Source organism: Xiphophorus couchianus, chromosome 24 (genome assembly GCF_001444195.1).
Source record: "Xiphophorus couchianus chromosome 24, X_couchianus-1.0, whole genome shotgun sequence".
In the NCBI taxonomy this organism is placed as follows: Eukaryota; Metazoa; Chordata; class Actinopteri; order Cyprinodontiformes; family Poeciliidae; genus Xiphophorus; species Xiphophorus couchianus.
This window is the reverse complement of record NC_040251.1, coordinates 14298312-14586669: the sequence shown is the minus strand read 5'-3', so window position 1 is coordinate 14586669 and position 288358 is coordinate 14298312. Positions and strand designations below refer to the sequence as shown.

The following is a 288358-nucleotide window of genomic DNA, read 5'->3' as shown; positions in this document are numbered from 1 at the left end:
CCATTTAGGCCGACATCTCACCTACTGCAGCGATGATGAATCTCCAGGAGTGTGCAGATGGCCAAGTGAAGACGGATGAGACGGACGGCGAGTGATGAACGACAGAGAGGTAACATGATAAATTTATGACTCTGGGTCTCTGCTGGTCTGTTTGGGTGGCATATATATTACAGTCATGTAGCGGGAGGTTTCCACATGTTAAATACTTGGTTAGATGCAAAAAAGAAAAAGACTCAGAAATTATTTCTCTCCATGCACATCCTTCTGAAGCCAATAGTCTGAGAAACATAAAGTGGTTTTACTTGTAAAGAAATGTAGCGAGAAGGGTTAAATCTATGTAAAAACAAGAAGCTATGCACTTAATACATTTGAATACCATTTTTTTTTGTAAATTAAATGGCCAACAAGAAAAATTAAAGTGAAAACATACACTCAGTACTAGTGAATTACATTTTCTAAGTTAACAACATGAATATTTGTTCTTGATTACTGTTTTAAAGAAACAAACAAAAAAGTGACTATTCTCTGAGTAATATCATGAACTCTCAGGCCACATGAGTTTATTGCAGTCTGAATCAGTTCAAGAGATACATGGGAGTTCAAAATAAGAGAGCGTGTCGCTGTTTCACATGTGCAGTGTGTAATACAGCATTGCAACCAAAGGCTCTGATGAAATCTTGGAGGGGAAAGGTCAAGGAGAGAAACACAGCCAAACTCGTGACCCTAAAGTTCCTCCGGGAGGACTGTACTACAGCGGAGAGCCGCCCTGCTGACCCGCACTGACTCTCGAGTCCCTTGGATAACAGTTGTGAAGCAAACAAAGTCTGTTGTTTTCTCCAATATTAGAGCTAAAGCCAGAAACAAGTATTTCCGGAACATTTGTCAAAATTTCTTTGCACAAGCTTTCCTCAAATAGAGGCCTAATCTATACATCGCTGAATATCTGAGACATCTGATACATTTTTGTGTGTTTTAATATCACTAAAAAATATTATTTATAAAGACTTTGGCTAAGGTGGAAATTTGTGAATATTCCATTTGTGTTTGTGTGTGTACATGGAAAAATTGCCACGGTTTTCCCACAAATTGCAGTCGGCAACAAATGATGCACCGATATGATGCTGTGCCACAATTCCCAGTCGACATGATCTTGTGTTTTATTAACTTTTTATTCTAATACGCTATTTTAAAGTAGTTCAATCTTTAAAATGGACCTCCTGTCACCATGTTTAATTCCTAACAGGAAGTTGTGGTTGTTTTTAAAGCACTATGATTGGTTTTAGCTTTGTGCTACACTGCCCCCTATGGGTTTGGCATACCTCAGGAGTGTATGTATGCCGATTCCTGTGTACGATATTATTGTTTCTAAAAGATATCTTAAAAAAACCCCAAAAACTTTAGTAACAAGAGTCCAACTTTAAGCTTACCGTCTGGGGAAGCTTAAATAAAAAAAAAAACAAAAAAAAAAACAAAGTAATAAAGTATGTATGAGCATCAACCTAAAGTATGTTTTCTTTTTGTGCTAATAAAAACATTTTAGTAGAAAAAGCAAAATGAAGTCTTGAAGTTGACTAGGTTTAAATCTGTAAAAGTAGATTTATAATTCATAAATGTGTTTTATTCATTATTTATTTGTGTATTTCACTTCAAATTGGGTCAAGTTGAGAGATCTAACATTGTCTGCTGAACATTCAACTCAAAACTCTTAGATGTACAATAAGAAATGTAGAGAATATAAATCAAATTGTATGTTATTTTTTTTCCTTTTGAATCGAGATGAAAACATTCACAGGATGTCAGAAACGATACAATTTGAAGCCCAAACATGCACGTGCGTGTAGACTGGATCCACTGCAATCTACTTGTTGATCTCGACCTAAATAGCTTCGGAAGATCGGAGCGACACGTTTCAAAGCCCCGATGCTCTCGCGAATGTCGACAGCGCACGGCAACGGCGCGCAATCGCAACAATAAAGCAGACAGTAGAGTGACGGCACGGGGAGACAACAAACGCGGGCGCAACATGAAACGGGAGGATCGTTGCAGCTTGTGAAGTGTTGGCGTTTTTATTAAAAGCCTCGATGGGGAAGGCTGCAGATTGACGCCTCACCTGGAACAAGCATGTGCTCCTTGGAACAGGCACAAATAAAGCTTCAGCGGCTTGTTCTCCTTTTATTATCCCTTCTTGTTTTGTATGTATTTCTGCTATCTTTCTGCACTGTAACTCCAGTGCCCTTGAGTGTTAATTATTTGTGCAGCTTGTGCTCTGATCTATGGTCTCCGGTTAGCATCTGCATGGATGCTGCAAGTCAAGTATGTCTAATACTTCACCACAGAGGATTCGGGATCTTTCTTTCATAACAGGAAACACAAAGCAAACTTTCAAACAAAAGAAAATACTAATAGGTAGTAGCATGTTTGTTGGGGGGAGTGATTAAGAGAAGAATCTTTCCGTTTTTTTAGGCCTCTGTCAAACTTTTGGGGTCTGGCAGCACATCAGTCCAGGAGAACAAAAAGATTCGCTGATGAACCTGCATTATTCACACTGTCAGGGACACTCTGAGGTCTTAAAACGAGGCGTGAGCTCGGCGCCCTGGAGAGGAGTGGTGCCTCAATAAGGCGCTCATTTGAAATTAAATTAACATTACCCGATTCTCCCCGCGCGCCGACGGGCGCTGGCCCAGGGACTCGAAGAGCCACTTTATCTGGAGATCTTCCAGCCGTGTCACGTGACGGATGAAAAGACGAAAAGGCGCTCGCCGTTTTTTTCCATGGTAGCTGTAATTAAATGCCGCCGGACTCGCGGCGGCCGTTAATTCACAAAATGAATTATGACTGAAAATTATTAGCAGGAAATTACACATCGATTGCACAGCGCTGACTTGGGTAATATTTAGTGATATCAGAACAGCTTAAATCTCTTGTTTCTTTCTTTCTTTAGCTTTAGAAATTAAATCAGAACACTCTGCAGACACCCGGGCTTTATAGCACATTAAGAAAAATCTATAATCATCTGGATTTTTGCCTGCGTGTCTGCACTCTGCTGCTGTGCTTTGCTGTCTGCAGCTGTCAGGACAGGCTTTGCACAGCGTGAGGGTTGTTCGAGTGAACGCACATCACAGCGAGAGATTTCTTCGGCACACTGTAAATCCCACCTTGTGCAAAAAGGCTTTTGAAAGTTAGGAATGTTGGCATTTACTCCAACTCCCTCGCAGGGTCAGTTGTTTCAGTTTAATGCATGTTAGCTTAGTGCAAAAAAATAAAATAAAACAGTGTCATGTTTTCTACAGAAGAAACTTACCTCCAATTTTCACAACTTTAAATCTATCTTTTTTATAGACTTTTATTATGGCAGAGCAATTAAGTTATGTGTAATTGTGATTGGTTATCAGTGTGGGAAAACGTTTGTCAGAACTTGTAGATTTTTATTTAAAGATGCAGTGCTTTGTAAAATTGACTCATTGTGCTTTAGATACTGTTTTAATGTTGTTCTCTCATCAAAAAGACGTACCTGGCATGTTGCTTTGATTCTTTAATGCATATTTGGGAAATCCTTTAATCTCCATGGCAATGATCCATCAGTGGGATGGCTCTGTCTTACAGATGCTGATCCTCCTTGGAATGGCAATTTTCAAGCTTCTGCCTCACAGAAGCTTGAGGAAGCTAAGTGACGAGCGACTCTCTCACTGAGCTCCTTCAGACTAGCCAGGAGCAGCTAGCAACCACCTGGTGGAACCTCTGCTGAGTTCATTATACGAGCTACTTCTCAGCGCAAAACGTTGCTAAAGGGTTAATCGAGGAGTGATGTTGTGATGACTTCCTGAAGGCGGAGCTTCTGAAAGAGCAGGAGTTTTTAAAGCGACAGAGACCCAATTTCAAGGCATTAAATTTTTAAGTAATGTTTTTAAATTTACGTTTGATATATATATATAATTTTTGAACAACTGAAGTTAAAAGTTGATGGGAAGACACAAAAACTGCCCCTTTAATTTTTTTTTTTACTGGAATAAATTACTAGAGTACAGGCAGTACTTTTCAGACTTATATTTGTGACTACTATGCAAAAACTTGTATCGATTTCCCTCCTCTTCACCCCCTTTGTGTTGGTGTGTCACATAAAGTCCAAACAAAGGTTTTTGAAGTTTGTAGTTGCACTCTTTGCCTCCCTCAGTTAGGAAGTGCGAGGTCTGTTCTCAGAGGCATTTCCTTTAATTAGATAGCTCTCCTTGCCTGACGTGCCAGTTTAAGCAGAGGTTATAAACAACAAAGGAGAGTATTTTTACTTTATTTCTTTTTCGCCACACAAGTTCAATAATTTAAAAGATTCGTCTCAGTTGTTGAGCTCACCCTCACCGCTGTTGGTTTTCTAGCTTGCATTGAGAATATTTTGAAATCAAAATTAATGAGGTATCAGATACAACGCAAGCTTCTTATGCTCCAAGTATGCTGAATGAAATAAAATGACCAAAATAAAAAAAAAAGTGAATATTCTTCTTGGGTTTTGAACATAATTGTCAGCTGGTTTCTCCCAGGTTATATGCATATGGCAATTAATTTATTGCATTCCTTAATATCTTAAAGAAGATAGAATCAGTTGTAGTCCAGTTCAGATTGCTTTAGTATTGTCTTAATTAAATGCTATCATATATAGCATTTTGTTTTTCTATCAATTATCACTATTTATTTGCAGCTATTTCTTGTGGAAGCCAAAAAAAGGTGAAAATGGAATATTACTTAATAATAATATTAAAATGGCATGCTGAATGTCATCTATGTACAACAACATAATTATGAGCAAACAAAGCCGATGGATCATAATTGCCAGAAACATGACTAATTCAAACAAACAAACAACAAAAGAAATAATTACTGTCCCCAGAGAAAACTTTGTTGATCATCTCTGGCCAGAAAACAAATGACAGTCTGCTGTTTATTTTCTCCTGAATCACAAACTAAATGTTAAAATTTATGTAATTGTGTAAAATATTTTAGAGTATGTTGATCAAAATCATAAAGTTATCACTTTATCACATAGTTAGGCATCAATAATGGTATGAATTACATGTTTGCTCTTCATTTTACAAAATTATGCACAGAAGAAAACAAGAATGGAGGTTCAACTTTAAGAAAAATGACTTAATTTGTCACAGGTAATCAAATTAAGTTTGTCAAACTTACTTTATTTACATTTCCTTAATATGTTTACTTGGAGAAACTTAAATGTACATCATATACATCATAATCTTAAACACTCACTACAGGCTGCAGCAGCTTCCACTCACTGGACAGAGACACAAGTCATGATTCAGGAGTCTGGTTGGTGACACTGAATTCATTTCAGCACAATTTGCTGCATGTGATGCTGAGAATCGTCCTTTGTGAAGTACAAATCCGATTTCATCATCCAACGTGGTTATCAGACATACATTTTACACATTACACACAAACTGGCGTCCAGGAACAAATGCAACGTCGACGGTGCTGAAATATGGAGCCGTTTAAGGACAAAGTAACTATCTGTGGTGCTGAATACGTGTTCCCATCTTACAGTCCGGTGTGATAAACGTCTTCGTTTACTGTGGTTGCAGTTGAATACCATCTTCGTCATTCGTTGTCCTTTACGTCTTTTTTTTCTGCCCACGAAGTTTCGTTGGGGACTAACAACTGCGACACCTTCATGTCTTGGTGCTTGTCCATGGGCTTCACATACTTTCATATGCTTCTGTAACGTGTGCTGAGCTGTGTGTTCATCTGTGGCGAGGGAACATAAGTCACTTGTAACAACAGAGGTCTTTTCATGGCACTGAAACTCAAAGCTTTTATCGCATGCCGTAATTCTAAAACAGAGTAGCGCCGCTGAGAGGCGCAGAGCATCTCTGTCCAAGGTCCTGAAGTGCTTGTGGCTTCCGTCGCTGTCCAAAGTGCTAAATATGCATTCACTGTTGCTGTCCGTGGTGCTGGAAAAAGCCACGAGAGGGATTTCTCAGGCTTAGAAAAAAATACATTAATTGTGGTGCAAAAATAAATTTGATATCAAAGCCCAAAGTGCTGAAACGCCCCTCTCAAGACTTAAGTTTTAAGTCACAGTGATTACAGCTTATGTCATTGTCCATACTGGTAACACGCTGATATTTTCTATATGCCAAGCATCTTAAAACGTGAATGATGCTGATGAAACGTCTACTGTACAAACGCCGACTGCTCTAAAGTACTGAGTTACCGCTCCCGGTTCGTTCATGTACCATAGCAGGTTGCCAGTCATTGCATCAGTCTGATTCATGTTTGGGTTTTGCAGCCATGGCTTCCAGTAAATATTTGATGATTCCTCTGTTGCATTTTGACTGTCTTCACATAATCAAAGTGCAGGGAGGCAGTAAATATAATGTACATTTAGGGCATTTAAATTGGAAAATTTTGCACCATTTAAATTGATTGCTGATCAACATTAACCCTTCATCAGATATAGATTAAAATTGCGTACTGCGTAGTGATATTTTTATTAACTCATTCAAACGCTCATTTGTTACAATATTAGTTTAAAGCATATGCCCTTGAAAAAGAAAACAAACATATTCTGTATAATGATCTAAAACTCCATATTTAGATCTAATTGTGTATTTCTTTCCACATATATTCCCCTCTATGAAACGAGCTATTGCTGAGATGAACCAAAGCCGCTTCTCTGGAACGCACAACCTCCTGGAACTACACACTAGTGACATAACATTCACCCCAACTCTCCCGCGTGTCACCGCGGCCGGTTCTGCATCGATGACCGTGAGTCGCATTCCGTGTTACTGCGTGTAGAGGAGCTGTCGCACGGCCCGGTTCTGCTTCAGATAGTTTGTGTCGCCAGACTCCTGTGTGTCTGCACCCGTTGTTCTGCACGTGTTGAAACCTCAGCTTGTTTTTCCCTTTTTTGCCTCTTTTTTTGTTGCGAGAACCAGTACAAAACCTTTTCTTGTCTACTTTTTCTCATTCAGTGTGCAATTCTTACAAATTCTATGTGCTGTATCTAGAGTTGGTTGCAATGTCTAACCACTGACTAGATACAAAATGAACCTGCTGCTTAGCATACTTTAGTGGGAGTCTTATGGTGTCTGGAATAACTACTCAGCTGCCTAACTAGCTATACCAAGGAGTTCATATGAAAAGTGAAAGAGCTGCCACGGAACAGCACGCCTGCATTAGTTGTGGTACACTGAGTGCACAATGAAATGAGAATTTAAAACCTTGGAAACAAGCCCAGAAACCATTCACACAGAGGGCAACATGCATCTCCACTATCATGCTCATAATGACCGAAAGCAAAAGATCGAATAGCCTCAGCGTAAGAGCGGCTAATTCAGCAACAAAGATTGCTGAAAACCTGGGGGAAAAAAAGCTGTAGCTTTTGTTCCTTTACAAACCTGGAGGCTTGAGTAATAACGAGGATTGATTGATTGGATGGATGGATGGATTGAGATGTTCCACTTTACTGATGCTGTATTTAACGTGCAGTTTTGAGAAATAAGATGGGGCCAGATGGGGGAAGCAGCAGTGATGTGACAGACATTACTCATTAAACTTACAATAAATACAAATGAAAATGACATCAGCTTGTCTTTGTCCTCAGTTTTACAATTCTTGAATTTTCTAGACATACTGTAACCTCATAGTAACGTATATTTCTCAGTCTGATGACCGCAAGTCATGAAATTGCTGTAGTGAAGTAAAACATTTAAAACAAAATAAACATTGTGATCACTTTTTGTTTAAAAATAAAATTATGAAACCACCAAAATGCTCAAATCTCAAACAAGCTACACCATTATGCTTAAAACCAGTGTCCACCATTTAATCACATTACAAGCAATGGGATAAACACCAGAGAGTCCACAGGTCACTTCCACCAAAACTTTGTTTAAAAATATTCAATTTAGTATTAGTTCTGAAGTAAAAGTGTATCTGGATCAGAATATCATGATTTTGTGCTGTTCTCTTTTTTTAAAAAACAAACAAAAATAAAAACAGCTCAGCTAGCAACTGAAGAGGCTAATGAACTCTCTCTACCGTTTATGGATATGCTAACTTTTGTAGCTTGTTGTTAGCTTTCATGTCAATACAACATGAAGCTACTTTAATAGTATGATAGCTGACTCTTTTCTTTTATAAGTTGAACTGTAACGTTGTTGCTTGGAGAAAAACAGTCGTAATGCCTGGTTCTGTTTTTTGTAATTCTGTGCTAAACTAGTGATGCCATCTAGCTAGAAAAGTTTTTATTTGCTAGTAGCTAGCCTGCTGTTATTTCACTGCATATTTTTGCTCATAACAGAGTGATATTAGCTGCCCTGCTTTTTTTATTGCCCTTTACCTAACCTCGGTCTACCCAAATGTTGTGCTATTATTTTCGCTACATAATGCTTGATAAAACTCGAGCTTCTCTGGCATGCTGCACCTTGATTCCAGAAAACGGCCCATGAATAATAGTCTCTAAAAAGAGGAATGTATTCAGGCTGCTCTCTTATAGCTTCCCTTTATGGAAAAGCAGCAGCTAAGGAACTTACTCATGCATGAGCTTGCAAACAAGAGAAGCTGGCACTTCGGACGGATAATGTAGCTACCTTTCCTCAACAGTTCATTACACAGGTTTCCTCTCTGATCACATAAATATTGTGATACATGTGAGTGACTTAGGTATCCATTTACGTATGGCTGTTTTGTTCACATTTTTCTCTTGATTTTTCAAATTTTATTTACATTTAAGCATAAGCCATTCTTCCACATGTGCCAAAACGAACGAAAGCTTCTGCTCCTCATCAAAATTATCACAAAAATACAGGAGTTGCTAAGCTACATAAATGTTGCTAAGAGGGAAAAAAAAACCCTGCAGACATTCATAAATTTGGGACTCAAAGCCTGATTGAAGAGCCTCAAATGGTAACCAAGAGCCCTCGGATCTGTCAAGGCTCTCAAAAGCAGGGCTCTGATCTCAGGGGGAAGAAGGAAGACGGGAGGACAGGGTTGTCGCGAAATGACACCGGACTCCTAAAACGGGAAGCGGAGACGCGCTGACAACGCCGTAACCCCCGCAGAGAAGTCTGGTGTAAATGTCAGCTGTGATTTTAGCAGTAAGTTTCAGGTTCATGAACTGTAAAGCAGCTGAAGGAAGGTTTTGTTAAAAATGCAATGTTGATGTGGACCATGAAATCCTGACTGTGTTGTCTCCTAATCAAAATTAGGAAGATTCATTTGACAAATATGACTATTCGCTAGTGAGTGTTTTTATTTTAAAGAAAAAAATAAGCATATTCCTATAGTATGAATAATAAAAAAAATATACAAAAATGATGAGTTAATTAAAAACACATTAGGAAGTATTACTTTCTAGAAATATTACCTTAAGTTATGTATTCATCTACATCCGCTTGCTTTTTTTGTGGTGTAAACTTTTGCCTTTTCTTGTCATTATATCTGATATTTGCTACTTAATTAACTGCCCTGGAAGCAATTCTTCAGTAGGATGTAAAAAAAAATTCTAGTTTTTTTTTTTTTTTAAACAAACATTTGTTATAAGACATTATTACTGTAAAAATGATTGCCACTATCTATCTGGTAGCCAAACTGGGATTTTTAGAGCTATTCACAAGATCCCAAGCTAGCAGCTTTCCAGAATCACTTATTTTTTGGCAATTGTACACAGCTGTGTATAAAGCTGACTGTAGCCTCATCCCTATGTGAAAAGAAAAATCCCCGCGCTTGTAAATTCTCCAAGGGACAGAGTCGGACGCCTTCTCCAAGTCTGCGAAACATTTCTCACTTTCTGCTTATTTTTCCTCTACGTTTTGTTTCTTTCTCTTTTTTTATGTTTTTATGTTGGTGACACCAAAGTCGTATCGTCACTGTTGGTGCGCAACGGCCAACAGGTCATAAAAATCTGGACATCTGCTGAGTCATAGCGTATCCTTGTGGGCGGATGGATTGGACAAAATTTACATCACTCTGCCTTTCTGGCCAGTGGAGCAAGCAGACTGTTCGGTTTAAATTACACCTTTAAAAAATTGGAAAATATCCTCTTACAAGATCAATTAAGAATTATTACTAGTCAGATTCTTAGTTAAATTGCACCATCGTTTTGTTCCTTTTTATTGATCCTGCTCGAAGTGATTGCACAGACTATTTACTTACTATGAAATGTATCACCTGCCTCTGTGTTTGTTTCAAATATAATTAGCCCTCGTTATCTGATAGCGGCAGATGTTTTACTCATCCACATTTTTATTTTTATTGATAAGAATAAAAAATTACAACTAATGGGAGAATTTGCAAGTCATTTACCGTTGCTGCTATTATTCTACCTGTTGTTAATTACCTCAGTTTTCTCCTGCACTCGTCTTCGGTAAGGATAAATAAAGACGTAAACTTTGCTTGTGGAATGTCTTTACTAACGCCTCTCTGGCCCCCCCTTCCACGCTGGAGATACACGAATGCTCCAACCCCTCAGGTCAGGCATTCATAATTCATGCATCGGCATCGGAGATGTAATCACATTTGTGCTTTTCCTCTGAGAACATCCGACCCCGGCACGCACACTGTCAGGATCATCAAATCCTTGGATGGAAAACAAATATCACATCGGACAGGATCTTGACAGCGATCGCAGATCATCTTCCCACAGCTGTGAGCTTTGTGATTGTTCACATTCAGGGCTCGAGTTTCACCGAGAGCACAGAGGGAGGGAGAGGATCTAATTGCTGACATGACACATGGTTTGAGCTTCATCAAAGATGGAATATATATATATATATAATCCTGCTTTGAGTTCTGATTATGACCTTTGCTCTCTTAGCTCTCAATTGCAATTTCTACCAACAAAAACTTTCAGGAAAGAAAAAGACAGATGTACACATTATGTCTGACGTGCAGATTTATGCTTGTGGAAGCAACCCAAACATTCCTAAAATGAACCCCAACATCTGCTATATTTTCATTCGAATTCCTCCCGGTATCACAAACTATCCAGAAAAAAAAAAGACACCTCCTAAAACCTGAACATATTCTACATACTGATTTCTCAAGAGCTTCTGAAACTTAGGAGCATCTCTTTTCATATGATTTCCTGCCAATTACTGAAAAAAAAACTCTGACTGGGTAACACTTCCAAGTTGAGAGAGAGAACAAGAGCGAGAGAGCAGAAGAAAAAAATGAAAAGACACTGATTCAGCAGAGATGAACCGGCTGCTATGGTAACAAGCCACGGCAGCATTAATTGTGGCATCTCACAAGACAGAACTAAGACTCTGTCACCGAACAGAATGGTGGTTTTACCCTAAATTAGAATGTGTTAAATATATGTTTGGATAAAGGGTGGAAAAGTCACAATGGGGAAAAGAACCAAGTTAAGATTCAACAGACAGGCTGTTAGCATTGTGGTATATTTAGATAACAGTATTCAACAGAAACTATATCTGTTGCTTTTTTTTTGCAATACTTTTTCCTTTAAAGGAAGTCAACACTTTAATGCCATTTGAGACTCGCGTGTTCTCAAAGGTTCTATGAAAACTCAACATTCAGACTCCGCAGGTCTTCAAGTTCTGCTTGATCTGGTCTGTTTAGCGTCCCAGCTGCCTTTTCTTGAAGGTTACCTGGATGTTTTGTTCAATCGCACGGCGGGTCAGAAGTTCTGGATGGATACATATAGATTGACAGTCAAACATTATGCTGATTGTCCATACAGCCGGGCCGATCGATGCATGTAGAGAGCTTCTGATGCTCCTGCTCTTTCTGCCTCTGTCAATAGGTGGATTGACTTTCACTTGGCACTTAAACAACCGGAAATTGCAAAACCATATAAATCTCTATGGATTCTTATTCAAAAATACATTCGGCTGCTTGGTTTGAGAAGCAGGAGGTTACTAAAGCATTTACTGGGATTGTCTAGCTGAGTCATGATTAAATTTCATCCAGTCATGGTTTAGTCATCAGTAGGCTTCTTAGGTTTTCGACTAAAAAAGAAACTTTTTTTGGTCAGGGTTTGACTGCTTCCTGTTTTCCTTGTTGGCTGACTAATCCAGATGATTCTTCTTAATAAGCCTCTAGCATTTATGCATGTGTTCGCAGAAAACTTGTAAAAGATTATTTAATCAGATGAAAACTGATCAAATAATCAGTTTGCACCCATTGGTAACTGCTTGCTATTCTAGTTTTTAAACTATGCCTTCTGATGGAACCTGAACATGTTGCATGATTGCTACCTTGCAAAGTACAAATTCCTTGGTTCAGGTTTAACGTAATTGCAGTTCTACCCAATTCTACTTGCATTGTTACCCTCTGGTCTGAATAAGCTAGCTGTAACATTGTTATTGACATGCAGGGAGTCACTGTTGTGACTCATGTTTGAGATAATTACAGAGCTCTGCGGAATCTCACATTTCATAAAGTCCCGAGGGGCAAGGCAAATAAAACCCAACACTAAAAGCCGATCAATAGCATTCAATCAGGCGGCACCCAAGATTGCTTGCAATTTCCCGCTCTCATTCTGCCGCTCGCATCAGGCGGACGTATCTAAGCGGCCATTGTTGCAATCACCTGTGATCTCCTGTGATATTTAGGTGGCTGAAATCAGTCCATGCGCCAAATGCTGGCTCATTTGCAGTCATTCCCGCTTTTGTGATAAATCAGCCAGGTCCCCATCGAGTGAATAAAGAAATGAAAATGTGATGCCTAAGTGTCATGCCTGTTGTGGTTTGAGCATTTGGTGAAAATGTCGCTGTCAACAAGATGTCAGATTCAAGAAATGTTGCATAAGAGATAAAGACGGACCGCTTTTGATTGCCTGTTCATTCCTTCCCTGATAGAGACATCTCCAAAGAGCGAGGGGATTTGATTTTACCGAGATGGAAAAGTTTTCTTTAACCTTTCTTCAGATTTGAATAGAAAGGGGGATTCTTTTGACTCTTTTGAGTCATTTGACTCCAGACTTTGACTGATATCCTCTGAAACTTTCATTTTGTCGCTTTTGAACCCCTGAAGGTGGACTTGCCGGTGTGATCGATTATTGTCCTGCACATAATCGAAGTGCGTTTGTCTCAAGGTCACAAACTGATGGCCAGACATTCTCCTTCAGGGTTTTCTGTTAGGGAGCAGAATTCATGGCTCCATCAAGTACTGTTAGTTGAGCAATTAAAAGCAATATTAAGATTTTTTCTCTGGATATTATTGTAATACTCTCTTTGCTAACTAAGCTAGCTTGAATGCTATCTATCCATTCCAGAATGTGTTATTTTCTTCATCTGCTGACCACATGTGTCTAACCGTTAACCCTAGTGAGAGTGAAAGTTGCACCATGAACCTTTCCGGTCGCACATCACACTAATTCAATTCGACAGTATCTGCATCCCATCACCCTGCTGAGCTCCATGCAGTTATTCCTTTGGATACATTCAGATACATAATCCAATTAGCTTTGACTCCAAGATAAGTGCCCCCTCCTCTTCCTCCTCCTCTTCTTCATCCCCCCACCTCCTCTTCTTCATACAAATGTGATTTATCCTGTTTGGAGGATTATCTCGGAGTCTAAACGCTCGGCCTACAAGGACTGAGCTAAGCTTATGTGGAGTCAGAATTGTTTTTGTTAATTTTCTTTGGTGGGAACAAGATGCTGAAGCGTGACTAAGCGGCGTGTGTACTAGTGCGCCCCCCCACCTGCTGCATTGGAAAGCACGAATGCTGCAGCCACAATGCAAAGCTAGCTTTAAGTGCTCCCTGGAAGCAAATCTGCAGAAAAGTTGTCCAACCCCTCACACTACTGTCCACTCACTTACCCATAATTCAACTGTTTGGAGAAGACATCACATGTGGTCTGTCTGATGACGTTACCTCCCCCCTTACCCACATCTACAGGGTTTGTTTGCTTCAATGAACTCCAATAACTCATATCAACAACCAGTTATTAAGCATTTAGCTCAAACACGTCACATTTGATGATCAATGCCACAACAGTAGTACTCACAGTTTTTGACAAACATGTGTCACCGGAGTGGACCTCGTCAAAGTCCAGACCAAAATGCAGACCAAAGTGAGAATGTGTTAAATTAATGTTTAGAAATTGGTATATTGTTATTTTCAGTTTATAGAATTGTGATTTATCAACTGCAATTAATTTATATCTGTGTAAATACTAGGTAGCATTTAATTATGTTATGGTTAAGATCAGTAATATTGAATTAGCAATAAATTCTGTTCAATGGGAACACATTGGTTTTAATTGCCATGCACTTTTGCCACAGAAATTCAGCCACACAATTAGTACTTTTTACTTAAAGTTGAAGTTCTTACAATCTTAAAATTTGTTTTTAATAGGCAACTGTCACACTTTTCTGATCATCTCTGGCAAGACTTAAGATTTAATGTCCACAAATCGATCGATCGATCCGTCCATCCCTCCCTCCCCCCAGACCCTCCTTATACCAAATCTGACTGAGCTCAAAGACGACTTTCCAAAAGTAGAAATGCAATAATCTCCAGATGTTCAAGGCTCTTACAGACATCCTTCATTATTCAGCAAAAAAAGTGTTCTAATGCACTGATTGATTAAGGGGAGGCAGCTAAATGCACACCACGCTTTCTAACACAGACTGGAAATCCCACTGAAACACACAGAAGTTTGTGTCTGTGACGCGACGAGATGTGAGAAGAGTTCAGCGGGTGTAGTGAGCGCTTGTGATAAGCGGCGTGGGTGGGCTTAGTGTTTCTGCTTACAGGATCCCACCGACACGTCTGGGTTTTATTACGCGTCAGAGTCACACAGATCTGACTGAGCACTGCAGATGGATTGAGGGAGACGGGGGATGGGATAACTATACTCCCCAGCTCTGACTCTCTCCCCCCCTTTCTCCAGCTGATGTAATAATCTAAAACGGTGGAGTATAATGCGGATCCATAGGAGACGGGAACGTGTTCCCTCCCTCCCCTTCCGCACTTCCCCTCCATCCCATTATCTGTGCAGTTTTTGCAAAAAAAAGAAAAAACAAACAAAAAAAAATTTTTTTTCTTATCTGGGAAAGAGTAAAAAGTAAAAAAAAAAGAAGAAACGTCACGCACACATGCGCATACAGGGAGCCACACTGACGCATCTTTTGTTTTCCTTCTCTCTCACTTTTTCTCTCTCTCTCTGCCTCTCTCGCTCTCTCAGCTGGTCTGAGGCATGCCTATAGCGGACGGTTTGCTTTACCGCATTCAACAGTGTTTTCCCAATCGGAGCAGAGTTAGAGCCGTGGAAGTAAATGAAAAATTGCGACAAGGAGGTAAAAAGGGAGACTGGAAACAGTTTGGAACGTTTATTTAAAAATTTTTTTGGGGGGGGCTTTCTAAAACAGAAAACTCTGCAGCGCTTTGGACGATGCGGACTGAGAGTTCTGGAGCTTCAGATGAGAAGATTTAAACAACAGAAGCTGTAAAAGACTTTTTTCCACCCCCACTCCCCTCCTTTTTTTCTATTCCAGCGGATTGCTTTCCCCCCTCTTCCTTCCCTCCGTCAGGATTTTTGCCACCACAGATCAGTAGAGGGTGTCAGATCTTTCTCGGAGCGGCACACTGTGGGGATGAGCGCAGCCTTCGCGCTCGCCTTATTGTGACAAAAAAAGGGGGGTGGGAAGGGAAAAACAAAAGCATAAGAAAAAGGGGGAGCAAAAAGCGGTTGACGAAGTGTAAGGAATGTGAAAGAAGGGGATGCGGGTGTTTCGGATCAGCTGCGCAGGCTGTAAATTCAGCACCAGAGGGGGGGAGGAGAGAGAGAGGAGAGTGGAGAAAGGGGGGGAAAGGACAGATCCCGACGCCGCAGCGCGCCGCACGACTCCGGGAGATTTCTTCAGCTTTCCATCAGCGCGCCAAGGTCAGTGTGAAAGGAGGCAAGATAAATAAATAAATAGATTACATATATGATGTGCTGGAGACTGCTGCTTTTGCCTGCTGCTTGCTTCGATCGGAGGATTCACTCGACGTGAAGGGAGACGATTTTTTATTTATTTATTTTTTGAATTATTATTCCAGAGTCAAACTGGACGTCTGGACGCAGCCTGGATGTGCTCCTCATCTCCTTCCTAAATGTCTCCGTCTCCATCCCCCCCCTCCTCCTCCTTCACCGCCACCTCTCGCTGATGCAGACTAGATTCGCAGCTCCTACATGTCTTGAAAGGCGGGAATGAATCGTTCGCGCTGAGAGGAAAAAAAAAACGGAGGGGGAAAAAATGCTGCTCTGGATCATCCTGCTGAATGCGGCTCTCTGCGTTGCCAGCGGAAATGTCACCAGGGAGGTTTGCAAGGAGAAGATCTGCTCCTGCAGCGAGGTGGAGGGTGACCTGCACGTCGACTGCGAGAAACGGCACTTCAACACGCTGCGGCACCTGACCGGCCCCAGCTCTCACTTCTACCACCTGCTGCTGCACGGCAACTCTCTGTCCAGGCTCTTCCCCAATGAGTTCGCCAACTTCTACAATGCTGTGAGCCTGCACCTGGAGAACAACGGCCTGCATGACATCGTGCCCGGCGCCTTCCTGGGGCTGCAGTTGGTCAAGAGGCTCCACATCAGCAACAACAAGATGCGGTCTTTCAAGAAAAGCACCTTCCTGGGCTTGGACGACTTGGAATACCTCCAGGCGGACTTTAATTTGCTGAGGGACATTGACCCGGCTGTTTTCAGGGACCTAAACAAACTGGAGGTGTTGATACTAAATGACAACCTCATCAGTGCTCTACCTATAAACGTGTTCCAGCACGTGCCCATCACACATCTTGATCTGAGGGGGAATCGGATCAAGACGTTGCCTTATGAGGGGATTCTGGAGCAAATACCCGGTATCGCAGAAGTGCTGCTAGAGGACAACCCGTGGGACTGTAACTGTGAGCTACTGTCCCTGAAGGAGTGGCTGGAGAACATACCACGCAACGCCCTCATTGGGAGGGTGGTCTGTGAGGCCCCAACCAGGTTGCAGGGCAATGACCTGAACGAGACCTCGGAGGCAGAGCTGTGTCCATCACAGAGTGGGGGTGGAGATAGCAGCCTGGCAGCTCCTCCCACTCAGGAGGAAACCTCTCGCCCCACGCCTTATAAGCCCAGCAGGAATGGTAGTGGAGGGCCCCCAACGCCTGGAGCAAATGGCTCTAAGAGCCACTCCAAGTCCCGCGAGAACTGGCAGCTAAAAACAAGGCCCACTCCAGTGATGGCTGGGGCAGATGTGAACGGGGATGGCGGCGGAGAGCAGCTGCGCAACGTGACGTGCCCACAGCCATGCAGCTGCAAGCTGGTGGGCTCCAGACAGGGGCTGGGAGTCAACTGCGAGGGCAAAAAGATCGAGAGCCTGGCCGGCCTCAAGCCGAAGCCCCTGGCCGCCCACGAGCTGAACATGAGAGACAACAACATCCATGCTGTGAAGAGGAACCAGCTGCTTGGCTATTCCAGCCTCAACCTGCTGGATCTTGGTGGGAACAACATCAAGGTTGTTGACAATGGCACGTTCCAGAACCAGAGCGAGCTCCGGTGGCTGTACATGGATAAGAACTACCTGGATACGCTGATGGCAGAGATGTTTGTGGGCCTCGTGAATCTGGAATATCTCAGTTTGGAATACAACGACATCCAGCTGATAGTGGCGGGTGCATTCAGTCCCATGCCAAACCTGAGGGTTCTGTTCCTGAACAACAACCTGCTGAAGGCTCTCCCTGTGGATGCGTTCCTTGGGATTTCTTTGTCAAAAATCAGCCTCCATAATAATTATTTCCCCTACCTCCCCGTGACTGGTGTGTTGGACCAGCTCAACTCCATCATCCAGATCGACCTGCATGGGAACCCGTGGGATTGCTCGTGCAACATTGTGCCCTTCAAGCAGTGGACCGAGAGGCTCGGGGCCGACGTGATTGTGAGCGATCTCAAGTGCGAGTCGCCAGAGGAGTTCTGGAAACGGGACTTCCGCTATGTGCGAAATGACCTAATGTGCCCCAAGGTGGGTGACGGAGACGCACCCGCTCCAGTGTCCAAGAATGGAAGCTACACCCAGGACTCTGGTGGCACGCGCTCAAACTCATACTTGGAGCCCAACCGGATGTCCATTTCGGTGCTTGTGCCCGGGCTGCTGCTCGTGTTCGTCACATCCGCCTTCACGGTGGTGGGGATGCTCGTGTTCATCCTGCGGAACCGGAAGCGGTCAAAGCGGCGGGACGGCAACTCATCCGCGTCGGAGATCAACTCCTTACAGACGGTGTGCGACTCGTCCTACTGGCACAGTGGGCAGTATCACGCGGATGGAGGCACCCACCGGGGTTTCGACTGCAGCACGCACCTCTCATCTGTGGATGATGCATAAAAAACAGAGTCTGGATTACAAACAGTAGACAAAAACTACAAAAAAATTGTTTAGGATTGGGGACAGACACTTGTTTATGAACATATAAGTCAGCCTGAAAGCTGCACAAGCCCCCACTCTGTAATATATGTATATGCCAAGCCCCTCTGGCTTACACCCTCCACTCCTTCCTCCCTCCTCCTCCTCTCTGCCGCAATCGGACTACGGATCTGGAGACAGAAAAAAAAAGAGGGAGAGAGGGGGGAAAAGGGAGCCAGGGAGAGGGTGTGTGTATGTATGCGAAAAGAGAAAGGAACGACCTGGGGAATGGTGCACGAACGCATGAATGTACATGTAAATACCCAGACTGATGTATCATAAAAATGCATGATGATATTTCCGCATGGTTTCAACAAGACACACGGCAGGGGAGGAACCATAACCACCAACCAGGAGGCAAACTCGACCCCCCCTCTCTCATGTTATATACCAACACAATGGCTATATATATAGATATTAAGAATTATATATGACTATTACAAAGTGCCATTTCTCTATTTTTGTGAACCTGCAGTTAGGATTTGTATTTGTTGTTTTAAAATTTGTTTTGAGCTGAAAGGGACGAAAAGAAAAAACACCTGGGGGAAGGAGTGATCAAAGTGAAGCTGTCGGTGCATGTTCAGTTTTATTACTGCCATTTCTGTTGTCAGTTGATCATCAGTTCATATTTGAGATTATTCACACTGTATGCTAAGTGGCAAAGCCAGTCCCAAGCATAAGCAAACTGAGCAGCTGCTAAGGGCCTCCAGACCAGCAGGGGGAACCAAAGACTGCTTGACTCCCCATGTTATATATGAGAGTAATTTAAAATTTATGATAAATACAGTTCCTAAAGTTAAACTGATTTAAAATTCTTTAAAATTTAACATTTTTATTTATGTAATCATCTTAAACCATTGAAAAACGTATCAGTCATACGACCTTGGACCGGCTCTGCTAGGTGGTTTCTGATTAAAATCCCCACAAGTTTGCAGTATGGAGGTCCAAAAGTGCCATAATTCCCAAAATAAATAGTAAATTAAATTCCTATAAAATGATTTTATGGTACACAACATTGCATAAATATTAATATAAATTAAAAATATGTATATTTTAACATTTATTTAGATTTGTTTATGCCATATAAAAATATTTAATGTATATATTTAACAAATTATGGCACTTTTGGCTCTCCATTAAGGTGATCATCTCCTTTTATGAATGTACAAAACATGAAGACTTAGAAAAAAGAAATACTGTTCATTTTTTTAAAATTGTGTGCCAATTGTTGAAGATATTCAGACATGCAGATGAGCATGACCAATTAACGTCACTCAGAAGCTTATGCTGCAAAAGTTCATGTAGTTCCAATAACAGTTATGTGGTTCCTTTTTTGTGTGTGTGTGTGTCAATGAACATAGCCTGCTTTTGGGTGAGAGGAAGAAGATAAAAAAAATTAGTTAAATTTGGGGAGGGGAGGGTTTGTACCATCATATTTTTTCAACAACTGCGCAAAGAAGTGTTTCTGATTACTCATTGGATCTGTGTAAAGAGGTAGACGAACATGCATTAGGATAGGGTGCTTGTTTTCTTTTTAATGTGATAATAAAAAAAGAGTATTCCTCCACACAAAATAGCTTATGGCTGTGATTCACTCTCATCATATTGTGAGCTTTTGTAAAGCCATCTTAATCCTGTCCGAATACGAGAACTGTAACGGGCTGCATTTACTGCAAAACAGGCTGTAGTTAGGGAGAGGGGGGGTGGACACGTACACGTACACTTACATGTAGGTGATTAGTTAATGCAAGATGCCTTCTTTAAAGTCAGCATTTTTGAAAACTTGAGATACTCCTCCTGTTGTGCCAAAGCCTTGGTGTGGATTTGCAGACTTGAAGAAAAATGGATCTACTTCCCTAAATTTTACTCCCCTTTTTTCCTTTTACTAAATACACAACTACCCAGCGGCTTGTTACTAGTGGGTTTATATATTTTGGTCCAGCCACCTGATTTTTCCCTTTCTTCAAAATTTCCCTGTGCAGCCACATTGGGATTGGAGGGTTTGGGGTTGTTGCATTGTGGGGAAACCATGACTCTATACTGTGGGGTATTAACTGTGCCACAGAACTACTGATGATGATTTGTCATGATTTTCAAACGCTGTGTTTCAAAGTTACATTTATATGCTTTGCGATATTTGACCTGCTTATATTTTGTTAAATAAAGTGTGGTTGAGGTTGAGTAAAAAAGGACATGATGTTTGCTTTTAGTAATTTTTCATTGCAGTGACGTGCCTGCCCATGAAATTCTGTGTTTTTGGAGGTTTTTTTTTTGTAGCTTACTGCTATGCCACTGAGTATTTTGTACCAACACTGCATCAGTTTGTACAGTTACGGGCAACTAATGATGATTCTTAGTTATGCATAACCATTAGAGTGGAGATGCATCTTAAATATTTGCTTTCATATTTTGCAAGAGGTAATTAGCCCAAACAGAGATCAGAAGCACAGTCGATTGAAATAGGACGCAATATAAAATCTAGAGTTAATAATATATAATTACATTTTACATGAGATTTTAACATATTTATGATTAGTTGCCGCAATGATTCATCAAAATAGGACATTATAGTAAATAAGTTTATATGCAATGGTTAAGTTTACAGTCAAATTTCTGCAGAAAGCTTGTTTAATTTATTAAACAACAAAACAATTAATGATTTATAAAAGTTTAGATCATTGTTGCATTTATGTTTGTAGGTAAATTAGACAGAAGTCTGTAGAGTTAACAAAATGTTTGTAATTTAAAAAAAAAAACAACTGGTTATTTGTTTGTACTAGAAGCTACAGCTAGTGGTCAGCCTGAGTGGAGCCAGTGGCGAAAGTCCTGTTTTGATTACCATAAATTTTTAATGTATAAATTATGAGTCTTGAACGCACTTTCTTGCTTGTATTTATCAGTGATTTTGAAAACTCTTAAAGCTATTCAGTAAGAAATAACGTGCAAGGTCATTTTCCGCTTCACTTACCAAATCCATATAATAGAAACTGAAACATGTTTGGTTTGAGTAGGTTAGATGTGGTTTAAAAAGTAAAATACATATGTATATCAAGTTTTTATCCTGATTTACCAATAAATCATCACTTCAGCCGGTTCCAACTAGCAATTCAGATTGTAGTTTGTTTTACACGTTTATGAAAATGTTTCCATTAACCACTGTGACATTTTTGAGGTGGGAGTTGTTGTAAAATGGTAAAAAAATATTTGACTATTGTCCTCTTCAGACAAGCTGTGAGCTTTAGCCTGCAGTAAAAACTTAAAACCTATCATCTCGAAAACCCACTGGGAATAATCTGCACTGTACCTTTAAATAAATCAACCCATCGTTGGGTCCTGCTGCAGTGCTAGCTCTGACAATCCAACATCAAATTTGCCAAACGACACACAAGAATGTGGGTGTGTGGAAAATATGGGCATGTTTTATATTCAAAATGGCTGATGTCTGAGTGTGATAATCATCGATCCTAATGCCTTTAGATTGTATTTTTATGATTCAGAGGAGAACGGGGTAACTTCAGCTGCTTTTATTTTCTGTATAAACACCGCAAACCATTACGTGTGATGGAAAATGGAGATGAATTACGCTCTGCGGCGGATACTGTATGTAATGTCGGGTGATGCTGCTTCAAAAACATTCCACTTCCTCTGCTTGAATACATTAGAGGCTGTCAGGTGCTCGGCTGCCGCAGTCCTGGATGAGTCAGTGAACAACAGTGGGGCCCATTCATTAATGCGCCGGATAATAGTTGTTGGGAACACAGCGGAGCCGAACAGCCTCGTTTACATGCCGGGCACACAGTGCTCAGATACTGTTGTGGCCCAGAGGGCTCGCCGTCGCACATGTGAACCCCCGCACCACCTCCACTTCCACCTCCACCCACCCCTCAAGGAGCTGGCAGTTGACGCAACACTTCCAGCAGGGATAACATCATCCGCACCACCTTATTACACCCAGCTTTGGTGTTAAATCTTGAAGGTCTTGCTTTTGAATTCGGTCAAAGTGGGTTTTATCCCCAGAGGATATTTGGAAGGGGGTCTGTTTTGGCAAGGTGCGCCTCCCTGTTTGGGCGTAAATAACCGCGCACCTGTGTCTTGTTTGGCTTATTTTGCACATTATGTCCCATAATGGCATTGCTTTACTTTCAGAGTATCCAATTTATTTTTTTGTGTTGCAGTTCTTTTCGACATGACAGTATTATGTGATCAAAAACAATTGCAGGGCACCTTGGAATTTCTTTCTTTTTTTTGCATATTCATTATGTTTGGTGTCATAAATCAAGCAAAAACATTATTTTGCAAGAGAGAGAGAGAGAAAAAGACTTGCTATCCTTTCTTTTAATCTGACGCTGGCTTTTATCTGACACCCACCGGTCACATTCAGCGTTTCAGCTCTTGTTTAGGTTTTGTCTGAAATCCCCCAAAGATTTTAAGCTCGGGTGTTAGCTTTTGTAGTGAGCTTTGATGAAAGTCCCATGTGTTGCACTGAAGAGCTGCCAGCAGTCGTGCACTTCCAAACTCTGCAGCCTCTGCGACTGTTGCTGTCGGTATTACCCCACAGGGGTGTGTAGCGGTGATAATCTTGCGTTATCCCTAAGGAGTTATTGGTGTTGCTGCCAGATACTTTTATTATTATTATTTTATTGAGTTACTTTTTTTGTCTAGTGTATTGGTCTCAGTGACTTGCTTTTATTAGTTCTTAGTGAGAAACAGTCTTGGGGTTTAGGATTATTACCCTTTAACACAAAATAGTTTCTACATAAAGAGGAACACATGGGTATGAAATCATTGAGCTTGCAATAACTTTCAGAGTGTAAACATATTACGCAAGCAAAAAAGACATCTTAGGAGATTAAATGCATTTGTGCTTGATGGGATTCTGCTGGTAGCTTCAGTCAATTCCCATCTTTGGTGGATTCATTTCCAGAGGGGCTAATCAGTCCTCTATTGTTGTATATTTGGCTTCGTGACAACCTGGCTACAGCCCGTCAAGGTTGGATCTCTAGCTCACTGCGCCAAAGCAGCAATCAAAGAAGTGCCTCTAGTAAAAGTTGCATGCGTTCGATGTAGCGATTCCACTCTAACAGCTTGCATGTGCTTGGGAAGACTTGCAAAGCCACTTAGATTAAATATTTCAACCCTTACTTCTATTCCGGCATCTGCCAGGCTGACTAAAGTGCAAATACCCTGAGTAATTAAAAGGATCTCTGCTCATAAGTGACCCAGATCTGGTGTCAACTCATTGCACCCTGGCCTTAACCACCAAGAGGGGGCCTTTAATCAAGATGACTGAACGATCTGCCTCCAGCTCTAAGTAATACTCTACTTTCAGCCCTCAACCCTTCCCCCTCGCCTACATTTATCGATTAATCCATTGATTCGATCCTGCTGGCACATGCACGCCCATCCCTCACCAACGTTTCAAGCACTATCTGGCCTCAACCTGATCTGATTAGGTTTGTCAGATGGGAGATGTAGAAAATGAGGTTTGTTTGCACTCATAAATTAAGGATGTGTACAATTTGTTCAAGTAAAACGAGCCTGTCAGGCATTTGAATTGGCTCCGACTAAACACAACACTGCAAAACTGTTGAGTCATTTTTCCTTTCCTTATAGCTCTCTTTCCAAGGTGGCAGACCTCTAATGTGGCTTCGGTCAATAGCTTTCTAGACTTTCTGAAGGTCTTTCATCAACAATTTTCATTTTTACTGTTTACCGCTTTCTGTGAAAAGTTTAGGCTTTGTACTTTCTTTGAAAAACTCCTTAGGAGATTCCCAAATAGCTAAAGCATAAAACTAGCAGAGAAAGGATCAACAGCAGGGTGATGTATGGTGTCCCAAAGCACCGGTGGTTCAAAGAAAACTGTCTTTTGAACATTGGTAGAACATTTGCTCAAGACCTTATTAAAGGACTTCAAGACATCTTTGAAAGCAACTTGTAAAGGAATTAGGCATGGTTTAAAACTACAGCTCTGCAAGGCGGCTAGACATTTTAAAATGTCATCTGGGACACAATAAAACCTTTTGCAGATGCTAATAGCCTCTCCGAGTCTAGATACACTGTGGCTTTTGTGACATTTCTTGCAAGTAGAGTTGCACACCCACAACGGAATGAGTTGTGTTGAAGTAATTCTGAGTGTAAATAGTGACGGTTTATGTTCAGGGCTGCCTTGTAGATTGGAGAGCCTAAATTCATTCAAGCACCTTCGTCACAGATACAATTTCTATTTATATGAGAAGAATAATCAGCCCTTGGCAACAACAGACCTAATGGTGAACCGGCCTGCTTTTCCCCCTCCTCCTCTGAAGGTAACGGCCTCAGAGGAGACATAAACCACCCAACGACTGAGATTGTAATTTCTTTTGGGAGGGTTAGTGGCACCTTGTTCCTGCTGTGGTTATGCAGGCTATCAGAAACCAAGGCAGCACAAATTCAAGGCAAGAAAAAAAAATTGAGGAATGTGATTTTCATTATATTACAAGAGTAATTGAACCTGAAAGACATCGTGAGGAAGATTTGACAACTCTGAATCGGCCTTGGTGTTTTGTGGAGTCATCTTCAGCCACTATGAAGCTTAATTTTTTTCCTCACATTGTCGCATTTCGTTGAAATGTAATTTGTGAAACACATCTGAAGAGGAGAGTCATTCTGCAGCAACAAGCAAAACTTTCCAAAATCTAAAGCCACTGATGTGAAAGAAATATGTGTCTATCCCACAACCAATTATTTTTTAATGACACACCAAAATAATTTAATATCAGAAAAATAACTTGAATTCATACAGAATGCAGTTTTCAGATGATAATTTACTTTATTAAGGGAAATAAAAGTGACTTAAACCAATCTGGCCTCACATGAAAAAGTTATTGAACCCTACATGTAATAACTATTTTGTTTCAAACTTGGAACACAAAAACTGCTATAAATCATTTGGGATAATGAGCAATGTGTGATGTATAGTTCTGACTGACTCCTATTTCAAAAATTATATAAATAATCCAGCTACCTAAGGGGTTACTCAAGCATGAATGACAACTGGATTCAAGTCTGTGCTTTTTCTAGGTCACTACAAAACCGTTATTTTGTCTTTTTTGAAAAACTCTGATTTGAACTTGCTGGTGTGTTTTAGTGCATAACCAAAGTGTGCTTGAGGTCACTAACTAATAGAGACATTTTTATTCAGAATTTTTCTGATAGAGAGAAAAATCCATAGGTTCATCCATTATTGCAAGTCTTTTAGGTCCTAAAGCAACCTAAAACCAAAACCCTACCAACACCACATTTGATATTATTATTTTATTAGTTTGTTTTAATAAAACAAAACAAAGATCTTTCAAAATAGTCCACATCATCAGGCATTCTTCTTGGTCAACTATTGTAGAAACAAAAACACTAATTTTGTGACCCTTTACAAATAATTCAATGTCTGCAACTTTGTTTCCCATCTGTTCTCAACTGACTTTAGTTTCTTTTTGATGTCTTTTAGTCTATTTCATATTGCCAGACAGGTACTATTTCAGTGGATCTTAAAGGCAGCAATCAGGCCTAACGAAATCGAACTCAGTGTCCTAGAAAATGTGGTGACAGGTAACTGACGATTAAAATAGGGGATAACTTTTTCACATTGGGCTATGTTGGTTTGTGTAGCCTTTTCCCTTAGTTTCTGAAATCAGCTTGAAAACTGCTTTTTGTATGTCATTGGGTCATCGTTAACATTAGAAATTGCTTAATAATCTGAAATATTTGAGTTTGACAAGAGGCTGCAACTGCTTTCTCACTGCAGATAGCATCTTTTTAAGCAAAAACGGAACATTTGAGAATGTACCCATATGTTTTAGCATAGAAATCATGAAGACAACAGTAACCTAAAGCAAAAGAGTTTTTAAAAGAACAAGATGAGATAATGGGTTTCTTTCTAAATCTGAATGCTTATCTCTCTTTACCTAAAGCTTATGAGATGTAGCTTGTTTGTGTGACCTTTTCTTTTAGGAGAAATAGGAACTCTGCCACTTGACTGCTTGTGCTGCAATAATTTATTTTTGTGAATTTTTTCATTTTACAGTATTACCTGAATGTGTTTTAAGACCTTTTTTGTTATTATGACTAATATTTGAGATCTTTTTTATATTAATATACCACTTCTGCAAAAGTTTCACATAAGATTCAGTTGTATAATTAACATAATTATACAACTTATAATTATGTTATAATTATATAAACCTGAGAAATCAAGTGATTTATAAAGCACTGATTATTTCCATCATTGTGGCGAAGTTCTTCTTGATAGCTGGAGATGATCAAGGACTCCGCTGCCTTCAAGATTAATGCGCTTCCGGCAGTGACTGCTGCAAGTCAAAGATAAGAACGAAGCAAAAACAGCTAAGATAGGAATTGTTGCCCAGAGGGTTAGCACCTGCAACAGGAAAACGTAAAACAAAAAGAACATTTTTATGAAAAAAATCATTTAAACTGTGGGTTTTTATTGTTGTAATTTACCAGTAAAAATAATCTCATTAAAGTGTATATAGTCTCACATAGTATAACATTACCTTAAAACAGCAAAGTTGTCTTTTAATTGCCTGCTTTGATAAAGCTCAGATTCCTTGCTTCAACTGAATAAGTGAATTCAAGATAACGTTGATATTTTAGCGCTATAATTAAGATGCTTTTCAATTTTCTTCTAGCCTAATACACAGCAACTTTTGAATATTTATAGTGCAAAATGTATACCACACCAAAAAAATGTGGGATTGTATTGTAAATTTTGACTCTGCACATAAAGTCTACCACTGAAACTAGAACTGAATGGGAGAAAGTGTTAGTAGTTGAGAGCAACATTGCCTGGTGTTTACATCACAGTCTGTCTGCACTGTTTGGATTATAGTTAAGATATTTCTGAGTGTAATTTGCACTTTGACCTTGTCCATGTGTCCATTCATTTGGTCTGTTTCCATAGCGTAATTTAATCAGCTATAGAAAAAGCGATCGATGGAAGGCTATTCAAGGGCCAAGGGTCTTAACTTAACTTTCCAGAAATTATTGTAAAGCTCTGGCACATTAGCTGTGATTTTCCAAATGGCACTTCAGGTAATTTTTATACAAATGGACATAATTACCCACCTAAACTAACTCAAACTTTTCTGAAGAGCAAAATGCCGCAATTAGAGTGACAAACTCGCCGGCTCTTTTGTTATCAAAGCGGCTTCATTTCAAGGATACGCTGCTTTTATTTAAATGAGTCATTTGTTTTCCGAAAGGAGCATAATGAAGAGGTTTAACAAAAAAGCTCTCGGATATGATAATTATGGCAATCCTAATGAATCCCTATGAGATATCTAAATGCAACGTTTCCAAATCAAGACACTGTGAACCTCCATGTTTTGTGTCCAAACTGCGTCCTCAGCCTAATTAGCATTCGGCAAGTGGCCGGAGTCACTTTGAATCAAACATTATCAGGTTTTGGAGGTGAAAACATTCAACTGTTTTCCATTGCTACACACATTTTTTTTTATGCTCTTAACATTCCTCCAAAATAGCTCAAAACATTTGTAAAAATGCACAGAAAAACTCAATTGCATTGTTCTTTAACTCTTTGGACCACATACAGAAACGTGTTCTCTCTCAAAAAGGAACAGCCTCACTACACTGAGTATTTAAAATGAACAGTCAAACTGACTGTATATATTTTCATATTTTAAAACAGTACTTTCTGGCAAAACAACATAAAGAAACTGTAGCTGTCCATTCAGGTTTTCTACTAACTGATAAAGGATAAAAAAAAAAATCCCCTCCATAGGTTTTTTCCGCCAAGTCAGCAAACTGTGAGTGATTTGATTTGGATCTGAAAAACTCCTGTCCCTTCTGCAGACCAATTCTATCTGTCTCATCAGGAGCTTATCAGCTGTGCTGCCATGACTAGTTTGAAAAAACACTCTGAAATTCATCCGGTAACTCCATATCCAAAATTGCGTGGCAAACGGGAAAAAATAAATACTTCTCTTTTGGATCCTCTTGTAACATTATGATAACATTACAGCATGATATGAAGCTCAAAAAAGTTGATTTTACATGATTAAGTTATTTTTTGTTAGTTTTTTTAAACCAAACTGTTTCCCCGACGTTGCCACATAGTGACAATAATATATAGACTTCCAGCCATATGTGCAGAAAATCCGCACATGTGGGCTTGAGTCTTGGTTTATAGAGGGCTTACAGACACCGACGTCTTTATGTTTAGCTGTGGAGTCAAACAGGTGCTTAGATAAACATTCAGTTCTCAAGAAAATACGTTGTAGTTTAAGAAAAACAGACATTCGAGGTGTATGTCGGGAGCAGCAAAAGAAGAAAACACCATGACTAACCTTACATGACAAAGCTTCCCTGACACTCAAATGGCGCCTTAAAGAAAAGAAAGGCAAGCCAAATCTTCTATTCACAATAAAATTTTCCACGTCGAGCCTCAAACAGAACGATGGAAAAGTTGTGTAAAATGGAAAGCAGGCTTTCAAGGTTTTGCTTTTCACTTTTACCAAGCATGCTGTTTGCAAAACACATTGGTTTGAATGAATGCGTTGATTTCTTTCTCTTTAGTCGTGTTTTGACAGCCGATCGATAAGACACGACTGACGAGAGCGCGGAGATTTGTTTATTCCATTCTGAAGCTTTATCGTGGTGTGATCAAAAACCCTCTAATTCTTTCCTGTTTTCAATTAACCTCAGATGAGCCACAACGCAACTTATTTATGATGTCTTTACTTCTATGCCATAAAGCAGAAGTGCTGTGTATAAAATTACGTTATTGTTTCCAAAGCAGATGTAATAGACTTTCAATTGCGGCCTGATTAGAAAGTGATTTTTTTTTTTCTTTTTTAAAGCAACTAGGATTCAATGATTCTTGAAAAAAATCATAACTAAAATGCTGCTTGTTTGCAGGCTTTCACGGAGCACAGAAAAGAGGAAAGTCTGAATGATTGTGTTTGGCGATCGCTTAAATATTTGGTGAAATGAAATTGAAGAAAAGCAAAAGAACTCAGAACTGCTTAATAGTGAAAGAGCCAATCAGTAGCTGCTTTTCCATTGACCATAAAACTGCGTGACTTGCAATTACGAAAATACATGATATTGGAAACACGGCACTTTTGGAAAAAAAAAAAAAATTTAAATGACTTTTTTTTGATTGGCATAAAACAAGAATAGAAACACTTTTTTTTCATTATGTTTGTATACAACAGAGATATACTCATTTATAGGCACAGATCTACATTAGACGATGTGCTGCTGGTTCCAACACAGGTCTCGTAGCGTCACACAGTTAATCGAAAGTTGAGTTTTGTCATTCAAAAGTGTTAAATTCACTTTTAGCTGTTGTTTGAAATCGAAAACTACAATTTCCCCAAAACGACACATTCATATGCAGCCAATCCCGAGTATAAAGAGCTGGTCAATTCAACGCTTCAATAAGACTCCGACATGCTGTGGCTGAAATATAAATGTAGGTCATGGTGCGTCCATGATTTTGAGTGATCTATCACGTGAACATGCAAAATTGTTTTTGTCAGCACAATATTAAAACAGTTTTGTGCACATTTGTAATGGCAATGCAGTGAGTGAGGCAAACTGGAGAAAATGGCTTTAATTATCACATCAGTGTCCAGACCTCAACACCATTGAGAATCTTTGGGAATTGACGTTGGGACATTGCAGAAGTTTACGCGTTCTGTCATCAAATCTAAATGTTCAACAAAATACTAGGATGTTTGACCCCTTTTAAAACATTTTTTTGGTGGTGATTTTTGTATCATCAGTTACATCCTGATGTGTGTAAAGCCTTAAAAGGATGAAAATCTGTACATGGGCGGTTATTTATTCCTGCGCATTGACTTTTGCTGCTTGTTATCGGAAGCTGTAGCTGCGTTCCTGCATCTTTGAGTGCATGCAGAAGACGCTCTTTGTCAAAGCTGCTACTGCTTTTCAAGATATCTCCCTTTTCTTCCCTCCTAACGCCTGAAAGACTTTTATTGTTAAATCAAAACAAAAGCATTTTCTTCCTCAACTTTTCTCATCCAAAACTAAATATGACTGGAACAGCGAGGGAATTGTTATTTTGCACCCCAGGCTAAAAAGCCAGCCGGTGTGGCACTTGTGCACAAGAGATGAAGCAACAGGGGTTTGCTGCACAAAATTCATGTGGATAGAAAGGCAATAATTTCAGAAACAATGTTTCTGGCAATTTGCACACGGTTTTGTTTGGGGATTTGTTTGCTGGCTATTTTCACTTGCCAAGAGCTTTTAGCTGTTAAATAACTTTCAGCATTATTCAGATGTTTTTATTTCAACTCTCCGTGCTGAAATTAAGAGGAAAAACTGGAAATGTTACCCTTGACCTCACCCCCAGAGTGAGGTCAAGGGTGCAGAAACACACACCCACACACGCCAACAACTACAATGCGTCCGTCTTCTTTTTTTTTTTTTTTTTGTATACACACAAGTGGGAAATACAAATGCATGCTGGATAAATGTTGTCCTTAAACCTGGCGGCCTACAACCGCTCAGCAAATGCCAGCTGGGTCAACAGATGCCCTGGGCATTCAAGCCCGCTCTCGTACAAAGAACACTAAAGCAGTCGCTTCGGCCACACACACACACACACACACCCACCCATGCCTGCACATTTTGAGCTGTAGTGACAGCAGATTAAGAGGTTTTATCTTGCTTTGTGTTCGCAGCGCTGGAATTCCAGTTAGCAAAGCGGTGGCAGCCCGGAGCTAGAAGGGGTTTGGGTTGCGGCTCTGCTGCAGATAAATCTGCTGTGGTTAAAAGGGAAAACATGTATTACACAAGATGAAGCGAGTGATTGCAAACAGCAACAGGAGCAGGGTGGAACAGTGCTACAGTTTGGACTGATTAAAGTGCCTTTCAGATATGCAAATTTGGTATTTGCAGCCATGACTGAAAGAAGGTTCACTCTTGTTGAATTTCCATACAGAGAATCGGAAAGCTACCCAACAAATGAAACCAAAATGTAAAAACAAAAAAACATTAAAAAAAACTGTTGAATGATTAAATATCATTAAGTGTGACCATCTCTATCAATGGAAATTTGAGCAATTTGCCACTCTTGAACAAATGAACGTGTTAATGTGTCAAGATGGAAAGACAACTAGTGGACAGACGTGGGCTAGGTTAAGAAATTTAACTCATGTTATGAAAAAGATGATACTTATTAGCCATGTTTCAATAAATTGTCATGTGAATTTTGAGCAAACCTTTAAAAATGTTACAAAAGGAAAACGCAAATTGGGCATAATTTGCATAATTTCATCACAAAGCACAAAAAAGTTTGAGGGAACCTTGTTTTTTGCAAAATTGAGGAATCTTTATTGAATTTTACAATTTCCATAACCCTTATCTAATGGTTGATTGACATAATTAAAATAATGTAAGTTCTTTTTTTTTCTTCTCTGTAATTAAGACCTGAGTTGAAATTTTTAAAGTGTAAGAGACCAATATCCAGCATGTAGCATCACGACTATCACACATCAACACCGCAGATTCACATTGTTAGCTATGACAGAAACAAAAAAATTTGTTTACTCTCACAGACAAAGCATTACATGTTACATCCACTCAATCACCCACGCTTGATGAGAGTGTAAATGCTGTGCCATGTCAAGTCCAATGAGACCAACTGGGTTCACTGTTCTGACCACAGGATCTTCACAGGAGCATCTGCGCCTCCGTTTGTACCGGCTGAACCTCAAAGCCACAAGTCCTACACATTGTATCTGGTGATTTATTTCTTTCTGAATGGCAGCTACATCAAAAAAAGCAAATCTGGCTTTTTCCCACCACTTCTTATCAAGCAATCTTGTGTTTTGAGTCACTCCGCGTTTGGGAAGCCCTCCAAAAAACACGCAGTGGTTAAACAACTTTGCTCTGAGAGGAGATGCTCAGGGTGATTCAGAGAATCAGACAGCAGCAGTGGGAAGGAGAATAACAATGCCCAGAGCCAGGTTTTCATGTTTAATACTGCTTTCCAAGCCTCTGTTAACCTTTCTGTTGGGTGTTACATTTGCGAGGCACAGATATTTTTCTATTTGTGTCTTTACTTGCTTTAACCGCCTCGTAATCTTCCCCCAGTCTCGTCTCGGCCAAAACACTATTTTGTTTCAGAAGATTACTCAGAAATGACGCGAAAGTGGCTCGTCCGACTGCCACTGCGGTTATTGGTCCTGTGGTCTGGTGAGCTGAGACGGCCGCTGATTCCGTTTCAACAAATGCAAGCAACATGAGAAGGCCTGCGGGGATAGAGAGTCGTAAAAGATAGAAGACTGGAATTTAGGTCCCAGTCCCTCAATCCCAGCGAAAAGAAAAATAGAAAAACCCACCAACACATATCCCTATTGAAACAATTCGACAGGTGTAACATCTTATGGCCTTCTCAATATTTTATATGTGAGAACTGTGCTGGCTGGATGTGGCGACATCATATATAAGTCACTTGGACCATCTGCTCAGTGCTATAAGAATCCATCTGAGGATAAATTAAGTTTAAGACTATCTCTGAGCTGGTGCTGTGTAGCACCCAAGGCGGTTTGTGTCAGATATGAGATGGAGTGATTTATTTTTTTCCAAAGGCAGAGTTGTTCTCTTGGACCTCAGCTTTTATTGATACCAGAATCCCTCATCAGTCTTCTTGCCATCAACAGACACATACCCGGAAAAATACCAGTATGACATATCGTTTTTTGAATCAGGAAATGGGCCAATTCTGATTCATTCCTTTTTTACTATGTCTTGCAAAAGTATTTTTGCTCCTTGTACTTGTTTAGATTTTATCTCATTAGGGATGACTTAAGTTGACAAAGTTTATCGAGCTGGTACCTGGTATAAAATTTTGATTGTTTGGAATCGTGATCATCTAATTGTGTTACCGCTTTGTATTTACACCACTAGCGAAACGGTTCCACAACCTAATGCTGGCACCACGATCGTTAACAATTCTTAGGTTAAACCCTGACTGTTCCAATGACTTTATAAATCTTTTAGACTAGACTACACCCACTATGTCAAAGTTGAGCATAAGACTTTTCGTAAAGATTTCATGGCTTGTTTTTCTTTTTTTCTTAGTCCAGACTGAAGTAATTTTCCTGAAACTTTTAATCAATTTCCTTCTATCTGAAGGTGAAAGTACAGGGGGGCATCCTGGGGTCTCAGAACAATACGTAGGAGGAGTATGGCATATGTCACAGCGGGGCGTTTTCCAGGCAGACCGTCAGTTCCCAAAACCACACAACAAAACAAACACACAAAAAAACGTGAAAGCACACACAGGGTCAGTGGGACCCCTGTCTGACCACACACTGGGTTTAATTGACCCAATTTCTTAACAACCATGTCTTCAGAACCCAAAACATGTAACAAATTCAGTCTTATTGGTAGAAAAAGGAACAGGACTAAGTGAGATAAAGAGAGAAAACCATAGTACAACTTGTCACTGTCTCTTCTTTGATGGCTGAATGATGGATGACATCTACTCTGACAACAGCAAAACACTGTTGGAAGTCACTTTCAAAGTACAATGTAATGTAATGTGTTCCCCTACTGAGGTCAATTACAGACTGCCATTCTCCTGTAACTGACAGCTAACATTTTGCCCTTTCATTTATGTTGCAAGTCTTGACTTTAGGGTTAATTTTTCTATGACAGACAAGCTGGAGGTAAAGGAATTCATTGATTGGGTGTAAAATTGAATAAAGGATCACTTGCGACTCATAAACTTTACAAGTGATCCAAATCGGTTTGGGTATTTCTTTAGCGCCCCTGGTCGATGATGTGATGCATTTAGAGTTGGAAAATGGCCCCACAAAAAAAAGAGGGGGAGAAAAATAGAGATGATGAAAGCCCTCAGCTGCACAGTTGGCAGAGGTTTTAGAGGGGAATTGAGAGCGGGTTGCTGCCTCCCACTCTTTCTCGTGTTCAGTCTTTGGGGCTTCTGCCTTGTCTCCCGGCCTTGTTTCCCCTCGTTTCTTCCCCTTCTTCATCTCTGACTCTCTTACTTGCTCCCTTGGTTTCTTCTCTCTCTCTCCCACTCTTTATCCCTCTGTATCTGGATCTCAGTCTCTCCCAGGGGCTTAATTTATGCTTGTGGAGCTGCAGAAACATAGGGATGACAGCCCACGCACTCCCCTGGTTTGTTAGCTAGCTAGCTTGTTGGCTGGTTCATCGACTGGCTTGGAGTGAAGCGTGTGTGTTCATCTGAATGTACCGCATGTTTGCTCTTACACAGAGATGTTTGTCTACCGTCCCTCTTTCCCTTCTCATTATTTTTCTCCTTTCAGAGATGTGCGGTTGGTTTTGTGTTGTTACAATCAATGTCAGGCGGTTTACGTAGTGCCTGCCTGTGCAGAGTCATTCGAAGCTAAAGATTGCTTGTATAACAGAAGACAGAACCAGCACTTTGTGGCAGAGGTAGGAGAGCGACTGTGATTAGCAGCAATTTGAAGGTGGAATTAGAGTCAGGTGTTTACAATCAATGGAATGAAAATCCGGTGGAAGTAGGCACTTGTAATTCATTTACAGCACAGAGGCCTATGAATGTGTGGTCTTCACAACACATGGCTTGTAATAAATTGAACCTCTTCTAAGTCATCACATAATGGCAAATCCAAAGAACAACATAGCCTTGGAGATCACCAGTAGGTATTCAAACAGATGTACAAATTAATCTCATACAGAGGGGAAAGAATGGAGATAAAATGTAAAGCAGTTGTGGAAGACGAAACATATTTTGTTAGATATTGTCAGAAAGCAACTACGGGAAGTTGGATTAGATCTGATCAACATGGTTGATTTTAGTTGCGACAATTAGTATGTATCAAACACATTCTGTAAATTCCAGAATAAAAGTGGCTGCTTTTCACACGCTTCGAACATAGATTTGCACAGTGTGATACTTATGGAGGGTCTGGGATTTTGTTTATGTGAAAAATGTTGCTCTTTATCTCAGGAGTCCATTATGCTGTTGTGTTGACTGCTGTGCTTTCTTCCCCTCTGTGTACTCTCTCTACAAATTGTGGCTACTTCTACATTATTTCATAGTCCTGTTTTACAAAACTAGTGCACTAACTGGGAGCGACAGTCAAAATCTTATTCTGATGCCAAAAATGTACAAAAGATTGAAAAGGCACACTGTGTTGAAATAAGACCTTTAAAACAGATACTTAAATCATAAGTATGGCCTCTCATAAAATATTAAATTTGCAGTCAGATGATATATCTAAAAATACTCTGTGATCTTTTGGGGGTTTTTTTTCTTAAAAGCTTCTCACTTAGCTTTAAGTTATTCTTTTTTGTCTTAAAAAACAAACACGTACTTGTAAAAACGTTTATCAAAACTAGCTAATGCATCTCAAATATAGGGAGTTCATAGAAATGTAATGGCTCAAACCAATGTAGATGAATTTATTTACAACCAAAACTTGCACTTTGTCAGTTGGTAATATTTCACCAACTATCTTTTTTAAAGAAATATATTTGTTTTACTGGAATTCAACACAATTAAGCTGATGAACTCCTAGCCAGCAGTACTTAATTACTCCTTCTCCTCATGACGTTTCCCGTGACTGAACCGGCTAGTCCTGAAATCCTAAAGAGGGGAGGCAAAGGCAGTGCCAGCAGTGATAGAGAAAAAGTAGCGTCTTGCCTGCCCTTCTTCCCAGCATCTCTTGTTTGATGCAAACAATGCAGACAAGGACACCCAGATGAAAATTAATTGAAACTAGTGCCGGTCTCAGCAAAGCCCCAAGCCGCAGGCCTGAAATGATCAAGGGGACTTACGGAGTGACTCACGCCCACGTTGCAGGAATGACTTTGATTTTATGCAGTCAGTCACACGTCCCTGTGGCTGATGAATTATAAAAAAAGTGGTGGGTGTCTGTATGCAGTATAAGTCTTATTCATGAGCAGGCGCCTGTTATGCATGATCTGGTAGAAAAGGAGTAAGCCGTCACGTGGAGGCAAGGAAAGTCAATGAAAACAACATTGAGCAGAAAGCAGTGTTTGTAACGGGTGCTGAACTTTGATTGGACTCATTGGGAATCTAAAAAATGATCCCATCGGTTTATATAAGATCCTCCCACAACTGGTGCCATTTAAGGTGTTTAACTTTCAGTGTGAAATCCATTTTCCAGTGTCGTCTTAAGGCCTCCCTCTTGTAGATGAAGACGAGCTTGACAAGGCGAGGTCTTTACAAATGAACTCTGCTCCTCTGTCTTTGAAAGCAAGTGCGAGAATGGCAGTTTGTGAGTGAATGATAGCGAGGAGCCGAATCTGAATTCAGGATGAGTGTCAGGTTAATATCCCCCCCCACCCGCTCTCTGCCGCGACTATAATTCATTCTCGGATCGCGGTGGAAAAAAGGGGGTACATGAAAGGCCTTTCCTTCCTCCTCCTGCTCTCATCAGCCGAAGCCCCGTACACATCCCATCGATTACCATCGCTCATTTTTTCCTCTTTTGTTTCTCCCTTCTTGTCCCCATTCAATCCATTTTCATTTCCACCCCCCACCCCCAGTTTCCTTTACAGCTGCTTTCATTTCAACCCTATCTCTCAATCTTCCACACAACCTCTATTCTGCAGCCTTTTCAGACAAGCTCTGTCTCACTTCCTCCACCTGTCTGTCATCTCTTCTCCTTTTATAACAAACTTCCTGTCTGACTGCTCCCATCATAGGAATGTTCTATTTTATTGGCATATTCTGGGTCTTTTCTCCTTGACCCACTTGCGTTTGTTCTGTCAATGCAAACTTCCCTCCCCTCAACTGTTCGTAGCAAAGCCCCCTATGGACCAATTAAGTCCTCCAGCTTGATATATTTTCCTACCCTACACATTCCTGTTGACCAGGCAGTTCAAGGGCCTCAAGGACTAAATAAGGAGATAATACACACTCGAGACAGACTTTAACGATATGGTTTTCAAAAGCGATTTATTGTTGATGTACTCGGGCTATGTCTTGCGAGAACTTTGGAGAACTTCTCCTAAGCTCACAATGTTGCCAATGTCTTAGATGCTAGCACTTGCCAACAAGCTGTAGTTGCTTTGGATTTAATGCTTTACAGCAAATCAAGAGGTCTAAATTCAGAAATAGAAGCCCTAGCACTGCAGAAAATCTTGGTTTTTTCAGAAAGAGAGGGTATAAAAACAATAATATAAACTCTCAGGGCATGTTACGCAACACACCAGGGTACAGCCACATTTGCTTGCAGCTCATTTTTCTTGCCGCACTGACAGTGAGAGACATTAGCGTCTGAGGCATGCACATCTTGTCAGGCTCGGAAGATTTTCAAATCACATTTAAGGCTTCAAAACAACAACGTTGAGAGAAGAACCCGTGGTAAATGCATGCTAGTGCACTAATGTGAACCTTAAGAAGAAAACATTGGACCCTTCCAAGTCATTGAACCTCACAGCCCATCGGAAGTTCTTGTGACTTGAAAGTGCTTGTGACAAAAACCGGTATTTTTCCTTCTCTTAACTTGTCATATTCAAAAAGCTGTCACAAAAGTCTATGAAAACCCCCTGACTGACAGTTCAAGCAATAAAGTTCTGCCTGTTACTGAGTTCCCTTTCCACAGTTAGACAACCACCTGCTGGATGTGAAAGATGACAGAACACCTACCATCCCAAAAAAGTCTTAACTTTTTTTTGTAAAGAATCATCTCACATTAGCAAGAAGTGACTCAAAGATGCTGTAGAGATCACAGTTGTAAAATGACAAACATGCTGTAAATGAATTACATGCTAAGAAAGGTTAAAAGATAGCAAATTCTCAAATAATTTGAAAGCAAAAACATGGTAGAACAAATTACAGATACAACATTTGTAAGTTATCATTTTGAGTACCGGATGATAAATGCTTATGTTTGACTCTGTAAATGTCTGGAAGAAGAAAGTAGACTTGGTTCCATATTACATTGAGTAGAAATTTCTAGGCTTCGATTTGTTTGACTTTGTTGCACTTCTACCACTCCACTCTCAAGTAGTGCTGAATTAGTTGTACCACAACATTTCTGATCATGAAATTACATTATTTTACTGGAAGTGGTGTGTGGGATCTTCTTGGTAAATCAACACCTGAGTTACTTACCAGGAAATTCAAATTATTGTTGTGAGAAGGGAAAAAAGAGTGATAAGGGCCTTAGAAGCATTTTGTTTTTGACAGACTTGATAAGGCACAACGTCTTAAAATAAGTTTCCACATATTCTGTAAAATCAGATGTTTTGTTGATGGATGGTTAGTGTTGACTTGCATACTTGAAAATTAGCTACAACTACTTTAGTAAAAAGATGCTGCATTGTGTTTCATTATAATCGAGCTGGGATTTATTGTGTATTACATTAGAGATCCTATTTTAGCATCAGTGCTTGTGACAACATTTAAAGTCTGATTAAAACACTAGGGCTATATAAGCTAAAAAACTGGTATAAACATGAGATAAATCATGTTAAATATTTAGGTAATTAGCTAATTAATTAGCCAGGTCATCCTTTAGTCAGTTATCACCCATTTCCTTTACTCATAGGAAATGGGAAATACTCATGCTAACTCCATCTAGGTGTTTCTAGCTTATCAAAATGGAATGAACTTAGACATGCGGATTTATTCCAGGAGCTCCAATGAAAACAAGTTGCTGTTTATTTTATATTTTTTATTTAATTTTTCTGCCATAAAGTAAATCATGATGCGTTTTGGGGAAAAGTGACACATTTAGTAATCATGTGCAGCTGACTGACGGCTTGCAGCAAAGGGTGGGAGAATATCTAAACAACATTTGAAAATGTGATGTATATGTATATTTTTGCTGTATTACTTTGACTAGAAAATATTTATATTTTATTTAATACAATGCGTTTGGAAACTTTGAGCCTGTAACTTAGTCTATGCCTTCTTTTATGTTCATCATGTTAAGAAAGTAATGTGGAAAAAAACCCACAGCAACAATGAATCTTCACAGCACAAATGATGAACATCAACTCATCCACTACTTTATTACGTCAAACTAAGTAGTACAGTGTTGAACTTCTTCTTTTCTTCAGGACATGAGTTTTTATTTTTGGCATATATTGATCAAGGTGTCAAAAATGTGATCTTGTCTGGTTGTTCTTATTTTAACATTGTTTTCTTACATCTTTCTTTTTCCAACACAATTGCTTTAGACAATTTATTTATTTATCTTTGCCTTTCTAGATCATTCTCTGAAAACCCTGAGTGATTATTGTGCAATAATTCCCCTAGATCAACAGTTTCTGAAGCACGCAGCCCCGGCCCCATCTGGCACCAACAAGCATGCCATGTTCAAAGTCACTCACATCCCCTGTCTTCCACATTCTGTTGACCAGTTCTGTAAGCCATCTCCACCACTTCCAGATGCCTTTCTACTTGTCTTACCATGTAATTGAATGGGGTATACATAATAAAGTGGCTGTAAATATCTAGATTCGAGGACTTCTGATGCGGCGGTGTGGAGTATGTCCAATAAAAAAATGGCAGAAAAAGAGACGTCGCAGTCCAAGAAACGCAAAACTGTTACGGCAACATGTCCTATTGACAATTGAGTATTTGTCCTCAAAAATCCAAGACCGAGCTCAGACGTCTGCAATGATTTGTAGCAGCTACCAGGCCTTAGCAGAATATATCCCCAAAGCTGGCGAATTTGTAATTTGGAAAGTCAAACTGTGGAGAAAAAACACTAAAGTTAATCTCTTGCAAATGCCTTGAGTCACGAGTAAACCGAATCTATATTTAGTGGGAGAATTTTAATTCCAGGCGCTGCTGTGATGTCACATTATCAATTTTTTTAATATATATTTTTTTCATCTGTATTTCAGAGCAGACAAAGCTTCCAGAGCTATTATTAGTTTATTTGCTGAAGCCTTTTTTGTTTACTTCTTTGCTCCCTTCATGATTGAAATAAAAAAAGAGGAGAAAAATGATACAGAGGATGAGAGAAGGAGGTGATAAGACTTGGAAAAAGACAGTTGTGCAGGAAGGCACATGATAGGGACGCTCATACACACAGTACACACACATGCACACACGTCTACCATCATCCTAATTAGTTACGACAGGGAAGAAGCCAAGGCAAACACAGCCATGGCGACTTCCACTGTGGTGCACTGCTGGCAATGTGCCCTATTTACGCATTTAACACACAAATGCATAGACACACACACACGCACGCAGGAGTAAGCAGTTTCACATGCTTTTGCAACCATGGATAAAGAACACGCATGCACACGTTTACACAGGAAGGGAGGAATAAAAATAATAAATCAACCGACATGGCTGCTAGTGTTATCACCGACGGTGATTCAGCTCCGTGGATGGGAGCACATGTGCAGAAACGGAGATAAAACACAAACGGAGCTCCTCTTGCTTCGCTCCCCTTTCTTCTCAGTGAACCCATGCAGACACACACACACGCGTCCTGGAGCCGCGCCAAGTCCCGGGGCACAGTCATCTGAATCTTTTAATTGGATGTGTGTTTTGACAGGCTAATCTCAAGAACAGGACACTGTCCGTCCGGCAGAGTCTTTTTTTCCCTTGCATTTTGCAAGAAATGCATCTTTTAATGATCTCAGTGACAAATTAATTTTGGGGTTGTTCTGTGTTTATTTGTCTGAGTCACAGTTCTGCAGAGAGGAGTGCCTGAATGTGCAGAGATCAGAGGCCATCTCAAGTGTTTTGTCTGCGAAGCCAGCAGGATGTCGGGCGGGGGGAGGGGGCGCGGTTAGTTGAGGAGTTTTATTCTGAAAGAGACAGCGTAACTAAAAAGGAAAAGGTTCGACAACATTCAGGCCTCTTCAAGTGAACAGTTTGTAATTAAGAATGACCATCCCATCCCTCCGACCAATTAATATCCTTAACTTCGATATGTTCAGTCATACATTCCCCTTCTTCTCAAAGATTTGATGTGTAAATTGAGCGAGTTAACATCGAAATGCAGACTCATGGAGAGAAGCAGGAAAATGGAGAGCAAACGATTTTACTCTTACTCAAAAAGCCAAAAACGACAGGTGCAGAGGTAAGAGGTGGCCAACAAATCCAGGATCCAATATATCTGATCTTAACAAGGCTGGAACAAGATTTAAAATTGCGACTAAATATAGAGGTAAGACTGCTAAATGCAATAGAATCTAAGAAGCCTATATTTCCAAATGAGACGCAGTTGCAGGCAAATAAAGAAGTCATATCTTCCTATATGAATGCTTACTAATGCTTATGAAAAAAATACATGCTAAGAAATTGCATGTTACTAATTGATGAAATTATTAGTACTTTCAAACTGGATATTAATAAGACGTTTGCCATAAGCACCTATGTAAAAATCTGCTTTTATTTTCAGTGCGAGCTGTGCTAGCATTAGCATGCTAACACTTTCACCAAGTTAAAATGGTTCGAAAGAGTAAATGCGGCCATCTTAATGTAGAACATTTGCTCACACTTTCTTCAAATCATAACCACGTGTATAAAAAGCTCACTGAATAGAAAGAGATACTTGAAATGAGCTTATTTTTTTTACGCAGTGTGGACGAACCATGAGATGCATTCACATGATGTGCTGCCACCTACTAATGTGGTCGTAATTCTGCGACACCACACTGGAACAAAACTGCTTTGCGATTAAGTCACGGCCAGGTCGACGGCTCTCTCAAACTCTGTCACAGTTGTGCAGCTAATAGGTAATCAAAATGGAGATTTTGTGAAATGACCCAAACTTACTTGCATTCCATTACAATGAAATTACTGAGAATATAAAAAAACAGAGAGAGAAAGGAGGAAAAAAAGGAAACAGAATTCGTATCTAAGCCACAGCGGAGGTGAACAATCTAAATCTGTGGCGCTGTGACTCTCACACACAATTTATTTCCTGGCAGCGGCTGCAGACTTTGAACTCGAGCACATCTGAAAGCATTCATGTGGAAAGTGAAGGCAATAAGGCTTTGTCAGGCTGGCAGATATGATCCTCCGTCCTGCCTGATGTAACATCGGAATAGCAAGTTGACGTCCCTGCACTGCATTTAGCTGCTAATATAAAAGGCTTTATGGAGACTCTGCTCCGACCATGAAACCCTGTGACAATCGCGCCGAGCAAACTGCAAGCTAGAGCTAAAGGCACTTACCTGGACGCTTGAAACCGGACACATGAGGCGATTTTATTTATTATTTTTTAATAATTTCTTGGGGGGTGGAGGGCTTCTCTTGGCCTCGTTTTGATGCGAAGCATGTCTTCCCTTCTCTGCACGCATAAACATATTTGCATATGACTTGCTGAGTTACTCGTTTTGTTACCTTCAAGCAAGAAAAGAGCAGTATTTTAAAAAGCTGCATTCCATTTGCAATGGAAGTTTGAATCAGGATGTGGTAATTAAATCAAACCTCAGCAGCGGTCTATTTGCAACTATAAAAAAGTGAGTTGATGATATCACTTTATTTTATCATTAGGTAGATTTGGGATTCAGTTAGATTTTGAGCTTACGGCTGACAGATTGACTTTTTTTGTCGAATTTAGGGGAAAGTTCACTTGAACACAAATGAAACGCCACCAATCAACGATTGGTTGAGCAGGTAACCAATCAGAACACTAGCACTTACAGGAAGACACTCTTAAGGAGGCAAAAGCTTAATGAATATTTCATGGAGAAAATACCTAAAGTCATACACTATCTTTTATTGATATGAGGATTTGTTGTTAAAAAAAGGTGAAAACTTTTGATTTGAGGAGAATTGCGTTCTTGCAGGTGTGATGAAGAAAATGACTAAAATGTGAATGTTAATTGGAAGTGTCAGAGAAGCTGATGATCCTATTAGGCAGGGAACGCTGTAAAAGAGAGAAGTGAAATGATTGAATCCCAGGAGGATTATGCAATTCAATTTAGCTTATTTATATGGAGTAAATTCTCAATATGTCATCTCGAGGCACATGACAAAAGCAAGAGAAATCAATTCAATCATGCAGACAAATTCCAGGTCAATTTCATGCAGTCCTAGTTATCAAACATTGCAGAAAAAAATTAATTTATAAAATAAGATCATTTATTCGTCTCTGATGAGAGAATTTTGTCTTAGAAAGGGAGAAGGCTGCAGAACTTCAAAGTCAATAACAATAAATACATAAAACTAGTACAGCATTAAATAAACATACATCAAATTTTGCAACTAAGCACACTGGCACACAATATTAATGTGCAGAAGAAAACACAAACCTCAGATGGGCAATTTCTGATTCGAATTGTTTAGAAAAGTTTTCAATCAACAACTTTATGAACTATTTTTTTCCTGAATTTTTTCCCTGACTTGTTGGAGGGACTTTACCTGCACAGAGGAAGTTCAGATGATCTCAGGGTGGATAAATGTAAGTGAACAAGTTGTATCTGCGTTTCAATTACAAATGAGAGCAAAACTTTGTGAATATTCTGCGAATGTTCTCAGGTGTTAATTGTAGTGATGTTTCATTTAACTGATTAATCAGAGAAGACAAAAATGTCATGCTGTGAAGAACAAGAGCTGCTACGGTAAAGCACAAAGTGGTACAAAAACATGCACATGTAGCGTTTTCTGCTTTTGTGCAGCTCGTTTCTCGTAAACACTTGTCCAGAATTTAGAAAATGGAGCACTAAATAATCAAACGATCAAGAGTGTGAAAGCGTAATCCATTTTTTCTCTTCAGTAACAGAATGTCTGCCTGAACAGATGAGATCAGCCAAGGTTGCTGTTCCTTCCTAAGCGTGGGCCGACGTGACTGACAGCACTTAAAAAAAATAAAAACTGCACTATATCCTTTGGTTTCTCTGCTTTCAATTTGCATTTCAGGTCTTTGTGTCAATTCGACAAGAAGTTTTTGTGTTTTTTTTCCCTCTCATATGAAAGCTGCTGCTGCACTTCTTATCCGACTGCCCTTGGTGTTATTACGGAATGCAGTGCACACACCCAGACAAATAAAAGAGAGAGTGAGAGAGTGAAAGAGGGCATAGGGGGCACTGGGAAAGAAAGAGAGAGAGGGAAAAAAAACTTCCTCACAAATTACTGTGCAAGCTTTCATGACGTTGGAGGGAGGGAGTTATTTGTTTCACTTTCCCCTTTTGGAGCCAAGAGAGGAGAAAAGAGTGAGTGAGAGCGGGAGATAAGGGACCAACTATAGGGGAGGAGATGATCTCTGCACGGCGACGGCAAATAAAAGAAAAGGGAGATTTGGATGCGGATTTCGCCCTCTGTTTTCTGCGTTGGGCTAATTCAGAAAGCTTTGCTCTGTTTACAGAGAATGGACTGACATTTTCTCCTCACGGGCCTTTTGTGGCGCTGTCACTCATTGGCGCCGCGTGTTGTGACTTAGCAATCGCAAGAGTCAATATTGAAAAGATCACAATGCAGAGTTGTGCAAAAGAAGGATTTGATGCTGGTAAACAAACCAAAAAAAAAAAGAAAAATCTGTTGACACACAACCCAATTGTGTAGATAATTTTTTTTAAAGCGACAGTATTTATTTTTCCAGGAACATGGTGCCCTTTTATAACACAATTAAGGAAATATGTTCCCTTCAGTTCTGCTAAATGCCATATATATCAAATATGTGTAAAAAGAAATTTTACTTTGTATTTTAACACCGTAAAATTGGGCCTCTGTCTCTTTAAAAACTGAAAGCTCTGCCTTCAGGAAGTCATCCCAATGTTACTGCTCTTTAACAGCATTTTTACCAGCGTTGCACTGAGAAGTAGCTCCTATAATGAGCTGAGCAGATGTTCCACCATGTGTTGCTAATTTCTGCTGGCTAGTCTGGAGGAGCTGAGTCGCACAGCAAGGCAGAAACTTGGAAACTCCAGCATTTTATAGGTGGTGCTAGGTCCACCCAGGTATTTTGCATAAGTTAATTGTCGCCACAGAGACTAAAGGATTTCCCAAACATGCATGAAAGAATCAAAACAACACTTCATAGATGCTTTTGTTATGGGAATAGCATTCTAACACGATGTAAATCTCCATAAAGTAGATTTTACGTAATGCTACCCCTTTAAATTAAAACTATCAACTCTGATTTAATGTGATGGTCCATTCAGAAATGAAACATTCTAAGCCATTTACAAGGAATGCAAGTCACAAAGAAGTTAGGCCACTTTCTGTGTGCTGTGAAATTTCATTTTCATTATGGTCTTCATGGCTGTTAATCATGGAGAAAGGCCTCTTACATTTCTAATCTTTTGTCAGCCATGCCTGGATTTGCGCTGCTCTCTACTGGAGCTGTTATGCCCACAGATTGTCTTCACAAGTACCCCGTTTGCCTCCGCTCGCCTTTTATCTAAAACTCCCAGGGCCCTCGCAAGTTGCCAACTGACGTCCAACCCGCAGGAAAAAATTAAAAGAAGAAAACCCAACAACCTGCGAGGATAATTGTAATCTCACAGCAGGTGGAGCGACAGCAGTTTTATCTGGCTGGATATTGTGCAATTAGCTCCGAGTAAAGTTCAGCATTTTGCCGATTCCTCTCAGGTCTCCTGAACGAAGAGGTCGGCGGGAGACGAAGACGCCTCGGTTCTGTTCGTTTTAGAGCACGCTATGATTTTTAATTACGCATTAGAAGGAGTCTTTTATTGAGCTTACAAGGCTTCCCACTGTCACCTGTCCTCTCTAATTGTCTCTGCCGAGGGGAGTTGGAGGTGAATGTAATTACAGTGAGATCAATAGTCGCGCATCGATGATGACACAGTGGCGGTTCAGACTGTATGCAGATTGATTCATTTTGCGGATGTTGTTTGGTTTAATTTAATGGAAGGGCACAAGCTTCTGGCATATTTTTTCCCACTCCCATTTAGAGAACAAGACTATAAAGACAATTATATGGGCAAGTCTAATTGTCTAAGAACTATATGAACTGATTAAGAGCAAATAACAGCAGCCTTCGAGGTCATTTTGGAGGGATGTGGTATACTTACAGAGTCAGTTAATTTTATGACTTTCAAGGTTTCGCCAACATGGACTAACTAATGCGCTGAAGCTGAGAAATGTTACAGTCGGAACATGTTTTATCAGCAAAATGGTCGTTAAGCGAAAATTAAAGGGTGCATGCACACAATAATAATCATCTACACAACTGCCGACAACATGCTTTTGATAGGCTGTAAGAAAATGTCCTGTGACATTTTGAAAACAAAACAAAAGAATAATATGCTTTTATTATATCTGTATCTGTATTTAAACCATTAACTAGCTCAATTTAATGGTTATCAAAATATCTTGCCGCATGTTGTAGACCCCTGAACCAGGGAAAAACCTAAATGTAAACTTTGTGATTATTGTCAGGCAATATAACAATAATGTTTCCTTGTTTTTAAGTATACTGTCTTAGTCACCCTGTTTTCAGCCTTCATGTCACATTCATGCAAACTCCAAACTGTCTTTAAACTCTTAAACGGATATATGTATCTTTAATACTCAACCTTACATTACAAAACTCTACTATAAAAATCATTGAGAAAGTGCCACTGCTTTCAGTTTTTGGGGATTTTTATGTGAAGCCCATAATTCAGTAACATTAAAAATCAACTTTAAAAGTCATAACTTGAAATTGACATTTTGGGATGACTCTACTAAAGCGTTTCGATCAAGTTGAGGTCTGCTAAATCCTAATTCTTGTATTTGATTTTGTTTTTAGTTGTGTTGTTCCGTTTTTGGTCCAACTCAGGCCAGAGTTCAGCTGCAGACAGCATCAACAAATATGTTGCTGCACGTCAAGGCCGTGTACATGTCTGATGTGGCCTTAAACATCCATCGGACTTGACATAGTTTGACAATGAGCTGACCTTCCCAAATCGATGAGCAGAAGCGAGAGTTTCTCCATGATCACTGCTGAAATCTTTTCTCCTTGGCACATTTTCAGACTTGCTTAATCAATCCGTTTAATCAATAGGATCTTGCTGCAACATTCTCTCCTAAGGTCTAGTAAGATACAAGGGTTCGCTGAGTTTATGTGGAATCCTTAGTGTTTCTTTGTGTACTGGAATTTAGATATAAAAGATTGTAGCATGAAGTACAGTTAAAATAGCATGTACGTTCATTGTAAATGCAAATATTTTCACTTCAAAAATCTTACCAGTTATTAGTGGTGATGGCGTTACAAAGTGAGAGATCATACAGAGGACTAAGTTATCCGAATTGATTCAGTAAATTCAGTACTTGTCCCTTTTTATTTTGAATTTCCTCATAACTAAATTTTGTCTTTACTGAAATTTTACGTGCTAAACTGGTTCTCTTTGTATGAAGCTCCTTTTGGGTTATGTAATTGCTAACCATCGCCTTTTTGTGAGCTTTCCTGTGAAAAATCAGTCAAGACTAAGTAGATACAGTAAGATTACACACACCTCACAGTTATTGCACAATGTATTCTCTGGAAAAATACAGTAATATGCAATTGTGAACTATATAATGACAGGAAGAGGGTTTTATGTTCTGCAAAGTGTTGTACTATCCTTGGACTATGACACCTCGTCACCCTGCGATAAGCTCATCCTTCTGTGGATAAAACCTAAAAGATTTTCATCCACCCTGTGCAACTACACAGATGTGTGTGGGTGTACAACTCAGTACTGAGGTCAACATTGTCAAAGTTGAAGTTGAAATATTGAGATAATGTCAAACAGATTTTTAAAAAGTCAAAATTTCATTTCATGACGACTCCGAATAGTGAGGATTTTTTTTTATGCTGTCACTTGTTTTGAAATGTTGAATTGTCCTTGACTTTACTTTGACTTTTTGTCTTGGCCTGTTGACGTTAACCTTGAGATGAGCAACATCTTTTTTTTTTTTCTCCAAGTTGCTATAACACAGTGTTTTTATTATCCATAGGAGGTTTTAAGTTGGCTTTCATTTCTGTTTCAATCATTTAGTTTATCCTTTGTGTTCATCTTTTAAACCTTTTCCTTAGATGTGTCTCAGCTTTGTTTATTTCTCCATTCCTCAGCTTACCAGTATACTTAATCTTTTTGATCTGAACACATTTCACTATAGTAACAGCTAACAAAGTCAGATATTTAAAATAACCTCCTCTGTTAGAATTTTCAGTAAACATACATGTTCCAACATCCCTGAATTTTGTCTCAAACTAATTATTTTGATTGACCTTCCTGTGAACCATGCCATTGCTACTAATATGGCATACACACAAGTCAACCACAAAACATAAGTAAATCCTGCCGTGTTGTACCTTCATTTGTACTTATATATATATTCTGAAGATGTCTTGGATATTCTGAAAAGAGTCTACTGAAAGCAGACAGGCAGCTTTGAGGAAATGTTCAGGACTTCATAGGTGGATCATTATCATACGTTTGGTGTTTCCACTCTCTTTCATCATTTCCCATGGAGTTGGCATGAAAGAGAATATTTGATGGATCGAGCATCGGCTTGGAGCATTATAGATAACATGTAAAGGCACCTACCAAAGACTTTTGAGTGCAAATAAACTGCTGAAACACTGAGGTCTCCCTCGTGTGACATAGCTACTGCTCAGTGCTTGTCAGTTTTTTATTTCTTTATTATTTTTTGTTGTTGTTTTTCACACTGCAGGAGTGTACTCAGACATCTAAAATAAAATGGCACCCTGGAAAAAAAATGACAAAGAAGGAGTTCTTTGAGTGGCTGAGTCATCCAGTGTTGACAACAGGATAGTTGGGAGGGATAAGAAAGGAGCAAGCCACGAGCTGTGAAACAGACATGTTGGAGGAGTCTCGGAATAAGAAATATATAAAAATACCTGACACTTCTCTTACGTGGCAACAGGTATCTGCAAGGTTTACCCCCTTGAAGGAAAGGTTGAAATACAGCCTTGAAAATCTCTCATATGCCTTCACTTTCTTTCACTTTTTGTGACATTCCCCATCAAATGTTCATGTCTTTTATTTGAATTTTAGATTATAGACCATCACTGCAAATAACTGGAGTCAAGGGAGACGGATACATTATCCTTTATTCGAGTAGCTAATAAGAAAAAAAGAGTAGTATCTGTTTGTTCTCAGCATCCTGGAGTCAACTGTGTTAAACCATTTTCTAAAAGATCTATTTTTCTTGCTTTTAGGGGGACATTTTTATGGACGAAATAGTCTTAAATTTCTAATTTATAGAACCATAAATATCCAGCAACTCTTACAGAAAAGCACACTTGGATGACCCGCCTCCAGAGATTAACAGAGCAAGCGCTGTGGAGGAAGAGATCTACCTCCCAGTCTTGTTGACCAAAAAATGAAGAAAAAATCATTCTCACCCACAATCAACCTCTCAAAAACTAAGAAAACAGTTTTATAACAAAATTGTTAGACTCTATTTTTTGGATCTACAGTGATTTATAGACCGTCTTCCAAAGATGACTTGATAAGATCTACTTGAGAGAGTATGTTACTCAGTCCACAGCCAAGGTATTCATTACTGAACCCCTCTGAATTCATGCAGGATTCAATTGGCAGGAGCCCATCTGGTCACTTTGTCCATCTCAATGACATTCAAGAGCTGGGAGCCTTTGAAATGCACTTCACAAAAAAGTACAACATGATGAATGGAGTAATATTAGCCAGGGTGGACCAGTGTTTGGTCAAAACAAGGAGCATGATTTCATTAGAGTTTTTCAGCAGCAATAAAATGCCCCCCGGTGAGCCATTGTGAGTGAAATCCATTAAAAGGGCATTCAAACCAGAGAAGGGGAAAGTATTCTCTAAAAGATTTATGACTTAGACATGAAGGGATTTTATGAAAACCGATGTGAAACCATTATGTGAAATGCATGCCACTAATTGCACCTATGCCTTAGGAGAAGAAAAGATGTTCTTACTCTGAATCAATTAAATCATGGCCAAGTAAGGGAGCTAAGATAATACAAATAATACACTGCTATTCCAAAAAAAAGTCAACACTTAAAAGATCACAAACTATGATATTTTGTTGGTCTGCCTTTTGCTTCAGCTATTGCATAAGGTCATAACTGTGGCATTGTTTTGATAAGGTTCTGCAATGTTACAAGGTGTATTTCCAGTCATTGTCGCATTAATTTTCACGAAGATCACATATTGAGGACAGGAGAAGAGTTTTTCCAGCAATTCTCAATGAGGTCTGGACTTTGTGCTGGTCGATCCATGTGTGAAGATGATATCTAATGTTCTCTGAACTAAAACAAATTAAGAGATTCCTTCGCTAAATTCAAACACATTAGCTTTAGAATATCGGTGTTAAAAGATTGCTAAGCGGGGCTTTGAACCTCTCATGCATTTCGGTGCTGCTTTGCTTTGTTTTCCAGCGTCCGCAGGGCCGTAATCACAGTAATCACACCGCTCTTGTCTCAAGTGGAGAGAGAAACGACACTCCGATGATGGCGGGAGCAACAGAGGTGGGAATCTAGGGGCTCCACCTCCGCTCCAGCCCACCCCCAACACTCGAACGCAGGTATTTGTGTGAAGTGTAACCCTAACCCTTGCTGCATTATCTCATCACATTAGACTGCTGCCTTTTGGGGTGGACCGTTGACTTAGCTTGAGAAATGTTAACCCTTATGTGTAGTGATACTAAGATTGGTTAAATTGTTTGAACCAAATTAATAAGTGTCAAAAATAAATCTCAGAGATTTTTTTTTTATTTTGTTAAAAAAAGAAGACAAATCAGAATACATTTATATATTCTTTGTGAGTATAATTTATTAGGCCCTAGGGACGTTCATATTCAGCCATTTTGAGTATGTAACAAAAATTATAGCATATAAGAAAATAAGTGCAAATAAAATATTTGGGATGTAAATATATATAATATTGAAACAGGCAGTTTAAAATTTTGTTTTGACCATTTAGAAAACTGACCCAAACAAATCAAACCTTTTTATTAACCTTTAAAAAATATATTTCATTATCTTGTCTTGAACTTTTCAGCCTTGCTTACAGTTTTCATTTAAACAACTAGGACAATAACAACGGTCAAGGTTACAAAAGGATTCAATATTTTTGAAAAATTCACCAACAGTGTTTTTTTTTAGAGTTTGTGTAGTCTGTTGAATCTTTTTAAAGTGATTTCAAAAGGGAAAAAAAAGTTTTTTAAAGGGTAAAGGTCAATCTGAGGTGTGCATGTGCATCACAGTAAGAATGCAAGACCAAAACAAGAATGCTCTTGGAAATCTTTAATCCAGTCAACCATTGCTTCTGTTGCTCTTCCTGCACATAGGATAAAAACAACCAACAGAATATCAACATAAGCTGCTCAAATGTCAAAATATATTTTGTTTCAGAAAATAACATTAAATATGGTACAGCTTGTTTTGCCTAAGTGCAAATTCTTCCTTCTGCCAATGTAGGTCACTGACTTTCATTGCAAATATATCTATTCTCTGATCTTCATCTCTGTGGAAGTCTTTGCTCCCAGCTTTCTTGCTTCAATTGTATACATTTCACAGATTCCTTTCTTTTTCTTTTTCTATTCCTCTTTCATGCTTCCTCTTTGAAGCAGTTTCAACTTCTGACTGATGAGAATCAGTTGTGATATTTACCACGAGGTCAAAAATCTGGAAACACTGCAGAGAAGCTGTTTTCCAAGTAATGACAAATAAGGTGCAGAGCCTCAGTTCAGTTGATTTGTGCTGTTAACTCATTCTAAAATCAGCTACATACTTTTTTTTTGGGGGGGGGGGGCATTTTGCTGCTATTTTGTTTTTTTAATACATTTATTTTATTTGACCTTTTATTAGGTCAAATAAGATTATCTCCAAGGAGATAATCTTGGAGCTCAAGATTATCTCTTTGAGCTCCAAGACCTCATGTACAAAGTAGAATCGATTCCTTTTTGTATTCTTCTTTAAATTCAAAAGCGTACATTTTCTTAATATTTGGTAGAATTGCCCTTCTAACTATGTGGGTTTCCATCCGCAAGGTTCTCTGGAATTACATGATTAGTGCAGCAACTGGGATAAAATTACAAACACACGCACACAAAAGTATTTATTGTAATCGAGTTTTGATTATTAATTTGGACTTAAAAATATTTACCAAAATTGCATGACAGTATTCAATACTCAGTGATCTAGTTGTTAAACAGTGTGCCGATTGCACCTCACAGTGCATATATTATGGCTTCATCATGCTGCATGCTTTCAAAACATGACTCATCTCTGGGGTCGGCTCTAAGCAAACACATACGATCTAATTTGACCAGCAGGCTTACCAACGTGACACACAATGACAGTCTCTCCATGTCTCCTTTTGCTCTACCAGCAAGCTGCCATCTCCTATATAAAAAAACATTAGTCATCGCCTATATGGTGGACAAACCGAAACATCCTACCGTCAGTCAGCTGAAGCCCACACAGGAGCGAGACATTTTCAAGTAGCAGCCATGTGTTTGTAAAGAAAAGGAGATTTAAAAGAAAAGAAGGTGCCTCATTCTTAGTCCTGCATTCCAAAAGACATGAAGTTTGGTAGGTCATGTTGTACCTACCAAGGCAGCAGCAGGATTCTTTAAAGTTCATGAGGTTGCTCTCTAGAAGCAAAGCACTTTATTCTGTTTGAGTTACTGGAAAGTCGGAAATGCTAGATAAAAAAAAACATTTAAAAAAACAAAAAAAAGGGGAACACATGGCAGTTATGATTAGATATAAAGGATGATGGGATGGCATGTTTTAATGACACATTGCATAAACCAACTCATTCATGTGTAATTGTATTTGCTTCTTATTTAATGGAAGCATTGCAATTGTGAAATTAATTTGAAATGGACTTTAATAAAATTAGGATGGAATTTACATTCAGCCCTGCGACAGACTGGCGACCTGTCCAGGGTGTACCCCGCCTCTCGCCCGGAACGTAGCTGGAGATAGGCACCAGCAACCCTCCCAACCCCATTAGGGACAAGGGTGAACAGAAAATGGATGGATGGATGGATTTACATTCATGTAACCAAATATGAGTCTGACTATATGATCAATTTCCGTTGGAATAAAGTTTGTTCGACATTGAATTTGGACCAATTTAAAAACTGTGTTTGGAAATTCGACCTTTAAGTGAACTGGATTAAATTAAAGATGAATTGACTGGAATTGGATAGTTGGGCTGATTAGTCTGCCCCAACGTACAGGAGGAGAATAGACAGTTAAGTAGAATATTCATCTCTCCTCAGAGGAACGTCTTCTCTAAAAAAACTTGAAGTTTTTATTTGTTTCCTGCACAAAGTTGCTCTGTTATCTCTGGTTTGCCATATTACAGTTGGTCCTATACCACTGAATCCAACATTGTACTTCACTTCTCTTTAGGTTGACTGCAATTTAAGCAAATTCTTAAAGGGATAGTAGAATTGTTTAAACAATTTACAGCGTAAGTCATTGTAGAGTTCTGAAAATGTCTAAAAACCCAGGCTGATCTCTCATTACTATATCACAGAAATAGATACCCAAACTTTTGCATGCCAGTCTGCCATAAATTTAAGTAAACTCTCCCTCTGTGCTGGAGAATCCAGTTAAAGCATTATATTTGCAAATCCACCAGCAAACATCGTCTTTCATTATAAACATAACCTTTGAAAGAAAAAAAAGGGAGGGAAAAAAAAATCATTCAGCTTGCTTGGATATTGTCGGAGTTATCCGGCTTTCGCAAAGCTTTTTAAAAAGCCACTCATTTATCACCTATTTGCAACCAAAAAACTGTCAGATTTTCCATTTGCGTATGAAGACTCCGATCGAGTCGATGCTCCATGCCAGAATTACCCATGTTTCTCCTCGCTGCATGTGTGTGTGTGTATGCGCGCCTAGCTCCGGTTGCTATGGTTATGCCTTTCTCCGGCTCGGTCTGCAGGCGGATAAATAATGCACACTAATGCTGGCGCGGTGACAGCACTGCAGCAAGCTGTTGCTCAACTCGGCTCTGCCCTGGAAACGCTTGCTAATACGGAGGTAAATATGTTAATGCACGCGTTGGGCACCGCCGCGGTGCGAACACGCACACCGACGGTTGTGAGCATTCTTACTGAGACGGTGGGCAGCTGGAGGTGATCTGTATCAGCTGTGGTATCGATTGACCAAAAGCCTAAAGGATCTGCCTGTCTGTCAGGCATGTTCCAGGAGAGTGAGACATCAACGCTTGTTTTGACACAGGCCTGTTTAACGAAGCAGTTGAATGAGCTGTGATGGACTAGTGTCAATACCTTCCTCCCTGTAGGGTGTATTTAAACTTTTCTATCAGTGTTTGCCTTTTTTAAAGGCTGGCTGACATGGGTGATTTGATGGCAAGTGATGCCGTTCTGTTGATTCCTGCGCATGTGGTCCAGGGGTGAATAAAGACTGGGTTCCCTTTGTGCTGTCACTCATCAAGCATTGACGGTATTGTTCATTTGCATGCTTTTCTTTAGTCTACAGAGAGAGTGGGATCAACAAAACACCTCTTTATCTCAGAAAATAAACAGCCATCAATCCCTGAGTCAATGTTTTTAGTGCGTTCCAAAAGCGTTGTAACCCGTTCAACCTTGAACTTTTCCATATTTTGTCATGTTATGTCCATAAATGTTACTGATGGCCAAAGTGATAAGTGGAAGAAATAGGATTTCAGTGTAGCTTTGGAGGTTGAAGACAGTTGAAACCAGATGCTTTACATACATAAATAAAAGAGAGATATACCTTTAAAAGAAAAATGTGTCTAAAACTTCTTGTTTTAGGCAAGTTAAATTTCCGAAGCCACAATGAGGAAAATAATATGTTAGAGATATGTTTAAAGTCTTCAATACCAAAAGTGTACATGCAGAATGATTACCATCTCAATATAGAGTGAAGGAATGTCATGAGGATGTCATGGATTGACATTTAAGGGCTTTTGAGGTTGACACATTAGAAACCTTCACTATGCCGTGTAACGTTGTTGTATGTGCAACATACAACAAGTACCTGTGTGATTTAAACAATTTTAAATGCGAGTGTCCTAACTTTTTACATTTCAACTTTGAAAAAGTATTATGTTAGAGATTTGTAATAACTCTTAAAAATTATATTAAATGTCCATATTAACAGTTATCTTATGAAGTCACACAGTTTAATAGGATGTCCAAATTTTTTAACATGAACCTGTATCAGTTAGAAATCGGTGGCAAGACTGATTATGGACATATTTTTCCATGTCACACCTGTGACATTTTCCTTCCAATGGTGTAGTATTTTCTTTTTTTGTTGGTTTATCTCTTTTTTTTTGTAAAAATACATTGCTTGTGGTTTAAATCTGCACTGATTTCTACTAGGCAAAGGGCAGCTCACGAGAACAACACTAAATAACAGCTTTGAAACAATTCATTTATTACCTAGGTAGCTCATCTTTTTATGACAGTGATGTTAATGCACGGATTAAGTGATAGAAAACGTACACGAAACAAGTGATAAAGGAAGACGCTAAAGAGAGACGGCAAGATGGAGAGTTTTTTATGTTCTTTACTGAATGCTTGGGTGACTCATCGTTCATAAAACCATCTTAATCTATGGAGGAAAAAAAGTGTTTCTCCAGCAAAAAAGGTAGCGCTGCCAATTTTATAGCGCCTCACTTTTGCCAAAGAGCGAGCTGACATGTCATGGCTCAGACTGGGAGAGAACAGCAGCTTTCTGTCTAAATCGTAACAATTCAATCATGTAGCCAAAATGCCAAAAAAAGAAAAGAAATAAGAGCCATTGACGATTCAATGGCGCCATAACCCTTCCCAGGTTAATGGGCTATGACAATTGCTCCTTAAGAATTATTGGTAATGTCTTTATGTCTCAGCATTACATGAATCAATGGAAAAATGCTCAGAAGTATCACCTTTATATAGATCTCCAGAATTGCTAATAGTCCATTATTGAACTTTTTTACACATTGAAATATTTTCTTTTGGCTTCAACCTAGGTTAATAGACAATAGTTTGTTTTTCTAAACTTTAGATGAGATATAATATCATTTTGCTAAAATGTATTTATGTTGTACCTCAAATACAAAAGCGGAGCTTTATTTTAACTATAACTGTACATGAAAGTACATTGTCCTAAAATGTGGTTCAAAATATGCAACAATCCCATTTAGTTTTCTGAACAAAAGCAGAAAAAGTTTTCTGGACACAAAGTTAACTAAAGAAATCTATATAGTGCCTAGCATTATGGACTTTCCTAATATTCTAGGCAAATGCAAACACAAGCCAAGCCAAGCATGGGGGTGGAAAAAAATAAGAAAAATACCCTGAAGAAGGCAATAACAGTTGAGAGAGCACATACGGGTTGGTTCATGAGAAAGAAAGGGAAATAGAAAAGTGCAATAAGGCATAACCACCTTCTCTTCAGCATCTGCTGTTGCCAGTGGAACTAAATCAAATCCCACCTGCAAACATCATTTGAAAATGAGGAGTACAACGGTAAAGAAAGAACATTGGAGAGACTAACAGGCTACACACGCCTGCCTGTGAAAAAAGACCCACAGAATCCAGTAGTTCAGCTTAAAGTCCAATAAAAAGTCAGAATCAGAAATAAAAAGAAATTACCTGTCTATTAAATGCCGGGTAACAACATTTCACTACCCTGTGAAATGTTGTCTTTTGTTAGAAACTTGTTTGTTTCCTTTAGTGGGTACTTCTTTGCTATCAAAGCAATTTTTATGTCTTCTATAATTGGAAGTGATTTTAAGTAGGTAAGCAGACTGTTTCAGAGAAGGAGCGTTCATCCTAGTAACGTTAATGTCTAACACTGGGCTTAATTATAATGGCCTATTTATTAATGAAAAGGTGCAAGACAAAAGTGTGTTTCTAGTTTATACAGTTGGGTTTATTCAAGACGTAACTCAACAAAATAATTCCCAGATATCCCAGTATAAACGGTTGAATCCATGTTTCTCTTCGTAGCTTATTAATCTTTTTAGCCGTTGATTTTTGGTCATTCAGGACACAATGAAAAGGGCAGTTTAGTTTATCTTTTTGATTGTTGGTACATTCGTGTGAATGACTAATTTTAACCATTTAGATCACCGTTGAGGTAAAGTAAATCTCATAGCACATACTCTCTCTTGAAAGGATGAACAGAGTCTTTCGACGCTGTTCCCTGGTGATTGTGACAACCTTTTTGAAACGACTGGATGATGGAATATTTTTGCATCCTACTTTCCTGAGATCTTGTTTTCTTTTTTTTTCTTTTTTTTGGGGAGGATTTTAATCATCTTGACTCTTAATCCACTGCGGTTCATGCTTAAATTTCCATCCATCCATATGACGGTGATCCTCTGACCTTTTCTTGAACACCTCAAGCTGGTTGACATTTGTGGTTCAGAGTGATGTGTGTCACCAAATGTTTGTTGGATTATCATGCTGTGAACTTAGTTGACCCCTTGACTTTTTTATGAATATAGAATTATGTTAAAAAAATCACAACTTTGTATATTTATAAAGAATTATTTGATTTAAGGTTTGGAGATATAAAACCAGTACTGGAGTAAATCTTCACACCATCCCAGACTAGTGGTGCTCAGTAAATTAGAATAAATAAAAACATGAAATTTTGCTATGACCCATGACAAAAATGTAAATGAGGACACTAGCGCCATTTTGAGGGTGTTCTTACGTTGCTTTTCATGATTGCAATCATGTCAAAAGGCTGAGAGTCTCTTATTCACACTCTCTTGTTTTGTACTCCTACTCACCCTATTTTTTGCTATGTTTTTCAAATTACAGCTGCATAAAGAAAATGAGAGCAAAACGAACAAAATGGAAGACATTACCAAGTATTCAATGTTTTCTGTGATTTAGTACAATCAAGTCCAGTTTTACTCACGTGAAGATCTGGTAGGAATCTCATTTTGCCATTTTGTCAATCCTCATTTTATCATCTGGGCCATAAGCCCTATTGGTAAATGGATCTAACACCTTTAGAAAACAACAAGAACACATGAAAACAGTACATCTTGTGACAAAAAACACATAATCCAGTTTCCAAGACAAAGATCTAAATTTATGCTTAAGACTATAAAATCCCTACAAATCTATAACTAAAAGTTTTTCTTTGAAATTTCAGTGGTAGGTGTATTTGCGTATTGATTTTGCAGGTGGAACAAATGACTCAGTGTGCCTGAATTGTTTCCCTGTTTTTTTGTTGTTTTTTTACTTCATGTATTTGCTTTAATATAATTCCTTATTATACTCTTTAAGTTTAACAATGCCACACCAATGATGAATTAGATGAGGAAAAGGGAAAGTCGGAAGGAGAATAGAATAAATGTTTCTCTCGCAGAGACATTGCTCATTTTTCTCCCTTTTTTATTATAATGGCTAAAAGAAAAATTGAACAAATTGCAGAGTATATGATTACATTTTTGATGCTGTGTGTAAAAAGCCTTTAAAAATTCTGTGTTTAGCTTTAGCTGTTTAATTGTCCTCTGTAGCAACACCACAGTGCAGTATAAGTATGCTTGAAGAGACCTAGGTTTGTATTGAAGAGTTTTGTACTTGAGCCCAAATTAGTTATAAACACATTAAGATTAGCTTAGACAAATCAGCCAGTTTTGTGTGTGTTCAAACAAAAAGTTTGTAATGCAAAGCAGACATGACATAACTATTATTTGGAGAAAGCAGTGTTTAATTTACTTGTTGAATAAGAAATCAAAAACCTTTTTGATAACTGTGATAAATAAATTATCAAAAACACAGTGATTTGTCTCTTCCTTATGCCATCTTGGGGAATCTGTAATTCAAAGATTCCTTCTGCAGAATTATGAGTAAACCAGGGTCTAGGCTTTTTCCAGGGTCTAGACACAAACGGTAAAATGTAGTTCTTGATGATTAATCATCTCCCTTGTGGAAGTGCAAAGATATTTCAATGTATTGTCTCTCAGTTTATGGTTGTATTTCTGTAGTTCAAGTAGTTTAAATTACAGCCGTTTTTTTTTCCTTCAATTTTCTGCCTTTATTTCTTCTGGGTCTTCAGTTGTTCTACAAACACCCAGCTTTTGCACATCCAAGTAAATTGAAGTCACAATGCTGAATGGTGTTAAAGTTTAGATTTGCGCTTCCACATTGTTTTGGCTGTACACGGAAAGCGATCCTGCACTCTGCAATTTCTCAAAATTATCCTTCAGTTCTGTTTGTCAAATCTGCCAGTAGCTATGCAAACCTTTTTGAACAGATTCTAACATTTTTTTTTTTGTCCACAAATCAGATAACATTATTCATTTTGCGTTTAGCAATAATCTCTGAAATACTGCATGCAAAGACGAGATTTTTAAATTCACAATTTGTTGAGTTTCTTTGTAAGGAAATCACAACTGATGAATAAACATGTGATGTATTGAGATGTAGCATTAAATCAGACATGAAAAACTGTAGAACCATTATTGGAGAAAAGGTTTCCTTTGCTCCTCATTCATCCTGCCTGTGCTTTGGCTGGATATTTGCAGTCACCACATCTCTGGTTTCCCCATTAAACAGCTGAGCACATTTCGGATTGAAACACAAAACCATGTTTAATATGCTCGCAGCATTTTTAACAGATGTCCCGTTGCCTAATGTGAGGTAACTTCACCAGAGGCGTTTGTACTCAAATTGGAAATCTGACAAGATACACTACATTGCTCTTGAACCAGTCTCCCATGCGAAATGCAAATAAGGCCACACAAACATCTCAAAACTAATGCAGCAATTTCACCTTAATAGATGCAAAGCAGTGTCTCCTGTGACTTTGTAATAAGATTCAGTCTAAAGTGGATGTGATTTGTTTGAAATAAGAATGCACAAGTGAAACTAAGATAAAAATGGTACTACTTATGTCAATTTAAAGACACATTTTTTTTAAGAGGGTAATAATTTTGACCTTTAACATAGCTAATCAAAGATAATAGCAGAGCAGATAATGACCACATTGGAAGAAAAGAGGTCTTGAGCTGTTCACTCTGTGTATGTAGGTCAGACTGTACTAATGTCATGAGTTAAAAACAACTACACAACCTAATCTGAGGCATATCAAAATGGCAAAAGAATATATCATCAAATAGAGAAGTTTCAATATGTTTTAATATATTAGATGAAGTGGTCTCTCTAAATTGCCCTAAGGTATTGGTGTGTGTATGCAAGGTGTTTGACCTGCTTATCCGTTTAATTGTGAACCAACAATTTAAATAATGGTTAAATGTGCAAAACTCCTCTATAGATGCAAACTACAGTTTAATAAGGCCATCAACAGTCAAAGGTTTGTCATCTGTTATCTCTAGGTTGCTAATTATTTCATCTGAAAACTTTAACATTATTATGAATTAAGCTGACCTTCTTAAAGCTTATAGTACTAAAATTTACTTTAAAACAAGAAGCTATCATGGTGCAGCTTGACAGCTTTCTTGGAATTTGACCGCCTGAGGGATATCGTTTCACTGTAACATCTCACACACAAAGAAGAAACTTGCTGCTAGGGTTTTTCTTTTTTTTGTTTTGTTTTTTGAATATAATTCCCTCTCGTTTGTCTGTAAGACACAGATTTCTGTTTGATAATTTGCTTCTCGAGTAGAGGCACGCCTTTGACGTGAAGACCTCAGAGACGAGCAAAGCAAGCCTGGTGAGGTCTCCCTCCAGCCTTGATTTCCGCAGATATCAGCGCAAAATGCCTCCAAGGAATGCTTAAAAAATAGGTAGTAGTGATAAAATAAAACATCCTTGAAAAGTTTAAAGTAACCTTGAACATACCAGATCTTTTTAAGGTTTCTAAAACTCGAGTTGAGGTCTCATTGTGTTTTTAAGTCTTCTTGCAAGCAACTGCTTGCTTGGCAAAGAAAAACTACCGATAGTAGTGCATCGTTAGACACACACAGTATAATAAATAAACTGTAGAAATGAAGGTCTCACAGGTTAGCCCATAATGCTCTCCCACTCAATATTTCAGCAGAGAATGTATTTGTTCCATTATTCAGCAGCACAAAGTCCTGATGAGAAACCCTCGAATGGAGCCAATCCTTCATTGTTCAAGAAATCAGTAGTTTTCCTATCAAAAAGGTGATTTTCTTTTAGCAATATAATGTAGATTAGTTGAAATGAGGTACAAGAAATTATGAACGATAAATTAGAATGAAAGATAAAGACAGAATAGAGTCTGAATAACCGAAGTGAACATCTGCTGCTTGTTGATCGAACTGATCTGCAGTCCTGTCCAGTATCTTCGTCTCATACTGATCTGAGAAACTCTATTGCTCACTTTTTCCCCCCCTTTCTTGTCATTGCTTCACATAACAGACGAACAAATACAGCGTCTTTCACCTTCCTCTGCTGTAGAGCGGCTCAGCAGGACCCATCAATGTCAAGAGGTGCTGGGTTAAGGGAACCTTTCGCTGTGGCACTTCTCCGTTTTTGAAGTTTCCCTGCAGGGTTTTTTTTCCTTATAGTCATAAGAAAGCATTGGAAAGCTTCAGGCTGTAGCAAAGCCATTTGTTAGGCAGTCAAAAACAAAGATGAAAAAAAAACAGGAACGGTCTAGTCAACCTTATATATAAGGTTGATATATAAGGTTGACTAGACCGTTCCTTTTTTTTTTTCATCTTTGTTTTTGGCTAACAAATGGCTTTGTTACGTGTGTGTATATATATATATATATATATATATATATCTATAGTAGATGGCCTAGATGTCACTGAAGGGCCTAGTACGCAGTGTCTTGGCGTGGGTGGACGGGCAAAGGGTCACTTACTCGGATGACCTGACCTGCTGATGTTTACTCCAGTCTTCCACCCACTCAAAGACTCTCTGAAAGACGACAAAAGGTAGGCAGGAGCGTGTGAGGCAGCAGCATGAAATCTGCTGCCTTGAAATCATGCACAAGGCGGGCAGGCAGGCGCCACACTGAGCTTTTACTGTAAGTCAAAGTAGAACAATGTGTGGGATAGTGGAAGTTGGATTTTGACAATAAAACGATCTGCACCTGAGCATACCAGCATCACGTACAGCTTTCCTCCGTGGTCTAAGCCAGCGTACATCTTGCTGATGCTTTAAATAATACAACCGAAGTAAATAATGCTTTGGTTGACTTGCTGGATGACTGTGCCATCCACACCATACTTATCTTTTAAGTAAACTGGCTTCAAACCTCTGGCAACCCTTGAAATTTGCTGTACACAAATTTTTAGTTTGTTCCACTTCATTGTTCTAAACCGGTCCATCACAAAAACTCCAAAATGAAATGCTAACTGGTGTTTGTAACATGACAAACAGCAATATGTTGAAAGACTTTTTTTCTTTTAAAATCACATCTCAGCAATAAATAGCTTAGCATCCAAATATGGCAGAGCATGGTGAGATGCTTTGACATGCCACTGAAATTTATTCCTTTATACTTTTTTCTACAAAAAAAAAAAAAAAATCTGTATTCAGTTTCTGCCTCTTAAATAAACCATTAAAGGTTAAAACCACAAATGTTCAGGCCTGACAACCTGCATGGCCCGGCTCTGTCCCATATGCGTACAGCTCAGTTTTGGCACTTAAACATCTCTTGGCACGTTCAACCTTTGAGAAGATGTGGAGGGCATGTTGCAACAACCCCCTGTCCTGGGAAGCCTGTGATTTTGGTGTAGAGGACACAAAAATATGAGTATGTTTGTTCTGTAGTTGTGTGTGTGTGTGTGCGTGTGTGTGTGTGTGTTTCCAAGCTATTTCCCCGCCAGGTCTCTGCTGTGCCAATCTGTGACAGCCATGGAGCAACCAGGATTTGCTCAGCCATCAATCAGTCGCCTGCCATGACTGAATATATTCACACACAAACTCTAACACTCCACAGTGAGCATACACACACCTCTGATGTGGGTTGATATAGAGAGAAGCCATCACCTGTAGTTTGGTTTTCAAGTTTGCTGCAGCAAAAAAAATGAAGTGACCTACATAAAAACAGTGGCATCTAAAATTATAGAATATGGTAGGATCTAAATCTTCAATTGAACTGTGATCACAGTTTTGTAATGACCATTCTAATACATGAACATTGATACCCTTAAGCCACTGTTTAACTAATCAGGTGTGCTTTTCACCATTGGCTATTTAGAAGGCCAGTTGTGGGGCAGGCTATAACTTTTTAGTTGACGTCTTGATTTGTTGGTGATATCTTTTTCCTCACGATGCAACATTTTGTATAATGCACCAGTTCCTTATGAAGCAAAAGATCCACAAAGCATGATAGATACTACTAAGCTGTTCTTCAGAAATGTTATATTAGATTAATTATCCTAGCGATTCAGCAGAGATTTATTGCTTTAACTTCTACAAAAGTCTTTTAAGGTTGAGAAGAAATATTGCTGTGTTCAAATGTGAGAAGATGACATAGATGACCTTTGCCTTTCTTAAGCGTTGACTAGAGACGTATAAAAAAAAAGTTTAGCAGAAGCATTTATTCATTCCAAGTGTTTTTATAATATATAGATTTTTAAACTATGATAAAAGGAAATCCTTCTTTTTCTTTCTTTTTTCTTTTCCAGTTGCTTTCTGAAACAGTTTTGCCAAGCCGGGCACATGCTCTGCATAATCTGCCCAGTGTGCAGCTTGAAACAGATTTGTCATGTAATCTCCAGGGGAACTGTTTACCACTCATTCCAAATGGCTTAATTGAACAAACAAAGTAGCTGCTTACAAGCTTTCAAAATGGACTTACCGTGGGTTGTTAATCAGCCGAATGTTTTAAATATCACTACTGCATGAGACAGGATTCATAAATAATGTGACGCTATTAAGGAGACGGCTCATCTATAATTCATGGTTTTGTTTGCCTCTCGTCCTACTGGGTGCTGTGGTTGTCATACATGATAGATCCAATAGGCACACATGTGGATAAAATATTTAAACTGTTGTGTACCAGCGGTGATAGGAATCCCCACAGGTAGCAGCGCTTTCAGAGTACTTTATGTAAGAATGAAGTTTGAGACACGGAGTCGAGAGAGATTAAAGGCAGTAAATATCCAGACGCAATCAGATGAATCCAGAGACTTTAACACCGGATTCCAGTCTTTTGTATAGAATCAAGCCAGCCATTTTGATGCATGATGCCGATGAAGCCTTCAGAAACAGATTTGTTTTTGGTATAAAGCAGGTATGGACAGACAATTCTGGGGAAATAACTTCAAAAAGGTTTAGTTTGTGATCATTCAGTTGATTTTGTACCTTTGAACAGAAGAATCATCTGTTTTGGGGGGTTGAATCATGTGATTCAACAGGATTTCTTTCCTTATAATATTTATGCATAAAGTCTTGGGTTGGTGCAAGGACCTCAGTAAATCAAAAATATTGAAGGAATTTGTTGACCATCTACTGCTGGACTTTTTTAGTTGTTACTACATAACTCCCAGGTTATAGGAGGACATTTTAAAATCATTATTGGTGCTTCTCATGCAAATGTTTTTAGACATGCTAATTTAAACATCTACTTATAATCCGTTAGAGAGTTGGTGTGTTTTTTTTAACTGAACCAAAACACAGATACAGCACAGGTACATGTTAAGGTTGTCAATGTCGAATAAGCTGACCTAATTTCCTTTCCCTTGCTTTTTATTGATCTGGACCTTGTTTTTAGTGATCTTGCGCGTGGCATCAATTTGCAACATGTCTATACCGGATTATCTCTATTAGGTTGAATCCTAGAATTTAAAGAGGGTGTGCTTTGTTTCTTTACATTACTGCACCCCTCGTACTCTGAGGGGTGCATTCTGCGCACTTCGAACACAGAATTCAGCCGACATTGATTCGGAAGACAGCGAGAGGGAGCAGTTGATGCTAGACAAATGTGTGTGAATTTTAAAAGTGGAAATTTCTTAAAGCTGTGTGTAGACAAAGCCCATCATGAGGTGTCAGTGAGTCAGCAGAGCACATCAAATTGCGACTTTCAACGCAGCGTCAAAGCTGAACGGGGCGGATGTTTACCTCTAAGCCTGCTGTAAATTCAGGTCAGATCTCCCACAGATTTAGTTGTGCTTTTTACCCCTCACCCACATCCACCCTCCTCATGGGAAGCGCAGGTGTTGGCAGTGATGGCTATGAAATGATTCCTCGGTGGCTGTGGGTTTCAGTCTTAATTTAAAGGCGTGAGCTTGACAGAAACCGTAATGCAAGCTTGGGGTCATATTTGTCCTGGTTATTGTTCTCACAGCCTTTTTTTTTTTTTCAATGCTAACCCAAGTAAGAAGCAATTCTTGCAAGGCTTTTCAGAACATATTGTACTGAAACAACTTATTTTGTTTGCTTCTATTGTGGAATTCTGTCAGTCTTAATGGAGGTTGCAGGTTTCAACCATTTCAATGCGCTACAATAGTGCAAACATTTTCTATTCGACAGCGATTGTGGGAAGCTGTTCTTGAATTTCACTGAAGATGCGTTTCCATCACAAATGTGTGCAAAACTTTGTCAATATTAAACCAATGTCGAAAAAACACAATTTCTCCATTAAATTAAAGAAATTATAATCACATGTGAATAAGTTGAACGCAATAAGTCATTAGCATCTAAATACTTCCTGTTGTCTTCTTTATGGTTTTGCGGTAGTGGGAATATCCTGTTGTTGATCTTGGTGGCTTGTGTGATGTGAACAAAGTGTTTCCATTGCAGTTTTTGCAAAATAAACCAATTTTTATACAGCCTAAAAACAACCTCAACCCAGGACTGAAACTTTTATCAAAAAACAAGAGAGGTTTTTTGAAATTGTCATGTTTCCATTAAGTGAATTACGTGAAAGACAATGCCTTGCTCACTGATTGGGAAATGGTCTGCTTAACTTATATGTTACGCCACATAATTATGTAAATGCGACATTAATTTGTGGGACCAAAGAGTGAAATGTGTTCAAGTTGAGGGAGCGAACGGGTCATGTTGAAATTCAGCTTTTTTTTTTTTATGATTCTAATTTAGCTACAACGCTTTGATGGAAACTTTTGACATTTCAGATGATCAAAGCAGTGAGACAATTAGACTTTATTCACTACCAGCATAATTGATTTCCCATATCATGGGGAAGATCAAAGTGGATTGTTTTAGGTTGAGGACCTTTGCCGTGGCTTTTGATCTTCCCTCACTGTGTTCATTATTCTCTAACAAACACTAAGCCGTATTAATCGGCGAGTGGGTTAAATGCATCCAAGCTTGTCTTATAATGGGAGAATTTCACTTTGTGATTAAAACGAGCAGAGACGCCCGTCTTTAAAGACAGCTCAGGATTGTTTAAGTGGGGCTCCATTAAGAGGTTGACGGCGTTCATGCAGGAGACAAACGAAGCTGTTGGGACAGAAGTTGGGTTATTTTCAGATGATATTGAGGCCAAAGATTGTGAACCAATTCACACAATGACATTTTGAACTACACAGTGACCTGATCAATCTTTGATTAACCATTTCCATGAGATGAAATAAGAAATGCAAAGATAGTGAGGTATATACTTCTATCCTACTTGTGGTTATGGAACCTTAAAGTATAATATTATGCATTAAGAATGAATTTGATACAAATGTTGTCTGTTTATACTGATTAATATATTAGAAGTCTGAATGCTTAATATAGTTAGCACTAGCTGATCCTAACCCTACCTATGACTGTTCATTTATGTATGAAGCTATGGCAACACTTAAAAGAATATCTTAGCATAATTTTAGTAAATATTAACTGGTTTAGATTTTTTTCCCATTTTTATTTGACAATTTTTAGAAACTATGCATTTGTATTTTATTTCAATGTGCTCTACTTTGAGTTATTTCAGATTTTGCATTTATTTTAATGTTCAGAATTTAAGTTTTAGAATTTTAGTGTCTTGAAGATGTTGAGGTGGTTTTCTGCTTTCTCGCCGATTGCATTTTTGACAATTCTGATTCTCTGATTTTTCTTGACATTTATCAGTTTTTGTGCGTTTGTTTGGTTTGTTTTTAGCGTACTTATTTGTTCTACTGTGCTATGAAAGTCAGATTTTATGAATCATAAAGGAAAAACAAAAGAAGCTAAACTTTGCTTTGCAAAACTCTTATTCTTACAAACACACACACACACACACAGCCCATGTTGGTGCCAGCATATTGTAGGTCAGAACTTGCCTAACATCAGAGCAAGCAGACAGATGAAGGGGGTCACCATCTCACAGCTTGACATAGAGCTAATTGATGCCCAGCAGCTTCAGAAAAGCTAATAGCCTCATGTGCCTATTGTATATATCCTCTACAATTCACCATATTGAATTGTCTGTTTGGGATCAAAATATTTATGCCAGTACTGACTGTACATTTATGGTGCTCAGACTGTCCTTGTGTTGGCGAAAGCCTGCGATTTTACACTGGCATCAGTGTAAGGTGCTGACACAAACAGCACAGAGCTAACAGCTGCCAAGTTCTAGTAGAAAACATCTATATCCTTTGGTTTTAATGTCGCCTTAATGGAAGAGGAAGCCTTCGGTTTAATGCAGTCCTTCTGATCCTTTAAATGTACTTGTACAATCTCGGCATCTAAATGGAAGATATGGCTATTAAACCCACAACACAAGGACAAAATAAAAAGCCTGTTAGTACCACGGCCGTACGCAATGTATCTGGACATGATGCTAAAAATATGAAAAAAAATAAAATAAATAATTCAAGTTCTTGTTTTTCCACTCACTGGCCTGTGAGTGCACTAAATACGTTTCAGGTTCAATGTGTTCACATGACCATCGACTGCAAATACAAATCTGTATTTTAGGAATTTGCTTTAAAATTAAAATGCATGTGAAATTTGAATGGAAAATAATGCAAATATTCAAGCATAAAAGACTGGAAGGATTGTAGAGCAGCTAACTAAAAGATGGGTGAGAGAAGAGACGATACAGAAGAGATTGCCATGGCAATGCACAGGAGAGCATTTTTACATTAAATCAAACATTTGTAGCACTTTTTTTCCCACTTTGAAGTAAATTTTATGGAAACAAAAAAAATTGAGAGAATACAATATAATGAAATAAATACAAACTAGATATTTAGCATCCAATTTCGTCAAAAAAGGGGAGAATGGAACAACATCTGCTAAATAAGTTCTAACGTAGCAAACATTTACCTTTCATGACTGATCAGCTGTTAGCACCTTGCCAGATATTACTTGCACAGAAACATCGTCAATGCTAGTTGACATGGCAGAACAATTGCAACTTGCTCAATAGCAACGCGTTCCTGAAAACATAAATTTTTTTGTGATGTGTGGACCAAGCCAGTTTGCAACCTCTACATCCTATTTATTACAGACATGTGTAACATCAAGATCTGACAAAATGATGCTTTGTGAAACCTGGTTGATTGTGTCTAAGCCAGTAGATGGAACATAGCGACAGTCATAAGTCTTTTGGTAAAAATATTTAAAATAAAAACTCTTAAAGTTTGGAGTAAAGATTTAAAACCAGACTCTACAGTGTTCTGCTCTTTCATACATGCCATTCACCGGTTGCAGTCTACCTCTGCAAGGGTCGTTGAAAGTACTGGCAGTTTAAAAATTGACCTATTCTTAGCAAGAACAGGGGGGGTCGAGAGTGGGCTTCTTAATCAGAGGCTGGACAACTGCATGTTTAAACATTCCTGGAGCCACACAGTATGACAGGCCGCTATTCAAAAGAGCAAGGATCAACGGCCCTACAGTGAAGAAAACCTCTTTAAATAATCAGGGAGGAAGAGAATCATTTGGAGAACCTATTGACTTTCAGCAACTAACCGCCTCCTGCAGAGATGACAGAGTCACAGGTTCAAAGCTGTCAAAAATAGCAGAGCTGGGCACAGAGACTGAGGAGGTCATGAGCATATGGTGAGATCTGAGCCCTGGTGGAAGTGACTTTCTCAATAAAAACAAGTGCAAAAGTTTTCACATTCAGCTGGAGAGGATTCAATAGCGACACCTTTTTTTTTCTCTTGGTATCTTTCACAGTTTTTTGGTGTTATTTGGAACATCTGTAGCTGTGTTTCCATGGGAAATGTGTTCAAAACTTTCCCATCGACGTCGAAAAAAGAAGTAATTGCAATTGTGGCGTATCCATTGCATAATAAGTTTGTTTATTAAATAACATGCCGCACCATGATCCTTCAACTACTTCCTGTCGTCCATAGCAAATCAAAAATCAAGTCCTTGAACTACAAAGAGAAAAAATCAACAACATTATTTTTCAAAATTTGGTTATTTTCTTGGTAGATAACAAGCTGACAATCCTCAACATGACGTTGTAAGGAAATGTGAGTAATCTACATCCATATCTAGCAGTTAAAGCCATTTGATATTGTGTGTTGTTGTGTGGGGGGGTGATAAGGTCAAATGCTTTGTCCAATGAACTCCAACCATTAGGAAGTGATTAAATATTAGCTCAGCTGCTCACATTCTCGATTTATTGATTTACGTTTAGCACTAATGTGACTTCTACTTAAAGCCCCTGCTGGATAATAGTGTTACCACTAAACCTCATGTGTCAGTGCGTCGTGTTGCTGACAAGCACTTCCACAGACAACAATCAGAAACATGTAATGGGGGCTAATTATACTCACCAACACACTAAGACCAGAGCTAGCATACACAAATAATGCCGGTAAGTTTGATTACATTGGCAAAATCGCTTGGAATCACATGGGTTGAGATTGTACAAGTAGCACACTGAAGCCCAAACCCCACTCAGAAAAGAAAAATAAACTTTCCTTGAATAAAGAGTTTTATAAGAGAGGTTCACATTTTAAATGCATCACCTAAATCCCAATCTACCTCCTTGGTGAAAGAAGATTATGTAATGTCTACTGAGTGGGTGGTTAGAGATCTCAAGATATTTTGCATAAATATTTTGTGGCAGAGTTTGAAAATATGAACAATGGGAATTGTGTCTGCTGCAATAATATCTTGATAGACTGCTTACAGTTAGCATCTTCCCTTTAGCTTTTTATCAGTGCTTATTCAAAGAACATTTTTTAAGATGTCTAATTTGTATTTGATCACCCATGATAATGATTATCATTTTCAAGATTCATTCCCAATGTCTTTTATTTTGTAGTTAGAGCAACACAAGAATAAATAAATTCAAACATCTTTAAATAAATTTATCATCACAATAAAGAAGAAAGTGTTCACAAATGTTTGATTTAATGTAAACCTGGTTTTGTTACTAATTATATAGTGCATGCAAACATAATATTTGCAGGACAAAATATTCTTGTCAAAATGTAAAACATTTCATTTGTGCAAGTCACATTTTTCCACATAATCAGTTGATTTTGTAATTCACTACTGGACATTTTCCCGCTGTAGATAAGTAAAGCTGTCATTTGAAAAGCATAGAAAATTGAATCAATGAATAAAATTAGATTTATTCATTATTCATTCAAAAAAAAAGAAAGAAAAGTAAACATTATGAGCTACAAAATGTTTATGTGGGGTATAATTTCTTGTACTAATAGTCCACCATATTTTGTATTCAATAGGGAGAAAATTAGTTTGGTCAATTCCAAGCTGAGGTACCTCAACCTCATCTCTCAGGGAATCTGTTAAATGTTGACGCCTTTGAACCTCTGTTACATTGTGAAATAAAGCCAGACAGCCTGACTGTGAAAAGAACCATTTAACCTTTCACATCTACGCTTCTGCTGCCTGATAAAAAGGTGCACCTCTGGCCCTCAACCAATTGAGTTATTCCCCACCATTTGGCAAGGGTATATTTTACAACATACAATAAACCACGGCTGTGGAAAATAGGAAACAGTGGGTGCGCACAGAAAAGAACTATACGGGTTTACTTTTTCAATTTTGTTGCAAGTCAGACTTTGTCATCAGCATGCGTGTTAGGTCGGAGCGGTGCGCCGCTGCACGTGCACAACCCCGCGCCTACTCCCACAAACACCGGTGCAGCAGAAGTAATATTTTGTTTTCTAGTTCTTAATCCTTCCCCTGTCTCGGATCTGCAGTATCCATTACCTTGGTCGCTGCAGTTCCCTGAAGATTACTTTATCAACCATCTATATCTGTCTCTCAATATCTTTCCTCTTCCACTTGTTTAGCCCATCCCCACCCAATTCCCCTCCCCCGATGTCTCAACTAATCGTATAAATAGAAACCCATCACTCAGACAGGGGGGATTGTAAATGACTGCAGTGTTTCTTTTTTTTCTCCCCCCTTTGCTTCACGAGGATAAGGATGAAAAAGAATTAAAAGAGAGCAACAGTGAGGGTGAACTCAGAAACAAGATAGAGAAAACAAGAAGACGGGGAGAGGAAAGTAATTAGAGTGAAGGGAGGGGAAGGTGGGGGACCCCACTCAATAAATCTGAGCGGCACAGCAACCTGTCAGTCTCGGGGCTATTTTTATTGGTCACCGAGGATCAGCTAGCATTAGTCACCGAGGTCTTGCTCTGTGTGGCTGAATGGTTGAGTGGGCCTACTTGCGTGTGTGTGTAAGTGACTGGGTTTGTGTTTGCATCTGGAGGGATTCCATCAATAACATCTGGATCGGCGCCAGGGGCAGAAGCTGGCAGTCACACTGGAGACGTCCAAAAGAGAAGCAAGCTTTCGCAGTTAGATGAAGGCATGCATCATAATGAGTAGAAAGGAGAGACGGGAAGAGAGAGGGAAAGAGGTAGAGAGCAAGTTAGGTTTTCATGTTTGCTACCATCTGACAAATCTTCACTCATGATCTCATGAACCCGCAAGTTCTTGTTTGACCAAAACATCCTCTGCAAATTTTTAGCATTGTTCCAAACTCCTGTATTGAATTGATCATTTCTCACGTTTGAGGAAGTCAGCAATGGAAATCATGAACTTGCAGTTTGTTTGGTGTATTTTATGCTATAAACAGCAACAATGTGGATATGAATTGTATGTCTTTTAAAGACTGACTGGTTGGTGTCGTTAAAAACATGCTCCTGTACAGAAAATTATTCTTTGGAATGGTTTCACTTTTAGCTGTTAAATATTGCTGTCTTTGTTGCTAATTTTGCCTATTTGACCATAGTCAGCTAGACATTCAAATAGCCCCAACATTGACCTTTAAGAACATTTAAGAATTAAATTTGTCTTAAACAAGGTCTTACATCACAAGGATGGGGTGAGATTAGAGTTTAGTTTTAGGTTGGAATTGGTTTGTATTCGGTTTTCTGAAGTCTCCTGTTTGATGGCGTGTGTGTGTGTGTGTTTGGTGCCTGGTCCTCTACAAACAACCTGAAAGAGTGCTTTTGCTTAATCAGTAGTCTGGCTGCTGCAGTGACTCGACTGATCCCTCAAGAATTGTCCGGCTTCAGGGGCTGATGTTGCCGACGCTCCAAGGATCATTCAGCATTAATGCTTTGAAGCTCTGCTGAGTGCTGGTTGTGCCACCCGACACACACAGTGCTGTGGTTCGGGTTAATAGAAGCCAAAGACACCCTTTGGAGCTGCAGGAAATGCATTTAATTACAAACGGAGGCATTTATGCTTAAAATACATATATATATATATATATATATATATATATGTATTTATATATATATTTCCCCTACTGTGACGCCTTCAAGAAATATTTAGACTGTTTGGTGTTTTAAAAGAAATTCTTCTCTTGCTGAGCTTGTGCCAGGAAAAATCTAAATCAGACAAGGACAAAACCAGGGGGGAAAAACCTTCTGCCTGTTTTTTTGCTTTTTGATGAAATCATTTCTGACTGTTTCTTCATCTTTTCCAGTTGACATGGAGTTAAGAGTATCAGACGAGGTCTATCTCCTTGAGGAAACAACTAACCGTCACTTAACTTGATCAGATTAGTAAGCATATCCCTCACCTGTGTTGCATTTTAAATATTTGTCTTAAATATTTTATTTACTAGGGTCTAAATTCCTTTTTTTAAGACCCAAAAGGGAAAACCAAATACTTCAAACTGGAGTTTATTTAAGGAGTCAGAACAATTATAAAACTGAATCAGGACAAATTAAAACCCAAGAAACCCGGAGTACAGACTATGATTAACATTAAATAAGACCTTAAAGTTTGTTAGAGCGCCCACACTACTGTACAGACAGAGATTTGCAACCTAAAATAAAGACTTGCATCATCAAACCCAGCGCTTCACAGCCACACTCATCATCACAAACACAGCAGGAGGGCTTTGACTACATGAACGCATTAAAATTTGTTTGCAACACTGAAGACGGGAAGTTGAACTGTTGCTTTTGATCGCTTGGATGGGAAGGGATGGGGAAGGAAAAGCCTCCAAATTACATATGTGCGAGAATGCAAAATGAGCAAGAACACATAATCCCACAAAGCAGCTGATTAAGATGTGGCGGGCTGCACTGACGTGCCAAAAACCGGGATTAATATGCTGAAGCCACCTCCTCCAGCCCCTGACTTTATGTGTTTTGCCACATCCGAGACGATTTATGATATTAAATGCGGTTCAGTAACGCCAAAGCCTTTTGTCATTGCCAGAAAAGCCGTGGGTCTACTTGTTGGACTTAAAAGGCTTCAGTTCGTGAAATGTCACAATCTGGTGTGAAATCTGTCCGTTGTGACAAATAAGTGACACTTAAAATGGCCACAGATTGCACATTGTTTAATCGTAACCTCAAGTATACAAGACAGCGTTACTTTACAAAACAAAGATGAAGGCAAAGCTGGAAGAATAGCACATCCTCGCTGCTGCTCAGATGTATTTGGTTAACGTAGCAGAGATCTTCTCTATAAAAGCTGGAGTTTTTTGACCAATTTGAAAAGAGCTACAAAACGATTTCTAAAGTTATGTGTTCACATTGGCCATCTAACCGGCTGTGTGGTTTTGTGATTTGCTGCCCCATTCATTGTAAGACTGCTGTGCTGTACCTTTCGGATGTAATTCACTGTGCATTGTGACAGGGGTGACTGGTTGCCCTCACATTGTGTAAAAGCTTCAATTCAATTTCTTTTTTTTCCTTGTTTTTTACTGCAGTGTTCCAGGTTTAATGAGGAAACATGTAGGACTTTTGTCCTGCCTAACAAAGCCTAAGGTCAGGCTGTTCAGTACAAATCAGAAAAGATGCAGAAAACCCCACAAGCACCATCTAAGACTCAACTAGCCTCTGGTATTGTGTTAAATATCAAATGTCACAACGGTAGAGTTAAAAAAAAAAGGTTTGGATTGGTTGGGAAAGTTGCCAGGAGAAATTTTATTCTTTTTATTGAAAAGAAACCAATTTAGGATTAGAACTTAAAGAAAAAAACAAGACTTCTTGATAAGATGAAATCAAATAAAATCAAACTCCACACACAAGCTCCCAGGAGTATCGGTAGAGAGAAGCGATGGACGCCTTTCAGTCACTGAGTCAATTCATGAATGTCTCTGTATACTGAAGTGTTTTGGTTGTTTTGCAGTTTTCTGGAAGTTTGTTCCAGATTTGTTTGGTTGTGGTTCTCTGGGAGACGCAGAGCAGAACCAGAACCAGAAGACGTGAGAGGTCTGGAAAAATAATACAGTAACAGATTTTTTATGTATGTTGTTGCTAAGCCGTTCATTGATTTATAAGCTTACAAAAGTTTTTTAAAAGTCTATAATAAGACTTTGGTGCTAGGGTGATGTAGTCTATATTCCTGGTTTTAGTGAGAATGTGAGCAGCAGCATTCTGGGCTATTTAGACAGACCTTTGAATTCATTGTTGCAGTAATCAATGTGACTAAAGATAAACACATAGATGAGTTTCTTTTAATCCTAGAAATAATACTAGAGATGGCAGGGTTAAAGAAGAATTCCTCCAACATTTTTGATTTATAAAGTCCAAATCACTGAGCAGAGGATGAGATTCATGTCCAGTTTTCTTTGCTAAAATCTTTTGCAGATTTTAGCCTTAGTTTCCTGTTTATAGCTACTGTTCAGTTGTTTTATGCCATTTGCTTCAAGTTTCAACATGTTTTATCTTCACTGTTGAGCCACAGTTGAAGGGTTACTGTGCAAAACAGTTTCAAGTAAATCGTCTTCACTGCCTCCAGATGTCTAGATGTATAAAATTTTCTCAACGTGATTGGCTGATTTGCTATTTAACAAGCAACTGAATACCCAATATAGAAGCTTGTCAGTGTAAATGTACAATTTATGGTTAAGCCATGCCTCTGAAACCTGTGATATTGCATTACTGATGCATGAAGTCAAATTCTCTGTTCAGATAATATTCCCGATTCCGTCTAAAATACTGCAAACTTCGCGGCTGCAGGCGCTTACTTATTGGTGCGTCAAGAATAATGAACTTGTTCTCAATAAACAGTGCTCAAAAACTCTCTGAAATTTGTGCTAATCACAACAAGGCAAACGTACGCTCGCTATTAATGTGTTTTATTAAGCGTGAGTTTTGGTATTGCTTTTCGTCCGCCGTTCAAACAAAGCAAATAAAAAACAAATTAAAGAGGTAGAAGTGGAAAATGCAGCGGCCTACGACTCTTCAGAATTTAGCTTGTGCCAATGTTTCGGCGTGGAGGTTTACATTTGGATTATAGAATAAGGCTGTAAGTGAAATTTGACCTTTACGGTGTACAGTGAGTAATCCCCGGGGATTAAAGAGAACAAAGACAAACCAGTATTTTTGATTTTTTTAATGCTACTGTACTACCTGGATTAAAAAAAGAAAGCTATGAAATTTGGATAAACACACACATAAATGCAACGCAGATCGTTTCTGGCAGGCCACTCGTGGCGCCGACACAAAGCCAACCTCTTCCTCCCGGCTGCACGTGCGTCTCCAGCAGTCGAGCAAAGCCATTATCACCTTCAGGCAGGGGGGGGATAGGAGCAGAAGATTACGCCCGCAACAGTCAGCTATTGCTTGACTCTGAGCCATTATCCCAAACCTCCCTTATTCACTTCTCATCGTTACATTCATCACCTCCGGATCCTTGAGTCGCTCTGCTGCTTGTGTAAATGATGCACACTGGCAGCCATGTCGGACTGTGTATCCCGAGTGTGTGTGTGTCGTCCTGCCGAGTGAAGTTTTAGTGTTCTAATTTCATTTGTAATTTAATCTTTTTTTTTTTTCTTCTGGATGAGGTTTTGATGCAGCCAAATGGCTTGGCTCAGAATTGGTATTACATTGATATTTCAATATTAAACTACAGTCTGTGGCACTTTGCAAATGAATGTAAACTGTGGGGTTTGAAAACAGCCTGCTAGTTTGCAGAATGCTTTTTGTGCTTGTGTGTGTGTGGGAGGGTGGGGGAGGAAATATAAATTCAGATATTTGTTTATGAATTTTAAAGTAGAGATTATGAGAAACGCTATGTTTTCATTTCAATATTTCAGTTATTAGGGATGTCCTGATTCAATTACTGGGTACTGATTTACTCATACTAGAGTTCTTAATGTATGATGGAACTAAAAAATAAATAAAATTAGGAGAAGTCATGAAATTCATAATTTAATGAGAATAAACTCATACGAAAACAGTCATATTACAAGAATAAAGTCATATGAGAATAAAGTCAAAATAATGCAAGAAAAAATGTATTGTTTTATCTTTATTCTTGTATTATTTTGACTTTATTTTTGTTTTATTTCAACTTTTCCTCATCATATTATGACTTTTTTCTCATACAAGTTCATCCTCATTAATAATAACTTTGTTCTCATATTTTTGTGACTTTTTTTGTGCTGTACTAACTATTCTACAGTATCTTTTTAAAAAAGTGCTAAGTTGATGAAGGAAGAGAAATTTTCAGACTAGAGCCAGCATGTTTCCACTGGTCCTAAGTAACTGGAAGAATGTTTATAGAATGTATTTTATGGATTGTGCTGCAATCATGACTGTTTTTCAGTCATGATTAGAGCACAAAATAACCTGTAAATCCCCAAGATTTAACCATCAAATTCTGACAGCTGGTGGTAAAACAATCCCACTCCCTGTGAGTCACAACACGACCAGATCTTAAGAAAACATGCGTGCTTGATGTGCAGAGTTTAAAATTCAGTGTGACTTGCTGGGATGTATGCCTCTCATGAGCCCACCGCACATAAACATCCATCACTGCATAAAAATTCACCTCGTAAATATTCATCAGCAGTCGATCTCCGTCACCGGAGTGGTCCTAAGGAGTTGTTGATTCGCAGGAACTCAAAAGCGATAAACGTTGGTGATATTTTGTTGATGCGCGTTCTTCAGGGTATGTTGATATTTTAGATTTTTAAAGTGGGAAAACAGAGAAATGTCTTCGTGTGACACTGTTGCACTGAATTGAATCAGTCGTTAATGGATGAATAAACAATAGATGTTAAAAATAGTTTTTAAAAGTTAGAATTTGTTGTGCATTTACTTTTATAAACACAAGGTAGATATACTACAGAAAGGTATTCATAAATAGTTGATGAAGCCATCAACCAGCTTCTGCCATAATTCTAGCTGGATGTTTGGTCATTCTGCTTTGCTGAACTGATAGACATTATTTAAATTGCTTGTTTTCTTACCTCGGTTCGAGCTTTTAACCTACCTTTTATTCAGCAAAAGGTTTCAAAGCACCGAATGTAAATAGAAAAATCTCCGAAAGTGATTTTTGACCGGTGGCTTTGATCTCCATCTGTGAAATGCTTTGAGCAACTGGTCAAAGCCAGTCTGACCGATGAAGTACTGGGCCAGGTTGACCCATTGTGGTTTGCCTACCACAGAGGAGTGGAGTATGTTACAGATAATCTTGTTTCATTATCTAGTCAGGCATATTGAGGGCAGAAATCCCACGTAAGGCTTTTTATTTGTGAATTTGCCTTCAGCTTTTCATGCAATTTAAACCCGCATCTTGTTGAATAAACTCTTTCGTCTTGATGTTGGCTTGTCAAAATGAAAAAAGAAAAAAAAAGAGTATTTAGCATGTAGTGTACAGGCAGTAACTAAAGGTGTTTGTTTCTGGTGAAATTTTGGTTAAAACAACTTCTTAATTCAGTAAAGTTACTCAAAGTGGGTAGAGTATTCAGAAATTTTACTCAAGTAAGAGTTGTGATACGGCATAACAAAATTACTCGCGTAAAACTAAAAAGTACACTACCTAAAAGAAAAAAAAAACTCCCCAAGAAAAGTAGCTTTAGTAAATGTAACTCTGCCACTAAATCTGAGGTTTTGGCGAAGAAAAATACCAGTGTGAGCCCAGGTAGGCTTGCCACAGAATTAATCTGACCTGAAATAAAGCAAGTCACTCGCAGCGCTGGATGAAAGGTCAGGGGCTCCACCTGACTTTTAACAATCATGGGCCAAATTAAGGGGAAATGTCAAAGAAATTTCACGGTACCACTTGTGTTTTTGCTATTGGGGGAGATTGCCTTGAATCGAGAAGTTTCATTGAACAAATACTTTTTTGAAAGAAGAAAAAAAATCTACATTCTTCACAATACTTCAAGAAGATACTATGAGCTAACAAAAGTGTGTTGAAACATTATATACTTTTAATTTGCAAGCATGAAACGTTATTTCAGCCATATTTTGAGGCAACAGACAGCAGCAGCTACACTCAATCCTGAGGCAATGCTGTTTTTTTTTATTTCGTTTACCTGCCTCAGCCAACCACCATTGTGATGGTGTTGATTGCCTGACTTTCTGTTTGTGTACCTGTGTGTGTGCTCAGGGCACTCCACAGTGGGGAAACTTGCAATGATCTTACAGTGAGCCATTACTTTTGTGGCTGTGATATATCTTTGAGAAATTCGTTCTCTCTCTTTTTTTCCCTTCTTCCTTCTTGCTCTTACTTGGATGCCCACACACACACACACGCCGATGCTCTCACACCGACCGAGGATGCCGGTCGTCCATCTCGACCTGACACCCCCAAGCAGTGATGTTTTCCTTTGGTGTCGATGGCGTGGGGTATAATTTACCAACTGATAGAGTTCACTCTCTCTCCCCTCTGCTTTCCCCTCACTCCATCAACCTCGGTCGCTTCTTCCTTCTGTTCACCTCTGTCAAGCTTGATCTCTGTTTCAAACCCTGCTGACTTCTTGTCTTTGTTTCATTCTTCACTCCTTTTGATGGATGACACCTGCAGAAAGCCTCCCGCCTCACGAGCGCGGACATGGAGTCAAACATGTAAATATATAGGCTGTAAGCACGGTGGCTAAAATGTCAGGTGTTTTTAAGGAGGCTGGTTACATTCACTGCTCTGGAAGTACATTTGGCAAAGCGATATACACCGAACAGGACAGTGTCATCTACAATAACTTCAGTAGTCGATGTCAGATCGTATATAAAGAAAACTGACTTCTTCTTGACAGTTTTGCAGAATTCTTCAGCTCCTTTTGCTGTAAAATATTTTACCTAGGCATCCATCGAAGGATGTGTGCAACCCACAAACATTCAGGTAGTTCAACTGTTGATTGTTTTGATATATTGCCTCACAAAATCGACAAAAACAAAGTTTGAACAGTCGCTAATTGGATGAGAAACATTTTCTCGACTTATTCACCATTGGTGGTGGTTGAACCTCTGAAATCAAAATTCTATTTTATTAAAAAGACACATTTTCTACGACTCTAGGAGACCAATTGTGAATAATTGAACTACAGCTATAAGTTTTTAAAAAAAATGTTTTTTCTTTGTGTGTTTTCTTGGATTGTGTGGCCAGTTGCCCATGTCACCCATATCATAGACTGATATGATTCTTTTTGGGGGTTTTTCACCATGTCACACAAGAAAACCGAGTGTTTAAGGTGTTACCCTAAAATAAATGCAGACTTGTGTCTCCAATTTTCTTAAATAAAGTAAATGAACCTTTCAGAAGCTTAGAAAGCCATGTTGAAAAAAGGAAAAAGTGATTTTTCTTCAAAGGGATAATAAACGTATGTTTACACTGACTTCTTTAATTAAGAAGTTTCTGATGTATTTTTATAACATACAAACATTGGGTATGTATCTTTTACATGGCACACTTAAATATTTCAGTGGGACATTGCAACATAAGAGACAGTTTGATAGTGGATTCAAAGTCTATTGAACTTTTTATAAAAAAGGCTTTACTTGTACAACAATTATGGTCAAAACATAATAAATACCTAACTTAGGTCTTGGTAGATACAAACTGAAACAAAAAATTAAGGCATTTTCTTCTGTGAGTATTGCCAAACGGAAAGTAGAGGAAAAACATGATATTTGAATAGTGTGTAGGAAAATGAATTGCCACGAGGGTCATCACGGAAAAGCTTGGGTCAGATACAGTAGGATGGGTCAGATTTATTTCTTTTGATCTGCTTGAATTTTATGGTGGTATTAAGCTGCTGCGAGTCGTGGTGCATTACGCAGTGATAAACCTGACCTCCAATTATTTACAGCGTCTCCTCCGCAGCATCGCGGCAAAGGTTTTTTTTTTTTTTCATCTGACAAGCTCGCTTGAGTTTTGACATACTTAAACTGCCTTGACATACGAATGTATTATGACCACTCAAAGCCTCTCGACAATTTTACGACAAACAGAATGAAAAAGAGCCGGGTTAAAGAATAACAAGTATAAGGCGTTATTTACTTGTCGTATAAATTCAACAAATTAGCTCTTGGGTACGCGTGAAAACCGAGCTCATTTTTATTTTTTAAATGCCATGCAGAAAACAACTTCTTGACAAAGATTCCTTGAGATAATGTGGGGGAACATATCACTAATGCATATATTTAAGGTGCATTTAATTTTCAAGAACCAATAAAGCAGTCCTCAATTGGAACTTGTAAATAAACATATACATAATGGAAAGGGACAGCAAGATGACCAGTGAAGCCATTTTTAAAAATATATATACTTAAATATGGCTTCTAAGATGGAAGGCGTGTGAGGGACAGAGGATTAGCACATGGGTTCTTCCTCATGCATAATGACATGGACCAAATGTCCTCAAACAAAAGATCCTAACTGAGCAAACTGTGCTTGTAACCAGCCAGCCGGACGCTGGAGCCCAGCCTGATGCACTAATCTCATTATGCTGTCCGAATCCAAAATGGCTTTTCAAAGGCTTTTTATCGAGCAGAGCCCACTTTCTTCGCCTGAGTCAATCTCATGTTTAAACACTGAAAACAAGAAAAAAGTCCCTTGCGTCATTTGTCTGCCAAAAAAAGTTAGTCAGATGGATAAAAAGATTTGTCAGATGAATGTCCACATACTGCTCTGTTTCAGATGGCTCCTACAAAAATGTGATCTTGTGTAATATTTTTTGTTTTTGCCTAATTATTATTAATAGAATTTTATTTTCTTTCACTAAGAATTTTTTTAGATGTATAATTTTTCTAGAAAGGGTGAACTCTACAGACATTTGCCCAACTGAAGATGAATGTGTTTGAACTTGACAACATCAATGTCTATTAGCTTCTTATTAATGTTTCTCTTGTGCCAGCATTACGAGAATTTGCTTCACGTTTCCCACAGGATTGATTAATACAGGAGAAACAGGGAACTCATTGGAACTTGATGAAGCTGGAACATCGAGTTCCAGCAGAACAGCAGATTCGCACAACTTTATCGTAGCCATTTCTTAGCATTTTATTACTGATGGTTCAGGAAAAATAATGTGTAATTGTTTGTCGGTTCAAACAGTTGTAAAAAAAACATAGTACACGTTTATTTTGCCAGTTTGACTGGTAGTGGAAAAGAAATGAATGTAATAGTGCATTGTTTTGGAGTGATTTTATTCATAAATTTCTTCGGTTTTTCCCAAAAGTCAGTGGCTGGATTTTTGAAATTTGGAGATATCATGGATTTCAAAGCAGACAATAATGCTAAACATCCAAACTTGTTTAGGAACGGACAAAACAGACCAAGATAAAAATTATCTTGTCTCTTTTTCAACTTTTAAAGAAATCTCAGCAACTATGACTAAACAGTTCTGTAAAAATGTAACATAAATGTTTTGTACAGTATTGCCGAATAACTTGTAAGCCATACATTTCTACTGCTGTTCTTAATATATAACATAACCAAATTACATCTGAAAGCTTGCAAAAAAAAAGCAGCCCAGTGCATTATAGCCTAGTGTAACTAGTGCAGTGTAGACCTACAGTAGACCTAGTGTAGATAATGTAGCTTACCAAACCAAATTTCCTTATAGCTTTGTGAAGCATTTGAAAGATCTCGCTTTCATTCAGCTGGTTGTAACTGTGAAAATCCAAAGCAGTTGTCTATATTATCAGATAAATTATTCTCATTATGTCGAAAAGGATTCAGAAACAAACTAAGTTTTTTTGGTTTGTTTTATTTTTTTGCATTGGAGGATGAAAAAACCATGAATGCTATTCTTTATTTTAGAAATTCACCAGTCTCCAATGTGCACAAATGTTTTCTTTTATAACATAAAGTCAAAAAGAACAGAGTTGTGAGATAAATCTAGGAGGTTAGATGAAAGAGACCAAATTTAGTCAAATTTAGTCAAACTTAATCGGCTTGCTGTTTTACATGTACGATACAGAAAATAGCAATGCTGTAGGTCTACAAACCCTCTCCCATAAATACCCGGCCTCTTCGAGCTAAATCACACCTGTGTTAATTTGAGGGTTTTGGTGAGCAATGGAGATCAAAGCGTGCGACTTGAGGAAACACAAAAGGTGCATGGAGGTTATTAAGTAGGGAGGTGAAGGGTTGATCTGACTAAGAGCAGGAAATTAGGAGGAGGAGCAGTGGTGGAGCGGAGGGAAGGGCAAAGCCGACTAAGCACTTTCCTGTCCATTTTTTATCAGGTGGGCCAAATTAGGCTAGGCTCCACTCCCTCCTTTCGGCATGTGTGTGTGTGAGAGAGCATCTGCTTCCACATTCCACACGCGTCGTTCCTCTCAGCAACCCAGAGCTCAGGATAGCGTCGCTTCAAACACCCTTCTCAGCAACCCGCCGTATCACCAACACTGATTGATTAGTCGGCGGGCACCGTCCATCACGCCGGGATGCGGGGAGGCGTCATGTTTTCTCTGCGTGTGTGTACTTCATTGCTCTGTTTTCCACCGCCACCCACCCCTCCAAAGCCCCTCGCAATTCTCTTTCCCTTTCTGTCCTTGTTCTCTTGTTGTGAGGGCATCTCTGTCATCCCCGCTGCCTGTTTGATCCGGTGACCCGTCGACTCTTGGTTGACTTCTCCCCTCTGAAGCCCGTCATTTGTAATCCCACGGTGTCTGGCCGTTGGTGCTTCGCTCACACGCACTGGCCAGAAGCTGACATTTAGAAGAAAGCAAAAACTACATTGCAACCTGTGGTGGCCAAAATAATAGCTGTTATGCTTTAGAAGCAACGGGGAGATTTCAGACATAATCAGAATCAAAGCAAGGCTTTAAGACGAAAGTAAAAATACAGATTCCAGCTGGTAGGTTGTTGATCAAATCATTCTAGTTTTATTCTAGTGTTAAAAAAAGTCACATTTGATTTTATTGCTGTAATCAATGTTCCGTTCTTGCTGGATGAATAAAAAACACAAATTTAATGGACAATACAAACATTTTTAATGGCAATATATTTTCACTAACATCTTAATAGTAAATGGTTATTTGGTAAATGTTTACCTTTTGTACAATTATTTGTCTTTATAGGTCTAAATGTTGTAAAATGTGCTCTGAAAGTGTACATCAATATGAGTTTGAATCTGTACACTTATCACAAAATGTCCAATCAGACTTAATAAACCAAAATTTGTTCTGTGGAACAAAATTTACAAAATAGACTTTTTAAAAAGATTTGTTTATGAGCTAACAGATAACAGACTTGGAAAGCCCTGTTGCATAAACCATGAATTTAGCAATTCCAGAAATTGAGAGAGCAATCAGAATCCTAACCTGTACACCTAACCTAGCACTTAATGCTACTCGCACCATAATTATCCTCTGCAGACTTAATTAAACATGTGTAATATTACTTTCCTGCGAGCATTAATTGTTGCCAAGTTTCATATGAGCATGAATGTGAGCATAACTCTGATTAATTGAGCCCAATAAACCTTCTTGGGAACCTGGTACTTTGTTCTGGATGATTACAGATATAGGCCGCGGCCCATCGGTGCCCTGCTGTATTCTCCTCTGCATTTTGCCTAATGGCGCCATTAAGGCCCATTTGAAAAAGCATCTTATTTATCTCGATTGCCTTCATTCTCAATAAAATAGTTTGCATTTATCCTCCTTTCTTTTATGTTGGGTGGGGTTCAGAAAAACCTCAGATGTTTGGGCTTGCTGATTTTACTATGCCAGGTTTTTATGAGGGGGGAGGGAGCCACAAGAGAAAACGAAAATTTAAAAAAATCAAATTGATTAAGTCAAAAGTGGAACCTCTGTATTTTGTCCGAGGAGCAATTTACCACCCGAGTGACGTCAACATTTCTAATGAAATTGGACTGTTCAGTTTGACGACTTGTTTTATTCCTGCCCTATCTTGTCCTAATGAGTGATACATGCCCTGAATTCATCTCCAATTAGAGTCCTGTCATGTCTCACTTCACATGGAGCCCCCCTCTTCCCGCCCTTGCAATGAGAACAATGGTACCATTAACAAAATGAATGAGAAACCCCTTAACTGGTGGGTTACTTCCCACAATTAACAACATGCTTTCCAGCTGACAACTGGGGAATAAGATAAGCAGGTAAATGTGCTTCGACTAAGTGCTAACAGCAAGGCACTCTTAGTGATGACTAAATGCCTCTATAGCATTGGGGAATTGTGTAGAAATCTTTCCTTAATTACATATTCTTTTCATACAGCCACGATTGGTTCTAGGTTTAAGAGTTTTATGTTTTAGATTCTACGTATTTACTCTTTGATCGACTCTACAACTCGAGAAGATTCCTCTACAAAAGCAACCAGCAAAAATAGTTCAGTAAGCCAAAACAGTCCAGTCTTATATTGACTGGCTATCAAATATGGCTCAATAGTGCTGTGTTTTGAAGATTTACAAGTAGTATGGCCACCCAGTTTGACTGTATACATTGAAGTCATTTCCAAGAAGAAGAAATAAAGATAGAAATATAAAAAGGATTGTGACTTAAAATCATCCAACATTATTGTTGTAAAACAAACAATTTGGGTACACTTACACACTTTGTGTAAGCCACACGTGAGTCTTTCCGAATGGCTGTCATGTTTAACTTAAAGGCTTCTAATGTTTGCGGCAATATTGATGTATCATATGTTGACGTATCAATTGTTACTTTTCTAAGATAAGATAAATAAATCTTTATTGTCATTGTCACAAGAACAACGAAATTTAAAAAGTGCCGTCAGTCAGTGCATATGCTTAAAAACAAAAAATAACTGTCTCACAATTCATACACAATTCACACACAATACAGCCAGGTTAATCTTTCTTTCAGAAAGATTAACAAGAGAATGAGTGTTTTCTTTGTTTAAAAAAGAAAAGCACTAATTCCTTGGGTTCAGGTGATTACATTTAGAGAAAGCATCACAAGTGGTAGAACAGAAGTAGCCAGAATCCAGTGGTAACTAAAAGTAGGTAAGTCTTGCAACTTTTAGATGTGTCCCTTGTCGTATTGGATTACATGGTGAAACTGCCTGCAGTGAAGCTCTACAGAACTCGGCTAATGAACTCATATTGGACCCAGGTGTACTGAAGCAGAGAGACATCTAAAGCTAACAGGACTCTGGCGCTGGAGGAATGCAGCTTGAGACAACTGAGTTAGTGTCTTCAGTAGATATAACAGTTCTATGGTGAAGACCGGAGACACAAAATGCTTCATTAAATTATTGATAAAACAGCGGTCATAGCTGATATTCATATGCTGTACTCGACTCGCATGCCTCACAAGGACTCAACGATGATGCAACACTTGATGACATCCTCAAGAGTCCTAAACACTGAAGTGGCCCACTTGTGAAGTTCACCCTAACAACTTGTCTCAGTATTTAAACTTGACAATACCAGCGATGAGAGCCTAAGGGACACTGTTGTGCGCTGATGTGGATGAATATTCCTGACTATGACATAACTCTTTTCCAAAAGGCATTACTCACATTGCTAATCTTGTTGATTACAAGAAGCTCTTTGCATTCTTGCATCTACTTAGTATGCGCCTGAGTCACATTTATTTCTTTTTAACAGCCTGAAGGACAAAGATCTTGTGTCCGACTCAGCTTGGAGCTGCTTGGCATGTGTTAATGCCTCATCTCTTGCCTGCGACTGCCCACGGGTTCTGCAGCAACTTATTCACCTTTAGAAAACAAGTGCAAAACATTTGGTGATTGCGGCGGTTGAAGAGGAAGGCCAGCATTAAAAGCCAAATCCCTTCATCAGGGGTGCAGAGGGCATGCAATCAATCAAATCAACGAAAATGTCCACTTGGAAGCTATCATTTTCACAAAAAACAGCCAATATGTTTTGCCCTCAACCTCAGATGTAACAGTGTTTCAGATAAATTAAGTTATTGTAATATTCCCTAGTGGAGTTGCACACCAAAGCTGTTACGATTTTATATGCAGCGCCTTCTCAGACTCTCGTGGAAGAACAGTATTATCACACCTTCAAAATTTTAAATTCTAATTAAAAATTACGATGGCTTGTCTCTTTTTCTGTTTGTTTTTCAGCTGTGACAAATCTCAAACACAATAATAGACAACATGGTTCTCCAAGCCAAGTGCGTCCCCTGGAAACGATGCTCATGAAAGCAAATTTCCAACACCGAAAACATGTTTTGGGATAAAATGTAAGAGATTATGTTTTGACCTAATTAGCAAATGTTGTTGTATTTATGAGCAAAAGGTCTACAGTCAATATATTGCATGCACTAATTACTTTGCCTACTTTATATAACACAGAATATTCTGAATGCCATGTTGAGAAAATAAGAAATTATCCTTGATGCAAAAAAATTAAATAAATCCAATTGTACAGTTTTTGATGCAGCATCAATTAAAATGTCTTTTTAAACATAATGCGGCCACTAATTACATTTTTGTTGGAAAATGGTGAAAGAGCCATTTTGGTATACTTAAAAACTTGAAAATGTGTTTGTAAATTAAATTGTAAGAAATTGAAAAAGTGATAAAGGTGAAATACAAACCTTGTTCCCTTTTTCAACATGACTAAAGATTAAATTCACCCAGATGAAATACATACGGTTTATGCAAAAACAGACATAATAGAGTTGTCTAACTATGTGTAAGTTCAGCAACAAAAGGCAATGGTGAGAAAAAAAAAGTTAATTCCAAAAACACAACATGAAAGTTAACTTTAAAGAGCCTCAATTTGACTAATTTAAATGTGTGAACATTGCTTTTTGAATGTCTCACCAAGGTCAGAATAGTTAGGTCTTCCTTGTGGGTTTCTGGACTCTACAAGCTTGCTACATGTATCTAACATGTAATAAAACAAATAAATGAAATGTAAACTACGTTAAAATAAGGCAAACTAAGGAAAAAGAGGTGTAGAGAAGCTACATTAGCTGTACATAAATGAAGAAAAGATAAAATAAGACTTGTACGGATGAGCTGAGATAAAACAATCCAAGATAAGCAAAATAAAAATGATCTCATATATGAAGAGTTAAAATAGGATCCTCAACCTAAATTAAAATAAGCTAAACTATGGACAGCTCATTCATAATGACTAATTATCTTACATAGAACATATATGACACATTTTCATTTACACCTGGCTTAGATACAAGGAATTTTTCTTAACTCTACATGCAGTAATAACTTGACAAGGATCCATAGCAGATGTTCCTGTTTTGCTTGCTGGATTGCAGATGCCGTTCCTCCATGCTGTAAATTGAGCCTTCATGTCCCTAAGAGACTCGGTTACCAGTGGTAGAGAGACTTGGCTTTAAACACAGATGGTGTCGTTATTCCATAGACTATGACTTTTAAAGTTGTTTACCTCGTAGCTATTGTTACGACTAATGGTGTGGTGCTGCACAGGTGGGATCTAATTCTTCTAATTTAATTCTGAGACATAATTCATCTTCAAGAAGAGGAGAATGGGGCAAAATGCCCTCTGAAAAATTAAAAGCCCAAACACAAAAATACTGTACCAGCGTTATTGTTTGCATACAAAGAGGGCTGTGTTCTCCACTTAATGGCGTGCCAGGTGTGTCTGGCACATTCAGATGGACGCTCATGATTCTTCCCGCTGCCACGCACGGAAGAGAGCTTGAATCACATCTGCACTCCAAAGACAGAGGCGTAATTCTTGGTAAATAATGAACCTCGCTCCCTCTGTCAGCAACTTCAGAGACGGAGGTGTATTGAAAAGCAGAAGCAGTTGGCGTAAACTAGAATAAAGAAGAAGGGGGATAAAAAAGAAAATGAACTAGCTCTAACCCACACTCAGTAAATCTTCATTATCTAAAACGGGAGCTGCCATGCTTTTAGGCTTATTACTGAAGGCAAATGGGAACAAAAGGCTGTCTGTAATTACTCTAGTTCCCCAGTGGGGAAAGGCTGCATTCTCAGGGAGCTTAGCAGTCGCTCACCATGTCGCTTTCCACACAGATTAGCCTGAAAGATACAACTTAATATTTCCCTGGCTAACTTTGGCTCACTCTCTTTCTGTCAAGCTTCTGATTCCTTTCGCTTTTTTGTGTGGTGGACTTAGCTGAAACCTATTTTTCCACCCAGAAAAGAAAAATCAAATGACATTCCCGTTTTTCATTTTGGCTTCCAAACAAAATGTCATGTGGGCTCTCCCATGTAGCTAACAGACATTTTTTAAACCTCTAATTGAGTGCAATTACATCACTCTGCATTTAATTGAATGCAACTTTCCTCTGCTCCACCAACCTCTGGTGGCAGGTTCAGTTTGTACAGAACATTGGCTCAATATCTGGAAAGTTATGGGCATGAACAATCCCTAATTTCCTTGTGCTGCCACTTAAGTCCAATTTCATTTACTTTATTCCACTGGAATTGAACATCTGCCAAAAGGAGAGTGGAAGGACCAAAAGCTTCTGGTCTAACCTAACTAAGACAGACTTTGTCTCTGTTGTCTTTCCCTGGGTCAGACAAGCTTAATAGAGACATTTAGTCTGCTGTTATGGCTGGCAGTCCAGTGGATTCTGAAAAAAGTGATTTTCTAAGGGTTTGTTAAACTCAGCCAAGTATTTGATCTTGCCTTTCTGTGATTTTCTTTCAGGTTTTTCATATAAGGAGCAGAATTAAGAAGCTTAGAACAAAAACATCGTGTTAAAAGTCAAATACACTTCCACAAAAAGAGCCACGATAAAAAAGTCAAAAGTACATAATGTAGATTTATATACTTTTTATGGTGTCAATGGATATACATTTCTGTCTTTACTAAGCAATACATGCTTTAAATAAGCACAAAGGCAATATTTAATTGTTATGAAATCATCATTCAAACAATAGTGAAGAGAAAAAAAATCTACACTTCACAGTAGATTCAAGTAGCAAGATGTGCATTTTCTTAACAACTGTGCTATTATCAGAAAAACAGAGCAGGGTAATCAGGAATATATTTTCACTTCGGGGTTTGTAGGGGGAAAAAAGTACTGGAAAACACTTTTTTTAGGCATGAATTTAGGTCATGAATATCTCACGTGTGTCTAAGGAATTACATAAGTTGGCAGAGGTGAAGGGAAGATGGAAACAAAGAAGTTTTCAGTTGCTGTTTATAGTGGTAGAAATGACTTTTGAAATGAAATCTGAAATGAATTCTGAAGCGATTAACTTTATATGTTGACTTTTTCCCTTTTATTTATTAATTTTTTTGTGAAACAGTTCGCCATACGTGTTTGTTTTTGCTTTTGGTGGTAGCGGAAACTAAATCAGTAGGAAAATTAGCAGTGCATCTGAATGCTAACGCAACACAAAATAACAAACAGTGTTAACAAGAGGGTTTATATAGTCTTTCTCATTAAATTATTCATTTCAAATTAACAACGGCTAATATATTTGACCTGTTATGGATTTTCTCCGTAAAGCTGCCAAAGTGCAAGCTTGTCGCTGGTTTTGTTTTCAGTGTGTGTGTGTTTTTTTTTTCTGGGAGAAGAAAATGGGCTTTAGCTGAAAGACAAAAGCTCCTGTTTGCCTCTGCTGTAATAGATTGCTTTTATTGCCTCAGTGTGTGGTTTTACCCTCCTATCCTCTTGTAGTTCAAAGACACAGCCTCCTTGCTCTCACTGCCGTGGCTTCAGACGCCATCGTGACAACTTCACGACACCGCAGAACGCCAGGATTGAGTACGTTTCTTCTGTATTTACGGAGGAAGAGAATATTCTGGAGAATCTGGGGTTTATAGCTTCTTCATTGAAAATGTGTTCACACTGAGCCATAAACATCAATGTATTTTATTGGGATTTTATGTTTTATTGTTTCTTGCCTTCAAAAATTGGCTAGTTATCAAGGTAGATGGATGGATGGTACTAAATCCATTGTAGTCCAGGAAGATAATCTCTTGGAGGCTAAAAGAGATTATCTTGTAAAGTCTTGGGACTTAAATGGAAGTTCACACCATAATGTAAAGCTGCGTATCATCTGCGTAGTTATGGTAACCAATCATATTTCTTGTTATAACCTGAGCTTGAGGGAGCATCTGGATATTAAACAGCATGGTTCCAAGGATTGAACCTCGGGGTACCCCATGTGACTTCTGTCTGATCGGAAGAGAAGTTACACATTGAAGCAAAGAAATCCCTCTTTTGGTAAAATTTGAACCAATTGAGAACTTTGGTCACTTCAATAATATTCCATGGTCAATGTTGTCAAATGCTGCAAAGACATCCAACAAAACCAACACTGTGGTTCTTCCATGCTTAGTTGATGTACTAGAAAAATTCAGCTAAATATGCAACTAAATATAGCATAATCATGGAAAACAATCAGTTTGACACTTTAGATTGTTCCAGGAGAACAATCTCCCTCAAACCTACTAGCTTCAAATTCTTTTACTGTTCTGCCAGGGTGTAATACAAATAAATATTTCAATACAAATCAGATATTAGAGCCATGGGTGCATGATGGACAAAAAACTAAAAATGGACAAAATACATCCAGAAAAAGATACTGAAGTCACAACAATTTTTGGTCTACAGAACTGCTAAATTATGTAATAATATGTTTCTTAGCATTGGAGGTCACTGTTACTTTAAGAGCTTCTACATAATGTAGAAACACAATGACAAAAACACAAAAGAGACATTTTCTTGCGTTTGGATTTGTGCATACATGAGTTCTTCAAATTCCTAACTGAGAACGCTCCGTAGACCAGCAAACAAATTCTATTCACAACAACTCTGCGTCCAGTTTGACATTGTGTGAGCTTTTCTTTTTCTCCTAAAAGTAGAATGGGCAAACAGTTCAACTTCTAAGCTGGTAGAGGCGGGGTAATAATAATGACTTGCAGGCTGAGAGGCAAAACCACTGTGATGACGACAAGAACCCGCCTCCCTCCCCTGTGACATCTGGGTCTATTCTTTTCATGAGCTGCATTTTTCATCTGTGAAATGAGAATGCAAATCATATTAAGTACAGTTAGAGTATAAACTGGCAAGGCAGAACATTTAATTCGGTATGATATTGTGAACAAGGGAGAGGGAGCGGTGGAAGTAAAGCCCCGCGCAATGTGGTTGTCACAAGCCCAAAAGTACGAAGGCTGTAAAAACAGGACACGTAAAAGGTTTAATACGCTGATTTTCACACCTATTTTTGCCAGGGAAATCATGTTGAGCAAAAATATAAAACATCCCCTTTTTTAGGACTGCTTTTGCTAATAAAAATATATTATTTATCCAGCACTGAGGAAGAGCAAATGGGAAGTAGAGTCTAAAACTCTTCTGTTAACCACACTAAGTTTTATGTCTTTTAAACAAACTCTGTCCAGTCAAGTGTAGTTCTTTCAAAGGTAATTGTTATTCTTCATAAATCTTAACACTATACCCTATGGTATTATCATTCCAATGAAAACATGTTTGGTTTTTGTGTAATTTCTATTGAGAAAAGCTAGTTTGAAGGAAATCTATCCATTTCAATGTCTGGCATACTGAGTTAACCTCAAAATATGACTGGCTTGAAACACCTACAATGCCATTCACCAACCAATGCTGGTTGATGCATACTCAACACATAAAAACTATATGTATTGCCAACTAGCAATGAAAGTTATGCAAATTTATAATTGTCATTTGCTTGTTTGAATTGTAAAAAACTTAAATGTATATCTTTTTTTTATGTCCATTACCAAAATTACCTATTTTTATTTAAGAATCTGCTAGGCAGCAAAAAACATACTTTTCTTTGAATGTAACTAATAAGATGTAATATAATAAATACATTGTAATTTGCTGAACTCAGATGTCTTAATGCTGGTCTTTTAGTGTTACTTTTACTGTGATCATGTGGAGGTTGAGCGAGAACAGCACATTTTGGCGAATGCTATACCTCTCCGTTCTGTCTTTGTTTTCAGTACAGTAGAGTAAGGCCTGATTTTGATGACCATCATTGCTCTCCACTGTCACACCTCCTCCATCTTTATCCAATCAAACCACAGCCGTGCAGCCATTCAGTGGCAGCTTTGAGTGTTTTAAGTTTTCCACGGTTAGGCTTTGATTGCTGCTTATTTAGACTTCAACACTGAATGGTACATAAATGCCTTCAACTCCTGATGGCGGTTCAAGAAAAGTACTATTGGAAAATATTTTATTAAAAAAAATACAGAAATGTTAGTGGGAAAGTTTAGTAGCATTTTGCAGGTTTTAAGCATGACAAACTGACACAGGCAGAAATAAATATTTACTATCCCTGCATAAAATTTTGGGTTGTCATTAAGTTGAGTTGTTTATCTTTATGACTCTATAAAGCTTAAGTAGTTATCAAGAGAGGCCTTAATATTCAGAACATTTGTTTATACAACAACCTGCCAAAATGTCATCATATTGTGAGACATTATCCTGCCTTGCTTCTGTATTCCAGTCAATTTTGTCTTTGCAATTTTACAAATAACTCACTTTCTCACAGATAAATTAGAAGTTTTAGAAGTTTATTTACTGACCAGCTTTCCCCCCCCCCAAAATGCAGGCAGCCCCAACTGGGAAGTGTTAGTGCCAGCCTGAGCAGATTTCCTCTTGGAGGCAACCTGTCTCTGGGTATTGAAATATGCTTTCTGTTCAACGGCAATCACATTTGTGGTGTTTAGAGGGAAAACAATCATGTTTGAATGGGACCAAAGCCTTAAAAGGCGCTTATGCTCTAATATACTCTCTTGGAATTGGAATTGTAATCAACTCCCAAATCTTTGAGTTAAAGTCATTTCCAGAATTTTAAGGTGAGAAAATATCATTCTTCAGTCATATTTGCATCACTTGAAGCCTCAATGCAAAATTATTTATGGTCCAGGTGGCGAATCTTGATTCTTCATATATGATCTGCAAACGATCCTCATAAATATCTGACTCATTGCTATGAGGACGATAAGCAATTGTAGATAAAATAAGGAGTTGTGTAACAGGTTAGGAGATAAAAGAAAGCTTTTTGTTCGAACTAAATACATGTTAGATATGTATTTATGCTAAATATTTGGAACATGTATTATTTGTTTTCCTTTTAATGCATGGTATTTATGGATTCATCAAATTTCCAAAATCCAGTAATGATTTAGGTTTAAAGTTTTTCTAATAAATGCCGAACCTAATGCTATGCAGGGTTTTCTCTGTAGTTATTTTTACATAATGCATCTAGTTTGAGCTTAAGTTTGCCTCTGTTCCATGATGATACATGATTCATCACCATTAGGTCCATTTCAAAACTTTTCACTCAGCATGGTATGCTGCATACATGCATAAAACTTAACACAATAATGTTGTGGCAATCAATTTGCATTACTGAACTGACAAAAAAACCAAACTTTTGGCTTCATAATGAAGTTTATTAAAACATCAGGACTTTCTTGTCACACAGTCTCTCTCATAACCCTCACTACTTACCATATTATCAAGTACTGTCATTACTCTAAAAATTGATTGAAATTTGTGTGAGCCTTCTGGTTAATATGTATGTACAGTATATATGCCTGATTAATAGTCCAGCCCTGATGATTCAAGATGGAAGCCACTTTAAAAGTACAGTATTTATTTTTTCCAAATGATAAGGCATTCTCTCAGCCCAAGGTTTTCTATCTTTCTCATTCTGTTCTCAACAAACACATGTCCGACCACTAATTTTAAAACTTCCCACGTAATAGTGGTGTCGACCTTCTGACTTGGTATTGACCAGTTCCCTGTATGACTGTCCTTGTTACTAAAGTGATAAGTCAGACACGACCACCTGAGTCCTGTTTCCATTTTGTAGCCTGTTTTTAGGCACACAACCATCAGCTTGACTGTTTTGACCTTCTTACTTTGGAGTAACATCTGTCATTGGTCAACTCTGTGATTCACACACAAAAAAGCTAAACTAAAATGTATTCAATGCATCTTTAAGAGGGTAGTCAAATGATTCAAGTCCTCCCCAACCATTTGTGAATGGCAAAAAGTTACTGTTCAATTCCAAATATATGTACATTAAAATTAATATGAGAGTTCACATAACCCTTTGTGTCCTTATTCTTTAAGATTTTATTTCAACAGCTTAATGTTTATTAGTTTATTAGTTAGTATATTTTTCTTTGACAAAAAAGAAAAAGTAATCTAAACCGAAGGATGTATATGGAGATTAGAGTTCTTCATTATCATGCAAATAAGAAGTCCATCCAGTTTTCTTATCACAGAAGTAGTCCCTAAAGAACTATTCCTCACCATGCAAACTACAGCCTTCATGACCAATGTGAGTATACGTTCCATCAGAAAAAACAAACAAAACCAAGAGTAAAGGAATAAAATTTACCCAAACGAGCAGATATTCACTTTGTTCCTCTGTGACGCCATAAAAAAACAGCGCCAGCTGGCTGAATCACTTAAAGGCCTGCTGACGTTCCCAGACAACCACAAAATACAAAGCTGTTCTGAAGCTTTGAGAGATGAGTAAGCACAAACTCAGCTGAGTACAAAGAGAATACAGGAGGGGATACCTCAAAAGCAGTAAGCTGAAAAATTCATGGACATATGTGAGGCAGAGGGACTGTACCTTTAAGTGTCAGATTGTTACACTGTTTAACCTAAATGCAAATCTAAATGATTTGATTTTATTTAGTTGTAGATGTAGACTGACCATTATTCTGATATGACAAAGACCATCATTGGGATTTTTGTGAATTCTTAGTGCTGTTGCACTTTTTGCAAATGTGGAGATAAAAAAAAAAATGATTGCAGCTTTGGGTTCATCACATCTTTTCTCCAGAATTCAGACACAGCTAAATATGTAAGCATTGGACAAGGAGACATTTATAAGTAAGAAAAATGTTGATTTTTATTTTTTTTTATCAATTGTAACTGCTTGCATTCATACATCCCTTAAGAGAACATTTGTTGTGATTTGGCAATATGTAAATAAAATAAATGGAAACGGACTTTAGGTCAGCACCTTTTTTCCTTGCAACATATAGGTTTGACCAATCACCCATTTCCCCCAGCCCAGTCACCCCCTGCTGTTCCCTACAGACTCTGTGATGACTTCTTGTTTTTTCTTCCCGGAGCTTCACACCTCTCAGCTGTCAGCCATCATTCACTTCCTTTCACTTCAGAGGACTCCATCCCACAGCCTCCCTCCCCTACCACCATCTTGTCCCTTTCCACACTTCAGGTGAGGAATGACCTACAAAAGATCAAGGTGTGAAAGACTGTGCGACCTGTGCCATGTGGCATCATGGGAAACATGTTGAACCTGAACCTCAAGCTGGGGAAAGTACCATAACTGTGAAAGACCTCCAGGGTGGTACCAGTTCCAAAGACCAAAAGGTCTCACCAGCTACAGGCCATTTGCACTGACTTCCCATCTGATGAAGACTCTTGATGTGTTAGTCCTCAACCATCTACACCTCATGGTGAGGTCTTCATTGGATTCATTGAAGTTCACCTACCAGCCTGACATTGGGGAGGATGACGCCTTCATCTGCCTCTTACACCAAGCTCTGACCTTCCTGGTGAGGCCTGGTAGCGCTGTGAGAATCATGGTCTTTGATTTCTCATGTGCTTCCAACAACATCTAGCCAGGACCTTCCTAGTAATATGCTGAAGCAGTGGAATCACCTTCTGATGAATGTTGCTAGAATCAAGGGGCTGGCAGTGAGCTTCCACAGGTGCAGACCCACCTGAGTGACAGCAGGACACATCCCACAGAGTGGAGATTGAGATAACGGACTCTTATAAGTACCTAGGTGTTCACCTTAGCAATCAGCTGGACTGGACTCACAACTGGGATGCTCTTTATAGGAAGCAAACTCTACCTGCTGAGGAGGCTGAGGTATTTTGAAATTCAGATGACACTTTTTAGGATGTTCTTCGACTTTGTGGTGCCATCAGTCACTTTTTATGATGCAGTATGTTGGAGCAGCAGGTTATCTGAGAGGAAGAGGTTACACGAGCTTCTCAGGAAAGGCAGCTCTGTATTTCCTGCTCTCTCAACCCAGTGCAAGTGGTGGGAGACATAAGGACTCTGACCCACTCTGCCATGATGGACATCAAAACAACCTACGTCCTGTAAGCTGTAAACTGTCAAAAAGTAGTAGCCTAATATTGCTTTTATTTAGCTGAGTTTTAATTAAGGTTGCAAACCAAGTTTGTAATCTAATGGCGTACGTTTTGATTAGGAAAGAAGACCGTAATGTATGGTAGCAGTCAATCAAACGGGACTGTCAGCCCTTGGTGTATTTACAAATTTGCAGTTAAAAATGTTACCAATTTTGTTACTTATGGGGAACGTACATGTGTAATCATTAGTAACGATGGAGGGATCACTCTGCCATCATGTAACCTGTGGGGGAAAAAAAAACAAAAACGATGAGCATCTAGACTTTAGTAAGCTTTTAAGTCTGCTCTGGTCTGGGGGCAAACACCGTTGTTGGCATGGTGGTGTAAATCATGTGGCGTGAATTCAGGCAAAGCCATCAATTTGATCAAACCAACGAACAAGTCAGGAGGGAGAAGGTATAGGTTGGTTTCTAAGCTACAGATTTTCATGTTTTGTAAATACTTTCTGTCTAGTCTACAACTACGTAGACTATGTGTGCTACTTCCAGAAACAAATGATCTTGACTTGAATAGAGACAATACATATGTCTCTACTATATTGCTATATTGGCAAAAAACAACTTGGAAAAACTATTGCAGTAGCTCTGTTGAATATTCCAGCCTTTAGATGGGAGTGCATCATTTTTAATAATGTTTCGTCATTTCATTCTTTATTCTGTTTTTCTATATTTAATGTTCTGCCTTTGTGTGGACCTGCTTGCTTTGATTTCCTGTCGCTTTGATGCTATCGTCTTCATTTCTGTATTTAATGTCTAGAAATTAAAGCAATATATTTGATTATCTCTAGAATATCCAAATGACTAAATGGTTGTTTTGTTAACTTTAAGTCCACACGCAAACTAAATACATCTGGATCTTTGAAACAAAATGTAGAAAAGTCAATTCTATTTTGTAGAATATATACAGTATATATAAATCACTGTCATGGATCCCCCATCTATAGCAGATTTTCAGACTCTCTAGAGCTACTTTAGCATGAGTGTTTGAGGGAATGTTTCATGTAAAGCTCAGTTGAGAAAAAAAAAGTGTGTGTGTGTATGCACATGTAAAGGGGTGCGCATGTGTGTTTTATTAAGTTTCTACTGCACCCCTCTCTGTCAGCTTGCCTCGGCTCTTTGTATTAAATTGTAAAGGCACCGCAAGGTGCTGACGGAGCTCAAACCTTTTAGCTGACTCAATGTTTCACGGCAACAGCCCCTCTGCCAAACGTCCGACAGATGTATACTCTCTCCTGCCCGGTTTGTTATCACCTGACCAAAGCAAAACTGCGCCTGGACCCATAAAAACCCAAGACAAGATAACAAAGAGAGCAATGGCTGGAACTTATTTTACGAGTGATGCTTCTGCTGTGGAGCTCTTCGGACATTAGACAAGAAAAATGGAGGCCATTGCGAGGACAGCTTTGCTGGTTTAAGATCAGTTCCATAGACAAAGCTCCGCGCGCCGCAAAGGCCCATTAGACTGAAAAGTTTCACACAAAAATTCAGTAAATATTAAATGTCTACATATATTTAAGTATGTACAATACTCATAAAAATATTCACCTCCCTTTTTATTGCTTTTTTAAATTCTCTAAATAATGAAGGGAAAACTAATTTCAACAAATAATGACAAAATAAATGATTTCATTAAATATTGAGTTCAGCCTCAAACTCACTATTAGATTGAGGTCTGGAGATTGACTCAGCCTCTGTATGTGTGTCTACTGAAGCTGTAACACTTTCCATAAAACATATAGCAACACAGCTGTTTGTTTTCAGTGAACTCTGGAATAGTAGCATGTTTAAATGTTTTTACTTTTTCTTCTTATTTCTGGCAGTGTGTGCTGGAAACTTTGAGATCTTTCAGATGGTAAGGAAGTGTTTGTCTTACCCCTTTTATTTCTGGTTTATCTTAGCTTCCTGGCAAAGAAAGAATTCCCCAACATTTTGTCAGGTAGCAACCATAAGTGGGACAAATTTATACTGTAGCCCAACAGAAAGTTGTGCACAATTTCTTTCTAAATAAATAGGAAAAAAAAAGAAACACAGGATCATTTTGAGTGTTTGACTCTTTTTGCCGTAAAAGTCAAATTTGTGGTAGAGATGAACTGATCCAATATTATCTATCAGCGTCGATATTGACAAAAATTCTACATTGGGTATTAGTGACAATAACACATGATGGCAGATCTAGTCAGTCTAATTCTTTGCTTTGTGCTCTGCGTGACGTCATGCTTATTTTACATTATAGCTAGCATTCCAGAAACTATTTTCTGAACCAGCTGAAAGAAGGTTTGTTGTGTTTTTTTTTTTTTTACATGTGTGAAGGATGTAGTCAGTGTTATGTTACATTAGCCATTATAGTCAGAATTTCACTCGTCGTTCCATGCTTGACCAAGCTTGTGAAACAATTGGTGTATTTTAGGGTGCTATACTGGTGCAGAGTTATCACATAGTTTTGTAATGCAGTACATTTAAGTCTATGTATAAAGAAAAGAAAAACAAACAAAAAAAATTAACAAAAGAACGTTGCACTATGTTGCTGTATCATATCGGTATTAGCCGATACTAAACCTCAGATATCTGTATTGGTATCAGAAGTAAAAAAAAAAGTGGATCGGTGAATCCCTAGTTTGTGGATTATATGACTTAGTGTTGCTTTAAACTTCTCCACAACATTATATCTCACCTGTTGTTAGTGTTTATTAATGTTCATGATTCTGTTTGCTTTGAATTGCTTTTTAACCTGAATCTCACCAGAAAGACAACTTCTGAAGACAACTGAGTTTTATGCAGGGACATCAGCGTAAAGGAGGTAGAATATAATCAGATAATTTCAAAAGATTTTGAAACCAGTGAATAATTTGGGCCTTTTTCACAGTCATGCTTTTTGGTAGCAATACAACTAAATTAGAATGGATAGATAGCAGTATACACATAAACTAGTACATTTTAAGTAAACAGCTTTCAATTTAACTTCAACAAAACACCCCCATCGCATATGAACAAGATAAAATGCTGAAAAACAATAGTTGCTGTGGTTTAAAATTAGACTACGCTGTGTGTGCAGACAGCTGAAGCGATTAAAAAGGAGCGTATCGGCTCTGTTAGACTAACATGAAATGGACAGATGAAAAACGAGGCTGACACAATTTTTAGCGCAGCCACGGCGTTCAGGAAATGAAGGTTTGGCACAATGCTAAAACGCTAAGCAAAGGCTGTCAGGCACGTCCAATCAAACAATCATAAGCTCCAAGAGGAGGAAGACGGCAGTAACTGCTTTCCTGTCAAGTCTATGTAAACAAAGGTAATTGTTTTATATAATTGTCCTGCATTCGTGTTTGTACCTTAGTAGTGACTTTGAACGTCGGAATGAAAAGCAATATAATTGGGTTTTCCACAGCATCAGCAAAGGAACAGGTGACAGAGCATCTAACAACCAAAACCAATATATCTCAAAGCAAATTGCTTTTAAAGTGCAACACTGGCTGGACGTTAATGTTTACAGAAGTGAAATTGCCTTCAATCAAGCTGTTAGCTCGACGCATGAAGAAACAAGGCTGAATTTGGGTTGTGTGGAGTGGTTTTAAGCAGGTAGTATCTTCCTCCGGGTGTTGTTTCTCCAACATTGCAAAAAGCACAAAATCTTACCAAGTAATTTTTGGCTAGTTTTTAGTGCAAATATCTTATTACACTTGAAATAAGATATTAAACTGACTTGCAGTATAATATAGGAGCTTGTTTAAAGTCAATAATTCTATAATATTGATGAAAAATTACTACTTCCATTGTCAGATTGTTGTACTTTTTTCCATGTCAGTCTCTTTTTTTGATCACACGAGCATTTGTTAGGTTTAGGGGCAATAATGTTTCCAGAGTTTGTATTGGATGGTTTATTTTTTATTAAGAAAATAATGGATAAGGGATACATACTTTTGCTATGTTGGGTCCAACCACGTTTCATTTTCACAAAAGCTGAAAGAAACTGGAACAAAACTGAACAGGTTTTCTGAGTAAAAAAAAAAAAGAAGATCTTAATAACAAAAAAACACATTTTAGGGTCACTTTTAAGCAGCATATGCATGAATTTTAAAATGTGTTGGACTTGGCAATAGAAATAAGCTTTGTGATTCTAACTGACCTAATAAAGGTGAAGCTTGGTCTGATTTAACGTCGGACAGCGAATGTGCAAGTGTGTTTTCATGTTGTGTATTTAAACTTTTGGTTTCAGCTCTGCGTAGTAGACGGCATTTCGCAAGGACACGCTTAGAATTCATCCACCGCCACACAAACAGACACACTGTCAATACGTACCAGTAATTATAGAATGCATTAAAAAGATCAGAGGACTCCTTGCGATTGTTGGCTGGGCCCGGCCAGCTGTTTGCGCTCCGAGCGTTCTTTGGTCTCTGCATAATCACCAGAGAGCTTTTGCATAGGCGGCTGCTGAGGCTGCACTTCCTGTGATGAGCGAGCAGGAGGTGAGATGTTTTTTTTTAAATATTTTTATCTCCCTTATTTTATGACTTTTTTTTTATCCCCCTCCTCTTTCAAGCTTGCTTGCACCCCATGCCCCGAGGTGAAGTGGTTATTAGCCCGGATGTGCCTGGAGTTTAAAGCTCGATGGAGACTATAAAATAAGGACTGGGACTAGAGATGGGAAACTTTACATACGATGTTTGTTACTCACAATGCTGAAAATAGCCACTAACTCAGGATTAAGAGCCTTGTTTGACTTTGAAACTATCACTCCAGCAGGTAGATCATCACCTTTGTCAATTAAACACAAAGGAAATAATAGAAGCATCTGGTTGTGGGGAGACTAGCGGTTGAGTAATGAGGTCTGTTTAGCCTATTGGTGAAATGGGAGGGGGGGGATAAATTGAAATACTGAGGGATGAACAGCTTGGATAGAGGGGCTGCATGGCAGAATTATTGACACTATTACAGCGCTCATAGCCAGTAATAGCTGTTTCTATTCTAATGGCTCAGATGGTTGATGTGGAGGGGTGGATCGTGTACAAATGAATGGTATTTGTTGTTGTGCCTCAAAATCTGTCAGCCATGAACAATTATCTACAGCAAAGCTGAAAAAAATCCGCAATATACAGTATTTTAAAGATGATTTTGAATTGTTTGATAAAGGGAATAACCTTGAATTATTCACAGTTAAAAATTCAGACGTCCAAACATAAGAGTTAAACAAACTATTTTATCCTTGTTGACGTTTGGGAAACCTTAAGTGTAATTTTGCAGATTCATGTTTAAGCAAAATAAAGGATTTCAAGTATTTCTGCGTTCATTTTTTACTTAGGGTGGCCAATAACCAACGGCTATGAAATGGCACTAGGCTGAAAAACATTTATCAGAAAATACATTTTATTAGCAAGAAGCTTTAGAAATCTAAGAGCACAGCACTAGCAAACTGCATCAGAGGTATCCTTAAAGTACAAACACAAAAATGTCAAACTTCAATTAACAAATCTGATATTACAAACAAGAAAAGTCCTTGAAATCATCCAGCGGCACCAAGGCGATTTCAGTTTTCACACTTTCAGACACCTGAGCAGGCAAAGTGCATCCTGGGATTCCGTGACCTTCGAGTCAAGCCGCATAGAAGGCAGTAGCAGATCCTTGAAATTGTTTTCTCTCTTTCCCCTCTCGATGATTGGTGGAGTAAGCACAGATCAGTGCTCAAAAACACAAGCAACAACATTATCGCAGACGTTTGGAGAACCCTCAACGTTTTCTTCGCTTCACCTTTTCCCTCCCAAGTCTTTACCACCTTTTTTTCACATGTTAAAACCTTTTCTTTTTCCCTTGAGCTCTTTCACTACTCAAGTTCAGCTCAAATGTATTACTACTCTGTGTGTAAGAGGGGGCTTTTAGTTGGCATGTACAAAAATGAAGCCAATTAATATAAAGGTACTATATGCATACTGCTGAATTTTAAAACAAATGCTCTTTTCAACCAAATGTAAACACAATGGGCTAGGTGTACTTTCTATGAGTGGGAAAAACAGCAACAGCAGCAACATCAAAGATCAAACAAAAATAATAGCAAAAAAACAAGGATAATGCCAACATTACTTCAGTCAAGTCCATCATCCAAGAGAAACAGCAGAACACAGAAGCACTGCGCCCTCTGTGCTTTCTATGTCTTCAAAGATAGAAGAGATAATGCCCATAGTACCTCTTTCATACTATAACTTCAGTATCTGACAGTTAATTATGAAGAAAATGACCAGAAGCAAAGGACCAGAGGTAAAATGAAAGCGTGAAACAAAAGTAATCTGGAGTTCCCCTTCAGGAATCATAACGTCTTCGATAACTAACCCATTATTTAGGATAAATGTTTCATTTCTTCTCAAAGATGACACCTTTTTTTCCCCCCATTGTGTGTGGGCGTGTGTGTGTAGCTTTCCTAAAAGGAAATTACACGTATTGAGCTAAATGTCACTTAAGATGATGCATGAAAAGATCGTAGGTCCCAACTTTGCTATATCCATTCCTATCCATTTGTTTTTCGTCACATTCAGATATAAGTATTGATGTTTTGAATGAAACCGACCTACCAATTTGTTTGCTATTCCTTACCAATCATATCTCGCTTCGCTGAGGAAGCCAGCGGAGTGCTGAGGGGAAAACAATATGTTATCAGCCCTAGGTAGGTAAGCAGAGACACTACATGCCAGAAAGAATTTTTCCACTCCAATTTAAAGGTTTATAAGCTAGAATTTATCCATATCACCCCTCAAATATGGTGCTGTTTAGAGTCACTTTTTGTTGCAATTGCACCTTCAAGTATGGGGTCTGTTTTTACTGTCTTTGCTTAGCTGCAGACTGAAATTCTTTCCTGCAACCAATAGGCTAATTGTTGTCATACACCAACACTTAAACTATTGTAGTTTTAACTACTACAAAAATTAAAGCATAGTGTAAGGAGTTTTTCTAGATTACACGTAGCTTGAACTGCGCAAGTGCAAGATGTCATAACTAGCATCATGCAAAATGTTAAAGTATAAACGAAAAGGCAAAACTTAAAAATATTTTCATTTTATTGTCCGTACATTGTGGAATTGCCGTGTACGTGGGGCCTGCAATCAAAACAAATTTAAGTTTTTGGGTTTATTTTTTAAAAAGGGAGTTTAGGGAACCAGCTTACGTTTCTGTTGAGGAATCTCTCCCACCCCTCATCAAATCCAAGGGTTTCTGAATGACAGTATTATTCCTGCCTAAGGCTATCAGGTGAGGTCCTCAGTAATATGCTGTGTTTTCATGATGATTATAAAAGATCTGATGGACAGCCGGGAAGGACATTAAAAAAAGTAGTATAGCTGAGGGGGTATGTAGGTTTAAAACTCACAAACACAAGCAAATAATTAAAAAGAAACACCCAAGAGGAAGAGGACAGCAGGGTGTTGAGCAGGCAAGGAACAGAGCCAAAGTGGCTAAGGGGATTGTTAAGTCAGAATGATTTGCAACTGAGTGTCTTTAAATTTACTGCTGACATTTATGACTCCAGGTGACCAATGTTCCCCTTTTGATTTTATCTCACACCATCATAACGCTGACATCTTTAGGTCTTACTCTAGCATCTATTGTGTTGTAAAAAAAAAAAAACAGTCTGGACTGCACATGGAGTGCTTAAAGTCCCAAGGTTGTCCTTTCACGACAATCAGCAATGCCTTGAATCGGACCCAGGCGGCTGACAGATCCTGCGCTTCAGCCTGTTAGGCTTTTGTGGGCAAGCACTTCGGTTATCCCAAAGGGTGAAGAACCCAGGGATGACCCTGGACTTTTCAGGGATTATAATGTCTTACAGCTGCCCCTAGTGACTTGAGGAACTCCCGCAGGAGGTGCCAGGAACAAGGGAAGTGTCGCATGCTTTGAAGACCTCCTGCCACGGCGACCCTCCCTAAAGGATTATAGAAAGCAAGTGGCTAAGTGACACTGTCGGGCACTGCTTAGGAAGGAGAAAAGCAACAATTCTTTGACATGGTTTTCCATAGGTGCTCCTGAACAGTCGACCCAACTTCAAGCTTTGTGTATTGTACTGTCACTTGGCCTCAAAGTTATGCGCTGCAGATGTGATATACAGGGAGACAGTGGGCGATCCAAAGCTTTTAAGTTGTCGTCCATCTTCCCTCAAGTGCTTTTTGGGATGATTGATGCAATGTGTCGACTTTGCACCCTTTCACCGTAATCAGAGACAATGTGAACAAAGATGGATGTGGCTGGGAATGTCATTCTCTTCTTGAAGATTTTTCCACAGTTCAGGGAGTTTTTTTTTTTAGTTTTCTTTTTTTTTTAGAGAATTCAGGTAATACTTTTGGAGATATTGGTTTTCGTAAAAACCGCTTCCAGAGTCTTTGTACTCTTGAATAAACTGTCTAGACGGGCATACTACTGTGCCCTTGAAAAAAGTATTTCAAAGGTTGGCAAAATGCAAACCTTTTTGCATTTGTGAAGTTGATTAATAATAATATGGTTTGTATTTTGCATTCGTTTTCAGCAAACCTGCATTTATAAATTGCAGAGCCACTTTTTCACATCTAGAAAATGAGATGGCCATTTAGCCTCATATTTAATAGTGTGTCTGTGGGTTGTGTTCTTTAATTAGGCCACGATAAAACATGAATGCGATTTGATGTAAACTACTCTACTGCAGCTCTGGCTGGGTGTCTATTCTTGATGGATAGCTGCAGGAGGGCGAACCCTTAGCCTACTAACAAAACCATTGCAACCTCTAACAACATTTTTTTAAGGAGACGGATATCCAAACAAAAATTGCACTGAAGAGTATGATTATTTCAATATGTGTTTGCTCAAAAGCAGTCATCCAAAAAGTTAACCAAGTAAGAGCGGAGAGGTATTTGGTTAATAAAGCTACTTAAGTGTGGAGGAAGATTTAATTTTTGAGAATAATGCATCGAGACGGACAAAAATCTAAAATTATGGGCCTGCTGGAGAAAAACATCCCCACAGCATGATGCAACCAGCACCAATTTAAAATTTGGAGATTTTCAAAGTAAATCTTTAGTTTCACTTGCCCAGAGACTCTTCTTTAACAACTTTTCAGTGTACTCCTCTACATATCCCTGTGGTTTTCAGTAGACTGCCATTTATTAAAAGATTTTAATAACTCCCTCCATTTTGGATGATGGATTAAACAAGACTCCGCGAGGTTGGAGGACAGAGGTTTTCTGTCCTCCAACTTGATTTCCCCACCTAATCTGCAGCCAGATGTAAATGCTCTGATAAATGCTCTGAAGTATTGCCTGTCACTTCAAGTGAGCAAACAGTTCGTTTTCAGATGATGGATTGAAAAGTGCTCTGGGATATTGTTTTAGAACCCAACCCTGCTCTAAACTTCTCCACAACTTCGTCCTGGGTTGTTACGCGGTATTCACGGTGCAGTTTGTTCGTTAATGTTCCCCAATCAACATCTTAAACCTTCGGAAAACAGCTGCATTACACAGTTTGAGTTAGATTCAATTAAACTTTGTTTAATGAAGTGACTTATAAAGGCACTAGGTTGCGTTAGATTTCATTAAGAGGCATCGGAGTAAGCCAAGAAAAAAAAAAAAAAAAACACTCCAGACTTATGTTGTTAAAAAGTTTTCCCTCTTTTTGTTTATTATTTATTTAATACTCAGAATAAAATAACATTAGAGGAATATTGATACTTTTGTAGGGCACTACATGACATTTCAATGTCTATTCAAAATCTCATCATGCTAGCATCGCCCTTCTGTAGCAGCTTCTAACATAATGTTTTTTTTTGTGTGTGTTTGTGTTTTCCTGCACTTTTATAGGGCGTTATTGCTCATCGCCCCATTATCTAGTCATCAAGCTGACAATGAGGATGCTTGTTTCTCTATGTTGCATCCAGGCCCCTCACGGCGACTGGATGCCTGCCTGAATTAATAGTGACAATTAATTCCCGCTGGGGATTAATAGTCATCCATCTATCCATCCATCTACCCCCACTAAGCAACAGGATGTTCCAGATGTTTAATCAGCATCGGTTGCGGTGTGCCGGGGTGCAGCCATCAAGGCAAAGGACGCCACCGGAGGCGACATTAAAAAAGGCAGAGTCTGTTTCAGATTGAAGGCCTTCCACTCTGGAAGTGACTGTTAGTTTGGAAATAATAACACCGTCCCCTACGGAAGGCAGGATTATGTCAAACTACCTGACTGAACGAATCAACTGAAAGGCATCATTGCTGCTTGGCTGCATGTATTTCATCTGACTGTAATTTCACTGGGTGAAGCAGAATCAGATTTTAATTATTACATTGTTTACACTTTGTCATCAGGCCTAACCCTGTGATATTATACAGGATTAAATACCTTGTAGGAAAAAAAACATACATTGAAACTGTTCAATCCACTTATAGTTTGGACTGTTCAGTCATTCTGTTCAGTGCTTTGGAAATTTTGTGTCCATCCCCTGACTTATACCTTCCAATACTCATTTCTTTGATTTGCTTGGAGTGTCCTATGTATTCTTGTAGGAATACTGATTAACCAGTGAATGGATTCTTTTTTTATATTACAATTACTGTGTCATTTGAACTCAATCTCTTGAGCGTGAGTAGTCACACTGATTGACTGGACCTCTGTTGAATTAGCTCAGTCACTTTGAAGGGTGTGGATATTTACAAAAACACATATGTTTCATATTTTGCTGATATTTTGTAGAAATCAGTTTTCTTCACAACATAAAAGGTTTTCTTTGGCTTTTCTGACAAGAAAATAGATATTCCGTTCATCGTGATTGATTGATTTATTAACATAAATCAACATCTTAGGGGTTGAATAATTGTTCTATCTACTGTAACAGGGCTATAAAATGTGGCTGAAGGATTCACCTTCATATCTGAGGCTTGTAATCAAAGTTTACCAGGCAAGATAATTACATGCTTGGAGCACAGAGGCAAAGCTTCACTCTGATGAACGATTGTGGCATTCTATATACAGTAACAAGCTCCTTGTAATGCCACGGAAATTGAAAAAAACTTCAACCTGTTTGTCCTTAGAGTCAACGAATAAGTTTTAAATTTGCCAAGGCACCTCGGCAATGACACTGGCATGCCAGTGAAAGAAAGACATATGTGCAAAAACAATATCTAAAAAAAAGCAATCAATATCTCTCCTATGATTAAAATTTATAAAATTATAAGCATCTTGTGAAACTTTAGCATGAAAAAGAAATGAACTGCTAAATAAAAAGGATTTGGTTTTGGAGGACACACTTGATGTTTCTCAGAACTTTATTTTTTTAGAGTCTAAATGCATTTTGAGAATTTCACAGTATCCTTGAGGCAAGCGTGAAGGTAGGCTTGCCATAACACTTTAATTTTGACTGACAGAGCTCTTGGCTGGATTTTTGCTGTTTATATAACTTGATTGGCAGATTCACACCGATTTCTTAAAATATGACAAGGGCTTGACCAGCGCAGGGCAAAATCCACAAGTGGTGAAAGAAATGGTTGGCTTTAGAAGAAAAGAAGGCAACAGAATGTCTAAGTTTTTAAAGTGTATTTTATTTTACTGCTCATGATTCAAGTCAACTATAGTGCTTCCCTATAACTCCATCTCCTTTAAAGTCAATCATCCTTCAGTTTTTGGTCCTCTAATAGCCGTGTGGGACCATGACGTTTCTTGGCTGTCCTTTGAACAACTGTGTTTTCTAAATTTGCTGGAGCTCCAAAGAATCACCGTAGTGGCAAATTCTTGGCTTGCCAAACGTATCATTGTTGCTTTATGTTTCTACTGTTTCATATATTTTATGCACTCATCGCTGTTTAAGGCACCAAAATTCAAATCTAGCAAGTCAGAAAACAGGTTTGGAATGCAGGGTTTCCCCCAGTGTGTTACAAGCCTGGCGGGCCACCAGGCTTCACTTGTACCCCCCAGGCTAAGCATTGCTTACTTACTTTAGTGTTTTTAAAATGTCTGCGTTTTTCAAGACTTTATAGTTGGTGTTTTATTTTTTGTCACAAAAGTTTGACTTCCAAATATCACCTTCATAAATTTGTCTGCACATGTGGTGATGTTCTGGAGAGCCCATCCAAAACAACGAGCGCTAGAGGGAGTCAACTGGCTTTTAGCCAATCAAATCATGCTTCTCTGGCCTAGCCCAACATATCGGTATCACATAGTCAGCTCTCTTCACACAGATTTCTAAACTTTCGAAAGCCACACAGTCTGCAAAACAGGGTAATAGCAGTGTCTTTTAAGCATTATAGCGTCATTCTGTCAACCTAATGTGAATGCATCTAAACCCCACACATTGCTGTTGTTCCTCCTGGCTTCTACATAAAAAATAGATGAGCATCACATTATCCAGAAAAAACACAAACACACGTCTTCCAAAATCTTAACGCGAACAGTAAAACCAGGCAAATGTGATAAAACCGCTGGTGAGTCACACGGCCCAATAAACGCAACATATTCTGCTGCAAAACAACCTGAGGGAAAAATGAAGCAGCGGGTTACCTATTTGAGCTGTTAAAAACAAGCGACACGCGCACACACAGAAACATCAATCTGATGCCTTGTGTTACACGACTGGGCGAGAACTCGCAGCCACCGCTCATTATACAAGACATTCCTAGATTCCCCCTGTGACGTCCTAAATGCAGCCGACACCGAGGGTCAAACACGGAGGGGGGGATTACAGTCCAGAAACGTAATCCACCTCTGAAACAAGCTTTAATGAAATGGGCCTCATACCAGCTGAGAACGCAAAGGCACAAACAATCCTGCAATGGATAACAAATGAGACGCACAGTTGTATGTTTTTGTTATTATTTTACCACCGTGAATTATGACTCCCTCAGCATATTCTGAAACTGTATTCTGGCAATTTAGCGTGAGATTATCTTGACCAGATTATATGAAGGCTGCATCATTTTGTAAGAGCATCTGCGACACTTAGAGCGACACTGGTTCTTTATGCAGAATTTAGAACTGCGGAAAAGGTTGTGAATGTCGAGTTAATATGTCTACACGCTGCTTAATGTCATATACAGCATATCTGAGTGGGTTACAGTGATGTGAATGTGCTGTATTGGTACGAATGCCGCATTTATTTCCAAAGGGCAAGGATTAGTTTGATCACCCAAGCATTTATCTATGCAGCCTGGGTGGTGAAGCATGCAGCTGTTGTTTGTTTTTTCTCTTTTTTCATGAATGGGCCAGTAATCAAGCAGGAGGAGGAGCTTAGAATGACTGAATGGGACATAACCCAGCTCAGACTGGATTTAGGCTGCCTTATTCTTAACCTTTTTATTTTTTGCCTTTCCTAACTAAAATTCTACCTCTATCCGAAACCGCTCCCTTTGCAATCTGTTCCTTTTCGCTTCTCCCATCACAGCCGTTTCCATACCAACAGAAAAGTTGTGGCATATAGAGACAAGAAACGGATACGTTCTCAGGCCTTGAAACACTTATAGTGCAGTTTTTCTTTAGAAAAATCAGGATGAAGATATAAAAAAAAAGAAAATAAGATACAAAAAGATTGTTCCCAAAAAAATCTTGGTAAGCCTGAAGACCGTGAAAAATGATTACAATAAAAACAGCATAAAAAAATGTTGTTATGGCCATGGCTTCTATGAAGTGGTTGTTTAGCCGTAACAAAATCTGTGTCTTTCTCAAAGCTTTTCACATCACTCAAGCCACTTTGCAGACTTGTTCACATGTGATTTTTAGTGGCATTTCTAATTGAGTCAAAGCAGCACAATTACAAATTATGCTTTTTTGACATAATCAGAATGTTAGAAACTTTTTGCATGTTTGTAATGGAAACACAGCTAATGACAAAGATGTTCTTCTGGACTGAACTGAATCTATTTATTTACCTGATTTGGTTGTGCAATGAATGATATCAAAATAAGCAGGAAAAAGACATGAAAGAATAAATTGAGCATTATGCAGTTTTCTTTTGCCTCTTTCTCCAATCTCCTCATTTTGCATAGTTGGAAAACATGAGTTCTCGTCTAGTTCCAGATGTTTTAAATGTTTTATTCTGATTTTGAAGGAGTTTGACGACCATTGAATGCTCTCTCTTTTTGTCTAAGAGAAATTAGACTGTGTGGTCATCACATTTGTACGAGTATTACAGGATACAGATGAAAAATTCAACAACAGTATAACATTTGACTGCAGTGAAAAATGAATAAAGTGATTGTAATTATTATTTGATTGATGCATACGTTTTATGGTGGGCAGATTTAAACGAGTGTCTTCTTTAGTTTATAATTTCCTTCTGAATAACTGACACTGCTGCCTCTCACAAAACCCCAAGAACAATAGTAATGGAAAAGTGTCTAAATGACTGACTGCTGCTCAGATGGACTGATGAAGCCATTAAAGCCACAATAAATAGTTCATGTCTCAAAAGGGGCTTTAAGTAACTCTTGAAACAGACTGCTTGGCTGATTGAAAGTGAGTCACGCTATAGTTTACTGACTCTTAAGAGAAGTCAGCCAAATAGCATGGCTGTTTTTGAATGTTAGCACTGCTCACTTCACACGCAGCAAAAAAAAGGCCAAAAAGTCCCATTTTATGTGTGTAAAGGAAAGTGTTTAAAATCACTGATGAAGCCACATGTATGTACATTAACAATTGAGGAACACGGCAATGTTTTGTGACACTGAACATTTAGTCCAGTCCTGAACAGACTAAAAATCTACAATCTTTTTAAACACATTCTTAGACTGATTAAAATTAATCTTCCTCTGATTTTCATTTTATTGAAGTGTGTGATACTCATTGATCGATTCTAATTTCTCTCGAAAACTGTGACGCACTTTACCAAATTTTTTCACCTTTCACATTAAAAATGCAGCAGTACAGGTGTATTCAGTTTGGTTACCGGGCAACTAAAACCATCTCAGCCCAAATTTCTAACTTGAACACTATACAAGAGAAACCCGATTCTGTGAAGTGCAAAATTAAGCTCGAATTGTCGAATTGGTTGACTTCACGTACTGCTAATTGCCTTTTAAGACGTAACCCATAGATGATTTCTATCACCTTTGCTGCAGGGATCATCAGTCAGAAATCATTATGGAATTTTACACGGTGACAGAGAGACTTAACGCGGTGATTACATGGCACTGATGAGAAAATAAATACTGGCCTGTGTGTGGATGGAAAAATCACAGCCTGAAGTGCATTTGGGCAGCTGGGACAGTGCTGTTCTCTCTGTTGACATTTCTAATCAAAGGATGACATCTGTCACTGCCTCCTGAGGGGCCCTGTCTGTTGTAATTGCAGAATGCATAAACCATATTTGCATAAATGTAGTTGATTCAGTGGTATTTTCTTAATTTAAATTTAGCTTTAAATTAAGTTAAGACAAAAAACATATATTCTGTTTAAAAAAGAAAATAGAAATCATTCAATTTGCGACCCTTTTCAAGCTACGTGTCTTACTGAAGTGATTCTGGAAACCCATAATGTCATACCAAGCCTTACTCATGCATATTGCTGTGTTGAAATGAGGGGAAGATTATAGTGGGGGGACAAACAGAGCTCTGTCATCTGGTATTTTCTAAATACCAAGGGGTCAATGTAATTTCACACCATCAACATCACCAAATTAGGTGTGAGTGAGAAGACATTCTGAAACCTGGTTCAAGAACACTGTACATCACACGGCATCAACTGAAGTGAAGGCGAAAGTGTTGATTTTACAAATGGAAGGCGACAATATATGTTGGTAATAGAAGAGACAGAATTGTTGGGTGCTATTAAATTAAGTCCCGCAGGATTTTCTCAAGTGTGTTCAGACTAACATGCCCAAATCTAGTTTTTCTCCACAATTACAAACTCAATTTCAATAATCTCAAAGCAAACACTTGGGAGACTCCATCAGATGTGTACGCATCACCATGAAATAATTAGGTTTTTTCACACTTTTTTTGCTTCATATAGTATCAAATGTTTTTAGAAAGATCATACATAAGGCTACAAGCTTTTGGAAATGATAGCTCCACCTGTGATAGTGTGATAGTTACCTGTGCAAAGATGGATGCAGCTGAGGTAAAGCCTATTTTCAGAAATATTAGTAAAAAAACAACAAAAAAAACAGGCATGTTACCCTAGGCAAATGTGGTCACCGTCTACAAAACTGGGGATTTCTTTCTTTTATTACTTACTAAGCTTAATAATAAACTTATTTTTACATGTCAAAAATAGTTTGTCTTTTTTAAATAGCTATATTTATTTTTTTATCCATGTACAATAAATCAATAAGAATGTTTGTATTTGACTCTAATTCAAGTGTATTTTTTTAAAATCCAGTGTAAAAAAAAAAAAAATTACATTCTACTAATAAATAAGTAAATTAATAAATAAAAAATTCCACCACAACTTTTGCACTTTTGTGGCATGACCAGAGCTCCCTAGGACTGTCTTTGTGACGAACGTTCTTGGTTGCTGATGTCTGTCCTGCAGCCTTTGGCTATGAACTCGAATGTTCAATTGCTTTTTATCAGCTTCTAGCGTAGAATCGAACCTTTATGTTGTTGCCTAGACGTGAGGCTGTTAAATGGGATTTATATTTTATTTATTAAATTTTTTTTTGAGAGTGCGGGCCATGTTGATACAACCTCTTCATCTTTCTAAAACATCTTATTTTATGTTAGCTCTCTATCCATCCTAACAAATGTTTGCCTTCTAGCTAAACTAATTCATGTGGACTTCAGTATGGACGAAATTAAAGCAAAACGACATGAAGGTGGGGGTTAACATCAGCTTCTGTGAGGTCCATGTTGACACCCGACTAGAGAAATCTACTCGGCCCGTTTAGGTCATTCCTGTCAGATTGACTAAATTTACAGAGTGTTTGCAGACATGATTGCCAGTTAACCTACAGCAGACCTCCTGAGCAAGACACTGGTATTACTGTATGTGCGTGCGATGCAGCGGGATGGGGAGAAGTGAGGAGTTTCTCTCCTTTCAGCCAATGCTCCAAAGCAAATACACGGCTGGTGCTCTGCACACATTCTGCTTGACTGCCAGCCGAGATTACAGGTGGTGCCATTAAAAGTGTCAAATCCGTTGGTGTTAAGCTAACTGTCTGGATTCTTGGGAGAATCCCAGTGTGAGTTTCGGATGAAATGACTCAAAATACACACAATCACCACTTGAGAGTCATCGAGTGGAACAGTAATGACGGTATTGCTTTGCTCTGTGCTGTATGTTAATTGTGTTTAGTTCTAGTTCCCCGTTTCTTGCTCTCATAGCAGCACATTGAATTAATGTGACTCACCATTCCCTTATGCCATAATCGCCTTCCCCCTCTTTCTCTGTGTTCACCAGGATTTTCAATCAGATCATCTTGTTAACATCTTAGTATCTAACTGATTTCCTCCTTGTTGTTTCTCCTTCAAAGTTTGATCTTTTCTGCATCCATATTGCTTACTGTTGATCTGCACATCACACAACATGAGTGTTTTTGTATTTTATTTTGCTATGTTGTTGTAAATTGTTATATAGCTGGGAAGAATATAACTGACAATGCAGCTACTGCATTTCGGTTTATTTAACCCTTTAACTGAGAGAAGCAATAAGCCTGTCACCTTTACCAAGGATATTAATTTGTCTAGATATTAAATTTTGGACGTCTCATTCTTGTTCTGTTTGAAACTCGTATACATATTTAAAGGTTCACATCCTTACAAATGATGCAAGCAGTATTTTGTAACTTCTTGAATTCAGAAAATATTTTTCCTGTGTTTATATACGTGTGGCTGTTTTCAACTTTATTGCACAATGTATATCACCTCATTGACAACCAAACTGCAACATCATGCTGCATTTCAATCAAGTGATTCAGTCCATACGATATGTTCAGTGAATGTTTAAATTACTCCAGGCGTCGTTTATTATTATTATTTTTTGTGACACAGAAAAGAAAGCTCTTCATAGTTCCATTATTTTGATAGCAACATATTCTATGGCCCCTCCGGGTTCCTGTATTTGAAATGCATATCAATGACTCAGCCAGGTAATGAGTAGCTGTAATAGCTAAGCTGTGTGAATGCGCCGCAACATTTCTATGCTGAGCAACACCAGGTTTCCTCTCATCATCTATATTGCCCCTGCGTTCCTTCTGCTTAGCACCACGCTGCACCTTGTGCTATTTATAGCAGAAACATATTGATCACTCCCCAATCCTCCGTCATGCTGCCAAGAGAGGGTGAGGGAGGGAAGAAAGCGAAAAGGGATGGAGAGCATTTCATGACCTACCATGTGGTCTTGTGTTTGATGGAGAATTAGCATGTGCACCTTGTGAGATGGTTAATCTTTGATTTAGTAGCAGATTGACTTAAATTAAAGAGTTCCGTGGGACTTTGATGTGCCTGGAAATAAAAATAGGGAGACAAATTCACCTCAGTGCTGCTCTTCCTCTAAAAGGAGAAGCTCAAGTAATATTGATGTCTTGTTCCTGAGTTGTGATGGGTTGAAGAGGGAGGTAGGTGAATTAATAGGGGATTTGTGCACTCCACTGTGTTGTGATGAAGGATTGCCAACCATAAAGCAAATCTCTTCATGTATTACTTTACTAATTGTCATACTTGGAAACGCCTGATCAGAATTTTCAATCCCATCTTCATTTTTGCACAAAGTTTTTACCTTTCAATACAGATTTTAGCTGCTTTTGAGTGTTGGAAATTATTGTTTTTGAGTCCTCAATAGTTATTTATGAAACATCACAACATGTATGACAGAGGAGTCAAAGTAATATAGATTTTTGCTGATAGAACTTAGGGTTTTCACACTTTAAACGGTTTTGTCAGCTTATATTACCAATTACCAATGTTAACCCAACTAAAGTCACACTCGGTGGGTGTAGAAGCTGTAGATCTTGTAAATAAATTGGTGTATTCTAAAAGGTTGCCAACATGTCTACCTCTATATGTTGAAAGCTCAAAACAGTCAGAGGAAATCTCTTCAGCCTTCCTATTATCTTGTGAAAGTCTAGCTCTCTCTGGTGCTCTAGCTGCCTGGATGAACCACAAACTTACCATGACATGTTATGAGAAATAATAGTTTTTTTTCCCTCTGACTTCATTTTTAAACACCTTCATTTGACTAAAAATAGTTATTTTTCCTGGTGATTTCAGTTTCTTTTCCTCTGTAGATTTTTTTGGGCTCAGCCTTTGAGAAACATTGAGTCCAATCCTCCTCGAGCTCCTTGAATCAGCTGAAGAGCGTTGCAGGGGAAACGAATGTCTGTCTATTCCACCTGTGCCCTTTAACCCAACGACTGTGTTTTGGATAAGCAGATTACAATCATTTGATGCAATGATGGTCCTTCACTGGCCTGGCCAATTTAAAGAAGCAGAGCCATCAGCACTTCATGGTGCTCAGTGGTTAAGAGAACATATTGCATAGTTTCATGAATTCTTCTTTTTTGACTGAATCTATTACAAGAAGTCAATCCAACATGTAGAGGATTTTTTCTGTTTTATTTACAGATTTACTGTATTTCATTTCACACTTTTTCAAAGTTCAGCTCATCAGATCGGGTCATGTTTGTCACATAAGCTGTTAATTCCAGCCTGCTCATCTTTCCAAGAGTTTATTGTCTCATGATTGGGTTCTGATCAAGGTTGGTTTTGATGAAATGGCCCCTTTATGTCCAATAACAATTAGTGATAATCTCAAAATAGAAAAAATGTTTTTTTGTTTTTTTAAAGTGAGTGAAATTCCATTATGTATTTCTTTCCCACCAACTGTACTTTTGAGCCCGTTATATACCAGGCTTAAAATGACTGGTATATAACATATGTATGTCTGGCTAAAGCTGTCTTCAAAAGCTTATTATACTTACATAAATGCATAAACATAGTAAAATCTTCCAGAAAATATAAATCCATGCTGTCTTTGCTCCCACATCAGACTCTCATCAGATTTGATTATCAGAAAATGACAGCAGTCCTTGCAATCCTATCTGCTTGGCAAATGTGTTTCTCGGAGGCCATGTGGAGATTGTGATGGCAGAAATGCTCGAAAATCTGCTTGGGGTTTTGGGGGCTTCAACAAAAGGGTTTGTGGGTGTTCATCAAGCTGTCCAAAAGCCACTGTTTGGATAGAGAGCCAGAGTAAGTGCTTAAATTTGGCTTTAGCAGGTCCAACATGGCAGCTGTCTGGCCAAAGGATGATCGGTATGAGGCTGTGAGGGAATGTACTGCGAGGAAAAATCTGGAACAACAAGCTTGATGATGAATGGCTAACCACTCAAAACACACTTTGGCAGATGACTGAAAGAGCCATCTGCTCACCTTCATCTATCACTGGCTTGTTTCAGACAATTACATTTAAAGAAGTTAATTTTTCACGGGGAAAATACATTTTTGTTCACTGAGAACCTTTCGCCACTTGAACCCTTTTTCTGCTCTAAACCTTCCTGTAGGAACCATGAGAGTCCAAATTGTCCCGTCTGTAATGGATTTCAAGTTTTGCAGAGTAAACTTTCTGTTGACATGCCCTTGAATGCAGTTTGTTGAAAGAGACGAGAGGAACAACAACAGAAAGTCGATGCATATGTTGACATTTAAGCACTGATTAAAAAAAAAATCCTTGACTAATGTTTGCCTGTTCCTGTGTTAAAACCTGTTCTTGGTGGGGGTGAAGTTTATCTGCTCAGGGCCATAATTTAGGAATGGTAGATAAAAACTCAAATCTATTGAACCCAATTTATTGTAATATGTCAGCCAATAGATTTGTTCAGATTCTTTTGCGATATGTTTATATTTTATTCAGGGTAGAGTTTGGGGTCTGGCAAATTTGGTAATATTAAGCATCACAGAAAACAAAACCTGTCTATGATTCTTTAAGACCTCTTTGATTGAAACATGACATAGCAAACATTAGCATGTGTTAGCACATTAGTAGCTGTTTGTTAACACATTCAGAGGAAAAACAGTAGAGTATTTGAGCAAAGCCGAGGGAGAACATCTGCAGCCGGGTGTGCATTGGAGCCAGCCTGAATTATTAATGCCTATAATATTCACAGGTATGAACATATTAAACTGGGAGAAGATGAAGAGTGAAATGAAAGCCTCTTTTAAATGAGCTTCCCCATTTACCATTATGAAATGCATCCAAAGTCAAATATAGCCTCGGAGCAGAAGATTCTTGGTTTTAATCCCAACCGGAGGCGTTCTGCGGACTTATATTTTTCTTCCTGTGCATTTTTATTGAACACGGGCAACTTAAGTGATCTTCATTAAAGCTGTATGAGAGCGTTTGGGACCGCAATGTGTCATCTCTCAGGCAAACAGTGATCTGCCACCTACACAGTATTCCGCAGATCACCATCAACACCTAACCCACCCCCGCTCGCTTTATGTGGTCTCCATAAATGTCTGTGTAAAAACAGTACATTAATTACCGTCGCTGCATTTATTTGGACCATATAGGACAGAAAAAAAAAAGATTTTTCCATTTGGAAAACATTCAAATGTTTCTTTGATTTCTGACCTTTCTGGAAAACACCCATTCACACATACCCCCTCAGTCTAGACACTGGCTAAACGCTCCTCTTGTCTTAGCGTCGCCGACTTTGAGACATCCATTAAGGTTCCCTCTAATCACAGAATGTCGTGATGACGCCTCCCACGCTCGCTCACAGACTTTCCCACACGCGCACACACGCCGCCTCGTACACAGTGTTGCTCCCGATGGTGTCACTTAAATGACGACGGAGCTACGTGAGAGTGTTCGCCAAAGAGCTTGGCTTAGAGAGTCGGTCACGTAATTGATCAAGGTTGGCAAAGCAGGTTGTGGAGCTAATGAATCAAGACAATGGGCAGCAGGTTTAATTATAGCTCTGAGAAGGGAAACGTTAGAGGGGTTCATCAGAGGGAGGTGAACTCTCTCTTCATAGTTCCCAGTCGGGTCGTATGATAAGGACCTTTATCGGTTTGGTCTAATCACACGGCATTACTTCTACTCTGAGGCCCCAGGCTTGGCCCCTTAAAAAGATTCCTGTTTGGCCTTAAGGTCCTCATAGATTTGCTCCTATCAGACAGATTAGCACTTTAGCGGCTTCTCTGGTTTGACTGATGATGAGAGAACCAAAGTAGTTCTTTGATATCATGGGGCAAACCTCTGTGAAGCCTTAACTCTCCCTACTTCTATGTTGTATCTCACTTACCTTAAGCTAACACAATATTAAATTAACTTTATGACACCGTATCCACCTAGCATTTGATGTCACTGAAAGGACTTAGACGGCAAAACGTAATCTTTTTTTGTTTTACGTCGGTTTATGTGTAACGTGTTCTTTTGTCGTTAGTGAAGAGGCGAAGCTATTTGAATACAAGTTTGATTCAGTAGCACACTGTTTGTGGGAAGTGCTTGGAGTCTGAATCAGCTGGGAAGACTTTACCTTGACTATTGAGATAAATGCTCTCAATTTGTCTAACTGCTAACTACCACGCTACCTTCAGTTAACTGGTCCTGCTTGTTAGTCAGTAATTGATGTTTGGTTATTAAATGCTCCGTTTCCAAGAACACCCATTAGTTGCTGGCATGTCCTTGGCCAATCAAACCCTGAGTTTAATAACTAAACAATTTCAATAAATCATTCAGACTTGTTGCAAAAGGAAAAAAAAAAGAAACTCCAGAATATTAGGTCGCTTTGGGGGAAATGAAGATGACTTATTGACTTTTATTGTCTGGAGTCAGGTGATATTGTGAAAATCATTGATTCATAAATCAGCTCCTGTAGTAAATTAGTTTCAGGAAAATGATTTAAAATTGCCCATTGGTAAGAAATGGCAAACCCACTGGGAAATATAGAAGTTAATTTCATCGCTCAGAATTAGAAAAACAGGCAATAAAAACTCCCAGCAGTGATGAGTAACATCATTGCTTCTACATCCCAGAATATTACTGTGTGAGAAGTGGACAATAAAGCACACACTCCATCCTTTATCCTGTGTGTTCAGGCTACAGTCATCCTCTTAGTCTGCACAACATACCTGAAGGGCAGACCTGGGAATATGGGGAACTTGCTTTGTTCATAAGACACCCAAATCAATCATATGGAAGAAGTGAGCCTTTTTAACATTCAACATAACTGATTCCATAACAGAAACTATTATGTTTCATATGGCTGGGATTTCACGGGAAAATAGACAGATTGCTTGGAAATGCTACAAACAACTGCAATCATCAGAAACTATAAATTATCAGATACCGTAAAGCAACTTGTCTGGTTGCTAAAGGCCATTTACTTGCTGTATTACCTTGTTGAGCATAAGCATTTGCTTGTAGTTTAGCAAAGGTCACATCAGAATATGAAATGAAGAAGCCTCATAGGATTTCATTTGCCGAAGACTTTTAGACTGTGCACTAGCATTTTAAGTTTTGTTTTCTCGGATAAAACATTCATTTTCTACCACATCATGTGTGTTGCTCATAAACCTAATGTTTCTGTGCCTGCAAACCTCAAAGTAATGTTGGAAAGTAGTCATGGTTAGTTTCTTTTCTCCCATTATCAAATTTTAAGGGCTCATTTACTAGAAGAAAAATTAGATTTTCACATATATTCTGGAGTTTCTTAAGATATTTTAGAACTTGTTGAAATTAAACAGTGATTTCATGCTCTGTTAGAAATTGCTTCATTACTTTGATGACTTAGGATTCAGCAAACTGTGTTTAAGGGTGTGTTTTTTCCTCCCATGAAGATATATTTTACTTGTTCAAAGTTTCCAAGTGTACCGACTTGCCGAATTATTTTAGCTTAACTTTTTCCTAACAGTATTTTCAGTCCAAACATGGAGGTTGCACAATAAGACACAGTTCTGCTCATCCGGGAATAAACTGTTTCTTTCTCAACTGTGTGCTGAAGCTGTACAGGGAGTCATAGAGGTGTATCTATTAGCCTAGTTAAAATCTCACAATCTTGTATGTTAGCAGAAAGACGGAAAGTGGCAAAAGTCAAAGTTCTCGGTGAGTGAGTGACTCCTGTTTCTGATTCATAAGCCTGCATCATTTATTGTCATCTGTTTGCAGGGGTACAAATATAACATGTGCTTCTACACACACAAAAAAAGCTTTAGAGATAATCAGCAAAGATAAAAACCAGCTCTAAATGATCATTTTAGGAAATTCTGCAATGTGCAATACTAAAATAATCCGCTTTAAGTATTTGTACAAACAATAATTTAGTGTTGCAGTGCTGTGGGCTAAGCTTTTCAAACAGGCTGCCCAAAGACCATTACTGCTAACTTGACTCATTAGAACGTTGAGGTTCTAAGACATAAATGCAAACCTTCAAAAAGCACCTGAATAAGAATAAGATGAATAAGATTTACTTTGTTACAGCAACACAGAAAATCTGAGACAATTTACTCTTTTAGTTACCTGTAAACAACTAATACAGAAATTTATTGAAAATGGGAAACATTTCACCACAGCACAAACAAACATGCTGGTCCCTGCACTAAAAAATAGTTTGTTTTAAATATCTAAACCTTAATTTTTGTTAGTTACTTTTTCTATTTTGTTACTTTTTATATTTAAAGACTGTTACTTTTTCAGTCTTTAAACATATTTTATGTTTTTTTTTTTTTTTTTAAGTTGGCTGCGTCATTTAATTGAATATATTTTATGATGTGTTCTCAATTTCTTTTGTTGGAGTTGGGCCAAAATCATAATATGCCCCAGACAGTCATAACAGAATGTGACTGACCTGAGTTAAGCAAACTTTTGGCAGTAGAGTGTATTTACAAAGATAAAAAAACATAAATATTGCAACAACTAAAAACAAAACAAAACAGGGACTTGCTTCAATTTTGCTTCAACGGTCAATCATAACGACAGCGAATGCATGTTGTGGATCTTTAACATATCATGTGCATAGTAGCGTTTAATATTCATCTGGTCATAGAGCAACCAAAAGATCATTTTCTTTGGTCTGTGTAATAATGATCTATAGAAAACATCAAGGTCCTATGCTTCTGAGAAAAGTGATGAAAGTGTTCTCAAACCTCTACCTTTCTGTCCCTTTAGAAAATCTTCACGTTGTGTGTGAGGTCTGCTCCTACACACACATTTGTTGCAAATCCATTTTTCATGGGCGAACAGGAGACTCTATTACACAGTTAATCTCTGTTTGATCTCTCCTTTGTCATTCAGCTACTGTCACACATCTGATAAAGGACAGACTTTTGCTTTCTTCAAAGAACAATCTGCACCGCATATGTACAGACTCTAAAACATTGTGCTTTTCACTTAGCCTGCGAGAAAGCCTTTCTAACTCACCAAGAAATACTGCCGTCCATCTTGCTATGGGACAGTGATGTAACATTGGGCCTCCAATACCAGAGGAACATAAAGTTCATTTAGGAATGGCATGAAAAATTGCAGCAACACATTCAACAACAATGACTGATTGACTGATTCATTAAATTCTGCTGTTGCTGGTTACCTGGAAAACACTGGCACTGAGGACATGATGTTGTTCAATTATCTCAAAGTGTTGATCCCGCTGTTTCCAAGCACCATGCTGTCAGGTTTTTCAGCTCATAATGAATCAGCTCTATAAATCTGCAATGCAAATATTACGGAATGTCAAACCGCTGCATTTTCTGCTACGAATTGCAAATCTTCAATCTTGCTTTACATTAAACGGCCACTAAATATTGTTTGCTTCAGTACATAGCTGTGAGAAGAAAACTGACTTCAAGTCTTTATCTGTCGAAATCCTTGTTGTCATTTGACGTTGTTTTTGCTTGCTTATAAATATGTCATATTGCTGTACACTAAGAATACTACTTTAGTGGATGTTATGAAATAAGAAAAAATAATAATTTTAGAAGTTGGGGTGGTTTGTGATATGAGCGATGTTGTTCGCCACCCATGGTAGCATTCTGCTGGAGGGCGGAACGAGTAGTCAAGGGGAAAAACAGGAAAAGTTTTCTATTCATTCTACCCCTAATGGATTTTCAATTGCTTATTTCCATGTAAAGTCAGCAGGGACGGGGTCCTCCGCTGCATTGAGCAGAGAGTAAGTTCTGTAAGAAAATGTGGCTCCACAATATGGTTTGCTTGTGACACTGAGGCTGGGATCTGATTCTCACCAGCACAGTTTGAGACAATCTTTAATATACTAAAATAAATGAAAATTTAAATTCAATTCTGCACATGGTTAGGAAAGATAATTAGAACGTATAAGATAATTTGCTTGATGCACATAACACCATGGTTAGCACTGCTACATCTAGGGAGTTCTCCAGTTTTCTTCCCGCAGGAAAAAAAAGAAATGTATATATATATATATCAATGTTATTTTTATTGTTTTCTCTAAATTCCCATCAAGTGTGAAGTTTAGTGCACCCCGCCATGTGTTCTTTTATCGTGCACAACCAAGACAGACTGTCACCCTCCTTAAATAATGGCCCAAGACTTTCAAAAAGTAAAATAAAATCAATACGTCTTTCTTGCCAAAAGAGAAAAAGAAACACTTTTGGCAAAAAATGACATAGGCCATTATTTTAGGAAGGTGTGAATGTTTAGTGCACAAACTTGTGTTTGTATTTCACAATTCCAGTGTTTCCATTAAGTAAGAAACACAATTAAAATCACTCTTAAATAAGTTTGTTCATGCGATACGTCGTTAAAAAACATCCCGGGCCATCATCCTCCTATCACTTCCTGTCGTCTTCTTCGTCTTTTCTGCCGGTATCAGAACAAGTGTTTTCTCTTAAAAATTGCTGTTAACATACATTTTTCCAATTTGCCCAATTTTTAATCATTCCACAGATAAACACAACATACTGATGCTGGAGACTATTCTTGTTTGCTTCCCAAACATTCCACTGTGTGTGTTTTCGTCTTTTCCCACCCAAGCTGTCTCTGTTCGGACAGTTGAGGTGGGAATGGACAAGGCCGGAGGTGTGTGTCGCTGGCAGTGACACCTTGTCTTTCACATACAAGAGCAGCAGCAAGTTGGTTGAGGGGGTGAAGTTCAGTAATGTCACACTTGTTGGACTCCACCAGACTGTAAGGTGTTGGGGTTTGTTAACCTGCTATGCTAGAAAAAGCAGCTTGTAGAAACTTCTTTAAACTTAAATCCATGCCTGTCCAAATTAGAAAGTTGTGTTATGCATTAATACGGTGTTATTTTCCAGTCCGGTTTAATGAAAAGTTCAAACTTTTTTTTTTGTTTTGTTACCCGAGAGCAATTATTTCACTTGGCTCTGTTTCCTGGGATGAATGCTGAAACTGACCGGACTGAAAGACGAAGTGGTAATAATGGAAAAAGAAAAAGCATTTATTTTCAACGTTAATGCTTCAAAAGACAAAAGAGAAGGGGGAGAACTCGCAGCTCTGCTTTAATAAAAACAAAAAAAGAAAGGTGGAATTAAATAATGAAAGCACGGCTGAGAATTAATCTGGCTGGTTACTATCTTCCATATGTTCATGGAAATAATTCACGCGGTGTCAGTTCAAATGCAGGAACAGTAAATCTGTTCTGTCAGCTGCTTTATACAAGAGAAAATTAAGGAGAGACTCTCTTTACCCACATTTTTCTAACATAATTTATAGTTCCTAAGCTTTCATTTTCTACTATTCTCAGCAGCTCAAAATCTTCCAGTATTAACATGTCATAATATTTCTTGTTAAAGCGAAGTGTTTGATTTACACTTTGACAATGCAAATCTAAATGAAAAAATATTCTACATGAAGTTGACACTTTTGTATTAGTTGCTACTAACCAATATTTATTAGTATAACATCAGTAAATATGCATAAATAACTTAGCCACATTTCATATTTTTTACTCTTTTGCCTCTATTTCAAATAATTTTGACTACATTGTAAAGCTGTCACAAATTCTCTCCAGAACCCATTCATCAGTAAATAGAAAAAAAAAAAACACAAAATGTCAAAGTTGTTCATTTTTTTGTTTTTTTTTACTTTCAGCTTATTTATACATCTCTAGTTCTCCAGGAAGTTATAAAATAGAAAATATCAAGCTAACTGGTTCAATTAAGGTCACTTCAATCCTGTAATTTCAAACTTCTTAGAAGTTCAATTAATTTTTAAACAGGTAAATAATTGTTAGTGCCAACAATCTTTTCAGCATGTCAGTGTTCTGCTTAGGCCTTCTAACGAGCCTTCATTGGATCCAGGTGCGTTAAACCAGGGAGAGAACTAAAACATGCAGGGTGACTTTGGACACCACTGTCTTAAGCTATAATTATTATTTTCTTCCGTTTTCAAATGTTTTCTCTCGTATCTTTAACTTGTCTAATTCTGTCTTGAACTGTTGTTTCAGAAAATAATGGAGGTTCAATTTTGATTGGATCAGAGGAGGAAGAGGAGCTTCTGTTCCAGAAATCAACCTTTTCAGAAGGAAACGTAACGTTTTTCAGGTTCGACTCATCCTCCACTCTCTTCTTTTCAATTCTGTTTATTTATGTAGTACCACTTCACAACACATCATCACAAGGCACTTTAGAAATGTTATTTCCTGATAAAAATATGTGCAATTCTTTTTCACTCAGAATTTTTCTCAGTGTACTTTTTACATTTTTCATTCAGAATGTCTTGGGACTGAAGTTAGAACATCATCCCCTCAGCTTGGCCCCTGGAGCAGCGATCATCTTGGATGTGGCTCAAGGCTTCTTCCTCTAAGGTATGTTTTAAATAATTAGCATAACTTTGTGTGTGAATTAGCTGGACTTACAAGTTACTTGTTTTCATAAAATTGATAGCGGTTATTAATTATGTTATTTAGAATTGGGAGGAATTCAAGGGGATGAATTATGCAAAATTCATATTTGGCATATCTTATTATTTAAATTTTGTTTAAATTTCTTTTAGTATCTTGCTTAAAAAAACCTTTTGGAATCCCAAATCCACAGACATTTGCGGTTCCAAAAGCTCCAGGTTTTTTAGTCAGCTGGTTTTACCGCTCTATGCGCTGGACAACAGCTGACGGAAAAGTTTTGTTGTTGAGTTACCATCCAAACTACTGGCTGCATTCTTGTTGATTGTGCAGGAGGCTCCATTTCTACTTTTTCAAAGTTGTACAATTACATCTGTGTGCTGCCATTTTCATGTGCGTGTGTAAACGTTGAGTTGTGGGCAGGGGTCATCAGTAACTTATTTGCATTTGATAAGAGCAGATTAAAATCTAATTACTTATTAATGATTTTGAGGAAGAATTGTAATGAACATGTTTTGTATAGCCCATAGATCTATTCTAACATGTTCAGAGAACAATAACATGTCATCTTTAATCATGGATGGCAATAACTTTGAGAGATGTTTACAATAACACATTTTCTGTATGTGGTTTTCTTGATTTTTTTCTGTTAATACTATAAAATTATTTTTTTTGTCAATTTATTCAAATACCATAAAATAATTAAAGACAAAACAATCTATCATATGAATCAACAAATGAAAATAAATAAATGTTGACCATAGTTCTGAGGTGTGTGAGATGAGCAAGGCGGTCAGCCTTAGCTTTAGCTCTGCCTTTTGCTCATGTCGCCTGAGCCAACATATTTTGCAGCGTACTTTGTCTTGATTTTTTGGGGGGGGTTTGACCACAAATTCAGGGCAGTAAAAGTTGTGGTAGGGATTTGTATTTAGTATTGGACAATGTAGATAGAATAGGGTGTGTTTTGGGTAGGATGAGATGATCCAGTGATGATCCTGTTTTAAGTACGTAACAGAATTGCCATAACACTTTTGAGTTTTGAATTAATACTTTTTGGAAATGCCGTCAAACCATCAGGAATGTTCCTTTAAGTTAAAGAAGTGCAAGTCTGCACAACATTTGGGTTAACTTGTGGCTTTGTTGACTGAACTCTGCTTATGAAAAAGTGCTACTTTTCTGGTCATGTACACAGTCAATGACAAATGTTTAATTTCAAAAGTGTATATATATTTTCTAAAAAAAAAGAAAAAAAAAGTTATGTACACTTGTGAATTGAGAGTAGAATCAATTTTAAAGTTCACAGGGGCATGCCTCTTTCCGCAACAGGAAGTTGGCTCTATTTCTGAAATTGTTCAAATGGGAAGAGGTTTGTTGCAGATAGCTGCGGCGCGAGAAACCTGCAGTGGCTGAACTCGGCCCTGTTGTCAGATTGCTTTTCTCTTGATGGATGGGATCTGGCACAGCTTGGAACTGACATTCAAAGTCCGATACAGCCCATAGAGAGATGGCCTCCGCTGGGGTATAAATCACAACTGTTGCTGAGGCGCACAGTTAAGGCCATTCCGAGGGCCATTTCGGAGGCAAGCAAGATACTGTGTGTGCGGCGAGAGAAAATAGATATGAACTGGTGGAGACAATTGCAAAATACTTTCTTGGCTGTTGAGCACACCCAACAAGCTTCCATTTTACCATTCAGTGCTTTAGAGAAAAGCCGGGCATCAATAGGATCGACGTGATTCAGCCTTTGGGGCCAGGGAAGATAATATCTTTACTCTGTAAGCAAGATGAGCATGGGAGGCTGTTAACCTTAAATCTGTGTTACATCCCAAAGTGTGGCCAAATATTCACACAGGACATTAAAGAGTGAGGGTTCAACTGCTTTGTGGTCCCTGGCTGAGACATGGGGAACATTTTAATATAGTGAATCCAATCATTTAATCCAATCGTTTCATTGTCCTTTACCTATCTGACCTTGAATTTTGATAAATCTTCAGATATTGGATGGTCTTTCAGTTGTTTTAGTTTAGTTCTACTTTGTATCATGAGGTCACATTGTTTCCCCTTTACCATTTCTGGGAGTCAGAAGTTGGTATAATGTTTAAATTTTCAATTTTTTTACCAATAAGTTTATTTTTTGTATTCCGTGTGAAGAAATAACTCTTTAGTAAACAGCCGCATTTTGTCAAATATTAAAGTTCTCCTCTTAGAACTACTTAGTGGAGTGTTTATATGTTAGAGTTCTGACAAAACTTGCTGCATCTAAGCAACTAAGGAGATTTACAAATAAGCAGAATTATATCAAGGGCAATATTATGCTTCTTAAATTCAAAATGGAATTCTTATTTTCTTGGGCATCTGTTGTGTGTTCGAACCGTGCCTCCAAATGTGCTCGAAATCTCTGCAAATTGCTAAAAGGACATGTCAGCTAAGCGCACTTGAAAAATGGATCAGCAAATAGGTTGTGGCGAACTGTGAATGCCCACAAGGCTGTTATCAGAAACTCAGAAACAATTTTACAATACATAACCAACTCTATCTGAAATTATCCAGATAGAAACCACAACTAACAGCTGAGTTATCAAGATTTTCAGGCAACTTCAGTGAGCTTGATGGTAAATTTATAAAAGGAATAGACCTTCAAATAGCTTTCCTGTCAAAGCATAACACTGTAATGTATGAACAAAAGCAAATGTCAATGCAACAGTGTATAGCCTGGATGAAATGCAAATCATATGTCCATCTAACAGAAAAGTACATAATTGGTCCATGGAACTTTGACCAGCTAACAGTAAGGTCTGAGACCACTTTGCACACTAGTCAAGGCTGTAGTGACTTGGTATTCCCAATGGTGCACACTGGGATATTAGCACAGGGTAAGAGGTTATTATTTGCCAGAGAGACCTCATTGAGAGCTGCCAGACTCCAATGGGGGAGTGGGGTCCCTGCTGAATCTTTTTCACTCCGAGTTGAGTCGACTCTTGCACGCTCCACTCCTTTCGTTTACTCCCCTCCCTCTCCGATATGACACACTTTCTCATCGCAAAATGTCAGCGGTGTCTCTGGAGGAGGCGAAGAAGAAGAGGGTGAGGAGGAAGGCGCTTGTTTCTCATTCTCCTCCTATAGATTAGTTTGGTGAAGTTTATTTTGGAGCGCTGCTCAGACAAAGGCTCCGGTGGGAGTGAGAGGGCTAAGAGGGAGAGGAAACGAAGGAAAGCGGCTGGTTGGGAGCGGTGGCTGCAGAATATGAATACGCAAAGAGCTTAGACCGAGCAGACCCGGGAAGTCCATCGTGTGCTTGAAAGGGTTTGCTAATAGGTCATTGTTCTTTATCGCCAAGATGAAAGCAGCTTGCGCAAAAAGAGAGAGAGAGAGAGAGAGAGAATGTCAAGCCCACTTGTTCATGAGCATAGTTGACTATGAGCAATCTGTGTGTGCTTCTCCAGAAAGTTCAATGTTAACTTGGAGCACGACACTCATGCAACAACCTATACCCTTCTGGAGCTCGACTTTCGAGTAAAACCAGCACAAACGGTGCATTCTGACATATTGCTCACTTTACAGAATGCATACCCATGTTTACAAGCGTGCATGTGTGCACACACATACAACAAGGGTGCTAATGTAAGTCTGACTGTTCTCTCAGCCTTAATGGTGTCAGCAGTGGCTCCCACCGTGAGACACAAATCTGGTGGCACTCATCATCTGGTGCTCCCATCTGTCAGCCCAAGTGTGCCTCTCTGAGAGAAAATGGAGTATTGGCGTGTGTGTGTGAGTACCAAGACTACATGAGACACATGGTTCTTTCTATATGGATTAAAAACATATCAATGAATAATTTGATGTGAGTGTATCCGGAGGAAGATGGGGGACTACATCAATGTGTTTATGTCTGTTTCTCTTTCGCCAATCTCCCTCTGGTCAAGCTAGGCAAATCTGATATATAATTCAGCACTTTACATAATGCAGCCTGCCCTAGTTTGGAGAAATAAAGACTGATAACCTCTTAATTCTTTAACACGGCGGCACACACGACGGCGCTCGCTCCCTGGAACAGTCGCAACGCGAACGATGGGGAGTGGGGGGAAACGAATCCACTCGAAATGAAATATGAGGGGAGTATTACGCAAGATTACGTCATCTGCTGTTTTGTAGGAGGAACATCATGCAGGGATGAGATATTCTTTCAAAACTCTTGGGGAAATTCAAAATGGGTACAAGTGATGCTTTCAACAACTGAGGAAAAGAAGTCTTTTATTTGATATCGGAAGAATCGCTTTCTAAAGAGTTGACGTCAATAAAAGCGCTTTATCCTCTGGTAGAGTTGTAATAAGCACAATAAATGTGTCTTATGAGTGGTAAATAATGAAACCAGTAAGTATTTAAAAAATCTCAACATTGTGTGTTTCTGTATCTCAGGAACAATGTAAATAAGGGTTAGATTGTTAGTCTTACTGAAAATACTTAAGGGTTTGGGAAACAAGACTGGAGCAACGGAAATAAAATGACAAACTGACTCAGGAAAACATTGGGATCAGTAAAATCAGCTAAACCTGGGCAAACATTGGAAACTAAGGTTATAAAAAACACCATGAAACACCAAAATCCAATGGATCATAACAGAACCCATTCCGGGGGCGGGGGGACTCAGACGGCAAGATCAAGTAGAGGACTACACAGATACTGACGGGCTTAGGAAGCTCTATGCAGCCGCTAGGAGACTGACCCGGAAAAAGACAGTGTCCAGCGCTTACCACATTTGCATCAGTATGGATGCGCTCAGAGAGCTCAGGAACACGATTCAGTTGGAGAGCACCACAACAGTTACTTAAAGAGGCAGAACAACCTCAATCCCTTTTGGAAATCCCCAGAACAGCCACTGGGAGGAGGATTGTCTCTGTCTTGAGCAGCAGGAGGAACAAGCAAGATTCCCCCTGCAGAACTTTGGCTTATGTTGTATTTTGACACCGTTTGGCCATTGCTTTAAGACGGTAACCTTTTCAGTTCATGTTTTTTAAGTTTCTTGAAACAAACTGAAAAGAGATGGACCTAGGTTACATATGTTAGCTGGTTCAGCCAGTTTTGATTCCCATTCCATATACTGACGTCAACGTATTGGACTAAGGTAATGCTCTGCTTTAATACAAGAGTATATCTGAACCAAACCTCATTTAAAGCTTATACCCATGTTCCATCGTCTTTTGCTTGGATTGGGATAAGAAAATGCCATTAGCAATTGAGGCCCCAATCAATCTATTCATTTTCTGCTCCATCTTTACCATCACTTGAGAGCAAAAAGTGAATAAACTTGAATTCCACCATTAGGAAAGGCTGACCCCAAACCCAGACCGATGATTTTTGGCTGCATTTAATGGGTGCAACCCACTCAATTGATCCACAAAAAGCAAAAATGAGATCTTGAGGTTTCTAAACCAGACACCTTTCTCTCCACAACTACAAGGGATTAGGCACAACAAGCAGTTCTGGTGGATTTGCTAATCTGAAGTATTTTGAAAGCAGATCTCTGTTTTTAGGGGGCGCCTCAAAGACTTGCCTCAAGTTTTAAATTAATTTAGGACATTAGCTGCTTTTGCCGTTGTTATACTTAGTCTTTATGTCTTTTATCTCACTCGTATCATTTAAATATGGTATTAATGCACTTTCTGGGTATTACTCATAGCTTTTAAACATTTTTTTACTTTCTAAAATAGTTGTTCATTGAAATGATATGGATTTTTGTTGGATATAGATTGTACCTCGCATAGAAGTATCATATTCCTTAAAAAGCTGTGCAATATATGATTTCAACAAAGGTGTTTCCCAAACGACTGAGTCTCAGACATTGTGATGGTAGTGATGTTTGTTCTTTTGTTCATGAAAAATGACATCTGAACTTTTCCAGTTCTGTTTTCTTTTAACATAATTGCCTCTAAACTGAAATGTGTGTGTGCAACTTTGAGCACATATTATTTTCTCATTAGGATCTGAATAAAATATTTGATTAATGATTTAGCAACAAGAGGTTACCCTTTCTGTTTTTCTTAAAGCTCACCAGTCTTATCACTGGAGAAACGCCGGCTGGTCAACCTAATTAAACTGAATTAGGAAGCAAAATTATGAGTCGCTTATGTTTTGAGATTCAGACACGACGCTTCAGGGCTTGTTTCCAAGGCAACCTATTTACTCTCTTCTAATGCGTATCTTTATCAAAAACTACCAAACAAACCGGTAGAATGTATTAAGCACCCTAACTGATAAATAAACATTAGTGTCAGGTATTTATTAATTGTGGTGCAATAATGATTATTAAAGTTAGTGATTTTGCTTGCATATGGCACAAGATGAATCATAATCATTTAATTGAGTTATACAATCAAGCATCTATTTTTTGGGGGGGAGCATCTTTTTATTGTTACTATATACCATGAAATGATTTACAAGTCGCATAAGGCAAAGCAAGTTGCTTTATGCCATAAATGGCTTATTCCTGCAGTGAGGCAATTAAAAGTGCTTTGTGTTGAAAACAAATCAACAAACAATACATCATAGTGGTATAAGAAAAGGAAAGTGATGAACAATTGGAATTAAAAAAAAGATGTTTTAGTTATTTATTTAAAGGAAACTAACTAATGAGGTTTTAGCCTCGATTTAAAGGAATGTCTTTGCTAAATCCCAACCAATGAATCTGTTTTTATATTAAGGTTTTATATATTACAATACGGAACAGTCAAAACATTTTCAACTGTCTGTTTACAATAAAAATGAGTTGCTTTAGTGATTTGGAGGCGCGCTTTTTAGATGAGGTATGTTATTGGAAGTAAGTTTGAAATAAAGAAATGTTGATAATATAATGGATTGAGGTTGCCATGATTTTTTATTTATTTTTATTTTTTTTGTGTGTGTGATTTTAAAGTCAGCCATATCTTACCAAAATAAATTTTGTATAATGTATAAAAGCTTCCCTAAAGCGGTTTATTCCAGCTGGAGCATCTTGTATCATGCATGACAGTTAACTCCATTTTCCTTCCCCAGAAACCAGCATGAATGCGATCTAATATTGTGCAAGTATACACACATAGCAATATCTTTGATAGACTTGCACTCACTGTGCACACATTTGGCTGCTTTGGGGGCAAATCCACATATGGGCCTATAATCTGGTCTCAAGGTGTTTGGACTTATCTTTAATTCAGCAGGAGAACTGGTCTGCCAGCTCCTTGATTGCATAAACCACATTATCCCTCCACATTGCATTCCTAATGAATGTCCACCAGGCAGACAGAAATATGTGCTTGTGTGTTTAGCAGCCAAAAAGGGAAGGTATGTGAGCCCATACATTTGTACGTGCGTGCCCGCCATCCGCTGTGTGCACATGTTCCGCCTCGTCTGTGCGAGGTTCTTGGACACACGTCGCCGCGTTCCCTGGCATGTGTTGAATCTTCATTATGTTTATCCGCGGGGCACAAAAACAATTTGTATCTTCACAAGGTGATGTAGCCGCTAAATGGAATCTTTTGGTGGGGGCTACGACTCCTTCTACCCTAACTGCACCCGCCTAGCCTCGCGACGCTAAATGGTTTATCATAACGACAGGATGTTAAATTGCCCTCTGAGTGCGTCGACTCGCATTGCAATGACTCTGCATAGTCAAGACAAGCTCATCGGGGGAGAGTCAGGCAAGGATTTTGTAATCAGCATCCAGTCTGTTTTTGTTCATACTCATAGGTCTCAGGGAGAAATTCATATAAATCATATAAATACAAGCCTAATGCGCGTTGTACCTCTGAGGTAAATCGGTAGCTACATCAAAGTAACAGGCAATGCATTAGCAGCTGATGAGTTTTATTTTAAAGCATGAGGCCACCATGCCTTTTAGAAGTCTCGTCGCTAGAGCTTAGATGTCACGTTGCATTTGATTTGAGTCCCCTCGATATGTTGTGATAGGCTGCCATATAACACGGAATAAAAAGGCACGTCAGTCAAGTACAAAAGAAATATTTCACTAGGGAGCTTGTATTACAAAATGGGCACTCACGGTGTCTACAGTTCAGTGATGCCCTCCTGCTACATGTTATTTCCCAAGATTGAGAAACCACTTAGAAATGTCCGGTTTGGAACAAAAATATTGTTTGATCAAGTTGTTGGACTATAAATGGAAAATCTGCCTCCTCAGACTTGGTGTATGTTAACCAGAAAGATTCTGCAGCACCATCAGTGAGTGTATGACCAAACTAAGACTTGTGTCACTGACTAAGATGTTAGTTGGTCAATATTACTGTGAGATCATCAGTTTTAATTGTTTTCTGATTGATCAATGCAATGGTTGGTTTGCTGAGTTGTTTGGTCATTTTATTGATTGACTGACCAGTTGGTTATTTTCTGGATTGATAAAAACTGACAAATTGGTTGGTTGCTTTATGACAGTGATGAACCAATTGTCTTTACCCTGAATGACAGGACTGGGGTCTCAATTAGCGAGAGCTGTAATTATATATTTTTTTTTTACAAATTTGCTTGTGTCTGTTCACATGTTGCAGTAACTACAATTCTATTTCATTTTAAAAATATATAGATTTTTTAAATCGGCGAATGAATAAAACGCTGGATGTATGGACACATAAAAGTGCATTCTCATTGCTCTCCTTTTTTTTTTTTGGCCACATTTGCCGTCATGGCGGCAGATGTAAGAAGGGAATGTGTGTGTGCAGCTCTGTGCCCAACCTGGTTGCTACACTACTCTGCTATACAGCAGGAGAGAAGATGGGGATGGTCATGGTGCGCTCCCTTATTGGTTTCATTTGCTTTTTGCTCATTGGTTAATGTTCATAGCTGAGAATTTCTTACCATCTGTGCATTGCCTTAATTGTTAGTAGTGCAGTAAATATTCATCACTCTTAATTGTATATGCATATGAGGAATTGGACTGAAGCTTCAATCCAGTGAGATGACCTGTTTTTACTAATGGATACTTTGAGTTGGACACATGCAGAAGGGTGTTCATGTGCTATTTCCGAATGCTAAAATTTCAAGGGTGGTTTCCCTCTGAGGACATGAAGCTTGAAAGATTATTTTGAATATCAATGTCTTTTGCTTTCCCATTCCTCCAAGTCACGCTCCAGACAATGATTTTGCTCATCCCTGGGTATGATGATGCCCCATAGTATTCTTAAGAGGAATGCAGCAATCAAGAAGTGTAAGCATGTATGACCAAGTTAGCATTTGTGACTTGAACTTAATTTGGGCAGCCGTGGGTAGCCAGTGGGCTAGATTGAGTGGACGAGTGACGTTTACAGACTTTGTGGCTTGGTTCAAGCAACATGCAAGAACAAACGTGCCCCTTTTAGACAGCAGAAAAACCACTAGCATCACTGTTCTGTCTAAGTAAAATGGGTAATGGTTTTCAGTAATGTGACTTGTAAATATTTGATTGGCTATTATAGAGATACTAAAACACCAAGCTGCAGGTAATGGTCCACCATGTTGGAAATGAACTGCACATCCGTTGCCATGTAGTTACTGATCATCAGCCTTAACCGATTCCACTCTGGTGTTTGCTAAATTCTCATTTCATGCTTTCGAGAACAAGCCCTAATTTCCCCCAAGTCCTCGAACACAGCCACCCCCTGGAGAGACGTGTTCAACATTAATGCAATTATTACACAGGCATATGCTGCAGTTGTTATTTTGGCACTGCGAGGCCGCACGGGCTAATAGGCCTGTCTGTTGCCCAGATGCTCATAAGAAAGGTTTTGCCTTTGCATATGTTTGCGTACGTGTTGAGTGGGGGAGAAAAGGAAAATAAAAGGTGCTCAACAGGGTAATCTGTTAGCAGCAGGTGTATGGGAGCGTATGGTGCTCTTTTGAGGTGATTATACATTATTTCCTCCTTCAAAATGCACATATACGCATTTCGGTGTAATCTATTTTGCTTTGTGACGCAGCTGTGAGTGCTCGAACGTATTCATGCACTGAGAAGTGAGTAGGCGGGGAGGGTATGTTCTCTGGAAATGAGAGGACTTTCTCTCACATGCATCAGCACATTAGTCGCGTTCGTTCCATCTCTAAAGCGATGGCCAAGTCCCGTGTCCGTTGCCCAGGCTGCCCAGCTTGTGCATGTTGACAGTAACCTCCCACAAGTGCACTCCCGGCCCAAGGTGACGCTTTTACAAAACGCGCGCGCGCAAAACTCTCACGGACACCCAAAACCCTCTCAAACACAAGCCTGAGGTGACACAGATGACAGCTCAATTCTGAATTAGTCAGCCTGACTGTGTCCTTGCCGAGACATGAAAAGGAGGCGGTGTTTGGTGAGCATTGTCAAAAGGGGGTGGGTGTGTGTGGGTGTGGGGGGGGGGTATTTAGTTTCAGTTGGTAGGAGGTGCAAAGGTGAAGAAATAAGCAAGACGGAGCGAAAAGTGTGGAAAAAAAACAACAGTGTGTGAATCTGTGAGTGTGTGTTGTCTTTCTCAGAAGTAGCCAGCGGGTGACAATTAAGAAAGTCTCATTTCCCACTCTGGGAACGTTCCTGTTGAATAACAAACATCCTCATCACTGAGCTCAGCTCAGCATCTCTCGATCCTCCCGAATTGTCCACGTTGTTTTTTTTTTCCGTCCACTCAAAATATGCTCCTATCAAAGGGAGCTTACAGGTGATGGGCAACTCAGTCTGGCCGCCATATGGTGGACATTCTGTGACCATGAGGTGCCAACTTCTGAAAAAAAAGTGTCATATCTTTGGTATTAAGTATTAAAATGTGAGAGTGAGTCCAGTGGCACTTAAGAGTTGACTTTAAATACTCCTACGCTTGTGGATACAGATAGTTTCAAAAGTAGGCAGCAAAGCATGCAAACAATTCCTTAATTTGCAACTTCTGTAACAAAAATCTATAACTACATGTGTTTTTAAACTTGGAACATAAGAAAGCCCCGGTGTCTGGAAGGAGACTGTAACTGAATAACTACGCGAGAAAGGTTTCTATTTGGTAATTGCAGAATTTCAGACAAAGTCTCTATTTTATTGCATCTCATGCTCAAATTAGATTGCAGAAAGCATTGTTTTAATATGAAACTAATTCATCTTTCGACTATTTGCTGCACATGTTATGAAGAGCCGAGCCGTCGTGACGGAGAGTGAAGCCCTGGAGCCGCCGTGGAAACAGTGATACAGAGCGTAATGACAGCACACATGGTGACTTTTACCCTGATATGTGCACATTTTCTGCTACTCAGCTGGAAGCGAAACAAAACCTCATTTGAACTTAAGCATACCATGACATCATCATCTCCAACTTGAAACTCATGCAGCTTTGAGGCATGTTACAAATTTACTGTAGACGATGAATGTTCTTTTTTTTTTTTTTTTGCCCCCAACGTAATCATCACTATTATAGCACCATGATGCACTTTGCTGTAGGTCACACAGCCTTAGATTGTTAAATGCATCTCCTTCTTTTATTATTCTGCGACCGGGTCTGAGAGTCCGTCGAGGGCTTTTTCTTGACAGGACATATTTCAGGAAGCGGCTGTAGCATTCGTCTATCTGTTGTGCACTGTTTTTACGAGAAGAGAATGAAAATGAAAGTTTGATGTGCGTGGAGAGCTTTCAAAGCTTCCCTTCCCTGTCAGCACTAAAGATCCACAAAGCAGTTTGAGCTTCGTAAGCAGATCTGTCAAAACTTAACATTTGTGGATTAGTTTAGAAGGCAAAAAATAAATAAAACTAAACTACTTGTGGGTAAGGGGGGGAAAAAAGTGATATCAAGGCGGGTGAGAATTGTGTTTTTTCAGTAGCAGCACCCACAACCGGCATGACATCACAAGGGCAGCGACATTCCCAGCTGAATAACCCTCACAGGAGACTGGAGGCCCTTGGATTGACCTGCCTCTGCATGTGAAAGAAAAAACACTTACCATAGATTCCTTGTTATTTCTCCTTTTTTTAAAAATTTATTTATTTATTTTTTTTTCCAAGCTTCACTTTGCTTTCCCCTCAGAAATATTTGAAACTTGGATGTCATCTCTAAGCCTGTCAAGGACGAGACAAATTGCTCTCAACCTCATTATTTGAAAAATACCTTCTGAAAACTGAAGGTGTTCAGAAAGGTAATGTTTTTCTAACACTGTCCATGGGATGAAAGGAAGACATTTAGTTTTGATCATGCCAATTCAAAGTAACACTGCTTTTTAGAGAAGAAATTAAAATGAAATTAAGATATGAAACTAGACCAGGGGTGGGCAACTCCAGGCCTCGAGGGCCGGTCTCCTGCAACTTTTAGATGCGTCTCTACTTCAACACACCTGAGTCAAATAATGAGGTCATTAGCAGGACTCTGGAGAACTTGACTGCACTTAGGAGGTGATTCAGCTGTTGGATTCAAGTGTGTTGGACCAAGGAGACATCTAAGAGCTGCAGGACACCGGCCCTCGAGGACCAGGATTGCCCACCCCTGAACTAGACAGATGTGAACTTTTGACTACGGTTATTACAATAAATGTGTAGTTGCAGAGAGTTTTCCTTCAGTTTCCGTAGATCCTAAATCTGATCCTGCAACATTGCAGTATATGCAACAGAACAATGTTTTCTTCTTCTTCTTTGTAAGTACAAGACGATGGAAACTAGCGATGTCCAAAAGACCAGTCCCAAAAATACGCTCTAACAAGTTGGGGTGTCTTTTCAAACCCGTCTCGTTCAGCGACATTGATGCCTCTGATGTAGGATGAATTCTTGCTGTGGTACAACATTGCACCATTTTCCCCTCCCGCTGCATTACAGATAAACCTATTTTTGGAGTCCTAGAGTGCGGTGCTTAATGTCTTTTTAATATCAGCCATGGCTGCCCAGGCTTGCTATTTCAAGCTTCAGTCCAAAGGGGTCCCCAAGGCATTTTCAAGCCACATGGGACGCACCGTGTGGTATCCTGAAACCTGCACAATTTGGCCTGCGTCTCACAGCAATCGCATATGTCTGGTAAAGCACCATAATGTCAGTTTGAAGTTTTCACTCCATCTTCACACTCATTAAATAAGTTCACCTCTCTGCTTTCACTCGCCTTTGAGTCATAGTGGTTACGGTTTCAGATTAAGGTTCTTATGTGTCCATCCATGAAAGTAAATTATGTATTATCCCATGCAATGTTGAGTTGAGCACTGTGTTTTTGAATATAAAAGAAAACACGACTGTGAGGGATTCTTTGCGTAAAAAAAAAAAAAAAAAATTTATATATTCCTAAATTTATGACATACAGCAGCGGCTTATTTCTAACCCAAAGGAGGCAAATGTCCAATCTTCCAGAGTCTGGCCTCAGGCGTCTCCCATCCCAGCTGCTTCACACTCTGCAATTCACAAAAGGTCACTGAAAAGAGGAGAAAAACACCAAAAAATGCTGTAAATGTCCTTAAAAGTGGTCATTACTCATGACCATAACAGGCCACCTGACAGGAAAATGTAAACATATCACACTTTAAGTGCTAGCACTGAGAAAGGAAAGCCTGTCATTTCTGGATGGAACTTGTTTCCCTGCTTTGAGATGCATTTTTCAACCAAATAGATACTTTTAGCAACTTGATGACTTTTTCGGGTTTCTCCAGGTTTTAAAGTCCATTTTCAACAATTCTGTCCTTCATACCAACAAAATCAAAAGGTTTTCAGTGACAGTGAATTCGGTCATACATTTTGTTGCACAGTAATCCTTAAATTTTTATAGTTGCGAAAAGTTAAAGACAAGTAGTTGAACAACATCTACTCTGATTTAGACCCTTTCAAGCTGATTGGGTTTGTCTCCATGGTGACATTCCCTTCTTATTATACTACCTTCCTGACTTTTTTGCAACTTGTTTCAATTTAATCAAAGTTTCAGAAACATTGTGGCTTTTCAAACGCTGGGAAAGTATGGGATTATTTTCTGAGCTTGTTCAGTTTTCATTTAACAAAACAAAACCAAATTTTAACCAACTTTTAGTGATTATTTACAACATTGTTGGAAATAATACCTAGATCTTTTTTCTTCCAGTTGTAGCAAAACTAGTGAATAGCTTTGGGTTGAAGGAAAAAGAAATTACATTGATTAGATTTCTAAACCAGCAGCTCCACAATTCTGATCATGTTAGTTTTCCTTTGAAACTTTAACAAACTGCTGCAGTTGGAAAGCTAACAGAAGATATCTCTAAACATGGTAGATATGGAGAAAGGGTGTCATGAGATGACTTAGTTATATGTTTTTTCTCTTAAAATTGGCTTTTCCTACAATTCTTTACCTCACATTAAGTGGTATTACAATTAGTCCTCAATATTTTCCTGTTTTGTTTTCCCCCTTTAATATCCACTCCTAAACCTCGTTAAATAAAATTATTGATTCTATCATTTCTATTCTCCCAAGACCAAACTTTCTTATGCTCTACCATGATGCTTATTTTTAGGCATTGCAATGAATCTTTTTAATGTTGCTTGCTATTATGATCTGTCACTTGCAAAGACGGAAAAAGAATGAACGCAAACAGCAGGGGCTCCCTACATTGTTTAGTCAATCTCCAAATATCACACAAGCTGCAGGTGGTCAGTCAGTTGGGACAGGTGAACTGAAAGGAGGCAAAACAGACAAACAGAGCAGGTCAGCTGCTTTCAGCTCATGCTGCATGTTGATGCAGAAAAACACAAAGCACTGTGACAATTTTAATAAAAGAAGTCAAATAATAGAAAATGTTGACTTGGATAAAAAGCCACCTATTTTTTTTTCTTCCTTCTGTTGTGGGAGTAGCAGCTGCAGGCCTTTATTTTTATCCGACTTTTATTACCCTGTCTGCAGGAAATGGCCAGCCGATCCCATAACACAGCGCCGAGCTGTACAGCGATGCAAATAAGCCAGAGACACATTGTTATTTTCCTCTGAATGGCTCTCCAGCCAAAATAACACGGTCCCAAGAGGCAGCGCCGGCATCCTCACAAACAGTCTCAGCCACGCCACTCTGATATGCTGTCTGGAGGGGGGGGGGGGGGGGATGTGCCATGAAGATGTGCTATAATGAAAACACATTATAGCACATCTTCATGTCTCATGGCCAGCAATAACTTCAGAAGCCAATATGCGCTTTTAAAATGGATGAGTGGAACCCACAAGGGTAGAAATGGAAAAGAGGAGGCCCCGGCTCGGTGCTGATATACGCAATTCTAAATCCAAATATAATATTTCATCACTGTTAGGCACATAAATTAGGAGGAAGCATGTCCGCAGTTTAATTCTAAAAGAGTCCCCAACTCCCTTTGCCAGAGACTAAATGGCTGGCAGAAGGTTATCAACAAAGTGCCCTTTTTTTCCCTGAGAACAAAGTCTTAGGAGTGTGTCCCAGGGTCCATATTAATCTAAGACATCTTTCTAATTAGTTGTAAGTCCACAACAAGCCGAGCCATAAAGGGAGCCCTCAACAAAGCCATGGAAAGTAACTTTTGCAGACTTGAAACTCTTTAAGCGGTGTGGAAACTACTGACTAAAGTGTGACGAGCACACATCTTTGAATATCAGTGAGCAGTGTTGGGGATTTTCTGTCAGGGATAAATAATCCTACAAACCTTATTGAACTGGAACATTCTGAGACTTTAACTCCCCTCTCCCCCACACCGATGCCTCTCTTTACAGAAACTTGCGAAAGTCTGAAACTTTTCAGACAACCGTGGATGTGTTTCATGAGGACAACATGTGGGGTTTTTCGATTTTGTAGATTTTGACAAATAGGAAGTATCCAACCCCTTTTGCTGGACACTTCCAAATAAATTCCAGACATAAGACAGAAGCATTTCTTTCTTTTTTTTTTTTATCACAAACAGTGAGTCTGTATAAAATTAGAGTATATAAATTATATTAAGGTTTGTAATTGTAATGTGATAAAGCATAGGGAAGCTTAATAGGGGTGAATACTTTCTTTTTTGTCTATATTTGAAAACTTCAGGCTATGACTCAGCTTGAAAAAAGTGTCTATTAAAAAACTATCAAGCAAACTCTGATTTATCCTCTCTCCCGAGCACCGTGAGCACTTCAGAGGAATTTAAATGCACGCTAAATTAAATCTATCCCCTGTAAAAATTTGTTTTAATTATATGAATATATTGCATATTACATTACATTTTTTTATGTTAGGGCTTTGCAGCTCAGAGGTATCCTTGTCATCCTTAATTGTCAAAAAATGGGGAACAAAGGACCTTTAACTAATTCCAACGCATTAGCCTGTGAATTCACTATGGCTAATTTTGACCTTAATAGTCAGGGGCTATTGCTGACCATGATAGACTGACTGAGCAAACACAAATCCACAGACACATGGATGCTGATGCTAATATGAGCTAATTAGAGCTCGGGAACAACTAACCTGCAGCAAAACTGCAGCTGTGATGAGAACTCCTCTTGTGTGCCTGACAAGTGGGTATGAGGGAGCAAAACAAAAGTTCTAACCACAGGACGTTTCCCCATACTGCCTGTCGTACACAATATTTCTGATTCCTCTTTTGTATTTGAGTCACCGAATTGAACGAGAGGAGCGCCACCCATACGGCGAGTGCCTTCTACCGGTCATAAAGCGAAAAGTAAAGTCTTTGACTTGCTGGCCAATGATGGCCAAAAATAATTAGATCGCCAAACTGAAATGAGATCAGGAACATCCATAGGGAGAGGGTGAGAGGGTCAGGAATCTGGGAAGGGCTTAAATTGGAGCCCCTGCTTCTCTGCATCAAAGAGAGTCCCGTGGTAATTAAGTTTGGACATCTGATTGAGACTGCCTCCTGGTGTTGGGCGTTGAACAAGAGACGAACCACCGAGCAGACCAGCTGGAATTCATAGGAAGGACTGCAAATTATCATGACCCAGAAACGACCCAGAAGAAGAGTGTTTATTTCATCTGTCTAGCTGGATGGATGAGTTTTTGTTTCTAAAAAGTGGCTTTTTTTAGGCCAATATAAGCTTGCAAAACCTCACCCCATCATGGATCTGTCAAAATGTGACAGATCCCATGATGAGGTGAGTAATATCATCGTCAATTTTCTTTTGTCAAGAGAATTTTCAAAAACAAAGCTTCATCACACTTTCAAAGGGCTCATCACTAAATCATCTTCCTGATGACCCTAATGGCGTAACCTTTATGATCAAACGAACCTATCTTGGCTTCATGTCAAGTTACAAAAAACTCACAGCGGTAAATGTTATATTACCTTTTGGGAAACAAAACTCGTAACTTTAAATAAAAAATGAGGAAATGAAGAGAGAAAAAGAAATCTATGGGCTGTTGATATTTGAGGAGAATTATGTCAACAGAAAAAAATCTTTTTTGATATTCTGCTAATCTTGAAAAAACACAAGTTTTTAGCAACAGCAAAAACTCACTATGTATTTAAGCATAGTGAGTTGATGAAACACTCCAAACCAAATCAATGCAAGAACAGCTGTTAGCACTGTTGTGAGTGATACAAGAGCAATGGAGATCAAGTGGTGGTTTTTCTATAAAACGAAGGCTTTAAGAGAAGTTTGTCTTTTAATAATTTTTTCCCCCAAGACCAAGACTTAAGATTAAAAATGTTGCATTCTTCATTTTCTAAATATTTTAACTATTTCTTAAAATGAAGTTGAGTATCAAGTTGTTGCATGGAATCAGGATGAAGATTGAAATTGTATTGTTGTAATGCCCTTAGTTTCTCTTTTTTTAAGCTGCCAGTGGCCAGAAATGAAACGAGGACATTGGCAAAGCAGAACTGCATTGTTCCCGGTGTTGGTTCCTCATATTTTAGGGGACTTGACGTTTCTGTGCAAGCTTACCAGATGAAAGGCCTCACTGCCTTAATTTGTGCTGAGCCTTTACAGAACACCATCATCCTTCACCTCGCACCGGCTCCAGCTCTTATCGTTCTCTTGAAGTCTCCAACTGCAGCCAGTTACATTGTCGGCTGAATGCAGTGTTTGGAACAATGCCCCTCTGGCATGCCAGATTGTCAAATTTAAAAGAGCGCGGCACGGATAAATTCTTTTGTGCAGAGTACCTGAATCTCAGACTAATAATGGCATGGATTTTATTACTGTCTGAATTGGAAATCCAGAAAGAGAGAGATAAAAGATATTTGCTTTATTATTTGATATCTACCAGAAAAAAAGTTTGCTGAACTCAACCTTGGTAATAATGAAAAGGGCTACAGTAGACAATGAATAATAATAAAATCAACTGATAAGTGCCAGCATGCAATTTAAATAAAAGCTTTGGAAGCTCAGTTTTTAATTATGACATGGATAATTTAAAGAGAAAAAGCAAAGGCTGAAGTAGGAGAGTCTCTTTTTTTTCCTGCAACCACTCACAAAACTTTCCAAACCTTTCAGATTGCAAGTTTGTTTATCCTCTACCTTTTTGTTTACATTCTACATCGGTCTACACCATAAATTTGTAAGCATGTGGCAATAGTAATTTCTGTTTGCGATTCAACTTTGTTTAATCTTTTTGCAATCATCCTCGTCTAGGCGCTGCTCAATGAGATAATTTCGGAAAGACAATGTACAATTGCAGGAAAACTGTCTAAGTGGACTAAATAGCTTAGTGCAAATGATGCCATAAATCCCATGTCTTACTCTTTCTAATGCTCAGGTTGCACTCAGGTGTTGATCTTAACCAGATCTATATATCTTAATGCAGATTGAGTATTTCTGTTGACAAGCTGCTGAACATCTAGGGACTGAATTTGGAAAAATATGATCTTACCATGAGATCTTTGATTTCTGATCTGGTTGTGTCCCAGCAGAAGGGCATCATAAAACTCCGAATAGTTTCCCGATTGCTCATCATATTGAGAAGCTGAGTTTTAAGACAGAACAGCAAAAAAAAAAAAAAAAAAAAGATTTCTTGACTGTGAAACCTTTATTTGAACAATCTTCTTTGAAGCAACATCTTGCATATGATTTTCTGTGACACAGAATGGTGGGAAAAAAGGTCTCTAATGCATAAATTTGATGCTGAAAAGTAAAAGCGAGTCAGGTAGAGTGCTAGTTTGATTCACTGAAATGAGTACAGGTTTTTATCAAACTATTCACAACCCACTCTTGCACTGTAAAGGTGAAATTTAATTAACTGAAACATTTTCACTCTATCATCATCATCATCATCTAAGGTGATACTCAAAGGAAGCAAAAACAGCCATTTATATATCAAGGACTTGATCACAGTAATACATCACGATAGTTATTGCAGCAACTATTACGCAGACATTGTGGACAGGAGAGAGCAAAATAGTTTTCCACGTAGATGCCACCACTGCAGGTCTCATTCATGCTGCAACACACCATGCTGCTGTTTACACTCGCCAAATTCTGACAAGGGCTTTTAAGCTGTGAGTGGTTCCGCTGTCAGCATTGGCGGCTCAGGATGACTGCAAAGAACAAAAAGACCATGACAACAGTATACTGTAAATCATATAAAAGTATGTATGTTCAGCAGGGTCTGTTTTCGAATGCACATACCAGTTTATGGTGTAGAACAAGACATCAAATAAGACTTAACAAATCTTCTGGAACTCTTTCTTTGGCCTTCCTTTAAACTCTTTCTAAACATGAGATGACTCAATATTCCTTAAATCTGACCATTTAGATAAGCTCTTTTTTATTTTATTTGTATGTGTAATGTGATGTAAGCAACATAACGCGGCCAATACATTTAAACTTCAATATGTTATAGGCAGGATAGAAATGAGAAGGTTTGGAGTTGACTGAGAAGAACTTGTCTATATGGGTGAGCCATTTACCAGGACATGTCAATTGTAAATAGATTTACTGTACTTATTTATTTTCTAAACTTTGAGGAACAGTTATAAAAAAACAACTCCCCCCCACACACCCCCCGCCGAGTCATCTGGCGTCTTCAAACTTTTAACACATTCAAAACATTGTTTTTTCTCATTTGAATCTATTTCTCCTTCTCTTCACCTAAGTTTTCCCAGCAAACACCAATTACACTACCATAATAAAGCAATTTGTATTTCTTTTATCTTTATCAGATGGTGTAAACATGCTGTGAATTAAAAAAATTGTTTGTATGAATGCACTAAACGCTTACATGTGTGCTTGCGCGGTATTGATTCGTTCACTGGTCTACATCTGGAGACTAAGCATTATAGATTTTCCATCAGTCTCTGGCAAGCTGCTGACCTGTTGTGCATATTAGGAAGATGTTTGGCCTGAACCAGCCTGAAGAACAAATTGAGCTGTTACCACATGCCATGAATAAAACCTCCATAAAAATAAACATGCATGACACCACAGAAAAACAAATAAAAACTACTCCTAAACTTATTGAATATTTAATTTAAAAAAAACAATTTGATTAAAATCTGAAATCATGTTTCTTGTTCTATCTGTGCTACTCTGGATCTTAGAGGAAATGTAACCGACACACACATATACAGAAGAAGACCCGTCTTAGACTATACAGAAGTCATGGTAAATACTAATGTGCATGACGGAAGTTGTTTGTTGAAGAGCAAAAGTATGGAACAACATTGGAAAGACGGGTGAATGTAAATTCCATAGCGGTGTGAGGGATCGGTAAAGTCGCAGACAGAGAAAGCTCCTAAACTGCTAAGAGCCAAAGTTGGAGTTTGCCGTCATGTGGAGAAGGCAATTAAAACTGACTACACAAATATAACAAACGAGCACAATGATACATCTACTGTGATATTGTCTGCATTGTTTTAGATTAATGGCACCAACAAAAAACTTCATTTAATTTCCCATGTCATTTCACTCACACTTAGTTGACTCAATTCTAGGCAAAAAAATAAATAAATAAAATAAAAAAATGAGTGGCTCTAAGTGTGAAATTGCTTCCCTGGCATCTGCTTTCTCACATGACAAATGAATGTATCAGATCATGATAGATGCATATTACACTGAAGCTCTAGCATGATGCATGGTGATATTTATATGGATATTTTGGCAGAATGAGCTATAACTCTATGTTCACCCTTTAACATTTTAGGATTTTTGCTAAAATTAGCTTTCTGTTCATGCCTTTCCAGAACATTTATGCATTGATCAGCTATCTTACATTTGTAAGAACGAGCTATTTTTCACATGAGATGAAATTTGAAGCCTTTAAATCTAACTGAAAACCTTGCTGAGATTTTCTGGAGTTTGTTATTTTGGAGTGTGTTGACCTCTGATAAAGTAGAATTTGGCAATATATTCCCCAAATCTCTATTTTTTTATGGGTGTGGTATTATCTATACCCTGGTCTTTTAAAGTATAGCAGTAAATCTAAAAAAATCTGGATATTACACTTGCATATCTTTATTTCCCCTGAAATTCACGTCCATATCATTTTTCATATCGTTAATTTCACCTAACATAAAAGCTTGCGCTGTGAAAATGTTTAGTAAATGATGGAAATGAATATTCGGCTTGTAAACATTTCATCTAGTTGTTCAGTTTGAGTACAACTTCATCATGCTTACACATACATCTCCAAATTGCACATAAATTAGGCTTTGGTGAGAGCTGAGACAGAAGGTAGTTGTTTTGAAGTTTTCATAAAGATAACTCATGAATAATACACAATTTAAATCATTCTGCATTTGAGATTATATTAAACACCACTGTTGGTACCTTCACTGACAGTGGCTTCATTGTATCACCAGTTCAGTTCTGGATCATTTTCAGACTTATTCTCACATTTTTAAGAATGTCTTCTCAGAATATCAACATCATTGCGAAACAACTGTTAACAAGGTCGTTTCCTACTCGGCATCAGAAGGGATTAGTCAACGCCACAAAATATTTAAGTTTATTTCAGATTAGTTATTCTCCTACGTTTTGTATTCTTTCTGATATTTCACCATCCCAAGCTTTTGGTTGTGCTCTTTTCGCACAGTACATTTCCCCTAACCCCACAGAATGATGGTGCATTACGCATCCCATTGATTGCTGGGACTAATTGAAAGGAAAGCGTCCTCGGTGCGAAGGCGCATCTGCTTGCATGTGCAGAAATTGGCATCTGCACCCTACCTAACCTCATCAGACAGAAGAGCCAAGAAACCTTCCAGCCATCGACCACTTAACTCAGCACTCAATCACACTTCCAGAGGAGTCCTTCCAGACGAAGAGACACGGCTGACGGAGAGTGTTGAGAGAACCACCCACAAATCCTCGTTCCCGACGAGACAACGAGGGAGACCACAGGGGAAATCATCCACAGAGATGGATGAAAATTCAACAGAGCAATTGATGAACTCCGTTTAGCGGTTACAGACTACGAAACACTTGTGAACAAGGAAGCGAAAAGGAGGCGGGGGCCTTCTCCGCCGTTGCCAGCTCTAACAGTACGCAGAGCTGCTCACGCTGCCAATTTGTTTGAGCTGACATCACTGCAAGAAACACAAAATCTTACTAGTTTTACCACTTAAAATATAACAAAACCAACTTAAAATAACTTTTCAGTAAGTTATCGGACATTAATTAATTATTAAAGTGGAAAAAATGTCTTGGGTGAAATAATTTTCTATAGAACTTGTACTTTTTTGTCAAAGTCAAGAAATTATTGACTTAAAACAAGCTCCTATATATACATTTCATCTATATTTTGACAAAGGGTTACTTTTGAGTTAATTTTGGCTTATTTCAAGTGTATGAACATATTTACATTAGATGCTAGTCCAACACACTTTCAGATTTTGAGTTTTTTCCATGTGCTGAGCACATTTAGCAAATCAGATACTCCACAAGTTCCATTACAGATAATCATATTTTCAATATGGTGCCATACTTGATTAAAGATCACGGGTAGAGATCGTATCAACCCTTTCGAAAAACAAACACGAAATTACAAAGTCTTTTTTTTTTTTTTTTAATTCTTGCTGTTTACAGTGAAGCGAGCTCCTGTCTGGTCTTATTGACCAATTTTTTCCAGCACTGTTGAATCCTTTGTTCTCTAATAAGGTTAAGGATTTTCTGACTGCTTCCACATTCAGTTATAGCTAGGAAAAGTGTTGTTAGTGAGCGATCAGATTGTTTTCTCTGTGCGTTTTGAATCCTGAAGGCAAGGCTAGGGCTTTGTTTTCATGCTTCCAACCAGCCAAATGGCCATGGTTTTAAATCCCCAAGTTAAAAGTAGCGCCACTTATCTTTCTGTTTTAAAGCTGGCCTCCATTTTGTAAATCTGCCGTGGACAATGGTTCTGCTTTGTGAATTTGGCAAATTATAGCATTCCAATGCAAATGAACCCCAAAAGTGTTGGGTATATGAACAACAGGCAGTCAAATGCCACTGGCAACTTTGACAGCATCCAATTACTATCCTATTTTGGCTCTTGGACAAAACGTTTAAGAAACAAGAATGGAGTAGAGACGCTTTGAAACGGTGACGGCTCTCTTGGATACGTTGTTGCTGTCAGAATCTCAACATAGCAATGTTGTCATTTAGAACAAACCAAGCCTTCTACATCTAGAAGGCAATATAATGTCGATGACTAACTGTCAAATGTTCACTCAACCTACCCGGATGAAAGGTTGCAATGGCACTCTGTAGTAGGTTTGTACACAGCATGTTGTTTATCTGGGGGGAAATGAAAAGAAATCAGTTTAGAAATGTATTTGAAAAGCTTCACTGAGCGGGACATAGCCAGAGGTACCCAGAAGGCATCCCGATAAGACGCACAAATCACCTCTCCTGAGTGAGGAGCAGGGTCTAAACTCGAAGCTCCCACTGAATCAGTGAGCTTCTCTGCGTATCTTGAAACGTGACCCGGGTCACTATTTGAAGAAAGCTCATTGTAGCTGCTTGTATTCGGGATCTCTTCTGTCAGTGACGGAAGAATAGAATAATCTATCTTTCATGACTGTAGGTGAGGATCAGAGTTTAATCATTGAACAAGTGGACGTACTCAGAATTGAGGAGTGAGTGAGAAGGTGGAGGATGACGGGATCTTGTATGACTGACGGTAATGAGGTAAAGGTTCACAGCACAGCATGCTACTATAAACAGAATCCTAATTCTGATCTAAGCAGCAAGAGGGCACTTAGTTTCTTAAAGGCTTTCAATTTTAGATCTGCAATTGTGTTGTAAGTAATGACTTTCATACTCTTGCTGAATTTTAGATGACTTGGCAACTTTATGTAATAAACCAATGTATTTTTGCTCCTAAAGACAACAGAAACTGATGTCTCTGATTAATAGTTTGCTTATCCTGGATAGATATGGGTCACAAACAGCTCAAAAAGCATCATCCCGAGGGATTGTCTACCTTGTAATGGGTGTGTGTATGAAAGTCAGTGAGTCTGAGGGCCTTTTCCAGACCCTTGCATGATGTAGCCAGTGTCCCACTGATATTGGATTCTTAGCCAGGGGGAAAGCCAAATAATTTAGAGTCTGCAGACTGCCTGTAGTCTGTAGTCTATATAATTTCCTGTTTTCAAACAGGAAAAGGATATAAAAATGGATGATGAATCAGAAAGTTAAACAGCAGTGTTCTACAATTAGCTTGGAAGTATGTTCTGTTGAAACCAAGCAACCGTCAGACAAGTGAAGAGACCAACATGAAACTTCATGGCCACAGCCTTAAAGTGAAGGAGGTTATTTGCTGCTGTTTCTGGAATTTATGAACTACAAAGACACAGGAAATTTGTCAAAAATGATTGCAAAATTGATAGAGCAGATTATGAGGAAATACAAGACAAAACAATTGCATTTCCCACCCTGAAATCTGCATTAAGAGAGCCAGAATATAAGAATCCAAAATATGAGGTAAAGCAATTTACCCTTAGTTGGTTACCAAGCTGTGTATTTGAATGTAGGGGTGTTCATTAGTGCAACTTTGTGAATGGAGATCTACTGTAAAACACTTTGAATGGTGTTTATGACTTGAGAACGGCTACATAAATTCATCCAATTACGTAAATCCTCTCCGAATAACAACTGTCATCTGTTGAGGCATATTTTTAAAAAGTTTTTAACATGATGGGATTTTTCAACCATTTTATAAATGATGAAACCCACTGGACTTAATGTGCTCAGTCTGTGATGTAATTTAAAAGCAATGACAAACTCCCATCTAGAGGTCTAGGGGGAATATGAGCCATGCCACAAGCTTGAGGCTTAGTTTTCACTCTGACATATAGCAACATTTGCGAGGCATTAAATAGAAAGCTCTCTGTGCTTTCTTAATTAAGCTCTGTGGGTTCAGGAAGGCAAAGGTGAACTCCAATTATGTCTTAAAAGCATCTCAAGAACCACTAATGCACCATAGCTCAGGTGTGTGTCATAAGCAGGGCACTGAGAGGGTATGTTTTATTCTTTTTCAGAAATTCAAAACAGAAAGAGGTAACCTTTCTCTCCCTTTGCCATCTTTGCAGAGAAATGTTGGTTCACAAAAAATTAATTGAATCACGTTAAAGACGGGTCTAAAGATTTGTGAAAAACGGATAAGTCATTGTTGTGAGGGCACTGTGCATAATAGATTCTCAAAAAGGGCTGGGACTTTACAGTGTTAATTTTGACTAATTGATTGCATAGACGTTAACGTGTTAAAAACATTGAGCAATTGTGTGGCAGCACTGGGAGTTTGGCACCGTCTTTGATGTCTTGATCAAGGTCTGAAGGTGATCGGAGTTATTACCATCAGGGTTTCTTGTACTAGATAACAGCGACCACCAGAGCAGAGCGCCACATTTTTTTATCACCCAAATCGACCAGAGAGACGCGCACATGAGACGGAGACTGGCAATTAGAGGTCAACCTAGGTAGACAGTATAGATTTCCACAAAATTGTTGTATCCATACTTAGACCACACATTTTTTTAGTGTCTGATAAGGCCAAGCAAGTGGTAATGTCGGAGTTGAGTGTTGCTCACTGAATGGGAAGGTCTTCGAGAGGAAGAGGGCAAGGAGTCAGGAGTTGTTTGGCGAGTGCCGAGGCAAGGAATGGGTGAACTGGTGCTGCCCCATTGAGGATGGTTGTAAAGGATTCACTGGCAAGTTACTCAGCAGGCCCCTTTATCTTCTTGGAGTGAAAGGACTTTACATCAGAAGACCCATTGAAGACATCACAAAAGCGGTGGAAATGGCATCAAGTTCTCTGTTGATCAAGCTACCTGGACACAAGCCAGGGTGTGATCAACCCTGCCTGGGTCGCATGAGTGGAGAGTGGATTATGTTACAACAAAAAACACCCAATGATGACTGAGCTGCACGACAAGTGCATGTTAAGAACTAGCCCAAGTGATTTCCGGAATTCGCGAACAGTGATTGACGACACAGCTGCTTTTCTTGGCCAGCTTAATTTTTGCTTAAAAAAAAAAGATCTGATGTATCTCTGGAAAAGACTATCATGTACAAGTTGTGCAAAAAAGGAGTTGGCCTATCACTGAAGCTGTACAAACCCAAAATATCATCTCAATGCAAAACATGTTGCAGCAACACCGTCAGTGTCCACGGTCCACATTTACAGTCAAGTATTTATTTTTTTACATGATCTTTCAAGTGTTTAACACTTGAAAGCTGAACATGTACAAAGTACTTTGCACCAATCTGGCATTTGAATAACATATTAAGAATAATCACTCTTTGTTGTTGAGCTGATGTTAATTTAAAAAGTTGGCACCACAAAGTGTTTTTGAACGTTGCTTATTTTGCCAATTTATGTTTTTTTGATTAAGATGTGATTAATTGTGACAGAGTAATTCCAGACCCTGCAATTAACGTGATAAAAACAAAAAAATAATTGAGCCCCTCCATGACTAATATTGCATGGTTTAAATGGTTCCTTCCTAATGCGCGGACACTCAACATTGCAATAAAATAAACAGAACAGAGTCTTCTGAATAATTCAGCTAAATAATTGACTATTTGACATAATTGTAATACAATTTAATTTGTCATAAAACGATTGTCAGATGCAGATGAATAGAAACCGCCAATGATCAAAGTATCAGATTTCTAAACTCTGAGATATTGAATATTACAGTTTTATTCCACTGCAAGCAAAGATGTAAATCTGGACATGAAGGACAAAATCTGGAACTTTTCTATTACGTCCAGGACGTGAAACACACCCGAATAAAACACTTATTCACAAAATGGAAATAATTGTAGCCTGTGTGTGTTCTGTGCGGTCCGTTTTAGTGCCGGTTTGCACCTGTTGGAGCTAAATGGATCTTTGACCTTTGCTAATTAATTACCGCGGGTGTCCGAGCGAAGAACAGCAGGCGGCGGCGGCGGCGAGTGTAAACGACTTGGAAAAGATTTAATGATACAGAGGGGAAGGTGACAATTGGTGTGAAGGTGTCTCCGGCCTGGACAGATACGGAGCCCTAGAGACGGGCCAGATGAGTCAATCCTTCATTTCAACAGCCGGGGAAAAGGGAGAGGATAATTGCTCTGTTCTAACGGTGGCTTCAAATTGCTTTGAGACAGAAGATAGCCTTAAAGCCAGGAGTAACTAACCACCTTGACTCTGACTAAAGAAGACGAGTTTCACAAAGCAGGTTTTTGTTTTTCTTTTATTCTGTGCTTATCCTCATTATGAGGTTGTGTGCAGTCTCCTCTGGGGGAGTTTGTTATCCCGTTTTGGCTGTATTCATTAAAAAAGCAATCAAATGCACATTTAAAAGGAAAAATGTGTAAAGGAAATCTTGATTGAATTGCTTAAGTCATCTACATTGTTGTCTCTGGTGTCCTTCGACTTCACTCTGACAAAACAACACAGTTTATGAAGAGATGATGGTGTTTGTTTTGGCCGGGTCGAAATCTATAACCTAAAGGATAAAAAGTGTAAACGCAATCACATTATTTATAAACCTGTCACTGAATGTGGAAATTTCCCATTGCTTGATGTGGGTTTTGCTAAACACATCTAAATTTTTCCTTCCATCAAATCTACAGTCAATATAATATGTCTGTATTAAAATCTTCTATGGATTCTATGTCATTTCTCTTGTAGCCACTTTTTGGGCTATGCATAGCTGTAGACTATAATCATCTAAATTAATAGACATGTGCATTTCAAATAAATAACTCTGTATGAAATATGTCTATATTATAGGTGTCTTTCACTTTGGTAATTTCTCTTAGCGATGCACCTGCACTATTAGAGGATCTGGGCTGTTTTTAAAGGAATTTTTTCAACATGAGTACAATGGAAACAAAGAATCTTAAGTGTAAATTCATCTTCACTTAATAATGAAGCCACAGCTGCCTTGCAGAATATTTTTCATAAAATAATTTTAGAGAAGTCACACATGACAAATTTACATTTCAGTTGCTAAAATACCTGCCCTAAGATAATGGTTTTTTTTTTTTGTTGTTTTTTTTATGAAAAATACTGTTCTGTCTCTGCTGCCATTTTTGTCTTGTGCACGAGAGGAGCACACTTGTTCAGATTACAGTAAAGGTCAGACAAACGGAATCTCATTAGTGCGTTTGAAAGGCAGACACGCTTTTTTTTTGTTTTTGTTCAAAAACAAAATGCAAAACAAATCCAACAATGGACCGTGACAGACGCAGTATAAACATTCTGCTTTAGGCTCAAAAGAAGCGACGTTAATATATATAAAGTACCGAGAGCAACACTCTTTATAAAAATGTGAAGCGCTTTACGTCTGGAGCGCTTCAACAGTGGTCAGGAATAAAATATACATGTGCAGTCTTTCATCTATATTTAGCTCACAACTAAAATTAGCCTCCTGTTGAGATCACCGCCATGGGCAGAGACATACACTTCACCATAATGCAAAACCAATCCTTATTAAAATTTGTAGTGTATTTGAGGTGATTTAGACGGAAAAAAAAAAATCCCTCCTTTTGCAAAAAACTGTATAAATATAACTGCAGCTATGTTTTATACATGTGAATCGGTTAGGTTAGGTTAGATGTTTTTGGTTCTGGATGCACAACATATCGGCAATAACATCGGCTATATTAGTCATTTCTTCGTATTTCACCCCTTTAAACAAAAGTAGGCCGACATAAACAATCGATAATTATTTGCATCTTGTTGCCATTTGTGTTTGGAGGTGAAGTGCAGGAGTTTGGTCTTGTGACAACGATATTTGATGTCCATTTGTTTGCTAACAGTTGGTAAAAAAAAAAGTGAAATTGGTGATAGACATGCAGTTATATCATGGCCGTGTTTAACCCAGGAATTTGTGAGTAGCTCAAATTGTGAAGAAAAAAAAGTGTAAAAAAACAGGGTTTAGTCATCACAAATGCTGCCTGTTGTGGCTGCTTTTTACTTGCTAAATATTTTAGTAAGATGGCACCAGCAAAGTTTGGGTAATCTAAATCTCGTATTAAATATGCATTCTGCCCCACTCAAGCCTCTCCAATGGCATCAGTACGCTCATTTAAAAGTGAGGTTTTTGAATCTCGCGTATCTTCAGGTTACGTATTTATCTGAGTCGGGCACAACAAATATATTCTTCTTGTTGTGACTGTTTTCCGTTGTGCTTTGAGTTCAGTCGTCAGCATCTCAAAGGCTTCCTCTTTTCTGTTCCCCTTTTTATAGTGGGTTCAAAGTCTCATTTTGAAGTGTTGCGTGGATTCATCAACACAGGAATACACATGACTGCTTGTGAGGTTTAGATTGGACGGCTACATGCTTGAAAGACATGTTGCTGGAAAAAGCCCCACAGGCCCGCGCAGACTTTAGCATACAAATATGTCTGTTCACTCTTCTCGGAAGCTACATAGCCCTTAGTGGGGCGACAGCAGTAAGTGATGGATGCCGTGACGCTGACAGGAGGAGTAATTATGCTTTGTCTCATGATTCCTGGAATGGGGGCCACCCATCACTCTCCATTACGCCCCTGTGTTGTGGCAGCCTTTCACTTTGTTTAGTAAATGAAATGCTTTTCCACCTCAGTGCCCTGCAGAAACAAGAAGAGGCGTCGTAGGGGTGTATGCAGGGCGGAGGCAGGGGAACAGAGTTTTTGTTGCTCTCTTGGGCAACAGTTTCAGAGAAATACAAGAGAGGAAAAATAGATGAAAAATTGTCTTGCAAAACATTCATACCCCTTCATATCTAGCTGTTTCCGTAGCTTCGCTTTCACACAGTTTCAGTTCCAAACCTTTTCTTTTGAGAAAAAATAAAATACAGAAAAGAAATAAGAAACATTAATGCAATTATTAGTGACTTAACCTCCAACCAGCTGGTAAAGGAAAGCATCCCCAACGTATGAGGCTGTTAAACAGAGCATTTTCATTCATGTTTGAGTATATGGAAAGCCATTTTGGACAACAGTTGTTTGCTTTCCAGCATCACACTTGGTCTAAACGCTATTAGAAACCCTATTTAGTGTTCGTTTTAGCACAACTGCATGTTCAATAAATCCCAGCAGACGTTTAATAGGTACCGCCTGGTGTTTCAAAACTGTAGTTCAGCAGAGGTGTTAAACACCTGCTGGAGCTCAATTAGTAACCTTACCCTTTGATTTTGACAGCCAGTGGTTTTAAACGGTGCTCCTCCGAAGGAGTAAGGAGCAAAGTCAGACCATCAAATACTAAAGCAATGATCTTCACGCTCAGATTTATAAAACAGAAAAAAAACAAAAGGTTTGCTGTGCTCTCTCTCGAGGAGATTTCTCATTTGGGTACACAAACGTATTTAAAATGAAATGCATCGGTTAAATGCAAAACATCTTAAACTCAAATTTATTTTTTCTGAGTAGCTTGACAAATTTACACCTCAGGTGGCACCTATTAAATGTTTGCTGGTGTTAATTAAATGTGTAGTGGTGCTAAATAAAAGCCAGATGGCATTATTAGTGGAGCATATCAGATGGCAGGTGACACAGGAAAACACACAAATATCAAATATGAGATCTGAGTACTGGGCTAATATTTGTCTGTTTAGCTCATTTTACATTAACAGTTACTATGGGTTTTATATGCCAAATTCTGCCCATTTTTGGATGAGATTCTCAAAGTTTAGTGACAAAATTTAGAAAAGTATTCCTACTTTCGTAAATCTTTTTATGCCAGTATCTTTCTCCAGCTGTTATCACTTTATGTAATAACTGAAATAGCTTTTATGAAAGGTCAGGTGAGTAATCTTGTGCTCGGTATGAATCCCTTCATACATATTTCCTTTATGTTGGAAAGATCAAAGAAAAAGAATGCTAGTATTGCCCTTCATTGCACCACATTTTTAGCAAATGACAAGAAATTCAGTGAAGAATGGATATGTTTGATTATTTTTTTCTTCTTCTTTCTACTTTTTTTTGGGCATTGCATATGAGACTGGTGCAAAAGCCCAATTTGGTTTCCTCCTCTTGTTGAGCCTAATCGGATCCCGTCCACCTGGAATTCTGTCGGCGTTCAGAGCTGTGAGTGACAGCCAGCGTTACCGATATCAATCATCATTTGCCTCAGCTCATTAGGACCATGTGTATAATCAAGCCTGCAGCCAAGGTCAAAATTATGAAATCATTATGCTTTTTTCAATCTAAATGACAAGACTAATCACCACACCTTACAAACGGATACACTGCATGGCCTTATCTGTATCGAGGCCTCGTTTTGTGTGTGGACGGGCATTCACATGAACAAAGTTTCTCTTGTACGACGATTAATCCTCGCTGTTAGGGGTTAATAAGAGCAATTTAACCAAGCATACCAGCTTCGATTTCAAGTTCAGGGGTATAATGGTTTTATTATGCACCTTGTTTCTCTCAATCCTGTAGGGAAGGTGAAGGAGCCATGTAGGCTGAAGAGAACATATAAGACATAGGAGGCTATATTTAGCCCGAGAACATGTTTTTACCCTTCCGTAAAGGGGGGAGGCGGGGTTGCGGTGTTTTTGATGCAAATAGCCTCATTTCCTCATATGCTGCTCCACTAACCGACTAAATCCACAAGACCCAGGAAAGCATCAAGAGCTAGTTAGGTTAGGTGAACACCCGAATAAATTTCAATATGAATGGTGCCATTAAGTCTGTTTTCAGTGGCTTTAGCATAATATTATTTAGATATGCAGCTCGGAGATGAAAAAGGGAGAAGGAAAAAGCAGAAGGTGTCCGAATGCAGCAAACGTACTGGTGTTTGGTCCATCTTTTTATAAGCATCACTCTGCAAAAGTGAGAGAGAGAAATCATTTAAGTTTATTTCCCAGTTGTTTCCAAATTCCAGTGTTTTTGTGAAAGTTATGACAAATGACAAAAACTATGTACTTTATCTTTTTACTTCTATATCTAACTTTTGGTATCAAATTTGGGTGGGGTACCCCAAATTTGGTACCAAAAAATAAACTTAAGAACTACTATACTTGCTAAAATTACTCAAAATGACAAAGTACAGCGTAGTAAAACTACTCCTAAAAGTCCTTTTTTTCCTCGCAAAGTGACTCAAGTTAATGATTTAATATTACCAGAAACTACCCAGTTCTGCATGTTGGGTTAACTGGATCATGCATTTTATGTTGAGCTGCGATGGATTGTTGATCTGTCTTCAACATAACCCCACTTTAAAAATGATGAATGGAATTTGGTGCCTTTGTTGCTATTTTGCACACAGCCTAAAAATTGCAGAATCTGTATGGACAGCCATACATTTGACAAAATATAAACTTACCCACAGTGCCAGAAAGTCATTTAATCACCATGGATCATGCCCAACTGCCGCCGAGCATGATCAAGCGGAAGACGATACGCCAGACCCAATGGTGCAGATGTGCCACAATTAACCTGGGCTTCTTCAACGCCTCACCACTGCCTCGGGCTGATTGCCTCCATGCAACGCCACATTGACAAACCCATTTTCGCTGATATTCCAATCTTCTGAGATGCACTTTTAGGAGCACAAAAAGTCATCATGCATCTAATGTTGAATGCTGAAAAGATTTCTTGTCCTATCGATTCACAAGCGTTAACACATTTTACACGCAATGAGGCAGCTGTGTGTAATGGAAAGTTGACCGTCTCTGCCAATGCTTAGGTCTGGTAATTACAAAAGATTAAACAACTTAGGGTGGTAAATTGCTTGATGTGCTTGAAGAAAAAGCAATAAAAGCAATTCAACAAACTCAGTCAAGTCATTTCTACCAGTTATGTATCTTCCAGTTTATCCTTTAAGGTAGTTTGTATCAGTTCTGAAATGCTCAGAAAGCTTAAATTAAATACAACATCCTTGCTAGAGGTCAAACCTTCAAGGTACATCTGACTTCTCTAGTTGGCCATGAAATTCAAATGTCCAAATTACTATTATTTTTGGTAAGTAGTGGTTGGGAGAGGATCTGTTTTCACTCCAGACGTGCGACTTCATACCCAGAATCAGCAATTATGCACTGATCTTTCAGCCTACAGTCTTGTTTCCATCTCGAAGCATCAAGGCAGAGGCACAGGGCAGCTGGAAAGGCAGAGGGATTCGACTACACTATTCATGGCTTGTTTTAGTTCCACAACTCGCGCACAAATGTGTGTGCAAGAATGCAGTTAAACTATTTCACCTTCGTGTGGCTCCAGGTGACAGGTTTGTGATGGCACTCCAGATGCCAAAAGCACCTCTCCATCACTGTCCGGATCTTTCCAAGACCAAAAAAAAAGAAGCTACAAATAAAGTGAATGCAGCAGTTTGAATAACCTATGTGTACACTTGAAGTTATATGCATCCAAATTCTTTCTAATAGTATTAGATTGGAGCCTATAAAGCAGTGGTGTGAAGTAACGAAGTACAAGTACTTCGTTACTGTACTTAAGTACAATTTTCATGTATCTGTACTTTACTTAAGTAGATTTAATAATGGGTACTTTCTACTTTTACTCCACTACATTTTACAGTAAGTATCTGTACTTTCTACTTCACTACATTTCTACAAAAGTGTCGCGTTACTCGTTACATCCAAGTTGCACTGCTCTCTTTTTGTCCGTTAAAATATGAAGTTCAGGGACTTTAAGGTGGCGCCGTAAAATCCAAGCAATAACGTGACTTAGTGTCTGTTGTCACCCATCGCCTCCCCCTTTACTAGCACGCGGAGCTCCAGACATGTGCAGTGGTTTCCTCTGAGCGGGAGAAGATGTCTAACTAATCGACAGCTGCATAAATCATAAGATATGACGACATGTAAAACCAGCAGCGCTTCGCTTTCACAGACGGTGGGACTTTGTCCAACTTTTAGCGTCACTTGGAAGGAAAGCTTAACACTAGGACTACCAGGATTTTGAGAAATTCCTATCTCTACCAAGAGGGGCCAAATTGGGTATCTTCCTAGAACTACCGAGAGAGGGCCAAACTGGGTTATTAGCATCCAAATGTGGCCAAACTGACGACTCTGAATGGTCTAATTAGCATCCATGTAGATGAGCAGGGGGGAGGAGAGCCAAACTCACTACATCAACTTTCACGCTCAATACACAGCAGTTAAAGTCACCTTCTCCCCACTCCCCAATTCAACATTTAGGCGTATGCTCACATTTTATACATATAAAAATGACTGCAAACAGACGTGCAATTGCACTGTTTCTCTTAATTTTAAAACATTTCAGTGGATAATTATGTAAATGGAATAGAAGATAATTTATTTTTAAGATTTTTTACTCAATTTTTACCATTTGCATGTGAAAAAGGCAGAATTTTGTGTTTCATAGAATCAAGTGTGCTCACCAAAGTGTTTAATGTAAACATTTTCATCAAATCCAAGGTTCTTTATTGCATTTACATTTTTATCAACCCTGATGGAATTGAGTTACAGAGACCAATACCTTTACCTAAGCAATTCAGAAATGTTCTTCTGACATTTTTACTGTACCAGCTTACATCTTATTCAGGCCCAAAAACTGGATACAGTTATCTGTCGATGATAGGCAGAATGTATCTTAGGGAGAATTTAAAGTTCAACACAGGGCTAACACAGAAACACACCAAGATGGCTACTTAGATGTACTAAAACAAGGTATTTTGAATATTATTAATATTTATGCTTTAGCACTGCTAGAGGAAGTCCAAACACTAGGGCACGAGAGAACGCAAACTCTACAGAATAAATCCAAGGCTACGATTCAAACTGGAGATCTTTTTTTCCAAGGAGACATTGGTAATTACCACACCGCTGTGCTGCTTCTGTGTAACTTTGTATTTACTGATATTGTACATGAAAAATGTTTGAAATGTATCTTTGTTCAATGCATTTGTGATTTTTTTTCACAAGTGAATTGGATAAAATACACAGCAATCTTCAGCATAAGATAGCTCATCTTCTCCACAAGTTGAAAAAAATTGCATTTCCTTTCCCACTTATAACACATTGGCATGTGATGTACAAGATATTGAGAGTGGATTTGCACACATCTGCCACAGGTTCCCAAAGTTTCAGGAGAATTGGGGAAAATTTACACCAGCCCTCTTCAGCCCACGTTAATACTCTTTTTCATTTGCCTAGAAAATTTGGTTGATTTAGGGAGGTGTGAATGTGTACTCAAACTCTAATGCGGACCAAAGAAGTGAACTCTGGTCCTCCTAAAAGCCTAGGTCTCGGTTCAGCTGAAGTGAACTGTAGTGCGGTTTGAATGTATACGTGAATGCCAAGTGGTCCTGAGACCGCTCCAAAAGCAGGAAACGCACTACAGCAGAGGGTACTTGTGTGAAAAACAACATTCTCCATAGTTTGATGCCTCATCCCCGACTCATGCTGAGCAGATTTTGTTGAACAGTGTTTGTTTTTTCACATTTACCCAAAGACAAAATAAACATCCAACAACAGCTAAAATCTGAGGCCACCCCACTTTTGCTTACATTTTTAAGAATCAAGTTGTGCTTAGTATCTTGTTCAGATTTTGTTCTGTCATTTCCTTCAGTGATTCTTAGTGCAGCATTTTCACAGGCAAGAGAATAAACAGGTTGCTAATAGGGTTTCATTTATTTAACACAATGCAGTGTGAAAGCATATCTTATCAACTTAAAATGTAACAGATGTTACAATTTTGAATGTAATGATTATCATGACATGTAAACAAAAACAGAGTCACGTCAGATTTTAGCAGTTGTATGACTTCATTTTTATCTTTGGCAAAAGACTACCAGCAATTCCTCCCGCTAGCGCAAGACATGCACATTTGCTTTGGTTTATTTATCCAGAATGCTTTGACCTACAATTCACGTTTTGCTTTTGGAATGGTATTCACTTTGCTTGGCACATACTTATGCATTCAAACCACACCTAATAACCCTGGTTATTAGGTAGACCAGAGTTTGCTTTTCGATTTCTTTATGGTTCCATGTCATAAATGCCGGGGGTTATTTCTGTGTTTTTTATAGAGATAAGAATAACATTGATGCTGTGTAAAAGATCGACAGCTTGTTGAGTATTTAAACCTACAAAACCAACAGCTGAAGAGGCAGTCAACAGACGGGGGTGAGGATGCATGCAGTGTGATAGGCTTAGACATTGACAATTGTTGAAAGGATGTAGATGACCTGCATGGAACAAGTACTCTTAGTTTTCCTGCTAATTACTCTCTGATTCCAACTGAACACACCTGGAAGATGGCAGCTAACATCCTTTCATCGACATCATTAAATTGACTTTTCAGCTCTAAGTATTTATATCTAGGTGTTTTTATGGAAATGTGGATCTTTCAGATCGATCTGAGAACCAATTTTGATAGGTGCACTTCATTTTATTGTGTCATGTAGCGCAGGGCGCTGGTCTTGGTCTCGTGTTCAGTGGTCTTGACTACAACTCTGCTACGTGGCTCCTCGATTGCATGTCTTCCCCCCCACACCTTCGTTCCATCCCCTTTCAGTTGGATTTCTTTCTAAATAAATGTCACTAATGAAGTTCATGCTACGTTAGGACAGGAAATAAGATGTTTCCATCCCTGAAATTATGAGGCATAGAATTTACTTTTACTTAAGTAAAATGTTAATGTGGTACTTTGACTTTTACTTGAGTACATTTTTGCCTGTGTATTTGTACTTTTACTTAAGTGCATTTTTTGAGTACTTTCTCCACCACTGCTATAAAGGCACGTACATTTTGAGGGTGATGTTTAAAGAATTAAGACTTGTATTGTCTACCACTATTTTATAGCAATCACTTGTGAAAACTGAAATTGTAAAACCATTGTTCTGACGGCATTTAGGTAGAAGTTGCAATTTTGCCTTCGGTTTGGACTGTCGTTATTATGATGCTGTGAAAAGTCAGCACTCCTGTTTTTCCAAGCAGCTGCAACGAGAATGCTAATGTAGTACCACTGTGTGTGACTATGCATGTCTCACTTTTCTCCACTTAATCTGTCCGTTTTTCTTGTGAGTAATGTAGCTCTACAGAACCAAATTGCTGGGATCTTAAGTCACCTCACAGTGGCTATATCTGCTACTGTGTCTGCATCATCAAAACAAGCATTTTCTTACCTTATTAGTTTCATGCACTGCAGTACACTTATGTTGTAACTGTCTGCTACTCTCTGTTCACTGATCTTTCATCTAAGATTGATCTTTAAAGCAAAAAACGAAATGCTCAGTATATCCTTACATGTCGCACTATGCAACCACAGATCGAACAAAGATCCTGCTAAAAAGGTCTCAAAAAATAAAAGCCTGTCAACGACTTTGGAGGAAGCTTGTTGTTGCTGAAGAAACACAAGTTTTATATGGTAATGAGTTCCTGTTCTAATGTGATTCAAGGCTCCTTTTCTTTATTTTCCTTTCGCAAAGGTGCATTTTAAAACCAGCTGACAACAGAAAGGCCGATAGTGATTTATTTATGTTTTTAGACTTTGAAGATTTTCATGTTTTCTGGCTCTTATACTTTCAACCTTTAATGCCTCCAGGTCTGGATCCCAGTTTGACTTTCTTTAACATCATTGTACTTTGCAACTCACTAACAAATCCCAAATGACATCCAGGGAGTTGGACGAATTGCAAGGTTAACTAACAATCACTTACTCCTTGATTTACTGCATCTATTATGCTTCCCTGTTTTTTTCCCCCCTCACTTCTCATCTTAACTTTCCAAACTTTTATGTGACAATATCCTCTTCAGCCAACCTTGACTTGAGTTGTGTGACACTTTAGACATGTAGGTCACATTTAAAAAAGAAAGGGCATGGAGGTATATGTGGGAACAATAAGGGAGCTACTATGCAGTACAAAGCTGTGGAATAATGTTAAAGTGAGTTTCTTCTGTGTTTGTCTTGAATCTTGTAAAATTGACAGTATTAATTCCTTCCCAGTTTAGAGACACAACAGAGAGAGAAAAAAAAGTATGAATTATTTGTTCTGTCTGCTCGGATTACAAAACGATCCAAAACTGTAAAGCAACACCCAACTTCTTTTAGACATTAAAATTTTACAACCTGAGTCGGTGCTTTTCAGAACAAAATTTTGCTGAGGTTGCATTTTTCCAAAGTGTGTATCTACTTAATACATCTAGAGACTTAAGTTTTTGCTTGTTGTGGGTTGTTTTTCTTCTAAATAGCCTAACAAACATCTTTATGTACTATCTTGGTGTCCTCTAAATGAGATTAGTTTAACTGGATTTTATTTAAAGAAATCCTGCCTCAGCTGAACCAGGGTTGTTTAGATTTTTGATCATTTTCTCCATGGATTAAGAATTTGTTAGGGATTATTAGGGTTATATACATAAAAATGATTCAAAATGAGTATAAAGTCATAACATTAAAACAGAGTCATATTACGAGAATAAAATCATACAAGAATAAAATCTAAAAATATGAAAATAAAGTCTTATGACACTGTTATTCTAGTATTATTTCAAATATTGTAGCAATTCAGGCTTTATTATGACTTTATTCTCAAAATATGACCCTATTTGTCATTATTATGACTTTATTTTCATATTTTTTTGACTTTAGTGTTGCATGTTGTGATTTGCTGGCATCCCGGTTGGGTCTCTCTTCGCTGTGTCGTCGATACTGAAAGCCTTTCCTCTGAAGCTGCTGACGTTTACATACGAAAAGCAGTGAAATTGCTGAGTTTTCAGTGTATCATCTCAAAACTGAGCGGAGTGATCAGTAAAGTCCAGCACTAATTTTCAACAGTTGTCTGAGTGAGACTGCCCGTATTCATTTAAACCTCCATCAGCTGAGTAAGTAGCCCATGTAATTAATATAAGTGCACTAACGCTAATGCAGCCTCCATTTTCTTATTAAAGTCGGCCTCCTGCCGTCTAATTTTTTTTGTAGTAATTTGACTTTTCTCATTATTTTACAGCTCTCTTACAATACGTGTTGAGGCACAGAGCTCAAACATGTCAAGTTTAAGTATATATTAGGAATTAAATTTGTTTCACTCAATATACTGTACACAGCCAGATTGGACAAAAGTTTAAGCAGGGTACAACAACGCGGTTATTAGATTTGGAAAGTTTCAAGCCCAACTCTTCTCCGCTCCGCCATCTGCTCTCCTAATTTTATATTAATGCTTCTGGGATGAAAGGCTTGGTCTCTACCCTGATTCCCGATTTTGCAAATCTATTTTGATGGTATGGTTTTTTTGTTGTTGTTGTTTGCGTGATGGACCATCTGCCACGCCAAAACCGTGTCAGCGTATATTTAGCGCTGCCCAGGAGCGCTCGATTCGCTTTCATCGCAAGAGCTCTGAGGTGAGGCGAGGCTTGGCTTGGATCCATCTTGATTTCCAAGTAATGAGGTCTATGTTTCACTGTGATGTGAATCTGTAGGGGGTCTAATTAATGAATCAGACCACCAATGTATTACACTCTGTCCATGTAAAATTTACGTCGAATGTATGCCTAAAGACACCGTGAGGAATGCAGGAATCTTTGATCACGCTGCTTCTCAGTGAATTTCAATGCGGCCTGTGAAGGTGAAACACATGGTGCTGCCAGTCTGCTAATGCATTAAGATATTAGATGCTAAAAGTGGATATTTTGTGCCAAAAGGTGTTTTGTTGCTCTGAGTCCAATTACCTTTATAATGCGACTCTTGGCTGCGGGAGGCAAACAAACTTTACTCTCTGTATTTGAGCCAGAAACTCCATCACACCCAACAAAGCAGAGAAATATACATTGTAAGAGCAGAAATAGGTCATATAGCAAATCTACATGAATTATTTAGTAATGAATTAATCAAATCGCACCACCCTTGCTTCAAAATTAAGCGATTTTGCATTTATGAACGTTGGAGATCTTGTTGATGCTTTAGCAATGAAGGGTCTCCTAAGCAATTTGAAATCATGTCTTTCGGCCATTGTACTGTACCGTCCAAAATTATACCCACAGTGTAATGTTTGTTTGTGTAATGTCGTCTGTGCAGCACTTTGGTTATATGACGTAATGTATAAAAATGTATCTGGATTGAATTTGCAGCTGTGACTGCCAAATGAAAAGCTTTTACTTCATTTATTACATAAAATCCCAATGACATAGGCAGAGAAAAATCATAGAGTCAATGGTGCTTTTGTTTCTTTTGAAGTTAAAAAGGGAGATTTGCTGATTTGCAAAAATTGATTTCTTGAACTTGGCAAATAAGGTAAAAACTTTCTCAAGCATAAAACTTCAGATGATGTGCAAAACATGATTAAACACAATTCCCTGCCTGAAATGATGTTTCTTCACACCATTTCAGCTCATGAATATTGACTCCCCCCATCCCACACATACACACAAATAGCTCGGAAGAGAATTTGTCTCTTTCGTGAGATAGATTTTGGCTTTTTGTTAGTGATGCTTGAGGCGGTAATAACTGGAACTGGCTCCATTAACCTATATATGATGACTTTCAGTAATTAGTTTCCTTCTTTTTAAACAGGAATTCAGACACAAATATGTACATTTTCTTTTAGTAATTTATAAGAGTTTTACTTTTTTGACTTGTCAGTTATGTCAGAATTAATCAATTTCCTACACTTGGAAAAAAACTGATTTCAAAGTTCCTCATTGAGATGATCAATGTATCTGTTCAGTGGTCATGCAAGCAAAGACCAATCATGGAACAATTAGACACTTTGGAGACATCAAGACGTCTACACCAGTATGTCATTAATTCCCTTTTTTCCTTTTCCTTCGTGCCTCTTTCTGCAGAGAGGGTTAGCCAAGATTACATCCAAAGGTTTCAGCATCCTCTCTCCTTTTTCCCATAGATCTCCCCAAGATCAGTCATAATTACAGCAGCTTCTACCGCTTAGATGACGTCCCTCCCGGTGTTACCATGGAAACGCCTGCCGTCACGATGAGGCGGTAGGATTGGCGTGAAGGGGATCTTTATTTCCCATCGGCCATATCTGATTAAAAACGCCGGCATAGCTAACAAAGGAGTAGAGGGTGCAGGGGGGTTGGGGTGAACGGTGGGGAAGGGAAGGGAGCGGGTGTTTTAATTTCCACACACTGCTGGCTCCTGAAGGTCCCTTTCATCCAGGAGAAAGATACAGGGTCGCCGCTCGAGGCTGTAATGGCTGCTGCGGAGGGTGAATTCTACCTGCATTCCCTCTAAGACAGGAGGGGGTGATGATAGATCATGTGGGTTAATCTAATAGGGCTGCGCTCCTGTGATTTAAGTCCATTATGATTGTTTATGTGGCATGGCTTGTCTGCATGAATGAATGAGGACAGGAGATAAGATACGATAGGCAAACACACAAGCATTCCCCTTGAAGACAGTCAAGGGGAAGGCAGAGAGTCTAAAGGTACGTCCACAACTTTTAAGCATAATTGGTCATGATATCGGTAATAAACATGATGTTATTTGCTGAAAACGGTGACAGAGAGACTGAGTGATAAATGTTTGTTGGTGTATCCTTCTCACTCCTCCCGCCCTCCGGGGCAGGCTGATATTCACTGAAAAGAGGGATGGTCAGTTAATTAAACACGTAAGACGATGGCCTTCATGAAAAGTTAATTAGCTGCTAATGAAAGCGGAGTGGGCTGGACCGCTTCGGCGCTGATAAAAAGGCGCGCAAACGGCCACGCGCGCGCCAGCTCGCGCCCCAACGGAGCTGATAAGTTCAGCCGGTTCAGCTTCAGAGAATACCGGACAACAATTACGACTTTCTCCAAAGGTGAAAATAAATAGCTTCCTTGCGAGTGAAATGATGGAGAAGAGGCGAGGGGGATATTTAAAGCTGAGGTCAAGTTTGCAAGAGGATCAAACAGACTTTTATCTGCAGAAGGTTGTTGTTTTGGCCTGGTTTTCAGACAGGGTAACAGAGATTACACTCTGTCTGATCTGTCTCACCGTTAGGAGTGTGTAAAAGGCCTGCTTATTCTTTTTGTAGTTCAGTGCAAAACTGAAATCTTGCACAGGAGGTGTTTTCTTCCTGCTCTAAGAACGTCTGTTCTCACATTTCAATTGATTTTACTTCTACAGATGTTGGCACCCCTGGCACATTTAGTTTTTTAGAAATGTGACCTCACAATACTTTGACCTAATATATGTGGGGGGATCCCATATCCAGTTGTACCAATTGCAGTCATCAGATTTAACTTCCAAAATAGAAAAAATGAGAGATTCCTTCTGCTGGAAGGTTTAATGGCTAGATGGACATTTTAAAGTGACAAATGGGCAGGCAGTAAAATGTCTAAGAGGACAAAAGGAAACGACAACGGCAATCACAGTAAAAGCGACAAATAAAATTTTAAGAAAAAAAAGAAGATAAAGGAAAAGGGAGAAAATGAAATGGACAATGGACAGACAAAATGTGCTTGCTGCACCCACAGGCATTTAAGTAGCAAACATAATTTATAATATCTTTAGCTGCTACAGGCATAGAGTAGTGTAATTGCAACTGCCCACATGAGCATGAAGTAATGTGTTTAAAGGTAGACGTTGTTAGTGTGGGGGAAGCCATAGAGACATTACCAGTCCTGAAAGCAACCCCCAGACACGAGGCTGGAAATCCAGACACTTTTCAAGATCCAGGTGGCTCCCACTAGCAGACCGTCGCCTCCTAAAGAGAGATCTCCAAAACTGTGAAAACCCAACGCAACATTTCAACCCTCAACAACAGCCAAGCAAAGTGTTGCACCACCAACAGCACCACCAGGTGTAGGCAAGGTCACTTCAAGCTAATTGGCAACACCTCTAAAACAAACAAACAAAAACTGTAAATAATATTTCCTTTTTTTTTTTGGTGGGGTTGTCAAAATGGTGTCAAAATGATTTTGTAAGCTAAAGTTTTTGTTTTCTGTCTGTGTTTACTTGTTTACGATTGAATTACCCCAAAAAAGATTCATTGACATTGTTATTTAAGTGCTTTCTTTTATTAAAGAATTCAAATATCATTGGTGTTTTGTAAACATAAGTACCTAATGACAAACTGCACGCTTTAAATTGGATCAATCTGACGCATCGGTGACTGTCAGACTAAAACCAAACTTGTTTTTCTTGAACCACGGATCATTCATAATTTTTAAAGCAACAGCGTGATGAGGAAGCAAGTAAACAAACTAATTTATTATGGAAGAAATGCTACATCAAAGCATCATGATCCTTACCTCATGATGCTTTGCAAATGGAGGACTGTAAGCGGATTTTCACACATAGTCACTCAAAAGACTCATTCGCATCTATGAGTCGGAGATCGTTGCTCATGCTCTGTGCCAGATCCATGCTCCTAAGCAACAATCACTAAAAACAAGGATGGAGATTTGTCTGTAATGTCAGCAGAGATTAATCTTAACCTAGACCAAATAGGCGGCTATTTGGAGCGGGGAAACTCCTGCAAAAGTAAAAAATGTCTCATGCCTCTGATCTCATTATTTATAAGACGTTCCCCTGCTGTCAAATTAATTGCGCCAAAACCTAAACTGATGGGTTCCAGTCATCTTATTCAAAATAAATAGAGGAAAATTAAAATGAATTAATCTATACTTGTTAACTTGAATATTAAAGTGGGCAATCTGAAAGTGATTGACACAGGAAGCTGTGGACAGGAAGTTGTGCCCACACAACTTCATATGGAATGTTTTCATGAAGTTACAGTTGAGCTAATTAGCATTAGCATGTGAACTCTATTGAAGTTGGAACAATTGAGCTACTTCACTAATTAAATTGCAGATTTGTGAACTTTAAATCTACAGCATAGTTGGCCAGCTCAATGAATGTTATGTTTTATTTGTGAATAGACCAAGGTGAGTTCACACCAGGTTGCGATAATCCTTTTTAATAAGCTCATAAATGTGGATTTACTCCACTTCAGGCCCATCGTTGCTTGGATTTAGCATCTAGATGATGCAAAAAACTTTTAATATTTGTTTGGATTAAGGAATATAAACTTGTAGGTTTGAACAACATCTACAATTATAAGAAATAAGACTAATAATAATATAAGGGACATTTAAGTGAAGTTCACGATTCACCACTTTGGATTTTACATTTTGCTTCCAATTATATTTTATAGTTAAAGTTATACTTATCCAGAGTTTTTATGGGTCTTTAAAAGTTTCTTTCTGCACAGTGGGTGCATTACTTTTTTTTACTCCAGTCATTAGTTTGCCAATATTCCCAGGGATAGATTCTGTTAGCTGAGTAAATCACTTTCAACTGACCTTTAAATTACTGCAGCTAAAAAAAAGGCCCTTAAACCAAGCTACAAATATTAAGTTGAGGCAGATTGGTGGATATGTTTCGCTTTTATAGAACATAGAGGACAGCAGAAAGACCAGGAAGAGTTTTCCGAAGATGTAAACAAGTGTGAATGCGTTGAGAATATCACAAATAGATTTAAGCAATACCGATCTCAGATTATTATCATTATTTATTTATTTTTACCTTCGCTGTTGATTTTTGTCCCATGCGTAATTGAAGACAAACTTGTCTCTGTTCTCCTTTTTTTGTGTGTGTGGCTTTTCCATTCATTTTTAAATGTTTTAGTAAATGAAGATATGAACAAGTTTGACCAAATAGATGTTTTGATGCTATTTTGAATGTAGTTGGAAAAAATAGGGCTCGGTCGCATCACAATTGCACCATGGAAACAGAAAGAAATGCAGGTTAAATTGATAGTAAAAAAAATATTTTCAAATTACTATATAAAAATATTACTTTTTTTGATTGTTAAATATGAAATTGGTGATATTGACAAAACAGTTTTAGATTAGGATGTCAAAAATTAAATGATATGTTATTCACTGCCTGAAAATGTGAAAACCTCAAACAAATTCCCCTCTGAGAAAGACAAGACCGTCCAATTAACACAAAGTACATACATTTCCCACAAGCTTCCAGTAATATGCATTGAATGTAGCTTTTATAAAAAGGCAAACATATTGCCAATCATACCAAAAATGTGTCATTGCTTTGTATCTGAGTCCTTAAATCACTTTGTCAAGGTACGTTAAAGATGTTGGTTTGCTGAAATGAGTCCTGACCTCTTTGCAATCACAAGTCATTTGATCGTCAAGGTTCTGAACAACAATAACAAGCAATTCCTCGCATGTGCTGAAAACCCCCCCCACAAAAAAAACAAAACGGCATTTTATAGTCATGCAATTCCTGCTGTGAATGAACTTCACGTCTGGCCCATTTTCCTACCTTTTCAGTCACGGTTGCATCCAACGGTGAGAAAAACCTAAAACGAAGGTGCAAATGGAAAAATACGTAATTGCAAAGCAACTGTACGAATAAATGATTAAAATGAGCAGAAAAACAGTCTGAAGGAAAGGAGGTAAAGTTTTACTAAAGTTTTACCAACAAAGACGTTTCAAAGTTTGTATCACATTTGTTGGTGATGTTTAAAAGAATCCCTTTTTGTCAGATAAACCTTTAATGAGTCAAAGTATATTGTAATATCATCCTCATCCATGTTTCATGGTGGCATTTGAAGTTGTATGTGATTTAATCACTTGTTAGTACTGAGAATACAGTTGAATTAATTTAAAGCTTAGTAAAACTTGAGTACAAAATGGCCCAAACTGCATTTTGTGTTTTGTATGGGAAAGCATGGATTTTAAAAAAAATATATTATCTTTATTGTCCTCAAAATCAAAAGAAAGGCTCAGCAGAAAACCCATTTAATTCTGGATCGTTAACTTTGTTAATAAGCCTGTATGCTTTTGCTTGGATGATTTTAATTATGATTTGTAGAGCTCAAGATCGGGAGGTCTGGTTTAGAATCTCTGAAAAATTACTAATTATCGAAAATGACGTTCTTTGGGGACAATCCTTTCATCAACTCAGTGTTCTGGCTTGCAGAGTTACATTTCAGCCACTCTAGCTGAGATGATTTTGTTCTGTGGAAATAGGCTGAGACTCGGCTAACAGGAGGAATTTCAACATCCAGAGGGATTCTGGAATAAGGCCGATGCTGTTTTTTTTTTAATCGAAGGGAACCAACCGAGCGGTTTAGGCAATCTGATTAAGATGCCTCCCAAGTGCCTGGCTTTGAAGGTGATTTGGAGACAATCAGCTGGGAGTAGACCCAAGGTAGACCCAGAACTCAGTGGAGGGATTTCATGTCTCCTTGGCCTGGAAACACAGAGGGACTGAGCACGTTTCAGAGGAGAGTAGCGTCTCTGCTCTCCCTCCACTCGCAGACCTGACCTGAATTCAGCACCACAAAATGGATGGACCAAGTCAGAAAAAGCAGAAAAGTCACACAAGGAAAGATACGAGGGCTTTAGGAGTCGACTCTTTCGTTTTGTTAATGGTAGGAGAAAGACAGACAAAAAAATGTAAAAATCAGCTCCACAACACTACACACACATAAAGCAAAAAAGTACACAAAAACAGGTTTATGAAGTGTTGCAAAGCACTTTATCGGCTTTGTCGGAATGTGAATAATTAGGCAAAGTAGAGTTGTTATCATGCTGTCAAGGTTTTATGCCAAGTATTTCCAGAACAACCCAAAGACTTAAAGTGGTCTCTTTTGCTGGAAAGACTCAACACATGACTGGTTAGCGAGGCTTCATGTGTTTGATTCTCATTACCTTTTCTTAAATCAGTAAAACTTAGTGAAGAAAACAAATATTCTTCAAAGAGTTTTCTGATGTGTAAGATTTTTCGGTATTTTCTCCCTTGCAGATTTTTTTTCTCCAGATGTTTTCGTTAAGACATTTCTGCCTACCTCATGTTGTCAAGTGGGTCCTACTTAAATGATTCTTTAATTCTGGCAGTAATAAGTTCTGAGAGGCGTTTTATAATTAAACTAAAAAAATAAATGAAAATAACAGAAGAAGCAGCAAGGTTAGTTTGAATAGATGTTTTTTCCTTTTAATAAATCCAATTATCATTTGAAAATTGCCTTTTGTATTTACTCATATCACTATTCTATGAAACATTTAAGAAGGAGATGAAAGTAAAAACAGAAGTCTGCAAGAGGTCAAATACTTTTTTTTTTCACATTAAAAGTAAATGGAAATAAATTAGTTTCAAATGAATGGTGCAGCACTCATAAAGCAAAGGAATGAAGTAAATTGGTCAAGGCACAAAATCAAATTTTATTACAAACTAGACCAGAAGAACATTAAATTTAGATAAGCTATATCTAAAATTGGATGGAATGCAAAGATAAATAGCAGCAATATCAAACACTTAAAGAGGCAGTGACTTTAAAAACACTGTCTGCCATCCTCAAGCTATTAAACATGAACCATAAAAAGAAAAGCATTATGTTGCAAGTTATTTTATTCTGTATAACCAAATAATGTTTAAACCAGCTAAGAATGATATGGTTAAAAATAAATAAATAAATACATAAAAATCAAACCTTAATGCAATCTTATAAAATACACATTTGTTTGTGTATGGTTAACTTTTTTTTTCAATCACTCTTATTTACTGAGCATATGTCTAAAATATTCTAAGAGACACAAGTCTGTATTCTGAATATTTATAGCCAGCAGATCTTAAACTGTTGCTGCAATATTAAAATACTGAAAAATGTCCAAAATGTTACACACCTTTAACCTTTAACCTTTGACTCAATAGTTAGCCATTAACTGTCACAAACAGCATTGGTCATAAACCATGTGACGCATTTTGAGCTTGATGTAGTTCCTGGAAGAATTTTTCTCTACACAAACCCTGGAATGTATAAAGAAACGATATGTGAAAAGGACTTGTTTAGAAATAATCTTTAAATCTCCAAAGCATGTTTTCTTTTTGACCTCGTATGACTTTCACCATGTGAAGTACATATAGTGGTGTTCATCATCGCTTCTTTTGTTTGCTTTGTCACGTTTTCATCAGAAAAACTAAACTAAGAGCAAAGGTCAACATCAGTTTCTTTCAACCAGACTATTTGTTATTTCTACAGCAATGTAGTTGTTGTTTATAAGATAAAAAAATAAGAAAAGAAAATGTTGTGAAGATGCTCAAGGCAGCTTCCAATGCTTTCAGTCATCAGTCAAAACAAACCATTTCTAGGTGATGGATGTGTTTTTATGGGATTGTCCAGCAGTGAGCATATAGGATGCTGCACCTTATTCTCTTCAGTATACACATTTATACTGTTCCTTAAATATAAAAAGCATTATAGAGTGTAGGCACTGTTTGGTTTATTGAAATGTTTTTTGATCAAGATTTTAGCCCAAGAAAAAAAAAATCCTCATCAGGCTGTGCTCCACATCGCATTTCATCCAACGGCTAACAGAATAAGACCTCACCTCACCTGGCCTCGCCTCCCGTGGACCAAGTATCACGCTTTGGGGGCAGATCGAGGTTAGCATTGCAATTGGCAACGGGGGCCTCTGTCGACAACAGCAGAGTCAGACTTAAGTCAAACCCATTACAAGGAGGGGCAAATAAGTTGCATGAAATATTCACCCCCAGACCTCGTCCAGAGAAATGCGACCATAAATAATTCACAGTGGGGAGGGAAGCTGGGAGGCATGTCGGTGTTTTGCCAGAGCGCCGCTTCCCCCAAAGGCCTTTACGAGTTGTTTTTGTTGTGCTTGCTCTTTAATTATTACAGCACTATTAAAAAATAATAATAAAAGAAGTTTGTGCTATATAATAAAGTAAATGAAACAAACAATAATGGAGGCATATATATATATATATATATATATATATATATATATATATATATATATATATATGGCTGTAGAAGTAGCTTTGCTACATCCAAATCCTGCATTACAATATATTGTCATGGAGCTTGTTTGTAGCTTTCCTTTCCCACATATTTTTTTTTTCTTGTATATGTGTGAATGTGGACAGCAAAATGGCAACAAGCGTTATCAAAACAACTCGCCAATCAATAACGCTCCCGTGGCCCCGGGGCGGGTTCTCGGGGGCCGTGTGTGCGCCGGGCGAAGCAGAGAGATAGTTATCGTCTCAAGCTGAGAAACGAGATGCTCGGCGCCGGCTCGGCGAGAGTTCGAAAAAAAAAAAAACTCAGCTTGAAGAAGCTGGGATCTGGATGATGAACAGCATCTCTGTGAGAACACAAAAAAGATGCAACTGTGATGAATTTGTGTGTAAGATATTTGGAGCAACGGAGTGTAAAAAAATAAATAAGAGGAGATAAAAGAAAATCAAATGGCATTTTTTCCCCTCCTTTTTGGCTTTTGTGAAAAGGGAAAGTTTTGTTTTTTTGTGTCTTTTAACGTCTCAAGAAAGATGCAAATAATCATGTGAAAATCTAAATTACTAGATTTGTTCCTTTCTTGTAACTTTAATGGAAAGTATAGAAATATTTTAACACTGTTAGGCTTGAAAGTCCAGTCCAAACAGATGGTTGGTAGCATGAACCATCTGGGAAGCGAACCACAAAAAATCCTTGAGAATTGGAGAACTGTAGATTTTTGATCAATTGTGCAACAAGTACATGCCAGTAAATTAGGCTATCACTAATAATTTGGGCTATTTTAGGAAATAAATTAACACCCGAATAATAAAATTCTCTCTTTAGCATATGTTTCAACTGTTTATTTATAATTTAGAGCTAATAAAAATCCAAAATGTTAAGTTTTAAATAATTTGAAAGGCACACTTTTTCCTTCCACCTAACTTTCTGTTGAACTGATTGGTTGACCCCCTTAATGTGTAGGCCCTCAAAAAACATCATAAGCTCTGCAAGTCATGTTTATGTAAATCAACAGAAATTTATTATGTCAAATTGATCTTTATAATATGTTGTGATGTTAAATATCATTGCACTGCATCATATAATAGTTCTTTAACTCTCTCTTGCACAATGTTTGGAACCCAATATTATGATTCTGTTTTGCCTTGATTAAATCATGCCCAGCTTCTTTTTGAACTCAATATTTGCACATCCTATTGCCACCCCTCTTTTATACTGTACATGCAGTAAAATATGACTCCCTTTGTGTTGGACTCAGCAATGCAATTCCCTGATATGTGTTCAACAAAAAAGCGAAAGTGGAGTTGATTTTGACATTTATGGCTTCACTGCTCACTGGAGGAAAGCAGAATGAAAAGTGTCTTCAAGTTTTTACACGAGTTGCACGTCAGTTCTCTGTACTGATTTGAAATGCTTTTCCTGAAGCCCTTCATGGTCGTTCATTGACACAAATGGGTAACATCCTTGAAGTATAACAAAAAAAAAACAGTATCCAATACTCCTTTTCTATACTTCTTCTTGAGTGGCATTTTAGCTTTCAGGCCCAGACCAAACTACTCTGAATACAATCCTTAAAAGAACATTTTTGACTTCTTTTGTAGAAGGCCAACTGGAACTTTGACCAACATGTACGATAAATTGATGCATTAAAAACATTCTGAACTAAGGAATAATCTTAAAGTGTCTATCTTTCACCAAAAAATTGTTTTCATATAGATAAGAGAACACAAAAACTCCAACATTTATTTGACTTTTTGAAAATAAAGTTTTTCTATTCATTTGTATCTGGATATTTAACATTGTATACATGCACAGTACATTTTGCTCAGCTTTGAAACATGATCAGTTAATGACTTTATACCCATTAAAAGAAAGGAGTCCAACATTAAGTTCTGGTACACTTGGGTATTGCCCGGGGCGTGGCTAAAATTTACATTAATATGACATAGAAAGTGTATCTCTCCTTAAAGCTGCAGTAACTTTGATAAACAATTTGTTGTTTTTCTGCTTATTCGTCAAAGCCACCACTATGTCTTGAAGTTCTTCTATTTAGGACAATCGGGGCTCAAACTCAGCAGAGCAATTCGGAACGTATGTCATCTTCCAAATTTGTCATCAAAATGCTTCTTTTTCATGATTTTATTATTTGTTTGCGTTCAACATACTAAAAAGGCTGATGGGAGTAGATTTATGTATCATAGTTTCAGGAGTTTTAAGTCTGACTTCAAAATATGTCTTTAACTCACATGTCTGTTCTTGTAAGAAGATAAATGTTTACGACTTTGATGTAAGTCTGCTTATTTGGAAAAATTACAGAATAGGAATTGATGGAACTCCAACTGGGACACCTTGGTTCAGCCATCATTAGTGAAGGTAAAGGTAATCTTATTTATATAGCACATTTTCAGCAACAAGGCAATACAAAGTGCTGGACAGGAATTAAAAGGAAATACAAACAAAATAACAAACAAAAGGAAAGAGCAGAAGAAGAAAAAGAATCTAATGTCGATCTAATGTATGTAAACTATGGGCTCCTGTTCAGGGTTACTAAGCCAGTAATAGAAGCACCTTGTTTTCCTGATTATAAAATAATAATAGCAAAAACAACTAAAATCATTTCAAAAACAAAACTGGACAAAAAAACAGATGTAAAAGCTTCACGCAGGCAGACATGTTCTTCAGTAAATGTTCAAGCAGCCCCAAAGTCCATTCATTTCATAATCTCTGTCAGCATTCATCGTTTGTCCCTGATTCCTGTAACACTGGAGCTCCAGTCATTTGCATTGCCTGCAATGTCAATAATGAGGTCCACCCACCAGCTATGAATATATTTATATAACCAAACTGTCTCATGAAATCAAGGACACCAAGTCGACACAGCACAGTACATGAAGACACTGTGTGGCTGTTCGCTGACCTGCTGCCTTTAAGCTCAATGTGTGCATATTCCTCAGGCATGCTGGATGAACCCTTTGATCATATGATCTTTTCCTGTGGAATATTTGCCGGCTCGCCCTCGAGGCATTTAGCTTTACATCTGAGATTGGCTCGCCTCCAAGCATGCGTTTCCACGCGCACAGATTCTGCTTTCTGCAGAGGACCAGGCAGCAGAGTACATCTGTAAGCCCTACATGTTTACTCGGGTCAAAGAAATAGCGAGAACAAAACGCCCAGAGAAAATATCAGCAATACGCATTCGATCCACACTACGTCTTTCCATTGTCACCCCAAAATGTCCGTTGTTTGCAAGCCTAAATCCATCATTTATGTTTGAATTTGAGAGGAAAGCTCGAGACATTGACACTTATGCCATTATGTATTTTTTACACTTATTTTTTTGTAACGCTGCGTTTTGGTCTGGGCAGAATCCGCGCAGAGTTCAACTGGCTGACAAAGCAAAGAAAATGATTTATGGCTCTGCTCCATCATTCCCAGTAAATAATGGCTGATGCCAGTCTTGGAACAAGCTGTCATTATCTCAGACACGTGCCGTTGTTTCTGTACCATTGTTACATGCATTCCACTTGTCCATTTTGTGTTTTAGATTATATGTGCAAATTAGCTTTAAAAAGATTGTGCTGTATTTTCTGTTTCGTGTAACACTTGCAACTAATTCAGAAATGCATATCTCAGTCTTTAAAAAATGTATGCTACAAATTAGCACATCATCATTGAGACACTGTATAGCGTAAATGAGAATAAATGTCAAATTAATGGTCAAAGAAACAGAAATGTGAAGATGCTAAAGATGTATCAAACGTAGCCAGTGGGACTTTAACTTTGTTTACATTTATACAGCACTCGAATTGGTAAAAGAAACAACAACAACAAAAAACAATAATGCTGCAACACATAGATGGTAATAAAGCATTATTAGTTACCACGCTACAAACATCCCCAGCTAATGAATTAAATGCATCCATTCAAAGGAAACCTGTCCTGTCACAGCTGTGTCTGACTTACTTGTAATAATTCGCTTGATGTCATGCTTAATACAAAAATGCTGTTATTTATTTTCATCAGCATGTTACTCGGAAATATGAGATAAAAAAAAACAATTTATGTGATGAAGAACTTCACTATAACAACCCATTGACATATAGGAACAAAAATAATAGTAACTCAAAACACCAACACTTTGTTGCCTACTATCACTCACGTTATATGGAGGGTGTTGCATTCTTGTTTGATTTATTTTTTCTTAATTATCTAAAGTGTCATTACTGAAGATGGTTTTGAATTTGGGTGTTACAGAATGTAGTGACTTTGGTAAAAAAGAAAAGGTTATTAATGTCAAGGAATTCAAAGATGACCCACTAAATGACACTTTTCTGCAAGTCGTCGCCGTTTCGACATAAAGCATCACAGAAAAACGAGCTTAACACGTGTGAACAGCAGCCTCCCTTTTTACGAGGGCAGGTCCCAAGTCGGACTCACTGAGTTGTTTACATGTGATAAATATAGCCAGATCCCGTATTACCAAACAGGAATTAAGATGTTAGTGCACTGCTCTGCGGGGAGGTTGCTGATGGAATGGTTCCGACACTGTCAGCCTTCCCAGTCAGGAAATTAGCCATCCAGCTTGTCAGCTCCCCACTGAGATTCCATCTGAGTACATGGGGAAAGAGCACAGAGCTTCCTCTAAACCGACGAGTATTGGTTTACTAAAATCAGCACTTCACACCATCTCATTGTTTTCTTTTTGTCTTTTTTTTTTAGTTTCTCAATATGTTATAATGACTGGCAGTAAAAGGCTTTTAATCAATTCAAAAAATACTAATTGGCATCATATACTGTAGGTGAGTGTAACACCAAAAAGCTGCTGCCTCTTTGCATCCGGAGCTCTGAAAGATTAACTAACTTCATGCTAATGTGGAACCAAGAGCTGGAAATACTCCACATCTTCATCAAATGTCAACTACCTCTGAGAGCTTACCAGCAACCCTTGAATGAACTTTGCAACGGGTGGACTAAGTGGAGCTGTTGAAGGTTAAGCAATTTAGACTCGCTTTGGGTTATTACCTTCCTTCCTTCATTTCTTCTTTAAGACTCTCCTGGTGAGTGCCTCCAGGCTTGAACCAATATTTTCTGTTTCTGGACTGTATTAGTGTCTACTTGCAATATCTGCTCATCTGACCATTATCACAGTTAATCCATTAATTTATGAATCTAAAAGAAGTGTGTGATTCTCAAACATTTCCCAAAGTCGAATGCAATGTTGAATATTGAATTTTCGAACTGGTCCGTTCGTATTCATCATAATATTGGCTGGTAATACTTCGTTTAGTGTACAAATCAATTCGGCGACTACTCAACCTATAAAATGAGCGTTCCAGAGGCAGCTGGATCACATCCAAAGTTAATGGACCAATGGGGGCTCAAAGTCCCCTCGTGACAAAGGTGCAGCATGAGTTTGCCGTGGAACGGTGCGCGTCGGTGCAGAAATGGGTAGCAGCTGGGATTGTAGGTGTGGGCTCACATCAGGGGTGGGCTGGGGGGGCAGTGAGATCTGAGCGTACATGCATCTGGAAGACAACCATGGAATTGAAGGAGCCGGAAAAGTTCCATTAATAAATGTAGTCGGTTGCCGTGTAGCTGTGACGGATGCCGCTGTCGTTCCTCAGAGGAATGTCTGGGTTACCTTGACTAACCTTGTTCAGTGTTGCAAGATGTTTTTTTGTTTTTTCCCCAAATGTTATCTCTTCAATTAATTGATATCAATCCAAGGTAAGGTGAAATAACTGATTAGAAATGTCTTTTGCCATTATAATAAGGCCCAGTGTTTCATTTTAGGCCTTCATTACAAAGCTACACAGACAGAAGGTAATACATTTCTAATTAGTTGTTGAGCTTAAGCACTGCAAGAATGTGCATTGAGAGAATCTCCCTAAATTACGCTTTACAGGCTGCATGATGTCCACATGTGCCAGCACATGCTCCACTGAGCACTTGCCCAATCGCCCTTTTCCTGTCAGCGAGTGGTCTTCCGGGCTAAGCCTCATGAATCTCCTTTTAATGAAGTCTGGGGGCAGGAAGTGCACACTCCCCATCACTGACAAGTCACTGCCCGTCTGCCTTTAATCATCAAGATGACGTCTCTGGTCCCCCGCTGAGTAGTTTTGTTTTAATCCATGTTGATGATGCCTAATAATGACCAACATAGACATAGAGGTGCTTTTCTAAACTCTCCGGATTCTCAAGGCTACCCGGAATAATTTTAAAGCCTCAATCGAGCTCTAGAGACAACACCACTCACATATCTTACTCGTTAAGACATACCAGTATGGTCCTATCAGTGTCCTTGAATCTTTCGCAAACCTCTCTGTCGAATAAAGTCTTGGAAACACAAATATCTGTTTTAACGCATTTAGGCTTGAAAATACAGTGTGGTAAAGATGCATCTACCCTTTTCAAATTTTCTCTTCCTTTAATCACATTTAAAGTTTCTGATCATCAAACAGAAAATGTTGTCAGGCAAAGATAACCTACAGAAATGAATAAGTTTTCAAATAATATTCTGTGGGTTGTGAAACCCACAGTAGGAGTTATAATTTAGAAGTTAAGTTTTCTAGCAATGGAAATTATTTTTATAATAAAAAGTTTTAACTGTTGCGTAATTGCTTCAATCTAATATCTTTTCAGTCCCCATTAAGACAATTTAGGACAGTTAAATATACAACCATGTAGCTGGGTTGGTCCATTGGGGCATTTTATTTTTGCAGACAAGAAAAAAAAATGCCGCCTGAAAAATAACTCGCAGAGGTGTCTCTTATGTATTCTTTATATGCTCTTGCTGTTCCATATTTAAGACGCCTTCATTTTCTTACTAGTTCCTCTGAGATTAAGCGAACACCTTTGATTGTACCAAACTCATCATTTTATGGGTCACAGTCTGAAGGGCAAATGGGAAAGGATGGCGAAAAGCATAATTAGTGGAATGAAAAACATGCACAGTGATGTATTTGGGCTCCAATAGCCATAGTTCATTGCAAAAAATGCTTCAAAAAGACTTGCACAAAATGACCCAACATCTTAAAGATGAATAAAACATTTAGCCTGAATAGTTTTGGTCAACGGTAGTGTGCCCTAACTTGAATTGAAGCCATAATGCACTGAGAACATGATAACACATGAGGCTTTGGACATTATGTCACAATGATTTTTTTTTTTTTTTAACTGTCCTTTTTTATACCTAAAGAGGTCGTGTTCCATTATATGAAACAGGAAAAGAACCAGAAGTGGTCATTTCAACAAGAATTGCAACTATAAATATGTCTGTCAGCGAGTAACACATTGGTTCCAGACCAAGAGGATTAATGCTGTGGAGTGACCAGCTCAATCTGGAGCTTCTTCCAGTAGAAGACATTCATAGCCATGTGCTTATGAATCTGTAGAAAGAAACTTGGAGCTTTTTTTAAAAAAATAAAAAAACACACTGCAATATTTTTTTAGCAAAATAGTAAGTCTGTGGAGGCAATTTCACCCTCCAGTTGATGTGTTTTGATATTTCCTTCTTGAGAGTGTTGTGAATCAGGTGTGTGTGTTTTAGGCTACGCTTACATCGGACCCCTACCTGGAAAATGCCGGTATTTTCAGATGCTGATTTTGAAAAAGTTCCTTGTTGACAACTACAGCTTGAGTCAGCTGTACAGTAGTGGCCACAATATGGCGCTGTGATTTTAGCTTGTGGTCGAAGATCTTCCACCTCACTATGATTCTACTTTGGTTACATGGGTCTTACAGATTGTGGGATTCTTAACTGTTAGTAAGTGGAGCCTATAGTTACTATGTCGTTTAAGTTTCTCTGAAGCGTATCCAACTGTACAGTTGAAAACAAGACACCCCCTCAAACCAAGCCAATGCCAGAATTAATTAAAATCCAAAGCACGCCCACACAACAAACGTCCATTGCAGTTTGGTGACATTTCAACTGAGTTGATACTGACCTAATGTGGTTGATACAGTTGCTTCCCCCATATGTCAAGTAAATCTTCACATTACAACGTTCTCTGCCTACCATTTAAAACCTCAGGCTTGCTGCTTTCTCTTACCAGGTGCTATGAGGTGACAAATAATTAATTTGCAGGAGATTAAGTTATGCAGTCATCTAATTTGGTCACTTGTGAAAATTGTTTAAGCTTCTTAGCTGCTCTGGTAACTTAACAAGATAGCCTTTCCCCTCTTTTATCATGTGAGGATTATGGCTGCAGCTTTTATTAACAAAATAAACAATAGGTCAGCACTAATAACATTGCCAAAAGTTTGCCCGTTGATCAATTAAAGAAATCCCCACAGAGGCAAGCTGCAAATTTACAAAAGGGTAATGGAAATGGATTAGCAACAGTGAAACAAGTATACCACAGAGACCTACAAAACCAAAACATGGTTTCTTATTATTTCCTCTCATTTAAAGCAAAAGGAAACTCATGAGAGCTCAGACAGTTTAGACGTATAGGAGAGAAACTAAAAATATAGGGGAACCAATTCTAAGTACCTGTTTTTCTTTTACTTTGTACTTTATCTAAGATTGTTTTTCATTCCCCTCAGGTTCACAAAAAGAAATGGGTGATTAGCCAGATTAGGAAAACAGCACCCCCTACAGAGACTGATCATTCCTGGAAATCACAGGAGAGGATAACATTCTCAACACCCCGGTCATAAATTGTTGACGACGCACAATCAATAGATTAAAAAAAACAAACCCTGGCTCTGTTCCGTTGCTCTGCCGTGATACCAAACAAGAGGGCTGCTTTCCCGGAAAGATTCATTCAGTCTCTTAAACCCTGATGTCCTGCAGCAAAATGCTGATTCATTCTGTTATGAAAGTTGTGCAGTGCTGTAAATGTGATGCTCTGCGATGCTGAATGAATAATTGTTTTTGAAGAGGGTTTGTATCAAACTGCCAGTGATTACGGAAACAGAGGGGTATGACACTTTATGTAGATTTGCAAAACAACTATATCAGCATTTAAGGCATGTCCAGTCCTTGATTGCTATCTTCCTTCAACACTTAGATGCATCCTTCTCCAACATACCTGACTCATATGAATGGCTCGTTAAAGCTAAATGACTGCAGAGGGACTTCAGTCGTTTTATTTAAGTATGTTGGAGCAAGAATGCAACCTAAACAAATGCATTATGACGTCCCTGTTTTAAGGCATCACCTTTTTCACCCAAGTGAATTTTTTCCCACCTTAATGTGAAAATATTATTCCCAATAATTAGCATTTACTAGACAATGTTGTGGTCTATACAAGATTTTCGGCCACACATACACACGAGTACAATTGAATCAATGATAACTAAACATTTCGTCATGAGTGTGTTGAGTGGAAGAACACATTCATGACACATCCGCTTTGTTTCAGAATATTACTTTAGTACATCTTGACAAAAAAAACCCTTTCCACTATTATACAAAGCAGTCTGTTTTATGTTTACACTGTTTTCCAATAAGATTCTACAATTTTATAGCAAAAACATCCTTTCAATTAGAAGGAAATATTTTTTCTCATGCTTTTTCAAATATACACATACATGTTTGTCTAAGTAATAAATATTGCATCTTTTTTTTCACTACATTGTGTCTAGTCAATGTTATACATTTTTTTATGGTTCCAACTTAAAGTATCTGAGCCGATATGGCGGAATTATCCATCAAAATGAGTTTATTTATTACTGGAAACACTTTATTCATGGAATTCATCTCGCGCCAGAATTTACTACATGCAGAGTAGAACATGGTAAATTTGGTTTATTTATGTACTTTCATTTCAAAACAATTGTCATCTAAAGATATTCTAAGAAAAGAAAAACAGTTTATGCACATAAACATTTCCATTATATTCAAATCAATCTTAAAGATTCAAAGTAAATTACAAACATTCCAACTTGATATCAAAAACACTGAGTCAAGTTCGGTTTATTATTCACTTTTGTTGAAAGTCTTTTTTCTTGCACTGACGCATCGTTATAGACCAACTTCTAATTATTTTTTAAATTTTTAAATTTTTTTATTTGCCTCCATTTGATGTGCCTCCCCACTAATGCCATGTTGTGAGCCTTCATTAATGCATCTAATCCTTGGTTACCTATTCATCAAAGAATATTTTTTATTACGGATTTAAGATTAATATTTCACCTGATAAAACTTTTCACTCAATACAGCATTCGGCCAATCACTGAGCCAGTTAACAAAAAGTAAAGTCGTTCCCCAGGCAGCTTGTAATTTCAGACCTTGGTTCCCACTTTTTCATAGTATATGGTATAATGTTATTAGACAAGCCTCTGCTGTAGCCAGTGCAGCAGGTCATCCAAGATGTCAGTTGGGACTGAATACATAAATTGGAAATTCATTGTTGTCACATAGAACAGACGAAGGCCTCTTCAGCAACAGAGGAATCATACGATTAGTCTGAACATTTTATGAAGAAAAGACAAATGGACGAAAGAAAGAAGAAAAGTCAATTTTATGGATGCAGACTGGTTAATTGCTCTTTTTTGTTCCTGCTTCATGATTCAGCCAAGCGGAAAATTCCTTTATTCGGTTTCAAAACACGTTGTCTAGCTGAGTTGCACATCCGCAAACTCACAGCCCTGGTCAATTTAGAGCCATTATCTGTCTGACGGCGGCGGCTGTTCAACTTTAAAAAACTCATAGAAATAAAAGAATGAAAAGTAAACTTTGCTTGCTTTGGTTGGTTTGTAAAATGATGTTGCTAGCTAAAACATTGCGGTAATCTTAAAAATGGAGATTATACAAAAACTTGCAAAATCATATACTGACTGACTCATTTGTATATTTTTTCACTAAATTTTGTTTTTATTTCCCCTCATAGTGATTTAATTTTTATTATAAATGCTGATGCTATTAGGGATTTAACACTAATGGCTCACAAAATGAAATGATACACTATATATGGTTCACATTAGACAGTACTTTTTGGAAAAAACTAAATAAATTCCCATTTTTATCTTTATAAATAAAGATTGAACACACTCTTCCAGTCTGTCTGTAACTCTGTTGCAAGCCAGTTCTTCAAGAACTACGGAAATGTTGACACAAATTTAACGAATATCACACCTGGAAAGGATGTGCTAATATATACAGTCAAATTTAAATAAATAAGACTACGTGTTCTGAATAGGCTTGTCAGATCAAAAGTACCTTTGAAAATACCAACCTTTATTATAACTTTCAAGTCTTAACACTATTCTAACATCAAATATCTTGTTTAGCTGAAGGTGGAGAACCATCTTAATAGACATAGACACGTAACCATCAGTCTGTTATTATACTCTGCAATATGTTTCATTTTATGATTTGAGTTATTGAAACCAGTTGAGTTTTGAATAACATTTTAATATACTGAATATGACTGTGTGTTTTCCCAATGGCATATTAACCATCTTGATATGACAAAATCCCTGACACATTTTGTTATACTGCTATAAACTAGCATAGGCATTTCTAATTGTATCCATGTCCGATCCCATCAGTAATATTATTCTTTATATAAAAAATGTTTGTTTTAGTATGGCACTTATTTAGGTAAGGACTCACTATATGGACACCAGTTTGATGAAATGGTAACTCATACAATACGGCCACATACAGAGAGACACACTCATTGTATTTGACCCCAAGACTTAATAGCATTAGCTTGAAATCTGTTTTCTGTTGAGGGAACTATTAGCTGCTAATAGTGATGGTACTTCACAGGTGGTGACAACTTGGCAGCATCAGATATAATAAGGTTGATTATCACAGGCTATTGACCACTGAGGTGGCCTTGGAGCTTGGTACAGAGTACAATGGATGCTATCATCGTAACTTATAGTGATACTGGTCAATTGAAGGGCTGAGTGGGGGCTTATGTACAGAAGGAACCTGTATAACTTATTAAAATGATAAACTCTAGCATTACATTTTTCCCCTGTCATTGCCTTCTATGTAGATCGGCTTCCTTTTAAAAAGCAATGATGTGTAACTCCCTCTGTTAGGCCCCATTTACACCAGAATTAATCCTCCCTATCGATCTCCTAGACCGCTACTGTTTGAACATGGCTGGATCAAACCAATCACATCCAGCATTAGAACCCTGAAGCTAACGTATGGGTTGTTCACAAGACTATTATAAAGTTATATTATATACCCTTGTTTACCTTTTTGTTAATTGCTTTAATTGCAAGCTGGAGCTATGCTTCTATTAGCGTTAACACAGATTTTGTGTTTAAACCTGATAATCATAAACATCTCCTAGCAACCACCATAGCTAAAATTATACGTAGATGCTAGTTGGCATTTCGAGACTGCTCAGTTTTCAGTTAGTTATACATTTTATTTAGAGACAGTATGGGCTTCCTTCTAATGAATAAAGTAAATCTATTGACTGAACGGTTGGATGAAGCAAGATTTGATACAGATTTAAAGACAGATTCCATTAAAGCTGCTGAGAAATACATAAAGCATCATTATTTGTAAATCAATTTCAGTGGAAAAAGATGTAAAGGGTGTAGAAAGGAAAGTAAAGGGCCTTCATATTGTATCTAATACCATTGATTACATAAGATCAGACTTTACACAAAATATAAAATTCATGTGATTTATTGGGAGGTGAAGCGATAAACAGTATTTCCAGTCAACTAAAAAATGTCCGCAGATGGTATCCACCTCCAGGTTTTTCTACATTTAAGTTCCTGGATGTTCAGGGGATGCTTGACTAGTGGACTGTGATATTAGACCCTGCGTTGCGACCATGTATGTCCCTCTCCCTCTGCGCCCAGATGAGATGTCGTCAGATTTATGGTTATGGATTACTTACGGAATCTGTCACCGCAGCCACAGATGTTGAGTGTCACTGTGGGAGTGGCGAGAGGAAGTGGAAGAGAGGGAACTTTTACCCGGGGTACACTTGAAGCGATTCACTCCATTTGCAGATACTTGTCAGACTGAAAGGCTCAGAGTGGGAGGCTCATCTTCTCTTCACAGCTAGCTAACAGGGCATGCAATCCAGCCAGATACAGCTGCTCTCAAGGCAGTCATTTTGGCAGGAGTCGCCTCATTTCTCTCATAATCTGGAATGGTTTTCATTCAGCCTTAAATATGATGGAGTACCTTGCAAAGAATGTCTTCCACTTGACCTTTTTTTTGTAATTTGTTGGTTTACAATTATGAAGTAAACATGATTTTACTAGAATTTGCTATTCACCAGGAAATGTCAACGGATTCTGGCGTAGTTGAGGAATTTTTCAAAACAGTTTTGAAAACTATGTTGTCCATTTGTCGTCAACCCCTTTTGTTTTTGCAACCCTTTGCTTTCAGAGTCCAAACATGAAAGGAGTATGTCACAGAAGTACGTCACTGAGACACGGCCCTCCACCTAAGGTGAACCAGTGACGAGAGAAGCAGTCAACGAACCTTTGGAGATACAGGTGAGAGAATCTGTTGGCAGGTCAAATTTGTCCTTCAACTGTTGAAGTTGAAACAGTTGTTTGAAAAAGGGTTGTTTTCAAAACGTCAGACTGTCTGATCAAAGGTCTGATCAAAGGTTTCCGTCTAGCCTTCTCCAGGCACCAGTCATACTCCGAAGGTTTTATGAATACTAGCCACTCCCTCAATATGTGGACGGTATATGTTTTTTGCAGCCGCCTATCCTTTTTATAAAGGTTGGCCTTTTTTTTCCACAGCCTTACTGCTGCCCCAGACATTCACTTGGCAGTTCATTTCTTAGGGCTATCTTGTTCATCCTTGATGATAGTTTTCACACTCCCTTGCTTCTCTCTTTCAAGCTTAATGTGGAGTCTGAGGGTGATGGACTTGGGGTGAAATCCTCCATGCATTGTAAAGAGTGTTCCTTTCTTGGTATCAGTGGCTTTCATCTCCTCCTCTGGCAGGGCTATTATGTTGGTCAAGTATCTGAGAACTGGCAGAGCAACTGTTTGGAACCTCACTTGCTCTTTGTGCTCTGTTGGTATGCCTGCAGTATTCCTTATGATATATGTATACGCCGTTGAGGTGAATAACTGTATCATAGTTTTGCTATTTTCTGGCATAAGACTTGAGGACCTCCTTGTAGAAAAGAGGAAGATTCTGAAACATCGGGCATCCTTAAAGACCTGGCATTGTAATGGCAATGCAATCTTGAGAATTTCAAGTACTGTCACACCTTAATCAAACATTATTTTCTGTCTGGATGCTTTGATATCTTTTATTTTCATGGATGCTTTCTGTTATGTTTGTACTTGTTCTGAACATGAAAGAAAATAGAGTAAGAACATCCTTAAGACTTAAGTGCACTCCATTTTTCACAGTAAGACAGGTTGAGGTTTGTGTTTTCTACTTAGTACATGAATCTAAAGACCTGGCAAATACTGCAATAAAATTCCATACTTTTCTTTTCCTAGGGACCCTGTGGAGTAAACAAATACTCTGTTGTCCACAGCCTCTGTTGATATACTGACAGCCAATAGAGGCCAAGGGGTGAATCTCGTTTTCAGTCACCGAGGTTAAAAAGAGTCAGTCTAGAAGAACAGCTGGTAAGGCTAAGTGGAAATTGACATCACAGATGAACTAACATTTGGCTTTTGGGAGGGCTGGCCTGGTCTGGCATTTAGTGACATTTGTCTTGCTACGGCGATGCATTTGGGAGGTCAAAAGAGCCGAGAAGAGCATAAAAAAACCCTGAAAAAATGGCAGGGTAATTATAGATTGACAACTCATAGGGGACTCATTAGCCAGTTGATCTCTTGACAGAATAGTGGACAGTGAGTAATATTAAATTAACTGATTAAAAGTAAATTATTTTTAAACTCTTCTGTAACATGTGGTGTGCCTTTTTAATGGAGCTCTAATGGAAACTAAATTTAAATATGCCACATAGTTCTCACTGGGTTTTCTCGAGTGACTTAATGTGACAGCAGAAGACTGTAAATGAGTCTCAGGGCAAGCATTTAGGGTGGTAACACCAGAGGGATCAGCAAGGCATCGCTGTTTCTCACTGGAAAACCTGCTGTGAGCTACCCAGGCGGCATCAAAACGTACTTTTGCGTCTGGTGGCACAGGGAAGCTCGCAAGTTGCTGTCAAATTGTAGAGCAATCTGAATATTTAAGGCATCCAACAAATCGATCAAGCAGTAGGATTTTACCTTGCCTTTAATGCACAGTTATTGGTGTCTTTGAATTGATTTTGAGTTGTCTCCCGTCAAAAATAGATTTTAAATCAGTCACAATAAAAAAAAAAAACATGAACAATAATCAACTTATGTCATGGATTTGCTGTGATTAAACCTTTTTTTTGAGAGTTTAAGAGTAAAAATAGCTAACAAAACAGAAAGTCAACCTCTGAATGGGTCAAATTTCCTCCGGGGTGATCTAAAATTGTGATTTCAAACAGTTGATGGCAGTTTTTATCATCAAGTATGATCAGGTTGCTTTGGAAACTCTTTCCCCTGACATAAGTCCAGTGATCATTTGAAAGCTTTACTCAGGTTACCTTTCTCTCTCTTCCTCTTCTTATCAGAAATGCTTAGTCATAAGAAAAGGCTAGGACAAAATAAAAATCTGTATGTTACCAAATGATTTTGCACTAAAATATACAGTACTCTTAGCTGACCCTAGAATTGTCTTGAATAAAACCAGCCATTGCAGACATTTATTTTTCAGCTCTTAGGAGGTTTTAGGTTATGATTCAAACATAAGTAGTTTGCTGCCTGGATGTAGGCGTCGGATTGTTTTGTTGTTGAAGTATTCAAGGCCTTTGCCTGCAGCCAGCTCGTTTAAGACCTGCTGACATGCTGCATTTTAATCTGAAATGCCTGGTAGTTATTTCATGTCAAAATATATTCTTCATTTATTCCTGTAGTAGAGGCAGAATAGCACAGTTGCAGCATGTTAGATCCTCAACAATGGTGTCTTGTACGTTAAATGGTCTTTTCATTCCAAACTCTGTTTTGAATTTAGTTTTGCGGTGGTGGTTAATTAGGGAAAATAAAGTCGAGATGCACTTTTAAATGTGATGGACTACCCCATCTTTTGCCAAATGACCTTTGGAAATAGGCACCAGACTCTCACTACTCTGCAAATCATTGAGGATTTAGAGAGAGTGAATGGAATTAAAGTGAGATGATAGACCTTTAAAAATAAAGCAAATATGAGACAGAATGCTAATTTAAAGAAAACTTAACAGAATCCATAGGCTTCTAATACTATGAGCCAGAATTAAAGGTTTTGGCTACGTCACCAAGCCGACAATGGCAGAACTCGCAACCGGCTCCTGTGCATGTGAATGCACAGAAATAAATGGCAAGAGTTTATTTACAATAACATTAACAATAACAGTCTTAAGTTTTATAACATTTTATGTTTCTTTAACAAACAACAAGATATATTTACATATACATCAGCTTATTTTAATTTGGAGTGAGGTGGATAACTGACAGGTTAATTGCTGAACAACGAAAACATAATCAGGCTCTTTCTATAGTAAAAATAAAGAGAATAAGAATAACCCTGAACATTCAAACAGTTTATATGTCATCTATGACATGACTGTTCTGTGTAGCAGAGTCTCCGTTTTTCTTTTAAATTTGCAAAATTTGAACTAACATATTAGATGGATAGACAGGAAGCTCCTTCAGCTTCTCTAATTTGCTCATTATAAATACTATAGAAGAAGAGGTTGAAAAATTCTTACATTCCAAGTGGAAAACCTAGATAAGTTCAACAAAACAATCTGTAGGAAATGTAGTACAGATTTGAAAGAGAATGTTTTTTTTTTTTGTTTTTTTTTACCATACTTTGAAAAACTCTGGTGTATTTGAAATTGCTACTTTTTTTTTTGTTGAGGGATTTCAGTACATGACACCAGACTGTGGCCCACTTACACGAAAAATGCGCAAGGTCATGACAAGATTACGATCTTGCTTCATACCCTCCTGTGTTTTCAACTCCGTAGGCCTGAAATCAATAATTCTCTGTCTCGTTTTGAATTGGGAGGAGACATTACACTTTCATCTTTTTTCTCATCTGACCTTTAGAACAACAGGCATCATGCTTGAGGAAATACTCTGCAAATCAATGAGGACAGCTCTTTTTATTAACCCTTCTGTCCTGTTTTTGTTTTTCTTTTTTTACTGCTTCCCTGCTCCTATCTTCTCAAATCTTTTAAAAATGATCCATATTAAAAACCTTGGAGCACTCAATCAAGCATAATTTATTCAACTTTTAAAAATTAACCTGCAAATGTAATTACTGTGATGTGCTGAACCTATTGGACTAAACACAAAAAGCTCTCCTTTTTTGTGTCTTTATGAGTTAATTAAATATGTCACGCCAAAAGATGCATCGCGAACATACACAGTCAGTCCAGCACTTGAGGTGATCCCTCCCACCTGCTCGATCTCATGAATGCTCTGATTTGAGGTCTCCATTACGGGTTTATCTGTGGCTGGCAGAGGTTGCAGTGTCACTCTGCTGTGTGCGGCTCCATTGCAGAGGAGCAAATTAAGCCTGACAAGAGCACAGAGAGCTTCTCTGAATAAAGCATCCTGTTTCCAAGCGCCGCTTGTTTCACCAGCGTGGATAAAAATACCTCCACATGTGCCGCAGCGTGTTTTCTGTCGCCGGATCAAAACTGTTTTGAATTCCATTTCAGATTCAATTTCAAATTAATTATGATTGAATGCACATCTGTCTGCTATTGAGGCAGCTCTGTTTTTTTTAATTGTTGTTGTTGTGCCAATAGAAAACGGTTCATACCTTTTGGAATCTGAGGTATTTCCGGGTGCCATCAATCCCCAGTGAATAGGCCACTGTGGTGGCCATTCATCATGACCTTGTTTAATCAATATGAAATCATACATCACAAAAATTTTTATTACAACCCATTTAATCTGGCTTAATAGAATCCAGACTGCTCGTTTTTTAATGTCTGGCCAAAAGAAGGGAACACCTAGCACCGCAAGCAGTCTCATTGTCCTCACTTGACTCTGTTCTGTGTAATTTAAAGGGGTAGTTGAGGTGTGTGTTTTTAAAAACCTGTTTTATATAGTTGCTATGACAAGTTGGTATTTTACTGGCTGCTGACGGCACTCTCTGGTCTCAGTTTAGGGAAACAAAAAGCCGGGAAAGTTACTGTTTGCCGCTTATAATCTCTCGTCACGACATACGTTTGTGTTGCTCATGTCATTTGATGTATTTCTACATCGCATAAACACAAAATCTTACAAAGTATTTTTAGTCTTGTTTCTAGTGTAAATATAAATACCCTTTTAATAAGAGAAAACTAATGTAGAAGTAACTTTTCAGCAGGAAATAGTAATTTGTTTTGAGTCAATAATTCCTAAATATTGATGAAAAATTACTAGTTCCATTGGGAAATTATTTCACTTATAACATGGGACAAATGTCCAGTTATAAGTGAAATAATTTGTCAGTGGAACTAGCACTTATTTAAATCAATATTAATGTACTATTGCCATATAAAACAAACATTTCATACTTGTAAAATCTTGTTTCTGTGTCCCTTTTAGTGTATTTTCTAGTTTCATTAGTTTTATACCGTGTATGGTTGAAACACATTTCAGCAAATAACCATCAAATGTGAAAGTAAACATGCTTTGCTCGCTTTTTATTAAACTCTGTTGTAACACATTCAGTTTGTTTAATGTGAAATAAATGCGAGTACTGATGCTTGCAAAATCCTCAACTTCGAATACACAATTGTAACTATTTCTAGCATGAAGATCCAGGTTTGTGTTTTGTTTTGTTTTTTAAAGAACCAGATAAAGTAATTCTAAAAATGATCATGATTTGAATAGGTTTGCAAAAATAAAATGTTTTTCAAACCCAAAGTTAGAGTTTGTCGCCTTTATCAAAGGCAGTCGCTTTGATGAAGACGAATAACTAGCCAGATATCTCACAGCTGGATAACAGCCTCCAGTCAGATCTCTGTATTCAACCTGCTACTTTTTTTTTTTTTGATTTTCACATGCAGGAAAACATAAACAAATCTCAGGCCTCAAGGTAGAGATGTGTTTCTTTTTTCAAATGAGGCTGGCAAGGCAGAGACACGTTTCCGTTTGGACTTTAAACCGCAGAGCAATATTTACAATAAGTAATCCACCTACTGCAGTCCTCAGCTGTTTTACATCGTTTTAAAGGAGATGGATATGTTTTTCTGAGTGAGACTGCTGCCCCTCTTTCCTCCTCCTCCTGCCCGCTTTTCGATCTAAGCTGATAATATGATTGAAAATGTGAATTACAGTGAGTGTCTCTGCAGTTAGGAATGTGATTAAATCTCCGTTGGGGAAAACCTCGGGATGTATAAACGGCGCTGCGCAAAGGCAGCAAAAGATTAGCTGGTGGCTTGCACTGAGAAATTTAAGGGAAGCGCAGAGAAAAAGCAACCCAGCACGACCGGCGGTGAAGTTATTCAGATCAACGCCTCTCCAGCACTTGATCAATGATATCTACTGAGGGTTGTCTATGAGCAGTCTGCTCAGATGCTTGAGCATGTCAGGAAAGCAAGGATTTATTTGACCCGCTGAGAGCAGAGAGGCACGACACCAGCTGGGTAAACCATTAATGTGGAGTGAATAAAACAAATCTAAGACAAAAGGCAATTGACATCTGGAAGAAGTGGTTAAAAAACACCTATTGAAAACAAGAAGTCAGGTTAAACTGATTATGCTCTGTCCTACTGAGTATTTAAGAAATAAATCAAGATAAAAAGTTTTTTTTTTCTTGAAAATATTATTTGGTAAATTGCTTTTTATGCCTGGAGAGGTTTTAAGGGCCCTCCAGTGATCCCCCTCCAAGCTTCGAGATTTGATTTTGCAAATACTTTAGTCTCATGAGTCAGAAACCCACTATGCATTTTCAAATTATCTTGTGTTTTTAAGTTTTTGCCAAACGTTGACTGCTTTGCATAAGCTGAGCTAGCCCATTAGCCATGTTTAGTTAACTTACCACACCAGAGTCGGGGTCTTCTGTATTCAAAATGTGAAAACATTTTCAGATATTATACTTTATGCATTTTCATTATGCCAAAAATAAATTACTTTACATTTATACTGGCTATGTGGAAGCAAAGGTTATGCTATTTAATATTTAGTCCTCTAATAAGAATATTCTTTCATTAGTAGGCTTCTCATTTCTTCGTTCTCTCTGGGGTATGTTTTATAAATCCATTTCTGTGCTACGAGTAGAGTTTGACTTCTCTATGGCTTTCATAAGGAGTAGTGTTTAAGAATGTCTTATCAAATTGTCCTGTTTTGAAATGTCAAATGTTAAGCAAACATGTCTCTGTTCTTTAAAATTCACTCCAACATGAGCAATATGTTGTTCTTTCCCATGTCTCAACTTATATTTTAAGCTTTTTCTCTGTCCTAGTCTCACAGTGGATGCATTTATTATTGATACTGTGTCTGCTCCTCTATCAAGAAATCATTTCGACACCCACAAATAAAAACTGCTGCCATGCTGCTGCTCCTTTGGTGGATTATCACTGCTAGTACTTGTCTAAATGTACAGCTGTGGCTCAGTCTTCCAGTTTGAAGATTGTGAGTTGTATTTCGTCTTGTCCACATATCAGCGTATTTGGACAAGACACTAAATGCCAAACTGTTTTCAGCTCAAATTGTCAGTCCTTCGTGTCCCTCAGCTGACATGTGGATATAGCCCAGATTTTTGTACTTTTCCTAAAGGCAACTACTGCAACTTTCACAAGTGAAAATTCAAAGAAATCAATCTGCAAGTTGCACCTTTCACAAAAAAGATTAGGGCACCTTTGCCATCTTCGTATCATTTGGGCAAAGACAAATGCAACACGAGGGGGTTGACATCAGACAACCGCTGATGTGCCCATGACTTGCCAAGCGATGTCGTAAAAAGACCAGCATCAGCTGACTTGTACAAGGGCAACTTGTCATTTTGTGAGTCAAGGAGGCGGTGGATTGTGTACGCAGCCAGCAGAAAGACGTTCATGCCTAAACAGGATCAAGAAGACATTTCTGGCAGGAGGTTTAGATAAGTCCTTTCAATTTTAAACATTTGCTCGGGCAACAACAGAATAACTATTCTGAGTTCGTCCTATGCAAATTGGTATTCGAAGTGCTCGCATCGATGCTTTATGACACCACATATATTTTATATACTTGCAGCTGAGAGTGAGATACCATGGCCCTACTTGCAAATTCTAATTCTCCTATGGGAACTCAAAGCCCATTACAATGAATCTAGTTACAGAAAACAAGAGACGGTCACACTTCAGACTAACCATTTTTGCCAGACTGGGATATAGAGTATTGACTAAATTCTCTTAAAAACAACAACAACTAAAAATTGGCGTGCCCTATTCTCCGCTTGACCGCAAAATCCTGTTTGACATAACTTTATTTTCATCTGTATCTGCCCACTTGGGCCATAAACTGGTCTTTGTAGACTTCTGCCTACACCTCCAATTTTTGTTACCTGACTTGCCCCCAGGGAAACTTCTGCTTCCAGTTAGAGGATAGTGCCAGACACACAGCAGAGAATAAAAACTGCAGGTCAGATTATGAGCAAAAGGAAGAAAAATGCATTTTAAAAATGTTTTTCTTTAAGGGAACTCTAAGGAAAGATTTGCTGTTTTCCCAGTGTAGATAATTCATCTTCCTGGTACAAGGATAGAAAAACTGCATCAATATTCTGGTGAGAAATTATCTTTTTTCTATTCACTTTTTCTCCCTTTCTTCACCTCGAGAAGACGGTGTATAAACAAACACACTGTCACCCTTAAGAGGCTGTAGTGAGAACTGCAACTCTGAGTGGACTGCAGCTAAAAGTGGCGTGAATAGGAGCACATGCTTAGTCGTGTGGTCCAAACCACTTCCTAACATGGAAATAAAGTGGCATCCCAACACTTTTCGGATAAGGCAGGCTTAAAAATATTACAAATATACTCAATTACACAGATTATTCAGTGTGAGACTCTGTTTTTTGTGCATCCAGATCAGTGAAACGAATGGTAACCTTTAGTGTTTGTACATTCTTTGCATTTTCCTGACTTCGTGACTGCCACTTATACTTTACCTCTCAAAGGTTGGTTGCAGTCCATTAACATCCACTCTGCCTCAAGTCAGTTCGTATGGTATATTCACAACAGTGTATTTTGGTGCTATAACCTTCACATGCTTCGCCCTATGGCTTTTATATTTGTGTGAAGCCAAACATCTTTATGGCGAGTTTCTCTGAAACTTGGCAAGTCACATCACAACAGTTTTGAGGTACATTTTGTTCAGAGCTCAACTTATCCTTGAAGACATTTTCGCTGCTCGGGGAACAAAATAATCTCTGCGAAGAAGTAACAAAAGAAAAGGGATACGGGTCAAAGTTGATTTCATTTAAAGAAGCTCGGAGAATTATTGTGGGTGTAACGAAGGACAGCCATGGCTTTTGGACACAAATCGGTTGTGAAGAAGAGCATTGAGGTCTAGACGCAAGGTCATCCTCTGATGCCCCCAGCCCGGGTTACTCATGCCTCAAGTATATTTTGTGTGTACGCATCATTGTGTTTTTAAATATATATATATATATATATAGAGAGAGAGAGATGTATATATATATATATGTTCAGTGTTTGCGAGAGTTGTTTCTTTTTGTGTGTCAGCGCACTTACTCATGGGACCAGAGGTTCTTTTAGAGACAGATGGAGATCAGCAGACACACACACACATGCAAACACAGATTAATCTTTGTCAGTACTTGCAGAGCCAGAGGAAACTGTGGAACTACTTTGTGAAGGGACAGAGGAGGACATGCACAAAGAACTTGCAATCATGTGAGATTATGTCATATGAAGGCTAAGACATTGTAACTTGGCTTGCAACTTAATATTGGGACTTGGGGCACTAAGGCACTGTAAGAGCTTTAAGCTTTTTGATAACTTTGACTAGATGTTTTCATTGTGGGCATTGGGGAAGGTTAGATGATGGAAATCACCTGGATTCATAAATACCTAGCCTATTCCAAACGGTTAACAGCCCTCAACATCTTCACGACAAGCAACCTGGCATAACAGAATCACTAATATATACACAAACAAAGCAAGTGAATGCTTTAGGGAGGTAAGAGTGATTATGTTTTGAGCAACACAGTATATTGATTAAAAGTAATACGCCACTTTAGCTATTAGGCGCTTTAGGAAAACATCATGCCCTGTTCAAAATACAGTAAATAGAGCAGCTTCTAGAGAAATAACACCAATGGCATCAGGAAATAGTCAATCTAATCTTTTGACAAGCTATATATAGACCTGAAAGAATGATGCATGCAAGGTAAAGTCAAAACCTCACAATAAGTATTTTGCGTGTGTATTGAATATGGTTCTATCCAGTCTCTTCATGTTAGCTGCGAGGAGCAGGTCTTGGAGGGAAAAGCTTGACATCTTCTTCCCCAGGGACACACTCCAAATCTCCAAAGAAATATCTAGTCACTGAAGCTTGTTCTGTGTTTGCCACAGGGTCACCTACCAATCCTCCAAAGACTTGTAAACAAGAGGCACCCGGATCAGAAGCCCCAAATCAATTCAATCTGAAAAAAATCTTAAACTAAAAATAACGATTAAGTGTAAGTAGTTCAATGCCATTGATTGAACTTAAAATTGTCTTAATTTCTGAAACAGAAAAATAACCTATTTTTAATTATTATTATTTAGTCTTGAAGATGAAAAAGCTGGATTGTTTTTTTTTTTTTTTGGGATGTGTAAGCCTCACAACAACCCAGCACTCTGATCCGCAGAGAGTGAGCTGGAACAATACAAGCTTTGGATGACAAGTGGGGGGTCTGTACATCACCACAAGGGTTTAATAATGTGTCTCTCTCTTACAGCTGGCAGGCAGTGTTACGATCTAGCTGTGTTCATGTGTCTGCACATGGCTCTGTCACATTTACTGCGAGATGACTGCCAACTCCTCTTGCGTGCTTCCCGCAGCAACACTTGAATAAGCCCAAGTGACAGAACTCACTCGGAAATTTAGACCATGAAGGGTAACGGCGGCGCGTGCGCTTGTCGTGCATGTATTCCAGGGTGTTTTTTGCACAAATGCAAGCGGGTAAATCTTTTCGTTTGTGCACTAAGTTAAGATGAAGCTGTTGAGGGAAGAGAACTTTGGTTCTACCCTTGACCTAAGTCAATCTGCCATGTCTAGTTGTCAAATTAAGCACATGAGGGACCCCTCCGATTGTCCCTTTGGCCTCATCTAGTCGACTGAACTTTTTAACTTGCACACAGTAAATGTATCTTCAGGGACTGTCCACCAGATATGAATTATTAACCTGCTGTCACGCAACATCTACAGTAAAGAGTGGCTAAATACGTATACGCCTTAGATGTTTTTGCTCACGTCATATATTTGAGCACATAACACAGTGCTCAAATATATAGATACAATCCTACTTATTTGTGTTCAAATTGTTGAAGGTAAAGATCATAAAATCTTAAGCCAACACTGAGCACCAGTTATGCCAAATGGTTACAAAGGTCGTCGATAAAAGCCAGACATTCCAATTAAACCTGAGGTTGAACATTATTGTTGATGTTTGATTCTGATGAGTGAGAAAATCATTTAGAATGGATACTGGATTGTTTTGCATTGTGTAACTTTTACGTTTTAAACAAACGGCTGATACCCCTGCATCTTTTAACAGAGAACTCTACCATATGGGGGGTATTTAAAACACATGCTTCACCTTGTTTTAGATGCACAGGATTAATCACTGTTCTTTAAGAACTCCAGTGGTGTATGCTAAAGTACTGACTTATATTTTTAAAATGGCATATTATTTATAATTACATTTTTGCTTTAGCTCTCTGTGTTACTATAGTAATGGATTTTTTTCTATTTTTCAATATAATTAAGGATTTGGCCATATGAATGGTTGACCTGAAGACAAGTATTTTCTATAAAACCTTTTAATTCCTTCTTGCATCATCAGTAGAGCTATAATGTTTGTTTTGGCGAAGAAAAATACTCGCAGATTCTGGACTCCAATTTGATTTATCATTTTTCCAAGATACTGTATGCAAGTATGACTAAGCCCATAATTTTTGTTTTATTATTGAATCCCCTGAAAATCTCTTCATACACAATCAGCTGGAGGTCTTGTTAGTCACGGCTGTGTGATGCCTGTTGCTATATAACACCCTCTGGAGTCAACAAAAAAGAAAAAGAAAAAAAGTGATGTTTACTGGTTCAAAATAGAAGCAAAGCACTTTAATTCCTTGCTTTGCTCTTTCACTTGATCGTGTGCTCTAGTGATCACTTTTGAATCTTTGAAGGTCTGAAAGAAAAAAGCCTTTTCATTATTTTTTGCAGGAAACAAAAGAACCTATGCACAAAAATATTTGTTGCAAACGAAACCAATAGTTTTATTCTTTCTTTCTTATCCCAGAAGAAAATGGCATGTGGAACAGGCTTGTTTTGATCCACATTTAGTTCTGTGTTCGCAGTTCCGTGTCTCGTTTGGACTTTTGAAAGGATTTGGAAGACATGACATAATCTATCAATTATTTTTTCACCCCAACATAGTGGGAGCAGGATCAAATGTACACTGGAGGTCTGAAGTAGGGCTACAGTGGACATTTATCTATAAATTAAGGTTTGGCACAATCTTTGCCAAATGAATCAAAAAGGCTCCTGGAACTCATCTCTGGGTTACGCCTGTGGCTACGTGAAGGAGGATAAATGAAGACTGGCTTTTCTAACAGGCTGATACAAGATTTCTGCTCTAATAGAAATTATCTACTGCTTCAAAATCTTTTGAGAGTTGTGGAGGAATGCCGGAAGATAACGACTTGTAGCACAGATTTGTTAAGTGTCGTCATTAGCACCAGGAAGTTTCTAGTCATTGAAGTGATTTCATTTTATGAGAACTTGTTTCAGTGTTGTGGATGTTTATATTTAATGAAAATGTAGGCTAAATAGAGGCTTGAAAATAATCGCTACCCATTTTAACAATTGTAAGTCAGATATTTTAGTGAGATGAGACACAAGAGTAGTTTATGTCTACTTAGTGGATGCATCTGTATGTTAATAATATATAAATAAAAGGGCTAAACATGTCTCAATCACTCTATTGCCGGAAAAAAAAAAAAACGTGATTTGATTAGATGAGACTTTCAGTTTATTGCTTCCATTTACTGTCAGTCTTCCATTTTTGATAACTATTTGATGCTTTTGGAAAGAAGGCATTTTTTAAAATAGAAATATTGGAAGAATCTACTTTATTAGTAATAAATTCCTAATTTTTCCTTCGCTCCAAAGGATATAATTTCAATGATTCTTCATTACTCGAATCCAAGCGACTCAACTCTAAAACAGCACATGTTATCCGTTCAGTTTTTTCTGTCTTTTGCAAATGATGGTGTCATTAAACCATTCTCAATTAGCCATCTGGGGGTCGATGGTGAAACAGCTCTCAGACTGTAATCATAGTTCCCCTACCTTGCGTGCCAAACTCTCACTAACCGTCTGGGCCCTCCAGTCCTCCACTCTCAAATGTCCTTATGTGCTTCATAATCACTCTGTGGAAATGTTCACAAATCTGTCCGGGTGTGTGTTTGCGTGTGCGCGTCCGTCTGATTTAATCTCCTTGTATGAACGACTCTATCAAGCGCAAATATGTGTGTCGGTTTTGTCTCGTTGTGAGACCCTGCGTGCGATTGATGATCCCCAAGTGAAAACATTTAGATTGCCTTCTTCTCGGTGCCAGTCTAGATTAGGTTGACGATGAGACCATTCCGCTTTGATTACCATTTTGGCGTTTAACCTGCGCCGATAACAGGGGCTCGTCAGCGAGGGAAGGCTTGGTGGACCAGACAGTTAGTAACATGCAGGCACACACACTTCTCGGATAATTGAGTCATCATGTCTTTGCCAGCAACCACCTTCCTACTTTGCTTCTCAGTGTGTACTTCCTCGCTAATCCCCATTTTTTATATATTTTTTTTGTTGTATGCTCACGGCACCAGGAGGCTATTTGGATTAAAAGCACATGCCAAGTGTGACATGTGAAGGTCTCTTTTTTTTCCGATTCATGCTCCGAGGTACCTCTGCACCAAGTACCATACAACATGATGCTTGACTCTGACAGTATATGCAAATCAAGTGATTATCTCCCTTACACAGAGAGTTCTCATTTACACATACCACTAAGCTTTATCAAGTGTGCACGGTAAGCTAAGAGTGATTCACAGTTCCAGATAGAATGACAAAAATACTTTTTTTACCCCAAAATATTGTAGTGCTAAGTTTATTTGCGACATATTCGGTAAAGGTTTGTTATTTATGTAACATGTTTCATGTGCTAAAAAATACAAAAAGATGAAAACATAAATGAAAATGCAAATACAAAAAAAAATGTTGCTTTCCTAAAAAGGTGATGCAAATGTGCACACACACACATGCAAATACACCATAATACAGTACATAAAATAAGATATTAATACAAAATTACAAATAAAAATTAGAATCAAGGGAAAAAGATGTTAAAAACATGCTTGACAAATATAACCATTTGTTTTATTTGTAATTATTTAATAAGAATATTTTTAACTTTTATTTCTTACAAGTGAAAAAAAGACAGATGTAGCAAAAACAGTAATGTGGTTTATGAAATTGATATCAATTACACCTGCATTTTGCACTTTATTATTGCCTTTAACAGTCTATGGAGTTTGGCTTCAATTTGGTGTCAGAGGTTTTGCACCAGTGATTTTTCTAATTGTCTAATTTGCTAAATTGTCAGACATTCATGCACCGATATCTGTGATACGTTGCATAAGCGTAGTCAAAACATGTAGATTTGTAAATTTTATGCATAGTGGTAATTTATTTGGTGATCCAAGAGATACAAGGAATGTTGTATTTCAATAAGTTGTACGTTAATAAGTACCGTGTCTACATATACTTTCTATTTCGTTGCTTATTCAGTCAGCCTTAAATTGCTAACATGATTAGCTAACAATGGATCTTCCAGAGATGAAACAGACTTGCGAAATGTATTGATAAATGGCTTCTTTCATCCTGCAGATCCGGCTGTTACTCAGCATTACTGTGAACGGCCATAAGACAGAAAGATGTAATTAATCACAGTTCATTTATAAATTAACAAAATGGATACATATGTTTTCAAACACACCCAGATTGGTTTTGGTAGTTTGTCTCCTTGAAGAAATTAAATCTTATTTTGAAAGCTGCTTTTTCATTAAAGTCTGAAGGGAAAATAAATACTAAAGTAATGTGTGATGACACAATAGTTTTTCAATGCACTGTACATCCAGTGGTAAGGTGCCCGGGTTATTTGGCTTTTACATTACGTGACCTATTGTTTCCTTTGATTTATTGGTCTTATTTTGACCAAAAAGGTCAAAATGTCAGTTCCTCAGATGTATTGCACAGTTCCTTTAAACATTTAGCGAACTTACTTTTGTTGCTAGTCTTGGTATAATCTACAAACTGTAGATTTAAACTGTATGTAAGCTTGGAATGAGACATTGTAAAGCAACTTCACAAGATAATGTGTGATTATCTTGCGAACAGTTTGTATTATGGTCACACTCAATGGCTGTTTGTGATTACTGTTGTGTTGCTGGGGTCCACAGTAGGAAGACCTGAGCATCTGATAATAAAATATACTTTATCATTTCTGCCTTGAAGAAGTTTGCTATGCAGGTTCAATCAATGGGGAGTTGACCACTAGTATGATGAGTAGATCATTTCTTGCTACCGGGACTTTGTTACATTAGTGGTAATGTCTTCATCTAATTCTTTTTGTCCCAAATGTACCTTAAAGACCTCACCATCAGTTTCAAACTATGTTTTTTTGAGAAAAGATTAATTAAAAAAAAAGAGAGAGAGCTAAGAGTAGGTCACCTTTGGTACTACTCTTCTCTCAGAGCCACTGTAGTCCTGACTCTAAGATTATCTTCCTTTACTAGTTTGTAGTTGAAGTTGAAAGTAAACTGCATTAGTCATGAGCTTGAAAACATTCATTTTGAAAATCTTAAACCCTAGTACCTGATGTAACACTTTTTCTTTCCTTAACACTTTTACGGGGAAGCGGTCCCAAGATGGCAGTGTGTCCAGGTTCTAATGATTCAAAGGTCAATGCAATCTCTACACTCTCTCCTTTGGTTCTTTCAGGGTGGGGAGGGCGTACATGACTGCTTTCTTGAGTGAGTAAATGACATCTGTTTATATTTGTGGTCTTGATGTGTTGGGATGATAGCTGTCTGGTGCTTGTAGTTGTGCCTTGCATTTTATTTGCTTGCTTGAGTGTTCATACTTGATTCAGAAAACAGCTCGGGCCCCAAATCTCTGAGGGCGTGCGCGCGCTCCCATAGTTCATGAATAACTCTTGCTTTAAGATACTGAGAGTGGATTCGGGCAAAGGGGGAACATAAATCTGAGGCTGACACCCTCAGTGAAAGTCATTAGTCAGCCGTCACCGACCCTGGCCCACTGCCATGTCACGGGAGCCGCCTCCCTTCCCCTTTCGTCTCTCCCTCTTTCTCTTCCTTCCTAACAAGGGCCATTTTGCTCAGCCATTTCCTCATCGCTCTAATTCAGCCAATGAAATCAAGTGAAGAATTAATGCTGATGCAGGCCTGCTGGAGACTTAAGGCCAAATGCACACTTACTGTAATAAAACATAAAGAGTTTAAGGTAAATGGATATTCGGTTGTAATAAAATTTAGCAGGAAAGAAATACAAGCAGATTAGCTAAATGGTCGTAGTTATAAAATTTCGCCGTGAGACGGTGCAACTGTTGAACAAATCAATGTGTATTCAGTTGTATCTTCTTTTTATGTAACTACATACCATCTTTGCAGTGATCAACCAATTAATATATTTCAGGAATTTAGTTCTGTTGATTATTACGATTATGACTTACAGTTAATGAATCCCCCAAACTCAGCTACTGGATAAGGCTCATAAAAATAACCTTTATTAAAATACTTTTTCTGTATATCAGTTAAAATAACCTTAAAACTAAGATTATCACTAGCTAACATTAACTCCGACTGGCTTTGCCATCTTTTGTCCAACAGTACAACATGGCAGCATAAATATTCCATCCAACATTACTAATCAGGCTCAATTTTTACAAGTGGAGACACTTTATCACTAATTTGCAAGATATTCCTTCTGTGATTGTTTAGTACAATCAGCTAACTGAGCATGATACCCATGGAGTGACAGTGCAACGTCTATGGGGACGGTGATGAAACGAGATTTCGTTCTATCTCAATTAATAACTTAGAACCGGACTTTAACTTATTTTACTGCTCAGATAAGCAAGAAGTGGTATTCGGAGTAAAAGCAAAAAATGTTAGACAACGTGCAGTCCTGTGCACTGAGGCAAACGCTGAGGAAATTGTTAGACTGTGCTGTAAAGTTCAGAAGATTTAGAAAGGTCCCTTTGTTCACGCTGAATGTGAATGCTTCTGGAGAAAGCAGGTGGCTGTTGCGTCTGTATTTTCAGAGGAAAAGTGAACTTTTTCCTAACTGATAAGATGGCTCTTATCTTGGTTAAAGCTAAAGAACAAAAAAAGCCTGTACATTCTTTACTTTTGAAAGACACAGTGCTGGATATTGTCTACTGCTGCACTACATTTGTGTAATAAGAGAGAGGACGAGCCGAAGCCAGGATGAATCTAAAATGCACTTCGTTTTCCACAAATGCAGACCTTTCATTCTCTCTCTCTCTTTCTTGTAAAATAAATTTAATTTAATTAGATTTCACATTCTCAGAAGCAAGCGAGACAGAAAATTAGCTGCTTAGAAAATATTAGTCAACTTTCTCATGGAGTTTACAACTTGGATAGGAATTTGTTGATACAAAACGAGCCTATAAATGTATAAAAAACAACAACAAAAAAAGAAAGACGGTATAACCCTGGAGCAACCATTGTAAACATGCACGCTTTCATTAAGCTCCTATTTATGCGTGTGGGTTATGTTTGGTGCTAATTTGAATTTGCTTTGTGCTGCAGGTCTTTGTGTTGCCTCCAGAAAGGAAAGGAGCTTGTGCCAAGAATAAATTGAATGTTATGTACTAAAAAATGTTTTACTGTAGGACACTTTGATGGGAAATCTTGGGAGGATTTCAACCCTCTGAAAGCTTTTTCATTCCATCAAAGTCTTTCCAAATATAAAATTAAAAAAAAATAGTCAAGTTGGCAACTTGGACATCTTCATAGCCCACTCATATCAGTGAGCCGAAGTTGCCAGTGCGGGTAAATGGAATAAATGCAAGGTTGTCGAGGAAAAAACACTTGGGGTAAAAAGGAATTTGCAGCATTTCCTGTCCGCAAGTACTTACAAATTTCTACTTTTCAACCCTTTAGCCTTTTGGAAAGACGTCTTTCATCACGGAAAAGGGATGGATTTTCCAAAAACCAGTGAAATACGCCTTATTGTGTATCACTTTTCAAAGGTTTTCACATATGTCATCGAGATCATAGATGTTTTTCAACTTGTTGCATATTCAGATGATACTATGTGGAATATGTTAGAACGCAAAGATGGATGCAATTATGAAAGTTATCAATGAACAAAAACAAAGGAAGTTGGACCTAAAGATGAACGTATATGATGAGTGAAAGATACTAAAAAGTAAACAAAAACCAAAGGAGATATGGACAAACCTGAGAATTTTGTTAAAAAGAAAGCCTGAACTATATTTTTCATGCACTGTTGTCCCTCGTCAAAACCTTAAAAAAAACACAGAATTTGAGAGTTCTCCAAACTGAATAGAGATTATTTAATTTTACGTCTGAAAGACTTTTGCAGTGAATAACAATTCACCAGGGTTACTGGCTAATTAGTGCTTGTGTATGACACCCTAGTGACTAAATATTAGATTATCTAAAAAACTAATCGTTCCAGTCCTTTTCAGCTTGAAAACAAATTACACTTTGTCGTTATTCTAGTTAAGGTTCTACAGCGACAGTCTGCAGAGGACTCTCTCCTTAAAATCCCTTACTTGTGACCTAAAGACTTGATGTTGCATTTCTGCATTAGTGCAGCTAGGTGAAATGCGAAGGTCACTGTTGGTGTTTTGGAAATGTACGGACGTGAGCATGGATTTCCCCAAACAAAAAGTAATGCGGTAAACATTGTTCTCCTTTGTTCCGTTCTATCTGGTCCTGTAATTTCCTTCACGAGCTGCTGAACAATCACCATGTGCATTGGATCAAACTGACGGGTCGCCTCCGTAGTACTTAGTGAAAAAGCTTCTAAACCCAGTTTGAGAGCTTTGTGTTTGTGCTGTCCCAATTGTTTCCATGCAGCTGTCTGATTGCTACAGTAATTACATCCTCTTTGCAAATAATAAATGTGATTCCCTTTTAGGGAAATTAGGAGAACTCAAATCAATTTAGGCAATTTCCTAAAATGAAAATATACTTGTTTAGGAATTCTATTTTGCAACCACAAAGGTGTGCTCATTGGTCAGTTCTTTTTTTTTATTAAAGTAATTACAATACAAATCTGTTTTGCAGCCTGTTCACCAATGCTTTTTGTTATAATTATCGCCCACTGATGAACGAGCTGAGGAGCAGATTGTCTTTTGATTCTCAACTGTTGTACCTACCAACCAGCTGGAAGGTCTTTGCTTTGATATCGTTGCGTGCTTATTGATTTTGATAGTCTTGGGTAGTGTTGTAGTTTCTGGTCCAAGTACTTAGCATGAAGCTAAGTGACTTCTTTAATACTTTTTTGCACTGAGCTGAAGCAGTTTTTTTTTTTTTTTATCAAGCATTCAATCTTTAGCAAACAAATTGGGTAGAAAACTGGTTCAGAAGTAGCTTATCACAAGGAATGTTACAGTTTTAGTCCATATTCTGTGTCTGTGATGGTCATTGCCTTGTGCAAATGTGTTATATGGCTTAAATTGGTCAATGAAGACCTAAATGAGTCAAAGCTGGATTTGTAGAGAGTCTGATGAGATCAAATTCAGGCAAGGTCTTTGGGAATAAATTCAATGAGAGTTGTTTGGAGGAAAAATGCTGCGTCCATCCTGGTAATACTTGTTTTAGGCAATATTTAGAACAACATTAGCTGAAACTATTATCATTTTGACAAACACAAAGCAAAAAGTGATTTCTAGTTAAATATCTTATTCAAGGTCAGCTTTGAGCACACTTCCCAGCAGCCTGTGCACATTTGGGTTTGTTCAGGATACTCAGGCTTCCTCCAAAGTCTAAAACCATGAATGTTAAGTACTGTTTAGATTGCTTACAGGAATGTGGGCTGTTTTAAACCAATTTTTACAAAGAGCTGTCAATACCGCCCACCTGTTAAGAATCGTAATGAAAAGTTATCAAAATATCATTTGGTACATTATTTGGTTTAAAGTAACCAACATAATTTAAGTAGTATTACATTGTAAATAGGGTAAAATGTAACTCTAGACAGTAAACAGAGTACCACCAAGGCAATGAAAATTTGATTAAAGACAAAGCCAATTATGTTGATGGAGTGGCTATGTTAATCTCCACACCTTCATCCTATAGAAACCTGGCACAAGGGAGTTGAAATTTTTGTGTTGCCAAGCAACAGCTAAGAAGCCTAAATGATTTGGAGAGTTTTCCATCCATCGCGAGAGGCTTACACACTCTCACGATGTGGGTAGTGACCAACTACAGGAAATGGCTTGCTAGTGTGGCTGCCAATAAGAGTTTCATTCTCAATCTTGGGTCATGCTTTTTTTGAGAGAGCAGATACCCACCTTAGTCAGTGGCATTATTTTGACTATTTATGCAATTTTAGTTGTTGTTCTGTCTAGAAAATTGAACTAACAGAACAAATAAAAAATAAAAATCACATTTTGTTAAATGTGAGCAAATTCTAGCCTCTCCCTCCATCCATTTTCTGCAGCAGTTTGTTCAAACAACAAATTGCAAATTAAGCCATAATGTAAAATTTCTAACTGTGACTCTTTTTCTTTGTGTCTGTAATTTTTTTGCGTCCATTTGGAGCTTTAGGCAGACACGCTTACAATTCCAAGAAACAGAAGAAGCCTAAACTGTTTCAAGGTCTCCGACTGCCTCCGCTAAAAAGCCTTCTATTTATGCAAAACAGAAAGGGAAATTTGTCTCTGTGTGACTCCTCTGGCAAGACTTCTCTGAGACATGGCATTGATTTGTGCAAATCTCAACCATTTCACTCTGAATGACTTCATGACTAACTGAGATGAAGTTAGCTAGAAGGATAGGATGGTTTCTAAGGCATGAATGTGTTTGCTTTGTTTGCTGTACCCTAAACAGAATGCACAGTATGTTTTTTCATTTCCCTTCTGATATAACCAGGATTTTGGGGTGTTTCTTCAGACTGTATTGCTCACGGTAGTTCTGAGCAGATTGCTCTGTAATCTTCTCTTTACGTTATGCTAAATGAATCCAGTTCTTTCAAGGCTTTTAGTGCTATACCAGTGCTTAAAGATGACTAATCTCAACTTTGATATATCGAAGTATAGGCCAGTGGAACGTTTGTCCTCTAACTTAGGATTTAAATACCAAACGACATTTGTCCAATAACTCTCCTAGCTAGATTTACACGGGTCATCTGTGTTCATTGCAAGCAAAAATGGTGCAGGTGCAGACTGATGGATGGTGGTCTATCCCCTCCCATGAAGGGTCCTTTGTGCTTATAATCCTGCAATGTTTGATTTAGCAGTGTGCTGGGAATGGATTTTGGTTGTCTCATAATGTGGAAGCTGGGGATAACTTGGCTCAGGATGAGAGTGGTGCTCTGGGTAATGGATGCCAACTGAGGGGGTAATCATCGCAGACACCAAAATTAGTCCCATCAGTATCAGGGGGACTGTCAACTATGAAAATGGCTGCACGGTGAGCCAAAAATGTGCAGCTTTTTCTTTTTTTGCAATCTAAGGTCACAATTTAATGTCTCTGAGGTAAAATGGAGGAAAGTATCCCCTAGTAACTGCAGTTTGACTTATTTTGTTTAGCTTGCAAGCCAGCTGGAAACCATAGAAACTTAGTGTAGCAGAAAAATATATTATTATTGACCTCAATGTTTTCAAAAGTAATAACATGTTGCAATGTTAAAAATACTGTTAATGTTAACAGAATTAGCCATATTTCAAAGTTATAGTTCATGATTCTAAAATAAAAGTGAAAGAAGTTCAGCAGTGAAGGGACCATTTGGTCAAAATATCAATAAGGAGACAAAGACCATTGCAAGGTTGCAGAAACTGCTATCCAATAATATGTTCCCCCAAAAGAGAAACAAATGACAGTGGTAAAACTCCTCAAGACTGCTGTTGCATAATTTAAAATTAGCCAGCAGCTCTGCCCGATCTTCAAAGCAGACATTCCAAAACTGAGCCGACGTCCTTAATTTTTAATTGACACCTCACTTGAGCTAATAGTAGTCTCCATGTCTTGTATACGGGTGAAGTCGGTGAAGTTTTTCCTTGAAAGAAGTGGCTGCTGCTCCAATGAGCATCAAACAGTTATGGTGGTGTTTAATTCTTTGATGAACTGATAAAATGAAAAATTATTCATTTTTTCTGTTTTCCAGGTGAGTTATGAAGATTAGTGGTTGGAAAAATTAAGAAGTTGGATCAACTTGTATCGTAACATGGCTGCTTGCATACCGACAGCCATTTTAAAAGTCTCAGGAATCAAAAAGGAGATGAAACTGACAACAAGCAATTCAAGTGATGTGGTTTGATCAGAATCTGAAGAATTATGAAGACGCTGAGCATCCAGTGTTGCTGTGGGTGTGAGTGTGTGGAAATTGGCAGCAAGAACCAGATGAGGTTATTGGTAAGCTTAAGATGAGGAAGAAAACTGGAAATGAAAGTCTCTCAACTTACGACACCATCTGTGTTACTGCGGCAACTGACACAGCATTGGTAGTTAAAAAAAAATACATTTCCCCTCAAACTCGTGATCCACATCAGATGGGAAAGGATCTGTCGTCAGGACAACTATATGTTGAGCAAGTATATTCATACTGATGGTATAGTCAAAGTTCAGATCTAAGTCCAATTGAAAATCTTGAATCTCTTCACTAAGTGGAGGTGTAGTTAAAAATCCTCACATTGTAGAAGACTGAAGGCCATTTTATTGGTTGAGGATAATGTAATATACATTTTCTAAATTTTTGAGTCTGACCTACCTCACTGAAATAAAAGATATAATTTCAAACTCTTTACACATTTTTACAGATGGTAGCAGTAATTGTTGCCAACAGTGTGAATAAATGTTTCCAACATTACCAAGCCTATCCAAAATTATCAAGTGATTAGCAACAATATCGTAATATCTTTTCTTATCTTATAACAAGACAAAAAGGCAACCTGTTTTTGAGCAGTTACCTCAAATTTTCCATTCACATATTTGCACAGATCTATGCTTTCATTGAAACTTGAAGCAATTCCCAAGATAACAGTCCTATAAATGCATCGAGTCCTGAAGATAATACCTCCTAAAGCGGAGAGACTAATTATAAGTAAAACTTGTATGGCCATTCACAGTTGGACGGTTTTCAGCTGTAGTTTCAAACAGTTAGACTAATTAACGTCAGTTAAATGAGGTCCACCATACTTTTTGAAAGGTAATTATATCATTTCACGTTTCGCTGACCATTTGTCACCACTGAGTGTAAATTAGATTCCATCTCGCTAATTGTGCCGAAGCATATTGTGGAAACGCAGGGAGATGAAAGAAGCGATCCCAGAGATAATTCAAAGTTTTAAACACTGGGCTAAAGATGATGCGCCCCTGAGGACAAGAAGCTGCAAGTTGAAAGCAAAGTTGGATGTTAAGTCTCTTCTGGTGCCTTTTGAGAGCTTTGTTACATTATGCAATGTCGGATACAGTCCAGATTATAGGGAGTAAAACCTTCTGTGGGTTAAAAACTGTGTCATGTCAACAGCAGCCTTAGTCAGTTTCTAGGCTTTTCATCAGAAGCTGCTGGATCGTTTGATCCGAGGGGAATTAGACAGACATTCTCAGTATAACATCAGTCTGTTTGATGTTGGTAAAAGGATCAGTACATCTCATACAGAGGGGGTTGTTTTTACTTATGACAAGTCATTGGATTGTGGCAATGTAAAATGGACTTGGAGTTGATGGAGATGATTATTTTGAGTTATTTAAAGTAGTTCTTTGTAAAAATGTAAAATACTAATACCATTGCATGACTACAATTGTATGGAACTATATTTTCTTGAATGTTACATTCATTTTCAAATCAGGCAGATACTCTGGAATAGTTTTACATAGTTATACCATGTCCAGTAGACGTTTTATTATTTCTTGAGTGAACAAACCCTTTTGAGCAATCTGTTCACCCACTCGCCTGTGGTGGCGCTGCACCTAGAACCATTGAAGGAAAGACCACAAACACATCTGAATAAGACACTGATTGCAACTTCCTTCTTCACAAAATGTCAACAAAAATTAATTGCTGTAAGATTTTTGCAGATGTAGAATTTCTTCTTGCGTTTGGCAAAAGACTGAGCCATTTCTCCCACTAGTGCTAGACAGGCAAGTTTGTTATGGTTGTATTGCACCCAGAATGCCCTGCTGCACTGTGGTCTACTTCCTGCTTTTGGAGCGACCTCCAGTCTGCTTTCACTTCAACCGAGCAGTAGATTTTAGGCAGACTAGGTAGATTTTTTGGTCCGCATTCACGCCTTCCCAAATTAACCACACTTTCTAGGCAAACCAACGAGAGTTCGATTAAATTGGACTAAACAGGGCTGGTGTGAATGAATTAGTGGAGTAGAAGTAAAGTTTCTTCATGGTCCTGCTTAACTAGGTGCTAACTTTAGCTAGCTTTAGCCTCAGGAACCAACTAACCTGGATTTATGCTAAAAGACAATACCAAGTGAGTTATCTACAGCTTATAAGACATTACCAGATCATCACATGGGAAATTCTGAACTCTCTTTAATGTTCCACAAATTCAAGCAATTGTTTGTTTAATTTCCCTCCACACAGTCAGTTTTTACACCTAATCTGCTTCCTGTCAGCAGCTGCCGCCTGCCATATCTACAGCAAGCCATATGGGACAAGCCTTTTACCTCCGTCTTGCAAGGCTGGGTGCCCATCAGCCCTATGTCGAACCCCCATTAGTGTCTGAGTATCAGCTGTCGACATGTCAAAAGGACTCGGAGGAGGAACCCCTCGCTGAAATGCTTTTCGCACTTTTCACACTTTTGTTCTTCTTCTTTTCATTTATCAAGTCTCGCTCCATGTCAGAGGTTGATATCCTGAGATTGTGGGTCTTTGTATATCTCTGACAGTTTCTGTCACTGAGTCGCATCACCAATCTTTACTTATACTGCTTCTAAAGTAGAAACTTGGGAAACTTAATGTTACAGCTGAGTGAACCCTCCTCCTCCTCCGAGGAGAGGATCAAGGCAGGGGAAACAGCGATCCTGGTAAAGGTGAATATAAATCTGCCAGTTCAAAGGCAGTGCTTTTAGTCTGGTGTATTTCTTCTCCATCACAAGCAGGTCTTTGCATTTGGCTTGTCTTGTGTTGGGTCTGCTCAGGCTAAACGGTGGACTCTGGTGGGGATGGCTTAATTACCATTCGATTAGTCTCAGAGCAAAGCCGCCATGTTACAAGTTGAAAATTGGTTATTGGTTCCCAGCACTGTGGCTGTAATTTAGTCAAGGCAGTGTTCAATGTTTCCGTCTAAATTGTTCTGTCACTAGAGGTTTTATGGGGTACAACAAAACAGGGAAGACTTCTAAAGAAACCAAAGGTGTCTCATTATCTACTCTCCCTTTTCAGCAGCAGAATTCTGAGCATTTCATCAGTTTGACGAGCGAGCGGGGACAATTTATCTAGTTGATGGGTAAATACAAAAGAAAAAACAAGCAGTAGTGTTTGTGGGGTGGCATATAAGAAGCTGTTTCTTTGTGACAGATCTCTGAAACAAAGAGTAAGTTAATGGGCTCCTTTGTTTCATCAAGAGGAAAACCAGCATACAGCTTCTTCGGGAAAACAGATTCGGCAACAAAAATGGTTTTGCAAATTATTTAGTATCCAATTATACTTAATCATCAAGAACAATGCAGTCAGAAAATGTTTCGAATAAGGATAGTTGTTCTACAATTAGCTCTAAAGTTGATGGCATGTGATTGGTATGATTAAGCAATCTTTTACAGCTCACAAACTGGGTTTTATATCATTTCTAATTAGTGAACCATATTATAGAATAATCCATTTCCGGTTTTCTCTAATATGATATCTAAAACTATTTGTTTTGGGAATAGAGAGGACCAAACGCAGTCTTTTAATAATAACTGTGAATTTTAATGCACATGCTCCGAAACAAACTTTAGCATGTATGTATGTACTGTATATATACAGTATATATATATATTTCTTTTTCATAAATACCCAACATTTTGCTTGAAAACATTTAAAACTCAAGAAACATTTAAAAGTGAAAGTTCAGTCAGCTTGACCCCAGCAATGCTAGTTGTCTGCATCTAAAAGCAAAAACAGTAAAGCAGGAAATACGTTATTTTTACTTTCTTTTAAATGCACAAGTAAAAAAAAAAGAAGCCTTTTTTCTTTCTGAGTGATTTGAATTACATGTTTACCTGGATCATCATAAAAAGACAAATTCTAATCCTAAACATAAGATCAACTACTGAAACTCACTGTTAGTCTAATTTAAATGTGCACTAAAAAGCAATACTGTGAGATGATTTATTAGAGACTACTGTGAAGGATATATTATCAGAGAGTTTTTCATCACGTCCCTCTGCCTCCAGTTGGCCCAGACTGCCTTGTGCATCATCACTCATCAGATATTGAGTGCAAAGCTGCATTGACATGCAGTAATGCGTGATATGCTCTCCACAATGCTGGCTGGAAGGAAAGGCTTACCTGTCGGTTTATCTAAATGAGATTTTTATTGATTTTAGCGCTTCTTCTGGTTGTGTCATCACACAGAGCCATGGGCGACTAGACTTAAGATATGGAAGGTAAAATACTACAGAGCACACAGTGTGTTTGGCATTTTCCGGCTGACGACCTATTTCAGCTTTTTAAGTGGGTGGAATAATTCTTAATGATTGTTTGTAAGTGGGCAGAATCATAATGTGCCCATGTCTTTGTGTCTGATTCTTACGCGCCATGCATATTGTCCTTTGAAATATGTTATGGGTGAGATTGTGTCTTCTCTGTTGTCTTTTCTGGAGCTTCTCCCTGCTGCTGATTAACGGCCCAGTGTGAGACGAGCAGAATTCACATCTGAAAAAAAAAGGGCATAGTTTCTAATAAAGGCAGATGACCTGGAATGAGTGCGAATGGCACCAACTGATTCGCTTCAGTCAATTGTGGGAGCGTCAAGTCTGCTGGCTTCTTATTATTGCATTAGTGTTGAGTATCACATGTAATAAGAGCCGTTTTCTGTCTGGTTAAATCTGTCGTGTTTCCAAAAACACTTGAACCTGCGTTATCACCTGAACATGAAATGAGATAATGCAAGTTTTTACAATACCTATTGTATAAAGAGACTGGCAAGTGTAGAGGTTAAAAAGCCAGTTAAGCTGAACATAAAAAAAAAAAAACATTAAGCAAAATAATATACTTTTGTTTTATTATTTGACTAAAATCCTTATTTTTTGTGCTTTTAGTACGTTGGAAATGTAAATGGGGAAAAAGACCACAATTCATAAGAGAGTAAGAAGCTGATCTGGTGATCAGTGATCAATTATTCTAGTCTTGCAAAATTATCTCCATGTACATACTTATTATTATTTTTATTTTAAATTTAGGTGATACTTACAGTATGATACTTATAGTAGCATACTTGTGTTTAGATTTTTAAATACATTTTGTATTGCTTGTGGTGATATTTTTAATTGGTAATATTTAACACTCCGGACAGAGTAGCTTGTCAGTGAAGTCTATTTCCTTATATTCTATTAAACGCGACAGAAAGTGACAGAATGATGTAGTAAAATAAGTATATTTTTACTATTATTACTTTTTTGACTAACATTGTATATAGTATTTAGAGCGTTGCTTCAGATTTTATGTTTTGATTTTATTTTTAATTTTTTTGCAAATAGTGTTTCGATTGGTGATGTCTGCGTTGATGTAGCCTCTATTTTTCCATTACAAAACTGGACTTAAGTGACACTGAGTTTGTTCTTCATTATTCCTCTTTATAAGGATGTATCACAAGAGTATTGATAAATCTGGGATTTCTTTTAAAATAATCTTCCAAACTCCAAAAAAGGAAAAAAAAAAAGCTTTAGAAATAGCATTAGAATTGTTCTATTTCACTGAGCTTTCATCCTTGTCAGAAATTTTCTGTAATGCGTCGCTGCTTTCCTTTTTGCTCCTTCTGTGACCCACCTTCAGATTGGCTTTGCAGTGTTTCGTAACAATGTTTGATTAGCAGAAAACAAGAAGCGCTCGCATTTGCGATGCACGGTTGGGCATTTTACCCCAGCAATAAAAGCAGAGAAAGATCTTCATTCCATAAACTGTTTAGGAGTTGTCATTCTTTAGCTCCAATTTTAGCGTCATGCGACAATTTCTCTTAAGTGCGTTTATTGGTCTGGAAACTAGATGTGATTTTGCAGCATTTCTGGCCAAATTGCGAATTCAAATGTCACGCTTTCCGAGTTGTACTGTAATTTAGAAATCCCTTTTAGGCTCTTAAAAAAAAAGAAAAAAAGATTATGCATAATGAATGTTTTCATATTTTGGAGATAAGCTGGAACAAACAAAGAGGGGATCTGAGTGAAAACACAGCAGCTTGAGCTACAGGGCAAAGTTGGCTTCATTTCATATGAATGGATACAAATCTGCACTAAATGGAACTACATGCAATTTCTTGTATAGATATTCACATACTTTACATTTGTTCCCATTCTGTCATGCTACAACCACAACCTTTAATATATCCTGAAGGTATTTTACGACAACAGTAAGTCGATCTGAAGACTCATCCTGTTAATAAATTGTCCAAGATGGCTGAAAATGTTGCTTATTTAAGCAATGCTGTGTGGTGAAAGTGCCAGTGATCTGCTCAGACTGCACAGCTCTTATTCAGCCATGGCACATCTGTAATTATAGTCAATACTGTTTAGAGTGCAACCCCTGAGACCCTGAATTGCGGGGCTCTACTTAATCAGCAGGTGGTCACAAATGAATTATTGTCATCTCATAATTGAGATTATGAATACCTAATCATATATAGCCAGGTGAAGAGCTTTGCGCTCATGAGAACTAAGTTGTTTATTAAATGACGAAAAGAAAGAACGAAGTTGAGAAATTCTGTCTGAAAGGACTGGATTTTGTTATTTTCTACCTAATTTACTCACAAATTATATTCTGGAAGGTTTATGTATCTGGAATATTTAAACACAATCTGTGTTTGGTTTTGCAGAATGTTTCTCAAGATGTGGTCATATTACTGTTTTGTCCAAGCCTTAAAATGTGGATGAGACGTTCCAGCTTCAACGATTTTGAGCTCATTAGCAAACATAAATTGTCCTCATAAAAAAAAAAAAAAAAACAGCCATGAATTATAGGAACAGTCATTTCAAATAAGGGTGTAAAAATTTAAATCATCTCCTATTTTTTTCTAAATAAAGTTTGCACTTACACTTTTGATGTTGTGGGAAACCAAAACTGCTTGGTGAAAAGAAGATGAATGATTACGTTCATCTGCCAGGCATAAATAAGTTTGAGCCAGAGTGTGTTTAAATGTAAAATTGGTAATAAAAAAAAGAGCTTGATTAGTGCAGATGGTCTTGTTTTGCTTCAAACGGTCGGTCCAGCTTTTCCTGTTGGCCAGTCTTATCAAATATTACGCAGGACTAATTTTATAACCCTTGACTAAATTTGCATAAATACTTCAAGTGTGAATATGTGTTGAATGTGATGTCGCTTTACTTTAAGGAAAAGAGAAGTCAGTGTTTTTATGGAATTATTTGTGGTATGTCAAATAACTTGAGAACATCAATTAAGAAGAAAACTGACGATAAATTTAAAAAAGACTCAGTCGCCTCATGAAAACTGAAGGAATTCTCTCATTTATGGATAATCTCACTGCAAATATTTGCAATGCAGATACCCTATTAAAAGGGTGACACTAACGTTGGCTTCCATCAGCTAAATTAGCTTCGTACTTTGTAAAACCAACAGACATGCTGTCCTGTTAACATTTCTTGTTTGTTTTCCTGATGTCCTAAAGATGTTCGAGATTCATAATTTAGCTGATAGTGTCATCCAGTTAAATATAACTTTGGAGTAGAAAATAGAGAATTAAGAGTCTCAATGCTGCTTGGTGTGTTGGCAGTTTATTTTTTAAATTTAATAACAGTATTTTAATCACAATGTTATCTTAAATACTTATAAGTTGTAATAATTGAGTGACTGACTCCTGTATTCACAAATAATGGTAATTCAGTTCATATTTTTGCCAAGCTGAACTTTGATAAGATAGAAATTTTAATTGTCTGTTCCAATCCCTGAGCTCCCAATCTTTTTTTTTAATGCCAGTATCCAAGAAATAGGCTGCAAGTTTTGCTTCTTCTTTGCATTTCAATCAGCCCATTACGGCACGGCTTCAGTCGGGGACTGCTTTCGGCACTTGAATATTGCTGAGATCAGATTCGAACTTGTCATTTCAGGACACTAAAATTTATTCACTCTTTTGTAGCATCCCATTATGATTTGTGGTACTCATCTCGGCTGGTATTCTGCCTCGTGGTGCGAATTATACGCTACAACTTTGTCTCTGCAGCAAGGAGCGCTCGATTGACTCAGTTCACTGAAATTTTACAAGCCTTTTAGTGCTGCGGTTTTTTTCAGTGTGGTCTCTGCACACTAAATGACAAACTCATGAGAAGTGTGCTATGAAGCTGCGGAGAAGAAGCACGGAAAAGAATCGGAATACCCTAGTCAGCCATAACAATTGATGCTCTGTCTATAAAAATAAAAATAGAATACCATTTTTCTTGTTAAGGATCATTGACAATGCAGCTAACCGTATTACATCCGAGTACAACAGCTGGTTCCTGTTTTGATGGATGTGATGGTAAAATTATGGAATTCACTTCAACTCGTCAGTGTTTTTGCATTTCAAGGCCTTGGCTTCACTGTTTGGGATGTTTTAAACTGATATTTTATTGGAAATACCAGAAGAATTGCAAAGCATAACAGATCCTAATGTCCTCAGTTGGTTTGCCTCATGTCAGTATTGAGACTTATTGATGCCTTACTCATGCTTATAGTCAATGTATTCATACAAAAAAAAAAACTTTAACAACTTGAGATTTTGCATTCATCCATATCAGTTTATAATAGTGATTTAAAAAGGTTTATTACTCCCTAGGTAGTTTTTTTTTTTTTTCAACAATCTGGAGACGGGTTGATAAAATGTAACTTTAAACGATGTCATTAGCATGTGGTAATTATGTTAAAGCAAGGCTTTGTGTAGTTTTAATTGGATTGAAAATATAGTTGGGTATTATAAGACCCTTTTAATTCACAAGAGAGAAAAAAGGCCTTTGTATACAAAAGTAACCTGGGATGAATTGGGGTCTAGATTAATTAAGTGCTACAATGACTGTGTTAGAGAGGCAACCTCATCACATGGGATAACCCAATTTGAAAGATAATTATGTCACTTTAGTCCCAAACCAAAGACGATTTGGACACAAAGCTGCAATTACAAATAAGAAACAGTTTTGATTGAAACTTTCCTTTTGCTCTTTGCTAAAAGCCAGTTTAGTCAGGATGTGTTTAGCCTTATTTTCTCCAATCATTCAAAGGTTTCAACCTGAGACCTTGAGTTGCCTCTTAGTAATCCATTGAACCGCCATGCATAATTATTGTTATGACTCGGAAACTTAACACAATATTGTCCTTTTCTTGTGTTTCCCAACTTCAATTAATTATTACTGCAAGTGGAAAAACTGTAAAGTATTGCTCTCCATCTAATAGGTTTAAGTTTTCCGCAGTTCCCTTTCCAGTTACTTTTTTATCCTTTAATTCTTTAATGGTTCCCGTGGTGATAGGCACCCACCGTTTCCCTGCAAGGATAAGCGGGTATAAACTATGGATGGATGGATCCCACTTAAAGTAATCAATGCCATCATGGGGGAATTACAGATTCAACTTCCAGGAGTACAATTTATTTCCTTTTTGTCAATGTTGCACTAAATGTGACTCTTCTCAGCATGCCATGAAATCCTGCTAAAGACACCGCTACCATAAAATGTGAAACAATCTGAATGTTGTATGCTTTTACAACGTCTCCTTTGCTTGACTGCTCAGGCACGAGGCTGGAGCAGCTTTCTAATTAATCGCACTATACTGCCTTGTTATGCTAATGACTGCCTAATTAGTCTCTGCTGTTGCAGAGTCTTAACACTTCTATAGACTAAGGCAGAATTTACATAAACATGAAAATTTATGTTTAACATGTATCGACAGACTATAGGAGAAAGGAGCATCAGTACCACCAATAATAAGGCGGTGGAGGTTTGATTTAAAACCCATACCTACTAAATCTTGCAGCTCAAATGATTCTGGCATTAGCTTGAATTTTGAGTAAGGGTTTCCTAATTAGTTATAAATGCAATGAATAAAGTACATCTTGACCAATTGCTGTTGAACCTCTTTCCAGGGATGGTGGTCACAGAGGACAGTTCGCAAGTGGGTACAATGGGGCTCCGTTGTAGCCAGTGGAGATGCTGGTACAAATTGAAATCGATATACAATATTTATTTCTGTGTCAACAAACTCTCAATTGATATGCAATGACTTTGTGAGGATTAAGGGAACCCAAAAATAATTAGATCAAACCTTGAAACAGTACTCTGCTCTGTGGTCGATGAAGATGAGTTCATCGACGAGTTAGCGTCGATGAACTCGACAATAACGTCGACAATAACGCTAACTCAAAGATGAGTTAGCGTTATGGTGCAGTCGATTATAGCCAGCAAGAGAAGTTGTGTTGGGAAATAGAAAAAAACAAAAAACAAAACAGGTTTTTCTTTTGTGGACGTCTTTTGTGGGCTCTAGTGTCCCCTATAAGAAAGCAGGCTGACAGGAAAGGGGGAAGGAGAGGAGGGAAGACATGCAGCAAACGTCGCCGGGTCCGGGAATCGAACCCGCGACGGCCGTGTCGAGGACTCAAGGCCTCCAAATGTGGGCCGCGCTATCCCCTACGCCACGACAGCACACCCCAAAACAGGTTTTTCTAATGTTTCTAACATCTATTGCCAAGAAGCAGATAGTTGAAATAAGGGAAATTAAATACCAAAACACATGAATAACTTGAAACGCCGACAAAGATAAATTCAAAGTCCTAAGTTTCCTCATGTACTTATAATCTTATCTTACGCGTAACTACAACACGATCCATTCAACCTAGAGATTTTTTTTTTTTTGCCCTGAAACAATTATCTTGGTTATTGTTTAGTTTTATCTTCCACCTTTCTCTGGAGCATTTTAAAGTCCAAAAATGAGCTATTTACACTGAGAGGTACTGCAGCTTTATGTGAAAAGATTTCAGAAAGTAAAACTCATATATTAAATAGATTCATTATACATAAAGTGAAATACTGCAAACCTCTTTCTTGTAATTCCAGTGATTATGGCTTACAGCCGATGAAATCAGAACATGGTGAGATCACAAAATGATGAAAACTCATGGTCCAACCCTAATGAGCTCAGGAAGCCAGCTTTGTTTTTCAAACTCTCCTTTTCTGTGTACTCGGTGAGAATAAATGTAAAGTTATTCTCCATAACGCTTGTTGCTACAAATATAAAACACATATAATTTTCCTGAATTCATGTCTTTTTTTCTTTGTGTTTTGTAAGGCCTGTGTACTGTATTTCTTTTATATGAAGGTGTCTAGCTTTTCTGCTTGGAAAAAAAAAAATGAGAGAATTTCCATCTTTCTCTTTTTTGTTTAAATGCCTTGGTAGCACTTTGCAAGTCACCCTCTCTTTGGCATCTCACGATTTCCATAATTCTCCCTTCTCTGATCTTTCTGCACCTTGCCACAGTCCTTCCCCCTGCACCATCCTTCCCTCACCTGCTCCTAAACCCCCCCCCCTACCCTGTCTTGGCCTTATTCGCCCCCACCCTGCTTCATTTAGAGACTTGGCGTGGCTCTGATTTCTTTAAATAACTCATGTTGCCTGCAGCAGGTTGGAGCTGCAGTGTGATTCTGCTAATAACTGACAGCGAGCAAATGCGAACGTAGAGCTGAAAACAGCACAGACATGATGTGACATATTTTTTGCAGCGAAAGGAAAAAAAAAGAAATAAGACAGTCGAAGAAAAATGGCTTCAAGGTGCGTTTGTGTTTTTGTGTTTCTCCAAGCAGATGCTAAATACATTCCTGTGGTCTCATCTTATTTCTCATTCGCTTCATTGTACTCCGTTTCTATTCAACCGGGGTGAAAATCATTCACAATAATGGATTGCAAAGTCCCAGTAATTTTGCACATTACTTATGAGTCATTGCCTCACATAATAAGTACCAGCTAATGTACTTTTTTTTTTTTTTGTTAATTCAACACAAAGGTTTAAAAACGCTCCACTGTTGTGAATCACATTGGAGCTATGTGCATATTCTTAGTATACTGTATGCATATTTCCTCAGTGGAAGCCTTGAAATGGAACCAAAAGAGGAGGTGGAGGGGGAGAAGGCAATGTAAGTGCGATGCCTTTGTTTATTGTTCCTTCCCTTGAATAGGAGCTTTGCTTTGTACAACATTACCTTATCATCACGTGCTCTGATGTATCAGCTAAAAAACATCTGCTCACTTTATCAGAAAATGTGAGTCTGGCTCAATTCCTAGATGGTGTCTCCGGTTTCTATATATGTATTTTGTTCTGTTGAGATAAAACATGTTTTTCGGACCCGGGTTAACCAGTTTTTCCCACTATCTTGTAGATAAGAGTTACAAACTGTATCTTAAGACTCCCCCGAATCACTGAGACGTGTAGCTTATTTGGGTACTTTTTATAGCAAACTTGGTCTGCTGTATGTTTTAATCAAATATTCTGCCTCATTTCATTGATGGGTACACGGTGGTCCCGGAGAGATGGAGACGGTTTGCAAAAAAAATAAAAAATACTGTTTAAATCATGCTCATTTGGAGCTGAGAGGCTCAAAATGTGCCAAGAAAATATCCTCCATGTCGTTACACCACCAACAACTGCAGGGATGTTTATAAAAGGCAAGGAGGGATGCATTTTTTCATGTTGTACCGTATTTAGTCCACAATTTGTGATTATACTCATTATACCTTGAAAGATATTTTCGGTGATATTCTTCAATTTTGACCTTCTTCTCTGAACTGCAGGTTAAGTTTCCTATTCCTTGCATAGAAAAGTGGCAGACTGATGCGTGTGGTGCATCTTCTTCATGTTTTGATCTATTCAGACATTTTTTTTCCACATCTTTTGGTTGGGATGAGTGCTTATTTGAGCTCATCTCCCCTTCTATCAACTATTTTTGCGGTTGTGTTGTGGCTTTAGCATTTTGTTGGCCGTCTCTGTGGTGTTCTGGGCCACCTTAGAGACAGCCAATCGTCCATCGGAAAGAGTGCTGTCGTATTTTTTGACATGTCATACCTCTAATATGATTTACCATTTAGGTTTCACCAAGTTTGACCAAGACCTTGTGAGCTACTATTCCTATGCAAAATACAATTTCATTTCTGTTTGCCAACATGATAGCAAGACATGCAAATAGGTAAAACTGCACATACTGTACTGTTTGGTAGGCTATGTAAGTCTGATGTGTGCACAATGAATCTACTGCTATTTTTAACAGTAAATGACTGAATGCAATGTAAAGTGCTTGAGAGTCCTCTGTACTCGATGAAATGCTCTACCAATAAATTTTTCTTTTTTTTTTTTTACCAGTACATTTGTTCAGTACTGGTTCCAAAAAGGAAAATGTAATAATGATGAAGATGAACTATAAAGCTAAATGTGTGTCAAATAATAAGAATAGAGATAGTAAGAGACACAGCAGAGCAGCTGGTGTTAAAGCAGGATTTTTTTTTTTTTTTTTATGAACAACACACTAAAGACATACAGTGTTATAAAAAAGTGATAAATGATGCTTTTACTTGTTAGGTTAAACATTGCATTCAAGTCTAATAACTTGTTTCGCCACTCTTGGCAATGACAACTGCAATCAAGAGTTTCACTTCACTTTTCCCCCCCCCAAGAGTGATGAAACAGAAAAAACACAATAAATCTGTGACGAGGTAAATGCTATTTCATGGCAAACTAGCTGCATTTGTCAACACTATAAACCAGCCAATACATCAAGAAACACACAATTCCTAAAACACAACACCTTGCATGTTTATTTACACTTTTCTTATAACTAAAAAAAACAACAACTTTTGACCTGAAAATTCACAATGTTGCTGCATCATAAATGCGGAACCCAAACACTCAGAGTTTGTGTTTTGAATACAAAACGGTTAACAAGTATGAAGACACATGTTAGTGTTTATCATTTTCGTCTCTACACGTCTCGTCTTTGCCTGGTTTATTGACGTGGCACTCACTCCATTTGCTTGTCTGTCTGGGAGCACAGATGGCAATTTTTCTGTGTGAAATTGCATGCCGACAGTTCCACTGATGACCTCCGATCACAATGAAAATGGGATTTAGGGGGAATTTAGACGGAAGGCTCTGAGTGACCGCCGAAGCGTGGGCTGCTAACATCAGGCACCATAAACATCGTCTTCAGCAAGGACCCTGATAAGTCATGTCATCTGCTCTCCATCAAAACGCACGGCTGTGACTTTAAATGGAAACTCTTGATGACGAGGATTTATTCTGCTCTCCATAGAGCTTTCTTTTGTGCGGAGGTCAAATAATGCCAAAACTAGCTGTCATGTGAGCAAATTAGCTTACTTCTTAAATCTAGCCTCTGGATTGAACAAGCAATACATCTGTAAGCTTCTTCTATTATTAAAAATAGAAAAGATAATTCCGTTTTGCAAAAATCAGTGGCAGTGATAAGATTTCACCTCAAATAGATTGAAGAATTAATGTTTTCTTACCACTCGGCATAGACGTGATTTGCTTCCAACGTTTCTCTAATTAAGTCCTAGTCTATTTTCAGAGTCGTTTATTTTTTTTTTGTTCTCAACTTGGCAGCCACTTTAATCACATTGCCGGCAGCTGCTGACCCAGCTTCGTGGCCCTCTGACGACCTCTGACAGGTGCTAATTTGTTATTGTTACTTCCCACAAATGACGTCACCTGCAGGCATGATCGGCACGGCCGCCTGTCACTCCATCTGTGTTCAGAATGCGCAGCTGATTGAAGTCGCTCATTTTTATGACTGAGATGAAGGGGATTCATCTTTCATGTAATTTGTGACATTGTCTCTTGTGATTTGGGGTTTTTTACAGTTGAGGTCCGACAAGTTGATGTGGACGAGAAGAGTAAAGGAGCACGCCCTGTTGGTTCAGAGACGGTTTTACTATCTTGGAACAAACTTTGTTTTCCAGCCTGACTCTCTTTTGGCTAAAGGGATCAACAGCTTTGGCTTCAGAGTTGCTCTCGTCTGGGCAGGGAGGTCATTTTGACACGGAGAGGCTGTTGGTTGCTGCCTGACGGTTCTCCTGTGAAACCAGTTGAGTCTAGTTTGATATTCCGTTTTAAGACTGTCAGGAAGCATTACGTAGTGATTCCGACCCCGGCTCACAAATTCACTCACTGCAGACAGAAAATATTAGATTTGTGGCAACATAAATCTGCATAAATTGAACTATAGAAAAGAATCAATTCTAGTATAAAATAAAATTGGTAACAATTGTGTAGATTTTACAGTTTTTCGAACTGCCTTCACAGATGTATAGTGTGTGACTTTGAGTCTGTTTTCTTTTCCTCACAATCAGTTATTGTTCCTGATATGGTCTGTTTAGTTTTGCCAAACATCTTCGCTCTTTCTTCCTGGCTCACTGGATATTGTTCCTGGCGTTTGCTGTTTATTTGGACTTAGCTGTCATGTTCCTTTTAGAAAGATGAGACAAACAAACCACACTGGCTCAGCGTTGTTGTAATTGTACTGTCATGGACCGTAACATTCAATGTACCAGTTGTAACTTGCTGGATCTGAGTTGTAGATCTTGGATGTTCTTTTTTTAAAAATTTGCACAAAAGCAGTGCTGTTCTCTGGAGTCGTAGTGAACTTGCCGGGAACTTTTTTTCTACCTTTGAACGATCTCTAAAATTGCAGCACAGCAAACGCTAGAAAAAAATGAAACTTTTCAAGTTTCCCACGGATCTTTTTTAAGACATTGGATTATAATATTAAAAGTTCACTTATTTTAAAGACTCAAGACTCAAGTGAGACTGACCTCAAGTCTTTTGTTAATTATGGTGGTTCTTTTCCAAATAGCTTATGAGAATATGCCATTTAAGATTGCAATAAATCTAACTGACAAAATATAGATTTTTAATAAAGAAATGTGGGCTTATGAAAGCATTTTTAAATACCTGGTTAAATATTATTTTCAGAAAATAACTTTAATCTGACAAAAACATTAGAATGCATATTCTAATTTGTTGAACACGACTGTATGTGAACATAAAATGAAATGGTATGCTCACTGGCTTAAAGACCTTTTCAAATGCTTAAAGAATATAGATTTGATACAAATCAGTATATGGAAAAGAATTCTCAGAGTTCGGATTTTTTTCTTGAAATTCTTACTTTAATCCTCCAAAATTACAGTGAGAGTTCTGGGGAAAAAAGAATAGGATCAAATTGATGAGGTGAAAGTGGACAGCAAGTTTTTCTAGTATGGAATCCAGTTGGTTTAGTGATATTCTTTCCCTTATGCCAACACCATGAATACCTAATGCAGCATGCATTCCTGCAAAAAGTAATAGTTCCCATGAAAATAGCATTGTTCCCATATTTCTTGGCTTGTATCTATGCACTCTATAAAATGCATGTACGGCCTATATTTAATACCTACTGCATTAATTAACAAATCCGTAGCATCAGCACAAACAGAACTGGGATCTTTTTTAAAGTCTTTACTCCGCTCGAGGCAAGTTAAAATATGAATGTGTTTTTTTTTTTAAAATAAATAAAAAAAATAAGCAGAGACTGCCCTCTGTTTGATGCCGTGAAATTTTCATGCCAAGCAACGTGGTTGACCAACACGCCTATTTTTATGCCTGGACTATTCCCCGAAGTGAAGCAGGTCATCCGCAGCGCTAGCAATAATATTTTTCTCTGACAGATTGTTTTGTCTCGCAAGGAAAAGGTGTGGAACTGTCACATAAGGTCTTCCTTTAACAACGCTTCGCTGCCAGGCTTACTTCTCGGCTTCGGCCATGTGCGTCTCACACACTGTCCTGGTCATGATTCTGTTTTCTGTATTTCCAGGGGTGGTTCTGACTGCTCACTGCTTGGATCACAGCTTGAGTGCTCTGTGTTACTGTGTTTTGCATCCTGTCAGTGTTAGGACAGCGCCGGAAACCATTTCCCTTCCTTAAAAACTCATATTTGCGTCGCTAAAACAGCGTCCCACGCTTTTCCTTACAGTGTGTCGGAGGAAGAGGGAACAAAAACACAGAGCGCTGTACATTTTCTAGAGTGCACAGTCATTAATCGAAGCTGCCTCACCAGCTCTAAATAGTGCAATAAAGGCAATGTTGTATTTACTTTATAGCCATAAGCACATTTTTACAGCATACAAGCATTTTCTTTTTTTTATATAAAATTATCCCTCTCAGACGGCTTCTAATTTTAGGCTGTTATTGAATCACATAAATCAAACTATAGTCACTTAAAGGAAAAAAAAAAATACTTTGCCTTTAGCATCTTTATATAGAAATTATAGGAGGCAAGTAAATTAATATTAGCAAAATATGCAGCCAGCGGCATACTTTATAAAATGGATGCACATTTTAAAATGTTTGCTTATTATCCCAAAATTGAAATTATTTACATTATTTGTTTATATATTTCTGATTGTACCTAGTGAAATACAATAATTTCATCTAGAGTAGGTTTGCTCAAATTGATATGTACAGAATGAAATGGAGAAATAGTTTTCAGACTAATCCAAGAATTCCCCCCCCCTAATTTATCTGCAACAAATAAGCAAACACACACTTGGTAACATCCCCAGCTCTGATATTTCAAAGACTCTGCTCAGAAATGTCAATAACCTCCATCATGGCCGATCAGACTTTGGGTAAACAAGCATAGCAGTCCTGAGTGACAAGGTCACAGTTACCCTCTTTACAAAAAACAATTAACCATGTTAGAATGGGCTGTGAGCAATAAAACAGGCTAAAACAGTAGCATCACCAATACATTCAGTCACTAATATTTGGTTATTATGTATTTATATATCAACATAAGTGAGATCCATCTAGGTTGAGGTTCTAAAAAGGTACCCTAGATGCAAAATTGTTGACCTTTTTTGCAGAACAGCAGTCAAGCAGATGAAGACTGCTTGCATATATATTGAGCTCCATCAATGTGATTGGACATTGCACAGATTTTTGAGTCGTTTTATAAGAGCCTGCAGAAGGAAAATGAGTGGAATTAGCTGGAACTGTAAAACACAAAGAGCCAAGTTTTTCTTGTTACCACACAATGTGGGAGTTGGCAAGAGAGGTAAATTAAATGTTCAAATCTCACCGTTGGAGAACTAGAGCAAAGACTGACATCTCATGGCCACCAAGTCTCCATAACAACCATTTATTTTAAGGTTTTTGCACACAGAGGTCCTAAGCCTGTTGTATAGAGCAGTGTCACATATGGTTCTTTATTCAGCGTTTTGTGAGCATGTGATTTATTCCGTCAATATGAGTGTGCAGTGCTGTATTTTAATTTTTTTTAGGAAGTGTGTTGAAGTGTTTCTTCAGCCAAGCGTTTTCCTTTCTCAGTTATTGATTGGTGGCAGCATATTTTCTTTTCTTATTTATCAAAAACACAGTTTAAACCTCAACCAACCCTTATGTCTTTGTTTTTTTTTATATTCTATTCTTCAGGCATACTATTACTATCCTCCTCAAACACAAGTATCAGCTGTGCTCTAACTTTCAAGATTCAAGAACTTTTGAGCTATAAACTCTGTATGTCATCTCTTATCTGAACCATTAAGGTATCTATGTAAGCACTGGCAGCTGTTTGTCATTTTCATCAAAAAGTTAAAATTACCCAAATGACAGGTGAAAGCTGCAACCTTTTAATTTTAATCAATTATTTTTCTGTCTTTCTTAACCTTAATAGTAAGATTAAGCTCTTCAGAAGGACTTAAGTATTGTACTTGTGTGTCCCAAATAACTGGAACAGTTGAATTCAATTAATTATGACCTTCTGATTATAGAGCAGGAAGTGCCACTTGACTTTAGAGTAAACGGCATGTAATAAAAGTAGTGGCTATGAAGAAAAGTATAACATATGCCGAATTCACACCACAGGCACCGCTCCGAAGCCCTCCACTCTCATCGTCAGCTTGACTGTTCTTATTTGTCTTAGGCTGTCAACCTGACCTGACGCAAATGCGACTCGACATCCTAGCTGATGCGTGTGCACAGCAATGGGAACAACAACCCAACAACACACACACAAAACAAAAATAAAAGCCACTTTCCTTCTGGTTGCTGTGCTTCTCCCACTTGTTTGCAACACTCTTGTCATGACTAAATTGAGGAGCCTCCCTGAATGCCAATCAGCTTGTTGTTGTTTGTCTTATTTTTTATTTTCATCATCTGCCGTCGTTATTACATGGTGGCAGTTGCACCAATATTATGACATCTTCTCGTGAGTATAATCAAAAGTTTTTTTTTTTTTTGTGTACAAATTATGATGGTTGCAGATTTATTTCCAGCATAATTGTAATTAAATCATGCAACGCCACAAATGGGAACCTTAGAGCTGCAGTCTCGCTGTAAACAGTAAAGGAGCTTAATCAGAGAAATGGCTTAATACTGCAAACGCAGTTTCTTTTGCTCTGCTAAATACAGTCATTAACCTTTGCTGCGCAAAAAAAAAAACCACACACACAAAAAAAACTGCTGAACGCCAAACTTTCTACTGCATCCACTTGGCTGAGCAGACTCAAGTTCGATGTCACAGGTTGTGATGCTTTAATGGGAGTCTGTAAAAAACAGTATTTCTTGTCCACTTACCAGTATTACATAGTTACAAACTGAGTCAGTAATTTGTGAATGGTTTCTGATTTGGTTGGGGAAAAAAACACTTTGTGAAATTGTATTTTGGGTCATGTGTTGTCGACCGCACCAAGCTTGTGTCAAAACGTGGCTCTTTTGAACGTGAACGTGGTTCACTCAAGCGGCCAGGATTTGTTTTATGAACAGTATGAAAACTGGTAAATTGTGAAGCTGTAAAGGTAATAACATGATCTACGTAAGTGTTGTCATGGGTTACCAAAAGATTTGACGTTTGAAACCCATCCAACTTTGGGGAATCTGGCTTACATTTAAATCGAAGACGAAAACAGACTAACTTTCCAGCATGATGGCTAAAATAGGTTATGGTGGATATTTTGGACATGTTCTAAAGTATTCTGATGAATTAGAGACAACTACATATGCCTTATGAACCACTCCTACAGAATTTTCTAGGCATTCTAGATAAGTATAGACATTAATTTTAGTGTCTTACAGTTGAAGTTTGTTTCCAGACTTATTTCCCATTCTTACACAATTCCTTCCTTATACAAACTGAGTTTTTAAATTCCCTTCTACTCAAACACCTCAATCCCCCTCAAGTACATTTTCACATTTCTTTTTTCATATATCTTCATCATCTTTTCAAATCATCCTCATGAACTTTGCACAAGCCTGTTTTGCCCACTTATCCATCACATCCTTCTTTTTAACCCCCTCTCCATGCAAAGTATCCTAATTATCCCTCTTTTGCATGCTTTCCATCGTCATGGTCCTCCCCTCCCTTTTCCATTGCCTATTTCAATCTTCATTCTCCATATCTTTGAGCCCGCCTTTGCGATTGCTTAGCTCAGTTCTGTGCAATTACTGTTTATGTAGTGCCCACTCATAAAACATGTCATTTCGACATTTCAGATCCAGTCGCATACTGTCCATGCAGTAAGAGTAATCTCAGTTTCTGTCCACTTCAATTTTTACAACACATATGCTCTGTTCATTATCCTACCTGATTCTGACTAATGCCCGCATTATCCAATTTTCCTCATTCCGGCTTTTTGTTCCCTCAATATACCATCAGAGAAGTTTCACTTTGCAAAAGTTACTTGCCTTCTGAATCTGAATCCCCTATTATGTGCTCCTTTTTCACAACTAATCTTAAGTTTTGCCAGATGAAGCTAAACTTCCTGATCCGTCTATATCAGCCTTGCGCTCTCAACTTTCGTCAAACCAGTAAATTCGCACAGTGTTGGCGTGGTGCTTCTTGCGAACTTTAATTTCAAGGTAGGTGGAAAAATCGGAATCCTCTTTGGTTATCAACACTTTCATTGTGTCCGATAATGGGTGTTAGAGCATTTTTAGCATTCCAGTCAACACTTGTCATATTAGTGTCTTAAATGTCGTTCAGATGAGAACAATTGCTAGATGTAAAAGTTAAATATAAAGGATTTAAGTATTTTCTGACTGGTTCAGGCAAAATTCATCTTATAGCTATTTTTTAATCTCACCTATCTTATGAGCTAAAACAGACTCTTAAGAGAACTTAGTTTTTCCTGGATAATATGTAGCCCAGAAATGTCATCCAATTGTCCTGACTACATTTATTGCTTTCTTAACTCGCTAAATTAATCAAAAGTGCTTCTGGTTTGGGTGAAAAGTTAAAAGAAAGAGGCGGGGGAAGGTTCAGCCCACAAAATTTAGCCGTTATAGTGCATCATGTTGTGACAAGACAATGGGAAAACGATGAATAATATATTGAATCAAATAAACTGGAAACGATATTGCCAGGAGAGAGACACCAAAGTGCTTTTCTCGTCCTTCTCGGAATTCTAAAAAATGCATAAACGTTAAAAAAAGGGAGCACAGAATTATAATTTCAGAACAGGTTTGAAATTTTGCAAAGATCACCTCAAAAAAAAGTATTCTCTCTCCTTTAACTTTAGATTTTGACATGCAACAAATCACTAACTTTGGTCTTCATCATTCTTTTGTACCAACAGTAATTAATTATAAAGTGGAAAGAAAAGGAATCCTATTTTTAAGATTTTCTACAAATAAACTGTAGTTTATTTTGGTGTCTTCTTACCAGCAAGACTAAAATTTGTGCCTGTAAGTTACAACTTTTCACTACCTTATGGCGGTCTATCTCCCAAAACACAAAATAAATACTTTTAGGTTTGTGATTGTAACGTAAAAAGCCACATACATATTTTGCAGAAGGCAAATACTGGATGGAAATTGTGTATCTGGACAAATTGTAATTTAATTGCTCAAAAGCGCTGGGTAATCTTGCCAAACACGGGATTTGATGGAGTCTGGATCAATACCACAGGGGGAGTCACATCAAGCAAAACTAATTCTGGAGGTAGAGGTCCGGCACATCAACTATTCTTTAAAGTGCTTCAGGATGTGTAGGGAGTCGTTTGTTTGGAGTTCTCCAAATTCACAAAGGAACGTTTAAGCACGTATCTGTTCTGGTCTCTTTAAAAATAAAAGGTTAGCTGGAGTCCTCAGGAGTTCCAGCCAAAATAGTTTGACTTTTTTTTGTTTTTTTAAACCACAGAGGGTGGAGCAGCAGTTAGCAGCACCACCTCACAGGAAGCCAGCGCCATCTGCAGCTCTTTCTGTGGGGAATTTGATTACTCTCCCCGGACTCCTTCCTCCAGTTTCAAAGTCAGATTGATTGGAAACTGTGGGGACTAATGTGAGCGCCGAGGATGTCTCCCCCTTAATGTATGCTGGAGCAGGCTCAAGAAAGTGCTTCCAAAAAGATTTATACAGCAAAAGCGTCCCCGAGCAGAACATCAAGCGTCTGAGCTTGTGACGTGCGACCTTGACATTTCATTTACAGCTTTGCGCCGTACAGCTGAGTCCACCTGAAAGAGACAACAAGACGTTGCAATCAGTACGACACGTGCCCCCCCTACCCCTTCCTTGTGTTTTGTTGGGTAAGGGCCACGCGGAACAACATGTCAGGTCTCCCTTCAGCAGCTTTTAAAGCTTTACTAGAAATTGGATACCTACAAGAAAGGAGTCTACAAGAATATGATTAACAATCTTTGTTTTGTTTTTTTTTCTGCCGCTACCTTTCAGTGAAGCTTTTATGTACTTAGCTTGCCAATTTTCCTGACACCCTAATCATCAACACTTGCCAATATTCCATTTTCTTCTCTTTTTTTTTTCATGTTTCATATGCGAATTCAACTCAAACATTGATGTTTGTTGTGACTCATGTTATTCAGGGCGTGTAACTAGACAGCTTTCTTATATTGTAATGTTTTTGTCTCCAATGTTACATAATAGATCTGAAGTCGATATGCGCTGCAACTGTCTGCATACAAATGATTTTGGATTTCTTTAGGGCTTAAATAGATAACGTCATTATCTTCAATACAGTTCTGAATGAGACGCTGAGGTTCTTTCAAATCAACTCCTTTAAGATCTTGCAACTACATTTTTACTCAAAGCTATATTAGATATTAAACATAGGCTCATCCTCAACGTAAACTTCGATTTTTCTTAGCGTTTTATGCCATATTGTTGTAAGATTTTGCTTCTGGAGTCTCCAACATAAAACTTAAAGAAAATATTCAAAATTGTTCAAAATAGGGTTCTAGGCAAACTAATATGTATTAGGCAAAATGTCCTTCTTTGACTTTTTTTCATATGGACTTAATGTCTCTGATCAAAAACAAACCTGCAGTGTTGCTCCACTAGACTAGCAGCAGCAACATTTGGCAAAGATGTGGTGGAACTCTGTTTCTGCTGGGCTGCTTACAGAGCTGCTCCTAAGAATGCTGGTACACAGCATCAAAGGACAGCATGCTGATGGCGGCATGTCGGAAAGAGTAAGAGGTTCTTAAAGAGACAGAGGCCAATTTTAAGGCATCCATGACGCAAAAGAAGTTGTTTTTGATATGCACAGCAACTGAGTGTATCATAGTTGGGTACAAAATACCTCTCTGTAACGATTTGCATTTGTAGTGTGCATAGCATACTATTTCAAATAGGACAGCATTAATAATTCACTGTAATGGTCTGCACTTAAGATCTGAAGTTTGGCCCTCATTACATCATAAAAGCCTAATATACAAAACCTTTTAGTCATAAACCTGTAAAGACCAGCCAATTTCTGTTATTTACAGATTATAAATCACTCTGGTCATAACTAAAGAATCAGTAAAAAAGAAAACAGACAAGTGTATTTTACAGGACAGATGAATATTCAAGCGTTTTTGCACATGCAGTTGCGACACACTGTATGCGCGGCATCTCGGTCAGCATGACAGATATTTAAAGGTCATTCTCTATAGATCTACAATTATTGTCTCTCTTGCATTAACTAAATGAATAGCAAGTGTTAAAATGGAATCGATTCAACAAGTCCTCGGTTTAATCACTGCTTGTCCTACTGAACACGAAATAAAACCAGGTAGTTTGTAAAAAATATGCGACAATGCTTCTAGACTTTCTAAAACTCAGAGGTGTTGCCTCGTCTCCTGGGCTACAAGAACAATGACATATTCATCTGTAGACATTCGGCTATTGTAGCCTTCTCGTGCCCAAATTGAATTATTTGGGCTCAAGACTCAATTTGTCATTTTGAAATTGCTATTTCATTAGATTCCAAGTGACCCTTTTTTATCTTGCTGAGCTGAAGAGGGAAAGATTTTGTGTGCTCTGGTGTGGGCATGAAACGGCATGAATAGGCTCTGTCTGATTGGATTTAGTCAGTGAAATCTTATTTGAGACTACTGTAAGCAAAGTGAGTTTCTTTTGTATTTCTTTGCATAATGCCCACATTACAAGTGAAATAATGTGCCAGTAGGACCAGTACCTTTTCATCAATATTGAGGATTTTTTTTTACTTGAAAGCTCCTAGTTTTTGCTTAAAACTTACTTTATTTCAAGGATAATTAGATGTTTGTTCTAGAAAATAAACCAAAAAAATTAATTATTTTTGCAATATGATTTCATAATGAAATGCAAAAAAGTGGTTGAAATAAGTTAATAAGTTAATTAAGTTAAGTTAATAAATTAATTAACATTTGAAATGATCACAAAACAAATTGCAGTCAAAAGTACCAAAATGTGATGATTGTCAGTCACCTCACGTGAGATAAAGACAAACTTGGGGGACCAACCTTCACGCCGCGTCCCATCTCCTTCACCCATCTGCTGATGCCGGAGGCAAACTGATATGTGCTGATAACCGATAATGACTCTGACCAAACCCGTTCCACACACAAAAGCAAGGTTTGTTTCGAGGTCATCTCACACAAAGGCATCACCGATTAAAGCAATTCAATTTCATTTTTGCTATTCATTAACTAATAAAGCTGAAAGCGGAACTATCTTTATATTTTCAGGTAATCTACAACTAAACCCCCTCCTTTTTTCTTTTTTTCCATCAATGCAGCAGATGATTTAGTCAGTACCGTCATTCGTTTTTTTCTTTTTTCCGGACCGAATCAGAGCTCTAAAAACTCACTGATGTTCAGTATTTTAGAAGGGGGAAAAAAAAAAGACAACTGTTCCTGCGTCGTGCAAAGCTGAATCTCTGGGGGCCATCAACAAATCTGCTCAGCCTCAAAGCAGGGGGACTTTATTGCAAGAACATCCGAGAGAAGTCTTTCAAAACATCAGAGATCCACTGCTGGGTTTTGGATCTATTTCTCCATCTAGCCGCCCTTTGTGCGGCAACCACTCGATTTTGACGGTTGAAAGAGCCGGGATGAAGGAGACGCAAGTGCTTTGGCAAGGCTTGTGTGTCTCTTCAAAATCAGAACGCTGTGTTCAGTTTACTCGCAAAGAATGTACAAAATGTTTTTAAATCTATTTGGAAATGTTCCACCATGATTTTAAAACCATTCGATATTTGGTGATTGCTACATCTGTGCGTGTAATTTAAGAAATCGTTAATCTTTCTAGGAGATTAATTTTCTCTCAGAATTACCATTATTTAAGATTGACATTTCGGACTGGAACATTCTAAGGAAGTATTTGTGTTTTTGGCGCCATGCAGTCGCAGCCATACAGTTAATTAAAAACAAAGCAATAAATAGCCTTTTTTATTATCATTTTTATCACAATAGTACCACAAAATATTGCGATAAACTTCTAAGTCCATACCGCCCATTCCTAAATCACACCTCCTCCGTACTAATCTATAAATATTGTACTTGTTTTGATTCAGCAGATTTAAATGCATTTTTTTATCTTTTATTGATCACTTTGTTACATTTACTGTTGATCTTTTCACTTAAACCATCTGCTAAAGTTTCTTCAAGTGGCAGGTGTTGCTAATTAGCTATGACTATAAATACTGATGTGGCTATCAGGTTGTCTAAATCTTCCATCTGTCCTTATCTAGCAGAAAAAAAAAATAATAATATTGGCTTGGACAGAGAATTTGAGGCAACACAAAACCCTGCAGGGTGCAAGAACTGTGTACGGCTGTCAAAAAAAAAAAATTATGAACTCATAATGAGATCTTTCAGAAATCACTACCTGCCCCAGGAGTTAACTCAGATCACCATAATTCCTGTTTATGTCCCAGGACTGGTCTTCAGTCTTGCAGCTGAATATAATGCTGACCGATAAAACAGATTTCTGTCTTATGAGAGAACAGCTGGTATTTTTACTGGGGGACTTTAACAAACGCGACGTGTGCCATCTTCCTCCCCAATTTGGAGCGCCACTAATTTACAACACCAACTAGAATAGACTGTATGTTGGACCTGTGTTACGACAATATCCCTGGCGCAAACGCTTCAAAACTGCTCCCCGCCTCTTGGATTCTCAGGCCATAGTGTCATTGTGCTGATGCCAAGTTTGAAGTCTAAGCTAAATCAAAGTTTGGAAAACAGAAGCAGTGGAAGTGCGGAGGGCCAGCTTTGAGCTACATAACTGGGGTCTGTTGTTTAATGACTCTGGAGAGGATTTTAACATCCTTGTAGTTGCAAGCTTGTTTCATTCTGTGGGGATGCTGCCACTCCGACAAAGGAGATTGCAATCCATCCAAACAATAAAAAGTGTATAATAGAAAAAAAAAGAAAAAAGCTTTTTTTGTCATCTGATAAACTTGGACTAACTGTTAAAGTAGTTCAAAATGATGGTAAGAAGCATGTAGCAGAATTTAACTTCTGGCAATTTGAAGAAAGTGTTGCAAAGAATAAATATCACAATAGACAGTTCTGCCAGACCTGCCAGTACTCATTGTTCATTCCCAGAATCCTTTGCAGAGGAGCTGAATATATATTTTTGGATGATTTAATAGACAAACCCTGCTCTAGCCTCTTAGCACTCATCCATCAGTTTCAAAGAACATCTGGTCACTTAAATCCACACTGGACTCGGACCCAGACAAGCAGAGCCTGTCTGCTTAAGAGCAACTTTACCCAGTTAGATAGATTTCTTACAATGAACGGTTTCAGTACTTCTTAGACTCTTGATTTGAAATTTATCAATGTATTTGGTAGGGGGAGTCCACACTAATTAACAGTTCTAAGAATGCGCCAGAATTAGCCAAATTGCTATATTTTTCATCCGTTTTCCATAGACACTGAGAAATTTGTCTTGCCAAAAACCAATAAACTGTGCAACTGTTTTGTCAATATATACAGTTAATGTGATCGATACAAAACAAAGGAAGCTACAATGCAATTATCACAAAAGTATTTAAAAGAAATTACTGTAACCAAACTACTGAACTCCACACACACTTTTACCCATATCCTACTTTTAGATTGGGAATCTATTTTTAATACTTTGTTGCACCACTTTTTAGGTCTTTGGGTTTACCCCAAACTAATTTGTAGATTCAAGGTTGTTGTTTTTTTATTATTTTTTTTTACGTAGACAACCACATCAGATTCTTTTTAATTGTTTTAAATTTAAGAATCTGGTTTTTTACTCACTTGACTGTAACTGCTGCCAAAAGCTGGATCAACAAAGGGATAAGCAAAGGGTTTGAATACTTATGTAAACCTGATTTCTTGGTTTTCTAGTTTTAATACATTTGCAAGACATTCACAATGTTCTACATTGTTTTAATGGCTTATGTGTGCATAGAAATTTGAGGAAACAGATTAATTAAATGGAATTGCAATGTAAGACAAACCAAAATATGGAGAAATGAAGCATCATAAATACTTTCTGGATTCTGTCTGTCTGTGATTCCAGGTTGTATTTATCTCGTTTGGTTTGGTTTGATGATGTTTGAGGCCATGTTTCAAGATCGATCTTAGGTCAAGGCCATTTGATAAAAAATTCAATGTCTTTGCCACTGTCTAAATAAAAATGTTTCGCCCTTGTTCAATAATTAAATTCTCAATTGTTCAGTCTCTTTACTCCTGACAAATTTAATTTGTCCTACTGGAGGGCTGACAGGTACAAAAGTAAGGTAGCAAATGTGACACAGATATCTTATGTCTGTCTTTTTTTGGTTGATGGGAAGTTAAAATGGAGTGAAAAGAAACACGTTAGGATCTGAAAACAGCTAATTTAATTGCTTTTCCACTAAATTTCTCTTTTAGATCAGGATATTCTGTCAAACAGCGCGCTACAACGCAGCATTTTTTAATTTTTTTTTTAAACTGCGTGATCCGACCAGTCTGATTCAATCACGCTACTCCTTTCATCATCTTCTTACTGGTACTTCACTGCAACTTCACGGACACCGAACGCCGCCCGCCCCCTTCACTCTAATAACAAAATTGCTGAGCATGATAATTTAATCCAGGCTAAAAATGGCCACTTCTGAAAACCACACCAGATTAGATGTGCCTAGTACACGGATCTAAAAATAATTCCACTGTAAGGCAAATCTCTGGTCTGTACTTCCATTACACTTTGCACACAATTTTGCACTTTGCCACTTCAGAGAGATTCAAAAGTTGCACTTTGGTCAACTGCAACATCAACCCTCCGCTTTCGAAGCTGTGAAAGTACGGCTAAATCTACAATCATCCGCCCCCACCCCTTCCACAGTGCTGTTATTCTACATCAGACCCTTGGTGACACGCTGCCAGGCCTGACCTCTGACGGGGCCAGGTTGTCAGGCTGCCAGCTGGGTCTGATTGCTTACACGGCTATCTGACCAGCAACAGCTCGGACCAATGAGAGATGACCTTCGAGCGAAACACCAGAACAAAGGAAAGGTGAGAGCAGCCCAAGCAGAACCTGAATATTGTACCCGAATGTCAACTTTCTTTTGATAAAACGCAGAAGCCTCCACATGGAGCGGCATTGTTGATAAAAAATTTTAAAAAAGGAATGAAAACTCTTCAAATAGTTATTTAGTTTTTTCTACAGCGTAATGGTACACTGAAGGAAATTGAAGACTACAACCCATAATTTGAGCGACTGTGTTCATCAGAGGGGAAAAAAACACAAATTTTAAGAAATTCACATCTAATAACGTCTAACAGTAGGGTTCCTTCAAAATTAGGAAACAGAAAATACTAAGTGTTTGTATTTCCAGACTATTCCCACGATGAAGCAAATTGGATTCACCCAAAACTTATGCATCAACAATCCCTCTAACCATCCATCATTTACCCCATTTATCAAACAATCCAAGCCTCAGCTTGAATATTCATCCATCCATTGATTGTCTGTTCCTCCATCTATCCATTTGTTAATCATTCCAACCAGTTGTTTGTTTATCCAGCCATCTGTTAATCTACTTATCCATTCATGTAACCATTCATCCATACATTCCTTTCGTCCACTGCTGATTTTCCACTGCATGTGTGTATTCTCGGTCGTCCAGGACAAAACAATCCTAAGTGCTTGAGTGGAAAGCAACTGGACTTATTCTCTTGGCTTTTACCGATCTGAACATGATTGGAAGTTCCAGGCTTTTTACGGTGTACAGAGGACTTTTGCACAAATGGGGCCATTGAAATCATTAATAGGGCAATTATGAAACTCAAGTTACTGGCTTTGCTCTTTATTCAGTGGAATTTTTGTGGCCGAATGTGCATGTTGCTGCGTTGCCCGTATTTGCAGGCAGAGCGATAAATAGAACATTTAAAAAATAAAACAACTGGAACTTTGAGAAACAAGGTGGAAATGGACACATTGGAGAATATCTGAAAAATGGTCATTTGTTTTCCAGCCTTTTGTGCACATCTATTTAAATTCAAAAAATACTTTCTTGATCCTAAAGGGAAATTAAGTGACTTCCAATATAATATATACATGATATGCAAATAGTTCTAAAACATTTTGCATGTACCAATAACTTTAACCGCAGAGTTATGACTTTATTTGGATTTTTGTTTTTTTTCCAGAATTCCCAAAGTTTTAAGGCGAGATTGCTCTGATGGTGCATAAATAATCTAAACAATTCTGATTCTGAGAAAAGAGTGAGAATTGTGAGTTTAAAAATGAGAATTCTAGGATTTTGTTTTTTCAGTGGACTTGATCCTCTTCCGTAAAGTAAATGCAAAATATAGGGGCAAATCGAATACGGGATGTAAAACTAAACCAATTAAGAAGAAATTGTTTGCCCCTGATTCTTGTAGAGGAGCCCTGGCAGTTCATAAAATGTCGGCCTGATTTAAAAGAGTTGACCAAAAAACATGCAATAACACAGGAGCCTCTTAGAGGGATAATGGTATCATTTTCTTTATGAATTTGACGAAAGACACGATGGCTGCCCAGCTCTGAAGTGGTAAAAGAGTTGAACCTGTCTGTGGGCAGAATAATGGGAAACAGCAGTGATAAATATTGAACGTCCTCTAATGAAAGAAGATCAAAAAGCCTGAGCTGAAGACGAGCAGAGCCGACACGTCCTCTCTATAAATAAACCATGAGTTACTGCAGGCTTGTACTCCCAAACCAGATTTAATGGGGGTGGGAGGGATAACAAACACATATGGTGGAACATAAGTTCATCTCACTCTTATAGGTTATCTCTCAAAAGGCAAAAAACGATATAACAAAGTCCAAATATGGGTTTGAAACGCCGTTACTTTTGGATTTGTTTGCCATAGCTGTGGAAACAGAGCCTTATTAAGACTGTCTGCCTGAAACCAGTGAATTGAATTGCTTTCTAAAAACCTATGGTGTTTCATTTTTGCAAAGCGAAACAGGGGGAATCTGTGATATTTAATTCCAAGGTGAGACGTGCATGCATTAGCACCCAGAGAGGAACCTGTGAAGATTTAAAGATTTCAGTGTTTTAGTCGAGAACTTACTATTCCTTGTTGAATATTGTTCTGAGTTTATGGCTTATTTGCAGCGGAATTCATGAACGCAACTTCAGGTGAACAGCATATCCTTACATATTCCTTACATGTTTGAAGATGTAAGGAATTGCTTCTAATAGTCATCTTATGTACCATATGGTGAAGGCTAACCTTGAAATCCTACTGCATCCGGACAAAACAAGAGCGATGTTTTCACTGCACTGTATCAGAGAAGGACATTATTTCCTGACCTGAAATACTAACCCACGTAGCCTACTAGCATTTATGTGGACGGAGGTCCGATGGTTCACACGGATAGGAGGAATTTGGAAAGAACTTTGCTATGGCCTCCTGCCACTTGATGATTCGCTTGCTGTACATTTCTCCTTTGAGTCTGTCGGTGTGTTCTTTGAAATAAACGGAGGACTGTTGCTCTACAGCACCTTCATTTGAATAGATACAGTCCTACTCTTACAAATGCCTCTTTGCATTGTCTGCAAAACTCAGTATTCACAAAGTAAATGCCTATTTCCAATTTCCGTCACCAAATTAACTACATGTCAACAGTATGCCATGTTGCTTGTAACCCACATCTAGATTCAGAAAATATATTCATGAAGCTTCCCTCATTCTTTGCTCTCAAGACTAATAAGAAAATCGCACTCTATAAAATGGACTAGTCATTATTTTGTGGCAGCATGTGATTGACACATTATTGGATGGCAGCCATACAGCTTAAGTTAAGTCCTTAAATGTTACATGGGTAACAAGCTAAAATCAGAAATTAATGGACTTTGGATAATAATAGATCAAAAGTTCACTTGTCTACAGGGTTAGTTTTAGTTTTGAGTTAAGTTGCTCTCATTGCATAGGGGAGGAGGGTAGGCATGAAAATCAAAAGCATCAAAGCAGCACTATTTGCGTGTTGGTAAAAGAGAAGATAGATTATATTGTAGAAAAATAAACCTGTCATGGTTTCAAAGATGGCTAAGCTATCCTCTAAGTCAACTGTAGCTCTTAACAACGGGAGGTAAAAGAGGTAGAAAGGAAGTATGTCTGATAAGGTTAATTGAAACAATTTCAACTTTCAGCTGGATCTGAATTACTGTGGTTAGGAGGAAGCAAAAAAATAATCACATTGCTCTTTGAATAGGGGCATTAATCCACACAGTGCAGGAAAACATAAAATCCCAATTCTAATACTTCATTATCCAAGCGCCGTTAATTGCATGTCGTGTGGGTAACGGGCGATATATGTGTTTTGCCATAGAAATAATGCACTCCCTTCCTCTTCTGGGCCAATTACAGCTAAAAAAAGCCCCACACTTTGTTTTCTGGTGGCTATGGGAAGGTGAATGCATGGACTCCTGCCAATCACCTGAACTAAAAGGCTTCTCAGCCCCACATTAATTGATTGTCAGTAAATACTCCGAGGCTGGTTAAAAGGTGACTCCTAATACCCCTCGAACTTTCGCTCTGACTGCATTAACCTGTCAGTCTCCCGCTCTGAAACCCCAGCAGCTCAGTAATTACACTTTCGACAATCATGCATGTGCCTAGTTGTGTAATTCCTGATTTGAAGCTCCCACCTCTTGTTATATTTGTGCTTTGCTTCACTCAAATTCCTTTTTTGGATAGGGCAAGCGGATGGAAAATAAGGAGCCCTGCATGTTAGGTGACTCATCACCAGGAGAGAACAGAACCACCAATGGGTATAAGAGTTCACACAAGAGCCAGAACTGTTCATTAACATCGACTAAGAGCAGGTTAGCTTTGTCTGGATCAGTCAATATGGCCAATTTGTTATTTTCTACTTCACTACACCCATTTGATAAAGAAGAAGGTAATTTTTTTCAGCTATTTACATTTTGATACATAACAGAAACGTGCAGCAGAACCATAAGAGTGTGTACAGTAGTTATAGTTCTTTAAATATTAAATGTTGGACATATTGGCATATAAACACAAACTTTGACATTGTGTGGCAATTTTAAGTAAGGCTAAAAAATATAAAATCAATCTATAAAATCAAGAGCTACCAATTTGCCTAATGACTAATGCAAGTATTAACAATTTTTTTTAATGTGTATTCATATTTTTTGCCAGCCCAATGAAAAGAAAGAGAAAAAACATTCTCTTTAGTCTAAGAAAAGTTAAAAGAAAAAAACATTCAGTATTTAATGTATTTTATTGCATTTTGTTAGAAGGAACAAAGATTTTATTTATTATATTTGCTTTTAAAATCTAAACATTTGCACCAGAAGAAACTGGAATATATATTTGGAACAAATAGTATATTTGGATGATAATTACAGAAATCTATATATATATATATATATATATATATATATATATATATATATATATATATATGCACTTTCCTTTTGAAGCAAACCTCAAAATGCCACATAAAAAAGAAAAAGCCTGTATATTAACTAAGCATTATTTTCTATAATCAATAAGTACCATGTTTATCCGTATATCACCGTTTACATAGGAACAAAATAAACAAAAACAAAACTTAACTAGGAAATACTGAAACAAAAACATCCAGATTAATGAAATACTGACATTCTAATCTGAATACAATAAAAGTTTTTAAAAAGTATCATTTTGATTGACAATAATCTGCTGTCCAAGACCTTTTGCCAGCTTGTCCACTCAGTAACGGTGATTCTCTTTCTTTATCCGCTAATGTTTTGGTGCTTCCAATTCAACTGTGTTTTGGAGAAGAAAAATCACATTGCACATTTATTACATACTCTCACATTTTGTTGCCTTCAGGTAAAAGATCAGCTCCCCTTGGATCCCTTTTTCCAGTCTTAGCAGCACTGTTTTAATATGCAGCTTGCCAAATTAATTTTTTTTCTGTTAAATAAATGTACATATGGCTCTCGGGTGTTTCACTTGGGACATAAAGTTTTAGAGTTAATTAAATCTAGCAAACATATAAAATTCTTTACATTAGAGAAAAAGAAAATATTAGCAAGACTTGAATCTTATTCCCAATGCAATGTAATATATCAAATTTAATTTCATTTAATGTTCTTTTTATAGGAAATAAAATGTGAAAAATATCAGATATGATACTTTAATAAAATTGCAGGACCTCTACACAGTTCAGCGGTTTTCATACCTTTGGTGTATTTTGGTGTAAATGTCTGACTGTACACTTGGATTGAGAGCAATGCATTTCAGTGAAAAAGTATTAAAGCCACTTATTAATTTCCAAACAAGATAAACATCTGCTTCATGCCACGCGATAAAAATTGGCCCTGCACATCTTCAATCTTGCAAAAAAAAATATAATAAAAAAAAAACAAAAAACATTTGAGTGCTTGTAAAGTGCAGGCATTTCCCCTAATAATGAATCCTCATTGCACCCCTTTTAACACTTGGTTGCATCACAGAACATGCTCTTGAGCTGAAGAGGAAGACGATAATAAGCACAAAAAGCCCGCTTTCTTCTTTCACTTTGTTCATTTCTGAATGCAGTTGCCGCTAAATGATACAATCAGGGCTAGGAATTAGCTTTGGCTACAGAGCTAACTCTTCAAGGTGGGCGGAAAGTCGCCGAAAATGGGCTCTAAGTCAGTTTTAATCCCCCACATCCACAAGGAATCTCAGTCGCAAAATGCTAAAAAGCATATCTTGTCCCAATGCCAAGATACCGTTCTATAAAAAGGACGCGAGGGTATAAAAATACATATTCTCAGTTAGATGTTTCACTGCTTACGAATGAGTAACACAGAAGTATTATCAACTGTTGAATTACAGATTAAATAGCGAGGCACATCCAAGCACAGCTGGCTTTTCTCCCCCTTCCGTATATGTTAAGCCCCTTTTCTTTAATAGAATGCTTTTAATCCAGACCCATGTTGCGCAGAGGAGTATTAAAAAAAAAAAAAAAAAATCATGTTTAGGAGATTAGCAGCAGAATCCTCGTTTCTCTCGCCAAAGCTGATCACTTGAAGGGCCTCTTTGATGCAGACTGCGGGGCAACGCTGACTCAAAACTTAAGTAAGAGTTTTGCTCTCGGGGGATCAGGGAGGGAACTGCAAGTGGAGCATTGCTCAGCAGTTTTTGGCCGAGGCCAGTTTTTCCCCAGAGCTCGGTCTGTACACAGCTCAGAGACACCCTTCTGTTAAATGCTATCAGAAATCCTCGCCTCAAAGTTCCGCTTTCCCGCTCGGCGGCACAAAATATCACCGCATAAGTGAAAACCTTCCGGCGTGGAAGACTCAAGCTGGCGATCTTATTATTCCCTGTCATGTCAAACATTTTCCATGATGTGTGAATTTTAAACAAACCCCGTTTTTAAGTATTTTATAAGATTTTGAATACTTAACGCTGCTTAATTGATCTCATGATGGCAGCAGAAGAATACGCAACAATCTGAGCATCTCAGCCCCACGGAAACGCTTCCCATCTGGCTCCCACCGTTCAGGCTGAGGTCCCGAGCGCACTGCAGAGCGGTGAGACTCAGGCAAACACCAGCGTAATTAACATAGTTATCTTGAGAGGCAAATTTAATTGATCGGAGACCCTGGTTTCAAAGACGCGCATGCTATGAATAGCAACGCAGCCCGTATAAGGCACTCAGAGACCAAGGCACTGAAAAAGAGAAGTGTGCTTTTTTTTCTGAGCTCATAGAATATTTAACTTTAGTCTTATGAGTTTTATCATAGAGTATGTTTTTCTTAGGATGGCTCGGTTTTCGAGTCCTTCCCATATCGGCTCAACAGGGCCAAAAGGCCGGAGTCCACCCTGACGACTCTGATGGCTCAAATTAGCATCCCTTCTTCAATTGTAAATGTGGCCGTTGACCGTCAGGCCAGAGGGTAGGAATGTGAATAGTCCATGTTGGGGGTGGGTGCGATCTATGATGGAGGCAGCTCTACAGTAGACTCTCCTGTAGGTAGTGCTCTTCACTTTAGTTTTGAAGCATACATGAAGTGTTTTTGGAGAGATATTACCTTTTGCAGCTGATCCATGATGTTGTGCTGCATTATCCAGGTCATTTTGCCAAATGTACATAGAGTTTGCAAAACATACAATCTGTTTCAAAAAATATGCAAAGGTTTTTCTAAAAGAAATTAGTAATGTTTCTCTTTGAAATAAAGCTAAGAGGGTATAACATGACAGTTTAGAAATAAACTAACCAAATTAATTGTGTTGATCCACCTCAAAAAAATCATGCAAAAAGTGTAAGCAAAAGAAATCTGGGAGACTTAGCACATGCAAATTTGCATGCAGCCTTTTGTGCTGTGGAGGATAAATAGGTGACTGCTTCACCTATTTAGTTCACAAGAACTAATGGCATTTATTTCAGTCATAATCTTGCGGGGGGTGACCAAGGTTCCATCACTATGTGACAGCTGGTCAGCAAACCTGGCAAACATGATTGACATGGCAGCACTGAATGCACATGTGCTTTATCAGGCATGCATTGGGGTGCAGGAGAGACGGGTGGACTTCCTGGTTGAGCTTGCAAAAGAGTTCGGTAACTCTCATGTGAGTGAGAAGAAGGCACACAAGGAGAAACTGCTTCGGCAACAACCTTCCACACCCAGCTCAGGCAAAAGGGCGAAGTGTCAGGTCAACCATCGATGCAGGATGCGTGTCCTGAGGCCGAAACATCGTCAGTGACCCCTCACACCCCCACCATGGACTGGTCTCCCTGCTGCCCTCTGGAAAGAGGTTCTGCAGCATCCGGTGCAGGCCCACCTGGTTCCGAAACAGCTTTTTCCCACTTGCCATCAGACTGCTGAACTCTTAACTGGACTGCACTCAAAAACTGGTCTCCACTTTATACCTTGCACATGTACAGAGCTAAATAACTTCTATTTTACTGTCAGTCCTGCACTTTATATTTTATATTTAGATTTATATTCATATTTTATACTGTATTTTATTTTACTCACAACATTGGAACCTCAAACATTATCCTGAGCCGTATGCAACGAAATTTCCTTCTGTATACACCCTGTGCATTGAAAATGACAACAAAGTCAGTCGAAGTCGAAGTCTAAGGAACAATTGTGCAACTGTGAGATGCGTTGAGGCCATTACCAGGGTACTTCTAAGGTAATGGCCCTATTTACTGAACAAAAGCACCTGCTAGATAAAATCCTTCAGGCCAGTTGGACTATCTAAGCCGAAATAGGTATATGTCAAAGTGGACTAACTCAAGCCATTCTAGTGCTAGTCTGCAAAAAGTACATCAATACCTTGTCATGTCGCCTTCTTTAACTTCTACATACAGTTGATAATCCACAAAAAAGTCTTGCATTTAAACCAAGAGTAAGTTGCTCGTCTGATGCTGTTGCAGCTGATTCCAAAATCATTCTGTGGAGTTAAACACTGGTTGGCAGCTAATGTGAGGTTCCCACGTCCTGTGGATGGATATAAAATAAAGGCCATCAAATCTTGATTCTGGTCTCTTCTGAGTGTACATTCAAATAGTATTAAGGATTCTTTACAGAACAGAAAGACGAACAGTTTTGCACAATATAGGCTGTTTTGGCACTATTTTTTATTTTTTTAACTTCTTTATATTGGCCCCAGTCGCTAAAGATGTGTTTACGTGAGCAAAATGAGCAGAAATCCAACCACACATATCGGTCTGACTCTAGTCTGTGAAATTATTAGCAAAGTGCAGCAAGTAGGTGCACCTGTTTGTAAAGTATTTTTTAAAAAACATGTTTTCAGCTGCTAAATGATCTTTTTCCAGATGATTTAGTTATTCCAGTTGCATGCCTTACAGCTCCGAAGCAAATTAAACGTTTGCAGTGCAGCGCTGATATCATCTCTGAACCTTTCACACATTTAGCAAATAAAGCTTGTACCTTAATTAAAATATCACAATGGGCATATTTTGCTAAATACGTGCAAGATTTGCCTTGACTTTGACTAACGGTAAAATTACATTACAAATGATTTTCACACCTGAACTTTGAATTTGTGTCACATTTGCTCAAATTAAGTTTTGATATCTTTGTGTTGTTCATGGAAAAAAGTGCAAAACATTAGATTTTTATTCTTGAACTTTTGTACTGTTATTGTGCAAAGTGAAATTCCGAAAACAGATTTACTGAAATTGAAACTAAATTTTTATTTCTTTTTGCAAAAACACATTTATCGATAAAAACATGTTGCTCTTGGATGAAGTGGTTTCTTGGCTACATCAAAACTGGTGTATTTTGGAAAAAGTTTTTTTGTATCATCAGAGTCATTTGATCAACAACCGGATGTCACTAATGGCAGAAACGATGACAGGAAGTGGTAAGAGGGTGATGGCGGGCATGTTTTTTTAATCGTTTATGTCGTGAACAATCGTATTCAGTCAGGATTATTAATCGCGACAATAAAGTTTTGCGCACATTTGTAAAGGAAATGCAGCTTATGACACGGATTTATTATACTAAACATGAACAGGAATAAATGCTGTAGATTTATTTATATTCTTGTTTTCTGATCCATTTAATTTGATTCACCTAAATTAAATCTAGTGCAACCAGAGAATAAGTCATTAGATTCCAGCAGTGTGTTGTTTAATTTCAGTTAAAAAAATAATAAAAATATAAAAAATCACGACTCCCATTATAAAGTTTTGCAGGCTCAAACTTTCCCAAAAGTCGAGAATACCGGGCTTTAATGGATCAACCCTAAAACTGACCCAACAGAACTTTCCCTTTATTCAGCAGCTACACGCCGTAAGCCCTGAAATACTTCAAAGCCAGTTTGAAAAGGCCTGATAAAACGCTGACAAAGAATGATTTCCATCTGCAGTCAGCAGACCTTGAACTTTCCACTTTTTGGCATAGTTGAGCTCCAAGTCTGGTGATGATTTAAATCTTAGCGCAGTTAATACACAACTCCACCTGTTCGCTTCAGTACCTCAATAAAAACAATAAGTGGCTGCGTAAAACATCATTCACTTTTCTGCTTTTGTTAGAGTTCAGTGCAATATTTCATTCTGCCCACATACTTCAGTCTTTGTTCCGATGCAGGTCACTCACAAAGAGCCTGACATGTGTGGCTTTAGTTCAAAACAAAACGCCAAACCTGATTTTAAAGGGTATAATTCAAAAGGCGCTCACTGAATAATAGATTGTTAGCCGCTTCATCAATGTCATCTCCCCCCAACTCCCCTGCTTCTGTTTAATGATGGCAGATAAAAAAATAAATATGTTAAAAATCCTTTTGTTTTATAACACTGGAAATAAAGAACATCAACTCAGGGATTTTTATTTATTTATTTTTTCTAAAGTGTAACACATCTGCTGTGTCTGACTGCAGAACTTATGAAATATTTGCCAACATGCATTTTTGTAACAGATGCAAAATATTTGTTTCTGTTAAATGTTCGATTCTGCTTTGAACGGAAGTTTGTTATGAAGTTTAGAAGGAAGGAGGACATTTTGGAAGAAAGTTTGCAAGAAAGGAAGTGTGGAGTAAAAAGTAAAAAGTTTGGAAGGAAGGAATTTCATTCGGAAGGAATTTCAACATTATAATTTTCTTTTCCCTTTTCTAGAAGTTACTAATAAAAAGTCTCCTGTTTTCCCAGCATGTTTATGTACGTCCAAATCTTCGTGTCAATGAATACTGCAGGTTCAGTACCTGCTGGCCTAAATAACATAGAGGTCATCACAGCAACTAGGGGTCACGAATATCCCCCCCTGGGCCACATTCTTTTATCTCATTAGTGCTTTTTTTCAGCTATTTTTAATTATGAGATAAACCTCAACCTGAGCCTCTGTGATGTTTGTGCTCTGCAGGTCTCCTAGTCAGAAAACAAGCTTTACAAATAGCTAACATCAACACTTTCTCTTAAAGAAGGAACTTCTGAAGAAATCTCTGGACTTCTGATCCATACCTTCAAGGTATGCGCAAAATACCGAGCCAAAAGAAAACAGCGCTGATCTCGAGGCAACCAATTTGAGCCTCAGTTTCCACCTCCTCTGCTCTAATTGTCTGGCTGCTGCCGAGTCAGCCATGTCCTCATTAAAAACATGTATGGAAGTCGGTTTGAAATCTTAGGATTTTACACTTTCATAATATTTTTGGGGGGTCAAAACTCCTGGCGGGGTAACAGAGCCCTGATTATTGGCAACCCTGGTAAAGAAAAATTCAGAATGAGAAATTTGAGGAAATTTACATTTATTCAGCGGGGAAACAACTTTCATGTTGACAAATAATATCTCCTGATATTCGTGCAAAGTTCGTCAACTTTGCACGAAAGTTGCAACTTTTCATCGTGCAAAGTTGACTTTGCACGCTGAAAAGTCAACTTTTCAGCGTGCAAAGGAAAAGAATGTGGAAATTTCATAAAGGAAGGCTTTTCTAACCATTTTAGTTTTCCATAATTTGATTGCTTATCAGAAATTAGAGGCAAAATGCAAACAAAATAAGAGGTGCCAAACTTAAGTGGTTTTAAAAATAAATAGTGCAAAGTAGGCTGCACTACAAGGCTGTATGAGGGAGACAGTGACAGACATCCTCAGTCCATCTGTGCTTGCTAATTATGCCAGTATCAGGAGCTAATTAGAAGGGGAAAAATGTGGAAATGCCAGATGCTGAATGCCCAGATCAATCAGTCTTGAATATAAAAGTAGCTTCTACAAGTTGGGTTCGATTTAGCACTTGGTGCTTGTTTCGATCCGTTGTGAAGGTGAGCTGCTTTCTCAAAAAGGTGTGTGTAAAGGTAGAACCCAAACACCGAACTTAAAAACTGAGAGTGCTCCACACTTTTACGTTTTTTCTTCTTTTTTCACTTCCTTTTGATCAATTGTGCAGAAAAGACCGAGAAGTAAGATTGCTTTCTGTTTCGCCTGGCTACCATTATCCGAATGGAATGGGCACAGAAAGTTTCCCCCATTAATCATTGCTGCGACCAAGTTGCTCTTAGTTTTTTTTCTTTTTTTTTTACCCCAGAACCCCTGCCCACCCCAACACACACTCTGAGGTGAGACCGGAACGCGGGAAGCGCTACCTGAAAATGATATTTGAGCGTATTGCGCTCAGATAGACACCTCAGGGACAAATAAATACAAATAAACACGAGCTTCCCGCAGTGCCATTGAATTCACAGCTTGATCTCAGCGGGATGAGACCTGTGGAAAAGCTAATCCCGAGGTGTGTAGATGATGTGGAAGGAGACGGGTGGGTGGAAGCGGTGGTGGGGGGGATGGGAACAGAAGGCATCTGCACTCAGTAACTCAAACCAATCATTAGGTGAAGACGGAGAAAGAAAGCGGAGTAATTTGCCGGGGATCTGATGTTGTTCAGGTTACTGATGTTCTCAACGAAAAAACACCAATGAAAAGAAGATTGGAGCAGTCTGTCAGAAACTACCTGATATATTTTATATATATATATATATATATATTTATTTTTTAAGTCAATTAGGCATTCGTCCAACTGTATCACACACCGTAGGGGCTTTGATGCATACTTTTGAAATGCTAAGAGGGTAAAATCAGAGCTAATGTTGCTGAAAATTAAATGATATTGGTATTAATTCAATCGCATCGCGAGGTGCTTGATTTTCCAGATCAGTCGCGTACTCTCTGGCTCGCGAACTCCGTCTTGACCTACTTTCTGATAGAGCTGAATATCAAAAGATTCTTCACCGTCTTACTCAACCTGAACACTTACTCAAAAAGCAAAAGAACACAGATGGATTTTGCTAGATAGGAAGATGATTTTTTCATATTCTACCATTGTGTGGTAGACTATAATCGAATATGGCAGAGAGAGGTGAAATGTTTTAGAAAAGGCTGGTATACATGTATACAAGGTCCAGTATCAAAGAAAGCTCAAGTATACACTTTATTTATTTTTTTTAGAAAATGCTTAATATTGTAAAAAGTTTTGATCTATTATTGAGTTCAGGTGTTCCAATTAGTTCCATGGTCACAAATTTATAAGGTCCAGGACACAGGGATGCAGGCTGCTTCTAAACATTTGTGAAAAGTGGATAGATTTATGCTTCCAACTTTGTGGGAACATCTTAGAAATGACCCTTTAAATTTCTTAAGCGACTGCACAGCAGTGCACAAAGTAAAGTTCATCGAGACATGGGTGAGTGAGGTTGATGTGGAAGAACCTTACTGGCCTGTAGAAAGTCTTGACCTAAATCTGTTGGGAAACTTTCAGAGCAGAGACTGTGGGGAATTTCTTCTTGTCTAACAAACTCTGACCTTAAAAATCTGCTTAATGGAAGGATGGGCAAAGACGCCATGCAAGAAATCTATTTCAGCAGTTAAGGCTGTTATTGTTACCAGAGGGACGACATTACATTGAACGCCGTGGATTAAGATCTCAATGTCATTTAAATTGTTTTATGTTTTTAAAGGCAAGTGAGTGAATACTTTTGGCAAGATATAATATTTAATCATAATCGAACTGCCTTATATATATAAGTACAGCTTTTTAAGATTCATTTATTTTAGTTCCCTCTATAAAACAAATTTCCACATTCTTTTTTTTAGATAAAAAAATTGCTTCATTGTAAAGCTTTATTAAACTGGATAAAGTACATCTTTTCAACAACCAACTTTAGCAGTCCATGTTAGCCTACAGAACTCAGTGTTGCCAAGTTGAGCTAGCAAGCTCGGATAGCAATTACAGCTAGTTGTTTTTATTCACAACTGCCCTTCCGTGATGATTTTTTTTTTAAGCAAAAATATGCAGTGGAAAACATTGCATATTTTTCTGAATTTTGTCACATCTGGCATTCCGTAATTAGTCAATATGTTCAGCTCTTTTAGTATTTCTTAGATTTACATTCTTGTGTTTTAGTTTTTTTTCCCTTTTACTGTTGTTTCAGAGTTTTTGTTCACTTTTAATTTGGTGTTTTGAGTGATTCTAGTTAGAATGTGTTCTGTTTACTCATTACTGGTTTGTGCTGACCTTAGAGTCCAGCTTCTTTCAGTTGCACTGCGTCAATTAATCAGTGCACCTGGTTTCTATTCTGCAAACACTCCTTCTTTGTCCGAAACCTTTCTTTGAGCTTTCCTTTCTATCTGTTTGCCCTGGACTGTTCTCTCCCAATCCGATATTTTCCACACATCATTCTTGTTTATTGTAGATTAACATTTTCTTCTAGTTTCCAGTCTGTCTGCTCACTGAATTTTCATCCTCCCCAAACAGTTCTTGTCACAGACCCATTTTCATAACAAGCAAAGATAATCAGAGTGAGTAGAACAAACATTTTTAAAATAGTTTCAGATATTAAAGAAAGATGCTCAAACCAATGTGGCCATATGTGGTCAAAGTTACCCCTGCATCCTTATTTACCAGAGCTGTCAGTATAATTAAATGCTTGAAACAATTTATCAACCCAAAGGAATGTTAAATTTAAGAATTGCATGAAATAACTCCATTATTGTACTGCATTTTTTTCTTTCTTTTCTGTCAAATGTCCTTTTTTGTGTGGTTTGTTTTAGATCTGTCCAACAGTTTTTTTGCCCCAATCTGTTGTTTTTATTGTTGAATCATGAACACTGACCTCAACTGAGGCAAAGGGGGGCCTGCAGTTCTCTAGGTGACTCCTGGATGAGTTGTAAATGCTTTCTTGGAGTAATTTTAATAAGCCAGCCACTCCTGGGAAGGTTCACTATGTTTCAGCGTTTTCTCCATTTAAGGCCTAAGTTCACTGCAGTGTCAAAGCCTTAGAAATTGCTTTGCGACCATTTTCAGCCTGTAAGACGTCAATGAGTTAAGTTGCTTGTTCAGATATCTCAAGATATTGGCAGAATATATTATGTTATTGTTTTCTTTCCTTTCTTGTTGACTGTTATAACTTGTTTGCTATGAAACATTTAAGAGTGAGTGACCAAAATCAAGTACAAAAAAAACAACACATCTCAACTGTTCTGTGTCCTACAGGACCTTCAAATCTTCTACATCGTTGAACACCTATGGCCAACAGATATCGCCAAGCAGACTCTAATGGTGGGACCAGTTTGTTTTACCATCCAGCTACATGAAACATCACCTGAGGTAGGTCATCAACGGCAAAAATCAACGTACAGGGTAGAGAGTTCACTTGGAAAAATTAATAATGCCACACCCAATTCATTTTTGTATAAATCTAAAAATTATGTCCTCCGTTTGGGTTGCGCACTTTGATTGCTTAACTTATGCACATTTAATATCACATCACAAGTTTAGAAGACAGCGGCAGGATGTGACATCCCAAACATCTTAGCAAATTCAACAGTCAAGATCAACACATTGTGAGTCTTCAGTTCCAGAAATGAGCATGATCTTGGTCTTGGTGATTTCTAGTACTGAAATTGTCAATAGCATCTATGAAGGCTTGTGAAGTACTATATCGGATACATTTTCTGAGGGTTTTCTTTTAATTATTGAACATTTGTTTGATCTGTCTGTGCCACATTTTTCACCCAAACCTGGTCTGTCTTTACAATTCCCATAAAATTTGTTCGTTTCTAGATGAGTCTTTGAAAGTCTCACTCGCACATTTTATGGCATGGCATGTCACACAAACTGCGTGGAGTTTAGTCAAATAACTGCTTTCAATATATTTTTGTGTGTGGGCATCAAAAAATAAATGTTGGCATAGTTTGAATCGTTGAGTGATACAGTTTGCTGAATTGAACGTGTCAAGAAAAACATCAAAGACGTAAAAGGTTTGCAAATGGCTGGAAGTTGTAGAACAAGAAGACAGGGATTATATATATATATATATATATATATATATATATATATATATATATATAATGTTAGTTTCCTTTTCAAGTGCAAATCTTCCACTCTTTACCAACGTTTGAAGATTCATAACTCGATGCATTTTCTAAATAAACGCACCTGACCTTACCATAGGCTATAAAGACTTACTAAGTGTCTTTTGTTCACATTTGGACACAAACATGGGTGTCTATTTCAGCATTGGCTTCTTTTGCATGAATATCAGTCAGCAATTTTGTTAAAGTTGTGTTGAAATTCATCATTAATGGTGAGATCTACAATGTGGTTGATTCAGTACATTGTTAAATTTGGTTTAGAGGCTAAACACCCCTCAGCTTGTTCATTGGGGGGATTCAGAGCAACTTAAAGCAACATTCGACCACAAATCAGGGGGCTTAAAACTCTCTCAGTGCCTGCTTCAAAGAGCTGTGTTATTATGAGGCTGCAGGATAACCAGCTTTGTTAAAGAAGGCTTTTGATGTTTTTGTTGTTTAGTAAAACGGCCTTGAGGAGTTACAGATACGGCTATACCTGTTGAGCATATGTAGCATTTACTCACAGAGCTGTTGCGTAAAACAAAAACCATATTTTCCACACTTGCCTCTTTCAAGATACTTTGCTTTTCACTTAAACTGCAGCTGACTGCAAAACCAGCAACTTCATTCATTAATGATGTCCGTAGACATGCCTAGAGCTTTGTTTGTTCCTTGGCAGCCTGCAAACTGAACCGAGTTAACGTGACTTCTGACCTCTCTACAGATGAACACAGATGATGCACAAGGATATAATGCGTTCCATGCACCCTGATCCACAATGATTGCCGCCTGTTGTTGCAATTATTGCCAGATGAATGCAGGGATTTATTAACCTCAGGAGTCCATTGCCGAAACACAAACAAACACATTATCTTAAGTGGCAGTAATAAGTCGACCTTTACTTCTTTTGTTCAACATGCTCAATTTAGTCTCATCCACAAATCCATTGTGCCTATTGCGCTGACTTATGTGCATTTATGGAGCAATGCCTCTGAGATTATATGATGATGAGTCTTAGTTTGATTAATTCACATTCAGATGTGAAATTAGTTATGTATCTTCCATATTTAAGCTCCTGCTCCCCTGAGCTGTCTTCTATTAGCATACAATAATTTTTGGCCCACTTTTTGCAGCTCTTGATGTGCCACTTTATTCTTGCAGATTTTTATTTCGAAAGCTGCGCCAGGACCCAGAAAAAAGGTTGGACATAAATTTTGATTCAGTCTCTGGCCCAGGGATTGTTTTTGGTTCATTTACATGCAAATGTAAATAGTGAAAATCTTTTAAAATGTAATTTTCATGATAAATATAAATTTTTTATTTTATTTTTTTTACTTTTGCACTTTAAAATCTTTGCAAATCCGCCACACAGCTCAATGCTTGCACAGGAAGTATAACATTATTGGACGATTGACACCAAAAAAGTATTTTGAAGTACGACATAAACCAAAAAGTTTGCACCCTTTACACTTGTTTAAAATATAGAAATATTAAAAGGTTGGACATATTTTCTGCAGAATAACTTGATACAATGTCACGTTTCACATAATGTCGTCAAATGGAGAGAAGATGAGAGTTTAATACCTGAACTTGACCATGTCAGAGAGACTTAAGCATGTTTCTAAACACCTTTCATAGTAAGTACTGAACACTGCCAAGCATGTTCAATAAAAAGATTGTTTTACAAGTTCTTTTTTTTAGATAAAAAGTAGGCCTGTCAGCTTCAGCACATGCAATTAATCTAAAACCTTTAACTTATTAAAATTACATAATGCAGATAAATCATTACATCTTTGGACCTACAGGCCTCTCTCCTTAGTTCAAAGTATTACCACCTCAAACCAATGAATTGTATTTGATGACATAGTGTCAGATATAGGGACTCGTGTTTATATTTTGAGTTAAACACTTGAATTAAACCCGCTGTAAGAAAGACTCGAACACACATTGTCTCATGTTATAGACAGTGAAAGCAATCCAGAAACAGCAGCTTTGTTGAGATATTGTGGAAATGATTTAACATTTCCCCTCTGAGTTGCCGTGCTGTATACAAAGGACTAGTTATGGTAATATTTGCAGGCTGTATGGCTTCTGTGTAATGGTTTTCAACTGTGTTTGGCAGCAAAAGAAGTCAACAGAAGCTGCCAGCCAGCAAACATTTCCAGGAACTAGGCACCAGACTGCCACTTTGATTGCAATATATACATTTTGTTTTCTGTAATTTTTTCTGTGGTTTCATTCCATTCATGTTTGGAGACGAGGGAGCACTGCTTACATGCACAGCACGATTAATAAAAAGTTTGATTAATTATGGAGGAAACACATCTCTGTCTCCCGAGCTTCAGCTCCACACAATACAGCAAGACCATATGGTCATTATCATAATTAGTCATATAATGCACAATTCTTCTCCAAGAGTATACAGAATAAAATATCCTTTTTCAGTCTGTCCATCAGAGGAAAATGTGAGTTCTTACGTTCCCTCTGTAATTGCAGACGCTTCTTTAGCTGCTTTATGGATGCAGATATGCAAACGAGCCAGTGCCTCAAGATGAAAGATGCATATTATTCTTGTAAGTCTATCATTTCCCATGTGCACACGCAGGAACAGTAAGCATTTCATAAACAAAAACAGAACCAATACAATTTGATATCATGTGATTGATACAGCTTTCATGCATGGGGAGAACAGATGTGAAGCTGAAAGGATCTGCATAATATAAGTGTGCCTTTGTGTTTATCATTCACGGTGGCTGTGCAAGAGAGGCAAAACATTTCCAAGCATCCATATATATATATATATATGGATGGCGCCGGAGATCAAAAAGGATGGATCGGCAGAGTTGATCTCTATTTGACTGTTTCATATTCCGTTTCATCATCTGCCCCCGACCACACAGGCTTTCTCCTTCCTCCGATTCGGCTCCCTCTTGTGTGATGTGAAGACTCCGACCATGGCCCTACTTTGATCACGAGTTTTGTTCGTGCACACGAACGCCACAAGTGGAGAGATGAACGGTTGGATGAGACGAGAGACGGCAGGAGGGGACCCCATTGTGTCTCCTAGATTGAATCCCAAAATTTTGACTTCACACTTGTACTTTGTACAAGTGTGCGTGCGTCTTTAACTTTTCCTCATTTTGCTGTAGGATTTTATTTTATAGACAGATACAACTTCTTCTTCCTTAACACCGGTTTCCAATTTACAATGACGTTCTTTTTCTTGCTTGTCTCTCATAAATCCTGTTTAAAATACTTTAAAGTGCGTGGTTGTAACATGACCGAATAAAAATGTTACATCGCTATCAATGCTTTCGCGAGGATGCTGTCACAGCCTTAAAAACTAATAGCAAATTAGATTTGTGAGAATTTAGAGATGAGAACGACGACAGCCAGTCCAAAAATGCATAATAATTAGTGTTACTCTCTGCACAAACCGAGTTTTTTTCCCCCTTCACTCTTTTTCAACAGCAATCAGCAGGAAGACAGTTGTGTTTACAGGTGCTTGTTAGTAAGGGCATTTTGTTAAGCAGTTCCAAGTTGTGTTTTTTTTCAAATGAGCTTTTTGGTGTCTCTTGAAACTGGAGGTCATGACATGTTGCTCTCTAATTGGGTGTCAAGAGAATTCTTAATATTTACACACCCACAGAGCGGACACGTCCACGCACACACCACGAAACGCACACATACAGCCAATATGTCCCGATTTAATTGGTCAAATAGGATTCTGTGGTCACTAGTGTAAAATCATGGAGCTTAATACACACATACACACACAGTGGTGTTAAATGGAAGAAGCCACTAATAAGGATTTGTCAGGCCGGTGGGTCGGCAGTGCTTTTAAGAAAAGAAAGCAATGCTGCCAGAGTATTTGGAGTACGACCGTCTCTCTTGTTGTTGCTTCTCAATGGTTAGGGCCAATTAAAATACAGAGTAAACAGGGACAGATATCTGTAAAACAAGACACTTCCCACTGTTGTTGTGGTAAAAGCTGCAGAGGTTTAATGGATTATTATTGATGAGACAGGGCCGCTGTGGCTCTTGTTGGTGATTAAAAAACGAGTAAAGATAAAAAAGAACCCTCTCTGTTTATGTCGGATTAATTCTTTTCTTTGCGACTGCTATGGAAAATAGTCTTAAATGGACACTTTTTTTTTGTCACTGCTTTAAAAGTGGGACAGTCTTAAGACATTATATGTCAAGATGTCCCCAGTGGAAAGTAATGACATATTTTATTTAGGTGAGGGTTATGACAAAAGTCATGATAAGTCAACATCTCGCCTTCAGTCAAGGCTGATTCTTGACAATGGCCACATAAGTGATTACCTAGTGCGCCAACTTTAAGTAGAACAACTTTAAAGAAATTGTTAGGCTCAATATTGAAAAACAATATATATATACATGACTCCGCTCCAGCAGCTTTGGTTTGTCATTTTGATGGAACTTCCACCCATGTCAGTCAGTTGCGCTGAAAGGAATATCAAACTCAATCTGTAGATTTACCACAATCGGATGATCCAGAAGAAAAAGCTCAGAAATGAATTCATGTGTAAATGAATTTGCAGTGTCAGACTGATCTATCATGTTAAGTAACAGTTGAGCTAGATGATGTATCTGCTGTTACAAGCTGAAATTAACATAAATTAGCATACAATCATTAGCTTATGACAGAGCTGCTTATTGTTTGTGGTGTGCTTTTCAAAATAAATTGTGAGTTCAAATCTGACTCTGTGAAAAATGCAGCACTAAATCGTCAGTGTGTGATGGGTTAGTGGTGTGTGTGACGTGGCTTGCTGGAAGTGGCAGAGTTGGGGCCTGACCTGCTCAGGATGACTTGGTCCCTTTTATAACTGCAAGCAGTTATAAAACAACTTTTTTTTTATTCCCCACAACTTTTTTTTTTACTGAAGTTTGAACGGAAAGGGAGTCTCTGCTTTGTTTTGCTGTCAGTTTTCTTTTTTGCAAATTTTACATAGACTAAAATCTGCCAGTGGAATAAAAGGAACACTGTCTCCCTAATTTATGCCTGGAAAAGATCAAACACTAGATTAGGTTTATTCTGCTATATTTCACAATATAGTCTGTCACATCTTCATGTTGACAGCACAGTAGCAAAACAAAGCTTTCAATAAAAAAGGAAAGAATGTTTTTTTTTTCTTCTTTTTTCCCTATTTTAATACTGTTCAGAAAATAGCTGCATTTTAAATTTTGGAGCTTTGTTTTAGTTGCTGGTGAAGAACAAACCTACACTGAATGTTACTTGGTATAATTTTCTTCCTCTTTGTGAGTTTTTTTTAAATTTATTTATGTAGTAACTACATTGTTCAGCTCTGGAGTTTTTTAAAGTTGAGAGTCAAATTTTCTTTGGGTAGCTAACTTAAAGTAACACAAAGATGCCTGAAAATACTGCTGTGACCATGATAATTTTATAAATCCATAATCTCAACACACTTTTTTAGTTTGTCTGCAGTTGTATATTCTGCTATATTAAGCATTGGGTGATTATAATCTACATCTGTCCTAGAAAGATGCACTGAGGACGCTTGTTTTCCTCCTGTGGTTGCTGTAAACGTCAATTTTTACTGTCAATAAAATTGACAAAGTAATTCCTTAATGCTTTTCTAAAATATCTGAATTGCAAGGTCTGTTACTTCTAAAGTTTGCAACAAATTCTCATTTACTTTTTACAGTGGACGTTGGTTGAAGCATTATATCATATAAATAAAGTTTTGGATGTATGTCCATAATTGTAAGGTGAAACGGAGCCTGAATGTAAAGTCTTGTGGCATCCTTTCTTCTGGGTTTATTTTGTGTTTAGGTCCATCTTTCACGAGAAATGTTCTGTAAAGAACACATCTGATTTTTACATTTAATATTTATACAAAACGGTAAGAAAGAAAGTGGAAAATAAGCCAATTTTGACCTGATGTTTTTCTCTGAAGTTTGACACCACAAGAGTGCACTTATAGGAATGTGTCCACTTCTCTGAAATTGCCTCCTGCCTCTGAAATTAATGACAGGCATTTGTACAGTGACAGGCTGTGCCCAATACAGCTGTAATCTCTCTTCAGCTTTGTCAAAACACGGCAGAGGACACAGGCACAAAATAAATAAAAAAATCAGACAGGAAAGGCTCGTCATTAGTCTTTGCAAGGATGCTGAAAGGATTTTTTTTCTTCTCCCTGTATCTACCAAGTATGTTTGTTTTTTTATTTATTTATTTTTAATTATGCAACTAATTGAAGCCTGGGAATCTAGGGGTGATCAAGATGACACAAAGTAAGCAGAAGTCAGCGTGTAGCTCTGGTCATCCATTAATCATGAGGACAGAATGAAATGAGTCCAGAAGATGCATCTTACTTTATATTTTTTAAATAATTGGACATGTAGCCTCGTATTTTGATTTTTTTTTTTTTTCCCTCTTTCCACACAGGATGAAAAACAGATTTAGAGTCTGAGTAATTTTAGTTTGTTTGAAGAAGTTTACCACTCTTCCTTGCTCTAGCTGTGTGGAGATATTTGCTTTTGCCTGAGTTTGCTAAAATCTCACAACCTTAGAAAAACCTTGTTAATCCAGACGAAGTTCCTCATCTGTTGTTGAATTTCTTTAGATTTGTTCATGATATGTTGCTTTATGAGTGCTTCGTTTGTTCATGCAAGGTTTTATTTAAGCATAAGACGATTGGGATCTTCTTCAAAAACATGACAAATCTCAATATTTTGCAATTGGGTAGACTTTTATTTGAAGTGCTGACTTTGGATTCAGGCAATTCTGCTTTTTAAATCTCTATTGAGTTAACTGGATAAGTTCTGAGGTTTTTATTTCAGTAGGTACTGTCAAAGAAATAATCTCATTATCTTTTTTCCACATTTATTTATAACAGTTGATAGTCTTTTTGACTGAATGCGTCATAGTCAAGTTTCAGTCCGTAACTCAACAGTTATGCTCTGTTTTTTTTGCGCTAACTATAACTACTCTAAGCTTCAACAGACCAGCAGTGCCAGTCAGCAGTAAGTGATGAAAGATGTAGCTTGTTTGGAGAAGTTTTGCCTCAAACAGAGGAACAAGCGGGATTGATGTTTTGGACTTTCTCTGCAAAATGAGCTTGAGATTTCTCGAGCTGTAAAAAGTTGCAGGGTTATAAAAATCATAGTAAAAGGGAGAGCTTTCATTGGAGGTCCAGTTATGAAAGTAAATGGTAAAACATTAACAAGGTACCTCAAGAAGCTACTGCACCATAAATGTTGGAGTGTGTAATTGGAGTGGTTCTCTCTGGTCTCAAGTTGCTCTAAAATCAAGTCTCCCTTTTGTACAAGACAAAAAAAATGTTTGGAAATTGCCAATTCTCTCATTTAATATCTAATTTAGCGATTTAAAAAAAAGAGAAAAAAATCTTATATTTGAGAACTACATAAAAAGTCGTGCGTTGGAAAACATTTTTTTCTGAAACATCCAATGAAAAGCACAGTAAAAGAAGGCCAGAATAAATATAACAAAACTGCAGAGGACAGAACATGTTTTCATGGCTGCACTTAAAAAGGAGGATTTTTCTTTCTTTTTTTTCTTCTCCTTTTATTCTCGATAAAAGCGTTCGAAACAGGACTGTGTAAAATAAAAAAGAAAAAAAAATTAAAACGGGAGTGCATAATTGAAGAGGGGGCCGCATTCTGTTGCTCGGCAACCTCTCTCGACATCTCTGCGGAGCGTTAGAGCAACTGCATTTGTTTACTTGCGAGCATGCTGGCGATGACTCCCACGTCAAGGAAGCGCAGCGGTTCCTGGCTATTACAGCCCGGCACATGAAGGAGTTAAGTAGTTCAAAGTGAATCCAATTAGAATTGGACTTTTCACCCATAAATCATTCGTAGCCCCCATATGAGGATTGGTACGGATGCTTTTTAGCTTATGAGTCACTGCTACAAGCCAATTATTACTCCCCATTTGTTAAAAATCTGAATCCTTAGGTGAGTAAATGGGTAAATGTCAAAATTAGGCAATGTGAGTAAATTGAAAAGCCTTCGGTGGCAAAGTGGAGCGCTTAATGTCGTTTAAATCCACATGAGAATCAGTGTGGTTCAAATTACATGTCTGACATAGAACGAGACAAACCGTAATTTCTGTAAAAAGAATTTTCTCATCTCGACATCATGGATTACATAACGGGTTTACTTTTGGAACATGAATTTGTGCTTTTCTTTCTTGGTTTATCCGTCCACATTTTGTAGACATCTGGATTTGTGCCTGGACTTTGGAGTCAGTCTGTGCAAAGTCTCCAGTCCCCCCTTTCTTCTGTCCCCCTTTTTTTCGGTTACATTAAGGTGTGCTCTGGATATTTCTCCTAAGGCATAAACCAAGTACACTTGGAGCTAAGATCATTAGCTGATCCCTGGATCTTCTTAAGTCATTTTCGGGTTGAGAGGAGAATTCATATTTTCTTGATAAACCGCCATGGTTCACAATCATCACAGTAGTTATATACCATCTCTCTACCAGAGTCTAGTTTCTTTATGTCTCTGAAAAACTGCTAGTATAAAAAAAAAGCAGTGAGATGCATGCCTTCCATCAAGTTCCACTTTTGGGGGTGCAATCAAGGAGTTTTTGGGTAAACGTGGGATGAGCTCTTGTTTTGTTTGTGCTCAGCAGTCCTGAAATTTTCCATTGGATGCCACGGATCCCTGTAATTATTGAATTCTGAACGATGGGAAGATTCCTCATTGCTCTAAAGTCCTAAAGCTTTAGAAATGATTTTGGAAATCTTTTTCCTGGCAGCGGCTTCGGTTCTCCTTTGCTTCTGAATTGACGTCTGCAAAACAAATCTGGTTTTCAGTCATGTTCATTGATCTAAGACAAATACTTTCTCTAAAAAACTGCATCAGCAGACATGCACTGCAGTTGGTGCAAACACCACTGAAAGTAAACTTTCGAAATGCCTTTTTTTTTCTTTGCTGTTGCTCATAGAGGCTTAATTAGTCCTTTGCCGTGTCTTTCCAGACAGCATCCGCTTGCACTGGAACACTTTAAGCCCTGATCGCACATTTGGGCGCTGGGCAGCTGCTGTATCTCTAAAGTAATGAGTCATCACAGATGAATATGTTTCACAGTCAAAGTAGGCCAGGCCAAGATAATGACCAAGTCTGAAGTGAGAGAAGATGATTTTGGTTTGTAGAGAAAATCCCGGTGCTGATTTTCTTTTATTTTTTTGCCCATTTTCTCTTTTTCTCATCTGTGTGCACAAGCCACAAGCAATCTCCTGAAGGAAGAAACTTGACATCCGAGTGTTAACTCTTTTTTTTCTTTGTTTCTTTGTTTATGCCTTGTATATCCAATGCCTAGTCACCCACACACTCAAATCACAACTGTACAGAAAGTCGGATTCACAGCCATGTTGAACCCCTTCTAGGTTATATCACAGAGTGGAGGGCTCCGTGCAGCCTGCCGTAATCATCCCTTGTTTATGCTGCACTTCAGGCAATTGGTCAGGCAGCAACCACCTATGGATCAGCAAGGCTACTCCAAAAAGGCCAAGTGACATGCAGCATCTACAAAAACACTCCTTTTCATCCAAAATGCAGGCTATTTTCTCTCTCACATAACCCCTTCTGGCATTTTCTGTGTAGTGCTAAATTCAGTCTTAGGTTATTTGGCTATAAATGTTTTGTCGCCAAGTCATATTGGTTTTAAATATCTTGTGGATTTTATGGACTGAAAAATGCTACAGAGACTAATTTACTGGGAGACTCACGTTGGCTATAAAAAGACTAATCATCCCTGTTAAAATGTCAGGTTTTCAAGGTGTAAAAAAATAAATATTTTCATAATTTCTTGACTAATTTGACACGTGCTGCACAAACGGCAAAACTGTTTGCGTTTCTATCACACTTTTCCGACTACTGATACAGTAATCAATTTTATACCTGAAACCTTTAGTGCTTAGTTTCTCAAAAACATTAACTTGTCAAATACCCTTTTTATATTCCTCCAAACCTTCACAGTAAGAGCCTAAAGAAATTGGTTTTGCCTCTGATGCAGAGTGAGTAAATAACAGGTGCAAAGTGTGTGAAAAGCTAATACCAAAGTTTTTTTTTTTAAAGTTTACCCCCTACATGTCATTGACAACCAACTGGAACAAAAGTAGTCAAACAACCAGAAACATGATGCAGACTATGACAAAGTTGGACTTTCTTGTTACATGTGGGATTCATTATCCGTTTTCTGATAGGAGACAGCGGTCTGACTTCAAGCAGCATTGCATGTAATTCTATGCTTTGCTCATTTGTTCTGTTTGTTTTTAATTCAGTGCCTGTAAAGGTTTTTTTGTTTTTTTTTCTTTAGTGTCAGACAGGGCAAGCGTCTATCAGAAGACTGTTTGGCTGAAACTACAACATGAATTTTTGCTGGAAATATCCATCAGACTTATTTCTTTACCCACCTGCAATTACTTTTACTATATCTTGTTTGGGATGAAAAAAGAAAATAACAAATTGGATTTTGAAGCTGTCAACCAACAGTGGCCTGATGTTAAATTTATTACTACTGCAATACTTGCCTGCTCAGGTTTGGTTCCCATCTAAATATCCAGTCAGTCCAGCCCTGCTGCCACTTTACCGGTGAGATGTTCTCCACATGCTTTGAACCTTCATTTCACCAAAAATAAAAGATGAGATGCTTGTATGCCTCCGAGTGCATTTGTGCTTCGATATCACCAGAAAGAAGTTTGCAGAGCTGTTAAGTTTACATTTAGCCTGACATAATGTAGGAACGCTCTCTGCCTGAAGGCTACTCTCTGCAACTTTGCATACAGTTCTTTGCAAATGTATTCCCCCTAATTGAACCTAGTCAGGTTACAGCTACAGACTCGTGGGATTTTATAAAATATGCCAATGGAAATGAGGACATTATCTTAAAACGAAAGAAAATTAAAGTCATCTTTCACCAAAAATCTGGGAATTCTTGCATGATTTTTTTGGTTCCCTTTTTTTTTTTCTTGATACCCTTTAATAAATTCTCGTGGATAATCACTTAATTTGTGAATCTATTTTCATTATGAACGCAGTTTTAATGCTAAGAAGGATTAGATGAACATTTGTGTAGGCCCAGTGGGATATGTATGTTGGCTGCCTGGGAACTTTGGAGGAACTTAGATGGTTGAATCAGGAAGTGGATGATAGCGCTGGAAATTTTGTTTAAATGCAAAGCAAAGTCTAGCGCTAGCAGGAGAAATGTCTCAAGGAGTTTTGCCAACCGCCGCTCCATTTTTGTTTACATTTGCGCTCAGACATTTGTCCAGATTTTTTCACGTCACTTCCTTCTGTGGTTTATGGTGCAACGCCGCCAAACAAGGTTTTTCAAAGGGTTTGGATCCTTTGACAGAGTGCAGTGTGAAAGTGAACTGAACCAACTGAAAACGTATTCATGTTGCAATTTTGGTCCCCAAACAGTCTATCAGGTGTGAAAACACCCAAAGAACATACTCTGATCAGATCAATGTAAAAAAAAAAAATGAGGAAGAGCCGAATGTTCCGCTAGACCCTAAACGGCCACAGATGCAATTGAATGGTTTAAGCATGTTGATTTGTTGGCAAGACGCAATCAAAGTCTCAGCCAAACTCCATTTGATAAGCAGTAGCACATTTAAAAATTGATGTTTGACACAGAGGAATGAGCCTGCATGTCAGTCTCTACTTTAGTTGGGAGAGAAAATATCCGAAAGACTTCCAGGTATATCTGAAAGTATTCAAGCTAGGATGCTTAGTACAAATTCATGTCACTTTCTAGTTTTTATTTGCAAAACACAAATGTTTCTTCGCCTGTATGACTATGCACTATTTGTTTTTACTATAAGTTAGTGGCAAAATGTGAAAAGATAAGTGTTGGTGAATACTTTTTCAAGGCACACTATAAAATATTTTCATATTCTGAAAAGTTCATGCTCTTCCCTCCATCAGGGGACCAACAGGGAGTTGTGCTGCGATCAGCTCCCTAGCGTAGATACACAACAATCTCCAGCCTCCCTTCCTTGACATCTTGGAAGCCCTTTGACTTGCTCGCCTTGAGTTGATTAATGATCCGGAGCACCGCTATGCTCACAGACGACAGTCCCGCAGAGACACGCATGCATGAATGAGGCTCGGGTGATTAATGGAAGGGTTAATCCGATGAGAAAAATATGAAAGTGTTTTATTTTGCGCTGTAGGTGACACAGAACAGCCTTATTTTAGCTCAGCTCAAAATGTAAAATCCATATTTAGACAACATGGAAGCCACTTTTACAGAACCGGGTCTAGTGGCGGTCGGCACTGATGATGGTCTAACTATAAAAAGCCTAATTACCTCTGTGTCATCGTTGAGATCCTGGATCATCACAAAGCACTGTTCCATGGCAATAAATCCTCCTTTTCCTTGTGATGTGTCATTATTACTGCTTACACCTCTCGGTTGGAAAAAAAAAACTGGTGGCATTGTTTCATTTCACACATAAATCACCTTTACAGCATACACAACCCTTAACGGCACATAATGTAACACATAGCCAAGAAACAGATGCCCTGCCAGATCGTTGTGTTCTTGTATTACTCAAACTTCTCATGATTAGATGTGGGAAAATTGTTGTTGCAATACTGCAGCCTTTGATGGGTTTCACTGGGTGTGCATTTGATTTATTGTTATTTTTTTGTATGGGGGCTTATTTCTTAATCTAAAAAGTCAGCAAGGAAAACATTTACAATATTCATTCCTTTTCTTGTGCGTATTTAATTTCTGCTATTGTGATTAAACAGCAGAAATACTACCAGGATGTGATACCGTCGGTAATCTTTCTATTCTTGCTTATTGCGCTTTAACTAAACTGTAGCCTTAAGGCAGCATTGTGAAGACTGTAATGGGCATCCAGCAGATTTGTTTTAATTTTGATCTGTTGATCGTGTTGTGTGAGTTCTACAGTGGGAGAAGGAAATCTGGTCAGTGACTGGTACCACTGCCCACTGGTGTTTTGATGTTTTCAGTGTTAATTAGCACCACGTGCTTCTCATTGACGTTGCTGTTTATATATGCATATGTGTGTTGCTGCGGTTTTTTGATTCCAAGTTTTTTCTCTCACTTTCTGCAGGTGTAGAAGCAGACTTAGAGGTTTTTCTTGTATTCTTTTCATTCTTCCTCCAACTCCTTTCACATTTAGCTTTGATACTTCAACATACAGTCAGTTCTGTTAGGGTTATTATATATTAATCTCTTTGAGCCTCAGACCAACTTGAGAGTCTGTAGAAAGTCTTTTGAAATTTGTGCATAGATCTTCCTTTTCCAATCTTACTGAGTTTGAGTTATGTTGATTTACCTGATGGTGACCGACCTGTTGCACCTAAAATTCTTCTGGGAAGGTTTTCCGCAAGGTTTAGAAATGCTTGGTTACGTTTTGCCAGAGATCCATCTGTGAGGTCAGACACTGATGTTGGATGAAAGTGCCTAAACAAAATCCTCTATAATAGCTTAATTGTTGCTGTGAAGTCTTGTGGTGGAACGCTTATGCTACTGCAGCTAGCGCCAGTAGCCTTAGTGGAAACCAAGTTCATCAAGTTCTCAACTCACGTTTCATCATCTAATCAAAATGTCAGATGATGTTTGGATGCCTGTAGAAGTTGGTGACATTACATTTTTAGAAACACAAATTAGTTGAATCTCCTAGTACACAACTCTGGAGTGGTGATACATGTGCAAAATTGTTTTCAGTGTGACATGTCGCCCAACATCCCAGTGCTCTTATTTAGCGTTTTTATCCACTCGTTTCTTTCTTTCATGTCATGAAAGACTGTTCAAGCATTACACTGTCAAGGCCTCTTAAGTGGAAAGAAGATGAGAACCGAGTTAGACAGCTGAGCAATAATGAAATGCTTACAGTAGTTTAAGCTTCAAAATGGAATTAAAGGTTTGAGGAAATTGGTAGTCAGGAAAAAAAATATGACTGCAATTAGGCCAACATCTTTCACATGAACCTAATCCTTGACTGTGTTTCGCCTTCCTGACAGCTGACATGTTTGTGTCTTCGAGCCGCTCCGCTGAAAACTACATAAGGGTTGAACTCTTTCGTAAAGCACTTTAAAATCCCGGTCCTTCTTTCCCCAGCCTCGTGTTAGACAGTTTCACCCTGGGGCTAACTAACAAACGGCCTGCCCGATGAACCGAGACGACTAAATGACTTGTTGTTGTTGCGCTGCACACTTCAAAGTCAGGTGCATTTAAGGCTCCACAGATGAAAGGCGGGCTGAGAGGATCCAACGGCGTGCCGCTTGTTGGCGTGCGTGCGCGTGGCAGCTCGGCAGGACGAGAGAGAAATATCAAGGTGAGAAGATCAAGGATGAAAAAGCAGAGGCAGAAATCAGAGCAAAGGTGGAACAACCTTCTGTTTCAAGTGCTGAACGTATTTTCTGACGTTATGGATGGTATGGTGAATGTGGGGGCAAAGAGCGACTATTATGTGACTGCTTAGAGTTCATCAAAAATATATAGATGCATCTCAATAATTTGGTATATCATCACAGTTTACTTATTTCAGTAGTTCAATTTAAATGTTGAAATTAAATACACTTTGATTTGTTACATTGTAATAAATGTCATTTTCCTTGCACTCAATCTTCTATTAAAATGTATGACTTATCATTTTTGCGGAGGGTGTTAATGACACTCTTCTCCATGATGCATGTAAAAATAATTTTGTTGTTTTAAGGAGATTTGTCATACGTAATACATTTTGTAAGCTTCCATTTTCCGATCCGTGATGCAACTGTACATAAAAACAACATTCTGTGTGCATGCAGCGGTGCGTCCGAGTGGGCCATGTGGTTTAAAATCGCGGGGGAAAGTAAAAGAAGTGTTTCCCCCCAGAAGCAAAACAACAGCAGCCTCATCAGGTTGCCCAAATCACCAGCTGCTACAATCAATCCCTCCTCGAGAACACCCACAGTGGCACATAATGAAATAATTATAAATAGAAGGGGAGAGCGTCTTGTTGATTTGCGCAATTTTAGTCTAATTTTTCAACAAAAAAAAGGGAATTAGCCTCGTCAGTGGAAACCCAAACCCACCACACGTACTCAATTACACCAGCACAGAAAGAAAGAAAGAAAGCAGAGATTTTTAATTAATTCAGAAGATTAGTTATGATCTGAGATTGGCTGTTAATGGAGTCATGATGCAGCGGGTAGAATAACTCTCGCGGGCCGCTGCCTAACTGTGGCACTGACATGCTCGACGCGTTCATCATTCTTATAAAGTAAAGGCGTGCTGTCGTCCTTGCTTAGCTGTACAGAAGTGAAGTAAGTCAACAGTTGGCCTTCAAACTGCGTCGCACAATCTTCAAACCATCCGCTGTGCAGCATTTCCCTAGATAAGGAGATTATATGTGGAGCTCTAAGAATGTTTTCCTCATTAACAGATTTCTTCAGTTTCAGCTTTCTTTATATATATTTAAATGTTTCAGATCATTATCTTTTAATAGACAAAGAGAACTTGAGTGAATGAAAGTGCCGTCTTTAAATTTGGATTTCTAAAAACACACTGGACGTGCCGCACTTTTTAGGCTAATTAAGGAACATAATGCATCGACCCTCTTAAAGTAATATATGTTGGTTATTTAAACTAGACTAGAACTTGGAATACAGTTTTGGGTTGATGATGAGTTGCAGTATGTTTCATACGGAAACTAAATGTCAGTGTATTTAGTGGAACAGAGCTTAAAAGCTGAAAATATAATTTGTTTTAGAGTTGTTATTCGTATTGGACCATGTACCAACACAATCCTAGGAGTAAATGGAGACTTTGATCTAAGCAAAAAACTTTAATACAAAACAGATAAAGAAGCTTGTAACTGTCTTTATGAAATTGATTTTGTACCATTTAAACTCAATTTGAGAAGAAAATTGAGATTACATTGATAGCTCTCTGCTACTTAACGAAGAAAAAGAACAGAACACTCAGAATCAGAGCTCCGCTTTTAAAACCATTCCACAATGAAAAACGTCGTCTGATGGGTGGAATTGTTTTCTGTGATGACATTCACACCCCCCCCCCCCAAATTACTTTCCGTCGCTTTTTCCAGCCATTCCCTCCCCATGTTCTTGTCGCATTCAGACTAAACAATACATGCATGTGATCTGGGCTTATTTTTATCTCTGTGCTTTGTTCGCTGTCTTTATTTGCCGGCAGAGCGGTGCTTCACCAACGCCCACACGCGCAGCGTTGAAAGAAAGTAACTGACCGTACATCGAATGCAACAGATTTTGAGATCACTAGATGTATATTACTTTCATTTCTGAGCTTTTTATTTAATTTTTTGGGACATTGATTAGTGCCAACGTGAACAATGTGTCTAGATACTCTGGCTTTATGTGCAGCAACATACGCTTTCCCTTTGCCTTTATGTTTTGTATTCCCATTTTGACACAAACAGCCATTTTATTTATTATTCTATTGAAATCCTTTTGAAAATCTCACCTACTCCAAACACCACATTTCTCCACACTGTTGTTATCCTGCTGAATTTTAAAGCAGCTTTCCTCAATCTTGGGAAGACAAAAATCTTTGCCGTTGCAGCACAGTTTTTCCTAAGATTGTAGCTGTCCACCGACTATTGTGAGTCATCTGATCTTTATGGAAAATGCTCTTGTGCTACAACTGTTTACAGAATTTGTCAGAAGGCCAAATCTTCCCGAGATTCAACTGTCCAGCTGATGTCTTTACAAGTTTACTCAAATATCAGATCAGTCTACAGTCTTCTACTCTGAGTAAAGTTCTTAAGCTTTTGTTTACAACTTAGTATTTCAATTTAACCCTGTTTACAATTAAATACATTTCCAAACCAGATAGAAGTACTAAGGCCTTCAATTTTGTTTTTAGGTTTTTGTAGGTTGTCAAAATTTGGCCACTTGTGAATAACTCAAATTAACTTCACTAGCTTTACTCCAGTGTCAGAATGCATCCAGGTACAATGACTGTAAATGACTTCTGGTGGTGTTGCGGCCCTAACCGGCTATTTAACTCGCATATGCCTTGGGCCGGCGTTCACTAAATGGATACAAATCAGCAGTACGTGAATAAGTTATGCTACATGTTTCAAAAATGTCCTGCCTGAGACACCAACACATCTGTTTGCTTGGCGGGCGTTGCTCGAATGTTTTTGCAAACGCAGTTAACACCCCGTCTTTAACACCCCGTCTTTAAAACCCTTAACATGCAGCGGAACGCCTCTCTGCCGTTTTTCCATTGTATTTTTCGTGGCTGAGAGTTTAAGGGGTTTTAAAAACCATCCAGCGTCTTCCTGCCCCTCCATATGTGTGTTACTTTTTGTGTTGATGTACCGCTTATTGAATCTGAATAAAATACAAAGAGGTTATGTCATTGTAATGTGATATGCATGAAATATGGAGAAGTTAAATGCGCTTTGATTCTGTTTAAAACTTCTAACATTGCTACAAGGGCATAACTAAAGTGCTTTTGTTGTATTAGCGTTCTGCCTGGAAATCTTTCTCTTTTTTTAAAACTTTTCTATCAAATCCTTCGGAGACCAAGATGTTTTCTTTGTCCATTGTTTGCATCCTGGCATTCATGCGGACGCCACTTTGAAGCTCAAAATCTTGCTCGACGCCGTCGCAAACACAAATATGACAGACGGCCCCGCGGGCGTCATCCGGCAGGAACGCTCACTTCGCTCCCCGCAAAAGAGGAACAAAGGTTACGACCGGTCCTCAGATCCCCAGCATCCGACAGAACGCGGCGGAACATCTATTTTACACCACAGTATCAGCTTTGTGCAGCTTGTTTTGCAGGGAGGGGAAGGCAGAAACTCTCTGCATCTCTTCTTCTTCTTATTGAACGCTGCTTTCTTGGTTACAGACAGTGGCCTTAATCAAGCAGAGCCTCTTCGCACAAAAACTGCTTGGCGGAAGCCAAAAAGGCTTTCAGCGTGTTCACCCTGAACAGATTTGCTTACACTGTAGCCAGCACTTCCTCCCCTATTAGTGAAGAGTGAGCAACAAAAGCAAAGTGACAGTTGAGTGAAAGTTAAAGTTGCGGCTCTGCCTGGTGAAGGTTTCGTGTAGCTTGAAGGCAGGTTGGTGTTAAGATGCACAAAAGCTATAAAACCTAGGGGAAAGAAACTTCATTAAGGTAAAAATAAGAGGAGGAACTTATATAAAATGAAAACTTGTTCTATTGAATCAAGCCATGAATTTTAAAATGAAGTACAGAAGAGTGATTTAATCAAATTTATGCTTTTACCCTGGTGCTTTCCTTTCCTTCGAAGATATTAATTTTTTACAGGCCTGGAGCTTCAATTTTTGCCACCCACAGAATTTTTTTTTTTGCTATTCTAAATACACCTTATAACCTTAGCGTAAAATGCACTCAATTAATAATAATAAAAAAGGCAAGTATAGGAAAATACTTATACCAATCAGTCCTAGTTTGGTTTTGCTGCCTGTGTTGCTCATCCAAATGAAGTTGTGCAATTTTTGCTTCATTGGCAAAGGCTGTGAATACTTGCAAAAATTATTCTATTGCCAAACATTCAAAAATATTTACACATGTCCAAATGAGTTTGTAATAAGGCGGCAGCATAGAGTGGAAAAAATGACGCATTATGAATACTTTCCAGATGTACCGTACAAGCGAGGGTTTGAGCACTTTGAGTTACCAAAATAACTACCACTTGTAATACTATATATATTTTTAAGAATCAGCAATATGGAAGTTCATAGGTACAAACTGGTCTGTTTACAGCTGAGAAACGGAAGAAGGATCTGTAAGAAATGTGTGAACACAAGTTGGCAAAGGAGTGAAATGACACATCGGCAACAGAAAGGTGTGGAGATTGAAAGCCAGTGTGAAAATCTGTAAAAAAAAAAAAAAAAACACAAAAAAATAAATAAATAAAAGAGAGCGCTACTGTAGCATCTTGCCGTTCCAAATCATGTGGAGGAAAGCAAAAAAAAAACAAAAAACGTGTTAGCGTTAGCAAATTGCAACCCTTTCATGCTGGGTCAGACAAAATCAAAAATGTGACCGTTTCAGCCTGTGTATCATCTGCCCGTCATAAGCAATCGTGTTTCTGAACCAAACACAGCGTGCGGTCAGTCAAATATAGACACTTGCGCTGACAAAGCCGCCTTTTAGTCATACAAAGCGAAGGTAAGAAAGGGAATGAGAAACTCACAGATGGCATTCGATAGAGCATAGTTTGCTCTGGGGCCAATGAGAGAGACCTCTGTGTGCTTTTTATTTATTTTTTTTCCCCAACGAACGTCATTTGTTGAGTTGCCCAACAGAGCACAGCAGCAATGAAATGTGCTGTAAAGATTGTGTGTGGATGTTAGCACACCCTTGTGATTTTTCCCTTCACAACTCTTGCAGTTTTTCACCAAAGGAGAAAAGTCCTTCACCTAAAATTATGAACCCATATATTCTTCCCAACTCTTAGCATTTGGTTTTGAAAGGGCTTCACGTTACATCTGTGACGCTATTGGTTGCATTTGAATGTTTTCCCGCTCCGACGTTTTGCTTTCTAGCAGCCATCTGTTGTTGAAGTCTAAAGCGTTCAGGCATCAAAAAGCAGCATTTATTCCTCCCCGACACGGAGCTGCTGCTTTTATACCCAACAAACCGTCTCTAGCTTTGACCAGTGAGTTAAAGTTCTCAGCTGCAGGATACTCACTGGGGAAGTCACACAGCAAAGAATAAGCAAATAACAAAGCAAATAACAAAAAAAAGGTAAACATATGGGAAAAAATAGGAGTATATTTATTCAAGTTAGAACTTTCGGCTCGGTTACAAAGTCTTAAAGGCGTAGCCTGCATTGATTTCTGTTTAATTACTTTTTTGGACTCTTAGAAACCACATTTTCTGCACTGCTGATTTCATTTGTCAGCCCTCATCTGTGTCTTGTTCTTCATTTATGAAAGAGACGCATTTTGACTTGAAATATAAAATAGGCCTGGATGTATCTTTAAAGTTGAGACATTTTTAAGTCAGGACAGCTAACAACACATGTATCTTTTGCACGAAAACATAAACTGTATTCTGTTAAACGCAGTAACAATGCTACACTTTGCTTTTGGCGTGATGTCACTGCGCCACGCCCCACCTACTCAAGAATTGGTTGACCATCTTGAAATTTGATTGCTCGATGCTCACCATCCTCAATTGGTAGCTGAATCAATTGTCCTTCATCGGAACGACAGAGCGTCTGCAAAGCGTAACATGAGATTATGTAATATTATCATATCATTACTGTGACATTTGATTAGCACTTGCTTAAAGCCTGACCAATAATATTAAATACAAACAAAAAAAGACACCAGAACCTAGCAACATAAAGTAGGCTAGAAAATCTAAACAAATGCAAAACAGAGAATAGAGAATAGAATAAAATAGAGAAAATAAGAAATAAAATATTGATTGAATATTCTAAAAAAAATAAAAAGGACATTGCCATTTGAAATGCTGAGGGACTCCTGCAAATGATAGTAATGGAAAAACAGAGAAAAACCTGTTGACCAACAACACAAAACTTCGTCTTTGGTCAAAACATTTTGATAAAATATGATAAAAACACCACTTTTGTCATGAAATATGCACGTCCCGTTTGATGTAATAAAGTAAAATTGTAATATACAATGTTCATATTTTTTTTTCCCCCCCAGACCTGAACATCTTAAAACAATTTCCAATCTTTTCCTCACTCCTTCAATACCCTGTAAATAACAAGTCTCTTTCTTTTTTCTTTTTTTTCCTTTTTGGAAAGCGGCTATTTAAATCTCTGCACATCATAGTACTTGAGTTGAAAGGAGCTTTTTCTGTCATTACTCCTTTGAGTCACACCAATAAAGTGCTGTAGGCATTAGGCCGTTTCTTTTTTTTTTTTTTTTTCATAAATGGCTCTGCTTTTTCACACAAATCTGTCTCGTACTGAGGGTTTTTATATTTTTTATTTTTTATAATGGTTCATGTCACCGCATACTAAAATGCCAACGACACTGTTACACTGTTCACACATTAAACCCTCTCAAAAATTTGTTCTTCTCACTGCTGTGAACTTTAAAATAATTTTCCTCGTAATTACTAATTACACTGACTTCTTCACCTTTCCCCAGCATATTATTGATAGCAAATCCTCTTGGAAACATTTCTTCCTTCCCCTTGCACAACCTCCTGCAGTCTTTGTGCTCCCTACATTTATTTTACATGCAATATACTGTATGTCTCGTGCTTTAGATGCAGACTTGGAGTTGTATGTTTTCTCCTTAATTTTATGTTTTTTCTACTTCAGTGTTGTTCATTTGAGTCAGCGATTCTAACCCGATCTAGAAAGAAATGTCAAGCACTGTGTCAACTGTTGTTGAATTTGTAGAACGCATCGGGTTAGAGTATGTTTTGGCCTGCTTCGTGTTGTCACAAAAGTTCAATTTGAAATGTTTTTTTTTTCATTTTACAGGTGTGGCAGAAAATGGTGGGACTGAACCCAGCATTAAAAAACCCCCACATATTTTATTATTTAATTCATATTTAACCAAGGGTTGATGCTACCACCACCACACTTGATAAACTCCGAGTTAAATGTTGAGTTTAAAAGGTTCGCCTTCATTCCTGGAAACGTGATTCATATTCACTGAGCCAGAAAGTTGCACATCTCTTCCACCCTGGAATAAAGTTTCAGACAAAGAGCGAACTGAACTGTTTGTTCTATTGTGAAAAAAAAAAAAAAATAAAACAATGGGAATAATGAAGAAGTTGAAGAGCAAACTTTCACATTTAAAAATCACTAAGAAGGCAGGCAAGGATTTTAACAATTTAGGTTCTGATTCATTCTGTTCAGAAATGAAAACAAAAACATATCGACTTTTAACTGCACAAGGAAAACATTCTGTACTGGAGTCCTTGCTTGGAGATGTGCAAGGTTATCTGCCAACATTGAACTGAGGCACTGATATTGACTGAACATCTTTATCCAGGACTCCTGTACGAAAGTTTCAGTGCATGGCAGTCAAGCAGCTGGCAATTATAAATAAGGGCATAAATGGGACATTAATTATAGATGGATCAAGTTTTGTTCTTTCCAATTGTGGGTAGACTGTTGTCTTTTTTTTCTTCGTTTTTTAACTTAAGTGTAATTTCCAACTTTCATACATTTACATTAGGTTAGGTTGGCAAAGCTGTATTCTTTCATCTTGTTTTACAAACTAACACAAAATAGTGTACTATTGAAAATGTAGTTTAAAATGGGGCGTTTTTCATTAGAACAAAAATAATATTCCCTGTTATTCCTTAATAGAATCCCCCACAGTCCTTAAACTGTGTTCAAGGTGATGTCCATGTGGTTTTACCAGAAATCCCTTAAATGCAGATAAACACATAAAAAGCATATAGAAGGAATGTTTAAAACTACTTCAGTAAGCTGTTAAAAGGCAAGCAGCTCTCTTTTAGAGGAGCTTAAAGAGGTTATTGCAAATGGAAAGAACAATTTCTCGTAGATGTTTTTCCGGGCCAGTGGAGCCTCATATCTTCTGTTTGATGGGAGCAGCTGGAGTGAAGGATGAAAGGGCAGAGATGGATCTTCTGTGATCAAGGTTGACTGCCTGATCAGAGATTTCTTAAGCAGTTCACAAAGGGGAGTTTGTGGCGATTCAGTGATTTTGTTTGGGTTTATATTTAACCGTGAGAAAGTTATTCGAGGATGCAATGTTGAAGGAGAGGCTGGATTCGATTAATGACTTGGAAACGAAAGGTACAATCTCCTTCCTAAAACATATCAGCAGGTGGAAACGTAGCTTTGCCTTTTTGTTTGCAGTCTGCATGTACCTTAAAATCCAAGACTGTGTTCATGTCAGTTCCCAGGTATTTAAAAGACTCCACTTGCTCCACCTGCTGGTCCTGAATGGTAATTGTTTGATGCCCTGACATCTTTCGCTTTGCCTTTACTCCAGCAGCACAGCTCAATGGTCTTTGAGACACTGAGTTCAAGAGAATCAAGTTTTTTGGGTTTTTTTGTCGGGATATTGAGCATGTTCTAATTCTGGTTCCATCTTATACCCCATACTTTGCCTTAACAACTAACTGGAGCAGATCCAAATTGCCGGGCACAATCTTCTTAGAAAAATTACTGTTTTCTCCATATATTTGCAGATTAGTGAAGTCAAAACCATCTGTGTGCTATCTTTAAGTCTTTAGCACACATCACAACCAATGTCCAGAAGTAGCTGAATCAGTTTGGTGAAAACTCCTACTTGTTTGGCATAGTCCTCTAGCATCCACCCACTAAGACTGCAGAGGCCTGATGTCTTATGGTAAGTTGATGATCTTCAAGATGGATATAATCAAATGCTTGTAGGTTATGAAGCGAGTATTGGCGGGAGCTCAGGATAGGACAGGTCACGATGATTGGTATGAATCTGCTGTTAGAGGAGTAGAAAACTGGTTGAATTTATCTGCTGGAGAGGAAGAGGCTGAACAGTTGACCATGGCAGGTTTGGACAATCCATCCTCCTTCGTGCCTCTCTTGCACCACCTTTTATATCCAATTGATTTTAGCTAATCTGGACGTTCACCTAGATTTCCTTCCCAGCTCCTTCGCCCTGCTATTTTTTATTTTTTTTTTTTGCTTTGCACTGTAGATGTTTTCAAATGGAGAAAAAAAGGCAGCACAGAGGAGAGGCTTTGCAGAGACCCAACAGGCTGGAGTCAGCTGTTGCTGGCAGATTCACAACCGCCTCCGTTATCGGACGATTCTGTTTTTTATTTGTAGCGCCGCGTAACTGACAGATCTCACAGGCTCGTCTTTGCTGTTTATCTCAGCCCGCGCCGCTTTGATTTATGCGGGATCCATGAATAAATGATTCACGCTGGCAGGAGCGCGCAGCCGCAGCCGTCACACATTCTGCTGCATCATGCCTGTCTGGCTTTAAGGAGCGGGCCCTGAGCAATCTTGCCGATCTGACAGGCTGATCTGTTACACAATCTACCCCCGTGGTCCTGCCACTTCGCCAGGCTCTGCTGCTGTACACTTGTGCGTCGACGCCGTGTTGTTGCAGTCGTCCTTGTGCTGGCCACCATTTCCTTTTCCATGCTTCTTTCTGTGTTACATCATTCTCCCAGAGGTTGTTTTCACCTGACAAAGAGTCACTTGGTGGTCTGTTCAGTTTGCAAATCTGAGCACGCAGCTGACAAGTCCTCAGTGTTCACATATCTGCTTATCAGAAGCCAGGGCACACACACAGAGTGACTGCACAGCATCGGTTGGGGACGGACTGGCACACATCCATTTATGTACTCAGGTAGTGGGAGATTTGCACAAAGCAAGGCCGTGGCGACCTGCTGCTTGAAAAGAGATGCCATCTTTCTTTTCTGGTAATTACACAGGATTCATGGCGTCGTCACAGCGCGCGGTTTCATTAGCCTCTCAGGATGTGGCACGGAGCTGGAGATAAAGAAGCAGAGGAGAAACAGTCAAAAGGGTGAAGAGCGAGCAAAACAAACGTACGGCTCTCTGCGAGGCCCTTAGGGAGGGCTCAAGTGGTAAACACGTTCTTGCAGAGCGCTATATTGCTTTTCACATTTATATCTAAACAGGGCCAGGCATCCTCCTTCAATGCATTGACTAAGATTCACTGTAATCACTTTTGCTAGGTTGTTGTCGGGGATAAAAATGCAGGCGACCCAGAAACTAGAGGGGTAATAATGGGTGTAATTAACACAGCAGGCAAGCTGATATGATGTTTATACCGTATTTACCCTCCACCCACTACCCTTTCTCCCTTATCTCTAACCCCTCTCTGGAAAAACTACTTTCTTGTTCTGTTTCTCAGCCCCCTCTGCAGCTTTTTCTCTCCCTTCTTTACTTCTTTAGCTCCCCTCTCTTGCCTCTGTATCTCTTTCAGCCTCTCACTGTATCTCTCCTTGCACACGCACACCCCAACACGCACAGGCAGAGTCTAAGTCTCTCACTTCCTGTCTGCTTGTCTTCAGTGCAACACCACCACCCAGTGGCCCAGCCTAGAAAGGACGCCTTTACATAACCATAGTTGATGAGGTTTTTATTTTGAACATCTGCTCATCTCTCATTTCCCTTCCCACCCCCACCCCTCTCTCATTAAGCCTGTTATACTTTATTGATGTCAGCCTTGCCTGTTAATGATTTATATGTGTGCCCACCATAACGGGTTTGATTAAATGAACTTGAGTGCTTCAGGTGAAGATGTTCCTTTTCCTTGTGACTCTGCTGTGGGGAGACATGATTTCCTTTTATCAGGACTACAGTTGGTGCTGGATGAGTAAATGATGATGATGATGATGATGATGAAAGAAGAACATAAGAAACAGAGTTGCCATGAGACAAAAGTGCTGTAAAATGATTTATTTAAAAAGTAATTGTGCTGATAGCTCCAGAAAGAAAGAGAACTGATACTTAGTTGTGTGATAATTATTTTTATTTATTTATTTATTTTTTGATGAATGAATGGATAGCCTCACTGGACATTAATTTATCCTGAATTATGATACAAGCTGCTACCTGGGAACCTGTTGTGAAATTAATTAACATTTCTATTTTAGTTCTCATCTGTTTATTTTCTAAATACAGAAATTTAGAACACATAAAATAAAAGCTAAAAATTCAATCTCAAAAAGGTTGACTTTTCAAGCAAAGAGGATATTTCCAAGAACTCTGTCACTACACTACGTTCTTCTCGCTTCTCAGCTATTCTGAAACAGTTCTACCAAGAAAACTGCCCTGCTTGCTAAATTATTTAGAATAATGCCTGTCTGTTTTCCAGACTGAGTGAGATTGAAAATTACTCACTAAAGGTTTGAATTATTGATTGTCTATTCTATGAAATGGCTCTGATGCCTTCTATGGATTGATTCTAGTGTTCAGCAAATGAGCTGCAGGTAGATGATTAGTCAAGAAATAAATCAAAACTTTATTAATTATTACAAAGAAAAAAAATCTGTGAAATTAATAACTTTTTGTTTTGTTTCTTTGAACGTTTATGCCTGTGAAATTATTTATGGCAAATCTTCTGATGCCGAATGTGATATTGTAAAAATATTTTTTGTGGGGTACAAGACAATCTGGAAATTCTGAAATCCTTTCAACTCAAAATGACTGTTTTATAAGTTAGCAGTTCTGAAAATATTTGCTATATTGCATGGTGACCAGCAAACTTTTTAATTAAGTTTGTTGAGTTGTTATTGTCATCTTTTGCAACTTCTTTTTACTCAAGTAGAGATATTTTTTTGTATTATTGATAAATAAAAACATAACCCATGAATTTATTATGTTATCATTATAATTTGATCATATTTTGGATAAAGATTGCTGTATGAAAATAAAAGAGTTGGTCCTTAAACTCTGTTTTGATGGATTTTGTAAAAAAATATAAAGCTTTGTATAATAACAGTTTATCATGCTCATATTTAACAGCCAATTAAAAATGTACCAAATTTGAATGTTTTTGGATGTTAGAGGAAACAGGAATATCAGTTCAACTAGTAACCTGAAAGTTTCCAGTGAAGGGTGATGAAGGAAATCTTTACAAAATTCATAAAAAATGAAGTGAAAGTATTTAAACAGTGTAAAACACATTATTCTCCAAATTTCAACTTTTTATGGACTGATTTAAGCTTATTAGTGTTTAACAGTAGTACCTCACAGAGAGCATGAAAAATAAATGCCTGCTTGTTTCTCTAAGAGCAACTTAGTAGAATATTTGCTATTTTAAGTAACAGATGGCATAACTTTGTGCATGATACAATTCAATTATTTGCTATTAATCTTAAATGACTGAAAATAAGTTTACTTTAAAGCTTGTTACACACTTTACATTTTAATATACAACACAGGCGATTAAAGGCTTTATCAAAACTGGCAGGAGTACAAAGTACAGCAGAAATGTTCAGTAAATAGGAGAAGTCTCAGTTTCCTGCAGTATTTTGCATTCTAAGATATTCCAACACACGGAACCTGAAAAATTGGGAAAACTTTCATTTTCGCTGTGTAATAAGCTATATCTATCATCAGTAGGACCCTGGAGGCGTTTCATGATGAAGGTGTTACAATGCAATTTGTGCTGTGCCCAGTTTTCTTCAAATTGCATCATGTATTTGTAATTGCAGTGTAGGTTTAGCTTGTGCATTTGCCACAAGGGCTTAAAAATACAAAACAAATATAATAATAATAATAATAAAAATGCCTCGCACAAACGACAGCTTAGGTGAAATTGTCTAGATGCTTTTATTAATAGCAGCAACTTTCATCAAAGCGTGCCGCGGTGTGAGAAAAACAAACTGCTACACCAAAAATGTACGTTATTTTTATTATTTTACTTATATCTATTTGTTTTTCTCTCTTTTTACAAAGGAGTATTGTTTATGGAGAGACCTCACCAAAACTAGACAGAGTTATGAGATCACTGAGATCATGCATATCAAGTTTTGGCAATATAAAACTGCATAAAATAAAATTAAAATAAAAACATTCTACTAGGTTTCAAATAAGTTTTTTAATGGATTTCAGATTTAATAAATATTAGCCACAGTAGTTTGTGGCTTTGATGCAATGATTTCAGATACATTATTTTCTCTTTTTTTGTATTAAAATACATTACTTTTGTCAAAATGTATCCTACTTCATTTTCAGTAATACAAGTCAACTTGTATTTCCAGTAAAATGTCTTTCCACTGAATGAGATAGTTCTTAAACAAAAAAGGGTAAAGAAAAGTTGGCAAAGTAAAAACAATCCTGTTAACATTTTGACAAACCCCCCAAAAAACTCTTAAATTAAGGAGCTTAAAATTTGTGCCTCGTCTTGATGACGTAATTAAAACCATGTTTTGTCTGAATCACACATTCGATGAAATCTAATAGAGGACCTCATGGACTTGTATCAATGCAAAGGATTGTTCCAGATGCCGCTGTAATGGCGCCTTAGCTGCTAAATCTCAGTTCCTCCAAGCTAAGCTCTTTGTTTACTGTTTGGCAGCTGCACATACATCCTCATGTCCCCTGCTGTGGACTTGTGAGAGCCTAGTGGGAGACTCTTTGCTGCCTTGGATTGTTTCACTGCAGCACAATGGCAGTGCCAGTCTACGGCATCCAGCACTAGTCAGGGCTAAGCTATCTGTCTGGCACTCGGATCCCTCAGTGGCACCCGGCGAACGTGCACAGAGTCCCAAGTTGTCTGCACTCCCACAATGCTTTGCTGCCAGACAAAAGGTGCTGTCAATCTAAGCTAGGTCGGGCAGGAGGAGAAGTCCTGCCAAGTGTCTGCAGACGGACACGATTGCACAATCACTATATCTGCAACATCGTTTTCTTTTTTTAAGAAAAGCTCATGGACAGACTTTCTTGGTTGCTTTTTACTGGTTCTGACGGTAAAAATGATAGAATAGAAGGAGTAGATGCACCTTATGGTTATACATTAGATGATCTACTCTGTTGGATTACCAAAGTGTTTGAGATTTTCTTTTTGTTTCTTAGAATTTCACTGATTTAATTAAATTGATTTTGAAATTTATACCGAAAGTCAAATCGTATCGCAGGCTTACTTTCATTTTTTTTGAAAATGTGATCCACTCTTACAAAACTGATATTAATAAGTCAAATTTACAGGTTACCTTGCTTATACACGAATGACCAAAGACTGTCTGTGGAACTGACACCAGGGCTTTGTGATAGCCAACCCAAAAACATTGACTTTGTTGTCCTTAAAACGTTTGTGAATATCCGGTCTATGAGCCCCAACTAGGTGAGCTGCTTCCACGGACAGCTTAGCTTGACTTGAACAAGTAGAGACAATGTCTATAATGCAAAAACAATGTGAGAAAACAATCGCAGTTCAATACTCCCATCCCTCGTTTCCATCGTCCGTCATGGCGCCTCAAGGTGATTAGGTGACGTGTTAGCAAAGAGTCAGTTTGTAGGGCCATTGTTATTTCTTATACCCAAGATTTAACTACTTATACATGATGGTTTTGAGCAGGACTTGTTTCACTGTGGATAATAACTCTTTTGGGAACGTTAGCCAGGATCTTGACAAGGTATTTTACTGTCTTTCTGTGGTTGATGTAGCACAGAGAATTTTAAAGTTGAAAAATGTGTTTTTTTATTATTCATAGAGGAGTATCTTGTAGGCTTGTTCTTCCAAACTTGACAGCATATTGGAAAATAGCAGTTATTTTATTTCCCTACCATGGATATATTTGAAAACATTTAATTTACCGATATCCTGTTGGTAGTTATATTTTATTTTCTCATCATTGAACAACTACAACCGGGAACATGAGAGTAACATATGTCTGTGGCAACCAAATAAACATAGATAAATCAGGCTCTCTCTTGTGTCCAAATATTATTTTCCCACAGTTATAGTTATAGCTATAGTTAGTTGGCCATGATTTCTCCAGACAGCTTTGTAAATTACATAAGTTTCATGCTGTTCTGAATTTATTAACGGACTCTGTAATGATTGATCACTGCTACCATATCACCGGGATCTTTCCATTTTCCCCGCAGGCAGATTCCCCCTGCATGTGACTGTGTGAATCAACACAGCGTGTGGCCCAGCGGGTGACTTTCACTCTCAGGCTTGTTTCTTTTTGTACAAGTTTTTGTCTTGAATTCCAAACTACGTATGCCCTGAATGAGATTATTTGGATTTCACAGCATTTGAATGTTTCTAATTCGGTGCATCCACTTTGTCTTTCACTCCACAAGTGCCGAGCTTTAACATCACCACTACCAATAACCCTTTTAGAGTTTCTGTCCAAAACCAGCCGCCTTCAGCCAAAAATAAAAAATAAAATAAAATAAAATTCTGCTGCCTTGAAGTCTGAAAGCACTCTGGATTCCCTTACATCTCATTATCAGCATGTTCCTTTCCTCCCATTCCTCCCACACAGTGGAGGGGACAGGAAATTTCAGCTTGTAGAGAACCTTACTTTTACCATCTGTCTGTATTTTAGCTACATATGCAGCAACAACTATGTCAGATTTTAGTTTTTTTTTAATGTTTTTGTTTACCCACAATGCTTGCTGGATCAATATATGCAGAATTGCATGCGGGCAATGAAGTAATGATTCAGCATATATTTATTTTGCATGAGAAATGACAGTCATTGCTGTTGTATGAGAATAACATTGAAAAGTAATTCAATGTTATTCTTTTCAAATCAAGGAGCTATCTTGTCACATATGTCAAGGGACTAAAAAGAAATCACTAATATGTCAGAATTAATAATGGGCAGTAAATGATTATAAGCAATCACACTAGTTCATAATGAGTTAAGTAAAAGGAGCAGAAACATTTTAATAAGTTTTTGAAATATCAAAGGTTTACCAATCTTTCATGGACGTTTTGAGATATTTTGAGGGGTTAAAAGTGTAGAAAGAATTCACAAGAACTATAACAAGGGATGACCTTGAGTGTGTCAGCTTTCAGCACCAGAATTGCCGGAAATGAAACTGATAAAAGGTGCCTTTCTGAGTTTTTTTTTTTTTTTTTTTTTTTTGTGAAATCAACCTGCATTTTTGCAATGTTAGTCTAACTCCATCAAAGGCATGTCAATGTCTGTCTCTCTGGTAAACTCAAGGGTTTCTTGGATAATTTAGAAGTTCTAAGTTTCTGGCATACTGGAATAAAACATTGGAGAGGAAAAAAAGAGAAATGAGCTTCAAGTGAGTTCATCAGTTTGATATTTTAGATATTGAACTGTTTTAGTTCAATATCAAACTATGATGTCTCCTCTCTCTTTGGACTGAGTTTGCACCTCAGTGGGTTGCAGTTTCCAGACTTCCATCTCTAAAGCTGCGGACGGGATGGTAGCAATATCTTGCTACCCACCTACAGTTCAGTGGTCATTCTCAGACTCACTGGCCATGTTGACCATCTTGCGGTTTCCTCATTTGAACTTGGAAGCTTGTTGTAGCTAATTTGCATCATAGCCAATCTTTAGAATTAACAAAATTACTTCAATAGAAGGTAGATTAACTCAGAAAACTTCTACATAAAACATTTTAAAATGTTTTGATAAGATATCAGTTGAATTCAGAAATACAGCGTCTTAGCTACGGCAAAAAAGAAAAAGATTTCAAAGCATTAAAATTTTTGATTTAGTTTTGAACTGAGACTTTACATAAAGTGATTGGGATGAAATATCTGCTCATTCCTCCGCAAAAAAGCAATTTCTCATACCAGTAATCAAAGGGTCGTTTAAACTGAAAGTCATTTCATGGACATACAGTGTTCCACAGGAAGAATCGATCGATAATAGTGTGAGCGTTAAGGAGAACAGAAGCCAGTTGTGAAGGGGATTATTTTCCTGATGAAATCAAAGATTTGTCATGCGGAGAACTACTGTTTAGACCTACTTAGAAGAACTTTTAACAGAAGGGAAAAATAGGTTCTTGTTAAGTGAATGCACAATACAAGTTTCCTTTCAAGTCATAAGGTTTGCAGCCAGTTTGGTCACTGTTTAAAAATGTGATTTTTTTTCTGTATTCAGAGGGTTATACAAAAAAATATAAAAATAACCAGCAAAGACGGATCCATTCATACTATTGCTTTGTGTTTCTGTTGGCCTTCCTAAAGGATTTGCTCCCCATGTCAGAACCGATTGTGAAAACGTCACATTTAACTTCTAACCGCTTGGATTCTTTGTGTGCATAGCTTTTGTGAACTTGCTTATCCAATGACATATCAAATTTACTTTTGTCCGGAAAGAGAACTTTGAACCACAGAGTCACAGTCTTCTCCTCCACCCAGGAACAATATCTCTGTCTCTGGCTCGGTTGTGGCTTAAGATAAGGACTATGATTTGTAAATCGTGTCCTTAATTTTTATTTTTTTTTTGGGGTTGTTTCTCTTGAAGCACCGACTTCATGCCTTGTGACTCTTCTGAAACACTTGAACAGCTTTTGCTTCACTTTCCTCTTAAAGCTACATCTATCCCTGTTGGCTTGGCATCAGTTCCTGCAGTAGTTCTCTCCACTCAACTCTCCATCAATATTCTCGGATGCAACACCCTGCAGACACTTGGACAGAACAGGATCGATCTGGTATTAAAGGAAATAAAAACAATGGTTTGATGGAAAGGTACAGTTGCACTCCCTGCTTTTAAAATATGACACCATACGTAGTATTAATGCTTCAGCCATGCCCTGTCGAAGCATAAGTCAAGGTTCAGTTTGGATGAAGGTCTGAATTGGCCCATGGGTGGCTAAAGACTCAAAATCCTCTTGGACAGAAAATATTAAAGCAGCTACTGTCAGCAGAATAATTTAGTGGGAACAAAAGTTGCCTACGAGTCATCGTCTTCTCAAGGTCCTGTGTGGGTCTGATGTCGAGCAGCACATTTAGCAGGTCTGTGGGGGTTGAATCGTTCCCTAGGTTGAAACTTAAAAGCAGTGGAGTGGCAGCAGACAAGGTCAGAGAGGAAATGCAGGGAAAGTTTAAGAGTTTACAAGTCATCTATATGTTTGCATTCATTTGGAGCTGTGCTTAAAAGAGGGAAGGTGAACATCTCCTATTCAGAAAAGTGCTTCATTATTAATCGAGCTTAAAAAATAGATGATTTTTCCAGCGGTAGCCTAAGTTCTTTTGTTACTTTTTTTTTTATGTCAGCACTTTTGACAACATGAAACGCTTGTACAGTAGGGTACCTGCTGATATCCTGACAGCTCAGCCTGCTTGTGCTGCTAATAGCTTGGCTCGGTGAGAGCCTCTGAAAGGCCTTCTGCTGTGTAATTGTTTCTCGCTGTAATTATGCTCAGTCACGGCAGTGATACCAGAGTGTCACCAGGAGTGGAGGTATGCGACACAGTGAAACTAATTCCAGTAATTATTCAGCTGAATTGCTTTCTGTGGACGGCGGCTTAGCGGGATGCAAAAACAGCCGCTCGTGGCAAGATACCCACGGAACAAAAGCAGGCGTGATGTCTTCGGGAATCAGATTATTGTTGCACTATTTATCTGCAAAACAAAAGGCGTCAACTATTGGACTTGTATTAGAGTCGTACTCTGTGCGGCTTTAGACGTTACAGCCAAGTAGCAGCTCAGAACTGTCCCAGTAAGGTATAAAGTCTTGGGTATGAAGGAGCCAAAGTGAATCAAGTCCAATCAAACAGGATGAAAAGCAACTAGATTTGGGTCTAGACTTTAACTGGACCAGTTTGATGCATGAATTTGCTTAGACAGACTAAGTTTTGGGACTTTGTCTTCGTAGATTTTTTTTGTCACACATTGTTTTTCATGCATTGGGAAGAAAGTGTGAATCAAAATACATGCTGGACTTTCCAGATGCGTCTTATTGAAAAACAAACCATGTATTATTCTCTTTTCACTTGACAGTTCTGCACTACATTTTGCTGGTGCGCTACATAAAATCCTAATTAATAGTTTTTTTTGTTGTTGTCCCTTAATAAGGTCCATTTGGGGAATGCACCTTATTGTACGTTTCCTAAACATAAAAGATCAAGTAATGAATCATAAAATAAAATAAAGGCATATTTAGAGTCTAGATTATTTTTAGGCAACCAACAATGTAAAATGAGAATCCATTTTAAGAAAAAAAAAAAGATTGTAGAATTGTGCATCTGTTTGCAG

The 288358-nt window shown here is 38.2% G+C and overlaps 1 protein-coding gene and 1 long non-coding RNA gene across 2 annotated transcripts; both read left to right on the top strand.

Moving 5' to 3' along the window:
* Window positions 1–15205: 15205 nt before the first annotated feature.
* On the top strand, window positions 15206–20608 carry slitrk1 (SLIT and NTRK like family member 1). Its single transcript, XM_028011458.1, has 2 exons — window positions 15206–15871; window positions 16030–20608. The coding sequence occupies exon 2, from the start codon at window positions 16227–16229 to the stop codon at window positions 18336–18338; it is 2112 nt and encodes a 703-aa protein (XP_027867259.1). The 5' UTR covers window positions 15206–15871; window positions 16030–16226; the 3' UTR covers window positions 18339–20608.
* Window positions 20609–125207: 104599 nt separating this feature from the next.
* Window positions 125208–255977, top strand: LOC114140247 (uncharacterized). Its single transcript, XR_003594527.1, has 5 exons — window positions 125208–125321; window positions 125491–125584; window positions 187874–187983; window positions 253863–253976; window positions 255884–255977. It is a non-coding gene; the product is annotated as an uncharacterized LOC114140247 (long non-coding RNA).
* Window positions 255978–288358: the final 32381 nt, after the last annotated feature.

Bases quoted from the DNA above. Each gene is read 5' to 3' on its own strand.
- slitrk1 (XM_028011458.1), top strand. From the start codon at position 16,227: ATGCTGCTCTGGATCATCCTGCTGAATGCGGCTCTCTGCGTTGCCAGC.